This window comes from Siphateles boraxobius, unplaced genomic scaffold (genome assembly GCF_051911475.1).
Source record: "Siphateles boraxobius isolate OS27281-9 unplaced genomic scaffold, OSU_SipBor_1 66, whole genome shotgun sequence".
NCBI classification, from domain to species: domain Eukaryota; kingdom Metazoa; phylum Chordata; class Actinopteri; order Cypriniformes; family Leuciscidae; genus Siphateles; species Siphateles boraxobius.
This window is the reverse complement of record NW_027509193.1, coordinates 13,511,104-13,775,775: the sequence shown is the minus strand read 5'-3', so window position 1 is coordinate 13,775,775 and position 264,672 is coordinate 13,511,104. Positions and strand designations below refer to the sequence as shown.

Genomic DNA, 264,672 nt, shown 5'->3' with positions numbered 1-264,672 from the left:
AAATTTCACTCTTTCACAAAATAATGATTATGATAATGAATGTCATGTACATCTAGGATGACTTAAGGGTGAGTAAATCATGGGCTAATTGTCATTTTTGGATGAACTATTCCTTTAACAAAATACAAGGACTGCACTTTTGGACAGATCTGTTAGCCTGTAAAGATCTAAAGAGGCTCAAGAGTCCTGCTTCAAACAGGCCTGATGCTCAGTGAATACAGCACTTCCTCAAGTTTTATTTTAGAAAATGCAAAGTCATTTTTTGTTATGTTATATTATGTTAACCTTTGCGGACGATGACTAAGATGATGGAAGAGGAATAATGAAATAATGAAAATCATGCAAATAATGTCATTTCATTTCTTTGTAAATTTGCATTTGAATCTACATGTTTGACTTCAGTTAATATGTTTAAGTGTAGTAATTCGGAAAGTCACACATGTGATTAATAACCAAAATATGCGCTTCCCATATGTTCAATAATTTTATTTTATTCATACAAGAGGGGGGAAAAACATGCACACAATCCTCCCTGACACTACAAGCCTCACTATATTTTTGTCTCCACGTTTGTCCTGGTAGGAAGTTCACATACAGATTATAAAGAGAAAATCCAGATAAACATCAGCTCCTGTTCTTGTTTGTTCTGCTCTCTGCAAACACACAACCATCTGTTCCCCGAGACTCTGATGGAAAACACAGATGTGCAGTGGTTTATGTATACAGGCTATATGACTGTGGTGCAGTGACCAATCCATGCATCTCATACATCATTGATATTGCATACTTTTTTGTTGCAATTTACAATAGATATATCTATGATACATCTCCAAAACAGACTATTATCCATTTCAGTGATATTTTATCTGATTCAGTGATGTATATGTAGTGCTCAAAGTGGCCTTCATTTTGTTCTGCCGTCTTCTGCCTCCCTTTTGGAAAAGCACTCTCCTTAATCAGATTCCTCTCATTGATTATTTAATGTATTCCCTCTACAACCAACATGACACCACCAAGGGCAGAGAAGAGGCAGAGAGAACATGAGTGGATAAGAGAGAGAAAAGGAGACAAAAACAGGGCAGACCTGTGTAGCAACATCTAAAAAAAAATCAGCCTATACTGCATTATGCAGTTTCTCTGTCCAAACATGGCACATCTAACTTCCGAAAACAAGCTTTTACTTTTAGCATACTTCATTTCATTTATAACAATGTATTTGGATGCTTTTAAAACCTTTGAGTTTAATTATGGATTCACTTATAAACTTATTTAATATCTGGTCTAAATTACATTATATATAAATTTTATTATATTACATAACTGACCTTAAGAAACATCTGAAAGGCCATCTTTTTGGTTGTTTTGTGTCTCCCCCCGGGTGAGATTTACTCACCCTCAAGTCATCCTAGTGTATATGACATTCTTCTTCCAGATGAATACAATCAGTTATATTAAAAAATGCCCTAGCTCTTCCAAGCTTTGTAATGTGAATTGCTGTTTCTGTTTTATTATTATTATTATTATTATTATTATTATTATTATTATTATTATTATTATTATTATTTTGTTTTCATTAATTGTCAGTTTTTCAAATTGACTAATGATCACTTTTTATTGTGTGGAAAAATGTATAATACTCAAAAAAAGTTAACATAATTTTTAATTTGATCACTAAGGCTGACTGAAATGTACATTTAAAATCTTCAAAACATTTGAATTTTATAGTATTTTCTGAAATGGTGGATGTTAGGAGGTTTGTGCCCCGGAAGAATATTTTCATAAACACTCTCATGGCATTTAGATTAACAGTTATTAACTTATTAATTTGATATCAAGGCTACCCGGTTGCAGCCAATTATGTTTATATTGAAGTGCCTATATTTAATGAACACCCTGTGTCCATTAAAGTCCATAAAGTGCATCTTTCCATCATAAACGTGCTCCACACGGCCCCGGGGGGGATTTTGGTTAATAAAGGCTTTCTGAAGTGAAGCGATGAGTTTGTGTAAGACAAATATCCATATTTAAAACTTTATAAAGTAAAATAGCTTCTCACCAAACAAACATACGGATTCCACTTAAGTGTAAAGCGTAACTTATGCGAGTAATGCGACGTACTGCTGATATTTACGCTACGCTATGACGCACTACGCTCCGGCATCACAAGTTGCGCTTCAGATGCAAGTAGACTGTGTATGGCCGTTTGACCGGAAGCTAGAATTTTACTTTGTAACATGATAAATATGAATATTTTTCTTACACAAACTCATGGCTTTGCTTCAGAAAGCCTTTATTAACCCCCCGGAGTCATGTGGAGCACTTTTATGATGGATAGATGCGCTTTTATGGACATCAAAACAGAAACGGCCATTCACTGACTTTATAAAGCTTGGAAGATCCTGGACCTTTTTTTTTATATATCTCCGATTGTATTCGTCTGAAAGAAGAATGTCACATACACCTAGGATGACTTTAGGGTGAGTAAATCATGGGCTAATTGTCATTTTTGGGTGAACTATCCCTTTAAGGGGCGTTGATGCTGACAATGATTATAATTTGACTGCAGTGCAGTCGTATTCAGGCTAGATCATTGTCTGTTAATTTGACCATTTTAATGCTATAAAGCCTACTGTATCGTATTTGCTATGCAAATTTCTAAGGCCTCTAAATAATCAGCATGATCAAAACGGAGGGAAAAAATTACAACATGCCCTTTGTTGTATGATTGAGATTTTATACTTTATAAGCAAGTAAAATGCATTTTAGTATAATTCTAAAACTTACCTCAAAGAGCATTTTATTATGTTTTACAGAAAAGAATCATATAGCCTTACAGAATAACGATATTTAGAATGTATTTTTTAAGAATGGCGAAATGTAAAAGGAGTTTATTTTAGAATGGTTACATTCTGAATTGGCATTAGAATGTTGGAGAAGTGACGTACTGTGTGACTGTCGGTGCAGTGTGAATTGGCCTTTATTTTGGCTTTTGCTATGTTCCTGTCCTATGTTTGCACATTCATATAGACATATGTTCATGTCTTTATGTTCAATATGTTCAAAGCCCTAACACCGAATTTGAATAAAAATGTTCTCATGACACTGCAGATTACTTGCTGGTACAGCTTGATCTTGTTGTGTGTGCAGTATCTGTACTGAACTATCAGTCAGTAGGCCTAGCCTGTGTCTGCTTTACCACAAAGTCCCTTTCATAGCCTTTGTCCACCATCATCTTCAATGCAGCTTTTCACTACTGCTCACCACAGCAATATCGCAGCAATGATGCAGTGTGCAGTTGCTGCTCTCTCTGATAACTGTAAATAGCTTGGAAGGGACGGAGAATGAAGAAAAAGAGAGTGGAAAGATGGACACTTTATTTGTTTATTAAAAGCAACCTACACCCAATCCATTTATACAGCCACAAATCTCACAAGGACAACAGTAGAGCCTATAAGTAGCTTCATTCAGACCATCACACCTTGAAAACTACTGCCCATATGTGCCATGAACACTGCAATAGCTGTGTATTTTCATAACATTGGATCATAAATAGCATGATACAAAATCCGAGCTTTCAGTGTATTGTTTGTAAAAATTCAACTATTTATGCGATAATGTGGGTTGATTATATGACGTGAAGGCACTTAAAGTACAATGAAAGATCAAAGACTGATCTGAATATTCAAATATTGAATAGAAATACGATATATTTCAATTTACTTCAGTGAGCTGAATTACACAGTTACTTGGATAGATCATATCAGTAATCATATCAGTTTACTTTTTTTCCATTAACCTATATGTGACCTTGGACCACAAAACCAGTCTTATGGGTCTTTTTTTATTTATTAAGTTTTATACACCATCTGAAAGCTAAATAAATAAGCTTTCCATTGATGTATGGTTTGTTAGGACAATATTTGGCCGAGATACAACTATGTGAAAATCTGGAATCTTAGGGTGCAAAAAAATCTAAACATTGAGAAAAATCGCCTTAAAAGTTGTCCATTTATGTTCACGATTGTGCTGCATTCACTCACAAAAATAAAAGTTGTATATATTTACGGTAGGAAATTTACAAAATATCTTCATGGAACATGATCTTTACTTAATATCCTAATGATTTATTTTTTGGCATAAAAGAAAAATGGATAATTTTGACCCATACAATGTATTGTTGGCTATTGCCACAAATATAGCCGTGCTACTTGTGACTGTTTTTGTGGTCCAGGGTCATATATCAATAACCTTTTCCATAGAGTAAGCCCAGGTTTACCTAATACTGTATTTGTGTGTACCTTTATATGAATGACAAAAAATCAATCTTGCTTTAAGCATGATAAAGGTTATATGTACAAACAAGGTAAACAGTCAAATGATTTCACCTCAGAATAAATAAAACTGAATACTCAAAAGCAAACTTTTCAGCGACTGAAATTCTGCTTGATTTTACAGGTTTCTAAGAGCTTCTATTGACATTTACACATCTAGATCAAAGATCAAAGTATGCCATCTCTAGATGTCAGCAACTACAAGTCTTTTAAATTAGGTCTGAATTAGAGAGTGAAGCATTTCAAACATTTGCCCCCGGTTCCACAGACAAGGCTTAAACTAGACCCAGACTAAAATGCATGTTTGAGCTGATTTGCATTGACGGATCTCAAAATAGTCAGTGCCATTGTTTTGCCTCAAGATGCACACCAGTAATGTTTTTTTCTAAGGTAAGTTTATAAAAGCTACTTAAATGTCCTAATTGAACTAAAGCATAATCCTGGCTTAATTTAAGCCCTGTCTGTGAAACCGGGCCTTGGAGTTTGGATCACATTAACGTCAGTGGCCAGACCACAAAACAACTCACCATAGTTCTTAATGTAAGTGATAAATAAAACCTTCAGTTTCAAAAGTCAAAAAGTTAGTCGTCAGTTTATATTCGCAGTACTTTCTTTCTTTCCATCTGACAACATTCTCTCTAGCATCTCAAAGTTTTCACGTTCCAATTGCTTCCAAAAGTTCAATCAAGGCATTAAAGCACAAAGCCCAGACATTCAACAAGACGCATAGGGCCTGCTTATAATTGATACTGTGAACAGCAGCCGTCACATCACGTGATAAAGAACACAGGGTGTACATTAAATATAGGCACTTCAATATAAACATAATTGGCTGCAACCGGGTAGCCTTGATAACAAATTAATAAGTTAACTGTTAATCTAAATGCCATGAGAGTGTTTATGAAAATATTCTTCCGGGGCACAAACCTCCTAACATCCACCATTTCAGAAAATACTATAACATTCAAATGTTTTGAAGATTTTAAATGTACATTTCAGTCAGCCTTAGTGATCAAATTAAAAATTATGTTAACTTTTTTTGAGTATTTTACATTTTTCCACACAATAAAAAGTGATCATTAGTCAATTTGAAAAACTGTCAATTAATGAAAACAAAATAATAATAATAATAATAATAATAATAATAAAATATAAGCAACCTTTGGGATGAGGAGATACTAAGAAATAAAGCAAACCAAATGTTCAGCAAAAGGTCCAGGCGACTCCATTCATTTGCTCTTTAATCCTTCATCAAGCACATCTCAGTTCCCTTCATCCCATCATCCTTATTTATCTCCAGACCTCCACACTCCCTTTTTCCCCCTGTGTTGAGCTTTTTCCAGGGCTTAACATACTGGACTTACTGGCCGGCCTTCTCCCTTGGCCTCACCGTCTCCTGGAACACCAGTCGTGAGTGATCAGCTGCCTCTAGCAAGGCCTCCATCTCTGGGCTGTCAATACTGACCAGTTCACCTTCCTCCACCTTTGACACTATGCCTCCTTCCTGCACCACAAACTCCTCCTGGAGCTCCTCATCCTGCTCCACCTCCTCCTCCTCCTCTTCCTCTTCCTCAGGCTCGGGTGTGGGTTCAGTCGCACCCCCACGGACCTTCTTGACGTGGAAGGTGAAGGGCGGCACACGGTAGGTGGTGGATTTGGAGCGGGCGTAGACAGTGTGGTCGGGTGTCAGTGTCTTCTTCATCTTCTCTCTGGAGCTACGGATCTTATTGCGGCGCTGGGTGTTAGGGGTCATCTTTGTTCCCAGCTTATCCATCTTCTTGCTCAGGCTCTTCTTGGTCTTCTCAAGGTTCTCTCGGGTTCTCAGACGCGTCTTCTCCAGGTTCTCTTTCGTTCTCTGTCGGGTTTTTTCCAGGTTCTCCTTGGTCTTCTGCCTGGTCTTCTCCATATGCTCCTTGCTGAAGGCCTTCTTCAGCTCGTCCATCTTCTGGAGGCCGCTGCGCTTGATGCGCTCAGCGCGAGATTCCTCAATGGTCTCCTCGACCTCCACCTCCTCTTCAGAGCCGTGTTCTTCCTCGCCTCCTTCACTCAGCACCTGCTCTCCTTCCTCTTCTGCAGCCACTGGCTTCTTAGAGACTTTCACAGGTTTCACTTTGTCCTGAGAGAAGAGGTGAGAAAAGTTAAGGAATTCAGATTATATTAGATGAGGCAAATCAGAATATTCTTGAACTTCTAGATCTGAACATAAGCAGTTGATATTAAAGTGGGCATAAAAAAGCACCATTTTATATAAAGTGAATCACAGAGCTGCTCATTTTCACTTTCAGTTTAACTAAAGGGTACTGAATATAAAAAGCTGTTTGCAGATATGCATGTTTCATAATAGTGTACTCAGCAGGATTTGTTCCTGTCCAAAATGCTCAGGGGTTTTGCGACACTTTTTAACAATGGCAAAAAAAACGATTAAGTATTATATTACTGTTGTTTTGGTGTTAGACCGATTGCTTTACCAGTGTAGAATACAGTGTAGTTCTATATTACCTTGTATGCATGTATTGACACAGGATTATATTATTTATTGAAACAATTTAAACCCAAATCAATATTTTAAATCCATGAATCCGGCTGACAATACACAATCCTTATTCTGATTTAAGTTTGAGCACTGAATTTCTTGTGAGAAACTAATCATCAGCTTAATAATTGTATTTAGGCTTCAACCAGTTGGACTTCATTCTTCTCAAGACTTATAATAGCTCTATATTGTCACCCCTAAGCCTGTTCTTAACATGTTCACATTGAGTCATTCAGTCCTCATTTGTCTCTTAGACCAACATTTGGAATTCAGGACATGCTATGACTTGTCTAATGCTGGGATTGATAATCATCATGATTACATGGGTGGAGGAGCTTTGTAGTAAGGTAATGAACTGATTTTTATGCAACAAGGATGAGATGTCAATGAGATTCATTTGAACTGTGGGCCATTAATACTGAGCCTACAGACGACGAGTGCAGAACTCCCTCTATAGGGCACTGGAAATGCAGTGGTTTATGCATGTAAATTAAGACATACATTTTAAAGCAAATGTGTTACAATGTTTAGTTGGTTTCAATTTTGTTATTAGCCTATACATGTATATTTTTAACAATGTATAAAATAATATATACATAATGCACATATATTTCTATTATTTGAAACAAAACTAAACTTTTGTTAAATTTAGTTTGAAATGAGAAAATGTTTTATTTATTTTTATTTATTTTTTTAACAAATTTAGCTTGGTTGAGTGCTGTCAATTGATATAAAACTACTAATTGATCACAGTTTTTTCTTTAACCCTTAAACGCCTCTGGTCTTTAGTGACCTGGGACGTCATGCACTATGCTCCTCCTCGTTCGTTTTTTAAAGTAAGACATCAACCTTCTTAGTATTCTTAAATCAATTCATTATGAACAATACAACATGAAAAAAAAATATATATTTTTTGTAAAAATTCTATAGGGTCGCTAACGACCTGAGGTGTGTAACAGTGTTCATATTGAATTTGAATATCTAAATGAATGTAGAAACAAGAAAAAGACGGTATATTTTTAAATAGTTGTTTAGTAGCATCTTTTTATTATATGAATGAATGCCATCATCACCGATACCATCCTGTCTGTATATAACATGTATAAATGTATTTTTCTGAAAAGTGTTAATTTTTATTATTTATTCATTTAAGACAAATGCAACTCTTTGTTATTGTGTGGCTTATTTGTCTGCTGTGTTTTAAACTCATGTAGGCCATAGTACATAGTAGTACCGTAGTACATAGCACTAGATCACCTATGAAGCAAAGTACCAAAGTCCTTTAAAGGACTGAATAAATAAAAAGTACTGATTCAGTCTTTCTTGCACATTCAACGAAAGTAGGACTCTGTAAGTAACCCAAGACAATCATGGGATTTGTCACCAAAATAGAATCCCAGAATTTTCCAACAACTGCTTGCAAATAAATACAAAAATTAAATCAAACACACACACACACACACACACACACACACACACACACACACACACACACACACACACACACACACACACACACACACACACACACACACACACACACACACACACACACACACACACACACACACACACACACACACACACACACACACACACAAAAAGCCATCTACATTTGAGTGGGACAAGAAAACATATCTTCTTAACCCCAAACATCATTAAATGGGGATGTCAGTGGATAATTGAACTGGTCAACAAAACTAAACATGAAGAAGTGAAAAGATATATTTCAATAGCCTACTTGGGGCAAAAAAACAACAACATTCCACAACAAAGTGAACCGAATGTGTTCTACTAAGATGCTAAGCATATTGCCATGGTAATTATTCTCCATTCAGATTATAAATTGTCATATAATGGTATGCTAATTGAAAGAGTTTTTACATAATGGCAGTATCTAGAAGTATAACACACCCTCTGGTGGTCTAAAAAAGAATTGATGCTTTGTGTTTTGTTTAAGCCTAAACCAATATGGATCCAGGAGAGTTGCATAAAAACAGGACTCTCTGGATCTCCTGACAATTTCCAAATAAATATTCTATCATACCTGAATCTGTTCGTTTTTCAACCTCTAGGCCTGTGCCAATGGAAGTCCTCTTAAACTTGCATGTGTTTCCTTATTGTGAAGGCTGAAGATGTGTGCGCGCTTATTCTAGTCTGGACTTTCTTCTCATTTTCATTCCATCATTCCCTGAACAGTACTCATTCATACACTCCATAAACATCACTATTCCCTCCTGCATCCTAACAAGTAAATACTGATGCTGTGCATCCGTATCCACTGATGGACTCACTGGCTACTCAGAGTCTATATTGTGCTATGTTTGAGAGAGACATAAGAGACACCTAATAAACATCCAAGAGGAACTGTACGGTCTTAGGTGAGAGCTTTACTTTATGCCTTGCCTGACTTTGGTGACAACTTCATCTGAGTTTAGCTGTTTGTCTTTTTGCAATGTCAAAACAAACCATTTCTGTTTTTTTGCTATCCAAAAAGAAAATTGTCCTCATGTGAACCTCAGTTCGATAAACAGCCTAAAATTTCAGCACAAGCCAGAATGTAGAGGACCAGAGATGTTACACAATGCTCAATCCAAACAGCTAAAGCCAACAGAGAAAACTCAGTGTCAACACACAGAGAACAAGTGAGAATATATGGAAACACTGGGTAGGAAATCACATAACTGGAAAGCCTTTTTTCAACATAACAATTTGCCCGACCACAACAAATTCCAGTAAAATGCTGGTGATTAATTCAGATTTTTTTAAAGGGAATACCGAATGGATGTATAGTCTGCATGTCCATCTAATTAGAAAGGTCAAGATCCTGTACCCGAATATATTTAAATTAAATTAAATAAGTATATTATACAGCAGTGATTATTTTCATAGCACCATGTTTTTAACAGCTAAATTCCATAAAACTGAGCTTATTAAACTGTGAATGTTAAAATAATTACAGTGCAGAAAGGAACTGTTGGCAGAGATTAACTGACAATTGTCATGACTTCTCTCATAAAAGAAACTCCGAAAAAAAAAGTTCCCAACAAAAAGATTATTAACATTGATTATATGATGAACTGAGCAGTAAATTCAGGAAACCAAGGCATGATGCATCTTCTCAATTGATTTCTATTCAAACATACGTTCTACCATTCCAAGATGGCAGGGCCGTTGATGAAATGCAGCATCTCTCTCTCTTGGCTGAGCAGGCAGCTTTATGCAGCTAACCATTGTCAGAATAATTGAAATCATTACATGATTTCTTACCAAAAAGAATTATGAAAGTGCATACTGCATATTATCTTCGTTGTACCAAGGGCACAAGTCAGATGCTAAAAACCACATTAATGTGTACAATAAAGTACACTTTCAGACATATTCTTGTAAAAATAACAATTTTAAGTATTGTAAATATAAAAATGTTATTAAGTCTATAGTTAAGTCTGTGGATATACAGAGTTAAAACCTGAGCACAAAATTAACAATTACCAAGCCTCAAACAAAGTAAAATTTGGCGTTGGTGTGTAAATAAAATGTTTACCAGTTGGTCGATAACTTGACACATGGTTTAAGCGCTAACAGGATGCTAGCAGCTCTTTTTTTATTGCCTTTTTTCCCCCTTTCACTTATTTTATTTCAATTAGGTATCATTCAAAAGCTTAACACTCAAAATTCATCTTTTGGACATTGCGTTACTATGGAAAAACGTAGCGGGCTCCTCCTGTATTTTATAATCAAAATCTTTTCTAATCTTGGCAAAACGCATATCGTTGGAAAGGTCTGAGTTTCAAGGTTCCGTATTTCCCCACTGTTTTGTGATAGAAGTGATATTGTTACAGAAATGTATTAGATTGTCACAGGAGAACGCATAAAAAGAATATTTTTTGGGTGTCATCCGGTGGCTATTTTTGGTACAGCGCCTAAACAAAATCTCATAGGAACTTTAATATTTGTGACATCAACTTCAAATTTGGAACAAAACTTGGTAAGACAATTGGCTTTGATTTTAGTGCAATCATTAGGTCTGTATAGTAAAGCATTCATGAATTACAACCATTGAATAGTTTGACCATTACAACCATTGAACCAACCGTCTGAATAGTTTATTTTCACGTCTATGCTCAGAAAGTGGGGTGACAGTTACGACTAAAACAATATGTGACCAACAAAATTCCAAAGTTGTTTTTTTCATAATATTTTGTGACAGATAAAGCTAGAACTAACTGCACTATTTCCATTACAATGCAAGGAAAGTGGCTATTTAATTCCATTGTCTTGCAGTTTCATTGCTGGTAAGAAATACGTATGTCCAGTCAATTTTCTCAAATCACTCACCATTAGCAGCAAAAAAGTTCATTTTGGACCTTGTTTGCAATTATTTAGTGCAGTACAAATACAGTAACCATAAACAGCACATTAATACTGCTGCCAGTGTGTCTGGTGCTGAATAATACCCTGAAACTCCTGCTCAAAAGCTTTGTGCTAAAAAGAACGTCAACCCACGCTGTATAGACGGATCCCTATCCTAACCCCCTACAATAGGCAAACAATTACACAGATTAACAGCTATCTGTGAACCAATGCACCATGACAACCGTAACCAAGACAGCGGCAAAAACAGTTGTTGCAGTAGTTTGCATGACATATCCAGCTAAACAAAATCAGCCGGTGAGGGGTTGATAATAGCCGTGTATGTGTGTGGTGTTGAAAGGCATGTTAAGGTTGAGACACTGAGCAGCTGTTGAGTTCTGTTGGATCCAGAACAGCAGCTGTACAGCAGAACGCCCACTGAGAACGTGAAACAACCATGAGTTTAGTATGGGTTTCATCCTGACAGGTATTACAAAAATATCATCTCTCTCTCTTGCATAAGAGTCAAGATCTGTGTTTTGTCAGTCAGGACACCACATGCACTTGTTTTTCTAGGGGCCAAGACAGCATTAACAAATGAATCCAAAAGTCACAACACACTAGGTTTCTGTCTCTCACTGGCTGAAGGCTATATTAAACTACTCCGGCTGAAATGGGAGCCAGCGGCTGTTTTCATGCTTCTGTATCTGACAGCTTCATAATGTCAAAGAGGTAAAGGCTTTTCACCTAATAACCTCCTTTACCAGCCTGTTTGTACAGATTCATAATACATATATCCTTGCACACACATTCAATTTACATGATTAAATGTTGTACTTGTATTTACAATCACTGCATTTGCTGCCACCATGACACCACGATTCAGTATAATTGGAATAGAATGATTCCTAATTCAGGTTTATTATAACTGAAGCTGAGTCTTATCTTCAGATTTTAGAAGTGCATTTCTGCTGTGTCTGGCTCAAGCGCCAAAGTATCAAGTGTTGCTCCGTCTTCATCTGCAGCCCGGCTCATGCAAGCGATATGAAAGTATGTAATTCCAGGACCTGGGAGAGTACACCTGTGATACACTATCGATGTGACACATGCAGTTATCATTTCCTGTATCTCATATTTGACATATTATCTAACATGTTAAAAAAATAAAAGTGACCAGTAACCACCTCTTCTGACGGTTAATAAACACACACACACACACACACACACACACACACACACACACACACACACACACACACACACACACACACACACACACACACACACACACACACACACACACACACACACACACACACACACACACACACGGGTGGCAACTCATGCCTCATTTATCCTCAGACCATTCATCAAGCATCACATTCTGGCCTGGACTAACACGCAATACGCAATCTACCTACACACACACGCTCACACTGAACACACACTGCTGTCTGGGTAAATATGATACCCTGAATTCAGTGCAAAAATAGAGCAGAGGCCAACAGTAACGCTGGAGATCACGCAAACCCCTATAAGTCACAGCCACACCTCATCATCTCCCGCCTAGCAAACCACTAACCAACAAACACCTCTTAGCATTTAACATTTTCTTACCAGACTGCAGTAGAAATGAATGGAAGCCCAGCACATAAGATCATGCTTTTGAAAATCATAATTATTATGCCATAAAAAGCCAAAATTCTCACTTAAAAATTCACAATTACGACATAGGAAGTCATCATTTTGAATTTTTTTACGATTTACCAAAGCATGATTTTTTTGTTTTGTTTAATGTAGAGGAAATGAGCTTCACTAGAAATGACACTACTGTCACAATATCACTGTCTGTGTGCACAAGCAAGCTAATACCACTCCGTTGATGTGTGTTCCAAAAATAGTGTGTTTTGACGTGCATGTGTTCACCACAGGTGCAGAGCTGCAAATGGAAATAACATTTTAAACAATGCAATGAAAATGTCTTTACATCAGGTGCTGGTACGACCAAGGTGCGTAGCTTAAGGTACGACCAAGAGGTCAGTGGCAGTATTTTTCAACCCCCTAAAAACCTAAAAAGAATTGATGGAGTTCTACTTGTGCCTGTAATTACTATTCTGGTACGGACTTCCAACATTTCTGAGAATAATATCAATGTCAATTCTGAATAAATCAATTAAAATGACCACACACACACACACAAGTCCAGTTTTACAGGGGTAATTTATGACCCCAGGGGTCTGTGATTAGATATCTGATAAATGCCAGTCCTGTAACCTGCTGCTTGAGTGGACATTCCATCAGAGAAGACTGAAACTGAAACTTCATGTGCAATTAAATCCACACACACACACACACACACACACACACACACACACACACACACACACACACACACACACACACACACACACACACACACACACACACACACACACACACACACACACACACACACACTACTGTTCGAATGTTTGGGGTCAGGAAGATTTTTACTGATTTTTACTGTTTTTGAAAGTCTCACCAGGGCTGTATTTATTTGATCAAAATACAGTAAAAACTGTAATGTTTTGAAATATTATATCAATATAAAATGAGCCGGGCCAAAAAAAAAAAAGTCGCTGTTTGGATGTAAATAGGATTTAGATGAATCTTGACATTGTCATCCTCGAATATTGCCATATTGTGTCTTCACATGAATAATTAAGAAATGAAAAGCAACACCTTTCATTAATTAGGATTAGAAGAACTGTTGTAACATATAAAATGCTAGAAACATAATAATCACAGCAATAATGATCAAGTCATAGACTAGCATTTGTCTATTTAAATTTGGCAACTTTTTTTGGCTAGGCAGTGAATGTTTGTTCCTGTGATGGCAAAGTCTTCAGTGTCACATGATCCTTCCGTAATCATTCTGATATGATGATTGGCTGCTCAAGAAACATTACATTTTATTATCAATGTTGACATTATCAACAGCTTGTTGTTTAATATTTTTGTGGAAACTGCAATATTTCTTTCATGACAATTTGATGGATAGAAAGTTCAAAAGAACAGCATTTACTTAAAATAGAAACCTTTTGTAACATCTTTGATTAATTCAATGCATCAAAAGTAGTATTTTTTAAAAAAAATCATACTGATCCCAAACTTTTAAAAGATCTACAGTGTCCATTGTCTGTGATCACAGTGAAAATATATATATTTGTTACCCTAGAAATAAATAATATTATTGTAGTAAAACCAGTAACAAAAAATTATAAAATTAATATATTAAATAAGTGTAACTATACATAAATTAATAAGTAAAAAAAATGTAACAGTAAAACACAAGATCTCTTTGAATCATTTTCAAATCATGATCAACAGATTTTAAACTTGTGGAGTTCATGCAATTTGAGCGCATACTAAATTATATTTGATTTACAAATTCAATGTCAATTATGGATAATACCATTTTTATTTGTATTTATTTTATTTTCACTGTATAAGGGCACATTTGCCTGCTGGTAAACAAATATGCATAGGTTATCTACTTATGCATGCATGCATTTATAACATTTGCATATTTACATTAACACTATATGAAATAAAATATGAATAAAAACGAATACGTCTCGTGTTTTTCAGCTAATATGCATTTCTGATTTTGCTCATGAAAGATACACACACTCTAAAAAATGCTGGGTTGTTTTAACCCAAATTTGGGTCAAATATGGACAAACCCAGCCGTTGGGTTAAATGTTTTAATGAAAAATTTTAACCCAACTGTTAGGTTCGTCCATATTTGACCCACATTTGGGTTAAAACAACCCAGCATTTTTTAGTGTGAAGGAAGCGTTTTTTGCATGTGATCCATCAGGTAAATCTTCTTAACATCTGCCTGGAGAAATGATGGGAAATAGGTGCACAAGCCAACAGAACACTTTACAAATATACCAGTAAATGACCTCACTGACTACTGTCATCTTCCATCTTTCAGTTAAAAACATTAGAGAGCAGTTACATCACCAGTGTCCCCCCCTCGAGCCTCTAAGAGAAGCGCTGGAAGGAAACGACTCGTTAGTGAGGCTAAATGCAGTAACGCCGGTGAGTCAAGTGCTGGACACCAAACCTCATCCTGACTACATGTTACACTCACAAATAGACGCTTCTGTTTCACTGCAATGCTGTCAGATCACTGACTGAAAGCCATAACAACACATTTACTGGCGCACAATGACATCTGTGGATTTCAAAGAGTCATTGAACACAAATATATAGGCTATAACTGTCAATCACACTGCTATGAGGATAGCCTACCATTTAGGCGACCATGACTGATATCATGCTAATGTATTGTATTTAATAACTACTGTAAAATGTAATTAATATTAAATGTATTTTATTTAAAATATATTTATGGTAGGGGGAAAGTGGGGTGAGTTGTGCCAGCTTTTACTCAAAGTGACTTTAAAGTGAAGCCATGACAGTAATGCCTTCAACTTAAGGATATATTTCAGGATGTGGTGCATCCCTGAGAACAATAACTTTGGGTCTGAAATAAATTGTTTCAGAAATATAGCTTTTGGGAAAAAAGTGGTCTCGTGGCACAACTTGCCCCTGGTTCGGGGTAAGTTGTGCCTTTGGGAGAATACGTTGGGGTAAATTGTGCCAGTGATTTCTGAAGTAAAACAGAACATTTTAATGTTATGAACTGTAATGCTATATGAAAGCAAGACAATTTCAATACAAAAATACTAATTTAAGGTTTATTTGGATATTGTCAACCTATTAAACTGTTGGAATAAGTCAACTCAAATACACAATATATGATATTTGTGAATGAAGGCTTTGGCAATAGATGCCTGTTGACATACATAGAACGCTGTCTGTCAATTATGTAACATATAAGAATAAAGTGACTAGGCTAATTTCTAAACCTCCTATTGTGCCTTAGGCCACTTAAAAACTTAATAAAACTTCTCTTTAATAACATAGTGCAAATTCAAAACTGAAATCAGTGTTAGCTAAAATAAACAAATGGGAGGTAGGCCTAAGTCAAACACCGATGAGGCATGCCCATCTCCTCACTTCTCCAGATAATCCCCTGTGAGTATGTAGGTCTAGGTGGTCTGGCCTACTACTTAACATCCCACTATTCAATGCTGCAGGGGAATATAAACTTCTGCTCCCTTCTGCCTCTACCACCAAGTTTTGGTCTAAAAGAATGTCACATATAGTTTAAGTGCTAAAATGTTATGTAAGAGTACAATGTACAATTACAAATTAATAATATGTTGAAAATAATTATAAGTGGGGGTGCCACTGGCACAAATCACCCCAGACCCACAAGTTTGAAAAACTAGCATGATCCAGCAGTTAAGAGCTAACATCATGCTAACTCTATAGACTCATTGTGTAGCCTGCTAAAGCCCTAAAACATGTGTGAAATGTTTTCAAACTTGTCAATAATTGTTCAGACACTACAATCAAAAAACCTTAATCAGAAATTTTACTTTGAAAGGAAATAAACAGTTTTTAGAGCTAAAATGTGCTTACATCTCATGCCATGTGTCTCTCTTCTTTGGAGGATATGTAAAATGGATGGCTTTTCAAAATGATGTGGTCACATGACCAATTTCTTCTATGGTTTTCCAGAAACAAGGGGTGGATCAACTTCCCCCCCGGCACAAATCACCCCACTCTCCCTATATTAGCAAATGACTTATCGGATCACTGACAAAGCTCGTTGCAAATGTGCGGCGGTGGGCCTATAGTCCCTCTAAAACTCAAAGGCTCTCTGACGGTACGGTAGTGTCATTATGGTATCCTTGCAGACATTACTGAATTCTGCACTATAATTAGAATGTAAGGGAAGTTTCAAGAGGGATGGGGGTCTCAGAGGGAGTCTCTGTCCATACCGGATCCAGCACGCTCTGAACACACTTAAGCTCGCTTGCACTTTATTTACAATTTGAAAAGATTTACTTGTATAATATTTTAGTATTATGCAAATTGAGCAGTTACCTGATTTGCATAATTCCTTTGGTGAATCAGTTTCTAAGAGAATTCAAATAAATGAAGCTCGCTCTTCCTAGTCAATTCCCCTCATGAGTAAACTAAACAGAGATGTTCATGTAGAAAACTATTTAATGTTCTATTGAAGTAGTAAGTTCAGTTGTGAGTGTAAACCATATTGTATTGAAAGATATCAGACTTGGGTGTATGATTATACTCAAATCTGCAGAAATCAGCAAATCTACCTTAAATTACAGAAGGATTATAATTCTATGGACGGGTACACAGCAGTTAAGCAGAAGATATAGGCTAAATATAAATGTTAATGTCTTCATTCTATACCCTCAAACACCTGCCAACTATCTGCCACAGCCAACTATATCACACCAGAGAGAGAGAGAGAGAGAGAGAGAGAGAGAGAGAGAGAGAGAGAGAGAGAGAGAGAGAGAGAGAGAGAGAGAGAGAGAGAGAGAGAGAGAGAGAGAGAGAGAGAGAGAGAGAGAGAGAGAGAGAGAGAGAGAGAGAGAGAGAGAGAGAGAGAGAGAGAGAGAGAGATTAAGGAAAGAGTATAGGCCTTCTCTTTGTGCAGGCAGTGTACAATTACCTTTTCTATTTTTCCAGTAAGCACATGTACGTTGCTAAGACATCTGTGAAAGAGTGCAGTGCATCATCTGGAAAGCATCGCAGTCTATTATAAGCATCATATTTGTGAATAATCTATAAATATATTATAAACATCTTTATTGTTAGACTGTTAAACATTTTGATTGAAGAAGAAATTAATACATTTATTCAGCAAGAATGCATTATATTAATCAAAAGTAACATTAAAACTGTAAAAATTATGTGTCAAATAAATGCTGTAAGATATGTTTCCTGAGCATCAAATCATCATATTAGAATGATTTCTGAAGGATCATTTGACACCGAAGACTGGAGTAATGATGCTGAAAATTCAGCTTTACATAAATAAATTACATTTTAAAATACATCAAAATTTCACTTATTTAAACTGTAATATATTTCAAAGTATTACGATTTTAATGTATGATCAAATAAATGCAGCCTTAGTGAGCATAAGAGACTTCTTTTAAAAGCATTAATACATTGTACTGATGTGACCCCACATTTTAAATCGTTGTGTACATAATAAATTCTACATTTATTACAAAAAAAATCCACTCGGATGATGTCTCCGCAGTAGGTTTGGTGCAGGAAACAAGTTACCAAATTTCTGAGGGAACTAACAACTACTGTATATCCACTGCTTTGCAAGAATGTACACAGGATTCTGTCTGAAACATGCTTTATTACTACATCTCTCTGCCGTGTGGTGTGTGTGCTCTTTTGAGTTGTATTACATACATTTCTACAAACTTCAGCTAGTTTTGCATGTAGTATTTGCAGTGTACTCATGGAATGTGCTGACCCAGCATTTTTCAGAGGTTGCTGTGAGGTGAGACAGGAACCTTTGAAGGCTCACTTAGGAGTGAACTGACACTTTATGATACTGAGTGGGGAATTCAAAGCCAAGCCTTGCAAAGGAATCCATGTGTACTCCAAAAGAAACCTGGGAAAGAGGATTTCAAAAACACTCATGCACTCAAAGCAAAACCACATGAACATGCTTAAAACACTTAACTGAAGTGTTTAATTGTGTTATAAAAAGCTAACTCCAAAGTAACAATTTAAGGTCAAGATATAGATTAAGGAACTAAGTGGTCTAAGGCACTGCCATTTTTACTATGACAAACAATGTGCCCATGCTAGCAAAAACAACTGCAGTCAAACAATGAAAACATTTAAAAAATCAGTTTCTAACTAAATCAGTCATAAAAAGCCATTTCTACAGCTGTTCTAAAAAATGGGTTACCTAGACTAGAACAGTGAGGAAAAGACCACAGATAAGCTGGACTCAAGCTTTTATAACCAATCAGAATTAGTTCCAGTTCCACAATCAGAATGTACCCCTTTGGTTAGAGTTGAGAATGGTAACAAAAATGCTTTAAGTTCAAACTCTGCAAGAAGGGATCCATGCAGTTGAGCAAGTCAAATAACTCCAGGTTGCTCAAGGGCTCCTTTAAGTCACTTCGAAAAGCAAGTATGTGCTAAAAGACTAATTAGTACCCATTAGTTAAGACAAATGAAAGGAGATGGAATGCCATGTCTGCAATCATACACTCTGTCATGCACTCCTTACTCACCTGGAAGATGAGCACTTTGAAGTTCTTCCTCTTGAGGAGCTCGTGTTCATTGTTCTCTAGTTTTTTTATCTGTCCCACTTGCTTCTCCAGGTCCGTTCGCACGCTCTTCACGTTGACGTTCACCTTTCGCACCTTGTCCAGGAGCTTGTTGACTGTCCCGGCCGTTCCAACGTGACTCTTTGCCAGCTTGGCCAGCTCTGTCTGGATGCTGCTCATGTTCTTCTCCATGGTTTCCTGCTTGGCCTCGAGACCTGTCTGAGTGTGCTGGATCTGGTCCACCACACCTATGATTTTGTCTAGGAGTGCCAGGACCAACATGCCGGTAGCCTGGGCCTCAGACTTCTCAGACTCACCAGTGCCACCTCCATCAAGTCCCGGCCCCAACACCAGGTCCACCTCCTTCGCTGGGTCACCATCGTCGTCATCATCATCATCATCGTCTCGTTTTGATTTGAACACTTTGGTTGTTGTGGCAGGTTTGGTGGAAGCCGGCACCAAGGCGACCTCCTCATCATCATCGTCAGAGATTTCGGCGAAGATGGCACGCTCCAGTTTGAAGTCTGTGTCGGCCATGGGCAGGTTTCAAGTATACACTGATGAATACGCACGCAAGCTTGCTTGCAGACAGAAAGGAGAACCACGCACACACTTGCCTGGTGTGAAAGAATGCAGTCCCAGGGTAAAAATAAAGCACTAAAAAAAGACTTGAATGACAGTAGACACCCAATGATCAGAGCGGAATGACTCCAACTTGCAGGCAACAACCTTCGGCAACTCTTCAAAACTTTTCTTGACTACTTTGAACCAATCATTTAACAATTCTTACACCAGTACTACCTACTACCATTACGTACTACTCTCTAGGTTTGCTAGAATGCCTCAAACCTTTCCTCCCTTCCTCTTTCCCTCAAGTCTACTCTGGGACGTCAGCCAGTCGGTGGAAACAGACTCTCTTCTCCAAGGTGTGTGCGAGTGTACATGTGGTAAGGAAGAGTGTGTGACCACAGATGTGAATCCCGCCCGTCAGGGCTTCCCTTTCCCTCTTCAGTCCAGCCCCCTAACCCGGGTCACTTACTGTAAGGTCACACCCACACTGACCCTTTAAGGGGTGTCTCCACCCTCCCAAAAGAACCTGGCAAGGGACACACATACACATACCCACCCACTCACTTACTCACTCATTGATGCAAGGGTATGAGACAAACAGCTGAAATCGATTTATGAGTCATTAATGCGTAAACCTGATCCTGAATCAAAGATAGCTACGTGTTATTGGAATCACCATAGGAATTACAATAAATGAGGTAGATAGGATGCACTTGTAATCGTAGCACAATTGTTTTAAACTTTGTGTTCCAAGAGTGTTTATAATTAGTTCAATGGCACTGGACGTTATTGTTTTTATCGCTCTGCTCACATTTGCAAAGTTCCAGACCAGAGTATGCAAGAGGTGTGTATTAGAAGCGGAGCTGTCTGATTTTTGACTGTTCGAAGTTTGCGATTTTCCTCTCTAGCAAGTAGGCGTAATTACAGAATGCTTTAAGAAGGGAAACTACTGTTGCTCCATTTACAAATAAAGCTTGGCACTGTAGCTTTTGTTTAAGTATTTTTGTTTGCAGTGAAAAAAAGGAGAAAAACTGGTCAAAATTAGTCTGAAGTGTAAATAAGCAATTTCACAATTAAGAGTATCTGTGCTGTTGTTCCAAATATCAGCTCAGCTGGGATTAAACTGCAGCTGACACTTAAAAAAAATCATGCTATATATTATCAATAATGATATTATATCAATAATATAATAATAATATGCCATATAATAATATAATATATCAATAATAATTATATTAATTTCATTACACATTTAGATATGATTTATCAACAGATCTTTTCTCACACGCATACAAAAAAGAAAAACAAAATCTCAAGTTCATATCCAGTCCTTCTTTATTGACAAAAAAATAGACAATCACAGCTTCACTGGCTGCTTTTACTTGCTACAGTCAATTTCTTCAAAACTAAATGGACTGCCTCTGACATCTAGCAAGCAAATATGTTTTCTTCAAGAGCCATTGCATGTGTATGTTGTAAACTCAATTATAAACAACAATCAAAAAATCCAGAACCGGGCACTGCAGCTAACAGATTCATACGGTTAACATAGCTTAGATGTGTATTTGCCTTTAATTGTCCAAAGACAGCAGCAAAATACACCCCCCCCCCCCCCCCGCAACACAGTTCAAGGCCAACTAAAATAGAACTACTCTTTGCTTGTGTTTGCAAAGGAATGAAAAAATCTGCAATAAATCTGGCTATTCTGGGGGATTATTTGCAACTACTATTCTGAAATGCTTAATGAGGAAATCCTCCTCTCTGCATGACAGAAGATTGTAAAATGGCATACAATGAAGCTTGCTTTGCTGCATTTCAAATTAGGTGCCTTTGTATGAGAACTGTTTTAGAAATGTGTTTAACAAAGGATAAAAGATACATAAAAAAAACTAATAATTTAACAGACTGGGAAAAAAAATATAGAAATCAGACAAAATCTCCACCTGTACTATATTGGTAGGGAAACTTTAATGATATTGTGTCTTGATTAAAGAGTATGTACACATTTATGAGGCTTTTACGACAAAAAACAAGCTGTTCATACTCCTGTGTGTTGTATGTTAACAGCACTTGAGTTTGATTACATTATCAAGTATTTAAGAGTACTGAAATCATTGCGAATATGTTATACGGTTCTAGCTCAGATTATTTTCAGCTCAGCTTCTACTAAATACTTCTAGCTTACCTTCTTGAAATTTATTCCATTAATGTCCTGATCTAGAACACCTGAGAAATGTAGAGCCTTACAAAGTCACAGTGTTCACACAAATCATAAAATCTCAAACATAATCGGATTGGCTCCTGTTGTTTAGAGGTGTGGCAGTTGGGGAAGGGAGAGAATGTGGGTGTGGTTTAGTCTTCAAACTTGCCCTCCAGAATGCTGTCAAAAGTGAAAGGCATGAACTTGAAGCCTTGTCCAGTGTAGAATTTATTCTGAAACTCCACCCTACAGAAATAAAGTGGGAAACAAAGTCAGTGAGTTACAGTTCTGGATGAAATTAAATTAAAAAATGTGTTTATTTTCTAGCACCACATTTCAATTGAGCTGTCAGTGACCAAAAGAGAGTGGCATTTACAATTACTTATTCAGTTTGGTTTTAAAACATGGACTTAATAAAAATTTGGTTGGCAACTTTTCAGGGAGTGAATTTGGTTGTAGAATGCAGTTCTCACACATGCAAATAATTAAACTTTGTGTGTACAGAATAAGACCAAGCACTCAAAATGATCAATACCACAGTATTTATTTCTGCAGTGTGCATGTAGCTATTGATAGGGTGCAACAAAGAGTCATCTGCTCTTAAAAAGGTTTAACTGTAATTTGTAAAGTCAGGCATAGTGTGTGTGTGTGTGTGTGTGTGTGTGTGTGTGTGTGTGTGTGTGTGTGTGTGTGTGTGTGTGTGTGTGTGCTTACCAGTGCAATCTAAGAGCATGAAGGAAGGCAGACAGGCCTTCCATGATCAACAGAATAAACACTGTCAATGTAGCAAAGAAGGCAAAGATGATTGACAGGGCAAAGAATCCACCAAAATTCCTAGAAGCGAGGCCCATGTGCATCACCATTGACCACAAGACCTCAGAGAGCTCTGTAAGAAAAAAGAAACACATTTTAAGAAAAACCTTGTAAACAATTACATTATTTCTCCACATTGCATATTGAGAGGAAAAGCATGCAAGTAAATTTGTAGAAGGTTCCCATTCATTACTTGTTGGAATGGGATTTTATGAATGAATTCATAATTGGAAGGAGTTTTCTTCTTTTACAGGGGCTTACATAACCAAAGTGTTTGCCTACGACTAAGTTAATAAAGTAGAGCAGGGGAAAAACAAAACATCTTATATTCACTGCAGAAATTTCTATTTATTTCTCAGGCCCAGATATGACCATGTTTCAGTTTGTATTGAATACAATAAATGTGCATGCGTGTGTGTGTGCTTTACTTACGTGCATGGGCCAGACTCAACGCCCAAAGTCGTAGATAAGAGGCAGTGTTTGAGATGCAGCCTAGGCAGTATTCTATTGTGTGAATGGCCTGATGCACTGCTTCATCTGCAAAATTAAACTAAAGAGAGAGAAAGAGAGCAATAAGAGCTTTTCAGACAGATGAAAACGCATGAATCTAATCCCACTTTCAGCTCAATCACAGCATGATTAACAGCCCTGGATCTCACGGGCATAAGAACAGAATCACAGCGCAGGACCTTTCAGATCATCAGCATAATTTGGAGGGATTTAAGTCAGAATCACGGCTCACCAGATCGTTCCCATGTAATAATGGCGGCTGAAACTAAGGAAAATGGACGTCTAGAAAAGAATCTATCTAGTTGTGCTGGAAAAGAACCGAACACCAAAAACAGGAGACTACCAACACTGAAACCTGCAGGGATACACACAAGCCGCAGAGCAAGAGGATTATATGGGTGGTGGCGCCCACAAACGCACGCACGCGCGCGCACACACACACACACACACACACACGTGTACACAAATGTAAAGAGAGTCGAGAAGGCTGTCTGCTCTTACCACTTCTTCCTCTGACTGCTTGAAATATAATCAGAGACATGCACAGACAGACACACAGGGTTAAAATAGGGTTAATGACAGAGTTAGAATCTGATGAAGAGACAGTGGGGGAAAAACTGTTAAGTTCACAGAAAATGCAAAGATCTAATGACAGACACATTTATTTTCCGTCAGAGCAAAATACAGTGGCCCCAAAAAGTATTCAGACACTTAAGCCACACTAATACAAATGCATGAATGCCTTAAATACAATAAGTCAAACCAATTGGCATTTATTTTAAAGAAGCACCGCACACTTAAAAGTACACATTTCAGAGAAAAAAATACTTAGGTTTGAAATTATAAATTAAGAGTTGATTTCATAAATAAGACAATTGTCTGGACATTATCTGTTAGTCAAAATTGGAACATAATGTGTTGTAGTACACTCAACTAGGACATCTTTGTGAATTTGAGGGAGGAATTCATTTGTGATGAATTCATACATCCTCTAAAAATCATATTGATACAGTAAGTAATTGCAAAATAGCTGGGAAATTTAAGCTGTTTACGAGAAAAGGTCTAGCGTCATTAGGTAGCAGATACCACTAAATTCATTCATTTTTAAGTGCGGCTTCAGTAACCAAATACTTTTGCAGGGTCACTGTACACACCAAAATGAGAGATAAACAATCCTGGAGATCTGACTTCAGTCTCCAGTAACTTGACTTTATGGCTGACTGCGTTATACTGACAGGCCTGTTTGGAGCGGAAAGAGGAAGATAATTGGCACTAATGTAGTGAAATGACTGCATCTCAAACCTTAAAATAAAGCAGGTAATTGTATTAACAGTTTACTGTTTCTTCCTCCATTTTATTCTCATAGAAGAGAAGCTCAATTAGTCGGGTGCGGGTTTGTTTATTGTTTTGAGACTGGTTTCCCTGGGATACAGTGGTTGGGGGGATAGATAGTGCTTTTAAAAGTGGAAGACCCAGTTTAGACCAGCACTGGTATGCAGATCACAGATCCAGTGAGTCACAGAAAGGAATGCCCACTGCCAACTGCAGCAGTTTTTGGTACCCTGGTGTCGATTGTCACCGTGTGGGTGGTAACAAGTTGCACATAGACTATTATGAAGAACATAGACTTAATTAGGTTACAATAAAATTTCAAGCTATTCTCAGATTTAAAAGGTGTCATCACACAGAGTGTCGGACAGAAAAACCCTACCCAAAAACAATAATCCAAATAAATATGCTCTTGGGTCGGCAAACAAGAGTCATTCTCTGGCTATTGAAAGACTATTGTTAGACTTCACAAACTAATGCTACATCAAAGCATCTTGGTAAAATAAAAAGGACACAAGCATGGGTAATCTATTTAATTAGTATGACAAAAAGTATTATTTCTATGTTATTCTATAGCTTAGTTGAGAGAGAGACAGACAAACAATCGAAAAAAGAGAATCTTCCCTTACCTCAGGTTCTTCGTCTAAGTTTTGGGAAAGCTGGTCATGTTGGATGATCTCAGCTTCATCGTCTGTGGGGCCGTTACCCACACGGATTCCCCCAAAGTTTTGTGTTCCCTACAGCAAAAGTCAAACTACGTCATACTGTAGCTGAGCCATTATATAATAATCTAGCATATCGGTTATCAGGGTTCCCACGCTAGCTGACCAATGAATTTACATGATTTTCTCATTACATTTACATGAGTTATTCAGTCATTTATGATAGATTTTGTAGAGTTTGCACCCAAAAACACTTTTTAGCTGAAGAAAGACTTTAGAACAGGGCACAATAAAAAAATAATAATACTTTTAATGAGATAGGAGAAATTTGATCTAAACTGAAACAAAAATATATATTTCAAATAAATGTTCTTTTGAACTTTATATGCATCAAATAGTTCTCAAAAATACAGTTTCCACAAATATATCAAGCAGCACTATTTTCAATATTCATAATAATAAGAAGAAGAAATGTTTCCTGAGCAGTGAGCAAATCAGCATATTAGAATGATTTCTGAATGATAATGTGACACTGTAATGATGCTAAAAATTCAGCTTTGACAACACAGGAATAAACTGCATTTTAGGCCTGGAAATCACACTTATGAAACTTATAAGACATCTGTGTGGACATTACGTGAAAGAACTTGCCTACTGATGTAGCAATGGTATTTCATGTTTACAATCTAAACACTCCACATCCCACAAAAGTCTCACTCTGGGTATGGAAATTACAAGATAAAAAAACAAAATCTAAAAATAAACTGGGTATGTAAGAATCTTGAATGCGGTGTGCGAGTGTCTCAAACAGGTCCTTACCAGGTGTCTTCTCCAGAGGTATTGCCTGCGCATTACAAGGGTCTTTATTATAAGCATACATGGTACACAGGCGAGAGCTATAACAACTAGCAGACACTGAATTACCATCTACAGAACAGAGAAAGAGAGAGACAAAAGATTAGTTTTAAATGTCATGGCGTCTCACCTGCCACATATGCTGATTAAATTGGTATGTGTCGGTAATGTGTACCTGTCCCGTGTATAACGGTTTGTTAGTGGGATCGTTGTAGCTGAAGAGGCACATGTTGATAAAGGCTATTAGAAGACTGGGGGCATCTTTTGAGGTCTTGGCATCATATGCCAACCACTTGTAAAAAATGAGTAGCATCAGGTAGCCAAACAGACTGATCATGAAGACGATCTCAGGAATAAAACCCAGAAAGATGTTCAGAGGTTTTTTGAAGTACCTTCAAACATAGACAAACAGACTTAAATTAGCATAAAATATCAATACAGATCCTTTGAGAGTAATAATGGACAAGTGCATACAGGTGATTGAAAAGACTGAGAATAACTCCAAACGTCATGTGGATGACTCCCAGAATAATTGACATCTTCATCTTGAAGGAGTTCAGAAACGTCAGTTTGTTGGTGGCAATGTTCCAGATCTGTGAGAGGAGAAAGTAAAAAACCTTTAAAGGACTGAATTTACATTATCTTTGCTACAGAACCATATAGAAACTAGGTGCTTACTGGATCAATGCCAATTGGATAGGGTCCATTAAACACGTTTGGCACAGCAGGGTTCAGCTGTAATATCCGGTTTGCATTTAGTGTTGTAAACCTGTATGAGATGATGGAAAATTCCATGTTAAAAATAATCAAATTAATAGCTATGAACGAATATTCGATTTGAATGATAGAACGGATCTATTCAAACTCAAACAAGTGATGATTATGAGTTACAAAGTTTTTGTAAAGTCAAAGGGTTGGAACGAACAACTTACGTCCAGTTTTCTCCTTTCTCTCCAAACATGGGTTTGACACTCCAGCCTGAGCCAAAGACATTGAGGGATTTAGAGAAACAGTCGTTGTAGATAATCCCAGTGTACACTGAAAATAGTCCCATCAGGAGAATAATGTAACGGCCTGCAAATACCATGCTAAACATCTAGAGAGAGATAGAGAGAGAGAGAGAGAGAGATCGAGAGAGAGAGAGAGAGAGAGAGAGATAGAGAGAGAGAGAGAGAGAGAGAGACACAATTTAGGCCTAAACCGTCAATTTTCAAACTACGTTTTTTATTCATCCCAAACAAAAGAAAATAATCTTATAACAACTTTTAACTTGAATTTAAAACAATCATTTCACTAATAATAACTGTCACATTGAGCTTTGCCTGTGAATTAATCCCACAATGAGAGATGTCCGTTTTATTTTTCACGTCAAAGATTTGATTTTCATGCTAAATTAACAAAATTACTAGTTTAACACAATGATGATCAATATTTTCTATATTCAGGACCTATATATACAAAAAGGCTCATATGACATGAAAAAAATTTGATATGAATAAGGACAAACATCAATAATGAGATGGTGCTTAAATGGATGGGTGGATGGATACCTCATTGTCGTTTTTCTGGGCAATTAATCGGCTCTCTCGCAGTACCAGATAAAGTGCAGCACAGGTCATGAGTACACCGTGACCCAGATCGCCAAACATGACCGCAAACAGGAAGGGGAAGGTGATGATGGTGTATGGAGCTGAGCACATGAGCACAAAAATGGATGCAAACAATATGTTGTGACACCTACAGAAATACATATGCTGATCTGAAGCCCATTTTAATCATTGCAGAGGACATTTGGACTTGATCCGCAACTAAAGGTGAAAGTTCAGGGTTACCTGGGTTGATCTCCCGGTAGTTGCTGATGCCGTAGGCATCGACGATGTTCTGAAAGCCAGAGGTGAACTTGTTGGTTTTGTTGTAGGTGGGTGGGGTCTGCTTTGTTTGCATTCTGTTCAGGATGGAGGGAACAGTGGATCCACTTTTCTCCTGCAAGAAATAGTGGAATTGAACAAAAACAGCTATGCATAAAAATAAATTCTCCAGTTTGCCTCCCAGTAAATAGTGGTGCAGTTGTATGAATGCCCACATTTATAAATGTTTCACTTGTCTTTGCAAGTCTACATTGCATTTATGTAAGTGTTAATATATTGAAAACAGTGTCACTCGTTTGCTTAAATTTTAAATAGATTCTGTATATCCTAAACTGAACTTAAGTGTAAGTGCAATGTGTAAGACAGCTGATATTAATAGCTGCTAGTTAAATAAGGCATGAGGAAGAATGCCATGTGTAAGGAGAGGCTTTGAACTAGCACGCAAGCACAATCCCTCACATTTCAACACACTGCCTACATGGACTTAACACTATTACACTTGTTGTTTAAGTTCAGAAGGAAGCTACTTTTTTGTTACTAAACAATGGCTTGCACAGATTTAAAATTGGTCCATCTGTACGTTGCTGCCACTATATAAACTATGTATAACCTGTTTTAACCCTATAAAGACAGAGAGGCAGACACAGAAGAACAGAAGGTGAATTTGTTTGAGCAGTTAATCCTCTTAAGATGTGACTATTACGATGTTAACATTCCAATGACCTCTGACCCTTACATTATGACCTCTCATGGCAGGGATTACAGGTATTACACCCACCCTGCAATAACTGTCTTGCTGTAAGGCGTGAGAATCCGGACCTCACAGAGGCACCCACACACTTTCTGCTGTGAGTAAGCCATGAGAATCTAGAATCTGTTGCTCAAGGGATCTTCAGCGCACATACTATATCATCCAATTCATTGTAGGTCATGCGTACCATGCATGTTCTAGTGCATTTTTGTCACTCTATAATATGTCATAAAGGACAGAACATGCTGTGTATTCAAGTTTGGTTCATGTAGGTTTAGTGGAAGTTTAGATTTCTGTTCCAATGTGCTGACACAATCATTCTGACTTAATGCACTGTATACTAGTATGCATTCAAAGGACAATATAAAAAGTCTTTTAAATATATTTTATCTTTTTAGTCAAAACCTGAATTTTTTTTATTTATATTATTTCTTTTATAAAAACAATTTTATAATTTACTACTGATATAAAACACACACACAAGCATTCTCTCTTTCTTTTGAGAAAGATTTTCTTTTGAGAAATTCACTAAAAACTGAGGGAGTGGAAGGCCATTGCCAATCTCACCCATCGTTTTATCAATTTTTTCAACAGGGCAGAGCAGAAGTGATTGACAGAGTCCATTTGTGGCACTATGGGAGGAGGATCAGGTTTCAGCTGCTCTTGACCGCAGGAAAAACCAAACTTTGATCTGAGGGGTCTCATGACTCAATGTAAAAGCATCTGAGCATTCCGTCCTAACACTCAGTCCCCTGTGTGCATGTGTTTGTGCCCTGGGATAACACAAGCTAAAGTCATGTTTACAAAGTGTGAGTCATTGAATGTGATGACAAGAACAAATAGGCTACTCCTCAGAGACAACACATGTGTGGTGATAATATATGTGATCTAACATACCAATGTTAAATGGACTTAAATTCATACGTATAGAACAAACCCATACAATCTCAAAATAAATCTTGCATCTCAGATTCTGTTACTTAATAACAGGCTGGGGAACACATTCACCTGAAAACAGGGTAACTGCTAGTTTAAAATACTCACAACATGTTTTATTCAATATATAGATATACATTGAAATTAGTTTATTCTAATATATGAATACATACATTAGAGGTCAATCGATATTCGTGTTTGCTGATACGATAATATGCTTCAAGAAAATGAATAAACTGATTATTGTACTGATATAAGTAAAATCTATATACTAAATGTTTTAAATAATGTTCTAAGTGTTTTCTTCCTGTTACAGGGTGGCTCAGAAAGCTGCTGGCTACTGTAAAAAAAATGATAAAAATAAACTAATAAAAAGGACTATTGCTTCAATATGTCCTGCAACAATGTTCTATTCTAACAGGATGTCAAAAATAACCCATTAAGCTATATCATGGGGTCTTTAAAATATCCATAAACTACAGCAATAAAAAGCCTACTGTATTTTATTCCTCAAATTAGTCTAAATACGTCTTTCATTTTACTTACCGAGCTCTTAAAGTATAGTATATAATTATAGTATAGAGTTCAAACGACAATGACACAGGTCAATTGTAACAATTACAAAGCAGATTTGAGATCAGATATCAAAATAAAATGACACAATGTTTTCCTACTGTAAAGTTAATCAAATTATTTTATCAGGGCCCCCGTTTCATTGATGTGCTCATTGCAGAGAAATTCAAATGTAATGAATTATATCGAGGTAAAGTTATATTGCAATTTGACTTGGTGGATTCAGTTATACTGGGTAACAGCCTGAAGAATATACCAACCTCCTCTGGCTCAAGATTTCAGGATGTTTATAAAAAATAGGTTTGTAATTCAAACCGAACCGAAAAACTCTCATGGCGTACTGAACGCCCTCTGCTGCACAGGCCCAGCCTTGGCTTATTGTTGAGGCTGACCTCACTTTACCTCTACAAAACTACATTTTCTTCCTTGACATTTGAATAAACAGTAATTAGGGGTGTAACAGTACATGTCTACGTCACAAAAATGTTTTGTACATGTCACATACCGTGGTTACGTGTACACAACAAATGCAGCTTTGTAGCCTAACCACCATTAACCACCAATTATCGCAATAAGCTCTGCGTTTAGTAACTTTTCGATAGTGTCATCTTTTAAATTCTGTCAATTTTATCACGAAAACGCTCTTTTATGTGGCATGACAGATCACCTTATATGTTCCTCAGGTCAAGCAGCAGCGCTGCTAGTTACAAGTTAATACTAGTTAAAGAATAAACATAAATGAATATCTGAAGGTATGTTGAAAGATACAGTACAACTTACTGAAACTTAAATCTTGTGTAATCACTCAATCAGTGTTTCAACGGCATCACGTAACATTACATTTACCTCAGGCAAGTCATTCAGTGTCCACAGCTTTAGTTCACTAGAGAAATTAACTCTTTCGCTATATTAGCCTATATATTCATTATATTTTACTTAACCTGTTAATGATGTCTTGATTATTTAGGGGCAGTTTACACAACACCGTTTTCAACTAAAAACGTAAAACTTTTTAGGTTTTTTGGCCGTTCATTTTCACACGACAACGCAATGACTGAAAACGCAAACTTTTGAAAAACAGGTTTCAAAGTGCAAGTTTTTGAATATGGTCTCTGTGTAAACAATGAAAATGCGAATATCTAAAGATGATCACATCATGCACATGCGTATTACGTGTTCAGTCTATAGCGTTTTTTGTCGTTTTCGCGGAACCATGAATGGGGATCATTTTGACAATGGTGTCATCTGTACACAGAAAACTGAAAGGAAAAACTTCTCTGTTTTAAGCATATCGCTGTTGTGAAAACGTACCCTTAGAGAGTGTTGATTATTATATCTAAGAAAGAAATAGCAACTGAATTTAGGCTAATAGTTTGGGCTCTGTTGTTAACCTTTAATATTATAGTAATGTACAAGTAAGGGCTACCTATTTAGTTTACAGCAAAAACAGAGATCTTTTTTTTTATTCCTAAGAAACTTTGAAATAAAATTGAATTAATTTAAAGTCAGAGACACAATTTGTTCAGTAAACCAGTTTATAAAAAAAAAAGCAATTTTATGTTTAGTTTTCCCCCCCTTGCTGTAACCGAACCCGTACCGAACCGTGACTTCAAAACCGAACCGCCAGTTTTGTGTACGTTACACCCCTAATAAAAACATCAAACAATGTGTGTGTGTGCGTCCTCACCGTGCCCCGACGGAGCGCAAACTGAATGGAATCTAGATCTGACACAGGGCACCAGATCTCAGCGATCAGACACTTCTGAGTGACATCGATGTTGCAGAGGTTCAAAGTGTGATAAATGGCTTTCATCTTCCGGACTTTGATGAACCACACTCGGACGGTCTTGGCAGCCGCCTGTAAAACACGCTGCCTGTGATCCTCCGTCTGATTCAGCACCTAGAACACAAAGCACAGAGGAAGAGGAGGGGTCAAAACAGGAAATGTGAGATCACTGGACAGAGGTGATATGGTCACAATTAGCAGACAAACTGGCTAAACCGACCGTCTGCTAGCGGCCTCGCGTCACCAAGGTCAGATAAATCTCATCACATAGAGGCTCTTTCACCTAGATATCATCATATAGAGACTGTGTCTGTTCCCCGAATTTGGAAATCCAAAAAACATCCAAACCGATCTAAGGTTAAAAATGTAATTGATATTCAACAAATAAAAAATAGATATAATACAGATGAGCAAACGATAAAGCTTGGGTTGCTGAATATTCGATCCCTTACTTCAAAAGCACTCATAGTTAATGATATGATTTCAGATTATAACCTAGATGTGCTGTGTATGACAGAAACCTGGCTAAAACCAGACGATTACATTACTTTAAATGAGTCCACCCCGCATGATTACTGTTATAAACATGAACCTCGCCTGAAAGGCAAAGGGGGAGGTGTCGCTGTAATTTATAGTAATATTTTCAAAACCACTAAAAAATCTAGTTTAAAATATATTTCTTTTGAAGTGTTGGTGCTTAATGTAAAAATATGTAATGTAAACGATAAATCAAGTTTGAGAATTCTGCTGGCAACTGTATACAGGCCACCAGGGCACCATAAAGATTTTATCAAAGAATTTGCTGACTTTCTATCAGAATTAGTATTGACTGCAGATAAAGTCCTAATTGTTGGTGATTTTAATATACATATAGATAATGGAAAAGATGCAATGGGATTGGCATTTAAAGACATTCTTAACTCTATTGGAGTTAGACAACACGTGTCAGGACCTACTCATTGTCGTAATCATACTCTAGATCTAATATTATCACATGGAATCAATGTTGATGCTGTTGAAATTCTGCAGCAGAGCGACGACATCTCAGATCATTATCTAGTCTCATGTAAATTACACTTAGCCAAGGCTGCATGGCCAACTCCGTATTACAAGTGTGTTAGACCTATCACTTCTGCCACTAAAGATTGCTTTATCAATAATCTTCCTAATCAGTTTCATCGTCTCAGCATCCCAGATAGCTTAGAAGAACTTGATATTGCAACAGAAACTTTTAACTCTCTCCTTTCCAGCACTTTAGATACAGTTGCTCCGTTGCACTTAAAGAAGATTAAAGAAAATAGTCCAACACCGTGGTACAACGAGCACACCCGGGCCCTTAAGAGAGCAGCCAGAAAAATGGAGCGCAACTGGAAGAAAACAAAACTAGAGGTATTTCGGATTTCATGGAAGGAGAGCTCGATTGCTTACAGAGAGGCTTTAAAAGCTGCTAGATCTGCTTATTTTTCAACCCTATTAGAAGAAAATAAACATAATCCAAGGTATTTATTTGAAAAAGTGGCTACACTAACGAAAAAGAAAGCTTCAAGCCCAGAAGTTTCCAAGAAACACGGCAGTAATGACTTTATGAACTTCTTCACTTATAAGATTGATAATATTAGGGACAAAATTATAACTATGCAACCGTCTACTACAGTATCGCATCAGGGAGTGCATTATAGTCTCCCCGAGGTAAAATTTGATTCATTTGTTGCCATAGGAGAGGAAGAATTTTTCAAACTAGTTAATTCATCTAAATCGACAACATGTATGTTAGACCCTATACCGACTAAACTACTGAAAGAGATGCTTCCAGAAGTCATAGATCCTCTTCTTAACATCATTAATTCATCTTTGTCTCTAGGATACGTACCAAAAACCTTTAAGCTGGCTATGATTAAACCGCTTGTTAAAAAAACGCAACTCGATCCTACAGAATTAGTCAATTACAGGCCGATCTCAAATCTACCTTTTCTGTCAAAGATACTAGAAAAGGCAGTATCCTCACAACAGTGTTCCTTTCTTAAAAGAAATGGTATCTGCGAGGATTTCCAGTCAGGATTTAGACCGCACCATAGCACTGAGACAGCTCTCATTAAAGTCACAAATGATTTGCTCTTATCATCCGATCGTGGTTGTATCTCTCTATTAATGTTACTTGATCTTAGTGCTGCATTTGACACCATTGACCACAACATTCTCTTAAATAGACTAGAAAACTATGTTGGCATTAGTGGAATTGCACTAGCATGGTTTAAATCATATTTATCTGACCGCTATCAGTTTGTAGCAGTAAATGAAGAGATGTCTTATCGATCACAAGTTCAGTATGGCGTACCACAAGGCTCAGTACTAGGACCGTTGCTGTTCACTCTCTACATGCTACCTTTAGGAGATATCATTAGGAAACATGGAATTAGCTTTCACTGTTTTGCTGATGATACTCAGCTCTATATTTCTTCCAAACCTAACGAAACTCACCAATTCACAAAATTATCGGAATGCATAGTTGATATTAAAAATTGGATGACTAGTAATTTCCTACTACTAAATTCTGAAAAAACAGAGATTCTAATTATTGGACAAAAAACTTCCACACGTAATAACCTAGAATACAGTCTAACACTTGATGGCTGCTCTGTTAAGTCTTCGCCGTCAGTTAGGAACCTGGGTGTGCTCTTTGATACCAATCTTTCATTTGAAAGTCACGTGTCTAGTGTCTGTAAAACCGCATTTTTCCATCTTAAAAATATATCTAAATTACGTCATATGCTCTCATTGACAAATGCGGAACAACTAGTTCATGCGTTCATGACATCAAGGCTAGATTATTGTAATGCTCTACTGGGTGGTTGCCCTGCACGCTTAATAAACAAACTACAGCTAGTCCAAAACGCAGCCACTAGAGTTCTTACCAGAACCAGGAAGTACGACCATATTAGCCCGGTTCTGTCAACACTGCATTGGCTCCCTATTAAACATCGTATAAATTTTAAAATATTGCTGATTACTTACAAAGCACTAAATGGTTTAGCTCCCCAGTACTTGAGCGAGCTCTTAACGCATTATAGTCCTTCACGTCTATTGCGATCTCAAAATTCCGTCCAGTTGATAATACCTAGAATATATAAATAGACTGCTGGTGGTAGATCCTTTTCCTATTTAGCACCAAAACTTTGGAACAATCTTCCTAACATTGTCCGGGAAGCAGACACAGTCTGTCAGTTCAAAGCTAGACTAAAAACACATCTCTTTGACCTAGCATTCACATAACACTCTATAGACTTCTATAATTTAATATTAGGCTGCTTAGATTAGGTCAGCCGGAACTGGGAACACTCCCTCAAATCCTGATGTACTCGTTACATCATAAGAAGAATGGCATCTACGCTAATTTTAGTGTCTTTGTTTATCCCGAGGTTTTCCCGCAGCCTGCCGGATCCAGGCCGTTTCCAGATCTGACGAAGGACTTTCGCCTGGACCTGATGACAATGCAGTGCTGAAGTGCCAACTAGCCTCTCCCTATGGAGGATCCCTATACCACTCTACAGATAAAGCGTTGTGGAATTTTTCGGTTCGCGTACCTACCCGAAGTGATAAGATAAAATAAAAATTCTGCATCAAAATTTATAGACAAGTAGTTTGTTTAGGCATGGTTTGTAAGGAATTATAAACCTGCGCACATATATTCAAACGCACATAACTATAGAATCAATTCTTAATGCGCATGTGAACGCCATCAGCGTCTATCACAGGTTCACGTTTAAAGTCTGTTTAGAGAAAACGGTGTCGTCTTAGCGGCCCCTAATTTAATAACAAACTATCATTTAGACGGAAGTGAATCAATCAAAACTAACTTTAGCTGGAAAAAACATTTTTTGAAACACAAAAGTTCATCAAAAAGTGAAGTTTTGTTTTCTAGAAAGACTATTTAAAATAGGTATTAGGTGGATAAATGTATATTGATCAAAGCAATGTGAATGGGAAAGCCATACTGCTAGAAAAAAGGCCAACCGATTCAACATATCTACAAAACCTAATTGTTGTCAAAAATTGTCTTTAAGGAGGATCCCAGAATAATCTGCTTGTAAAACAATAAAATGTTTTATTTAAAGAGACAAGTTCTTCATTGGCCATGATGAAGTCACAAAAGTACAACAGCCTGAAGTATATGAATCAAAAAGAGTATGCATATCAACACCCAAATTGGGTTTGGGTGCAGGACAACAAAACAGCAATAAATGAACAAATACAAATTATGTCCACTCACTGAAATTGTAGTTCCAAACAATATATTTGCCAAACAATCGGGTCTTCATCAGGCACAATACCCTTGTGGAGTGAGATGTAACTCTTTATAAGCACAGGTGATAACAATGATTAGAAACACACAGAATCATGCGACAAATGATGAAATTAAAATGTGTAAATAAATGTAAAAATGTTACTTTACATTACTACTGTATTTTGATGTTGTTTGTTCCATTGGGCAATCAAAAGTTCTACACAAACTTCCTGTCTTCATGCCCACTTAAACACTTTGACCAAATACAGGAAATATGTTAGTGGTCCAGTGCAAAGAACGAAAGTGTGGGGATTCTCACGTTCTGTCTGTCAAACTGTTCTCACACTCATGAGCTTGTCAAGCTTTTTGAATGACCATAAGAGTTAATTGTTTGACAATCGAACATCAGACCTCAAGCTGTGTTTATTGTTGCATTGAACAAGAAACACACACAAGTAATTAACCAACGCCACCTCACTAGTCTCAATGGTTATAAGTGTTATTCACAGCTATTGCAAGAATAGGGGCTTAAGTTTAATTATTTGTCTATACAGAAAGTATACAAGCTGCTTCTTTTTGCTGTTGTATGAACAGACACACACTGCTGGTAAAGATGTTTATTAATCTTTACCACCCAAACCCTGGTTGTCTGAATATAGCCTATTTATCTTCTATTTAGGTAAAAAGTATTTCACAATCATTCAGGAGTGGCCAAGGAAGTGAGCCAGCATCTGGTCGTCATGTTAGACAGATAGAGTGGCAACATTAATGTCCAAATGCACATTCTCGCTCACTTGGGTGGGACATACACAGTCGCTCACAGTGAAATCAGACACACTCACCCACACTAGAATAACCCACATACTCACCCACGCTGGAAACATGCAGACTCACCCACACTGACAAATAAGACAAACTCGCCCACTCTGGCATTTATGTAATCCTCAATAGTGTGTCCAGAAGACCTTCTGTCTTTCTCAAACAGTAACAAACACAAACAAGGCATGTGTATCAAACTAAAGGAAACCAAATTCTCTCCAAAGCTGGGAGAAGAGCACAGGGACATTAACGATTCATGCCTGACTGAAAGACAAACACAAGCATAGTGACCATTCTCTCTCACCTCCGGGACAAACAGGCCCGCTAATATCTCAAAGTGAGTCAGTGACATGGAACTCGAGTGTGCGTTCTGTCCCAGCCCTGTCAGCACTCTTGTGCTTGGACGTGTTCCTTCATTTCTTTTGAAAAGTCTGAGAGCAAACAGATATGTATGTGGGTTTTCAGGGGGTGTGGGATGAGAGCAAATCAGCAAATAAGTGTGGCGAACATGAAGAACAAACTCCCTCAGTATGTGGGTATGCACAGACAGGAAGGCTCACTATGAGACAGCCGCTGCGAAAGGCACCTTACAGTTGTGACACGATGACAGCTTAAGTTTTTTGACCCAAATCAGATTTTTGTTGATCGATTTCTATGTTGTCATGTTTTATAGGTAGCCCCGCCTACTGAGAAACATCAGTGGCCTAAACCTCTGAGCGCACTACTTGTATTTCTCACAGCCTCGTTTTCATTCCTGACAAAATTAAACATGTCTATTAAAGACCAAATTATGATTGGCTGTGATTTTTTGTTTAATGCAGTATATCGCTTTCAGCGAGTGGTGAAAAATGACATGATGCTAGAAACTTGTATGTGCCACTGTGCAGACAATGAAAAAAAAAATCGAACATGAGAAGTAAGCAGCGGTGATAAACTGCCTTGCCATGTGCTGAAGGTCCAAACTGTGTGGGCATCTGTGTGGACGGGAAGGTATGGGTACTATGTAAATGTGCGAGGACACACTCACCCAAAGTTTTCCTTCCCAAATAAGGCAGAGATTTGAGGGATTCTCTCAAAGACCCAGAGCTGTAACACCATCCAGCAATCCCCCATTAAACCATTGTAGTAGCCTCTAATGACTCACTGAGGGAGATTCCCTCTGCCGCACGGATCGACAGAAAGCGTGTGTGCGTTGGATATTTCTGTCAATTAACCTATGCTTTATTGTAAATCTGTTAGTTTAAACTCAACTCAAGATAATGAATAAATAACTAGAGAAGGAAATTGAAGAAAAAGAGTTGAGACTGAAAGTCTAATTCAGATTTTATTCAGTTTTGCACAGACCTCCAGGGGGTGCCACACAGTATATTAGGGAAGGCAAGAAGAATGATCAATTCAGCAAGTAAAAATAAAACAATATATATATATATATATATATATTCACTCTGTGATCTGGTGACAGGGATCTGTGCAAACCGTTAATAATATACCAGAAAAAAACAGCTAAATAATCTCATTGAAATGGCAACAAGACTAGAAAACTACTATTGAAGTTGCTATTTATAAAAGCACAGTCAAATGCATAAATTTTATATAAATAAAATGGTCAGATTGTATTGTTCTGCTGTATTTTAGTGAAATTTGTAAAAAAAAATAAAAAAAAATAAAGACATCCTACTTGTAACAAAATCTGCCCTTCTCTAATCTAATCTGTGTTTCTGGGCACACTCTTATCTCATGTAATTCCATTAAGCCACTCAGCTGCAGTTTATGAAGCAAATGAAATCAATTGATGTACTTTCAAATTATATTTAGTCATATCATATCACTTAAACACCAACAGGCATTCATAAGTTTACTGGCTCTGGAAACATGTTTGAATCTTTAAGGTTCTTTCCCGCTGTAAACAGCTGTGTTTTGTTTTACAAACTCATTTTATAATCCCTGATAATAACATCTGATCAGACTGTGTAGTTCAGGGACAAAATGAAATAGTCATAACAAATTTATTGATGTTGCTACCATCATAAAATCATGTGTTTTAATGAGGCCCAAGGTCAGGTTAGGGTTACCACTCAAGACGAAAAAAAAAAAAAACGATACGAGGACATAGAGACGTTGGTCAGACCTCAAACAGGCGGTCTTGCCATTGTGTTGGTGCTTACATCATTACTATAGCAACCGATAAAGATACACCGGTTATTGACAATACCGTCTGAAAGAGCAGATCAGATTTCATTATTTGCAAAATGACAGTGCAAACAAGTCAGTCCTGCAGGATTTGAAAACTAAATCAGAACGTGGGCAGAGTGAACAAAGCAACAATTCTAACAGCACTAGAGCAGGTCTGGACTGAAGAACCCTGATCAGTCTTTCACCTCATGCAATAAAAAGATGAACTTTAGAAAAAAGAATCAGCCTACATTCACTTATTTTATTTTTAGAGAATGTGTGTGTGTGTGTCCTCACGTCTTACCATCTGGAGATCGTCAATTCGAGAGTTGACTCCGGCAGCCATTTCTCTCCTCTCTTGTGGGGTCTCGGGACAGGGGTATAGAGATGCCCGAAACCTAACATAAATATATTAGTAAAAGACTGCATTAGATCTTTATTGTGATTGTGCGGAGTACACAAAAATACAAGTAAATAACACAATGCAATATGTATGACCATGCGATATTTATATTTTATGAATTTGTCAAATATTTGTCACAAGTTTGCATTCATTAAGATTTTTTTGATCAAAAGGGGCAATAACAAATGATAATGTTGCAAAAGATTTATATTTCAAATGTATCTTGTTCTTTTAAACTTTCTCAAAGAATCCTGAATAAGCAAAACAACTGTTTTATAATAATAAGAAATGTTTCTTGAGCACCAAATCATAACATTAGAATGATTTCTGAAGGATCATGTGACTGAAGACTGATAATGTAATGATATATGTAATGATGCTGAAAATGTAATGATGCTGAAAATTCAGCTTTATCATCAAAGGAAAAAATTACTTTTCCAAAATATACTAAAATAGAAAACAATTATTTTAAATTGTAATATTATTTCACAATATTACCGTTTTTACTGTGTTTTTGATCAAATAAATGCAGCCTTGGTGAATAATAGAGAATTCTATCACAAACAATAATAATAATAATAAAAAAATCGTATTAACCCCAAACTTGAAAAGTATTATAAGGAACAAGTCTGCAAAATCTGAGAACAACCTCATGTTTTTACAATCTCGTGTAAATACAGTTTTCTTCTGTTTCGGTCTCTATGTTGTGTGACTACTTATTATTGGCAGTGATGCTCTCATACCCTTCACAAATCTTCTTGACTCTGTTCTTCAGCTGGTCTCCCTGGAAGAAAATGATAAACACCGACTTGTGCACATGGTCTCCCTGAAAAAAGAGGGGAAAAAAGAGAGTGTTGCCATTAAATATGTAGTATACTTAACTAATAATCCAAACTGAAAACTATATAGACAAGAGATTACATTTTTAGCTTGCTATCTAAAGTTATCTAAAAGCTATTTATTTTTCTCTCACACAGGGCAAACTTACTGTGGCGGGGTCCTCAAGTGGGTCCTCGATGTCTGCCTGCCGCAGGAAGACGTTTCCACGGCAAACTCTCCACAGCATCCTCTCGAAGGTGGGAATCCTCTCCCTGCCTATCACCCCTGCAACAAACCTGCAACCAGTGTCAAACATGAGTGAACTCCAACAGCAGATATCTGGATAATGAAACTGATATTCAAAACAACAAACATTTTGCTGTACTTCAAAAGGTTTAATATTAATCCTTATTTGGAAAATATGATTTTACTTATATGAAATTTGGGTGGGTTGCACCAATAACAATTCTTCTTAAATCTGGATTAAATCCAGTTTTATTTAATAATACTGCAACACCAATCTTCTTGTTACATACTTGTTATTTTATTTTTACAGTAACCCTAGGTTAACTTCAATTCTGTTTTTCCATTACTTTAAACCTAGATTGAAACGTCAACTAGAGATTAAATTTAAACTTGCAGCAGAGGTTGTGCTGGTGAGAGACACACACAAGAGGATATCTCTGCATATAAAGTTTATTATATATTAATAAAAAAAGTTGCATATGCCCTCAGGAAGCAAAGCACTTGTGTCTGATCTTTCGGTTTCAGATCAGATCAGAGTTATTAAGCGCAACAAGCCATGGAAAAGATCTCAATGTGTTACTCGTGCTGACTGACACGCCTGAGGTGCGCGTACAGAAAGCCACCTCTCTCAGACAGCATATCATCCTGAATTCAGATCTCTTTAGCTTCATATTGCACTACAACAGTCAGATACAGAATTATTTTAAAATATCTGTCTTGGCGAGTATTCACCTCTTTAGTGAAAAATAACTTTTGTAGCTTTAATAATAATCCATTTATTTGTAATTAAAAACCTAAAGACTACGCAATGATTGTTTTTGATTATTCAATTTCTGCATTATTTCTTACCTGAATGCTACTGTTAAAAAGATGTCAAATGAAAAAAAAAAAGTAATGCACTGTTAAATTAATTTGTTTCTTACCGGTATATTGTTTTTGTTCTACCGCTTGTTTATTGCATCTCTGTTCTTATTTTTAACTCTTTCCCCATCAGCATTTCTAAAAAATGTTGCCACCCACTGACAACATTTTTGATCATTTTCACAAAACTTTCATGGTCTCCATGCAATAAAATAATTATTTAATTTAATACATTGCATGTTTAGATATTCCTTCATTTCTTTCTGCTTTTAAAAAAAAAGTATTCTAGCTTCATGCATTCTTATATTATCAACACTTTAATAAGTTTAATAAAAAAGGCAAGATCTTGAACAGAAAGCTGAGAAAAAGCGGGTTTATTTAACAGACTACAACATGCACATAAGAAAATGCTTCTTTCTGCTTCTTCTTCATCTGTGTTTTGATCCAGAGATCCTGTACTCTTTCAGAAGATGTGTAATTGTGCCCTCTACCGTATAACAGTAGAAACATGTATTGCCGGAAAGTTCTGTCAATGGCGAGGAAGCGTTGTGTCAAAAATGACGAAAAATAATAACAAAGATAAAATAATAAAAATAACTATATTGTGTGTGACAGAGCTCTCTGTCACCGGCTGGGACAGCACTTGCACTCCCATCCCCATCTAATACTTTACACATTATGTTACACATTTTCAGCTGTATAGCCTTTTCCTCGGGTGCACACTTGGGTTTGTGATACCGGTAGTTTTGCATATTTTTGCAGTTTAGCCATTATACATCAAATATTCCTGCTATCATGTCATATTTCAAAATTCACACGCACACACCAGACAAGTTTTATTATAACATCTTTATTTACATATCTGCATATTTGTTAGTAGGTGTCTTTGTTCGTGCTGTGAAGTGTGGAAGTTAAGGAGTGCAATTTGAGGTTCAATTGGAGACTATTGAAATCATTTTTAGTAGAAGGAAATTCAGCCAAGAGCTCAGTGTAAATATAATTATATGTATATTTTTTTGTTATTGTTTATATATATATATATATATATATATATATATATATATATATATATATATATATTAGTGGTGGGCCGTTATCGGCGTTAACGTGCTGCGTTAACGTGAGACTCTTATCGGGCGATAAAAAAAATATCGCCGTTAATCTATTCACAAAGTTTGGTTGGGATCATAAAATAGATTTTTCGAATATCGTTATATTTTCGCGCAAATCGCGCAGCAGGGTATTTTCCTGTCAGGGACACAAGGTGTATACTTTTACATGTTACGTTGATCGTTCCTCTCGTTACTTTACATGTTGTTAAATGAGTTTATTCCAAGCGCGCTGTATCTTTTTTATGGGCATGAGCGATGCTCAATTTACAAATGAATCACTCTTTTGGGTCGATTCTGTTCAGAATCAGAATCAGAATCAGAATCAATTTTATTGCCAAGTAGTGTTGTGCACATACAAGGAATTAGCTTTGGTAATAAGGTGTTACCGAGGCTGCTATATCAGCGCCAACTTGAGAAAAAAATACAGCATGAAATGAGGAGAGGTGAGGAGAAAAAAAAAGGCGACCCCCAGACTATGCTCCTGTAAGGAGAACAGTCTGGGAACAGGAAAAAACACCTCAGCAACATTAGCACATAAACAGTACACTCTACAAACAAGACATTGCAACATGGTGGGGAGTGGGGGATGGAGGTAGTCCAGCCCAGGCAAGCAGCATCCGGTCCTGCAGCCATTATGGCGCTGGTCACAGACCCGCCTGTCAGACTGGGGGTACGAAGCGGCGAAGGCGTGGGATGGGGTGTGGGTTAGGTGCATATCTGTGTATGTGTAAGTTCATGTGTGTGTAGGCCTGGAGAGAGTCGCTAAGCCAGCACCATAATCTAGGAGCCTCAGTCCGCAGGATTGTCATAGCGATACACAGCAAGTTGCCATGGAGACAACCTTGATCATGTCCCAGGCAGAGTCAACAATCAGCAGGTGTCTGAGGAGTCGGGGAAGGAATGCAAGAGCGGCTCACTGCAGTGCTCTTCCGGGAGAGTTGTTGTTCCAGCAACGGCCTTGGCCAAGGCCAGTGCTGGTTTGGGGGTGCCGAAACAGATAAGATTGGGATTGTTTGGTCTTCGGGCGAGTAGCCGCATTCAATTTATACAGGCTATTCTCCTGGTCCGTTTTGGTCTCTGAAACGATCCATTTGCCTTTGCAAAGCTGTGAGCTTCTCCATGATGTTATCCATATTGTGGTTCATAGACCCAGTCTGAGTGCTGACAGCTCTGCCCACCGCTTCAATCATCACGGGCAGCCTTGCGGTGCTTTTGACAGCTGTCACCGTCTGCTTAGTTCCTCGATAAACCAGGGCAATGCCTAATCAAATCAGCAGAAGACCTGTTATCATGGTGCCGAATAGGTAGATATCTTCAACGTCCTCCACGGAAAGAGCCGCCAGACACACGACCCGCCACCTCTCCCACGCGTCCATCGTGTAGCCAGCTATGAACGTCCCGGCAGGGCAGGCAGGTTCCCCCGAACCCAAGCTTCTCGTCGAGAAGATGGTGTCAATTGCGTTGAGAGACCAGTTGATCAAATCCATAATTTCTTGGTTTTGGAGAGCAGTGTAGCGAGAGTCTCTCAAAGTTCAAAGACTTCATCAAACAAGTTGGCAGTTCTGTCTAAATCGGTTCGCGAATCAGTTCAGTTCAGTTCCTCATGCACTGAATCACTGAAGCGCGTTCAATCACACTCGACTCGAAGTCGTAACAGGAAGATTTAAGAACATCAAGGGCTACAGTTTAGTCTAGTGAAAGCAAATCTGCAAATGCATCATATTTTTGCCAGCGATGAAGATCTTTATTACTTGAACATCTTCGTAAGCTGTCTGTGATTGATTCCGAAGGACGATACATTCGATTTAATTTCATTCAGGTAATACATTTTACAACCAAACAGATTATTACGCCACGATAGCACTACTAAAAAGTATGACATTATCCGTTGGACATATACATTAATTTATAGGCTACAAAAAACAAAAAAAAAACGCTTCAGAGCGTCGGCGCACTGTCAAAGGTTAACAGGTTTAAGCTACAGTTTATTAAATGAACACCCGCCATCCCGCGGTAATGTGTGTGTATTGCGCAGGGGCATAGTCACACGAATAGTTTACATTGATTGAAACTAATTTTAAAGGAGGAGGCTATTGGCGGTAAAGGCAGGTTCACATAAAATCATTATGACATATGACATTATTTTTTGATCTAACGAGCATCTGGTTTGGCGATGCAAAAACGGGCTACGTCGTGCTTATTTTTTCTTCTTCTTCCAATTAGCCTACTATGTTAAAAAAAATGACGAAAACATGTTACTTGTTCAATTAATAAACAGTTTGTTTGATGACAAATCATTAAAGATGAAATTGGCCTCCCTTTCTGTCATTGTAATTGTGCGTTTTATTTATTTATTTTATTTTATTATTTTTTTGAACGATATTCGACATTTGCTCCTCTATTTTCGAATGGCATTTTTGGCAGAAGTTCACATCCCTACGCGAGGCGACCTATTCTCAAAGACTTACTTTTAGACATTATTTGGGTAGCACAAATATTCTGAATGTCTTCGGCAGAATTCAAATGAGCCATTTTAATCTAGATTAATCTAGATTAATTCCAAGATTCAGGTGAGATTAATCTAGATTAAAAAAAAATAATCTATGCCCACCTCTAATATATATATATATATATATATATATATATATTATTTTTTATTTTTATTTTTTTTTGGTTTTGTATTTTTTGTACTCTTTGGGACGGTTTGGACTTAAAATAAAGAACCCTTGCACTAAAGTGCTATTGTGGCTGAGCCATCATTCTTGTGCCGAGAGCCTTCTACCAACACGCCTCTTCACAGTGATTATTAATATAGTAATTATTTTAAATAAAAGAATTGGAAGAAAAGATGAAAATTGTTTTATAATTGAATAGTTACCCTCTGAATCGTAAACAAATTGAATCGTGAATTAAGTGAAGATTCACATAAAGAGTCACTGTTTAGATTTAAATAAGCAAATACTTCAGAGTCAATAACTTGATCATTATTGCTGTTATTATTATGTTTCTAGCATGTTATAATTTTGGCATCCATTCTTCCAACCTAATTAATGAAGGGATTAGCTTTTCTTTTCTTAAACAACCATGTAAAAAGACAAGTCATGGTCATTCCAGGATGACAAGATTGACTCTTGCATTGTCAATACAAGATATTGACCAAAAATGTAAGCATCTCTTCATGGGAATAACATCACAACATTTATTTCCATCAAGAGCGGCATCAATTTTTGGTCACAATATTGTCTTGACAGTGCAAGAGTCGAGCACTCTGTAAAGTCTCCTCCAGCAAAAGACTTTTAATGAATTTAAGGTCTGGACTCAGAAATGCCAATTCATGTGAGAAAATGATTATTGATCCCTCCCAACCATTGTTTAACAGTTTGAGCTTGATGAATCTTGACATTGTCATTCTGGAGTATGGCCATGATGTGTCTTCCTACATGAATAATTAAGAAATGAAAAGCTACACACTCCATCAATTAGGATTAGAAGAACTGTAGCCAAACATACTGTATAAAATGATAGAAACATAATAATCACAGCAATAATGATCAAGTCATAGACTCTTAAGTATTTTCCTATTTAAATCCGAACACAGTGACTTTTTTTGGCTAGGCAGTGTATATAAACTTAATTTTTCTAGAGTTCAAGCAGTAACTGTGAGCTGTTATCTTTAAGGGATGCCGCTTACGAGGTAAAATGATGTGGAAATACACCGAAAGCAATTCAGAAGAATGAGTTCTAGAACACAGTTCTGAATATTACACTGTAATATCTAGAACTACGTAATACGTATGAAGCATCCATGTTTCAGCTGTCCATTTAAAATAGCTCCTTAAGACAGAGAGACCAAAACCCACTGACTTACTCACCCAAGCCTGAGAGGAGCGACGCGTCCGACATCTTTCGGATCCAGTAGATTTGACGACTCTTCCAAAAGAGAAGGATCTTCCATCTAACAAAAAGAGAAAACAACAATTTATTAAGTTATTCATCTCTTTCTGTAAAAATGATCTGATTTTAAAGTTCATTCTAGTGTTGTTTTAGGAAATTGTTTTCCAATGAAGGTTGTAGTTAACTTAATATTGTTAGATGCTGAAATTACATTAATAGTTAAAGTACTTCTTTCATATTATAAATAAAGAACAAATTTCTGTGACCTTATGTCATCGTAATTCTTCAATGGAATAACCATTAAAAAGATTTATATCACAGCCAATCTTATTATTTAATAATACTCATTCAGCCGATGCACTTATTACAGGGATAACCAGAGGTGATGTGCCTATCTCAAGGACACAGGGATGGTAGCACATGAATTAGTCCATTTTAGGGTTTGAAACTGCTTTTTTTTTTTTTTTTCGATGTTTAACCCCTGAGCCACACCATCCTCACACCACCCACCACCAGTCTCTGTGAGCACCCAACAAGCTTGTGTAAGAGTAAAGTGAATGATTAAAAGACAACTTAACTGCAAACTGCATACTCAAATGATCTTTTACAACTCGTAAAATAAATATATCACAATAACATGTTAAAGTTCAGATCAGTGTTCAGGAAGCAGAGAAATGTATGGTCAAAAATTTCTGAAAGATAGAAAGGAAAAACCCTGGTAGGAGCTAATTATCGCGGGCACAAAAGGCTGTTTTTTACATTTTCAAGGAGTTTGTGAATAGGGAGTCGAACACCTTGCAGAACTGGTCTTGGGAAGGGCAGTTTGACATCATCATCAGCGGTTGAGATGTGGCCAGGAATTCAGAGAATGGCCTTTCAATCTGTCAGACATGCATCTGCCTTTGTCAGCGCGAACATTATCACAGACATATTGAAAAACATGTTTTGGTTCCTCTGTTTGTGTTATTGTACTTCTTCATTTGACTATTGAAGGGTGGCCATTTTACACGGTAAAGGGGAACACTAAGTTCCCAATTCATTTTAAATGGAAAAGAAGTGGAACGTGGTAAAACAAAAGCTGTCAAGGATAACGGCACCGCAGCAAACTTGAGCATAAAAAAAGATTCTTATAACCAACTGCTAGCAATGTCATCTTTTCATGTAATTTTCTCATCAGAGATGACTTTATTCAAAACTAATTAAATTGAATTTAGCTTTTATTTAGTCAAAAAACAACATGGAGGATAAGTTTATGACAGTCTTTTATGACTTTATTAGCCATTTCTTACATGAAACATAGGACTAAATATTACAGTAATCTTCTCATTGAACTGCAGCATATTTTTGCTCGAGCTGAAGCAGTAACAGAAATCATTGTGGTTTCACACCGCCTGTGTGCAAAACGTCTGTGCACAAGAGAGTCTGCAAGATCACAAGCAAAACTCTCTGCCTGATATATACCGTGTAAAATGCCTCTAAAACCACAGGAAACTCTAAAGGCTAAAGGTTTAGTAAGAGATGAGATATTGCAGACCTCATCAAAGAACTGCTGTGTTCGTCTGAGGATGTGCTTGAGCTCAGTCAGCTCCAGGAAGTTCTTCTTCAGAGCTTCTTGGTTGGTGTTGATCTCTTTCAGCTCATTCTCCAGCTTTTCAAAGGTGGCCTACAAAAGGACAGAAATGATTTGGTGCACTTAAAACTGTTTACAGCTGTCAAATTCACACATATTACCTCTACTGTTCCAAAACATAATTAATTAGCTAATAAGCGCAAATAGAGGCAAAATAATAAATTATGTGTGTGTGTGTGTGTGTGTATACACATTTAAAAAAAATTTTTTATTAAAGCTGCTGTAGGTAACTTTTGTAAAAAAAAAATATTTTTTACATATTTGGTAAAACTGTCATTATGTCCTGACAGTAGAATATGAGACAGATAATCTGTGAAAAAATCAAGCTCCTCTGGCTCCTCCCAGTGGTCCTACTGCTATTTGCAGAAATACAGAAACTCCCGGTCAGAAACAACCAATCAGAGCAAGGAGGAATGTCTGAGCAGTTTCAACCACGCTCGTGTATGCGCTGATCACACCCCTCTCTTGCACAGCGCGAGCGCGTACCGTCGTTCAAACTCAAGATTGCCGGTGTGCTGCAGCTGTGCTAATGGCGGAGAAACAACCTAAACTGCCAATTTCTCGAGTGGCACCTGCTCATAAAACAAAGAGGTAAAAGGAAAAAGACCGATGAAGATAAACAAGCGAAAAAGAAAGAATTAGACAGAGCCCATTGACTCGGTGTCAAAACTCTAGCCGCATAACATGTAGATAAAATGTCACGCACTGTGCTAAGCAACAATAGAAACCTGCTAATTCACTGGCTTGTCATGTTGCTGAAATAATGTACTAGCAAACCTTATCTAGCATTACAAATCGCTAGAATAATTACTTACATACTGTAACATTAGTTACCGTTATATTAACATTATCTTACAAGCTATTTATAACTTATAGAAAGAGTGCAACGTTTTAAAGTTACATGTATTGCAAAATACATAATGATTTGAGGACCAAGTTTATAGTCAAAGTATGGGCAGGCCATAGTCAATGTAAAGCATATTGTTGATGTTTCGTCCCTATTAGTGAATGTGCCATAACTGTTTATCCGCCGTCATCGGTGGTCCTGCTTACTAGCCTGCGCGTTCACGGCAGGCTCCGCTGTGGGGGAGGAGCTGTGGAGGGAAGGCTGTAGCGCAGCAGAGAGCAAGGGGGGTGGACCTGTAAGTTGTGCTTGTTCAAATTTTCAGGCTGTCAACGTTTTCTCAAAACTCCCTACTGCAGCTTTAAGTATCTTATGCTCGCCAAGGCTGCATTTATTTTATCTTAAATACAGTAAAAAAAAGTGAAACATTATTACAATGTAAAATAACTGAGTTCTATTGTAATATATTTTAGAATGTAATTTATCTCTGTGATGGCAAAGCTACATTTTCAGAGGTTATAACTCCAGACTTCAGTGTCAAGTGATTCTTTATAAATCATTGTAATAAGTTGATTTGGTGGTCAAGAAACATTTCTTATTATTTTTTCAGGATGATTTCATGAATAGCAAGTTCAAAAGATAATTTCATATAATTAATTTAAATTTAAACACTTTTCAACATAATTAACTACTTTTATCAAAACTAGTCAGTATTGAATGAAACATAAGATTGTTTGTAATCAATATTTCTCTCTTTCCATAAAGCATCTCTGATTTGTTTTTAGAACTGTTCATCAATACATTAAGTGATTTGTCTTCTCAGTGAAGGATACGTGTAATACTGCCTTAGAATTAGTCCAAAATAAGGTCTCTTAAGCCGGGTGCACACTGTGCGATTTATTATCGTCCTTTACGAACATGATCCTCACTGTAAGCCCTGTCACACTATAAGATCTCAGTTGTCATTGATGTCAGACTGTACGAAAGTCAAGACACGTTAAAAACGGACGCACGCAAGAAAACTTGTCTGGAGTTTTACATCATCAGTCAATGACACATTCAGTGACTGTGAGCTGCATTACACCCGGGATTGAAATGATGACTAGAGAAATCTCTAACGTTAATTTTGGTCATGGCTAGTCTTGAAAAAAACGAAGACAATTTGACGGTCGTCTAAAGTAACTAACGATCAAATACTTCCGATTTTAGCCTAGGATCAGAGGAATCTTTTAGGATTTGCCAAATTTGTCTCAGACTGCACAGTGTGCACCCGGCTTTAGGAGGCAGTATAATTAAGATGCCTACCTTTTGGAACAACCTTCACATAATCCCTTAATATACTGCCACTTTAGTTAGCCATTTTAAATATGGGTTCTGATTATTTCTACTTTTCATTTTCAGCCTTATTTTGAGTTGTGCATGACTCTTTTTCTTTTTACCTCCAAGTCAATCATGTCTCGTGGAAAAGGGACCTCTGGATTCTCCCCTGTGTCTACAACAGGTATGTTAGCCTTTTTGATTTCCTTCTCAACAAATCCTTGAAAAGAAAAAACAACTGATATAAAGCAGAGAAAACAGAGCCAGAAAAAAAATATGTTCTTGAACTTCTTTCCACTGAATTTAATCAGAACACAGGATGCTGTGTCAGCAATGATTTCAAGCTCACCATAACAACAATGCTGACTCAATAACTTACTTAGTTTGCGGTCCATCTCCTCACAGCGACGGACTTCATTCACAAACTTCCTCTGGAAAACATTCACATCTGGGTTCAGCTGCAATTCAAAAGAGAAGAAAAGCAATTGATCTATTAATGCACAATTACCATTCTCTCAAAGGCAGCAATTAAGGAAGCCAAATTCACTGCTAGGAGTATAGAGAAAAATAGCAAATAGCAGAAGTAATTTGTTGGGGGGGATGGGGGGGGTCTGGGGCATCGTCCCCCATGGGAAATTTTTTATGATTTTAACATGTAAATTAAGCATTCTGGTGCATTCTGACAAGAAAACGTTTTGCTTCAAGACATTTGCTTCAAGCAAAAAAAAAATAATAATACGGTATTGACAATTTGATTCCATATTGATTAAGTTGGGGCCTAATAGGTACAGTACATAAGAAAAAAAATCTCTCTCAACTAATGCTGTAAAGTAAACCATAAGGAACCCCAGTTGGTACATCATTCTAATATTAAAGTTTAAAAATAATTTATTTGTAAGCTACGTACATTTAAATCACACATAAGGCAGTTTTTATAATAATGTTATAATACATTTTTAATGACATAATTATGTTTCTACTTTTTAAATGGTGTCTGTCATAAGTAAATATAATTTATTTTGAAGCAATATTCTCATCATGTATGAGAACAAAATTATAATAAAATATGCGGATGACTCAGTGATTCTGAGTTTACTTAAGCCAGTTTTTATCAGTTAAGGTTCTTATCTAAAGTGAAACCTTTGTTTTCATTCAAAGACTTTGAAAGAGTTATACATGTTTTTATCTCCTCTAGATTGGACTATTGTAATGCCCTCTATGCTGGTGTCAGCCAGGCATCTCTCTCATGCCTGCAGTTGGTGCAGAATGCTGCAGCTAGACTATTAAAAGGGTTACGTAAACGTGATCACATTTCTCCTATACTGGCCTCCCTTCACTGGCTTCCAGTACATTTTAGGATTGAGTTAAAATTTTTAGTGTAGTCTCAGATTGCATGCTCTTGGCGGTCCCTAGAGTTAGGCTTAAAAATAGGGGAGATCAAGCCTTTTCAATTGCGGCCCCTGAACTATGGAATAATTTACCATTGTCTGTGAGGCTGGCCCCAACACTCTCCGCTTTTAAATCTAGTCTTAAAACATATTTATTTTCCTTGGCTTTTACTTCAGTCTGAGAGCTGTGTTTTGTCTTCTCGTTGTCATTTTATTTGTGTTGTCTATTTTATGATTTTGGATGTTTAGCACTTTGGTCAACTTCTGTTGTTTTAAATGTGCTCTAGAAATAAACTTGACTTTGATTTTGACTTTTGACTTTAGGAGAATGAGACCTCACATGGCCCAATTATTGAGGACTTTGTCAACTGGTGTGAGGAATCTTATTAAGTTGGCTTGGAAAAGCCAACCTACTGATATTGTATTTAAACTTATTATTATTCTTCCTCTTCTTCTTCTTCTTCCTCTTCTTCTTCTTCTTCTTCTTCTTCTTCTTCTTCTTCTGAGCCAAATTTTAGACTGTATCTCCTCCTAGACCGTTAAAGCTACGACCACCAAACTCGGGTCAGACCTTCAGACTGTTCTGACTTGAGTTGCTATATCTTTTCAGACTGATTTGAGTTTCAGTTTTCTTAAAAAATAATATTAAAAATCATAAAAATCCCATAGACTTTCATTGACCAAATGTCCAAGACTGTTTGAACTGTTTAACTGCCAGAAGCCCTTGATACTCATTTAAGCTTTAAGCTATGTATCTTCTTTCTAACTAATAACTTATATTTCTTTCTTTATTTCTCTCTCTCTCTCTCTCTCTCTCTAACTAATCTATATATCTTTCTAACCAATCATTCATTAAGTTGTTTCATTAAACTTTTTCTATCTCTCTATCTACAAACATATATCTATCTATCTATCTATCTATCTATCTATCTATCTATCTATCTATCTATCTATCTATCTATCTATCTATCTATCTATCTATCTATCTATCTATCTATCTATTTATCTTCAAACTGTTTCTATTTATCTATCTCTTTCTACCAAATTTATCTTTCTTTCTAACTAATCTTTCTTTCTTTTTAACCAATCTTTATTTTTCTTCCTTACTAATCAATCAATCTTTCTTTCTTTCTTTCTTTCAACTATTCTTTCTAACTATTCTTTCTTTCTTACTTTTTTCTTCCTTTCTTTTTTACTTTTCTTTTCTTTATTTTTTTTCAAACTAATTATTCTTTCTTTATGCAAACTTTTTAAAACTTTCTGGCTAGGCTTTTCCAAGCCAACTTAAAGTTTGTCTACGAACTTTACCATCTAGTTTACAGTTTAATATAGTAAAGACTAAGGACATGCTCATTGATTTTAGGAAGAGTACTCATCCAAGTGAACCTACCTCAATTAAAGGCCAAAAATAGAGTATGTACAATCATTCAAATACCTTGGGACTATTATTGATGAGAAACTGAATTTTGAAGAGAATTGTGAGGCTCTGTGCAAAAAGGGTCACCTGCATTTGTATTGCCTAAGGAAATTATCTGTGTTTAATCTTGACCGAACAATAATGAAGATGTTTTATCATGCGTTTATTGAATCGGTGTTATCCTTTGCCACGGTAGTATGGTTTGGTCATATATCTTAAAGGCAAAAAATCATTTAGACCAGATAGTAAAATGGTCTGGCCGTCTGATAGGTGTCAAAACCAGGAGTGGCATCCCTATATGCCAAAGAGTTACAAAGGATGGCCTTTTCAATTTTAAATGATGACTCTCACCCCCTGAACAGTGAGGTTCAGTTATTGCCATCCGCGAGGAGGTATAAAGTCCCAAGGTGTAGAACGAAAAGATACAAGAGCAGTTTCGTACCAAATGCGATTAATAGGATTAACAAATTGTAGAGGTGGTTTTTGGAAGTGTTGTACTAGGGGTTTTATGATCTTACAAAGACCATATGTAATGTTGTGAGAGCACTTTTTTACTTGAGAGCACTTTACTAAGTATGAGTATTTATTTTCTTGTCTTTATGTGATGTGGAGTGTTCTGTGTTGTGTGTCTTTGTACTGGATGCCATAGAATGTCATTGCACTGCAAAACAAATTTACCTACGGGTACAATAAAAGTAACCTAACCTAATCAGCTTTTACATACTTAAATCTGCGTATTCGCGATTTTTACACCAGGGCGTTATTTGCCTTTATAAAGGAAAAAATGTTTAAACCTTACTAAATATATGCGTTATCTTTTATGTCAAATTCTTACATTGATCAAATTCTGTTTTAATAATAAGGGCTGTTATCAATCAGATTAATTAACTTGCACTGCAAAATTACAACTGTAATAAATAATTTTATGAGATTGAGGTTCAAACAAATAATACAATAAAAATAAAATAAAAAATAAAATAAATGATACCTTTAAACAATAAACCAATAGGTGGCGGCAAGTGACCGTCTTAATAAATGAATAATTGAGTAATTAAAACGATTCGTTCAAAATAATGAATCATTCAATAACAAAACACAGCGCTTAGAGATGCTTTTCTTTTTTAACTATTTTCGTCTGTGAAATAGAACATAACCAGTCAATATTGTGTCTAAATTGTAAGTGACTACATATTACTAGGCTACTTGTTTATTAAACTACAAATTCAATGTAACATTTGCAATCGTGATATTATAGAACAGCTCCCTTAGTCGTGTTATGTTATTATAAGACTGGAGAAACTGGAAAAGCTGGAAGATAGGGCATTGCAACTCTCTGAGAGAACATCAATATTTGAATTTCTCTCTTGTGCTATCATGCTGAGATCACCTGAAATTCACCCAAAAATCTATATGGGTTAATGTGAATAATTATCATACAGTTACAGTATTACACATGATTGATATAATTTGAAATGTCTCAGTGCGACTGGTACAAAGGTTTCATTCTCAAAGAAGTAAACCAAAAGGTAATAAGGTATTTAAGAGTTTAGAGATAATTCGCATACATAGAAGGGTGTGTCTTCCAGGCAAATGGTCTCCTGTTCTCAGAAGGTGTAAAGTCAATTAAAATTCCCATTGTTAGCAAATGACTCCATGTAAATCAACTTCTGCCCCCAGTAAGTCTGAGACGGTGATTAATGTGAATTCCCACTGTGAACTCATGTTTACATTTGAAAAGAGGTTTCTGCCTTGGTCAGTCTATATAATGAAATGCAACGAGAGGCTGGCGCGATTCTGTAACCCAGATTAGCCCGTGATGCGAAGTGTAAGGAAAACACATTGCATCATGTATTTTATAATGTCAAGGTATTGCATCTTCTCTCTTTATTCCAGAGCATTTGAGGTTTGTATCTATTATCTTTGAAATGATTATGCAATTGGCGTGATACATTTACCTGACATAATAAATTGTAAACATTTGATTTTATTCTGATCGACTCTGACATTATTTTCAGTAAAGAGTTAAAAAGAATAGTCAAACACTCGCTCACATTTAATGATGCACAGATATCATTAAAACCTTTTTCATTTATGGAGTCAGATGAAATAAGTTAATACATATGAGAAAATGTATTTCATTTAATCAAATTACTTTGCGACGCGGAAAGACGTTAACGCGCAGAGACCTTCACCCGCTGATTGGAAAACCTTCTTTGGGCCGATCAAGCTGGGCTTACATTACTTAACTATATCATATATTATAAATAAAAAAACTCAACATTTTTACCTCAGTATCTTTCTTCTGTGAGTTTTTTGTGTGTGCTGTTACACTCATTTATTTTGATTTCTCCACTAAAGTCTCTTTCACAAACTCAAACACAGCGCCGCTACCAGAAATACACTATCCATTACCAATCGCTGTTTACACTGACTGTATAAGATCAGAATCATTCTCATGTTTCGATCGGTCGGGCAAGTAAAACTCTCTTTCACTTAAAACTTTTAAAAAATCCACATTTCTGGGACAAGCAGACAATGGTTAATGTCGAGCCCTGTGTTCATTCTCGATCTTTTTCGTGCTGTAAAGCGGAACAGATGATCAGGTCATGTGTGCTCGCGCTGCCGTTCGCTTAAAATGAGGCGCTACAGTAACCGAGCAGAAAAAGATTGCGACAGCTCGATAAGTTTTATTGTTTATATTTATTTATTAAGGTTTTATTGTTTATAAGTTTATTGTGCTTTTAAGTTTATTTATCTGAAATGAGTGGCACCCACTGTCAGCAATGCTGCAGGGCCAATAACAATAAGGAAGAAATTACAACGACACCATGCATGTCTGTTGAAAATTGAAAATAAACGATGTAGTGCCATTACTGGATGTTTGAATAAGGCAAAAAAAATTCTCAAAGGAGAATGTTTACCTGAAGTCACTAATGCAGATGTTTAGCATTGTCTTGTAGACACTGAGTTTGTCTAAACAAGAAAGGCGATGAAAGCATATCATAGTTTAGATGCTTATTTCCTCAGTGGAACATTCAGTAATATTTAATCGCACCCATTATTATTAATGAAGTTAACACTGCAAGCGAGTAACTTTTGCAGCTTCATTCATTAAAATTGCAACGATCTAACTTTTAGAACCGGTCAAGAAATACTCTGACTTAACAAGCCAACTAGACTCTACCTATCACACTAACACTTAGTTGGCAAAATGTAGTTCCCCCATTGAAGATAAAAGGGGCTTTCACACCAGAGAATTGTTATCATAGTTCCTAAAACTTTCAAGGAGCTGGGAATGATTTTAGTAATGGGGCGCCTTTTCGGAGGACTATATTAGTAAATTACCTACTACAGCACAATAGGAACTACAAGTGATGTAAGAGTAAGTTGATTGGCTGAAACCAAGCCATATGAAACACCCGCCATTTTTAAAAAGCTGCGTAAACACACAGTTTACATACACTTACTCCATGAGAACAGCGAAAGATAGCATTTACCTGACCTGTCACCTCTGTCTGCGGCATTGTGGTATATTCTCAGCCTCGATATGTAGCACTGCCAGTTATTGTGTAAGTTTTTGTCTATTAGCCCTTCTTTTTGCTCTTTCAATTGCATAACTTATGCGTCTACATTCCATCTCAGTTATCACGGAACGAATGCAACGAAAGGAAAATGTACTTCTTGGGGGTCCCCTCAGGGGTGCTTCACTAACATAGTACAATGCATCGTTGAAGAAATCAACTAGCTAGTCTGGACTGTTTCACGAAACCATACTGTCGCAAAGTGATTTTTCAACCACGTTGGTTAATGATGTCACGCAGGTGTTTGAGTAATAACTTCTTTTAATTAATCTGTTTTAGATCTAATTAATCCTAGATGTTTTGCTATAAATTACGGACATGGCATCTGAGGACTAATCCTCACTTTTCTCAGTTATTTTGCTTTATTTCCAGATTCAATCATAGGCTCGTTCTACTAGAGCACGTTTGCACATGTGCACTCTTAAAAAAACGGTACTTTAAATCTCTTGACAAACTAAAAGACGTAAATGAGATTTGTATGTATCAGTGGCGGGCGGTGCATTTCACACCTAGGCCTTCAGTGGTGTCGTACCTGACTTAATCCACCTCTTAATATGCTTTTAATAGCGCACAGACTCTTGTTGTGAAATTGCTGTGTTATTTTGCACCGGCAGTTATAGGGTGTGGCGAACAGGACGGCCGAGGGACGTGAGAGAACGGCGCGAGGCCGGTGGTGCGATTGCTAATGAGCAACACCTGTGAAGCACATCGGTCTCGCATCTCTCACAGAGGAGCAGAAGCATAAAGGAGGAGCGACGACGTTGATGATCGAGAGAGGAACAGTCCTGTGTTTTAGTTGTGTTTGGTTTTTGTATTTGTATTTTATTTTGGGTAGCCAGCAGTCGTCCATGAGGGGCTGCTGGCGGATCCTTTTATGTTTATTTTCGGGAGCTAGCAGTCTTCCGCGAGGGGCTGCTGGCGGTATTTTTGGTTTGTTTTGGTTTGTTTGTTTTATTTTAATAAAGAATTTTGATTGTTCGCCGGTTCCCGCCTCCTTCTTCCCTGAACATTGCTACATTGGGTTAATGCGGTGAGTTCGGAAAATGCCGGGTAGAGAAACGAGCGAGTAAGTTAGGCTGGTGCGTTCATGTTGTTTTGCGTTCCGTTTAAAATTTCAGAAACGGAGCCTCCCATGTCTATCGTTCTTCAGATGTTACAAAAGTATGAATGTTTGAAAAATAAAAGTTTCGATCATAAATTTACAAGAAAAATTAAGAAAATCATATTCAGCACAGAATAAACGGGGACAAAAATAAGCATTATACATTATAATAAGCATGATATTTAGCGTAAATATCAGCAGTACGTCGCATTACTCGCATAAGTTGCGCTTTAGACTTAAGTGGAATCCGTATGTTCGTTTGGCCGGAAGCTAGTTATTTTTTAATTTAAGGTTTAAAAATGGATGTTTTTCTTACACAAATGCATCGCTTTGCTTCAGAAGGCCTTTATTAACCCCCCGGAGCCATGTGGACCACTTTTATGGACTTCAAAACAGAAACAGCTTGGAAGAGCAAGGAAATTTTTTTTTATAACTCTGATTGTATTCGTCTGAAAGAAGAATGTAATATACACCTAGGATGACTTGAGGGTGAGTAAATCATGGGTTAATTTTCATTTTTGGGTTAGTTTAACCCCCTTTAAGGAGTTGCAGTTATCATTGAGTATTTATTAAAGTCATTTCATGCTTATTTATCTTCATCGTGTGAGTTTCTATTATAAAGCTATTGCGTTTGTGACACTACAATTGTTCTACTGCATAGCCTATTGCTTCTCTTGAAATGCTTGAAATTTCCTTAGTTCAGGCATCCTGGGAGCATACAGCCAACAAATGACATTTTACACACAATGTAATGCTGACATTTGCTGACAATGATGTCAGTGTTACTGCTATGAGTCACTATGAATGAAGCACCTTCTACTGTTGTTTGACAATGAACCAGAAATGTTCCAGGAACAAAATCAATATGAAATGGTCTATACTTACATCTCTAAACTGCACCATTCCAATCTCCCCCAGCTCACTGACACAGCAGTAGGCAGACTCAGACTGGAGGAAGAGCTGGGCCAGGGTCATCTCCTCACTGCGGAACAACTCCCCCATAATGCACTGCTCTCTACTCAATGCACTAAGGGGAGAGTGTCTGGGGGAGGAAAAGGAAAAAAATATATAATAAATAATATAAAGACAAAAATGAAAAGAAAAAGAGTAAACGTTGGGATATATTTTTTGTTTGAAAGCAGACAATACACCCTTCGCAGGAGTTTGATTGACAGGTGACCTGACCAATCATAATCCACCATTATGTCCGGCAAAGCAGTCAGGAGAGTTAATAGGTTATAACATCGGTAGACTTGAACTTGAAGGACGGTGTGTACTGACGTCTTTCTGTGTTTGAAACAACATTCCTTCTGATGTACATTCATGTTTATTCGATGCTATAAGTTCTATAAGTATAGAAGGAAAAGATGATCGGTTCACAATCAGCTTTAACTGAGGCGCTACAGCGATCTGTCACAACGCATTAAAGATCCACAAAAAAGTATTTATTGCTTAAATTTCTTTAAAAAAAAAAATGTAACGTTGAGACTTTGTTTCATATCAAAATTAACCTGCTCTGCTCTATCTGTCGGTTCATTGTCGGTGTCCTCTTTGCTCTGCGATGTATTTTTCACTGCATGAGAACATGATGTGTGGCGTGAGAGCGGCATCTCTTGTCGGACATAGCAACAGTAACTAAAGTGGGCAGGTCTCTTAGCGAACGGCCAATTGGTTAAGCCACATTTGCTGTGCAAATGCAGAATACTTTACTTTGACCAAGAGGAAGGAAGACAGGCCCTTAAAACAGTGCATTAGCATGTTTAACCTCAGTTGCCCCACTATACACAAACAACTCTGATCTCTTTACTGATATTGCAAATTGCAAATTTTGCTAATTTTGTTACACTTCCAGACCTGTGAGATGATGATGATGCCACAGCTAAATGCTCTGTCACGGTGAGCTAAACTTTATTGGATATGGCAGATGGTTTACAAAGTCAACAAAATCATGTGAATGTTCTGTTTTCAAGGCTTTAATATTGAATGGTCATCCGACAGTACTGTTCTTTAAATATAGTTTAACTAAAAAACGAATTAAAAATTAGATAAATATAATTTCATTATGCATGGCAAAACCCTACTCCAAGCACTTTAGAGGTAAAACTTCTGTCTCATTTCATAACACTGTGGCGAGCAGGACGAGGCCAAGGGCCGTGAGAGAGAGGCACAAGGCCGGTGGGGTGATTACTAATGAGCACCACCTGCGCGACGCACCGGTCTCGTATCTCTCACAGAGAGGCGGAAGCATAAAAGGAGGACAGTGAAGATCAAGAGAGGACAGGCCTGGATTTTATTTGATGCTTTGTTTTATTGTGTGTTGCATCTTTACTTTAATTTTGTAATTGTTTATTTATTTATAAAAGTTTATTAAATGTTAAAAAAAACTAAAGTAAAGATGGCAGTCCCTCGCGGTCGACTGCCACCACACATAATAAAACAAAACATCAAATAAAATCCGGGCCTGGCCTCTCTCGATCTCCATTGTCGTTGCTCCTCCTTTTATGCTTCCGCTCCTCCGTGAGAGATACGAGACCGGTGCGTTGCGTAGGTGTCGCACATCAGGCCATCCATAAAAATATTCTTGTTTGCCGTAACCCGACCGACCCTGTCAGTTTAGGACCGACCCAATATATATATATATATATATTTTTCCTTTTAGTCCAACCGACTTGCGGTTGTAAACTTGCATTAAGACCGACCGATTTTTTTTTACTCTTCAAACAACTAATACAAATTCAATAAAATAATATTAATTAGATTTTAGTAAGTATTGTGAAAATAAATTGCTTATGCCTACATACAAACGTAGGCTACGTCCTTTCTTTTAAATAAAAACCTGTGGCGTCATCGTCATCTATGACTATGTTTACACCATTGGTTTACGCATGTCACACCATGGGTTTTACGTTCGCTTCGTTTCATTCACTGTTCGCACTTTGTAATGATGGCTGCGGCTGCAGTTAATAAAATGTTTGCGGTCACCGTTCAAAGTCATATGGGTTTGGGCACCATAATACATCTAAAAAATGCATTAAAACATCTCGACACCGCTTTAACTTGGCACAAAGTTCTGGAAAAACTGTGCCCAGATCTTTTCCCCTCCCTTCTCCCCTGTCTAACGGTGATCGTGTCGACTGACCTGAAGGAAACCACTAAAATGTTGGTGGAGGAAACTCCAACTATTGAGGACGTGCTACAATTTGACCCTAAAATACAAGTGGTTTCTTTAAAATTGAAATTTCAAAGTGAGACACCACCACCGGCCTATTTTTTTTTTTTTTTTTTTATGTGTTTTAGGTGGACAGATCAATGCAGTACACAGAAAATGTAGGATGTTGGAAAATAACAATGTCTTTTCTGTTAACCAAATGCTTTTTAACATTCGCTATTACTTCAATGCAAGTGATCAAGCGCGCCGTTATTTGTTGCTTAGTGACGTGTGTGTTCAAGTGTTCAAGTAAGCCAGAAATACGCTGCATTTAATATATCATGAGGACTCAAGAGTTGCGTATTTGGCGAAAATGGAAACGTCTTTAGACATGGAAAATCGATTTTACAATCGATTCAATGAAACACTTATGTCTCAAAAATCGAACAGGATTTTTTCACAAAAGTGACAGCCCTAAAACGTAACCGGTCTCTGATTTGTAGGTTGCATTGACACCTAGCGGTGGATGCACGGTTTGAAGACCCAGTCAGTGACGTCACAATATGAAAAAAAAATTAATTCATACCTATGTAATCACCATGACTAAAATTGTCCTTTTTTTTACCTACCTACAGACCCTTTTTTTTTTTTTTTTTTGCTGTTACTGCAAACCAAAATATTTTTAAGGATTGCCTCAGAATCACGCCACCGGCCTCGCGCCGTTCTCCAACGAACCCTCAACCTCGTCCTGCTCGCCACAAACACCAAAAGCACAATTTTCCATCTAAACTATGTAAAAAATACTACACAACATCTGATATTCATCATAATGATTGCTTATAAACAATTAAAAAAAGCTTCTGCAATGAATCTTGTGCCCAGAGGACACCCAAGGAATGTTATGCTTCTGTGCCGCTACACCATTCTCGTGGCATGTGATGCTCGAAACAGCTGTGGGAATAAGCACATGCCATCTCAGAGGAATGAGGAAAACACACAGTGGCATTCAGCGATTACACAGAAAAACCTCATGAATTGAACTTTCCCTGGACCTACCGCTACAACTGCAAGGAATATGCTCTCCTAAGGCATCTTCTCAGTGCAATGCATCTGGTCCTCTCAAAGAAGTGAACTGTAAATTGTAGCCCATTCTTCAAAGCAGTCCTTCACTTTATGTGAAAGAAGTTTACGTTTAAGAACGATTGTACGATGGACTCCACTCATAGGGAGCGGATTAAGGATTAAGCTGCACCATGTGACTCTCCGTACTAAACATTACCAACACAGAGGCACTTTGTGGCATGTTAAGACACAAATACAATCGATAGAGCACAAAAAGCCATTTAATGCTTTTGTTAGGTCCATTTTACAACTTTTAAGTGCTCCAAATGGCACAAAAGCAGTCTTGGTTTCATGGGTAATTCCACACGTGCTGAATAATGCAACACTTTGGGGAATTATCAAGATGCAGATACTTTTTCAGCAGTCTCTGTGTATCCTTCTCTTTTTTCCATTCTCCTGTAGAACTACATACAGCTATCCCAGCATCATCAGGTATCAGTGCAGTGGACCAAAGCAGATTCTTTGAAAAATAGATCCTTCAATGACACCGCATGTTAATAATGTGAACACCTGTGGTTGGGTGCCTAATCAGGTTTAATCTGAGTCATTTGTACTGCTATAATCTGACTGACTAAATCAACGGCGCCAGAGCAATAGAATAGAACCGAATGGAACAGAATAGAATAAGAATAGAAGTCTATATGGCCTCATGAAACCATGAAAACTGTTGAAGGTACAGTTGTCCAACAAGTCAAGTCACCTTTATTTTTTTATAGCTCTTTATACAATAGAAATAAAGTTACTGACCAGCTTCACAGTAATAAACAGGAAAGTAACCAAATGAATGGTGCAAACTTCATTCAAACATCAAATAAAGCCGCTGTAGCAAGATAACAGTGTCATTATTCAGCACAATTCAGTTTAATGTTGAACCATATCAGCACAATACTGTACCATACAACAGGGGTTTTCAATATTTTAGATGCCTCCGACCCCCAAATATGATTATCCACGTTGAAGGGACCCCATAATAACATTTAAAAAGGCTGTTGTGTTACATTATTACGTTTTTTCTGTTAGATGTATTATTTTGAAAAAAAAATCTTTAAATAAAATGTTATGTAATTATATTATTGCCTATTCATTAGGTTTAATCTTTTTTTTTTATGTATTCATTTTCGTAACGGTTTTACTGTTTTCCCCTATACAATAGAATGTCATACAGAGATTACATTTATACACAGAGATTATATTAGCAGTATATTAGCTGCTTTGCTAAATGGTGTTACATCAACAACAACAAAATTAACACTTGTTTTTAGACTTATAACTTACTATACTAACGTTACATAGTCACACAGCTGTAATGGCCTGCATTGTAATGCAAAAACGCGTATTTTCATCGTTGAACTGTAAGAAGGAGTAAACACAGACACCGGCTTATTAACTAGCCTGAGACAGAGGACATTAGTGTAGCTGTCAACCCAAGCTTATGCGTCAACAAGTAAGTTAGTTAACGTTAACGTTAGTGGGGCAAAGTGCCACTTTATTCACTTCAGTATTATGCTATGAAAGATGGCAGGGGTCTCTTATAAAGTTACAACTTAAACATGAAAACACATAAGCAGCCATATTAAAGAGTTAAAGCGCTAATGCTAATGATCCTCGACAGGCTGTTATCTCAGAAAATTTAAACACTCGACAACGTATCCCAAAAACATGAAAGAAAACACGCTAACGTATTCTGTTCGAAATTCAACTCACCGGGCGTTTCAAAATAGCTAATAAATAAGAGTAAAGTTATTTTAGTAAGAATAATGTAACTTACTGAGTTTAAACGGTTGAAATTGGAGTGCTATAGTAGTCTCTGAATCCTCTGCGTCGTAAGCATCAGCTGACCAGAACAAGTCAGAGCGAACATGACGTCATGAACAGCCCAGTCCTGCTCACGTGACCGAGGTTACCTGGGCTGAGGAGAAGGCAGGTTCCGAGGACAGGGGAGGGTAGCTGTCTGTGACATGGTGCTTTCTTTCCGTTTTTATTTCTTTACTTAGCATATTTCTGATTATGTCGATAAATATTTCCCAGTGAAACTGTTGAATTGTAAATTATTTGTTCTTTTAGTGCTACAGTGATGACTTTCTCAAAGGTTAAACATGTTGTATAGTTTCATATGTGTTTTTCTCTTACTGTTCCTCACTCCCTTTTTGTGTGGTTTGCTTTTTGTATAATGGTGGTTACCTTGGTAAAGACCACTTCCTGTGTCTGTCTCAATATCATTGACCATTTGTGCCTTTGATCCTCCAGGACTACTTTCCTAAATAAAGCAGCTCTGTAGAAAATAGTGATGTCATCGTCCAGCTCAGTTCAGTTCAGTTCAGTTCTCATTCAATAGTGTCAGCACAGTCAAATCAATAATATTGCTAGTATGTGTCCTCAACTAAGCAAGCCAGAGGAGACTGTGGCAAGGAACCCATAAAGAAGAAAAAAATCTTCGGGGCGAAACTAGGCTCACTAGGGGGGCAGTTCTCCTCTGGCCAAACAAATCAACATGGTGTGGTATTCAAGAGTGACCAGTATTCATTTTCAGTATTCAGTGGATTGATCTTCCTTGAGAGCTCTAATGCCAATAGATCACGGCTGTAGAATCTGTCACTGCCTCTTTAATGACACACAGAGGAGGATGGTTGAACTAGCACAAATGTGAAAATTTAGAGTCACAAGGTTGACGGGACTATTGCAAAGTGCTGTGAGCAAACAAACCACAAATCAGAGTGTTCAAATCATTCAAACCCATAATATGGTCAGGACGTATATATGGGTTATGGAGGTCATCAAGGAATGCTTTAGATTTAAAACAAGTTTAACTCATCTGATTTCAAATGTGGACAAAAGTGGACCAATTTACATGAATTCACTATAAAAAATTATATTCAATTAAAGAAAATAGCACTTGTTCTTCCTGGACATATTATTAAAGGATTAACTCAAAACAAGAAATAAATAAATACAATTCTGTCATCATTTATAATGATTCTGTCAATCCAAATGATATGCAACATTCTTTCTTGCTTACAGCGCAAAAAAAAGAATTAAAAAAATACAGGCTAATATCCATCCATTTTTTATAATTAATTATTTGTAATTAATTATTATTTATATAATTACTATGTTTATCTGGATCACAAAACCAATATGATTCATGAACTCCTTAATTCATAATGATCCGTCTTCATCTCACTGATCTGATGCAACAGTTTCTGGGTTATATCACCCGTAAATGTCAGTCTGTTTCTCATCCAAATGATATGGCTTCAGAAGATAAATATCCAGTTCACTAGTAGCATGGACTATTTTAGGGTACTGTAATGCTGCTGTTGTATGATTTCTAATCCCTCGTTAATTGTAACTGCTTGAAAAAGAGCATCCAGGACATTCATATTTTCTTTTTCTTTTCTTTTTTTTAAATCATAAATGATGAGAGGGCATCTTACAAGTGCACATATAGGGTTACAGATAATTTCTTAGAAGTCATGATCCTCCTCAACATGTAACTTGAGGCCTCAAGCGTGTTTGTTAGTGCAGGGCAGGCTATGACTAGTGATATCTGTTGGTTGCAAAAACATAAAAAAGCGTTCACCATATGGAATACTGTCCTCACTGGCTTCTACTACTCTTTATATGAAGAAAGTGTTTGTAGATCTGAAGCATTGTGTGGGTATTCTTATTGTTTAGCATATTGGTATGTTTGAATGTGGTATTGTTTTAATGGTATATAATGGGCTTATTATGTAAACACGTAAGCCTATTTCTGTTCTGTACATTCCCAACTATACGTAGCCTATATTGGGACTTCTAGATCTTAGAGTTTTATTAACTGTTTTTGAGTGAAAGTGTGTTAGAGAGTTGAGACAGTAGCGCAAAAGCTACACCAGTGTGAAGAGTTATAAAGGATGATTATTTATTACGATGACACTCCTTTGTTAAATGCTTTCAAAATTCATTAGGTGACATAATATAACTGCAACCTTTTTTATTTCGAGTGCAGAGAGTGCGCATGGCCGCATGCCCATGTGCTTTTAGCGCTGCCTAGAGGCTACTGATGGCATATGCACTACACCCTCAAACCACCAGGAGGCACTAATGAACAACACATTAGCACAGGCCAAGAAACTACCACGTCACCCTACCTGATGTGCTGTGAAAATGAAAACACACCTAGATGTTTTAAAGACTAGTTGGTCATCAAAAAATAGTTGCACCATTAGTTTTGCTAACAGCACTTTTACAAAGGAGGACACTTGAGTTCTGGTTTGATGGAATCTCACTGGCCTATAACTAGATACAAATTTAACTGTGATGCCTGAACAAAAGCATTTTATTCTTAGACAGAGCCAGGTCTTATCAGATATTTCCCAAGATACAGAATATAATGTGAAATTTTGAAGTCCATTTAAAAAGAAATAACCTATATGAAGTGCAAAGAAAACACCTAGACTGCAGGGAAATGAACCGTGCAAAAAACGCTTCAGGCTGCATGAACAGGCTTCCTGTCTGTGAGGTTTTCACAAGTTATATTTCACTTAACTGACACTGAGATTATTTTGTCTTTGAATTATAGTGATATGTAATTTCCCTAACTGCCAGAAGCTCTACTCTCTTGCCAACTTTTTAGCCTGTTTTATGTTTTCTTATAAATGTATTATTATTCTGAAGGTTTTTATGGCTTTTTCACAGTTATAAATTCCTTTTCATGAACAAAATGTGAGCATGCCTTTGACTTATCTTATAAATGACCAATAATATAGGCAGAGGAGGTTAATAGGTTAATACAGCTCAAGAAACCTCAGAAAAACTTATGCTAGTGTGCTGTGGTGTTAATTTGTACAGTACGAAGGCCCCGGGAAGCATAATAACACACGGAAGTAGACCAAACAAGGTTGAAAATACCATCCTAATGTTTTTAGGACTAAAAACTAAAATTGTGTTGCTTTTTTAGTTGCATGCTTTAGGGAAGAAGGTGTCAATCTGCTGTCCCATAAGAGACTGCATGCACTCCTTATTGCAAAAGCCTCTGGTTTCATATCATTACCTCAGGCCCTTTGATCTCATTTGATGGTTCCCATGTGACAGAAGCATGAGGTACAGCCGGTTTGTGTACGAGTTGCACATTTTGTTGCTTTAGATTTACCGTTCCCACAACCTCAGTTTCACCCTTCAATAGAAAGATTCCAAAAGTTTTTTTAACCATTTTTTGATGCTATAACCATTTTTAGTTCCACAAAGACAGTTGAAGGTAGCCATTGACTTCCATCAATACTATGGTTTGGAATAACATGAAGGTGAGTAAATGATGACAGATTTTTATTTTTGGGTGATCTACCCCTTTAAGAAAGATTTCAAATCCTTTAAAGGTTTTAGAGGAACCATAGATGGATGATGCCAATAAATAATTAACCTTTATTTTTACGAGTGTATCAGTCTCATATATTCTAGTTAATCTCGTACTCTTAAAAATAAAGTTCCTTTATGGCAACCCCCCCTTTTTGAACCACTATAAACCCCCCTTTGGAGCCTTTTAAATTAAATATATATATATATCTCTATTGCCTTGATTATAAAATGGTATATGGGCTGTTTAATGGCATGTTCCATAGTGACATCATGCCCTGCTATTAAAAAGTCTTAACATTCATTACATTACACTCATCAACTGGATTGCACATGCTGTTCTTCAACATCCTTATGATTGACAGGCCAAGAGCAAGAGCCAGAGCGAGAGCGCGCATTTGAGATGTTTAAAATGTGCTTCCTTCTCACATTCCTTGCTCGAAGGCACACAATTCCATTGATCTGTTTTTCAAACTTTGTCGTGATTTAGTGCCCACTGGAGACAAGTTTAGTCTAAGAGCTGTATCTTACTTCACCTTAGGTCGCTCATATTTCAACCGAATCACCACTAGAGTATGTCCTAATTTAATCAAAGGATCGATCAACCGAAGAAGACAAGATAATAGTTATTTATGGACACACACACCTCCAGCACACATACACACACACACACAAGAATTTTCTGGTTATTGTTGTGTTTTCTGGGCTGGAACAGAGTACAGATGATCTCCCTTTCGAAAAAGCAGTATAGGCTATTGGATTCTTCATGGGCTCACTTCAAGAGCTTTAAATAAAAAAACTCCATTAATGTGAAATTCTCCAGCAGACGGATGGAACGAGACGAAAGCCTGCGAGAATGGGGAAAAGATTGCGTTCCCTCATTCACGTCTATTGCGACCTATATGCATCTCTATATGCATCTCTATATGACCTATATGCATCTCTATATGCATCTCTCTATGACCTATATGCGTCTCTATATGCAAATATTGATGTTATTTGCTGCTTCTTAAAGCTTAATTTAAGGCTGGAACACATTACGCAACTTTTAAAATCTGTACTGAGTTTAAATCACTAGGCATCATCATACACTTGTCGACTTCGTAAAAGAGGGAAATTATACATCACACATTACCAGACGTTTAAGTCGTTTTTACTAATAAATTATAGGCCTATACCAATTTACTTCATAATACTTTGGAGTGTAGAAAATGTTATTGTGGTCTTGTCAAACTACACTGCAAAAAATATTTTCTTAATAAATATTTAGGCCTAAATAATCGAAGACTTTTTTTTTTAAATGTTGTATAAAAAATGTATAGGCCTATTTATAGGCTAGTGCAGCGGTTTTCAATAGGTGAGACGCGCCTCCCCTGGGGGGCGCCAAAGAGCCACAGGGGAGGCGCGACACGCGAAGAAATAACTCTGTATCAAGGGGGTAATCCATAAGCCGGAAGTTGAAGCCTCGCGGGAGCCGCTAGCAGAACTTCACCTGCTGTTAGCATTCCATTGACCCCCATTCATTTTGGCGTCACTTTGAATAACTTTACATCTGAGGCGTCCAAAGACTTCATTTGTCCAAATATTTCTAAATAAACACGACAATGTATAAAAGGCTCCATTACTTTGTATCTTACGCTATGGCCCCGTAGAAGGCGTTTTTGTTAAAAACTGTTTTTTTTTGTTAAAAACAACGTTTTTGGGGAATTGGAAATAATTCGGTATGTGGCAAATGAATACATATGAAGTGATTAACGTTGGCAATTTTCACGCACAGCTATTAGAAGATTTACGTCTGTCAGAGTCGGTTTGAATCTGCGCGTCAGGAACGGAAGTGCTAAAAAATCGCTAAAAATGGGCTTCAACTGTCTCAACTGAGTTCCAATGAGATGGCTCTGTCCACTTCTGTCTATGCTCTGTATGCAGCTCTATTAATATCGCAGGGCTTAAAGTATTCCGGCAACACATGTGATACATGTTTGTATATGATCACGCTCTTATTCACGCAAATGCTTTTAAACTATTCATTCCGACAAGACGAAAAGAAAACGCGCTGTCAGTGAATGTCCTCCTGACACACACACACACACACACACACACACACAGAAAGACGCGCGCCAGTATCGAGTTCTCTTTCGCGCTTGAACCAACAATAACCCACACATTTAAGCCAAAATGTCCGTTTTGTCGAGTATCCTCACAAGAACAGTCTTAAATGAGTTAAATAAAATCTTAAATAGAAGTAAAGAGAACTAAGTGAGAGAATGAGATGCGGCAGATCTTAAAGTTACAGCGGCACTCATTCTCTCTGTCAGTAAAGTTAACCAAAGAACAAAGGGAACCGAGAAAATTACTCACTGCTTTTGACTAAAGAACGCTTGTAGCTAAATAAGGATTAATCTATATTTCAATTATAATTTATGCAGTGCGAACTGTTTTATAACTTTATTCAATTTCTGTATATTTCATACCTATGACGGGAAAGGTACAGGTAAATATGATATTTATCATGGGTTTAGGCGAGGATTGTTTGAAGTTAAATTAAATTAAAAGTTGTTCTATTTTTTGAAGCCTAATAAATGTTTAACATTTTTGGGGAAATCATTTTCCAGAGACATCATAGCTATATTAATATCAGTGATACTGGCATCATAAAAAAGATGCCATACAAAAATACAGACTCGGGACTTTAGCCCCCGATATCGGTAATTGTGTGTAAAGCGTCTATTAGCTTTAAAATGCATCGTTTCCTTGCCCCAAGTCAACAAAAGTCAGCATTAAGGATGAGACAGGACCCATCAAAAAACGTAGGAAATATGATCCTGAGTAGTCGGGGTCCGAGGCTGCACCTCTGCCGCAGTGTGTGATCTGCTAGGAGGTGCTAGCAAATGATAGCATGAGACCATGCAAACTAAAATTTCTTCAAATACAATATTAAAAAATATTTACATTTTATCAGCTTTTACTGAAACTCACCATTGCCTGCCTGGAACACACAAAAGATGGCATTCACTGCAGTGGCGTGTGTGGGTTAGGGCAGGGGGGCTGGATTTTGGGGAAGGGGGGGCTCGGCTGTCCTAACCCACTGTAAAGGGAGGCTCACATTCACCCAATTTGAAAACCCCTGGGCTAGTGTATCCATTCTGCTTGACATAGATTGACAGTTAAATCATGGACATCCAGTATTTTATGGCCAAAAGCCAGCTTCTATAGTTCATCGCTCCTGTATGTAAAAAAATAAAATAAAATAAAAACTGAGAGGAAAGGTTTAGAAAATGAGTGGGTTTGGCCTGATTATATTTGAGTGGATGTGGTCATGATTCATGCTGGACAGCTGTACAAACGCTACTCAACGTAATTCTGGAGTAAGAGGTGGTCTGAGGTAATCAATTGGGATACACCTTTTCTTATCAGCCTTTTGAGTGGCCCTGCCTCAGTGATAACATTGTTTCTCACACACATCATTATGACCTGACATCCCCTTTCCATTGTTCTCATAATAGGAACATGTCCGTTTATTTTTAATGGTGAAAGATTTAGTAGATTACAGCGAGAAGTATTCAACGAAATGTGAAAAACTGGCAGAAACTCTCAAATCCACCAATTCTTTAAAAACACAAACACAACCACACACACACATCAATAAACCATAAAATGAATTGCATGACCTCAAAGGAAGCTTGAAGTCCAGGCAAAATGAATTATCGCTGGCAGTCCTGCAGAAATTGAATCATTCAGATCCATTTTGATGTACTGATAAAGCAGCTGCTAAAGAGTGATCATACCTTTAATTCTTCATTCTGCATGTAGACACACAGCATGATCCCATAGAAAATATATCAGATATAACACACACATAGATTCTCTCAGGCATGATCCTGAAATTATGATCTAGATTCCTGTGTCCTATGTGTATCAGCTCGCCCTTACAGAGGAAGAAAAACAAATATTACTTTTAGATAAAGAAAATTGCAAGGAAACTGGCAGAATAACTAGTTCAAGTGTGTTTTGATCTTTTCTAAGACATTTTTCTAGAATGTAGAATAAATAGCTGAGAATGACCAAAATAGCTGCGTTTGTGGGAAAACGTGGTTGTACCACTGGGGACAAAACACAATTAACACAACATAAACTTGGAAATAGAAAGTTTTGGGTTTTAAAAACAGAGAAAGATTATGATGTAAACTGAATAAGAAATATTTCACGAAAGTCATGTTTAAGTAAAATAATGTGTGACTTTGAGCATGTGAATTCCTTACAGAAGGTCAGATGTTCTTTCTTCCGTAAGAAATGAACAAGATGTTCTCATGCTGAATAACATGATCAACAGTTTTGCAAGTACTGCTGTTATTCAAGAAAAAAAAAACTTATAATAAACATGACAATCTATATATATTTTCAATTAAACTTCACACAAAACATTTTGCTGATAATAGAAGATGAAGAGGTTAAAAACTTTGAAGATTGATGGTGTTAAAAGCTTTACTTTTTCAAAAAAGCTTGACATATGAGACATTAAATACATTTTTACAGCACTTACAAAATATGAAAAGCAATAAAAAACTTCTTCCCACTCCTAAGAGTATTAAATAGTTTAATTTGAAACAGATTTGGAGAGGAACATGTTTATGTGGGCAACCATACAACAAATTACTAAACCATTAACCAAAACAGATATGGCAGAAACAGGTCAACAAATGTTTTTCTTACATGCACTGTTAGACTTTTCAAGGTTTTTTTTACAGTAACTTACTGGCCACACTGTTGCCAGTAAGTTACTTTAATTAAGATTTACAGTACCATAACTGTATTTGTTTTACAGTAACTACATGGTACTGTAATTGTGTAATAGTGCATTACTGTAAAAATCAAGCTAATCAGTACACTATTGTTTATTTGTACTAAATATAAATTAGATTTCATAATTTTGATATAGAATTTTTTTATCCTACATAAGTACTACTGACATTCAAATCAATTAGACAAAATTATTACAAAATAAATTTTTTTATTCTTCATTTAAAACATGTGCTGTCCATCACTGCACACATTGTTAAAAAAAAGTACATAAAATCCTAAACAAAACGTTAGCATTTGACAAAATGATTGTAGAGGCATTGGTTGTTTAGCTTATACAATTATTATAATGAAATAGCACCCATTACATTCATAAAACTGCAGAATATAAATACATTAAGCAGTCAAAAAGGAAATGTCCAACACAGGGCAAAACACAATACATGACACATAACCCCACCTTTAAAATAATTATTTCCAAAGATTTGTTGGATTCATGTACACTGGTGGCCAAAAGAAGTATTTAAGTAATCCTAATGTTTTTGAAAGAAGTCTCTTTGATGCTCAAGAAAGATTTCTTATTATTATCAATGTCTGACTGTCTACTCCTCCATCTTTTCCACAGCATAGGAGTAAAAGTCATCATCAAAATATTCTTTAAAATGCCAACAATGTTTTTGTTCACCTTTGTGAATAAATGAACTTCTCCAAAGATTGGTTCCTGTTTAGAACTTGACTGACATCATCAGAATGTTCCCTGGTCGGTATGCGTGTCCACAAACACAAATGTACTCAGTCCTTCAGAGGAGATCCCGGTTCCAACACTTTATAAAACAGAGAGAGAGAGAGAGAGAGAGAGAGAGAGAGAGAGAGAGAGAGAGAGAGAGAGAGAGGAGAAAATTCCATACTTTTTATTATTATTTACTAAAACTTAAGAATATATATTTGTAAACAGCTTTTTGTCAATTGCATTTTTAAACATTTCAGATTAACTAAATTAAATTATGCCAGATACTAAACTAAATTATGCCAGAATAAATATTAATACTAACATATCCTAAATTCTGTCCAAAAATGCTGAGATCCATAGAGAGAAAGACTGAAATCGATGTTTTAGCCCATTTCATCTGCAGTGAAGGAGTTTCTGTTTAAAGGAGTAGTTCACTTTTTAAAAAAACATTTGCTCATAATTTACTCACCCTCATGTTATCCAAGATGTCCATGTCTTTCTTTCTTCAGTCGAAAAGAAATTAAGGTTTTTGATGAAAACATTCTAGGATTTTAGGAAAATTCTAGGGAAAACGATCGTACGACTGATCTTAATATTATGGTCTGTTTCCCAAAAGCATCGTAACTTAAGTAGCACTTGAAAATCTTCGTAGAACTACGAGTGCTCTGGAGTAATCGTACATGCCCAAGTGCATCGTAAGAAGACAGATTTATGAGGTAACCGGCACAACCGGCAGATTACACTTTTATCTAGATTTAACAGATTACACTGCAACGTAAGTATAATATACAGGTTTTGATTGTACTTTATTGTACACTTTGTTGTACTCGTGTTTTGTTTAAATGAATAAATGAAATAATTAAAAAGGGAAGAAAAAAATAGAAATATACATCTAAATTAAACGAATGAACAAAAAACAAAAAATCATAAAATAAGTAATCTGGGAAATATGCTTTAAAGACCGGGCAAAATAGGGATGAATTAAAAAAAAACTGTCAATGACTTGCTGACGTGCACGAAAACCAGCCATGTATTGGGCATTTCTTGCGGACCTCCTTCCCTGATCTTTGAACACGGTTGCAGTTAGTTTGCAATGTGACAATGTCCTTCCAGATGTTTTGTTTTTCCTTATTTGTATGGTGTCCTTTAAATCTGTTAAAAATAAAATCTTTGTTTCCCTCTATCTCCTCTAAAAGGACATTAATTTTATCTTTTTGAAAGGTCTCTTCTCTTGTTTTTTTGTTTTTGTTCAGCCATTTTGTCAGCCTGTATAGGTTTTTTATATCCATATAGACTTGTCTTGATTTCGAATCCACAACAAATGATGATTATTAGGTTAAACGTTCAGAATACGATTCCATATAAGGTTATATTTCAGCACTTCGCGAATGGACAGCGACGCTTAAGTAGCACGTAGAACGCCTTCTCGCGCGTTCATGTTAAGTGCAGTTTTGGGAAACGCACGTGGAATTGCAGCGAGGGTTCGTAACCTTGCACGTAGAGAGCGCTCTTAAGAGCTAATACATCGTTATCGGGAAACCCGGCCCTGTTCGAACTTGTTCATCAAAATGAACAAATCTTTTTTCGAGTCATTTCGTTCATTCAACGAACGAAATGACTCGAAAAAAGATTTGTTCATTTTGATGAACGAGTTCGAACAGGAGAGTCACGAACGTGCATCACAGAACAGAGCAAGGCGAGCATTTGTGCTTATAAAACTTAATCTTTTTTATTTATTTTTAAATAAATATATATGTATACTGTATACAGCTGTATACTTTCTTGATATTATGCTAATTAAATCCTAAAAAAAAAATCAACCATTTAAAACAAACCATATAACATTTAAGTAAGGAATAATTGACTCCGGGCCGCTGAAATTATTAGAAAAATAATGCATACCCGAGGAGGTAATGTGGCCATGACGTTACACCTCGGTTGTGCATTATTTTTCACTAATTCAATGACCCGGAGTCAATTATTCCACATATGCTACGGTTAACACATTACAAAACATTCTTCAAATGATTCCAAGACATTTGTCAGGTTTTTTCCTTAAAATGCTCATGTGTGAACAATTTTTTAATGCATTTAATCCCAAGCCTCCGTTGCTAATTCCAAAACGGCATTTTAGAGCTTGTAACGGAGGCTTGAGCCACTGATAGCAGACTAATGCTGTTATTAATGCCGTTATTAGAGAAAGAGAGAGAGAGAGAGAGAGAGAGAGAGAGAGAGAGAGAGAGAGAGAGAGAGAGAGAGAGAGAGAGAGAGAGAGAGAGAGAGAGAGAGAGATTTAGTGTATGTGAATTACCTGAGTTTGTGTCTCTTGACAGTGTTCGGCAGCAGCGTCTCTAGCAAAAATGCAAGTTTATCTGCTCCAAGAACAGGACTGTTATCTCAAGCATTCAACAGCCCCAGAATGTAAAATGTACACGTACAGTATAACAATATAACACATAACATTTTGCTTTTTTTGTGGTGGAGTAAATGACAAAATTGTCAATCCAACTTAATATTTGAACTGATCCCAACAAATCATCAGAAAAAAAATATTATTGCTGAGCCCTGCATGAAGTTGTTTTCTGCGCGCGATGGAGTAAATGCTCCACAAACAGAGCATGAAATAAGTTGAAAGTTTGGATGGTGAGAATATTCAGTATTATGAAAGGACATGCAGCATAGGCCTACAGCAAGCATCTTCTTTTTTTATTTTTTTATATAGTGATCTGAAAGGGAGGATATGTCAAACAGGGTGAACTTTATAAAACATTATATTCCATCAATATATATGATATATTACCCTGTGAAAAGTAATTTGAAACATTCATTGCCTCATGCTTGACAAAGGTAACTCTCACACACACATACATCATGAACACTTAAAGCAGAGAAGGCTCCCACCTTTCATCTTTCAGTGCTCATTAATGTGATCATCACCATCTCGCTCTTGTTCCTTTTCCACTGTGAGTCTCACCTTAATCAGCTCTAATCGGGACAGAGGCGTAAAGGAATGTCCTGGTTATGCAAGAGCTCGCCTCTGCCTCCAGGGAAAGTCACAGAGGTTAAAAATGAGACTGTGAGAAAGGAGGCTTGTCAAATTGTCACAAAAAGTCAAGGGAGACAAAGAGAAAGCAGGAGAATGCATAAGCAAATTCATTATTCATCAATTGATTATCTGTCATTATTTACTCACCCTCCACTCGAAAAAATGCTGGGTTGTTTCAACTCAACTTTGGGTCAAATATGGACCAACTCAGCCGTTTGGTTAAATTTTTTAAATTACATTTTTAACCCAACATTTGGATTTGACCATATTTGACCCAAAATTGGTTTAAAAAACCCAGCATTTTTTAGAGTGCATCCGCTCTCAGGGCCTCTAACACCAAGAATGTTAACTATAACTACAACTGCAACATTTTAATAGTCGTTCTAATACTATAAGAATAGGGAAGTCCACACCACACAGCTGTGACAATGACGACATAGTGGAACAATTGTGTTTGAATCATTTTCAGAATGACTTTTTCTAGCTGAACGACAAAAACATTGACAACCAATCAGAATCCACACAACTTTAAAGAACTCGAGCATTTCAAGCAGCAGACGACAGTAAACAGTGCTTATAATAAACATAGCACTATTGTTCGTTGTTGTGGACACTAAAATATAGTTATCTTTATTGTTATAGTCAATTTTCAAGTTAACACATTACAAGTAACGTGAGTTATGTAATTAGATTACTTTTAAAGTAACAATTAAAGAAACACGTTACTTTTTAAGTAACTATGTGCGCACTGTGTAGCCATGATGCTTATTGTAGTTCTTGATTAAAAGTGAGTTTGCATTTACTCATCTCACTTGCACAAAAACAGATTTAGTATTCCAGAAAATGAATAAAAACAGTAAAATACAAATTCAGAATATTACGCAAACCTCCAATAATTAAATAGGTTAAATAAGACAAATAAATGTATTAACCAATGTCTTTGTTGCTGACCTTCGATGATCCAATTCAACCATAGTAATAAGTAGGGGTGTAACAATATATAGTGTCACAATATATCGCAATACAAAAATGGAACAATATGTATCTTGGATAGTGACAATATGTATTGTGTATATTTCACCCAAAATAAAAATTGTTGAGTGAGAAAGAAATTAAAGTTTCAGAGTTTTAGTGTCAGTACGACATTAGACTGCTATATAATGTTGATTATAATGTATAATAATGCAATGGGGGAATATTTGTGAGTCCTGATAATGCCAAATGTCTTATGTTACCAGTAAAAAGTGGCATAGATTATGTTAAATATATCAGTGAAAGAGTGCAAGCATATTCATCTCAAATAATTCAGTTTTCAGCTTTAGAATCATGAATATTTTTATTCTGGGTCACCATTGTCCTGTGCATTGGGTTACCAGCATCAAGTTCAAGCCTATTCATTTACACCTACAATGCGATATCAAATTTAATATTTGAATGAGTACATTAAACAGTACATTTTTGTAAACCTTTTATCATGTCTTGGAGCATCGCAATAATATCGTATTGTGAGTTCAGTATCGTGATATGTATTGAAACGTGACATAAGGGCATCGTTACACCCCTACTAATAAGCAAAATAACTTCAGATAAACATCACATTTGTGTTTAATTTTTTGCTTTTGTTGCTGAAGTAAGAGGGTGCTTCTCATTTCTTGCAATGAAAGAAAATGAAGACGGAGGAATCGAAGGAAAGCTTAGACTGTTTGAATATTGGAATATTCTTGATCAGTCGAGCATCACTTCAAAGCGTCAACAGATGCACTCAAGGGATCTGCCCTCATAATGTTAAAGTTTGGTTACCATAATCAATATTAAAAAAGCAAGATACCCGGTAAAATATGTTAGTTGTATGGTTTATTTAAACTGCAAGGTAAGACATAAATTAAAATTATTGTGAAGGGGGAGGAGAATTTGTACATGCTTCAGGTTTTTCGACAAGAAAGACTTCTGCATATGACAGCCTACACCTGTGCATCCAACAGTTTAAGGCAGATTATCAGAGAATAATGAGATTTCAGTTTGTTTTTCATACAAACTTATCATATGACTTCGAACGTTGTTAATGCATGGAAAAGTGTGATACAAATTATTCCGTGTTCTATACTTATAGTGAGAAAATTATGAGAGAATATGTATTTTTGGCTGAATTATTCCTGACAGGTTAATATTATTATTATTAATCTAATCAAATTAAATATAAAGCTAAAGCACTCATCTAGCTTGTTTTGTTTATAAAAAAATATTTATACCTGCCAAACCGAAAGACTATTTTGTCTATGTTTCAGAACTTGTAAAAAAGGTTATGCTTCATCAGCTTCATAATGCCCTTCTGGCATCCACAGGTTATGTAACACCAAAGGTGAGTGACTCAGACCACTGATCTGATGGATATTATAAGATTCCTCTTTGTTCCCATATGTTTTGAATTCCTGATCCCTTTCCGGAGTTTTCCTTGTTACTGCGGCCCTCTGCTGTGGGGAATTGGAGGATGAGATTAGAGATGACATTTCAGAATGAGTTTCAGTTGCACCATAATCATGTCACAGTATGATGGAGGGCAAGGAAACTGAGGAAAGTTTCAGAGATTAAACAAACTCAGAGCGGCCAATCATTGCAGTGCGGCTCGTTTCATCAGTATCAAAGATAAACGGTTCCTTTAAGGACAGAGAAAACACACTCATAGAAGAAATGGTTCTTAAAGTGGAACCTTTAAGTTTTAAGCAGTACTTCATAGAACCTTTAAGGGGTTCCCATTATGGGATCCTTTTATGGATTTAGTTTTTTAATTAATTTGAATTAGCTATCCATTTTAATTCAAATTGGTGAATTAAACAGCTCGTAAACCATTTATCAGTATAGGACAAAAAAAAACCTTTAAACCTGACATTTGTCATAAATGGTTCTTTAAAATTGAGTCAAGATTGAACCCCATTGAACCTTTTATTCTAAGTGTTTTTTTTTAAAACTAAACGTTTTTATAATGAAAAAGCAGTACAATTTCAGCATGTCATTTCAACAATTTTGTGTATATATATCTGTATAATGCATACTGTCATTATATTATGTACATCAATATAATATTGGCCACCATTATATTGGGAGTGAGCAGAAGTAATGCAGCATGGTTAGAAGGTGAAGACAGAAACAGAAGGAATGTGAAAAAAAAGGATAGGAAAGAGAATCAGTTCATGTGAAAAACAGCAATGCGTTCCTCTAATTCCCCAGGGAAACAGGAACTCCAGAGATCAGGGTGGGAGTGTGTATATGCGTGTGCAGGAAGAATGCTAACACGCAGAGGAAGAACACATTAAAACAAGAATTATTGGCAGATGTCAATGTTGTCTAACCTGTGTGTGTGTGTGTGTGTGTGTTTGAGGAATGCAGGAACATGCTCTCTTCTTAAACACAGACTGGCATTTCCTGTTTGAATATCCAGAGTAAAAGGCACATAAAGAAAAGTTAGCTTTCAAAAACAACTTTCTTGAGAGTTCGGTAGAATGTCAAAGTAAACAGCACTATATTTGATGTACTTCCAAAGCACCCGTTGTATTCAACCTGAGACTGAGAGATGCGCATAAGAGTGAGTTCATTCAATATGACAAGCAGAATGAGTATGTCAACGCAAATTTACTCAAATTAAAAGAAAAAAAGTTATATTTTCCAGTTTTTAATATTATAAATGTTCCCTTTCCAAAAATGGTTTAAAGCAAGCCAGATGCTTCAGGGTAAATCAAGTTCATGTCTCAACTAATAGTGATAGTAAGCTTGGTATCCAAATGCAGAAACTACTGCCTCATTCTGAGGGAACACTGGCAAAGAGAATCCAACCTTTCAAAGAAAATGATGGATTTTTCTCACAAAGTCATTTCAAGTGGTTATCTCAGCCTCACAAGGTTAGGAAAACTACATGGAGAAATATTTCATATTTCACTGCAACCTTGCTGGTTGGAAGGTGGAAATTTAGTGCCTAAGTCCAATAAGGGAACATTTTGTACACTTTCTTTTGTTGATCTATCAAGAATGTATCATGTGTATTTCTAAAACAAATACAAAAGAAATCTTGAAAACTTTCATTACATTACAAAAGTAAATCTATTAAACTTTGATATTGCTGGGTTTTGAATATACACATCTATATATCTATCTAAAAAGTACTGAAAGCACTTGGACACATTAGCACAAGGACACATTAAATAGATTATAAATGTCTAGACTTTTACACTGTTCTTTTTCAAATAAATGCTGAATTCAAATGTCAGCATTTAGCATTAAATTTCTTGCAGCAAATCAGCATATTAGACTATTTTCTGAAGAATCACGTGAAAAACTGGAGTAATGATGCTGAAAATTCAGCTTTACCATCACAGGAACAAATTACATTTAAAAATTGTAATATTTCACAATATTACTGTTTTTTACTGAATTTGATCGAATATATGCAGCCTGGAGGAGCATAAGAGATTTTTTACAAAAACAAAATCCAACCCCAAACTTTTGAACTGTGTATATGAAAACACATTAAAAGTTAAGCAAACAAGATTCTTTTTAAGTTTAATACAAAATGATCATTTATTTTCTTCAATATCTTGCCAGGCATGCCAATAATACATACAAATAGTCCGACTGGACACAAGTGCAAACGTTAAGCGCAACTGGTTAAAAAACTACTAAATTAATATTACAATATTTTCTCATATTAATCATAAAATACCGCAACTGTAGAAAAATACTTTTTTTTAACATTCTTTTTTAAAATAAAAAATATACAATTATCAAAGCCTTTATGTTGTGCTCTGTTCTTTTCAAAACGCAAACATCTCCCACAACGGTCTGAAACTCAAATCCCAGAAAACCTTCTGAGTGGCCCTCAGTTATAAGCCCCACTCCATCACTGACGACTTGGAAAATTTACCTCACGATACACATGATGCCCTACCAGACACAACATACAGAATATATTAACAAGGCAAAAATGCCCCTCAAAAACAAAACCACGGTACAAGATACAATGGTACATTTGTGCAATTATAGCAAACTTATGAATAACAGAAAAAGTGGTACAGAAATGGTGTGAGAAACCAAACAAACAGTGGTTGAAGATGTGTGAGAACATGCCATCTTGAACTACTTAAATGTGCTTGTTGAGAAATGGAGTATACATTTTTTTCCCCCACCAAAAGTGCTAGAACAAAAGTAATCTCTGTGAATCAGTTCTTTAAAATGCAGATGCCACTTCTAAAGAAGCAGAATGATGTCAAATCTACTGTTCTGAAGAAAGCAGCAGCGTCAGTTTTCATTTCATAAAACGTTGATCCAATGAACAGCGGCGATAAATAAAACATCAGTCGATTCATCAGAGCTTTCCATTTCCTTCCTACACGGCAGCAGGCGCTTCCTGGGGAGACTCCGACTTGAGTTTTGGACCAAGTACAGACAGCAGAAAAGGTTCAGTCCACTCTGAACGTATAAACAGTTTGTTGCTGTGCACTGATGAGTTAAGAACCTTGACCAAGAGCTTAATTATGCTTTATTAAGGACTTATAAAATCTCATTCAGATCTGTTGTAGACACACGCGCACACCTCTGTGGTCATAAGGGAGGTTGACTCGCATTCACGTATCCTACACAAGACAACACAAAGACTTCACACGCACATACAAAGGTGCTGCAAACACTTGAGTAAACCGCTGTTGTCCAGTCCAAACTAGGCCGCACCGGTTTCAGTTCAGATAAGTCTTTCAGTCATTAACACAGAGGCCCTCCGATTGGGCAATCGTGTCTGTCACTTAACATATGAGCTCTTGTTTTATCTCTGGACGGGGTGGAAACGGTTCTGTGAAAATGAAAGTGTCCCGACCCGTCTTCAGCTCTCCCTGGCCTGGGCAGGTTGGATATGAAGGGATGACAAGTTCTGGGGACGGGACGGGACTCTCAGGCTCTGATTCAGATTGGCTGGCTTCTTGCTCGTCAACAGTGTGGTGATGAGGGTCGACCCTTAACCAGGGATGATTTAAACACTGTTCCACAGTTGCTCGTTTTCTAGAGAAAAAAAAAAAGGAAAAAAAGGAAAGACTGTTAAACACACTCAGTGATTTTCAGATTTTATGTGTGTGTCAGATTGTACAACATGCATCTCAGGACTGGTGATAGACAGTGTTGACATGTCGATCAAGTCACATTCTCATTCTGGCACACAAAACTGAAATGACACTGCTAATATCGGGAGTAATATTTTGCCAGGAAAAGAAAAACAAGTATAAGAATAAATAAATAAAATAGAACAAGCATATGAATGAATAAAATAGATTAAGCATAAAATGTAATAAAAATAAACTTGTTTATTTATGAATAAATAAGTATAGGAAAAAAATAAAACCAAATAATATACAGGTCTATTTATTTTATTTTCCAGAAATAAACTAAGTGAATAAAATAAATAAATAAAATAAAATAGACATGCACTTTGCAATTCCATCAGCAAAAACTGCAGATTTAGCCCTGTGGTGAAAACATAAAAGAATGTGCTTATTTATACAACGATTAAAGCACATTAAAGTTCTCATTTGGTTTATCCATCAGTTCTGCAAATATGAAGGACTATCGTTTAGGTTCCCAGGATTTTCCTTTCCCAATTACTCACACACCAAGGAATTTTTCCACATAGCTTCAAGCTCTCTATTTTCCTCTCCTGCTTTCTCAGTGCCGATGATCTACAAGCATTACATTTTATGGGGTGCAGATTATGGTCCTGGATCAGAGACTGTGCTACTATCAGTTCCCATAGAGCCATGATAGCGGCAGGTCTGGACTGCCATTAGTTACACCAATGCCAATGCCAATGCCAATGCCATTATACCCCCCCCCCCCCCCCAAAAAAGCTTCCACCGTTCATCAGTTGCAGCAAAAGCGCCAGGGGATGTGGGAAACCAGTAAGACTGCAAGGATCATTTCACTGTATATTCTAAACCAAGAGGCCATTACGCTTTAATGAGAGATTGAAGCGTGAGATTACATGTCTGGGGCAGAGCCAACTAAAGCCACTACAGCAATCAGATTATGAAAGTTTAGCTGATATTCGCCAGTGTCGATGCGGAATGACAGTGTCCCGCTCTAGTCTTTAGGCAACTTCCCCTACCTTGGGTTTTTGAGGAGCAGTGACTTGATGAAATTCACGGCGAGGTCAGAGATGCCCTGAAAGACGTCCTGCGAGTAGTCCACGTTGACCTGGGAGATGTTCAGGAAGGTCTCCTGCTTTTCTTCTCCCAAAAAAGGTGACTCGCCTGTCAGCATCACGTAGGTCAGTACCCCAATGCTCCTGTAGGGGTAAAGCAGCAACACAGATCAGTATGGAGAAAAAAACACACCATCAAATTTGACTTCACCCATTTCATCACCTGAGAGTAATTGTAAACCTAAAAATGAAATCTAAATTAACCAGCCCAAGCTGGTTTTAGTAGTACTCCTAACCTGGTTCGGCTGGTTTTAGATAGATGTTTGCTATTTCTCAGCTGGTCAGGCTGGGAGACCAGCTTAAAACAGCTAAGACCAGCAAACCACCTTGGGCTGGTTCAAGCATGTTTGCTTAAATCCCGTCCCTTTTTTATAATCGACTGTGAACTTGCATTTACATCTGCCTCGATCCAATCAACAACCAACAGATAGAACCAAGTCCCGCCCTTTATTTCTTTCAATAATCAGTCTCACACAGATGCATGTCAATATGGAAGATGGGTCACTACTTTGTTTACCTCATGATTAAACTAAGGCGAGAATCATTTTTATTTATGATTACATTTATATGTTTGCTCATACTTGAGGTTTAGAGGTTTGTTCTAAATACTTACTGACCAAAAGTAATATTGCTTGCCTAATTATGAGAGACAGGAAACTGTATGTTTGTTTAAACACAGCGGACTGATGCAGAAAATGGAGACTGTGTGAGACGACCACCTTTTCCATCCAGTAAATGAGTATAAACGTTCTAGATTATCAGTGGATTGTAAACAGATTGTACATGTTGACTTTACCATGCTGATAACACTGACACTTATCGGACTACTGAATTACAGAAATGCTTCATGGAACGTCTATCTGATTTTACAGATTCATTTATCTAGATGTCGTCAAAATGTTAAATTGCCTCTATATAACATTCATAAATGTGTGTCAAATACCATGGACAGATACTCTCTCTCTCACACACACATCTGGACTCTGGACACTCAATAAGCTCAACTTACCACATGTCAGTAGCTGTGCTGATGGGCTCATAGTCCAGGATCTCAGGAGCTGAAGGAAAGAGAGAAACAAACGTCTCATAACCCTTCACATCACAGCTACACACACCAAAAACAAAACAAAAAAAGCCAGGATCCTCTACAGATTTTCTATAACTGATGTTTCGATCACGTGGAGTTTTACTACTCCTACACAAGCTTTCATTCTACCCCTCTTCTTCACTATACTGAGCTGACAAGTCTTCACCTTTACTCTGTATCTGCTTTTGCAGCAGTTATGCCGTGCATGGGAGGGTTTGAGGTTTGCAAATGAGGGATGTCCGACTCACCCACATACTCGGGAGTGCCTAGGATCTCCCGTACCTCCGTCACGCTGTCCACCCGTCGAGACAAGCCAAAATCGACAATGCGGATGTCACCCAGAGGCTGAGCACTTGTCAACAGGATGTTCTGAGGCTGGAGAAGACATTACGAGTGTGAGAGAAAGGAAACACTGAACAACACTCCAGACAGGAATGAGAAACACTATAAGAAAACACACTAATCTTTTATTTAATTACTTGTAAATGGATCCAAGTTGCATGTGAACAGTACCCTTCTTTAACACCATTTATCAAACAGTTTCAACCTCAAGTACACACCCAATAAGTTCACTGACATCAAACAAACTTTTATACTGCACAAAACTAGCAGGTGTCATGCCAGATTAGAGCCATTTAAAACTTTTAGACACCAGGATGGGCAAATTTGATGAAATTAGTAACATTAAAATTAGTTGAACCAGTGGGTGCCATCAGTAAAAAGAGTGTGTTTAAACAAGTCTAGTTAATTATCTTAAATAAGAACTCTCTCATAAGTAATTTAGTCACATTACTTCTGCAAATGTTATCTAACATTTTCACCAACCACTCATGTTACACAATAAATGTTGGTAACATTTATTAACACGAACATGCACGTAGTACAATGCCTAAGACTCACCTTAAGGTCCAAATGAACTACGTTGTTTTGATGGAGACAGGCCACGCCCATCAGAATCTGCCTGGCCAATCGGATGACATCTTTCTCCGTGAAGGCCTCATCATTATCGGCAACACACTGGTTAAAAATTTCACCTCCTGCAGCACTGAAAGACAAAGATTGCGAGTGTTAAAATTTAGATCTCAAATTTTACGCTCACATTACATGCCCTAATTGATTCCAATTCTAAAAGTAAAGTATCATTTTATGGAAAAAATAAATCCTATCTATAATTAGAGACACCCTAAAAGAGAAACACATCGTCATGCAACCATCCTAAAAACGGTCTCAAACATGAGGGCGAGATGTGTCATTGTCCCATCTGATATCAGCATTTATGACAGATCAAGCATCTAACTGAGCTAAAAAAACAAAACAAAAAACACACCCAGAAATCAATAGTACACGTTATGTGGTTCAAACCACTCTATGTGGGTAGTGTACCTGTGCCAGGTGTTTGCGCTCATTTCGATACATGATTAGCCATCTTCTTAGAGAGGCCCATTTATAAAGTTAAAGGAGACTTCTAGGTAACAGCAAAGGGGGTGGAACTTCATCCTTGTGTAACCGTGGCGAGGGTTACCATGACCATGAGGATTTGCAGGCGGAAACTCCTTTGGGCAATGAAAGACTGGGAAAATCAGGACCATGTGTAGTGAATTTCAAGCCACACAAAAAAAGCTCTCGCCCATAGACACTCATGTAGATGCTTTTCATCTACAGTGTAGAGTCTGTATGTATTCATTTGTATGGTGTCTATTACATAACAGTTGAATCCAGCTGTATAAATAAGGGGTATCGCTTATCAGATGAGCCACTAGAGGCTTATAAAATGAGCATATTGGGAACCTTTCAGCCCCCTTTAAATCAAACATCACAAAAACTTACGCTCTTCACTCTAATAGAATAAACCCTCCACTCTAAATTCCCCCGAAATCAACATCTTCTAAAGTAACATCAGTAAAACAACCCAAAGAGGTCTGTTAATGCTCACATGTGCAGTGATCAAATCCTCACTGCCTTTCATGGACGGAAAAAAAACATGTTTTGGTTTCGTAGTGCGTGTGACACCGAGCCACTTTATAGATGCTTAAAATGTTCTGTGGACTGATGCAGATACAAGACTGAACGCCTGACAGAAGAATTGCAAGTTTACTCAGACATAAGCCATGAGAATGTGCTTATGTGCTTGCTCAAAGGCAAAGATTCATTGCTCAATTAAACTTATTTTTCTAGAACAGAAAGGAGGACAAAAATATGCTCATCTGCAACCTAAGACCACCAAGAGCCCCGTTCCCCTCTCATGAGAGGATGAGAACTAGAACTCTAGCTTGAAGCGTCTTGCAAAATATGCGAAGAATGCGCTCCAACGAAAATGTATCTAAATACAACTAAGAAACACATTTGTAGAAAACTGTGATTTACTTCTATGATTTATGATGGCTTGGATGCATACCTAATGTGGACTGCAGCTAAGCTTAGAAAACTGCTTTCGCACCAACCAACTGGAAACAAATTCGACAAACGGTCCAAAACAAAAGCTCTAGTGAAAAAGCCTCTTTAGTTGTGTAACGTGGATATAAACAATTATTACTACCAATACCAGATACACCATAAATTAAGGGGTTTTAAGGATGATATCCCTTAATTTATGGATAATCTGGTATTGGTACTAACAATTATTTTGTTTGGGAAGATCAGAAAATCACCACAGCAAATGAAGCATGTGCTCAATATCAATAAAAAAAAAAATCATTTTCCATGTTGCTCAAACTGTATCTCAAAAAGTAAAAGCTGTCAAATCTCCATGAATGCCAGATGTCTTGTCTCTCTGGCTTTATTGTGGGGGATTAACAGTGGGCTGAAGCAGCGGTAGTGGGTGAATCTGTCAAAAGGACTTAAGTCACCGCTGAACGGTCCATTTCAGACTTCTGAGGGCTTTTTATCAAGCAGAAGAGGAAAACAAAGCAGCAGGTGATGAAGAAGAACACTTGCAACAAAGAGACTTACATAAGAGCTTTCCTAGAAAGATGTCAAACACTGGACTAAGGGAGGGCCCCATTTCGTTTTGTTTGAAGAATGAAAAACATTACCACAGATAGAGTAACTCAACTAATGTTTGACATTTTCCAAGGACCATCACTTCAGAGTGAAATTGCTATAGTGTTGTAGGTGGATGATGCTAGCGTGTTTTTATGGCCAAAAACAAGACCTAAAGTCTCTATTCTGGTCACTAGATCCTTTAATGTAAATGTAGACCGCTTAAAAGTACAAACAATAGTCCAAACAAGAAGAACCTATAAACACTGCACCATATCCTCATCCTGGCTGCTTGGCTTCTAGTTAGGCCAACTACTTGATGAGTGGCGTGAGAAAAAGCAGTAGCTAGTGCGTTCATGTAAGAGTCTGGCATTTAACCGCAAAACTTGTGTGGGGTGTCTGCATGTTTGGTAAATGTAATTATTACCTTTTTTATTGTCAGTCTTACAATAGCATGGGTTTTAACTTTAAATGGCAGAGAATGGCGAGAATTCGTTTTGTTTCTGACAACAGAGGATGTGGTGTTGCATTGCACATGTAAGTGAGTACGTCGCAGCTCTGCTTTTAGAAGAAAAGCCACAGGAAATGGAAATTGAAGTGTCTCTCTCTGTCTGTCTGACTCTCTTCGGTTTAACTGGTGTCTACTGCTAAACCTTCATCAAGTTTAAGGATTTAACTAACAACAGAAAACCAGAGCAAAAACAATTACCCTACCAAACCAGACACTGTTCTAACACGAAACCACTGAGACGCATGCAGGCAAAACAAGAGAAAAGACAGGCAATATTACAATATTTTATAATAAAAATAATTTATATTAGTAACATAAATGGGATTTTTATATATAAATACTATAATAGGGCCTATATATAATGTGTAAACAGATAACCTAGACCATGACTTCATGCAGACCTTAACTGAGCTTGCACAACAATTAAAACACGCGCTACCTTCCTTATAAGGTAAACTTACTCCACAGGTTGTCTACACACACACACACAATGTGCTTGCATGTGATGGATTGAAATACAGCTGTCTCTACAGAGGAAGTTGCTTAGCAATGTGGAGCAAGTGGGCTGATTTTTTTTTGTTTGTGGCAAGTTACCTTTGAGAGAGAGCAGATGTAATCTACCAATTCTCAAAACCTCCGTCATTCAACCCGTCAGCATCCTGCCTCGCTATACAGATCAATGCACACATTACGCAAAAAAAACAGGCCGTTGATTTTATGCAGAATTTGCAATAAGAGAGTAGGGGGAAAACCATGAAATGCCTTTAAAAAATGAAGGGGAAAAAAAAGGGAGATTCAAATGATAGAAAAGCATTTCAAACTTAACGACCTGTCATTTCCTCCTCATTAGTGAACTTTATCAGCTACTGTTACTGGAAAAGCTAAAATAGCGTGATTACGCTTCAGCTGACAATATACAGTAAGCCCAAGTATTAAATGAATAACTAAAAATTTCTCATTCAGTGTTCCACAATGAAAGCCATATGGGTTTGGAGATATGTAAGGGTGAGTAACCAAAAATAAAAACAGCTATGATTTTGAGTAATCTTGTAGAGTAATGAGGTGAATTTAGGTTATCAATGCTTTATATTAAAAGCTGTGAAACTCACATAGCTTGTCATCTATTGGTCAGGCCTGCTGAACTTAAGCAGACAATGACAAGGTAAAGGAAACAGCTTTTTGGCAGATTTTGGCAGCTGCAGAGTGGTCAGAAAAACTGCCCTCTCCTTGGTCTGAGAAGCGTTTGGATTTGACATTTCACGAGGGGGCAAACACAAGAACACCACATTCTCACTTGGGAAATTATACATTTGTTCATTTTTTTTTTTTTTTGTCATTGTAAATCGAACTTTCAGCTTACTCTGTTAAAAGAACTAGCTCAATGTGGTCTGTGGTAACAAAGGTACAGACAAACATAAGCTCCAAATATAAACAGAGTTATGAAAAAAATCCTGTTTTAAATTTGCTCGCTGGGCCATTACTTTATGCCTGTAATTCTAATCTTCAAAAGCCCTGGTGACTTGGAATAACAAACTTACAGTGCACAACGTCCAAGCCATCATAAAACACTCCGCATTACGCTTAGCTTTCAGGGTCAGGGAATGTCAGTCACCACATAACGGCAATTATGTGTCTTACCACTCTAATACAAGGATGATCTCTGTGGTGGTCTCATAGACCTCGTGCAGTGCCACCACATAGGGACTCGTCTCCGCCGACTCCAGCACTGCGATCTCGTTCAGAATGTCGCTGCGGCAGTCCTGACCCTTACGTCTTTTCCTCAGGAACTTTGCAGCATGCTCCTTGCCAGTAGTCTTCTCAACACACTTCTTCACTACTGCAAACTTGCCCCTGCGTGCACACAAACATACACACAAGAGTGATTAAATAAACAGCTTGGGGAATGAGAAGAGGAAATCAAAATATAAACACTTTGAATAATGACATTCACGTCTATTAAACAGCGCTCCAGAGTCCAGAACAATCCATTCTGATTAGACATTTAATGCATTCTGTGGAATACTTATGGGGGGGGGGGGGGGGGGGGGGTTGTTAAAAAAACAATTGCACATCTGTATGTTTGATATACATTGCATTTAATTTATAAAGTTTTATTTTTAATTTAATTAAAACTATTTTAAATTGATTTAAGAAAAAAGCAATTAAATGTTTAGTTTAATACATTTAAAAATATTAAATATAAATGTATAATAAATTATAATTTTCAAGTTTATTAAATATCAGGGGGCACTAAACTTATAAAACTGGTTCATAAAGTTGTAATAAAGATGTGGTTGCAGTCTTGCAAACTGATATGTCATTTTTTTTAAACGGTTTATCTTTGACGCACAGAATGAGCAAGTCAATCCACTTTTACAAGGAAGTGTTCAAAAATGAATATTGTCTTTATTTTCGAATGCATGACGTTAATGTGCAAGTCATACGAACTATGATCCCTCCCTCCCTCGTTTTCAGCGAGAGCCTGACACCTAAATGATAAGACTGACAGTTGGAACTGTCCAAGGCCTCATACACACACACACACAGGCTCATTCACACTGATTTCCTGCTGCCTCTCTCATCTGACCTCCCAACGCCTCATCTATCAGTCAAAAGACACACAGGGCGCTGCACACACAGAAAGAACAGGCCTGTCAGCGTAGGCATTCTCTTGTTTGACTGCGAGGAGGACAAATGGCTCTTAACCACACCTCCTCCTCAGGCCATATCATAAAGAGACACCAGTTTGTGTGTGTGGTAGGGACCCTAACAGACAGACCACCCACTCTTCCAACACTCCTCTATTGAGAGTCAATGGTGTCCACTCCTGCCACCGTCTAGTTCAGCCAATGACTCAAACACGACACTTACAAACAAAATACAGCCCCCCGGTGACCTCTCCTCTGTCCACTGCTTGTCTCTCCCCATCTACGTCTCCATTAACGCTCTACTTAAAGGTTTGACACGAACACGCAAAAACGCAGGTGGACAAAACATTCAGGATGGAGCTTCCAGGTGTCATGTCAAAGACCTAATGAAATGCCCAAGCGAAGCAGTCCTTCCTGTGTTGACTGCTGAATTTGCTGCTGAACCAAGTCAGGAAAGGGCTTATGAAGGAGTTAACTCTTTAAAAAAAAAAAAAAAGCATGCATAAACTAAGATAAATCAACTAAAATAAAAAATAATAAATGTTCATTAACAAAAATAAACAAACAAAAATAAAAACAAATAAGCAGGGGAGGGAACACATTGTAGAGAGCATGAATGATTTGTAAATTGCAATATATTGGCCAATTTTCCTACAAGAAAAAGACTATTTGAATATCTCCATCTACTAAATATACATTCTATTTTTGTGGCCACAGAAAATTAACTTTAATTTCATGGGGTGTTTTTAAAAAGCTTTTGTTGTTTGGTCTTGCTGTTAACAATTCCCATGATTGCAGAACACTTAAAATCCTCTAAAAAAAATTCAAGGGTACGAGCCAAAATCCATCCATTGCCAGCGTTGTAGTGGTTTTCCCTGCTAAACGCGAGTGTGGTTGGCATGGTCGAGGTGAAGCGAGCACGTTCCAGTATCTGAGCTCAGAACAGTCACTATACAGAGTTCAAATGGAGCACAAGAACCACATGTGATGGTGACAACTCCCAGAACAATCCTGTTGTTCATTAGCTCAGCACGTGAGGAAATTGTGGTGAACAATTTTTTTTATAACTGTCCAGACATTAAATTATTAAGTGTACAATAGAGAGGTAACAAGGTCAAAGGGCATCACTTAGCTGCCATAATTCTGCCAAGCTCACATTTCTTCTGCCCTCTTTCTCAGAGGGCTGTAAAGGATACACCCCATATTAGACCCCGAAGCCGCCGCCAGGCGCCGCCATTTGCGCCATTTAGAATTTCAGCCGCCGCCAGCCAATAATTTCGTAAGCCAAATTGAGCCGCCATCTGATAAAGTTTGGCTGAGCTGGCTAGAATTATTTGCATCAAATAATAATTCTATCACATATAGACATACACACACGACACGAATATATAAACAATACACGAGATCTATTTTCCCACTGGATTCATAACAGCACAGTCTTGTGCTCGTTGCTACGATACACAGACTCACAGTGAATTGACGACCAATTAAAATTGCTCGTTTTCCGTACAGAAGAAGCGATCCATTTTTTTCTCGCACTGAGGTGAAATGGCGGAAAGAAGCAAGCAAGGTAATTTTGATCTCACTTCTCACATACTTTGCTAATTCCTACTTACTTTTTTTTTTAACTTAGGCCTAGCCAGACTTTTGTTAAATCTTCAGGGCACGGTTGCACAAACACCTGAATCAAAGATATGATGTTATGAACCAAATATTCTGGAACGGAGAGATTTATAGCACTGAACGTGATATTACTGCAGTAACAAACCACCGTTTCCACATTGCTAATTCACGACGCATGCTTCAGTGTACATTGAAGTGAAATGTGCAAAACTTTGTCCAAAATAATACTGATAACAGTGTGTGTTTATATTAAGGCGAGACACGGCAGGCAAAAACATCGTTTTTTTTTTACTGGTCAATTTTGAGATTTTTGGATATTTGTCTTCCATGTCTTCTTACAGACTTGTGGTGAAAAAAAGTCCGAAATACACATTTAGGTCTTTATTTTACTACATTTCGTCTGTTTGCGTCTGTAGATTTCTCATAAATTCAACAAAAGTTTGCGTTCTTAATCAACATAACGTACTTCTCCGCGATCAGACTACAAAATAAATATGTACATACGTTGTGAAAGTAAAATCTGGTGTTTTCTTTATTACATTGTATTGCATTTTGTAGAAATATAGTGTAAGCCATGCATTGCTTGGAAATATTGAGATCTAGTAAATCAGTATAACATAGACATCTGTAGACATGAAGTGGCAGCTTCAGCCATTTGCAGCTATGAAAAGTTTGGCGGCTGCAGCAGCCATTTAGGTTTTGGCTGAGCCGGCTAGCCAGCCAATAACTTCATCAGCCAGCCATTATTCTCAAAACAAATGGCTTCGGGCTCTACCCCATATATATATATATATATATATATATATATATATATATATATATATATATAATAAAAAGTTGTGTGGTTTTACACCCTCCCTCACAATAAAATTCAACTTTGTTCAGCACTCCACAAAGCACCAAAGATGAATACGAAATCAATAAAGTCCCATAATACTTTGAAGCATCCATTTTCTCTACTTATAAATATGGTAAGGCTCAATCTTAAACAATGACTCTCAAAGGTTAAGAAATCTACATTTCTGTGGAGGTTAAACTTCCTGTGTAAAAAAAAAAAAAAAAAAACACCCCATCTTCTCTTTCACGGTCTACAGTATATGTCTCCAGCTCTCGGTTTCATTGTTATGCCCAGATGGTAGAAACATGTCTACTTTGAGAGTCAAAGAATGGATAAACATTTAAAGACCAAAATCATGCACGTGTGCATGAAGACACAAACACAAGACCATTTAGACACTAGGATATATACAATCTCAATCCATTATTAAAGGGAAATCATACAACCCCATTATTAAGTGAAAGACTGCAACACATGCACAGCTGGCCTTTCTGCTACTGGTATGGCAGAAGGCTCAGTCAGCATCCCAGAATTCTGCAGTAGAACATTCCTCACTCAGACCACCTCGGATAGAGGATCACTGAATTCTTAGCTGAACTCATGAACTTTATTGGTTTCCTGAGGATAAAAAGTGCAGATTAACAAAACAGCCACACAGCGAGAGGGGGAAAAAAGTTTCAAGTTTCATGAAAAAATAAAAAATGGCTGAGAAAACATGAATGAAATGGAAAGCTTCTGAAAAAGGGGTGCTAGGACTGATGAGGAGTTTATGAAGGTATGTGTGGATGAAGTTCCTCAAATAGATTATATTTTGGTGCATGATCTGAGATTGGATTTTGAAGGTTGGGGTTAAAGTCATTTTTGGATACTCTGGAGGAGCTCCAAAGAAGATATGCTTAAAAATACCCTCTAATCTCACCGAATTGGGACACAAGTCATAAGAACTTTAATGAACTGGGACATCCACTACACTGTATGATGGGTACCTGGCAGATATTCAAGTAGAACGGACAAGTTTATTTGGTGGATTTCAGCATTCCGCATTTTGTCCTCTCACACTGTCCATTTCCAAACCAGTGACGACTTTGGGTACACAAAGCATTAATGAGAACAAGCACTACTGTAATAAATCAGAAGGATTCAAAAATATTGAAGAAGAAAATGACTGGAAATGGAAACTGACCTAAACACGACTTAACACTAAACTGATCCTCCAAATAAACAAACGAGTTGTCTGGGAACAAACTTTGGATTTTATCTAGCTGAATAACACAGAAATTGCTGTTGGAGTTTTGTATCAAATTAATTGAGTGCTGACAACAGGGCCAGATGGTTTGGCCATTCAGTAAGACGAGTACATTCAGCAACACAGAAGGAACATTTTACAGTCTACGTTGTACTCCATTGACTCCAGTGGGATGAGTGGAAGCGTGTGCACATACTAAAAGAAAATCTAGGCAAGCATGTACGTTATGGTCACCAGGAGCGGTAAAGAATATATTTAAAACCTGGCCTATCACTAAAAAAATATTTTCGTTTAAACTCAGAGGAAATCTACGGTGGCCGAGAGAGCTCAACGCGCTGCAACTGAAGAAAACAAAAACAAATAGAAAAACACCCGCAAATTAAGAAAACATCTTTTCAGAAAACTCCAACAATTAAATACTCCAAATACTCAACAACCAAATACAGAAACGTGCTGCAAATAGCACAGACCACAACGGAAATGTTCCCAGGTGACCCCAATAAGTGACGAACCTGGGTTTATCAGGCTTATTACTCGTGAGCATCCCTGTACCCTACTCCCTTCGAGGGGCAGAGCCCTTGAAGTGGGGACTTTGGAGTGAGCAGGGCACTTGTGTTCCATTATGTAGTCATTTGGAACGCACTTGGGAGCAAGGGAGCAACGAAAGACAACATAATTTCCTCATTTTGACCAGGGATGTTCCCATGACAACGCAGCACGTTTTCCATCAGCTGAATAGGACTGATACGACAGAAATTTCTTGTGTTAACATAAGTGTTGCAAATAAATATACATTTTATACAAAAAAAGTTAAAATATGCATTAAATATTTGTGCGAGTGTCTGAACTTTAAAACTTGACGTCTCAACTTTAGACCCTGCATTACCTACCATTTCCTAATAACTGACATATAGATTAACATCTTAGCCTCATGTTCCTTTTCTCTATCTTTTTTTTTTAAGTTTTCAGCTCACTCTTTTCTAATTTGTATTCTGATGAGATTATACAAAATGAATTAATGCGTTCATTGTATACAAAGTTGTATGTCATAAACATGTCATCTCTATATGATTTGCAACAAAAAAAAAAAAAGTAAAAAAAATACAATAAAGCAAAAAGTAGACTGAGCAATAAGCCTGTCCTACCCAGGTTCGTCACTTATTGGGGTCCCCAGGAAACATTTCCGTTGTGGTCTGTGCTATTTGCAGTGCGTTACTGTATTTGGTTATATTGTGTGTATTTGGAGCACACATGTGTTGTGAAACTGATGAAGATGTCTATGAATGAGTGAATGAATGGGTGAATGTGGGGCAATATGTAAAACGCTTTGGTGGCCATGGGTCTGTTGAAAGTGCTATATAAATGCATAAATTTGCATTTGTTTTCTTCAGTTGCAGTGCGTTGAGCTCACAGGCTACCGTATAAATCACAAGACAAGCTGACCCACTGAGCTCAGTGTAAATATCTTTGCTGCAAAGCAACTGTCACACGTTTACATAAAAACAATCTATGTCAATATATGATAAAGAAAAAGAAGGGAAGGGATGAAATCAGATTAGGTTATGCTGAAGGAACGCAAGATATTTGTGTGACCGCCTCCTTCTACCTACCTAATCTCAACATCAATATCCACCAACATCTGCATTCCTCCAATCCTCATTCAATTCACCACTATGGCAAGCAGCTTGCCTTGTGACTCATGCATGTATTTTTTTGTCCACTTTAATTACAGGAAAAATTTGGGATTTACTCATGCCTTAGAATCCTCACATCTCTTGTGGTGTGGAGCAAAACATAAAACGTTTCAGAGAGAACCAAATGCCAACTAGCCTAAAACCAGTCCAAATCGAGACATTTTACAACCCAATCCACAAATGACCCATCAAATTGGGTTAAATTATGCGGAATGGCAGTGAGAATTAAAATCCAGCAACTTGGAAAAAGTTCACCTAAAGGCAGCAGATACAGACCATGCAATTGTCAACAAGCACAGCATGTGTTTAACTCTAAATGAACACATCTGTCCAAGAGAAAACAAATCCGAGTGTTCAAACGATACCATCTTGTCTATAATTAGTCAGTGGAGCAGTAAAGAACAATGTCACGGCAAGCAGCGCTATATCCATCACACATGGGCCCTGTGCGGCTCTGAATTAACATGTTTCAAATTCTTTGTTTACTTGAGAAAACACACTGAAAGGATCCTAGTCTTATTCTCAGGCATGAGGGGCACCCCTGGAAAATGCCAATAAGAATGTTATGTGGTTCAGAGTTCACTTTTGATTGATTTATCACGATGAATAGAATATTTTGAACCTATTCACCAAGCAATTCAGTATGATTTGATCAGTGTCCCTTTTCTACGCATTATATTGGTAGGTGGCGACAAGCCAATTTTTGTGTAATGATCGAGTCATTGAATCTTTTACTCAACCTATTCGTTTACGACTAAATTTGTCTACAGATTGACTAAAACAAACATTAGCTTTTCCCACACAAGTAACCACACAGAGATGCAAATTAAAAATATATTGTAAATAACACCTTCAGGTTAATACACCTCTTCATTAAGAAATTATTTAAAACACTGACTTAGCCTATGATTTGCGTTATTTTTGCAGAGTGGAAAAATTCACTAAAGCAATTATGCGCTTCACAAAACTTGGAGAACAAAAACATGCATGTATGCAAGTGAAAGACAACGATTCGTTTTTGAAGGAAATACCACTAATTCACCGGATTGTTCCACCTGCTTATCTACGCTGTATGTAGCCTAAACGAGACGAAATAGAAGGTCCCGTATAATAAACGCAAAGGTGTAGAAGTGCGTGATAAACATTTTCGTTTTTTCATAAATGGATGTCGTTCGTTTACAGTATTGACAAGCTACAATAAGGGCTAAAAAACCATCCAGTTGATCCTCAGATTACACGTGCGGAGCCAAACAAACATATTTTGGCTTCCAGCTGGCGGTGCGTCACTCCCCCAATTAATTCTCACACCGGTTACCAAGTTTGTGAAACTGCCTGCAGGGATATGACTACATGCCTTCTACACATTTCGATCTTTTAAACACGATAGCTCGTTTATACAGTAGAAAATCCACAATGTTTTTTTACCTGCCAAGCTCTCTGCCGACCAGGTCATAGTTGTTCTTGAAGGGGTCAGTCCTTATCCGCGTGCGAATCTTTGTGACCATACCGTTCCTGTTCATCATTGTGCTGTTGTCCGTTACAGTCCTGCTGCGGGATAATACCTTGCGTTCTCTGGAGTAGAAATATAAAAGTTTAGTCCATCGGGTCACTATCATGGAGCGCTATTCAAGCCAATTGCTGTGGGAAAAATGAGGATGCTTAGAGAATTAACTGTTGCAGAGACACAATTTCACAAGAAATATTTCCTTGCCACTACAGGTTTATCACAGCGCTCGATGTGGTGCAAATGTTCTAAAGCTACTGTACAGTTTCCAAAAAACTCACAGAACTTGCTAAGAACCGCGACAGATCGCCCGTGTGTCAGCGTCCAAGCAGCGGTAACTCAGTTTGAGAACGCAGACAAACATTCCCAAGGACAAGGCTCATCACAAACCCCGCCCTTAAAGAGCCGGCCAATGGGAGCGTAGAATTTGTGAAATGGGCGAGTTCATGGCATGGACTAATTTGTATCTTGGCAATTCAATCTATAGGCTGCCGTTCAGAAAGTGAAGTCAAGTATGTAGCCCTGTGAAATGAAATGAAATAATAATAATAATTCAAAGCACAAATCTGGAAAATACCTACACAATAAATGTGGATCTACTGATACACCCATAAAAATATAGCGCAAATATACATGAAAATATGTAAAATACATTAATATACATGTAAGCTTATTTAGAATATTTTAGTTATTTATTTTTCCAGATAAATATATTTTGTCATTCTTTGTATATTGTAAAATACAAAACATTATCCATTTATAAATTGACATTTGAAGGTTGGTTTCAACTAAATTTTGGAAAACATATTTCGACATTTTTTAAATTATATGTACAGCATATGCTTCAAATATATGTTGGCCCCAGATTTATTTATCTATTAATTTGTGAGAAAACACTAAAACATATTTTTCTCCCCTCCTCTCTCATTGCACACTCAAAAAAATCGTTCTTTTTAAATTTGTTCACTCATCTCGAAGTCTGTTGATTCCCCTGTTGTCACATGGCAACCAAACACACAGTGCCCTACCTTGACTTACCTCATACTTTGACTGACACACACACACACACACACACACACACACACACACACACACACACACACACACACACACACACACACACACACACACACACACACACACACACACACACACACACACACACAGTTTTTTGGTATCTGCCAAAACCAATTACCTAATGAGTGTCAGGATTCCTGTCATACCAGCTGGCTTCAGACCACACCCTCTCTCACTCCCTGCCACCACTAATCTCTGTTTTTAGTTTCACACTTTCTCCCCCTCTGTTTCTAGGTGACTAGCTTGTTACGCTGTAGTCTAAAACCCAATTCAATCATTTAAAAAACAGATTTAAGTGATGTTGCCACATTCACTCTGTATTCTGTATGTGTGTGTGTGTGTGTGTGGGGGGGGGTGCGTGCGTGTGTGTGTGTGGATGGATGGATGGATAGATTTCATTTCTGTTTTCAGTGTGTTCATGTGCTGCAGTCCAGATTGTGTTTCTTCAAACCACAAATGTGTGACCAGTTTAAGACCAAAGAGCCATGTGGCCATGTGACAGCCTAAATAGAAGAGAGCAAGAGAGAATGGAATGGGAAGAAGATTGATTTTAATGAGAAAAGGGCATTCCTGCATTTGTTTGTTTGCCTCTCTGGGAATAGCTTATGTAAGGCTGTTTTGCTTGACCTGTTACTTCAAGTTTTAGTTCAAGTCTTCTTTTTTTTAAATGTTTAAACATTCTTAAAACAAGTAAACTTACTTGAGAAGCAAAATTGTGTAAGATAATAAGGTAGGTTTTCAGGGAGTATACAAATTGAATTAAGCAATTGTTTTTCTTACCCAGTTCAGAAATTGTTTGGCGTGAGCGTCTATGAGTAAAGATGGGGGCCCTGTGCCAGCAGAGCACACACCTCTGACTGCTCTGCGGGGACATCTGACTGCTTAAATTATACTCTGGGAAATGCCTGTTGGAATCTCTGCTGCTTTGTTTTGCTCTACAGGACCAATGTACCTTGACTGAGCATTCACTCTCTTTCTCTTTCTCTCCACTGGCTGCTTTGGCAAAACAGGGAGCTTCTGGCTGCATTTTTGGCCTTGCTATCCATTCATTTGTGTGTGCACATTAGTTAGAAAGGTCACAAGGGGACACAAAATTGTGACGTCTGAGCTGAGCAAACACCTTTTGTCATGCATGCGTGTGTCTGTTTGTGGGGATTCCAGATTGTGTGTTGCTATATGACAAGCAGGTCTGACATAGTGCATTGAAGAAGACGGGCACTAGACGTTCACTACAGGCCTATCATTTTTCAGTTAATCCATTGGCATGAAAACAAAGGAACCAAAAACAAAATAAATCAGAATGAGAGAGAGAATTGAGGTTTAATCATCATTGCTCTGTCATTAGGTTAAGCATGTTAGAAAGCATTAAAGATTCTTGGGGAAAAGTCATTTTGATTTAATGATGATCATTTTCTCCAGATTTGAGAATGATCCATCTCATGCTCAGAAGCAAGAACATTTGACCCTCCATACAAAGAGTTCACATGATCAATGTCAAAAATTTATTTTTGTTGCATAGTCTAACTTTAATTTTAAGTACAGTATTTAATTTAAACCTGAAAATAAAGTTTGAATTTAAGTTTGAATTTATACATTATATTAATTATATATATATATATATATATATATATATATATATATATATAATTAATATAATGTATAAATTCAAACTTAAATTCAAACTTTATTTTCAGGTTTAAATTAAATTGTGAATCTAATCATTGATTCTCAAAACATTTGGACCTTGGTATATAATATAAAGGACACTTCAGGTGCACATTCAGAAGCAATTTACACTCTGTTGTTCATACATACAGTCTAATTCTGGAGAATTCCATTTTCTATGGTGAGTTTTGTTTATTATTTCTTTTTTCTTCTTCTTTTTTTACAGCTACACCCTCTAGGCTACTTTTGCAGTGTCCAGTGTCCCAGCACTAAAAGACCACAAAAGCCTTCTGTTTAAAGCAACACCAAGTAACTTTTCCTCTGCGGTCGCCCTACAGGTTGGAAGCGGAATTGTCCATTACCGCTGTCGTAAATAATTTTTTTTATTTAAAAGCACATGCTCTCTGTTTATGCGGCACCAGCTTTGGAATCAACAATGGCCACAGACAAGGTAGAGTATAATGCATGATTTTCTGAAAGTATGATGTATTGCGACATCACAAACAAAGTATGCTTCACCTATCGGCAATTGTAAAGCTTGCCGTAAAGCAAGTCAAATTAGTAGTTTTCTTATGTCTCTTTAGAACTACAGAAATGGCAATCTTACATAGCGTGGATATATCAGATAAAGGACCGCAAAGCTGTGGCATAAGTGCATTTCACCATTTCACGACTTGATAAACCACTGAAACGATTTTGGAAACATTATTTTAAGGTAAAAAATCGTACTTAGTGTTGCTTTAAAGTCAACCTACAACCCCGTTATACATACACACACAAGCTTTCACCGGAGCTGTTTCACAAGGTTGAAACTAAACCTTTTGCCCCTAGTTATTGAATAAACGTGCAAACACAACATCAATGCCAGTTATTAAAAATGCAATGCTGCTAGTATAAGTAGTTCTCTGAACAGAAACTTATTTAATGGTCTATATAATCTTGATGAAATGCCAAACCTGTGTTTTATTCAACATTGCAATTTTGAGTATTCTGTAGAGTTTGAATGGGACTTAAAATCTATTAAACACTAATGTAAGGAACATTTCTGTTTTAATATAAAGCTTCAGTAACAACTCGTTACAAATCATGGGACTTTTTTTAATCGAGTTTGTAGGTGTAAGGCAAATGACATCATTTCAGAATCATAAAATCCTAGTTATCTCTCATAATGATAAAAGTTAGTGACAATAGAGCGCTCAACTTCCTGTTTCATACTGAGAGCAATCAACCAGAAGCTCACCGCTGTGTGGGAGGAAACATACAGAGAAAAAAAAAATTACAGAGAAGTCAAACGCAAGCCATCGTGTAAAGAAAAAAAAGATGAAACAGTTTGACAGGTAGCAGCATGAGACAGATTTGTCCACATCCTGCTGTTGTGTGCAACAGTCACAGAGATGAGCGCACGTACATGCACGCTTATATACATGCAGCTGAGGAAGAACTATTTGTTCAAAACACTCTACATACACGGAAGGTATTAATGTCACACTAGGTCAAACAAAAAAATCTTGTGTATTTATTGTTGTACAATCAAGTTAGGAATGGGATTAGAACAGACACAAAAGATTCATACAATAGAGGAGGAACAATGTTTTGAAACACATGCGTACATGCTTTAAAAAAAGATTCCACTGGATGTCATTCAACATCAGTTCTTCCATATAAAGCCAAAATATGTACAGTATTTTAATGAAGATGGTAATCATGTTTTGTAATGTTTTACTATACATGGTGTTGACTTTGGAAGCCCATTTACCCCACTAAAAAAATAAAATAAAATGCTATTTGTGCCTTTATTTCTCACAATTTTGACCATTTCTCGCAATTGTGACTTTATTTCTTAAAACAGAGACTTTATTTGGTCAAAGTTGTGACTTTATTTCTCAGTGTTGTGACTATTTTTCATAATTGAAACTTTAAATCATATTTATCTTTATATTGTATTGTACACTCTTATATCATATTCATCTTTCTTTTAGTCATAGAAAGGGATAGTTAAAAAAGGAAAAGGAAAATTAGCCCATGGTTTACTCACCCTCAAGTCATCCTAGGATTATATGAAAATCTTCTTTCAGATGAACACATTTGGATTTATATATATATAAAAAATGCCCTGGCTCTTTCAAGCTTTATAATGGCAGTGAATGGCTTTATATTTTTTGAAGTCCATAAAAATGCATCCATCCATCATAAAAGTAATCCACATGGCTCTTGGGGGTTAATAAAGTCGTTCTGAAGTTAAGCGATGTTTTTGTGTAAGAAAAATATCCATATTTAAAACTTTATCGACTAAAAATAACTAGCTTCCGGCAGATGGTCGTACGCAAGTCAACTTACGCCAAAAGAGTAACACTTGACGATGTATAATGTAGATGTAAGAGTATCGTAAAATTAGACGCCTCTCGCGGTTCAAACAAACAGGGCTGGGCAACAAACTCAAGCTCCTCCAACATTTCTCTCCAAAAATGGTAATTTCAGACTTCTAATTCGTGACTGGTGTTTTGCTCCATCCTCTGCAAATCGTCATTACCTTGTGCGTCAGGTCAGGGGTTAGTCTTTCGCCGGAAATCGATGTGTATGTCCGTCTGCCGGAAGCTAGTTATTTTAGTCGACAAAGTTTTAAATATGGATATTTTTCTTACACGAACGCATCGCTTCACTTCAGAAGGCCTTTATTAACCCCCCCAGAGCCATGTGGAGCCCTTTTATGATGGATGGATGCACTTTGATGACTTTCACTGCCATTATCAAACTTGGAAGAGCCAGAACATTTTTTAATATAACTGATTGTATTCGTCTGAAAGAAGAATGTCATATACACCTATGACTTGAGGGTGAGTAAATCATGGGCTAATTTTCCTTTTTGGGTGAACTATCCCTTTAAGTATTTTATATTTTTTTCAATTGTAATAATATTCCTTAATATTACTGTTTTATAAAGAAAAGCAGCCATGGTGAGCATAAGATAATTCTTTCAAAAGCATTAAAAATTCTCACCAACTTCAATCCTTTGAACAGAAGCTATTCAGCAATGATTTAGCTAAAAACCTGTTGTTCCCACAATATTAAAAGTGACGTTAGACTTTTAAAGCTCAGGCGGAAAAGAATTAAAGGGGCTCACATGATTTCTGGGGTTAAAGAGGCTGCCAGTGAGGGTTTTGTGGTTTGGACCCAGCAGTACTTTCAGTGTTTGGAGTTTAGATTTCTGAATTATTTAAGCTGTAAAAAATGTGATTAAATTAAATACAATTTGGCATGGGCACATTATGGAAAATCTGAAAAACTGTTTACATAAAAAAAATTAAATATAGGCAGCCACAGGCATACACCAACATTTTCAGAATGACTTCATGGGATCAACCTTCGTTTAGCTGAATAACTTAACTGAATAATCTATACATTCAGTATAGTACACACAAAATAGGATCTGGATCTGTGTCCCACCTCACACAGAAGTATTTGTATTTGAGTGTGTGTTAGTGAGTGTGTGCTGTGTGCATAACACAACTCCCCACACAGCGGACGGATTTCCGCATCTCTGTCAGGAATTTCCTAGATTTCCTGTGCAGACTCTGACAGGGAGCTAAACAGTGCTCCCATGCTCTGCGCCTTCTCCTAAGGGTCTCATCTGAAACCAAGAGAGGGAAAACCTCCAAGTATAATGTTCCTTCATCTTAAAACCTCATTTGTAAAGGCATCCAACCAGACGGCAGGGTTCAAAAGTAACGGCTCCACATAAACTGATCCACATACGAAACAAATCATCAGGGGTTTCCCCAATGAGAAATACACTTCAAGAATATAACTGTTGTTTGCATTTAAATTGAGTCGTAAAACACTCTGAATGTGACTTTGAGTGTGTGTTTTTGCCTCACATACATCTGGGCTTTTTGGTAGCTTTTTAAAGACTAAGATAATAATTTTCTTTTCTTTTTTCCCCTCCTTCTATATTTCTCTCCATCTCTCCCAGTTTTCATGCTGCTCACAAACACACAATCAAATTATAAAAAAGACTAAAGTCGTGGTTCGCAACTGGTTTTACTTCAGGATGCACATTTTACATTGTGATGAACAACTGTGACATCAAGGCCTGGTTTCACTGACAGGGTTTAGATTAGGCCAGAATTAGGCCGTAGTTCAAAAGGTCATTTAAGTAGCTTTTACAAACATTACTTCGTCTTGAGACAAAACGATGGCACTGACATATTTTAAGATCTGTCAGTGCAAGTTGCTTTCAGATAAAACAGCTCAAACATGCACTTTAATCTGGGGCTAGGCCTAAACCTTGTCTGTGAAACCGGGGGTAAGCGATGAACCAACACAGTAGAAACATTATTTTGACTTATCTTGCTTAAAAAGCAAATATAATGTCCTTAAAAATAAATGAAATACAATTTAATATTATATTACACGGTTAAATGTATAAGCCAAAGTATGCTAAATTATTTTGCATTTTTAATAACAGCCATTGAAGTCAACAACAAAAGATATAGGCAAACATTTTCGCCTACCGTTTAAATGTCAGAACCTTAATTTTAAGCTTAATTATAGACTTATCCCCACCAAAACAAAGATAAGAGAGGCCCATAGGCTTTAAGTGTGATTTAAACACTACATGTTTCTCCCTAATGCAAACTATTGTCTTTTCATCTCAATACTAATTTTTAATGCTGATGTTAGTGGTGTGTGTGCTTCATTCTATAATGATGTAATGATTTCCAGTCATTCACGGCACCCCGGTATGCTCAAACAGTGGCTGCAGCATTTTTTTTTTTGTGTGTGTGTGGAAAAAAACAAGATATGAATTTTGCTGAGAGCTAACTTTCAAACCACACAATCCACTTATTCATATTGGCAGTTTTACTATGAATGACTATGAGAAAAAAGGAGAGATGTTGGCTCTTGCCTTAGAGAGTTGATAGATCAAATAAAGATGTCAAATGTGACATTTTGCAGCCCTGAAGACAGTGAATAAGAGCTAGACACAAGTTGTAAAGATATATGGCCCAATGTACTGGATTAACATAGGAACATTTTCCATATTGATTTGAGTCCATTCGAGTGACTCTGCATGGCTGGGTGATTTTGCATGACAGGAAAACCACACAATAAGAAATGTCTCACAGCATGACAGAGACACTGTGTAGAGACATATGTCTGGGGTCCTCAGAGGACACAACTGGCAGACCACATCACAGTCAAAACTCACATTCACCAATATTTGAACACTTTTATAGATGGAAGATCACAGTATACTTTAAAGAGGCACTTAGTAATGTTTTGCTAATAAAAAAATTCATATGAAACAATCTGTTTGATACAAGTTATACTTTAGTGTTTTATTTAATTCTTACAAATTAAATTTGTATTAATTTAATGCCAATATGTTGGATCTAATCTACAAATCTTAATTTTCCTATATGTCAGTATTAAACAAAAATTATAGATGAAAAGAAACAAAACAAAAGTTAAACAAACAGCAGTGCCAGTGACAGTGCACATTAATTAACATCACTGTAAATAAATAAAGAGTAAAATAAACTTCATGCATCTGTACTGACAGGGTATTTTCATGCCTTCAAACTAAGAGTTCATCTTTTTAAACAATCAAGCATCCTTCAATTAAGCAAATTCAGGTCAGTGATTTGGTATGAATTCAGGCCACTGATATTTTGGGTCAGAGACTATTTTTGGGGATTCATTTGAAGCACAGAAATGTTACCCTTTTCTGAAAAACATCCTTTCTCCTGAGGTGTTAAGACGCTCACATGAGAGGTGTGTCTGTCTAACACACACAATCACGTCTGTATGTACTGTAATCTCATTGCTCAGGCCATTGCTTTTCCCTGAAACATGAGTTGTAATCTCACAATTGCTGGAGAGGCTGTTTAGAGTAATAACTCACCCGTTTTAAGGCATGACGTGAACAAATACTTATTTTATTCATAAACGGCCACATTTATAGAAAGTCCAAAGGTGTTGTCCATTCCTTGGGCCTGGCATGCAAGGAATTGCAAGCAAAGAGGGAAATCCCCTTGCGGGGACATTCCCAATTGAGGCAATTAGTCACTCTGCATCTATAACTTACATAAGTCACGGCGTGCTCCTTACTGTTGTGGCAAGGGAACTCATCTAAACATGGCACAGAGAAAGCAGATGTCACTATGCAATTACTGTCAATAAGGGAGAAGAGGTCATGTCCTCTAAACTCTTTAGTCAGGAATTAGTCCAGTGCTCAGGGGCCATCCGACACAGCACGTCCTACTTCAGCAAAAATATGCTATAAACTGCTATCAACGAAAATATGTGATCTGATGCTCAGGAGGCACGTACATCCGTTCAGAAAAAAAGTCCAATGTCATAATTTTCCCCCTTAATTAGTTCCTTATGTGGTGTTCTCTTTGCTCTTCCATTCTTATTTTGGGAAAATGTATTTCACCACTGGGTTCTTGGAAGGTATTTTCCAACTGAAAGGGATTGAAAAAGAAACTAAAATATGTCAAAAACAGCTCAAACAGGTAAAACAATATATCCATAAATCTGGAACTTATCTCACAGACCTGATAAGTGATAACTTAACAGAACATTATCGCTCACCAGCCCTTCTCCATATACATTTGAATCATGGTGCATTGAAAAAACAAGGTGATGATTTTAATGCTGTTTTATTGGTTCTCTTACATCTTGTGATCTCAGTCCTCCTTAACGCAAGCACATGCCGTCATACTGTATTTATCTTAGTATCCAACCATTTGTGCTACGGACATGAATGAAATATGTTCATGAAGCTTATTGAGGGTTAGGCCACCATAGCAACGCCCTAACAACCACCCAAAGATATGGTGATGAGGTTTGTAGGGAAGCACCACTCACATTTACTTCAGAAAAGATATAGTTTGTACAGGATTATGTTGTTTTTTTCAGACATAGGATGCAATGCCACAGAAGTTAAACCTTAATATTCCACAAAGGCAAGATTTTGTCTTTGTGTGAAAGTTTTCCTATCCTCTGTGTTTGTCACCAGGGGGCTAGAAATACTAGTCAATGCCCTCAATGTTGACGCATAAGGAAAAACCGCAAGCTCAGCTTTGGAGGCAACATTAATATTTAAGGAAACCAAATACTCAATCACAAAGCTGCTATCATCCATACTTTATTAATGCCAGTAGAAACAAAGACAGAAAAGCAAAGTAAAACCTGAAACAGGGTAGCGACTGTGTTGAGTCTCTTTCCAACGATCTGCTCCTCGGAAGGAATGAATCGTTTAAAGAAAAGAGAGGAATGGAAAATCACTCACCTTGCAGAACACATTTGCATTTACGACATGATGGATCTAGAGAATTTATAATAACAGTCATTCTCACAGTCTCCCATCTCATCTGAAATTAGACTCAAGTAGTTTCAATCTCCTGCACCCTATTTATACAAAAACTACAATTTTTAGCTGATTTCATGACGCAAGGGGAACATGAATGTCTCAATCTAGACATTTGAGTATGTACTGTAGCACTGGGATTTCTCATAATTATCCTTGTAACACACAATGGAAAACAAAAAGATTGAAGTCTTTGCAACTGGGACAAGGCAGCCTGAGGTTATGCTATTGTCTATTAGTAATTTAACCTTTTCTCTGGGGTTTCTCTGACATGCACAACATCACACTGCCACATTAAAACACGATGGTCTACAAGGTATATATTTCTGTAAGCACATTAAAGAGGAATTTGATTCAGATTTGATTCAGAAGATTGTTAAATGTAGATTTAACTAAGAGGTCAAGGTTTGGCTGGTTAGCATGACCCAGTCCTAGGCTAAAATGTACATTGTAAGAGAATAAAAAAATCCTTTCACTTCATTGCACTGAAAGTATGAAACCTTTGTGGTACAGTATGTTGCAGAATGTAGTCAAGTGACATAACACAACAATGAATGTATTTTTAAAATAGCTGAACATTTAGACAACAAGAGCAGTATAAGAATGTAGTAGTTGGAATGAAGTTTTACAACTGTTCCTTTGTAAAGCAGGTCTGCTATGGAAACAAAAGACGTTGAGAAAGTAGGAGCCATACATGCCATACCTGTTGTTGCATAAAATCTTGAGAAACATACCATAAACACACAGGTTTCCCAGAACTGGTATGAGAAAAAATAGGCCACGTTTGTTTAAGCAATTTTTAAGATGGCACAAGTCATTACATTTAGTAGCCTATTTTCAATTTTGTCACCCAGTCAAAAATAATTGCTTTCTTGTAAAAGTAAATATGAGAATGAATTCGGAACAAAATTAGATGTGAGAGAAAGAAAGGTAACACGGTTCAGTGAGCTAACAGTTTCAGTATAGATTTAAAGTAGTTGAGAGCTACAAAAAAAAAAGTTGAAAGTGAGACCATTTTCAAGACCATCTGGTCTAGATTCGGTGAGTTTAACCGGTGTGTATTTCAAATCCCAGATCTACTGTATGTGTGGAAGCCTATTAATTGAGCTTTATTTCAAATTGTTATAATGATAATATGATTTGTAATGTAAAAGGATATTAATATGAATAATGCAAACAAACAAAAAAACATTTTCATTAGTGGTTTCAGAATTTTGGACTTCATGTTGGTTTTTCATTTGGGTGAAGTAGTAATAAAGCAAATCCAAGATAAACCCATGGAAATGGTGAAATAACTTTCTGTCAAAAAAAGAAAGAAAGAAAAGTTGACATACTCATATCTCCACTGAAAGATATCAGAGAGAAATCACATGACTGAGATACCAAGAATGGCATGCAACCTTTTGCCAAACCTGAAGGGGTCACATGTATCATCATCAAGGTGTCTGGGACTGACTAAGCTTTTATTCTTAGCATAAAGTAGTCTTGTCTCTCTTTCTTTTGCTCTGGATTTAGCTTCTTCCCTTTAGTTAAATAAGTTCTAGTACTCTCTGAGCTCCCAGTTGGGGATTTATATAGAGACCCTTTAAAAAAGTAAAAAGTAGGCTATACGTTAAGTTCCTTTTATTAAGTATAAATCCTCTAAATTTATATAAGCTCAAGTATATTTCCAAGAATACTTTATGTAGTAAGTATACTAATATCAATGCAATAGTAGTACTTAGTTTACTATTTCAATACTACTTGGGACTAAATTGGCCCACTTTTTAGTACTTGTGCTGCCTTAACATGTTTAAGTTTAGTCAACTTGAAATGTGAAATTATACTAAGTGACAACTTGGATATTTGAGTCACCTAAACTTAAAATTGTACAAATTTAACAAACACTTTATTTTTTTGTAAGTTAAAACAACAATTTAAATAAAAATTACAGTGTAAACAGTGGAAGTTTATTGTCCTACAGACACAGACACACAAACATGCATCAGTAAATACAGCAGTTTGCACTAGGAGAGAGGCAGGAAGTGGATGTTCCTTGTGCTGCCGAGGCAAGGAAGGAAAATGAGGAGTTCTTTTTGGCTGCTTGTAGTGGAGGACAGTTCCCACAGCACACTTCTCAAGCTCTTTCCACACACACATGCATGGAGTGGATGTGCCGAATTCCGAAACGTCTCAGGGGTACGAGGTCATGACTTTAATGGTAATGGATGACGTGGACACTCCTTCCCACAGACCAAACTCACTGAAAGGACACACAAACACTCACAAATATACACAAAGTATGAAGTATGTCAATGTGATGGTGACCGCCGGGTCAAGTGGTTAACCAATGAGAAAACCTTTGACCTTGTACAGTGGGTCGTAAATTCCTGGTCAGATTGTGTAAACACAAGTAAGGAACAAATAACAAAACTTGAGTTGATTGTTTAGGGCTAGCCTGACCAAACCACAAAAGAGAGCATTGTCTAGGATTTCTGTGGAACAATTTTTTTTTGTTTTTTTTTACTCTAATCACTGATGTGAAATGAAGGAGGGAAAGTGATGTGATGTCATTCTATTCTCAAAGTATTGGTGTTTTCCATTATGTTGGATGGTAAAACTGTCAGAAGGACTGAAAACCTACTAGGCATTGAGCAGATACATTTGATAACATTTCTAATTGCATTGCTCAAGGGACAAAACAAGGCATAATTCACAGTTCGTGGTCCTTACCAAGGATTGAACCTGCGACCTTTGTATTATCAGGCTAAATCCTTAAGCAAGCATCTTCTACAAACATTCTGTATATTTTTATACATTTGCTTTAATACACAGAGGGGACTCCAAAAGTCTGAGACGGACAGTTTTTTGATTAAATACAACAACAACAAAAACATTATGAAACTAACAAAAAAACAGGAAGAATAATGTAAGATTCATAAATTCATCATTTACAAAAGAGCTGCTGTCATTAAAGTAAAAGGGAGAAAGAACAAATAAGGTAGTCTGAAATTTGTTTTATTTTTTCCAACTTAACTTTTCACTTAGAGGGTTAGTTCATAAACTGAACTGAAATTAATTGAGCAGTTTAGTCCATTTTTTAAAATTCACATGAACATTCATCAACGCACACATTAGATATTGTAAACGGAAGCTAGAACCAATGAGGTTTGAATGTGATGTTAGATGTTTCTATGATGTTTCTATATTTGATTAAAAGCCTTATTTGTGTTTCGAAGATGAACGAAAGTCTTGCGGGTTTGGAACGACATGTGGGTGAATTAATGACATAATTTTCATTTGTGGGTGATCTAAGCCTTTAAACTGCATCCTGAAAATAATTTGTAATAGGGAAACAAAATATAAAATAGAAACTGTATGTTAGTTGATACTTTGATTTTGATATGAGAAAAGTGTACTTAATATAGCAAAACAAGAATATATTGTAAAACAAAACAAGATATATTGTAAATGAAAGCAAGTTGTCTTCTGTTGTACACAGAAAATACACGTGTAAAAATGTTACCTTTAGAGGTACAACAACTTGTCACTGGTGCAATACCCTTAAAAGGACATCTTTGTAACTTTTTTTTTACCACAAAAGGGTTCATTAAGGTATGTATTTGTAAGGTACTAATATGCACCTTTTAGGAGTAAAAAAGGTACAAATATGTAATTTTAAGGGTACTACCCCAGTGACAAGCTGTTGTACTCCTAAAGGTAACATTTTGACACATTTTTTCTCTGTTGTATTTTCAGATTTTATGCCGATATTTACTTGTCTCGCACACACAAAAACATTACCTGATTAGGACAAAGTTCTTCTATCTCCTGTGGTCTCACCCTGATGACTTTACCAGAGAAACCCACACTTGCCCTGTGCTGACAAATGCTGGAAAAATGCAACACTGGAGGATTTCCTAGCACGCACACACACACACACACACACACACACACACACACACACACACACACACACACACACACACACACACACACACACACACACACACACACACACACACACACACACACACACACACACACACACACACACACACACACACACACCTCCTCTGCTTTGTCAGCAAGTGTACACTCCTGTTAGTTGAGGCCCCTGCTTCAGTGTATTGCTGATGAATTTTTCATCCCCTTGCTCTTTTTTACTTTCAGTTCATCCTATCATCCATAAACTCAGGAAATCAGCAGTATATCACATCAACACACACTGTCACATGCAGCACACAACCGGTATTGCTCTCTGTGTGTGTGTTAATCGGATCTCTTACAGTTCCAGGTGTAAAAACAAGTGTGAGATGTTATCCAACAAGTGGCAAACAACCAAGAGATATCTGCATAACCTGATCACTGCGGCATCCCTCATTGTCTGCAGGTACACATAGGCTACTCAGATAGAAAAACCCTAAACCCTAAAGGGCCTAAACCTGACAATTGCAAACTGGAAGCAAAAACTTATGTTTTGTTTCACTCTATGGTTTATGAAGCAAAAGTTTTCTGTTGGAAATCATCTGACGAGGCAGTTATTATAAGTTGCAAGAGCATTATCAAAATAAACTGTTGTCTTTTGTGCCACTCTATCTGATAATTTCTTAGAATTTCTGTTTTAATCAGATAAGATGGACGCCAGTATGTGAACTATACCATCATGCTTTTCTGGACGAGTGGTTGTCAAATGAGCACAAACTTGATAAAATTTGAATTTTAGTCTGCTTGAAAAGATTCTGTGAAAAAACAAAATACATACAGTGCATGCCCTTATTTTCCCCATGCAGCCCCACATAAATGCACTATAGACAATATCACTGCTTCACATCACTGTGGTGATTTCACCATTGTTTTGTGCTGTAACCTGCAGCTGATTAATGTCTGAAAACTTTTCTTATCTGTCCCGAGCACAGCGGGACACCTGCCAATCTGATCTCAGACATACTGAGAGAACACTGCAAAATGGCAGGAAATTCCACTTTGAACAACTCCCAGCAGCCGCACAGAAGATGCTTTTAAAACCAGGCCTGTTACACAAGGGTACAGAGACTTCAACAAAAGGTCTATATTTCTCTCGGGGACAAGAAAAGGAGAGCAAGTTGTGATTTAAATAGAAAATGCCAGCAGCAGAATTTGTCTGACCAGTACTGAATTACACTTTATTCTTAAACGTGTGGTTCAGGTAAACCCTACATTATAGGGACAAAATGTCCCCACATGGCAAAAAGAAAAAAATGCTTTATAGTGGCATGGCATACTTTTTTATATACCTGTGCAACTCTTTGTAACTGTGTGACTCTTTTTGAATTGCCATGTTTTGTTCTCATCACAGAGACATGAACTCAAAAGTAAAGTGATTACTCCACTTAGTGGACATTATGGGCAATGACCTGAGAAATTATAAGAGCCTAGGCCAGCTACAGAGGCGGCCCTGGTAAGGGCCAGCCTGCAAGCATAGATCTATCTGAGGGCTCGGAGGAGCCACAGCCTTACTAAAGAATATAGTCTGTATTATTCCATACAAAGGGCTGCAGAATCGCTCAGCCTAATGAAAACCCAAACAGAGCTCAAGGGGCGACATACTCAGGAAGAAGTCAAACGGACCTGTGGGCCGGACATAAGATCTATCTGAAGCTCTAGCGTCAGTCAACACTCTAAGTAAAACAATTTAAAGAGAGAGACCAACCACTCTACCCTGAGGTGGCTAGCAGCCCGAAGGCTAACACAGTTACCGTTCTGGCCACCTAACGGGGAACTTCAGGGCCCTGATAATCCAATAAAGTTCTCTTACCTTATTACCTTGACATGACCCCATGACTCTATACAGGGAACGAGGTCTGTAGAGAGGCCCAGGGCAACAATACGTCAACGACGTTATGGGGAACGCCTCAGGCGTGACAGGTGTCTGAAATCACTATCAAATCACGTCAATCATATTGACCGGCGACAGCCCGTGAATCATTAGCGTGAATGATTAACGTGCGACCTGGAAGTATAAAAGGGCGCCTTGCAAACATGACAAATCAGCTCATCGTCTTCAGGGACTGTCTGTTTGAAAACGCTATTCAATGAAACGGTAAGAAAATTAAATGTACAGCACACGAGTGTGCTTTTCTTGCCTGGGAGAAGAGCGCGCACGGGAGATTCTCGAGGGAATCCTCTGTGTGAACTGTGAGCGTTTTTCTCTTAAAACGCTCGCTCTCGTCTGGCCCTCTTCTCGAGTGAAGGGGGTTCAACGTCTGGTTCTCATGGTCCCGCTCGTGCCGAGGCAGAGCGGCGACTTGCATCATGGGCTTCCAGATAGAGCTCGTCGATCATCTTGAGAGTGCTGTAAACCTCTCAGATGATTCGACTGCTGACGAGGGCGAACTGCAGGTCGATGACGAGGATTTTTCGCCGACGGTTTCCTGCAGTTGCTGCTCTTCAGGACGAGCAGGAGATGGCTGAGGAGGTTTATAATCAGGTAGATCCTGAACCCTCTCAGCCACCCTGCCCCGTGTATGCAGGTTTGGTGGATGTTGTGGGGCTGTAGCTGCCATGGCAACGCGCTAGAGGAGAGACCGCTCGCGGTAGGCTCGGCGATCGGTTTCTCCCCGGCCATACACCACCAGCTCAGGGAGCCTTCCATTCCTTCCTGATCTTCACACGGAGATCGAGAGGGCATGGAAGAGCCCATGCTCTGCCCGTATTCACTGACATCAGCAGGTTAATTTCGCTGATGTTGATGGGATCGCAGAGCATGGGTATGTGTCGATGCCGCCCATTTGACAAGTCGTTTGCAAACTATCTCGTGTCTGGGCAGGCGTCGACACTGAGAGCTCCAACTCTGCCATCCAAACCGCTAAAGACAACAGCGCGTTTGAATGGCAGAGCATACACGGCAGCAGTTCAGGCTGGTGCTTCCCTGCACACCATGGCGGTGCTGCAGGCATACCGGGCCGACCTGCTGCAGGATCTCGACCAGGGGGCAGGGTTGTCCCCTGAGGCAGTTACTGAGCCGCGCCGAACCACGGCTCTTGCGCTCCGGGCCACCAAACAAACTGCTGCCACGATCAGTCGGTCGATGGCGGCGATGGTGGCCACGGAGAGACAGCTTTGGTTAAACCTGGCCGACGTTGAGGAGAAAGAGAAGGCCTTTCTCCTTGATTCGTCGGTTTCGCCCTCTGAACTCTTTGGCCCCGCCGTGGAGGCGGGGCTTGGGAAGTTCAGGGAGGCGAAGGCGCGCTCAGCTGCTTTTAGGAAAAAACCTACATACCGCTGAGATCCGGTTCCACGCCCAGGCAGGCGGGAGGGCCTGGCCCTTCACGATCTGAGGACCGTAGACAGGGCCAGAGAGCCAGTGTCGCCTCTCGTGCGCCCCCTCTGTGGAGGAACAGGGCGCAGGAAAGGCGTGACTCCCGCTAGAAGAGGGATCTGAGGGAGGTTATCCAGCACAAGCGCATACAGCGTCGCTGATGGATTATCTCCCCGGAGGGCTTCATTAAAAAGAGAATCCAGCCCTCTCCTCTCTTCTGACTCCCCAGACGTTCATTACATCAGGCCTGGCGCTGGGCCTATGATAAGAACGATGTTCCAATGGCCCGCCTAGGCTTGGTTAGTAGAAACGCCTCTTTCAGGCATGTAAAGTGGTGGACCCCAGGTTCATAAAGAACTATCTGGCGAGTCTTCACTCCGCACGCCGCAGGTGAGCTGTCTGGTCTTTTCAAGAGTAAATTTTTGTGAATTAAAATTCCGAAATGTATCTCTCTACAGACCTCGTTCCCTGTATAGAGTCATGGGGTCATGTCAAGGTAATAAGGTAAGAGAACTTTATTGGATTATCAGGGCCCTGAAGTTCCCCGTTAGGTGGCCAGAACGGTAACTGTGTTAGCCTTCGGGCTGCTAGCCACCTCAGGGTAGAGTGGTTGGTCTCTCTCTTTAAATTGTTTTACTTAGAGTGTTGACTGACGCTAGAGCTTCAGATAGATCTTATGTCCGGCCCACAGGTCCGTTTGACTTCTTCCTGAGTATGTCGCCCCTTGAGCTCTGTTTGGGTTTTCATTAGGCTGAGCGATTCTGCAGCCCTTTGTATGGAATAATACAGACTATATTCTTTAGTAAGGCTGTGGCTCCTCCGAGCCCTCAGATAGATCTATGCTTGCAGGCTGGCCCTTACCAGGGCCGCCTCTGTAGCTGGCCTAGGCTGTGCCAGGGATAATAGAGGCGCTCTCCTAAAAATTTTAGCATTTCTTCCTCTGACCCTTCACTGTGTGAATGTTGGTTTCTAGCATCCCTGTATATACAGCCTCCTCCCGTGGGAGTCGTTAGGCCAAGGCCCGCCCCCTTCTCTGCATTCTGGGGTGACTAGAGTAATGCAGCGTGGTGCTGAGGATGGTTTGTAAGGACATGGTAGGCCTCAAACAGGCCTCCGTGGTATATATGTCTTTATTGAGCAGGGTTAGGCCGTCTTTCGCTTCACGAAGAAGACTGGGTTTCCTGCCCGACCCTGCCATGCAGAACTGGCCTACGGATTTAGGCCGCCAGTTTAGGCTTCACTCACCTCGCTGAGCTACTGCTCGAGCGCTAGGTTGTAGGTGGTTGGCTTTCATTCAAGCCCCACTCCCCTAGGTTGGGCACAGATACATTTCTGTCACCCCTAGAGCCGCTGGCAGGCCCGCACCCTGGTAACCTCAGGGTGAGGGGTGAGTATTCCCCTGTGATACAGGGTAGGTCTGAGCACTTCACTCCCAGTTCTGTTTTATCCCACCTCGCACCACTATGGCTCGGGTCGAGTATGAAGTAAGCTTCACTTCTTCTTTGGTCGAAGTACGCTCCCCTGAAGCCAGAGCATTGCCCTGAGCTGACGCCCATGCATAGATGGTAGGCCCCTGGCTAACTGGGGCCTCCGTTGAGGCAGAGTGGCGTATGTTGTACTCCCCTTGTTTTAAGGGTGCTAGCTTTCTTGCGGAGTACACTGCCATGGGCAATGTGATTAGGCACCAGGATGCTGTAGGCGCTGTGTAAACAGTTTTTCTGCCAACGAAGGCTGCGCCATTAGGTAGTAGGCCTCAGCAGGCCTCCTTGATTGGACAGCCCCCCAGAGGGCACTGTAGGCCAGCTCACTTTACGTGGTTGGCCTTGGTGGTTCGGGCAGTTGACTCACTGATGGGTAGTAGGCCTTAAACAGGCCTCCTCGGAGGTGAGTCCCAACATTGTGGGACATACCTTATAGCGCTACTGGAAGCCCATTAGTGTATTATGCTGTGTAGTATGGTTCCCAACAGTGTACTTTATGGCAGAATATGACTTGCTATTAGCTAGTAGGCCCGACCAGGCCTCCCTGATAGGCGAGTCCCCAGCTGGCTGGCCTTAGCAGGCCACCTTATACTTTCACCCGGACTCAGGGCTCAAAGCTACCAGTGGTTATCAGGTAGTAGGCCACTCAGGCCTCCCTGAAGGTGAATTCCCACTTAAGATGGTTATCAGGTAGTAGGCCTCACCCGGCCGCCCTGAAGGCGAATTCCCACTTACGTTGGCTATCAGGTAGTAGGCCTCTCTGGGCCTCCCTGAATGTGAGCTCCCAAATATTGTGGCTGTCAGGTAGTAGGCCGCTCTGGGCCTCCCTGGATGTGGGCTCCCAAATATTTTGGCTGTCAGGTAGTAGGCCTCACCAGGCCTCCCTGAAGGTGAGTTCCCACATGCTGTGATTATCAGGTAGTAGGCTCCTCCAGGCCTCCTTGAATGAGAACGGTCAGGTAGTAGGCCTCACCAGGCCTCCCTGAAGGTGAGTTCCCACAGATAGTGGTGACCAGGTAGTAGGCCTCACCAGGCCTCCCTGAAGGTGAGCTCCCCACATACTGTGGTGGTAAGGTAGCAGGCCTCACCGGGCCTCCCTGAAGGAGGAGTTCCCACGTACTGTGGTTATCAGGTAGTAGGCCTCTCTTGGCCTCTCTGAAGGTGAGCATCTCACATACTGGGGTTATCAGGTAGTAGGCTCCTCCAGGCCTCCTTGATTGAGAACGGTCAGGTAGTAGGCCTCACCAGGCCTCCCTGAAGGTGAGTTCCCACAGTTTGTGGTTACCAGGTAGTAGGCCTCTCCAGGCCTCCCTGAAGGTGAGCTCCCCACATACTGTGGTCGTAGGGTAGCAGGCCTCACCGGGCCTCCCTGAAGGTGAGTTCCCACGTACTGTGGTTATCAGGTAGTAGGCCTCACGTGCCTCCCTAAAGGATCAGGTAGTAGGCCTCTCCGGGCCTCCCTGTAACGCTCCCTAGTGGTGCTGGGTTTATGAAGCTAGTGGTCTCTTGCTATCAGTTTCAGCTAGCCTTAATAGGCAGCTGCTGAAGGCGAGCTTGCGCCCTGGCTCGCTAAAGTGTTCATTCTCTGCTAAAGGTTCCCTCCCGGAACCTTTTCTGCCTACAGCCTGGTTTGCCTACCAGGCAGACCTTGTGCTCCCCTCACGAGGGTCTCTATGAGCATGCGGCTTCCTGAGTCTGGTCAGACGGTCGTAGGCCTCTCGTGAGGCCTCCCAGTTAGATCAGCCCTTAGGCCTTCACAGGCCTCCTCAGTGTTTTGAAACACAGACACTGGGTTGATCCGTGGATCGAGTAGAGAAACTCCCCTCGCTAGCAAGGGTCGGAAAGCACTATGCTGAGTCATACTCTCCGGGATATCCCGTCTCTGAGATCCGGGCCGAGTGGTTCTCTGCCAGCTTCGCAGTCCCTCGGGTTGGATGCCTTAAGGCATTTGTCCAGAGGCTCTGTCTTCAGACAGACAGGATTTGGCCAGACTAAGTGTCTATGTACTGGCGCCAGGTCAGGCCGTCCTGGTGGCATTTCGGGGTGAGTACGTTCCCCTGAATAGTGACTGGCTGGGGTTCCCTTCGGTTCCCTAGCCACATTCCCTAGAAGGGACCCCTTCTAATTGGAAGCTGAGGTTCCAGGCCCGGAGCCGGCCCTGGTAGACCTTTCATTTAACCATGTTTATGAAGGTTTTTCTGTGAGGCTGTAGCTTGGGCTATGACCGTAGGGAATGCTGTCACTGACAGCCCAGTGTGACCTGAGGGTGAGTGGTTCTAGCGTTTCATTTGAAGTTGCTGGTTCTGACAGTTGTCACTGCCACTTGGCATGCACTCCCCTTAGCATGGCGGCGTTGGTATATCGTTCCCCATAACGTCGTTGACGTATTGTTGAGTTCCCTTCGAAAGGGAACGTCTCAGGTTACGACTGTAACCTATGTTCCCTGAGAACAGGGAACGAGACAATACGTCTCCCTGCCATGCCTCGGGGCTTGCCTACCGTACAGTCCCTTCAGACGATAAGGTGATTTGTCATGTTTGCAAGGCGCCCTTTTATACTTCCAGGTCGCACGTTAATCATTCACGCTAATGATTCACGGGCTGTCGCCGGTCAATATGATTGACGTGATTTGATAGTGATTTCAGACACCTGTCACGCCTGAGGCGTTCCCCATAACGTCGTTGACGTATTGTCTCGTTCCCTGTTCTCAGGGAACATAGGTTACAGTCGTAACCTGAGACGTTTTATGAGGATATTTGTAATTTTGTTTATATTTTTATATCCAAAGTTGCTCACAGTACACATACAGTCAATATAGTGGGGTCAAGTTCCTAATGGGCATACTTTTTTTTTTTTACTTTTTACATTTGCACTTCACCTGTAACCATCAATTATTAATGTGGAATAGTATTAGTATCTAAACACTCGGTCTTATAGTAAACAACAGCACCAAATAAAGAGAAGATGCACCTTTTTTTGTCCTTGAGCATTATGACCCTGAAATATGGGTATATTATGAGTGAACAGTGCATATTGCTAGACATATATGTTCCAAAGACAGACACACAAATGTAAAAACCTCACCAAACATTTGTTGTGGTTAAAAATGCTTTATTTCATAATGCAATATAACAAAATCACAAAAGCCACATTTTGTGTGGTTGGGTGTATTACAAAACCCTCAGTGACAATATGCTTTTAAATAGCGTATTATGATTTTTAATAATTGTGCTTATAGTTCCCATATAGTGGCACATATTTGATTATTTAAGCTAGAGCGCTATTGGTATGCTATGTACATTTTCTGGCCTTGGTTGCCCTCGTTGAGATTTTTGTTAACAAAGTTGACACCAGCTTTCTGATACACCCCAAAGGCGTCAGAGTTGACCAGTAGAAGCATGGCTTTGATCTGCGATTCACATCCTTCGTTTAGGTGCCATGCGTAGACATCGTTTCCAGTGGTTCCATCATTGAGATTAACACTGACCTTTTTGAAGCCTTCATTATGAATCCTTACATTCTCCTGGAAGTCAGTGGATACGTTAAGAGCAGTGAGAGCTTTGCTCTTATCGGTTGTGCGCCGATACCAGAGGTAGACATGGTTTCCACCAGCACCACGATTGGTGTTTTCATCCACACGAGTGAAGCCCAGATCAAACTTTTGCTTGTCAGAAGAGAAGTCAGAAGTTGCTGCGATCTCACTGATGAAGCTCGGCTTCTCTCTCTTCACCCACAGGTAGATGAGGTTTTTCTCCGCACCACGGTTCAGTTCACAGCCCAGTCTCTCCCAGCCGTCTTGCAGAAGAGCAGTCTCTTCTTTCGGATCTTTGCTCACCTCGAGGTTCATGATAGGAATATCAAATTCACTGTTGCCGTAGAAATACCACATATAGAGCTTTCCACCACATACTGGATTCAGATTCTTGTCGATCTTCTCATACCCAGCGCTATCAAGACCTTTGCTCATTTCATCTAAGAATGAAAACTGTATCCTGGTCACAGGTCTCATGCCACACTCTTTCTTGTACCAAAGAAGGATCCGGTTTTTGTCAGAACCTCCATTGAGGTCAACATTGATGAGCTGATAATCTTGAGCTCCAAGTATTTCCTCCTCGTCCTTAGAGGTGGAAACACCGAGCTTTGTAATTAGATTTTCATTTGCCATTTTAGTTTCTTCAGAATTTATCTGCACTGAGGAAGTAGGTTAACTTTCTGCAAAAAAAGAAAGGGAACATTAATTATTCATTGCTTTATTCAGCAATAAGAAAACTATATAAATTCTGTATTTATGATTGAATTAATAAAGTCTGACATGCATAATATTTCTCATACATATACATAAAACAAAATGCTTTATTTATATGTTACAAGAAATTCAGAAGTTTTAATGCAATAACAATATTTACTCATATATTTTTACTTTACAATTTAAATATATTAATATATTTGCTTCAAAGTAGCCCAAGGCAAGAAAATACTAAATGTTACATTTTTGTTGTAATAAAAATGTTCGGATCAAGTCAAGTCACACTTATTTACAGTATATAGCGGCTCGGCTTCAGATTAATAAACAGCAAAGTAACAGTGTCAATGTTGCAAAAATGATAAATTATGAAATTACTTCAATTTGCTATGCAGAAGACAACAGTGTCATTATTCAGTTCAGATTAGTTCAATTCAGTTCCGTAACAATGTCAATGTTATGTCAATGTCAAAAAAACGTCGATTCAATTCAGATCAATACATTACCACCCTACCAGTAAAGGACCTGGATCTTGTGTGTTGTAGAAGTCAGATGACGGATCTCTTATTTATATATCCTATAAGCTTCTCCTACACCCCCTTGTTATATCGTCATTAACAAACTTATTTCTCAACCCAGCCGGCGCATGACTGACCATCAACATTGAAATGTGGTTGAATTGATGTCAGTTTTTGTTTCAATAGTTCAATAATCTAATGCTAAATAGTTGTAAAAAGCTAACAAAATACATTTTCACAACTCATGTTGAAAAGTAAGAAACAAGGACGCAATATCAATGCTAATTCAATGTGCAAAATCAAAACAAAATTCAACAGTGATTCAAACTTGGTCATAAATTTGCATGTGATACTAACTTTTTCCAATAAAAGAATGGGTTGGGGGAAAAATCACCAAAAATTCACTGTGACTTAAAAGACCACAGTATTTCCAATGCCGAAGTGATTTGAAAGTAAAAAATCTTCACTATAACTGGTTTTGATGTGCATTTAGTACATTTATTATGCATTTTTGTCTGTTCTGCCCATTAACAAGAATTCTGCATTAAATGAAGGTGTATTTTTATGAATTCTGGGAAATGATTATAACTAATGTTTTAGGCCTAATTAACACATTCAAAAGTAATAGATTATACATAGCGGTAAAGCTTTTTTTGAATTCTGTTAAAAATCTAATTTTGATGGAAAGTCCTGAACAATAAAGTAAATTGTCATCTGATCAACCACACACCACTGTTTATGCTAAGCAAAGCAAAAAAACATGATCAGGAGTTGTTCAGTTTATTGACTCAATTTCACTTCCTAAAAGACAATTTAATAAAAATGAATAGCAGTTCAATCATATACAGTATGTATAAATGCAAATGCATAATACTGGCTCCAAATTTATAAAACAATTCTGTGAATCACTTAAGCATCTGATCAGTAAAGCAGAGACATATAAAACAGAGAGTGACAGTCACCCCAGCCAATCATTTATTTCGTCCCGAATGGAATAATGAGCTGTGTTTATTACAGTCCTGAGAGGACTACAGACACTCGATTTTTATAATTTATTTTCCATAGTACTTACATTTTAACTATGCATTGATATATAAAGACAGTTTAAACAAATTTGGAAAAAAGTATTTTTGGGGATTTCTACCTACCCTGCCTTTAAGCATCTGATCAGTAAAGCAGAGACATATAAAACAATTTAAAAAAGTCAGAGGGACATGGAATTTCCCTGAATTTCATTAAGAGTAAATAATCAAAGGATTATTAGTCTCACAAAAAATATCTAATCTACTGTATGTAAAGACCCTAGCCCCCCTTCTCTCTCTCTCTCTCTCTCTCTCTCTCTCTCTCTCTCTCTCTCTCTCTCTCTCTCATCTGTAACACACCTTTGCACCTGATCCGACTGTCATATTGTAATGATATATTTTTTTGCCATGTTGTTTGTACATGACATGTTCAATAATTGTTTTTTATTTTTTTTACTTCTGTCGACGTCTAAGCGTAAGTGTTGTTGTAATGTGGTAAGAGACTACATGGAATTTTTGGTTTCCCCATTTGCTCAAAAAGCAAAAGAAAAACTCTGCAACAGTGTTTTCACAACTTTCAAAAGAAAAAAAAATAGAGAGAGACTGATAGCGGCAGTCAAAAGAGACAAATGTATTTTACCATCGCTCCCAAAACCACTGTATTCTTCGGTTGTCCATCGAGATCCGATGATGACGTCCACGCCTTTAACGGTGAGATCTTTGATGACTAAACAGTCCTATCCTGGACCCACAAGTTCTATTGCAGGTGGGGCATATGTATGTGATGGTGGTAGTGGTCACATTGGCAGCTATGGCTGCCTTTCTCCTGGCTCGCTTCTGCTATTTTCTAGTTGTCCTCTCCATCTCTAGTGTATAAACCCCCTCTCCACATAGCTGTCGCCAGATGGTGCGGTCAGCAGCAACATCCTCCAGATCCTCAGGTCTGATCTTACACTTTCTCAAGGCGTTCTTCATCTGATCTTTATAGCGCTTCTTCGGACCCACAGCTGAGCGTCGACCATGATGTAACTGGCCATATAGTACTCTGCGGGGCAGACGACATGGGGGCATCCTTATCACATGCCCCAACCACTGCAGTTGGCGCGGGGTAATAATGGTCTCAATACTTCTGCAGTTCGTCTTTTTAAGTATTTCAGTGTGAGGTACCTGATTACGCCAGGTAATTCCCAGAATGCACTGAAGGCAGCTTATGTGGAATTGCTCTAAGGACTTGATGTGACGGCAGTAAGTTACCCATGCTTCACAGCTATAGAGGAGGGTGGTGACACAGACCGCTTGGTATACGGCGACCTTTGTGGAGGGATGAAGGTTCTTAGTATGAAAGACTCTGCATTGAAGTCTCCCAAAGGCAGCTGATGCCTGTTTAATTCGGCTCTGGATTTCATTGTCGATGCTGCTATCCTCAGAGAGAAAACTCCCCAGATATTTGAAAGATGGCACTACTGACAACTGTTCATCTCCAACAGTGAAGGCAGGAGATGTGGGTGGGACATTGGCACTCCATTGGCAGACCACTTCTGTCTTGGTGGTGTTGACAGTCAGCCCCATCCTGCTGTACGCCCTCACCGCCACAGCAAGGACAGTTTGAAGATCCTCCGGAGTATGGGCAACAAAAGCACAATCGTCTGCATACTGTAGCTCCAGGACCTGCTCTCTGCTGATTTTTGTTGTTGCATGTAGCCTCCTAATGTTAAAAAGGTTGCCATCTAATCTGAAGTCCACTGCCACACCACTGCTGTTTTCAATCTCATTGTGGAGAAGCTTGGTGACACACAGGAGGAAGATGTTAAAGAGCACTGGCGCTAACACACACCCCTGCCTCACCCCTGTGCTAACAGGGAACGGCTCAGACTCTTGTCCGCCTACGGTCACCCGAGCAGTCATCCCATCATGGAATTGGCGAAGGATGTTAACAAACTTATCTGGACATCCAAACCTGAGGAGGACATCCCATAAGAGCTCTCTTTGCACAGTGTCGAATGCTTTCGAGAGATCGACAAATGCCATAAACATGTCCTGATGTTGCTCCCGGCACTTTTCCTGAAGCTGCCGGGCTGTGAAGATCATGTCGATCGTGCTCCTGTTCTTTCTAAACCCACACTGTGATCCTGGCAGCATTGACTCAGTGATGTTATTAATAAGCCTCTGATGCAGCACTTTGGCCATGACCTTACCACCAACTGAAAGGAGTGATATGCCCCTGCTATTGCCGCACACGGCCTTGTCACCCTTGTTCTTGTAGATGACTACAATGTTTGCATCTCTCCATTGCTGTGGGATGTTCTCATCAGTCCAGGCCTTGGTGATGTACTGGTAGAGGGTGCGCATACATATGTACCCTCCCTCCTTCAGTAGTTCAGCAGGGATGTTATCAGCACCAGGGGACTTGTTGTTCTTAAGGGAACGGACAGATGATAGAACCTCCTGGAAGGTTGGTGGTAGACTGAGATCGTGGATGGGAGGAAGTTCAGGCAGTTCGTCCAGGATGGTGGGGTCTGCATCAGAGTCCTGATTAAGCAGGGTGTCAAAATGGTCAGCCCACCTCAGTAGGATACTATTCTGATCCTTCAGAAGTGTTTGCCCATCAGCTGTTTTCAGGGAAGTGACACAGCGATTTGTTGGACCGTAGATGGATTTGATAGCATTATAAAAGTTATGCATGTCATATTTATCTGCAAAGGATTGGATTTCATGTGCCTTTTCAGTCCACCACTCATTCTGTATGGCCCGTATATCCTTTTGCACTTTCCCCCGAGCTGCCTGCCAATCCTGTCTAGCCTTAATGGATGAAGGGTTATCTAATGTTTCCCGGTGTGCTTTCCGCATATCCTTAAGCAGGTTGTGGATGATGTCTGAGTTATCGTCAAACCAGTCTTGGTGGTTCTTGCTCTTATAGCCGATGGATTTAGCTGCTGCCTCATAGAGCACAGAGCAAATATAGTTCCACTGTTGTTCCATTGTGTTTTCTGAGCTCAGACAAGTTTCAGACTCCATAAGGTTCTCAGCTAGGAGACGTCGAAACTCACTTCTTGCTTCTATGTTTCCAAAGCTGCTACAATTTAGCCTCTTATTTTTGGACTTTTGCCGTCGCAAAGGGGTACGCACTTCCATATTGAGCTTGGCCACAATCATAGGATGGTCAGTCCAGCACTCTGCACCTCTCATGGCACGAGTGATGAAAACATCCTTGATGTCATTTCTCCTCACCATGATGAAGTTAATCATGTGCCAATGTTTAGAGCGAGGGTGCATCCACGAGGTCTTATATTTTGCCTTCTGCTGGAAGATGGTGTTAGTTATGGTAAGGTTATGCTCAGAGCAAAGAGTAAGTAACCTCATACCATTTGCATTCTCCCTGCCAATGCCATGTCTACCTAGTACTCCATTCCATATCCTGTAGTTCTGTCCCACCCTAGCGTTAAAATCCCCAAGCAAGAGGATCTTATCAATCTTAGGGATCTGGCGAAGAGTTTCATCCAGTGCTTGATAAAAGCATTCCTTGGCTTCATTTTCAGATGGCAAAGTTGGTGCATAGGCACTGAGAAGTGTGGCATAACGCTTTTTTGCCAGGGGGATACGGAGGGTCATTAGCCTTTCACTAATGCCAATAGGTGTTTCTGTGAGACTTGGTAGAAGCGTGTTTTTGATGGCCAGTCCTACTCCATAAAGATGTTTTCCACCTGGGGGGAAACCTTTCCAGAAGAAGGTATAGCCCGTTCCTTCCTCTGTTAGAGATCCTTCATCCAGAAGCCTAGTCTCACTCAGGGCAGCAATGTCGATGTTGTAGCGGCTCAGCTCAGCAGTGATCAGGGCTGTTCTCCTGTGTGGTCTGTCAGAGATGCCATGCGAGTCCAGGAGAGTCCTTACATTCCATGTTGCCAATTTTATATTGTATTGTTTCTTATTTTTCTTATTTCGACCGCAGTAGTGGAATAACCCGATAGACGTGGTAATCTATCCAGGTAAATGGTTGAATGGGCAATTTTTAGGCCACCTTTTCTAGGCCCTTTCCCAATGAGGTAGAGCAGTGTGGTCCCTAAATAGGGCTGCTCCGTCGCACAGGAGTCTGCCGAAATACCTGCCATTTAATCCCAGTTGATAGCGACCAAATAACCTGTGCCGCTGCCGTTGAGGGCTCTGACTAAGAGCTCCCAGTCTATTCAAACCTGCCCCCGTCGTCAGATTCCCCATCGCCGTCAGACTTTTAACCATATGTAAGGTCCAGGTATTGTCACCGTGGTCAGAGGTGGAGACCTGCGCAAGGAAGGTTTTAAAGTGCCAAAGGAGGTGCGCCATCCCCAGTAGCACTATCTTCACCATGATGAGGTAAGTCCCGATGGCAAGGGTAGTCCCAGGACAACCGGTCCCCCATCTTGGCTGCAGGAGGCTGCCGGGTCCTTCGTCTGTTAAGGCCCACCTATTGCGCACCTCCAGTGCATTGCTTTCCTGTCAGGGTATGCTCCCTTAGCCTTATCTCAACAGACTACCCACAAGGCAGTGGGGCTATTTTCCCATAGCTGGGACAGTGGTTGACGGGCGCCAGGGCATTGTCCACACAGTGGTGGGCCTGCACACCACGTCTATGGGGGCCCACTGCTGCTCCGAGATCCCCTGTAGTTTAGCCTGGGACCGTATGATACCCAGTTTCCGTGTGTGGCCCCTAGGAGGCACTACAGGAGTCTTGGTGGTGGAGAGGCTCTGTACTGGCAGAAGGAGGCTTACACACTCGGCTCCTCTTTTCACCCTCTATCAAGAAGGCTAGCCAGAGGCAACAGCTGTAAGCAGAGAGTAACAAGCACAGCATAGCATGTACTAACTACCAACACCACTCTACTACTGCACTAGGCGCTTCACACACACCCTGTGTATTAACACACACACACACACCACTGTATTAGAAACAACACCCTCACAGCAGTGTTAACTAGTTTTTTTGTAATTTGATGCAAAGGTAATATAATACAAAGTATAGTGTTATAAATGTACATACAATTTTTTTTAATAAAAAAAAACTTTGCAGGACTTATGATGTTCATGACCGTTAAAACACATCATTACAGTCTGTGAAAAAGGCCTATGGCGGGGAAGAGTTAAAAGGCATCCACTCACTTTGCATCACCAGGTATTTAAGTAGGAAAACACCATGAATCGTGAACACAGACTGTCCTGTATGTCTGAGCAACCATGTCATTCCACTTTTAAAAACAGGTTTATAAAAGTTAATACAACAGATGAAGCCATATGAGCAGAAATTTATAAAGCTGGACATAGCTCTTATAATAATTGATAATACAGTTGTGTGTGTGATCTCATTACTCCACTAAGAAGTCCGTATAGAAAAATAAAAACATTATTTTTTGTTTGTATGGTGTTGTAATTGTGCCACATTATGTGTGCAAGGGATTATTTTGAATGCATAAAAAGGCCTATTTTGCCTATGCAAAAATTTAGTCTTTACTTTTATATCTATTATTTTCTATTTTGATTAATTTGTTGTAAGCAACCTATTTTATTCTATTGTAGTCGCAAATGTCTTATCAGTGCCTGATTCTTTTATTGGGCATGTACTAGTGTAAGGGTTAGGGTAGTAGGAGGAGAGCGCTTGGCTTCTGGGATGCGACTACCACCAATCAGAGCATACATGGATGACATGACAACCATTACTACAACAGTAGCCTGCACTAATCGGTTATTGGGTAAGTTAACCGATAACATTGAATGGGCACGAATGCAATTTAAGCACTCCAAATCAAGGAGCATCTCGATAATTAAAGGCAAGGTAGTAGATAAAACATTCTTCACTAATGGTGAGGCAATACCAACAGTTTCTGAGAAGCCAGTGAAGAGTCTTGGGAGATGGTACGATGGGGATCTAAAGGACACAGTTCGAGTGGTTGAAGTTAGACCACAAGCAGTGGAAGGGTTGAAGAGCATAAACAGCTGTGCTCTACCAGGCAAACTAAAACTCTGGTGCTTTCAGTTTGGTCTACTGCCGAGGTTACTGTGGCCACTGACTGTGTACGAGGTTTCTTTGACAACAGTGGATAAGCTGGAAGCGTTAATAAGTTCATATATCAGGAAATGGTTGGGAGTTCCACGTTGCCTCAGCAGAGTGGGATTTTATAGTAAAGGAGTATTGCAGCTGCCAGTCTCTGCTTTAACCGAGGAGTTTAAGTGCGCCAAGGTCAGACTGGAAATGACCTTAGTAGAGTCACGCGACAAATGTGTACGGGAGGCAGCCCCTGTGTTAAAAACTGGTAGAAAGTGGTCAGCAAAGAAAGCTGTGGAAGAGGCAAAGGCTGCCCTTCAAATTGGTGATATCGTGGGACAGGTACAGCATGGAAGAGGGAGTTTTGGGCTCAGTTTAACTCCTCCTTAATGGCACAAGGCAGGCCAAGCTCAAAGGAGGAAGCTGACAGTCAACGAGGTGCGAAAGCAGGAGGAGAGGATGAGGTGTATAAAGGCCATTTCCCAAGCCAAGCAGGGAGAGTGGATGAGATGGGAGAGTGTCGAACAACGCAAGATGGGCTGGCAAGACCTTTGGTCAGTGGAAGTGAGTAGGATCAGTTTCCTTATCAGGTCAACATATGATGTTCTCCCATCACCACAGAACCTAAACCTCTGGGTAGGAGAGGATCCCTCTTGTCCTTTGTGTTCATCACCTGCCACATTAAGGCACATTTTGACAGGATGTAAGGTGGCTCTTAGCCAAGGTCGGTTTACTTGGCGCCATGACCAAGTACTCCGATGTTTGGCTTTAGCATTGGAAGACAAGCGTAACATGACCAATAAGTTGCCACCTGTTCTAGCAAAACATTACACGCAGAAGACAACATTCCTCCGCCCAGGCGAGCAACCACCAAGGAAAGGTGTTAAAACCAATTCTCGCCCAGGACAACTGGAAGCTGCTAGGGACTGGAAAATGCTGGCTGATCTTGATCAACGGCTTATTTTTCCACCTGAGATTGCCACCACTAACCTCCGACCAGATATTGTGTTGTGGTCTGGATCAGCACGCATTGTTCAACTGATAGAGTTAACATTGCCATGGGAGGATGCTGTAGATGAGGCATATGAGAGGAAAAAACTGCGGTATGCTCAGCTGGCCACTGAAGCAGAACAGCGAGGATGGAGAGTCCAGGTTTATCCAGTGGATGTGGGTTGTCGAGGATTTGTGGCACACTCTACAACCCGGTTCCTTAGAGACGTCGGATTCAGTGGCCAAGAGTTGCGTCGCACAGTAAAGAACTTATCTGAAGCAGCAGAGAGGAGCAGCAACTGGCTGTGGTTGAGACGGAAAGATTCTGGCTGGCTGTGTACAGGCCGCCCCTCGGATTCGAATCGTGTTCTCGGCCACTCGGATTCGAAAAATTATTGAAAAACTCGAAGAGTCTGTTGGTTTATTTGTATAGTTTGCATAGTAATTACAGTTATTACGTTCCTATTTTGTATGAGTGAGGATTGGTGTTTGGACAGATATTGTGTTTTGCGGTAGTGTGCCATACGGAACCGTTGCCACTGACCTGCTTTAACGTCGGCAGTGGGGCTCGACAGCCTTAGTCAGCATAGGTTACTGTAAAGCTACGTCTTAGTTGGTGCTTATCTTGGCGAAAGCCGAGTACAAATCAGCATGAAGTTTTAACATCTACTCTTGTGTAATGGAAATCATTTTCCTATTTATTGTGCATTTTTGTCTGTTCTGCCCATTAACAAGAATTTTGCATAAAATGAAGGTGTATTTTTATGAATTCTGGGAAATGATTATAACTAATGTTTTATGCCTAATTAACATATTAACACATTCAAAAGTAATAGATTATACATAGCGGTAATGCTTTTTTTGAATTCTGTTAAAAATCAAATTTTGATGGAAAGTCCTGAACAATAAAGTAAATTGTCATCTGATCAACCACACACCACTGTTTATGCTAAGCAAAGCAAAAAAACATGATCAGGAGTTGTTCAGTTTATTGACTCAATTTCACTTCCTAAAAGACAATTTAATAAAAATTAATAGAAGTTCAATCATATACAGTACGTATAAATGCAAATGCATAATACTGGCTCCAAATTTATAAAACAATTGTGTGAATCACTTAAGCATCGGATCAGTAAAGCAGAGAAATATAAAACAATTTTACAAAGTCAGAGGGACATGGAATTTCCCTGAATTTCATCAAGAGTAAATAATCAAAGGGTTATTAGTCTCACAAAAATATCTAATCTACTGTATGTTAAGACCCTAGCCCCCCTTTTCTATCTCTCTCTCTCTCTCTCTCTCTCTCTCTCTCTCTCTCTCTCTCTCTCTCTCTCTCTCTCTCTCTCTCTCTCTCTCTCTCTCTCTCATATCTGTAACACACCTTTGCACCTGATCCTACTGTCATATTGTAATGATATTTTTTTTTTTTGCCATGTTGTTTGTACATGACATGTTCAATAATTTTTTTTTTTTTTTACTTCTGTCGACGTCTAAGCGTAAGTGTTGTTGTAATGTGGTAAGAGACTACATGGAATTTTTGGTGTTCCCATTTGCTCAAAAAGCAAAAGAAAAACTCCGCAACAGTGTTTTCACAACTTTCAAAAGAAAAAAAAATAGAGAGAGACTGATAGCGGCAGTCAAAAGAGACAAATATGTATTTTACCATCACTCCCACAAGCACTGTATTAGAAACACCCTCACAGCGGTGTTAACTAGTTTTTTTGTAATTTGATGCAAAGGTAATATAATACAAAGTATAGTGTTTTAAATGTACATACAATTTTTTTTAATAAAAAAAACTTTGCAGGACTTATGATGTTCATGACCGTTAAAACACATCATTACAGTCTGTGAAAAAGGCCTATCTCGGGGAAGAGTTAAAAGGCATCCACTCACTTTGCATCACCAGGTATTTAAGTAGGAAAACACCATGAATCGTGAACACAGACTGTCCTGTATGTCTGAGCCACCATGTCATTCCACTTTAAAAAACAAGTTTATAAAAGTTTATACAACAAACTGGGTCTTTCGGACAGTTCGTTTCAATGAACCGGTTCAAAAAACAATTCCAACCAATTAATTTACATAATCCCACAATGATGTCACATATATGCAATTTAATTATGAAAGCACACGATAATGATGTGAAACGCGGATGTTTTACATGTCTAAAGCATTTATAGTGAAAAAACTATATTCAGTGTAGTGGAACTCGAGAACTGTTGTAACCATTAACCGTTGGAGTACTGTTGGAGTAACTCCTGCCTAGCCTACTACTGTAGCTGTGTCCCAATTCAGAGGCTGCATCCTCCGAAGGCCGCAAGGTCGGACCGAGCGTTGTTGAATGGGACGGACTAGCCCACGGAAGACTGTTCTTTTCGCAACTCTGACAGCTGCCGTTGATGAGCGGCAGTGACGTTTGTACGGAAGTTTTTTGAAAGTTGTATTAAATGGTATAAAAAACAAATAAGGGTTCAACTGTCTAAATATGTTTTCTGTATATAATAAAGAGTATAAACTATATATAATTGCAATAAATGTCACTATTGCTTTGTCTGATACAGATAATTTGATATGTGCTTTTAATTTACTGAAAATGATGATAGATGAATATAAGAACGACAGTGCGGCAAACAATGGTTATTCATTCATAATTAGGTTACACGAAACACTGTAAGTTATCCTGTCAACTATGACTGCATTAACTACAAGTTTTTTGCCGCAAAAGCTTAATGTGCATTACTGTAGTTGGCAAATGTTTCAACTATGTAACGAGATAAACACCTTTCTGTAGCGTCTTTGTTTCAAATAATGTAATAAAATACAATACCTTACAAATACACAATAACAAACAACTATAATCCTTGGTGTATAGGTTCGCTTTCTTCTGAATTGGGTTCAAACTCACTGGTTGCCATTTTTTTGCATCAGAAGTTTTCAAAACAATTCCACATGTGTAATGGCTGGGATGTTGAAATACCCAATCATAGCAGTGGGCGTTGCGGCACACCTATCAAAACTGAGTGTCTCAAAAGAGAAGGTCAAAAATAGGATAGAAAAAATTTCTAAATTATGATGCTTATTGTGTAAAAATCTTGCAAACATTATAAGTGGACCTCAAAGAACATTATAAAACTTTTTTTGTTTTAAATGCCGTTGATGACCCCTTTAATGCATATATTTACAGCATTTGATTCTTATATGAATGGAAATTCATAACACTGGGCACCTGATCACTTGCTGTCAATAATTGACAATAAAATTGTGAATCACTAAAGCAGCTGATTAGTAAAGCAGAGACATATGAGACCATTCAGAAAGACTCAGTAGAACATGGAATTTCTTGAATTAAACATCTTTAGAGAACAGCTACTGGGTGTAAAAATCATGAACACCTTTTTTCAAACATTACTATGAGTATCAGATGCCACTGATGGGGAGCAGGTGCTGATCCATCATGACTAGCAGGCCCGAACAACAATGATAAAAGATGACAGTGCTGGACATCTGAAGACTGAAGGGTTCAAGCTCTTCCGTCTTTATAAGATAGTTTAATTTTGAGTTCAAATGTGGTGTAGTTGTTAGGTGTAATCTAAATCCAACTCTCACTACTTGTTAAAAGTAGACATCTTATATGAGTAATACAAATCATAGAAGCCTATTGTCTGCATAATTTTGCAACCTAAGCCCAGATCAGTATTTCTATTTCAATAGATACAATATGATATACAGGTACTGCACATAATCTCATTGTTATTGGAGTCTCACAAAAACCCACAATGGGCTCAAATGTAATATACTGTATGTACAACATGTGTGTCCCATTTTGAAAGACACATTCTTTAACCTCAGGAACCATATTTTAATAATAAAATAAAAAGCTTTTGATCCGGGCAGTAAAATATTTTCAATTGGTCTTGTGTCCCAAAGAAATGGTTACCAAGTCTCAATATATCAAGTTCTCAGTTGTTTTTAATGCATATTTCTATCAATAATGATAATCACTTTTTAATTTTCAATTTTTTATTACACTGGATTATTAACATCTTTCAAATATGATGACATTTAAAAGAGTGATTTACACTCTTTTGTTCAAAAGTTTGGGGTCACTAAGATTTTTTTTATTAATTCTCTTATGCTCACCAATCCTGCATTTATTTGATAAAAAACACAGTAAAAACAGCAATATTGTGAAATATTATAACACTTTAAATTAAAGGTACAATATGTAGCTTTTTTGGCCACAGGAGAGCGCAGTTTCCAACAATAATGCGTATGCTTATGACACAGTGATGAGCTGTATGATGGGACTTGCTGTCAAGCTGATGGGTCTAATAATGTTTATGGATGAGTAAAAAAACACTCATGTTTTTTAACATTACAGTGGTATGAAGCAGGTCGCGATTGCTAAAGAGACAGATATCACACTCGAATTCCGCAGATATAAAGGAATAAGGACATTTAATTCTACAGAACTACACGCAAGTGCTGGATTACTCACACAGGTCAGGTTATTAGACGAATTAAACTTGTGAGGTAACGCAGCACTGTTTCACTTGGTCTAACGTTACACTATCACACTAAACGGCATTTAAATGTGTGTTGAAAGTTATAATGTTATTCTACGTGTTTTCTATACGAAACTAGCAGCTAGATCAAGATTAGAATAACATACTGACCATATTCTAACATGTCATCATGTTGAGCTAACGTTAACATTTGTTTTAAACATTTGCTCACCTGTCTAATAAAGCTGTCAAGTCGTGACACGTGAAGCTCTGTCGAGTCCAAATTAGTCACGGGCGTGGAGCTCTCATCATCTCAAAAACGCCACGCTGATATTGATCCTCATTTTAGTTCTACTTGTTTGCTTGCCATGGTCTATGTTTGAACGAAACAAGAACTGTGTGCCACTAAACGTTACACATTACGCAGTTGTCCATGTCTGTCGCCATGGTTACGTCACGGCTATGGCAGTTCGAGCGGAAACCAAGGATAGCACGGATATTGCGTCATTGACAGGCGACATTTTTTTCCGGGACGGCCACTTATTTAAAATTGGAATTTCTCTGAAATAAAAAATCTTTGGAGACTTTTGGGATATTGTAAGTACACAACTGCAGGAAATATATCACACTGTGCAAGTGATTTTTGGATATTTTATTACAAAATTCTTACATATTGGACCTTTAACTGCTTTCCATTTTACTTCATTAAAAAAACAAACATTATTCCTGTGATCTCAATGCTGTATTTTCAGCATCATCACTCCAGTCTTCAGTGTCACATGGTCCTTCAGAAATCAGTCTAATATGCTGATTTTTTTTTCTTTTTTATTATCATCAATGTTGAAAGCAGTTGTTCTGCTTTTTTGGGGAAACCGTGAGACTTCTTTCTGAATACATTTCTTTGATGAATATTAAGTTCAAAAGTACACCATTTATTTGAAATAGAAATCTTTTGTAACATCATATAAGTCTTTACTGTCACTTTCTCTCTTTGGTTTTTTATTTGATCTTTTATACAGAAACATCAATAAAAAAATTAAATTAAATAAAAAACAGTGTGATAACTATGTAATTTTAACCCTGTTATTCATAATTGTGTTACAGCCTGGTGTTAAGTGTCAGTGACTCCTCAGATCTGCCCTGCCTTACATAGTAAATTAAATATGATATAACCATTGCAAACCAGCCAAACATTGTTATCAGCATAGCCACATCAGTGGTCCTCTGGATTGCTGTGCAGAAGTCAAGATCAGTCGCCACCAGAATGAAGGGCATACCTTGAGCCTCCAGCGCTTTGGGTTCAGAAGTGTTGCACACCACCTCAGTGAGGGAGGAGGGATCCAAAAGCAGCTGTGGCATAGCCAGCTGCAGACGACAGTCACACAGCCAGGGGTTATGAGAGAGGTTAGTCTGGGCTCTGAGGTCGCCGAACGCCTTGGGGTCCAGGGTCTGCAGCTGGTTAGAAGAAAGATCCAGGCTGCTCAAAGAGTCTGCAAGGTCTTGAAAGGCTCCAGGCTCCAAGTAGGCCAACCGGTTGTGGGAAAGATCTAATTTGAACAGTATTGGGAGCCCTATAAAGGCATCAGATGGTATGGTAAGCAGCAGGTTGTTGTCTAGGTATAGATGCTTTGTAGTGTTCGGAAGGTCACGTGGCACTGCAATCAAGTGCATGTCACTACAACGGACCACCAGCCCGCCGTCGACACTCTCCGAGCAGAGACAGCTCTCTGGGCATCCGTTTTCTGCTTGGAGGCACAGACACACATCCAAGACGTGGAGCAGGAGGGTGAAAGTGAGAGAAAGGCAACTGGCCACAGCATGACAGCCCATAGGCATACTGACAGTCCCGAACATCAGGAGGAGGAAGAGCACACCAGCTCCAAACAAACAGGAAACAGGAAGAAAATAACAAGTCGTTACAACTGACACCCTGCTATCATTATGCTGGCTGATTGTGGAGTTATTTTGAGGATAAATGGGCACTTGTTAGGTTAATTACCATCAAGAAACTGCTACTATTTGTTAGGGCGTAAACTTAGCTGTGTTCTTCAGATGTAGAGGAACGAGTTGGATATAATAACAGAAAACGGTTGATACAGAGATATAAATGCCTATCCTATTTTTTTAGGGGGGTTCAGTTTATAAAAAAATGTTTTACCCACAGCTCATGAATGTTCAATAATATCGCTCCTCAAGTCCGTTAATGTATAACAATCCAGAAATTCAATAAAAATGGCTTGGATAAGCTTGTGAACTAATGGGGAAAATATGTAAAATAGGCTATTTACCTGAGAGAGTGGAGGATAATTCGTAACTCGCGTTACAAATGTTGTTCTTAGCACATAAACACGGCGTGTTTCCCGATTTGGGCTTATTTCTTCAAACTTTCCATTCATAATTTGGCTATCGGACTAATTTTGACTGATATCCTCTTTCCCTCGGAATGTGAACGTCTCTTCATCACCACAACAACGCATGTGATGATTCCATCGGCATGATTCACAAATGAAGCGGATACGAGTTCATTTCTGTCTTGAAGATCAACTTGATTTTAGAGAAGCCTCTCAGTTCCCATCTCTCTCCTCAGTTCTGGTGTGTATGTGTGTGTGCAGCGCCGCCGCATCACGTGCTGTGCTTAGGGCACCGAGTGCTGAGGGGGCAGCAAAAATTGCGTAATGAAAAATCAATAATCATATCATAGTCATAATAATTATAATGCCCATATTATTTCAGTATAGAAATATTATTAGGCACTTTTTAGGGATGTATATAACAAAACAGGCGGGAGTATTTAATTGCTCTAGAAATACGATGGGTGGGGGGGTGGTTGGAGGTAGGCTATAAAGGAATTATGCTTAGGGCACCAAAATGGCTAGCAGCGGCACTGTGTGTGTGTGTGTGTGTGTGTGGTTTTGGAATAGCCTACCGAAATTCCCCTTCAAGAGGTCTCTCGTATTGCGTAAGTTAGCTTAGGCTATGCAATGGGAAAACTCCTTTTCTCGATAATATTGAAGCAATTTTTTTAAAAACGCAGTGCAGCTGACTGCACAGCACAGCAGACACACAACTGAGTGCCTTAGCTCGCTCAATCGCTGTGCTGCGGCAACTGCACGAGGGTCAATGGCGTGGCGTGTCAATTCCGGTGTCCAAAGCATATTAATTACATTAAAAATGTATACATTTTTAAATGCACTTCATTAAACTCAACTTCCCCCTCTTTAATTACTCATGTGAGAATTCAATATAAATAATTAATCTTGAAGGAACTATTGAGCTCAAAAGTCCCAAAATGTCATTCCGGGTAACTGTCCCGGCTTAAAATCTGAATACAAAAATACGACAAAAATGTAAAAAAATATAAATAAAAGTATTTATAATCTACTTGGGCATAATTGTATCGATGTTTTCAACGATACCTACAAATATAGTGATAATCCTAAGTTTATTTACATTTTTATGACATAAAGACTTTTGTCTCCAAATTGTGATTTCTCTAATGTCATTCCTGGATAACAGACATAAATTACCATTTTGGACCATAATGCATTTTGGTATGTCAAGTGACATGATATTGTATCAAAAAGAAGACCCTGAATGAGCACCAGAACATGTGCAAATGTGAGTAAGCTTCTTTTAAAATGTTAATATTTTGACCTTTTCGGTCACTGGTGCACTTTGGTGTCCTTTTGGATAACACTAATAAAACATTTATAATGTTTTTATATTAAAAAAACTATCTATTTGATCTAAAAGATTACCTTATAGCGATAATAGCTAAGTTGTAGTTTTCCATGGTGGTTAAGTTAGTGCCTGATTATAAAGAAAAAATATTTGTTTTTTCATTCCTGGATAACAACATGTTATTCTTGAATAACAAAAAACCTCTGTTAGCCAGGACATGTCATCCGTTATCCAGAATGACGTAAACGTAACAATCTAGTTTTTAATTAACATTTGTAAACTTTTAGGCATAGTTATTTTAGTTATATTATTAACATTAACATTATTTACATAATTGTATGTTTTTTTGCCATATTTTTGCTGTCATTCATCTTGATTTCATATGATTTAATGAGTCACATTTAATTATCTTCGAATTGAATTTTGTAATGTTAATAATAATGTAATCATGAATGATGTAGTCATATTTATTAATTATACCCCATTTTGGTAACACTTTATAATAACTGCATGCTATTAATCATTAGTTAAGCATTAGTAAACAGTTAATTCATAATTTATAAAACATTAATAGACATTAATAAGAAGTTTACATATACAGCTATAAATGCTTTATTCTTGATTTATAAGCATATCTATAATGTGTTTAATAATTGTATTTTCATACTTTGTTAATGATCAATTTATACATTCTAAATGAAGTATAGCATTATTTACAAACCAGTTATTTGGGAGTTGATAAGTGATTCATAAGATCACTTAGAAAGTGTGAGTAAATGTAGTAAATTCAGGTAGTTATAAAGACATCTTATAAAAAACATTATTTAGACATATAGTAATAGTTACTTAGTGTGTTAGTAAATGCTTTATTAACATGTATTTCTACTGTAATTCAGGGTTAATTCAAGTAGTTATAAAGCATTTAGTAGTGGTCGGTTAACTATTTTGTGAGCTCATCTAAAGAGAGGACTAGTTATGCCTTGTAAAGCGTTTTTAAGGAGATTTAAAGGCTCAGTTCTATGTCATATTTCTATGTTCTGAATCACTGTGTTGTGTTTGTTTCCTTTTTCTGTTTAGAAGATAACTGAGTCTTTAAATCTCCTTTATATGCTTTACGAGGCATAACTAGTCCTCACTTTAGATGAGCTCACAAAATAGTTAACTGACCACTACTAAATGCTTTATAACAACTTGAATTAACCCTAAATTACAGTAGAAATACATGTAAATAAAGCATTTACTAACACACTAAGTAACTATTACTATATGTCTAAATAATCATATGTATGAATGTACATTTTAATAGTTTATTAATCATTTACATACACTTTCTAAGTGATCTTATGAACCACTGACAGTTCCTACATAACTGGTTTGTAAATAATGCAAAACTTCATTTAGAAATGATAAATTGATAAATCATAAAGTAGGAAAATACAATTATTAAACATTATAGATATGCTTTTAAATCAAGAATAAAGCATTTATAGTTGTATTTATAAAATATGTTAATGTTTTATCACAAAATGTATGAAATGCTGTTGCATTTAAGTGTTGGCTGAATTAATCAATTTACATAAAAAAAAATTTGATTGACACGTTTTTAACGATTTAAAAAAAGTTTTAGTATTTCTTACTTTGTTTCAAGTTTAAGTGTTGGAAAGAAAAATGATACCGAGGCTGGTTTTCATTTTAATCCTGAAAAATATTGCAGAATGTCCTTCCGTCTAACAGTATGTCATTCCGGCTAACAATGACACAGGAAATTAATTTAACCCGTATTTGTGTGTTAGATTACACAATTCATTTTTTTTGTTGAGTTAAGGATAAAACAAGTCTTATTTACTTTATTGGAAAACTTTTTAAACATTTCCCAGCTTTTTTTTTATTTGGTTCTGAATTTTGAGTTATCAGCAGCCAAACATGAGCCCATGTCTATATGAAATCCCAAATTGATTATATTAATTATTATTAAAATGTAGTTTTCCGAGCACTAATTGTTTGTTGAGCTCCAATTATGGATATCAGTACATTTGTATATGCCAACAATGGTAGCAATGTAATTAATTTAAAAATTCATTACGTTACGCAGGAATGACATTTTCATGGGGAAAAATATCTGATTCACCAAAAAAAATGGTTAATTACATTCTTGAAATGTGTACATGTAATTGCATTACATACACAACACTCTAATAAGTATATAAAGTCCTAAAATGGGAATCTTTTGCCAGTTTTATTTTTTTTTCACATTTTAAATCCTTATCCGTCATTCACCCACGAACCTATGGCGAGTCCGCTAGGATGCGCGAACCAATCAGAGCCCGCCAGAATGGGCGTGGCTTATACAATATAAGCCACCCATTTCGCCATAGAATTCAGATTTAATCTCCTTCAGCAAATTTCACTTCGCTGACCTCCAGATGAGAAGCCTTGCTGGCGTTGAAAAGCCTTCAGCGGAACAAGCACCTGCTAATCAGTTCTGAGGTCGCGGGCTTCCTGGTTTTCAACTGGACGCCACCTTCAGCCCGCTGTTCTGCCCTCCGGCGTGCTATATCCTTTACAAGCAAATAGTGTGTTTGTCGTTGCGACTCACTTTTCTAAAAAGAGCAATTTCTAGGCGTTGCTACAAATGTCTCGGGTCTCCTGCACATCGTGCAGAGGCCCTCTCTTCGGCGGAGATCGTCACATCCTCTGCGCTTCCTGTCTTTTGCCTTGACCACACGGAAGTTGCACTCGCTAAGGGCGGCTGCCCGGAGTGTGATGAAATGGTGCTCTCCACCCTGCGGTCTCGTCTGGCTACCTTCGCCCACGACGACCCCACGCCTCCCGCTCCACCTTTTCCTCTGATCGAGCCGTGCAAGAAAAAGCACCGCGCACAGAGGATGCCATAGTGGATGAACACGAGCGAGCACACACCGGCCAAGTCACCGCATGCCTCGCTCTCTCCCAGAGAAACACCCTCGCCGGTCCTATTTACTCAGGAAGACCAGCGCCCCTCTCAGCAAGCGGCCGGTCTTGGCTCTTTTGGTGGATCAGATGAGGAAGATGAGAAGAATGACAGCATTTCTTTCGCTGCATCCGAATGCGAGGAATGGGCGGGCTCTGTGACTGACCCTGCGCCCTCAACACAAGCCAGCACGAATGACGTGAGAACCAGCTTTAACGCAGAGCTTCTCTGCGTGCTAACTAAGGCCGTTGAAGACCCCGGGCTCGAGTGGTCTTCGCCCGAGGAGCCCACGCGCAGCAGGCTGGACGAATGGTTCCTGCATGGGCGCCAACAGGCCCCTCAGCAGAGACCCGCCCCCTTCTTTCCAGAAGTGCATGGCGAGCTAACGAAGTCATGGAAAGCGCCGCATTCAGCTCTTCTAAAGCCTTCCTTCTTCTCAACGCTCTCGACCGTTAACGGCGCTGAGGAAAAAGGGTACGAAGCAATTCATCCCCTAGAAGAGGAGGTGGCCACACACCTCTGCCCGGCCACCGCTATCAGATGGAAAGCTAAGGCTACCCACCCATCGAAGCCTTGCCGCACCACTTCAGCTCTCGCTGGCCAAGCTTCACACCATGGCTGTCCTCCAGGTTTTTCAGGCCAAACTTCTCCGCTCGATGCACGAGTCTGGACCTGAACCGGAAGCTTTCAGAGATCTGCACAGCGCCACAGACCTGTAGGTGCATGGCGAACTTGACGGTTCTTGAACGTCATCTTTGGTTGAACTTAACAGAGATGAAGGATGCAGATAGGGCAGCTTTTCTCAACTCCCCTATCTCCACCACCGGTCTGTTCGGCCCAGCAGTCAAAGGTTTCGTGGAACGTTACACACAGGCTCAGAAAGCATTTCAGGCTATGCGTCGCTTCCTCCCTAAACGATCCAGCTCTTCTTCGGGCCGCCACAAGAGGGCGCCGCCTCAGCTAGTGAAGCCAGCGCCGCCGGTCTCCCAGCCCCGCCCAGCGGCTGAAGTCCGTCACAACTCTCGCTCAACAAAGTGACAGTAGTTCCCAGAGCGACGGGGACCCCGACCCAAGATTGTGTTGGACCAGGTGCTTGCGCTCCTCTCAAGGGATTTCAGAGGATGTTAGGCCTCATGACCTCAGCATCATCAGAACTCCAGTTGGGTCTACTGTATATGCGTCCCCTCCAGCACTGGTTAAAACCCTGTGTACCAGCTCACACGTGGCGATCTGGCCACTTACACATCAAAGACACGGCTGTCTCAGAGCCCTGGCTCCATGGAAAGCAGCCGACTGGTATCAGTCCAGCGTGAGAATATTGCTTCAGTATTCTTGAGAAAAGGAGTTTTTCCATAGCGTAAGCTAACTTACGCAATACTCGTTCCCTACTCTCAGGGAACGCTTTCCTCACACATAACTCAAGATAATCGACAGATAGCGCTATAAGTGAATGGGGAACATTCTGTCGATGATGTTTGACCTTACTTGACGCAGCACAAAATACATTAGTGTCAAATCATTTCAGTTCACTTCACAAGTTATTTATTAATACTATTATGAAATAAATTTTAGCCTAATAAGATACTAAATGTTCAGTCTAGATATGTTTATACAGGCTAAAACTGCTTATATTTAGCAATTTTATAATTTCTATTATATAAACTATTAACAATTAGCCTTATGATAGCTGAATTAAAAATAAAATCTAGTGTTTCTCGCTATTGCTTTCATTTTATTTTAAAAATGGTCTCAGGTCCCATTGTATGCCACAAAAGTACGTTATAAAACACAAAAGTATTCCATGAGATTTTAATCTATATGCCTACTGATATTTTCATTACATCAATTTTTTTTTTACATGTTTTCTTTTGCCAACAACTAGACCATAAAAGTTTCATGAATCAGTCAATAAATACATATCTGTAACACACTGTGACATCACCTCCTTTATTTTCTGTTTAAATATGACAAACTCATAATCTGCTCTAGAAATAGCATAATTTCAATGTAGAGCATCCAAGCATAAATATTTGTGTTGTTAGACAAAATAAAATTTGATTTAATACATCTAAATTTAATCAAATCAGTTCATATCAGTGGAGAGTCTGTTGTGAGGAGTTAACATCTGCTGCAGTGAAACTACAAGTAAGTCTCAGCTGTTATGTATATTGTGTAATATTTCAGATATTTAGCGATATAAATTATGTCCACACAAAATAGTTGTGGATTTACTGCGAAACTGACACAGGTTTATTCAAATAGGTCCCATTTTATACCGTAATCAATTATACCCTTTTCAGTGATGATGATATACAAAGTGTTTGTGTGGCATCACTGAACCAATATCCTGAGTTCACAGCAGTTTTATGATCTCTTCCACTTGTGGATATCATCAGCATCCTCCTCCAGCACTGCCTTCACGTCACCTAGCGCAATCATCAACTGTGCCAGGTAGTATGTTGTCATAATAATGTGCCTTTCGTATTCTATATCAAAGACATTGAACTTTGTCAGTGCAATTGTGAGGTCAGAAGCCATGAAGACCAGGCTCCCCAGCAGGACAAGCGGCCGCCGTGTACGAACAGCCAGTGTAGCCATGATGACAATGAGCAGCACATAACCCCCAATGGCTGGGACAAGGACGTCAGCTTCTGGATCAAGCCATAGGAAAGGCACCAGGTACACATAAAGTCCACCGCCTATCAACCACAGGGGCAGGTAGAGGATATAGAATGAGAAAGATGAAGATTTTGCATAATATCGTGATGACATGAAGGAGAAAGAGTAAAGCAAGTGGGCCAGAGCAAAACAGCTCATTCCTGAAAAAGAAAACAGAAAGAGATTGGACTGTGAAGCAGGGTTGTTGCAATTAACTAAAACAATAAAAAAACATTTCTGTTACTTAAAGTAAAATAGATGTCAATCAAAATAAAAATTAAATATTTACTTATTTTTTTAACTAGTTGCCAAGTAAAGATTTCTAATTTCTAATAAAAATGAATAAAAGATAAAGACTTATAATAAAAATAAAAAGAGACAAAATCACACAACAAAATTACAAAAACTTGAACTAAAATTAGATTAACCACAAATTCAAACTATTAATAAAAACTGATGTTAATATAACACTGCTGTGGGGAATTGTTATTAATTCTATATTAAAATGGAAATAAATTTAAAGTAATTAAAAACATTTGTAATAAAAAAAATATAATTCTGAATGGTAATTCTCATTTTATTCTCATTATTGTGATACAGTAGGCCTACTTACAAATACGATGTATATAGTTAAAATAAAGACTGAACAAATTAGTATCATGATGTATTAATACTTTACAATTTAAAAAAGAAAATATTTTATTACTATTTTGCATTGTGGTGATGACAGTTTTCATGGAGTAATTGTGACTAACTGCCATGAAAATGATATCCCTAATATTCCAATGTATATGTGTGTGTGTGTGTGTGTGTGTGTGTGTGTGTGTATATATAGCCTATATATATATATATGGCCTGGGCATGTACTTGGTAAATTCTGGGTCATTAACCCTGATAGTCTTAAGTTAAGATATATAACTGTTAAGCCATAAAGAAAGAAATTTTACCATGAATGAAAAGTTCTGGCCAAATAAGGCAACAGTCTCCGCCCGCTGAGAGCAGCAACCCTCCGGCCACACCCAATAGACTACGCCCCCCATTATAGCTGAACACCAGAAGGACCAACGAGAGGATGGGAGCAGCCTTTATTCCAGCAGCCAGAACAGAGGGGGCGGAGTCTGGGATCCACAAATAGAAGTATATTGTGCAGGATGCAAAAAAAGGGAGGAGGTAGAGGAACAGTACACCGCACTGGAAAAGAATGAAAACAGTACAGGCATCAGTTATATAAACACACAGTCTGCACATTCTGCTCTAAAAAGAACTCTAACAGTCTCACATTTTTCATATTAAACATCAAATGCAAATATCTTTGTTATGAGGAAATGAAAACATGATATGAGTGTGAATCCATAATAGGCTACTAGAAAAATAATTGTGACTAAATGTGGATCTAAATATTTAAACTGGATGTTTGTGAATCCCACAAAAGGAGAACGCAGGTGTCTTTGTGTACAGGTGTGTGCGCAGGGCCGTCCATAGTGGGGTGAAAGGTGGTAACAATTATAGAGACAATTATATACAAAATCTAGCAGTTATACTTTATAGGCTCCTGTTGTATGAATAATTCTATTCTTTATATTAGTTGTATGCCTGAGATTTATATGAAAACTACAAAAACATGCAATTTGGTTAAATATTTTTTCCAAATATCTGCTTCTCTTCACTCCCTAAAAAAATAGTTTTGTCCGATTTAAAGTATTTATTAAATATTCAGTCAGTGACAAACATCAGATGGACCCAATACAATTGTAAATCCCACCCCAGCTCGTGAACAGAATCAATCAGAGTTGAAGCGGCAGCTGCCTGAAGTTGATGAACTTGGTGGAAGAGCAGGAGCAGACTGACTTACTGAAAAATGTCGGGGAAAAGAAAACATAAATCAGGGTAAAACGCCATGAAAAGAAGGAGAGGGAGGTCAGGAGAGTTGTTGTATCCCGGTCGACGGTCAAGACGTTCTTAAAGACAGGTTGTATTGTTATTTCGCTGGGAATAAGAAAAATACCGCCCACAGCACAGCCTGCCGGGGACTGTCACTTTTCATTATCGGTGGGCACCACAATCGACCGAATGATCACGTGGTCAAAATCCCTGTATTTTTACACTATTGAAAAAAGAGTTCAAAAATTGACACGAGTCACGACGCTTTGCATTATGCCTGCCGGCTGATGATGTATGTAACATCAAGAAAACACGAATAGGCAACACACTGCACTTGGATTAATAAATGTATTAACTTTATTAAATAATATTACCAGTTCCATATTATCTTTATTAAAAAATAAGACAATAAATTATTTTATTTTTTAAATTTGAGTGCATTCTTGTCAATTTCTAAATGTTTACTTTTTGATTTATGAATTATAACAGACTGATGGGTGGAAAAAACATAATTTTGCTGTTACTATTTTAAAAATTGTTTTTTATTATTATTTAACAATTTCTTGCTTTTTGTTAGTTTTTATTAGTTGTAATTTTTATATAAACATTTAACTTTTAAAATAAAGGTTTTACAACTACATCACCATCTTCTGTTATGGGCCTCCATGCTCATATATTGTACAGTATATGCTATGATATTAGTGGAGGGTGGTGGGGGCCCACATCAATATTTTTTCAGAGGCCCCAAATCCTCTAGCTATGGTCCTTTGTGTGTGTGTGTGTGTGTGTGTGTATGTGTTTGCTGTGATTACCGTGTTTCTGCGTTGTCTGCGGTCAAAGGCACTTGTCTCCAGGATGTCCATCATCTGTTCTGGCCTAAACAGTAATACACACACCGTTCTCAGATGTGGGCCACGTATTCCACAACTGGGAGATCTGTAATGTCTCTGTGGACTATGTATACCAGTGTTTTTCATTGGCTGGGGCAGGTCTGGACTTTGGACCATTATGAGGGATGTGTTATCTGTCAGATTGTTCTGTCATAAACAAAGTTCACCCCTCACTCTCTCTCCTTCTTTCTGTGCCTGTCTCTAACCGCTGCTCTCAGCATCATGGCCTATTACCCTGCAGTGACATCATCAGTATGAGCAAAGGTTTGATGATTGAGACACAAGTTCAGGAAGATCATTTTTTATTATTTTTTATTATTATAAGATCATTATTATTATTAATTATAGAACATTATCTTTCAAACTTTGATTTCTGTCTTTTCAGCTTTTTTTATTAATTTTATCAGCTTTTCTGTTGTTTGTAGATGTCAGAGTAAGGAGAAACACAAGAGACTTTTTATTTACATTTTTATATATTTAGGTTAGTATAAACAATTATCAAAAGTATTGTAATTATTATAATAATAATTGTAATTCTAATTATTTTTCATTATTTTTGATTATATATAGATTATATATTTGATATATATATATATATATTCTAGATACATTAAATGTTTTATATTTTTGGGAGTCTAACATAACATTTTTGTCTTACTCTTGTTAATAAGTTGTTTTAAGAGCAGATATTCTAGATTGATAGCATGGCAACTTAATGAAGTTTCTTCGGTCTGGGTTCATGATCCCCGTTTCTACCTCATCCTCATAAATAGTATTAGCCTACAGTGCTCCTTTAAAATATCCACACAAAAGATTCACACATAAAGTTTAATCATTAACATGAACTTTAACCAGGTCCAGCTCTATCCAACAATCTCTCAAGTTCAAACAGCGAAACAAGATCGACGAACATCGAGAAGAAAGAGAGAGTGAAAATAGAGAAAGGGTAAGGATTAAGCAGGTAAGTGAAGGTTGAGAGGAGCGATTGAGATCAGTGTGTTAGAGATAAAGGAGAATATTTATAGTTTGACGGTGACATTGGAGAAAATGAAAAGGGGGAGGGGCCAAAGTTTTAATCAAGAGTATGTGTGGGGAATATAGGCTACATGCAATATAAGCAAATCTTCTTGGCCTACATGCTGTTTCCATGTTTCAAAAGTTACAAAATAGACTACACTGTTGTTATATAGTTTTGGGTAATAATTAGCTCCATTGAACTACGTTTAGCAAACAAACCCTGGAGATTAGACATTCTATAGAAATGCTATTATGGTTCTTCTGAATCTCTTTTCTGTTTGTAGATATGTCTGATATATCCTTAAAGGTTGGAATTGTGGGATATGGACATTTAGGTGAGTTCTCCAGTAAAAAAAACCTTCTGTTTCAACTTTCCCTACAGTGTATTACACATTGATATATTTAATTTGCACTTAAATATTGCATATTACCTTATACAAAATAAGCATTTTTATAGTCCTGTTATATTTTTAAATATAACATCTTAAGGCCATTTTCTCATTTAATCTGCATATAACCATGTATTGTGTCATCGAAAAGTATCTGGGACTTTTGATTCATTAGTGAATCTGTCCATACCACAAACCACTAAAATATCATAAAAATGTATTGGTCAAGAAGTGTGGAAGAGCTGTGATTACTCATGTTCAGTATCAATTGATGTTCTGTCAAACCACAATGCTTGTATTTCATCTTTCTCTCTACATTCAGGACAGTTTCTTGTTGAGAAGATCCAAAGGGAAGGAGCTAAAGTGGGGCTGCAATTAGCATTTGTTTGGAACCGAAATCCAGACAAACTTAAAGATTCATTGCCGAAAGAGCTCATTCTACATGACCTCTCAGATTTTACATGCAGGTAAACAATGCTAATATGTTTGTATGCACATGCATGTTTCAAATTAATGGCAAAAAGTGTCCCAATCAACCTGAAATCACCCTATTTGTTTAAATGTAAACAGGAGAGCAAAAAAGCACTTATAATTGTTTTTGTGTGTGTTTCAGAGTAACTGATGTAATAGTGGAGGTGTGTCATCCACAGATAGTTAAAGAGTTTGGGGTCAGATTTCTGTCACACGCTCATTTCCTGGTAACTTTACTGTTTACCTCTATATTATCACCTGCAATTGCTTTCCATATTATTTACATTTATTTCATAATGATTACAAGCTGTGTTGGCTATGTAATTGTTATAGAACTATCCCTGATTAAGTTTTTCCCTCCTCAGGTGGGCAGCCCTTCGGCCCTCTCCGACATCCAGCTTGAGCACGAGCTCCGCACTGCTGCAAAACAACATGGGAAAACACTTTATGTGCCCAGTGGTGCATTATGGGCTGGCCAAGATATTCAAAAAATGAACGACAGCGGAACATTGCAGGTGAGACCATTTATTATAATTATTTACTGTACAAATTTTAATATGATTGCTCATGAAAAATATTTATATTTAACAGGTGGTCAGCAAAGTTAATAGCTGAAGTTCAACTTAATATATTTTTTAATGTGAGAGTAATTTTTCAAATGTCAAATGTCTCTCTCGTAGGCTCTTTCCATCCGAATGTCTAAACATCCCTCTTGCTTTCGACTGACTGGTGGCCTGCTTTCTGATTGGACGGAGGGAGAGGGGAGGCGGGTCTTGTACCACGGCTCAGTAGCAGAGCTTTGCCCCATAGCCCCCAACAATGTGAACACGATGGCAGCTGCGGCCATAGCCGCATCAAAGTTGGGTTTCCATGGGGTTACTGGAGAAATTGTTTCAGACACTGCGTGAGTTGCCAACTGGTTCCCAAAATATTTCATTCCTCATAAAACACAATAAAACTGCCTCCATACCAAGACTTTTCAGCATGTTGCTAAGTAGTTGTTCACTGGCAAAAGTATAAAAACACTATGTTTCAGGTTTGGGTTTTGTTCAAATCCCTAATCTTGACTATGAGCTTCTCTTCTTGCCCTTCTCTCCAGATTAGCAGACTACCATATTGTGGAGGTTGAGGTAATAGGTCCAGATGGGTTCTCAGTGAAAACGGTAAGACAGAACCCCGCTAAACTGGGAGCTGTAACAGGAAATGCCACATACAATTCCTTCTGGAGCAGCTTACTGGGTATGTTTGCTTAAGAAAGACAGATGGAGTGTATATAGCCAAAAAACACAGTATGTGCTGAACATCCTAAGCCAAATCTGGTTTTACACAGATAATATAGCCATAAAAAATAATACCATCATAAACTTTTGGATTCTTTCTTTCTGTCCAGCTAAAGTTTGAAAATGAATGAAAATTCCAAAATGATACATTCATATATGCGGTTACATAATATCTCTAGTCTCATATCTTATTATCGGTCTTATTATACATTACATTAAATCTGAATTTTGTCTTTTTTTTCCAGTCTGCAAGGGTCACGGAGGGAGGGTATATCTGTGTTGACAACAGTGGATTACTGCAGAAAGTGTACAACTTCTTAACCGAAGAATAAAAGTTGGACATGAATAATAATAAAAAACTGTCGTCATGTCAATAATGTTGTAGACTTTAATCTCAGTTGTACAGCTGTGACAGACATGACTAATTTAAACAGTGCTTGTGTTTATTTGTATTACAGTATCAATGATCCTCCAGTGCATTCGTTTGTCAGGTCAGCTTTTGCTACATTACTTGCTTGTGATTCTTTAATAATAATAATAATTGCTGGATACTCACTATGTTTTTGAGAGTACATAATACTGCAAAGGGAAATCTGGCTGTTAGTAAAGAATTGCAAGAATGTTTTCGGATAACGGTACAGTCATTATTTAGTCAAACTCAAGTCTTTTGAAACATGTATGAATTTCTTGCTTTCATGAAACACAAATGGAGAAGTTTAGCTCTGTGAAATTAGCACAATGAAAGTGAATAGTAATAATGACTGTCAAAGCATGATTTTCAGTAAATAAATTCGGGTTTGTTCTTAATACAAAGATCTTGTATGAATTTAGAAGACAGTGAGCCATATGGATTATTTTTATTCTATTTTTATGTTTATATATTGAACCTTGACTCGTTCATTTTCTATATAAAAGAGCAGCGTGAATATTCTTCTTTTGTGGTCCACAGAAGAAAGTCATACAGGTTTGGAACAGTGTATCCAATAATGCTTTTTTTAACCTTTCCTGTAAAGAATTGCTAAGACCTTTATAAGGAATGAGAGCCTTAACTTTTCACAGTGGCCATTTGAATGTCCGCTTAAAGGGATAGTTCACCCAAAAATGTAAATTAGCCCATGATTTACTCACCCTCGAGTCATCATATAGGTGTATATGACGTTCTTCTTTCAGACGAATACAATCAGTTATATTAAAAAATGTCCTGGTTCTTCCAAGCTTTATAATGGCAGTGAATGGCCGTTTATGATTTGAACTCCGATTGTGTTCGTCTGGAAGAAGAATGTAATATACACCTAGGATGACTCGAGGGTGAGTAAATCACGGGGTAAATTTCGTTGTTTGGGTGCAATACCCCTTTAAGACCAGCATCACAGACACACAGCTAGAGGTCAGTTTGGTATGAATCCATAGGAATTGTCATCTGAATAACTCTAGCTACTACTAAATCCTTTGCTCTCAGTTGTTTTTGTAATAGGCCTTGTATGAAAGACACCAGTGAAATCTTCTTACTTAATACTTAAATATCTTATTTATTTCTCTTCAGAAAACCAACATGCAAACACACTGTTTGCAGGCATTATGTTCACTTTTAGGGGAGTGTTGCTGTGTTTAAAGTGTGTGTGTGTGTGTGTGTGTGTGTGTGTGTGTGTGTGTGTAAATAAGTGCCTCACAGTATAAGCTACAGTTTGTGTATGTATGCATGCATTTAGGGCTGTGTTTTAGTTTTTCTCAGGAAGACCGACTGTATGATTCTTGTTTCGGTTCGGTACATTAAGCGGTTGGCGGATGTTGACCCGGTCTTTCTCTGCTTCCAGGTCTTCGTCATACGGTTCCTCCTCGTCCTCACCCTCACTGTGATGAGGAGACGAGTGAAGCGAGTGGGCGGGAGAAGGGGGCACAGAGGCAGGTCGCGGGTAACGGAAGCCTGTGGACTGGATTACGTGAATAAAAGAATAAATGTCAACAAATATTTACATCTTAGCTCATAGACATTAACCAGATCTATCTAGAGCAGTCATTTGTTTTCAACCTTTTTGACTCCAAGGCCCCCCATTGTCCACAACAGCATTCTAAAAGCCCCATGACTTGTCTAGTTGTTTGTAACTAGCTTGAAAAGCATTGTAAAAATATTGCTTTACACTCAATTTCTACCAAAGTCCCCCTTGGATGTCTGCTGAGGTTGGGAGTTCAGGTTGAGAACCACTGGTCTAGATAATTCAATTTAAGACTTATAAACTTAAGTCATCATTTTAACTTACTGAAGTGGGTTCTTGAGGCTCATAGATGTATGTGTCCGGGAAAGCTTTCGCTAAAGCCATATGACGGGCAGAAATGTAATACTAAGAAATAAAAACATGTTATATTAGTTCAAGAACAATAAAATGTAGCTTTATTGTTTTGATGCATATACAGTTATTTGGACATCTTGTGGCTGACAGTCCTGGGCGGTATGAACTTGGAAAAAGCAATTCATTGAGTGTGTGTGTGTGTGTGTGTGTGTGTGTGTGGTCTTACCCTGCCCAGATATCTCCAGTCTAGCAGGTCACTGAGGCGCTCAGTTCGGTTCCTTTGAATGATCCTCTGCCTGCGGCTCTGCTGACAGAACTGAAACAGGAAAGACGTCAGCTGATTACAGGACTCATCCACTCCACGGTACCGCCGATCCAGAATATAGATACCTGAGAGAGAGGGAATAAGGAACATATAAAACTGATTCAAACAAAAATGAGACTTGAATTTTTTTTTTAAATCTTGTAGCTGCGGTTTATCTTTTCCACAATAAATATACAGCTCTCACCGTAAGCTGATGGGTCAGCAATGTGCTCCTCCATGAAACAGCCAAACCCAGACAGGTTAGTGGAGATCGATGGGATGCCCATCACTGTACACTCAGCTGGGAGAGAGATGTGTTCATTGTGTTGAGTGGCAGTTATTAATACGCATTTAATTAGTTCATACACTACCGTTAAAATGTTTGGGGTCAGGAAGATTTTGTCATGTTTCTGAAATAAATCTCTTTTCCTTACCAATGCTGCATTTATTTGATCAAAAATACAGTAAAAACAATAATACAGTGAAATAATATTTTATTTAAAATGTTGATTTTTAAAATAATACAGGATATTTGTAAAGTAACGCAGGATTATTTGATGAATAGAAAGATAAAAAGAGCAACATTTATTTGAAATTAAAGTATTTTGTAAAATTCTAAAAATGTCTTCAGTATCACTTTAGATCATTTTAAAGTATTCATTTCTTTCAAAAAAATAAAATGTTGACCCCAAACCTCTGAACAGTAGTGTACATATAGGAGTGTGTGTAGTTATACCTGGTGTGTATCCCCAGGGCTCATAGTAAGATGGAAATACTCCAAGGTGGCAGCCTCTCACAAACTCCTCGTAGTCCATCGGCAGGAGAGGAGAAGTTGAGGAGAGAAACTCTGGATGGAAAATCACCTAGCAGAAGAATAGGAGTCTTTAATGGTATATTCAGTATTTTTCCCACGGAAAAACAAATCAATTAGTGAGCCCTTAATTATATACAGCGTGTCTGTGTACCTTGACTCGGTCCTGAGAGGTGTTGAAGAGGCCAATGCGGCGGATGCAGCTGAGGATGGGGTCACTGCTGTCCTCCAGCATGTTGTGAGTGCAGACGGGGGGCAGACACTGTCGTTGGGTGGCGAAGATGGCACGCTTCATTATGGTAAAGTCCTCTTTATCTAACATCTTAGACACATCAGGCAACTGCCCTCTGAGAACAAAAAAAAAGAGCCCAATGTCACTCCAAATAGAGATTCACACACTTTTTTGATGCAGTTGAAGAGGCAACTCACACTAAAAGTGATTCGTAGAGTTTCTTCCCAAAGCGCTCCTTCACAGTCTGTGCAGTGTCCCTGACAATACAACAAAGATGCAATATCACAACAAAATCCATTCACTGTTCCAACACACCCCGAGTCTTAAGGGAAATTAAGGGTGCTTTCACACTAGCACTTCTGGTGCGCACCCGTGTTCGATTGACGTCAGAGTTTAGTTTGTTTGGATGATGTGAACACCGTTTTCCGAACTCGGGTGCGCACTCGATAACTGTACCTGAATCCACATTAAAAAGGTTGGTCGGTGGAACACAAATCGTACTAAATTGCGGAAGTGAACCGCTACTGATGACGTATGACCTGATAAAACTGTGTGGGTTTCACTCACCTTCCTGACAAGCTGATGCACTTCAAGCAGAGAAAATTTACATTTCATTTCTGTTCGCCTTCTGCAGTAATGGACTCCCGCCTTCTTTAGAACATTTGCGGCAAGTGTTATGCTCTGATGCTTTGAAAATGTAACCAAAGGTACAAAAAACAAAATATAAAAGTGAGGTGAGCAATGCTGTGCATCTCCTCTGTCGTCGTTACCAAGCAATAGGGGTAAAGAGCTGCTGCTTTGATGTCACAAACGTATCGCGGATCAGACACAAAAAATTTAATTATAAGCAGGGGAAGGGGGAGAGGATCAGGCAATCGAACCAAGTGTGAAAGCACCCTAAGACGTCCAGAGAGATAAAAAACTATACGCGTTTTTGAGCAAAATGATGAGTAAATAATTATATGTATGTACAATAATTAATAAATAAATATAATTTTAACTATTCCTTTCAATTAGGTGACATTACGACTACAGTTAATTTTAAGAATAACTAAATACAATTCTTTCTACATCATCATACGCCCTTCACTGCAGAATGGCAGCTGTGTTGGGACGCTCTAGACTAGTATTGCTATTGTTAACTAAAACTATTTTATAAAAATTTAAAAGTAAGCTGAAAGAAAATTAAAAATAAATATTAGATGAAAGATTTAAACTAAGGAAAATTTAAAATGTTGCATTAGCAACTTACTGAAGTAAAAGTTTAAGTTAAAGTATTAAAACTGCTAAAACTAAAATATAAATAAACCATAGATAAATAGAAATAAAAACAAAAGCAAATTCAAAATACAGTATAAATAATGTTACATTAGCACTAATTTCAAGACGATCTTGGGAGTTTATATGAAGTAGGTTGAGCTACACAGTGTCGTTCACAACAGTAGTCCTCACAGTGCAGCAGTCATGGTTACCAGAGCTGTTTCCGTACGGCTTGGCCCTTCAGGGTCTCCACGTTGAAGTTGTTGGTACGAGCAGGCATGATGAAGAATGCTATTACGGTCACCTCGCTGTGATTCACCTAGAACCACAAGAATAATGTTTAAAATCAAGGTCACATTTAAAACTTTTCTAACAAAGATTCTTCATCTTTATAACATTTCATGTGTTTGTACTGTGACATATCAAATGCACATAGTGTACACTAATGATACGCAGATCGCGCTTATATCCGCGGGTCGGGCGGGCCAAGTGATACAAAATAACATTCCAATTAATCGTGGGTGAATGAACTAAATCATTATATTGTGTTGATTTTATATTGTGTTGATATTGTGAAGACACGGAATGCAATGAACGCGCTCCACTCTTTTACTTTTGTTTTCAACAACAACGTGCATTTCTTCAAGGAAAACCAATCAAGGAAAAAATATGCCTAGAGTACCTTCTAGTGGTCATTATATATAACGCAAAGGAAAAAACCTACATGGTTGTTTTACTGTATTTTATTTTATGTTTCAATTATTCTGATATAATTTGATTATTTCTGTATTTTATCTTTTATTCTAAACTGTTTTAATTATTCTGATTTCTTTTGATTATTTTAATTTCTTCTATGTAAAGCACTTTGAATTACCATCGTGTATGAAATGTGCTATATAAATAAACTTGCCTTGCCTTACATGAGATATTGCTTAATAACTTAAGTTTTAACTAACATACACAAGCTTAAAGGAGTGGTATAATGCCACTTTTTCAATATGTAAAATAAGTCTCTGTTGTCCCCAGAGTGTGCATTTGAAGTTTTAGCTCAAAATACCCCACAGATAATTTTTTTACAGCATGTTAAAATGGTCCCTTTTTTAGGGTCAGTAAAAACACATAATTTCGTGTGTGTCCCTTTAAATGCAAATGAGCTGCTGCTCCCGGCACAGAGGGCGGAGCTTGAAGATCTTGTGTGTGTTAACAGCTCAATTACCTCACTCAGGCAAGCACTAAAATGTCAGAAACTGCTCTGCCCTTTATGTTTAAACTGGAGTCGGACAATGATGGAGAGACTCAAGGAGCAGTGACAACATGTGGAATGTAACAGGACGTTTCTGAATGGCTTGTTGATGAATTTATGTAGCTGATGTGGAGTTGACTATCTTCAATTAGCATATTCTGTCATGATATTCTATAAAATCGATTGTATGGGAACTGTGGTAAGATGCCTACAGAGTGTCATGCTATTGCATTTGTGTTACGTACTGTATTGCATGTGAAAAGACGGATGCGACAGTTTGAGCTGACTCACAAATGTGCTCTACTACAACTCTTCCTCTTCTCAACATGTACTGCGGGGGCGGGGTTTATGTAAATTTTAGGGTAAGTCATATTACTAACCGGAGGAATTTTGTGTAGTCCCTACCAGCCGTTTGTTGTAGTCTTTAAAAAACGATTTCTTTAAAAGCAAATATCTTTATTTTGCTTTGAACTTTGAGCGTTGTAACTTTGCAGACATTTGCAGCTCAAACAGCAACATTATACAATAACTAAAGTTAGAAAAGTGAAATCATAATCAACCACCCCTATAACAGAAATTATTCTAATAAGAGTCTATGGAAATATTAACATGTTTAAAGCTTAATTTTTAGTCAGGCACTAATTTGCAGACTCTTAAGCTTATACTCACTTGAGGTGTCTACTTGTTTAAGCAGCAGATCAAAGAGAATTTTTAAAAAGGATCATTAAAAACAAACAAAAAAGGAAGGAAAAATACAATATACAGCGCCTATATCCAGCCTTTGTTTGGGCTTAACGCATTTAATTTCTTGTGTGTTCGGAAAGTTGCAGTGACGGAAACAGTGACATTCCAATTTAAGTTTGAAGGGAGTAAAGCCTCTGTTTTAGGCTATTAAGGAAATGTAATTTTGACAAAGAACAGCTTTTACTTTAAATTAATGTTCATTTAAAAGCAGCCTACTTCAGTGTAATATGTTACCATAACATCACCCTTAACACTGAGAATTAGAATAGGCTAATTGTAATGTGACGATCGAGTGCAGGTCAGGTAATGATATCTGAATCAGAGAAAATCATAGGTTTAGGTGGGTGGCGGGTGAATTATTTATTTTTAACAGCAGATTCAGGTGACGTTAGAGCTGATCCACGCATCTCTAGTGTACACCCTAAAACACAAATACTTGCCCTCAGAAGGTAATTTAGTCTGGCCAATGCTTCAAGAAAGATATCAGCTCCTTTATTTGAAAATTCATAGCGTCCAGCAATAAAAAGAAACACCGTCTTGTCAAGGTTAAAATCTAAATGCCTGCAGGGAACACAAAACAACAAGAAAACATATGACAGAGTGTTATCGTATATGGACATGTGAATATGACTGTGCGTATTATGAATCCTGACCCATAGAAATGGCCTCTGACAAACTCCTGGATGCGCGCTTTACTCTGAGCGTGGAGGTTCTGGAACTCATGCATGGCTGAGAACTTCTTCACATTCAGACCGTTAGGAGTCACAATATCTGACAGAGAAAAGTGAAAGTTGATATCTTAAGCAAATGGTTAAAAAAAGGTTAAAAAAAAACAACTAAAAAACGCTTTTTGAAAAACAAATGGAAAACCGTCCAGCTTCCTGGACAAAATTCAATTTCTGAACTAAATCAAGAAGCCTCCTGAGTGAAAATGAGGCCAGAATCTCTTCTAATGCCAGATCAATCTGCCCATGATGACATTTTAAATGGTATCATCAGACAGTGCCATTACACCATTAGAAATGTAGTGTAACAGTCTTTTTAAGAAACTAAAGTCACCTGGTTTCCGTTTTAGTAAGTGCTCGGCCTCAATGGCGGTGATCTGAGAAACGGTGGTGAAAACGTGTGTACAGCGGGCTGCTGCACGCTCCAGACAGTACCGGTGATAGATCTGCCTGTCACCTGCCTCTTTATCCACATTAAACTACACATGGAGAAATAACGAGAGACACTTCAGAACACTTTCTTAAAAGGTAAAGTATTTTTTTATGTTAAAATACTTTCTCTTAACCCAGTTTTTGGTTTATTGACTAGTATTAGTATGCTATTCATGGGTTTATCTCTCCAAAAAGTGTCAACACTGAGCCTCCCAGGCCCCATCAAAACACAGAGTCAAAAAATGCACCCAGTGCAGATACATTGGATGGGTATATTAAAAATTATATTAAAGACGGTCGTGTTTGCTCTAGATAAAGTGTTAATCTACTCAATTGCTTACTCACGACACAGCTAAAAGTATTCCTAATGGGTTTAATCTTTTATTGAAAGTACGCCAATTTTAACTTTACCTTTTGAGACATGCCTACAAGCACCCGTAACAGCTGTTTGGGTTTGGGGAGGCATGACGCACAAAGGGACGTTTGCGAGGTTGTTTGAGAATATGCTTAATTTTTGTAATTGCCCAAGGTGCCACTAGTCTCACAGAAACTATGCATTTCACCTTTATTAAATTACGGATAACAGCTGAATTACAGTTGCTGTTTTTAATTCCAGAAAATATTTATTGTTGTCAAACTATTCAAACTAGAGCACCACAAACTCAGACCTGTCAAACTATTTGCTTGAAACAGGGAATGTTTTCTAAAGAAAACCAAATCTATCTGGAGTTAGATGATTAATACACAGCAATGGGGAAGCATCACTTATTCACAAATACACAATCTCTTGCACAAACGAACCTCTGCGAGGTGGTTGTAGAAGTCGACGCTTCCGGCACACAGGTATCGGCCGAGCAGAGTGGCGTGTGTGGTGAAGATTGTTGCTATGGGTAACTGACGCTGCCTGCATAAGACAAGCCCCAAACCTGCCAGCCACTCGTGAAAATGTGCCACGATGTGGGGAGGGTCGTCACACTGAGCTGCATACTGAAACGCACATAACCATAATCATTATAAATGAGAATTAAACATCTTTGTTTATGTCCATGTTCCAAATAAAAAGATAAGATGATGTATCTTTTAAAAATATATATTTAATTCACTGGGTTACAAAAAACAATAGGTTATTAAATATCTAAATCATTTTTTGTTGAATTTCCTGAAAAAACAACAACATGTACTTTACACTGACAAAATGAATATTCATATAGATCTTATAAAAAAAGCAATGACACACCAGTGTAGTTAGTTAACTAAAACTATTAAAATACAATATAAATATAAGATTAAATACTGAAATTAAAAAACTTAAATGAAAGTAAAAAAATTCCTAAAACTGAATTAAAAACAAGTGAAAGCTAAACAGAAACTTAATAAATGACAAAAGCAAAATTACTAAAACTTAAACTGAATATATAAAATAAAAGTTACCAGTAATTAAAAATATTAATAAATATACAAAAACAACACTGCACACCTCTCCCAGCAGCCATGCAGTGAGGAAGCCAAAGAGAACAGCATCGTTAGCCTCTCTGTCGAACCAGGGCACACCAATACCACATTTCTCCCACAATTCACTCTTCCAGCGGTCCAGAGACCAGGCCGTGAAGCCCACGTCTAGCAGAATCACATATGGAGAGCCTTCAATCAGCCATCGACCAAAATATACCTAGAGAAAGAGGCATAGGAAGGAATTAAGTCTAAAACGTTGTTACTTTGCTAAAGATTTGAAACGATTCATTAAAAGATACATGGAAAAAGTATTTTGATAACCAAGATTACCACACTTGCTGATATTGTCTTCAAACAGTTTTGCCAAATTTATTCAAAATCACATTTTTTAGTTAATACTTTCTATGAGAAACCTGGATGACGGCAAAGTGACCTGGCAATAATGCTGGCACCAATTCACAAAGTGTCTCTCAGGGGGAAAATTTCTCAAAGAACCGAAATAGACCTCAGTCTGGCTGTAGGACACAGATATAGCCTTTTAACCTTTAACTAACACACACACACACACACACACACACACGCACACACACACGCACACACACGCACACACACGCACACACACACGCACACGCACACACACGCATGAAGGTTTAGGGTTTCACTGAGGATAAGAGCAGATTAAAACGGGCTGCGTGATGTGTGCGCATATTAGTGTGGATAAACAGGAGGTGAACAAACCCAGAGCTAGAAATAGAAATTGTCTTTCTTTTTTCATATGTATTAAGTCAACTAGCCAGCAAGGATGTGTGTGCATTTGTATACCTTGCACCCACTGCTGTTCATTTTATCAATGGTTCTTCTGAGTGCTGCATTACAGGGTTCGATCAGCTCCACTTGCGTCCTGACATTGGACTCCATATACGGGCCAACTAGAAAGTAGTTCTCACCCCATTCCTCACAGGTCAGACGCGCCTTAGTCTGGATCACCGTGTAAATGCCACCAACTGCCACAAAACGAGAGAGGTTATTTTACCTCCAACAGATGTTTAGGTCCAGCAAAGAGAATGCCACCCAACCCTTTAAACTTGACGTTGTCGACGGCTATCGCAATGTCTCCTTGACATTTATCTAATCTAGCTGTCAATAATATATAATATTCACAGAGTGCAGCAAATACCAACACTAGAGTCACATGATGGTATGTGGATGGATACAGTGTCTGTGAACGCTTGGCATGTGTCATGTCATGTGGCATATAGGGTTTTGTGGTGTGACAACAACAACAGTATCTGGTTTCTCCTTTTCAAAACTGAAGATTATTGTAGACTACCTAATAACGCTCTTCAAAACAATTGGTTATTGGTTAATTCATTGTATTGTATTGCATCAAACAGGGGCGTCGTGCAAGCCAAAATTCTGGGGGGGCACAATCTGAGACGTTGCAATTGTTTTCTGACGGGTGATATGGATTATGTTAGGAGGGGTCAGGGGGTTTCTCCCCCTGAAAATTTTTAAATTCTGGCTGCTAAACATAATTTCAATGCAGTTTGGGAGGGACAGAAATACCTTTACGGAGCTAGCAGCAACCCTCCTCTATCTGAGGACTAAGTTAAAGTATCTATTTTGTAAGTTTATGTAAAAGACAGGTTGATGAAAGAACTGTAAGCTCAAATTCAAAAGCTTTTGAAGTCTACTTCATTAAAGCATGTTTACACACACACTTACTGTACACTTACTACACATGATTTTAAAAACAGTACCATTGCAGTTTTTATGTTATGATTTTAAATTGGTATGTGACCTAAGAACGATCTTACATTAAAGGTACATAAAGGTGCTGAGGTCTGAGTTTGTGGTGCTCTGAAATTAAGTTATTTTAATATGTGATGAAGGACTTTGAAAGAAGTTTGACAACTAGTTTACGGTTAGACTAGGCTAGCTATCGATAGCGTTACACTGACACAACTTAAGTTAATGCTCTGAATTCGCAGCTAATATCAAATCCATAACTTTTTGATCAAGTTCAAATTTCCAGGTCAACCTCAAATAATCCCACTACCTTTTAATATCATCCGATAACTGATTCAATGCCGATTTGTTGCTTTGCCCACTTACCACTTCAAGACCATCTGTAAAACATTGCCAGCTCAACGTGCGAGACGAGTGAGTTGTTTGAACATACACAGCAAAGATTCTAGAGCGCTAAGCGCGTAGCGCTACAAAATTTGATATACACAGACACACCATATTAGGAAAAAGGGGCGGATTTATTACACATCCAGAAGAATACATTTGAGTCGTTAGGCTCTGGTAATTATGGAGCATAATAGGAATAAAGTTGTGACAAAAAAATTATCAGGGAGGAAAAATCTGAGGGGGCACGTGCCCCCTCACTTTGAATGGGCATGACGCCACTGGCATCAAAATCCTCTTTTTGCTTACCAAATATATTGACACTTTCTATGGAAAATGCAATAGGCTATGTAAAGTACAGTATGGTTTGTTTACCAGTTTAGCTCTGGTTATTGGAGGTTAAAAACTTTTATTCAGTTTATCTTTTATTGAATGAAAGGTTACACTCAAATATTACAACCCTAAAACTCTTTTATTTTTGTTAATCCATTCATGACATGTCAGTGTAAAAACAATACAAATATCTAAACTAAATTTACTACAGTTCAGAAGTTTGGGGTATTTAAAAAAATCAATTAATTTATAATTTTATTCAGAAGGATGCATTAAATTGTTCAAAAGTGACAGTAAAGACATCATATCATAATGTTACAAAAGATTATTTTCAAAGAAACCTGAAAAATTAATCAGTTTCCACAAAAAGCAACACAACAGTTTTCAACATTGGTAATAATAATCAGAAGAGTTGCCTGCAGCATTGGTGAGACTTCTTTTCGAAAACATTTTAATCTTACTGACCACAAACTTAAATGGTAGTGTAGATTTTTGAGGATATGATTTGAAATGTCTATGATGATACATTAGCAACAAAACATCATATTCGAGAAAAGAAACACACAGACCTTTATTAGAGACCTCCCATGCGATCTCGAACAGGACTGCATCCTCCCGATCAAACTCTTCGTCCCAGTCCTCCAGGCCAGACAGGGAGGTAACCGACAAACTGCGCGCCAGTGGCATGCTGGGTAATGGAAAACAATGATAATATCAATCAATTCATCCATGTTTTTAGTCTCATCTACATTGAACTCCTGACATTTAAACTAACGTGTCACTTATATCCATCATACAATGACACATGTAGCTTTATGTGACACACAAGAACGGACTACATCAGTATATGACCTTCAAGCATGCACCACACACACACACACACACACACTTCCTCACTTTCCCAAAATTACAACAATTTATATCCACAGCATTTCATTATAATGACTCATCATCCAGCATGGCTCATTGGCTCTTCCTCTCTCAGATTTGCACATTGAAACACATTTGAAAAAGCCCTTTATGAGCAAGAACTATGAGCAAGTGCATGTTCAGATCAGGTGAGAGGTCTACAAATATATTGTGACATTATGCCTTCATCTCAAGTCTAGGCATGATCTTTCATACAACACTATGTAATACCGGGACAGTCAATAACTTACACATCCTCCAATTACAACATACATTGAGCCAGGGGCGTAGAATTTAGTAGGAACGCTAGGGACATGTCCCTACCAATATCCAGTGACACTGATTTGTCCCTAGCAATAATTTCGGTCAAAAATTTATTTTAATTTATATATAACCACTGTTGCCTGGTTGGGTCTTGTGGGTTTTATGTATTTCTTATTTTATTTAACCAGGACACATCTCATTTCGATTAAAATCTCTTACAAGAGAGTTCTGAGAAAAATGCGCAAATCCTGGAACATAAACGGTTAATATATCTAGGTTCCGCCTGCTTAACACATCGCTATACTGGTTGGCTTTGTGTTTTCTTTCTAACTTGTGAGAGGCTGTAGCTACATTTGGTTGTGCAAAGCTCCTTCGAAGGAAACCTAGATGCGGTAAACTAGGGAGTAATCTACAGTTCTGTGCACAAAAATACAGGACAAATCGCGTCAAATAATGATTCGGGGACAGATCAGTTTTTACAACATAATGTATGACAATCGCGGGATAAGTGGCAAACATAATCGTTAGTGTGCGCGCGCAAAGAGCACTGAAACTTAGTAAAACATCACTTAATGATTAATAAGCCATTTTCCAAAAAAGAAAATACCCACAAGGACAAGATTTTTGTATATTGTATGGAAGCCCGTTTCCGCCATAGTTGAGAAAAAAAAAAGAGTATCCAAGTCATAATATTGAGAAAGTTTCTCATAATTATGAGAAACATTCTCGTAATAATGACTTAAGTATCTCATAATAATGAGAAATTTTCTCATAATAATGACTTAGCATCTCGTAATAATGACTTAGCATCTCGTAATAATGAGAAACGTTCTCGTAATAATGACTTATTTTCTCGCACTTCTACGCCTGCGCAAAGCAGTGGAACAGAAGGGAGTGCCACGCTAGCGATATCCGCTGGTCAAAGCCGTGTAAATGCATCACAGCAAACATGGCACGATCTACAAACCAGTTGTTTTCATTAAAGTCAGTGTGAACTAAGAAGTGCAATCTGTAGTATTATAAAATAACATCAATTAAAAATCATGAGTATCTTCCATACTTTTCCTTGCCCACGAAAAGGTGTGAAAGTGGAAAGCAGAAGCAGGACGGTTACCATGGTAACGAAGGATTAAAGTTGGATTATCAGATTAAAGTTGGATTATTACATTTATTCGTTAAGTTTAAGTGTAACATCTTCATAAAATATATGGGTATATGTGTTAATATGTTTTTAGAACACGCTTTAACACTGAACCCTTCTGTGTTGCTGCTTGTTCATACACAGAAATACAAATGAATATTACAAATGTATAAAAGACTATCTGGTATGGAAGCCCGTCTTATATACTGATAATTTATCATTAATATTATTCACTGCAGAGGGTGCAATGTTTCCTTTGATGCAGTTACACGCTTTGACCAGCAGATATCGCTAGCGTGGCACTCCCTTCTGCTCCACTGCTTGTGTAGAAGTGCGAGAAAATACGTCATTATTACAAGAAAGTTTCACATATTACGAGATGTTAAGTCATTATTACGAGAAAGTTTCTCATTATTACGAGATGCTAAGTCATTATTACAAGAATGTTTCTCATTATTATGAGATGTTAAGTCATTATTACGAGAAAGTTTCTCATAATTATGAGATGTTAAGTCATTATTACGAGAAAGTTTCTCATAATTATGAGATGTTAAGTCATTATTACGAGAAAGTTTCTCATAATTATGAGATGTTAAGTCATTATTATGAGAAAATTTCTCATTATTATGAGATACTTAAGTCCTTATAATGAGAAACTTTCACAATATAATGAGATACTAAGTCATAATTATGAGAAACTTTCTCAATATAATGAGATACTAAGTCATAATTATGAGAAACTTTCTCAATATAATGAGATACTAAGTCATAATTATGAGAAACTTTCTCAATATAATGAGATACTAAGTCATAATTATGAGAAACTTTCTCAATATAATGAGATACTAAGTCATAATTATGAGAAACCTTCTCATTATTATGACTTGGATAATCTTTTTTTTTACTCAACTATGGCGGAAACGTGCTTCCATAACATTGCCATTTTTGTAGGGACAAAGAAAAAAATGTCCCCGCAAAGATGGGATTTTTTCCCCCTTTTTTTTGAAAACAGCTTATAAATCATACTAAGTGACGTTTTTAGAAAATGCAGAAAGGTATCTGTGATAGGGTTAGTGTAGGGGGATAGAATACACAGTTTGTACAGTATAAAAATCATTATGACTATGGAAAGTCCACATTAAACATTTAAACACAAAATTGCTTGGTCTGTTGAAATGAGAGGTCTGTTTGATCAAGTTAAAACCCTTGTCATCCGAGTCTCATCAGCTGAGGCTGAAGTAAGTTGAATTGCTCTAAGGAGACTGAAAACATGGCTCAGAACAATGGCACAAGTTGCGGTGTGTCATGTCCAACAGGACAAACTGCACAGTAATGATGTGAAACATATGCCAGTTAATTTCTGTTACTGGGATAGTTTTCTTAAAAAATTTAAATTCTGTCATCATTAAGTTGTTTCAAACCAGTTTCTTTCTTCTGCTGACCACAAAGCAAGTTATTTTGAAGAATGTTGGTAACTAGACAGACAGTTGATGGGCCCCATTGACTTCCATATAGTATTTTTTTTCTTACTGTGGAAGTCAATGGGGTCCATCAACTGTTTGGTTACCAACATTCTTCAAAATATCTTCCTTTGTGTTCAGTAGAAGGAAATTCATAAGGGTTGGAAACAACTAGTGGGAAAGTTTTAATTTTTGGGTTAACTATCCCTTTAATGGCAGATGCAGACATGTGTTTGGCTTCTTCAAAAAGCAAGGAACAAGACCGTAATTGCACTATTGCATTGCACTATGAACGGAGTAAAGTTCTCTGTCTCAGTTAAACTCCCTTCTTGTCTTTAATAGTTACCAAAACATTACAGAATTCATTAACGTATTGTTAAGGTCAATATAGACTAAAAACCTTAATATTATCCTATTAATTTCCTGATTCCTCAGGTTCTGGGAATGTCCCCACAAATCTCAAAACCAAACCTACGCCCTTGCATTGAGCAACATGAGGCCTGTTTTACGAAATGGCAAGAAAGTAATTGAGAGAAGAGGCTTATATAGTCCCTATAAACCCAGCCAGGATTCATAATTAAATAACGGTACTTAATTGTCCTCCATACGTCATAAACACACCTTCACGCGATGGGTACTTGGATTATGAAACCCCAGTGCAGTATATTGAAGTGTTGGTGAAGTGTCATTTATGACTGGTGGGCATTTTACCACCGAGTCTCTCTCGGACGCATACAGTTAATTGCGTGCGTGCGTGCGCTCGCGCCCTGGCATGGTACGTGCGCTTTCCCACACAGGAACAGTCAAACGCAGAACGTCATTGTCACCATAACAAACAAACAAACAAACAAACAAAAAACATATGATATGTTTTGTGGGCATAAATGTGATAGTGCATGGAATAAACTGGTGGACACGATCAAAAAAGTCGCAAGTTGCAGCATTTCGTCTTGCACGCAGTTTGAGGAAGGACAGACTGGCCAGGCGAGAGCATGCTGCAAAAGTGGGTTACTAGACACGGGTAAACGAAGAGCACTGCGCGTGACAGTAATCACGGGCTTTGCAGATAGAAGATAATTTCCCTCTCCGGGGTTTAAAACACACAGACATTTAATTTCAAACTGACAACACACAAAAACTGTTATGCACTCACCCTGCGGTAGCGTCTTTTCCTCGCTCACTGGCGCAAGCTTCGCATCTGCTGAATTCAATCACCAGGAGGATATTTGACAGTGGGCGGAATCTCCTGCGCAAATTCACCTTGTCTGTTGGGCAATTTGGCTGTCCGTCAGAGTGACAGCTCGCATGCGACCAGGCACGTCATAAAAATGTGGGCATGTCTTATCTGACGCCGTCTCCGCCTCCTTGATCTCTGGCAAATGAAGAGCAGAGTCTACGGACGCAACACTCACTTCCACAGAGAACTAGGCGTTTACCTGAAATGATCATTTTGATTGGCTAAACAATTTCCTTAGACAACTCTTGTAAAGTTAAGCTGCTGGCTTTTTATGCTTTTGTGCACATTTTGAGCTGCACATCCTCGGAAACGAACTACTGCCTTGATCAATATAATCAAAGACCTATGTACATAAATGACAACAAATATATAATAAAATAGTATTGAAAAAGGTGTAATACACACACACACACACACACACACACACACACACACACACATATATATATATATATATATATATATATATATATATATATATATATATATATATATATATATATATATATATATATACCGGTGGGCCGTCAGGGCCAGCAAGGCCTTCTCTGCTGGCCTAAACACTATCAGAATCACTGACTTGCACTTTAATATATTTTTTCCATGAATGAGTATTAAATTATCCCAATAGTCCATTCTCTTAATCTCACTGTTTTTCTCTTGATTGCGCTGCTTCCAGTATTGTATATTTATTTTACCGCTTTTATCCAATTATATTTCAGCCATCATGTGTTGCCAGGGTAAAATAAATCTGCCTTGAGGTCTTCAGAATCGACAGTGCGTCATTACTTGTTTTGTGTGTAATGCTTTGGCAATATTGTATGTACACAATCATACCAATAAAGTGCTTAAAAGCTGAAATTGAAAGGGCATTGCAGTTCTTTACAGCAAGGATTTTGCAGATAATGCAACACAAACGTTAGATCACAAATACACACGGACACTGGCAGTCCTGTTTTTGGGGAAGAGGACTTGATTTGAATTATAATTGTTATTTTATGTTTTTGTAGTTATTTTTTTTATTAACATGACTGATACCTCATTTTATTTTTTCTTGTAACTGCTACTAATTCGTATGTTGATGTACTTTGTCCATATCTATCTATCTATCTATCTATCTATCTATCTATCTATCTATCTATCTATCTATCTATCTATCTATCTATCTATCTATCTATCTATCTATCTATCTATCTATCTATCTGTTTTTAATCACTTTTCTTAATCACGACCCTCTCAACATGGCAGATATCGTCGTCCATGAAGGCGAATCACTTCCTTCTTTTTGACCAATTGCAGTCCTCCGTGGACCCTACGCAATTTTACCGGGAAAACGGATGTTGCTCATGTCCTGTTGAAACTGACATTCAACTCTGTGAAGTGGCGGGAGATTTTTCTAGTGCAGATATGGAGTAATAGAGCTCGAGCTGGAATAAAAGGTGAAAGATTATGTATTTGTTCCGTGGCTAGAGTTCATCTCAATATCTGATGCAGCTCATTTTGCGATGTTGCATGAATTAGCTGACTCTTTATTGTTTGTATATTGCTAACATGCTCTGCTACGTTTCTTGTTTGTCCAGTTCGGCTTGTATATTATTTAAAACGCAATATAATACGCAATGTGAAAATAAACTGCATGAGCCTGAATCATGTTTATACGATCTTATTGTTGCTGTATAATTATGTTTCTTTTGATTGCTGAATTACTTAACAGTTACGATTAATTATAGGTAAAATAATAAGCGTGTGATAAAGTTATACAGTAGGCCTATAACGTTATGCTTCTAAATGTTTTATAAGTAACGTTAACATGTCTGTCTAACTCTCGAACTGCATGAACAAACAAATAGTATGCAGCTTGTTGAAATACCCATTCACTAGTTTGTAAGTCTGTTTCATTAGCCCCGCCCCTTTTATGTAAATGTTGTAGTCAGGCACTCCATTTTAATGTTATTGTTCTACGTTTTGATGTTATTCTTTAGCTTTGAGACGTTGAGCTAAGACTTTTAATTATGTAGCGTGTAATCTTTATTATATTCCTTTATATTCTATAAATAATTTGTGATAGCCTACATATTCTTTATTCCCCACACATCCAGTTGACAAGATAGAAGTGATAGTTTGGAAGTGTTTTGTTGTTGCTTTTTTTTGGTTTCAACCAGTTGGAAATTTTTAAAGGGTCATCTCAGGACGTTCGTAAGTGTTTTTGAGTGTTTAATTTGCTCATCAAGATTTTAAATTGTTTTTTCAAGGCTGCTTCAGAATGGACTTTAAAAGGCGCAATGGAGGCCCTGGAATGGGCGGGGCTTCACAGGCCAAGAAGGGGAAAATAAGCACAGAATGGGAGGATAGTCCCTCCCAGTTTGAAGAGGAACTTGCTCTATTTGATGAAATGGAAATTGAGGTGGAGTCAGGGGAGGGCCAAGCTGGCCATGATGTCATTCCAGTGGGTATGTATGTTTTGGCTGTTTTTTTAATTAACTAAATGAAATTAATTATTACTATACACAAAAATATCTAAAAAATATTCAAAACAACATAATAACCAATGTATACAATTACAGTACAAGCAAAAGAAAAGAAGCTTATTCCATATTCCTTATCTTAGAACAGAAAATGCATGATATATATATATATATGTATGAGGTCTAATGATACCGTCATGTCACGATTTGATGCATATCATGATACTGAATTCACGATGCAATATTATTGCGATACTCCAAGACATATGGTAAAAGCCAGGTTAACAAAAAAATATACTGTTGATTAAAGCTGCAGTCCGTAGTTTTTTTTCTTTGTCACCGTCTCTGTTCGAAATCTGCAATTGCAGTTATTCTGGGAATTATCAACTTTACGTGGGTTGTGCCTTGGCACGGCACAGCGCGGATTAATCAAATGTTTTGAGGAGAATGTTGTCGATCACCACGCCAGTGTGGATACTGTCAATCAGAATCACAGATTCTACTTTTTGGAAGTATGACCAACATAAGAATTTTCACTGGAAAATGTCATCTGAACAAGTAACATCTTTGTTCTGATCAACGAAGGGGAAACAAATCATTGCAGTAAATCACGCTGATTAAATATAACGATCGCTTATATCCCGTGAAACGGTGCAAATTATACTTTGTTCTCAAAATGTTAATGTTAACAACATCAGCATTGCGCGACTACATTTAATGTGTATTAGGGCTACCTGTAGTTCAGTAGCCTATTCCTTAACTATGAATTAAGTGAACAAGTGCGCTACTGTTTCATAATTGAACCATTAAAATGTCTTACCTGGCCAGCAGAAAAAAAGCCATCTCTGCGTCCGTTTTGAACCCCTTCAAAAAAGGGAGTTCACGGCACTTTTCAAAAGCCCTTCCGATATTTATCCTTGTTTTCGCATGGGCCCGGTTGCAGTCTCTTTTTTCTGTAGCCACTCCAAAGTCTTTTGCATTTTACAACGGGTGAATCTCTAGTTGTCACTGGTGATTGTCGTTTGAACCTTTCTGGATCCGCCATCAAATTGAAAAGTTTAATTACATCAAGTGCTGTGAGAAAAGGCTATAAATCTCCACTTCCAACATCCTCAAACGCAATATAGCCTACTAGCCGAGACACCTTCTTTATGTGTACAGATGTGACGTAATGACGCAAAGACATGCTCGAATTTCCCACGGAAATCCACCAGTACCACTGGAATTAAAAACATCATTACAAGCTTACCATTTTGAATCGAGCTACGGGAAGCAGATAGTTTTGAACACTGGCTGGTTATGTACTTGCTCAATTTATTTTTAATTTTTAATTTTTAATTTCAATTTAATTTTTAACCCAAAAAAGTTACGGACTGCAGCTTTAAAATGCTAAATTTCATATTACATTGGGAGTGGAAATGAATAGGCTTGGACTTGGTGCTGGTTCTGAAGCTGAAAATACAGAATTATTTTTGACGAATATGCTTGCACTAGATATATTTAAAATAATCTAGGCCACTTTTTACTGATAACATAAGACATTTGGCATTATCAGGACCCACAAATATTTCCCTATTAAATTATTATACATTATATTCAACATTATACATAGTAACTTAATGTACAGTATTACTGACACTAAAACTCAGTAAACTTTTCATTTTGGGTGAACTATACACAATTCAGATTGTAACTATCCACGATACATAATGTTGCACTATTGTATTGCGATATATTGTGACACCCCTATAAATATAATCATAAATTTGACATATTTGACAAAACAAAAAAAAATATTTTAATAATTTTCGCACAAGGTTCCCACATCTTGTTAAAAGCTTCTACTCATAGTATTGCACCTTGGATCATATGGTTAGATTGTATGGTTAATTTCCTTTTTATTTCCAATTTTGGAGAATAATTCTTATTTTTTTATTTTATTTTGTTTTTTATATGCAAGGACAAACATTACTTTAACTTTGTGACCATTGACCTCGACATGGTCTACCCTCTTTTGCTCAGGTGCGTTATTCTCTGCTGATCTTAATCCACGTTGGAAACGACCTCATGCACCGCCTCTTCAACCAAACTCAGACACACTCATTTTTCAGCAGATAGACCTGGATTACTACCTGGGTGAGACACGCATGCTCTCTCACAGATGCACACATAAAAATTCATGATTTCATCCAGACCTCTCCCTCAATGTGCTGTCGTCTGGTGTTTAGGACCTGCGGTAGCAGGTATGCCTGGGCAGGTACAGGGCAAAGTGCCCATAGTACGCATGTTTGGTGTGACGGACAGTGGAAATAGCGTGTGCTGCCACATTCATGGATTCGCCCCGTATTTCTATGTACCTGCCCCCAACGGTAAGCCGCCAATTACAGGATGCTGCTCAGTGTCATTGCGATGTAGTAAGCACATCGTTCATGATTTCTCACTGTCTTGTGTCTCTCTCAGGTTTTACAAATGCACACTTGGCTGAGTTTCAGAGAGAGCTGAATTCTGCTGTACTGAAGGACATGCGCTCCAATAAAGACAACATAGCGGTCACTGTGCTGGCATTGGACATCGCCACAAAAGAAAGTAAGTCATTTTAGTAAAAATGTGTGTGTATATACACTACAATTCAAATGTTTTTTAAAGATTTTTAAAAATGTTTTTCAGAGAAGTATTTTCTGCTCACCAATGCTGCATTTATTTTATCAAAAATACATTAAGACTAATATTGTTAAATATTATGACAATTTAAAGTAACTTTTCTATTTTTTATATATTTTCAAAGTGTAATTTATTCCTCTGATGGTAAAGCTGAATTTTCAGCATCATTACTCCAGTCTTCAGTGTCACATGATCCTTCAGAAATCATTATAAATATCTTATATTATTATTATTATTATTATATGTTGTAACAGTAATATTTTTGTGCAAACCATGGTACATTTTGTCATTCTTTACCATCACTTTTTATCAATTTAACGTGTCCTTGCTGAAAGTATTGTTTTTTTTGTTGAAGTCCCAAACATTTAAAGGTAGTGTAAATGGAAAATCGAACTGTTTGTACGACTTGTTTGTAGCTGACTGACTTTTCCATATTTGCACTAAGGTATGTATCATTACCATGGAAACCGACCTCATGACTTTCTGCGCATTACCATGGCGATGCCACGTCTGGTTGCCCCAGCGAAGCGTATCCTGGAGCAGGGCTTTAAATTTGCCAATTTCGCCACCCAGAGCTACCAGGCTTTTGAAGCCAACATTGACTTTGAGATCAGGTATGTGTTTGTGTGTACTTGAAAGTTTCTGAAACTGGTGATTAGAGCTGCACAATTAATCGTCAAAAGATTGGAATCTCGATTCAAACACCCATGCGATCTTACTCCTTAATGATAACTATTCGGCCTTTGACAAGTACAATCAAAGCAAACCAATCACAGCAAAATATTGAAATCTGTGTTGGCGCAGCCGTTGATCCAGAGAGAACAGGGGCACGTTCAAGCTCCAACCGGTGTGCAACGTTTTGCCACAGTTTCCGGGTTGAACAACATGTTTCCTGGAAACGGTGTGCAACGGGGTTTGAGATACGTTTTCTTTTGTTTGGTGGGTGTGCCCAATCAGCAGCAACATGTTATAAACCACGTGGTATTAAAGAGACGGCTCGCACAATGGGTCCAAGTAAAGTCATTTACAAATGTGCCCACTGCAGCTCGGTATATGCAACAATTTAAGCTATTAGAAGACATGTTTGTCGTTTCATCCTGAAATGCAAGGCAAATGTTGGATCAGTATTAAACAGTATTTATACCGATTTCATCAGGATCCGAAAATTCTTCAAAAAGAACACAAAAAATGGCCTTCTCAGCTGCCATAGTTGCAACTCTTGCGTCATCAAAACAGGGTGTTCAACGCACCACCGTTTCTGTTTAAAAAACGTTTTGCAACTTTTCGTCAGGGCTCAGTTGTATTGTAGGCTATAGGTTTTAAACAGCTTCACAAAGCCACGTTCACACAGCAGCAGAATATGGTTATCAGTCCTGTATTCGAGTCCTTAATACGGTTACGTTCACACACAGTTCAGTTATTAGCTGGAGCAGAGCCGATCAGCCCTATGCGTATGCTACACTACGCAAGTTGTGTAGGGCCCCGCAAATTACTCAAGGACTCATGTCAAAGTGCGTCAAATAAAGTTTACAACATTGATGAGAAAATTAAGCGGAACTATCCTTCTGGTCACGAAAAGAGAGAAAAAAAACAATGAGAGTGAATTGCGGGAACAGCTATCAGGTAGACTTGTGTTCTCTCCTCTCCAAGTTTGATGTCAGCAAAGAACAGTAAAGTCAAGTTGATGTGCATATCTCTCTAGTCTGTCTGTATAACCCAGCTGGGCAGTGCATCTTTTGGGCTGTCTGTGTCTTGTTTGCTAATGCCGGCCACTTCCAGGGCTGTGTTCTGTGACTTTGTGAATGAAAAAAATGATTCTCAATTTATCCAGAATTGTGCATCTCTACTGGTGATGTGTGGTAGATATTGTTTGCTTGACCTGATAAAGCACTAAGGTCTGCTGTATGTGCATGTGACGGCAGGTTCATGGTGGACAGTGATGTTGTCGGTTGCTGCTGGATTGAGCTTCCAAAAGGAAAGTACAGAATGAGGGAAGAGAGAAGTGAAGGACAGACCGATTCAAAATATCCTGGAAAGGTAAAAAGAAAAAGAAAAACAACTACAGTCACTTAAGGTATTAGAGTGATCCATTGAATTGTCTTGAATTGATTTCTCTCTCAGGTTTCCCTGTGTCAGTATGAGGTGGATGTGGCATGGAATGATCTGATCAGTCATCCAGCTGAAGGAGAATGGCAGAGGATCGCTCCACTCAGAGTCCTGAGCTTTGATATTGAGTGTGCTGGCAGAAAAGGTGTTTGTTTAGGCATTATACCTTCTGTTTAAGCTTAGCTTATTCTTATTTTGCTGCATTGGATTGTTTGACTTCCCATAAAACCATTTGGAAGAAAGTTGTGAAATTTGCCACACTGATATCAATATTTCATTTAGAAATTTTGGGATCAATCAAACTCTTTAGCGCCCCCACAAGTTAAACTGTTCATTGTTTTAGTTAATACATAATTTTTTTATATATATTATATAATCAAATGATTATAAAAAAACTAAAAATTATTGAACGGATTGTATTGGGTTTTTTCAAATTTGTCCTGCATCTTTTTAGAGATTTTTGTTATACCAAACCACTTGTCTATGTAATGCATTGCCAAACTAACATTAACAAAAAGCTTATTGTGTCATTGCCACCATGTGCAATTACTGTGCTTGTTCTTGGCCTTGTAATTGCCTGCAAATAAAAGTATTATATCTTGCTGCGTAACTAACTGAACTGTTTGTGTGTGTTACAGGTGTGTTTCCAGAGCCGGAGATTGACCCTGTGATTCAGATCGCCTCTATGGTGCAGCGTCAGGGAGAGAAGGAGCCGTTTATCCGGACAGTCTTCACCTTACAGAGCTGTGCCAGTATAGTGGGCTCACAAATTCTCTGCTTTACTCAGGAGAGGCAGCTACTGCAGGTACGTACTCACAGATTCTCCAACTATACTTAAATGTAAATGTTTACATGTGTATTTTCTCTAAAGATGTAAATGTACATGATGCCACTTCAGGTCCGCCCCCTAAAAGTCTACAAAATTTTAATCAGTCGGTATGTGCGGTAATATTTCGGGCAGATAATCCAAAGTGTGGGAATATTTTGAGAGAGACCACAAAAAGGTGATATGCTACCTTAAACACGACAAAACGTACACAGTAGCTAACATTAGCCACTTTACATTATACTTTACATGGCCGCTCACTCTGTTAATGTTATTGTTAATCTATAATTGTGCTCTAATTTTAGGCGCATATCTAAGTTTGGTAGCTAAATTAGTACTGCTCTTCCTGCACTACATGTTCAACTTAACTTCCATGAAGACCAGCTTCATTGTGAGCAAAACGAAGCTCACTTTATTTTCCCCTACATCACTGACAAACTCGTATTTGACCTTTTCCTTAAAATGCAAAGAAATTGCAACTGTGAATCGGGGATAGCCAGGGTGACCAGACGTCCTGAAAAATTTGGGACAGTCCCGAAATCTAAGCTGTTGTCCCGAATACGGCCCTAATAGCTTGTTTGCATATGACTTCATGTCACTTTATTGCCATGGCGCGAAATGCAGATGGAGGGCAGGAAGTGACTTGCTATATTTAGGAAGCACTATAAAAAACTCAAAACGCCTATGTTTTGCGTCGTTTATGGTTGCTCAAATCGATCAAACAGCAGAAACCACGAGGAGTTTTTATCGTACCAAAATATGTTCTTAATGGGAAAAAATGTAAGAAATTGACAGAAAAGTGCCGGAAAAAATGGCTTGCAAACATATGTCTGCGGTCGGGAGGAGCCGAATCGGAAAATGCCCGTGTGTGCAGTGATCACTTTGTCAAAGGCGAGTTAATACAACTTATGTGGCTATTAGGGGTGTCCATGGTTAACCGATTAACCGTTAAAAACCGTAACCGAGTGAAACATTTTGCTCGGTTAAGTGGCGTCAATGGCGTGCATTGAATTTAGTTGTAATACATTTTTGCACCGCCAGAGCGCTCCCAGACATTTGAATTGTCCACAAGAAGTTCACTTTTCATAATTTTAAGGCCGTAAATAGGCTTTCATTTCTCAAATAGTGTAATGTCTTAATTTTAGTTTGAATATGTCTTAAATTAAGGAAAGACGAGGTGTATTCACCTTGATGAGGGGGATGTGATCAAAGCCTGGAGTGGAGCGAAAGCACGTTCCTCTCTCCACTCTAGTATTCTTTAATCACTTCGCTAACAGTCCACTCCTGGTTTTCAATTCCCGCTCACATGTAAAAAACTAACATGTAAAAAGACCGCTTACAAGTAAACATTTTTTTAATAGTTGGTTGGGATGAGTAGCCTAACTGAGTAGCCTATTTAATTGGAATATCAAATAGGTTGTGCGATTATTTAAAAAAAATCTCCATCTCCATGTTTTCGGTGCTGACGCGTTCATGTAATGTAGCCTGGGTTGCGCTGCCAATAACCTAAAAGCTGTCAAAAAGAACAGGAAAAAGTAATGATTATGAATGTCAAATATAGCAAGGAGACATTTTAATTGTTTGCAAGTTGACAATGCTGATTCGTGATCTTCGCAGTGAACGCGCCAGAGAGAAATGCACTTTTCATACGGATTACATAAGCAGAGAGCAGTCTGTTTTCTTTCGTTTTGAATTGTTGTGTTTAAAAGTAGACATTTCAATATAGATTTATTTCTCAGGTCTGTGAGACAACTAGGCTACCTTATAGCCTACGCTGAGTTTCGGAATTCATTTATGAGATGAGCTCCAGTTCACGCGCCGGCGGCTCCGTATTATCTAATGTCTGCTATATTTACTTATTTCCAGGTAATTGGTTGATGAAACATTGATTAAAATTAAGATACAATTAATACAAAACGAAATTCACTTTAAAGAAAGGCTTTGTGCATTCTGTTTGAGGTCTCTGTGAAAGTTTTAGTGCCGCTTCCAGAACTGCCACGTCCAATTGTTTGTTCCATATAAATGCGAACACGAAAAATAAAATAAAATGAATATTTTATGTTCTGGGGAGAACTGACCCTTCTTCATTCGGCAGTAGTACTTTTGGTTTGTGCAGTGTAATTCACAGAATTAGGTAGCCTAAAACAATATTTTGCCACCTAAAAGTTAAAGATGTTTTGTGCAGTTATTAAAGGTGTTAAAAATGAACTACCCCTTTCTCGTGTGTCTGTATCTCGGGGTTGCGGCGCGTACACTATGGTTAACCGAGTATTAACCGCTAAGGGCCTCGGTTAACGGTTAATGAAAAACTTGAAAACGTGCAGCCCTAGTGGCTATGTTTGTGTAACGTAACAGTTTACGAACTTTGTAAAGTCAAAGTATGTCTGTAAGACAAGGTAGTTGCTGATATCTACCGCCTCGATGGCAGGCAAATCTTTCGAACTCAGTTGAAAAACTTCATAACGTAAGGATCAGGTCCACCATATGTTTAGATTTTTTTTTTGTTTTTTTGTTTATATCTGTCTCTTGTAATAGCGTCTAAAGTAGTACAGTACGAACTTTCCTCTATCTCGTCCATTCTGCTCTTCACTTCCGGCCCTCCATCTGAATTTCACGCATCTTCACAATCACGTGACTGCAAACCACCTATTGTCCCGAAAATTAGACTAAAGTCAAGTCACCTTCATTTATATCGCGCTTTTAATAATATGGACTGTTTCAAACCAGCTTTACAGTGATAATAGGAAATTAAAGTAACAGACATTGTTTTGGCTTTACAGCAGCTCTAGAATAAAATTGTTGTCCAGCTAAAGTTAGTTTTGATTGATTCAATTCCGTCGCAGCGATCATTAGTTATTAACTTAGGGACCGCTAACACGACATCTTTTATTATAGGCTATGTAGTCTAATATCATAGTAGGCCTACCACACTCCCCGGTCCCAAATTTCAGCCAATCTCATCTGGTCACCCTCAGTATAGCCTAATTGTCCACATTGTTGTAGCGTTTCAGTTATGTGTTTTTATGTAATGCCTATTTACTTTGTTTGTGTTCGAACCTCTGAGTTTTCATTCAATGTTAAAGCTGTTTGTGCGTCGGCCTGATCTATCTATCTATCTATCTGTCTGTCTGTCTGTCTGTCTGTCTGTCTGTCTCCACATATACTCACAAATATGTAAATAAATGTATATGTGTGATTATATCAGAGCTGGGGTGAGTTTATGAGGACAGTGGATCCTGACATCATCACTGGCTACAATATCCAGAACTTTGACTTTCCGTACCTCCTCAACAGAGCTGCCACCTTAAAGGTAAAGTGTTTTTGAATGTTTTAACACAAAAATAAATAAATTTTTTTGTCTTTTTGGTGGAAAGTGAACAAACCCAGTGATGGCACATGTCAGAAAGGCTTTTTATTATAATTCAGGCAGGGGATGATGATTTGAGTCACTTGTCTTTCTGTCTCCGTAGGTGAATATGTTCCCATATCTGGGTCGTGTGTGGGGCATCAAATCAGTTCTGAAAGACTCCAACTTCCAGAGCAAACAGATGGGTCGCAGAGAGAACAAAACTGTGAATATGGAAGGACGTGTGCAGTTTGACTTATTACAGGTATGCACACTTAAACTTAGACTCTCACGTTGTTCTGTCAGATGGATTCATGACCGCTCATGCTGTGACCCACCAAGTTTTTTCCTCTGTTGTAGGTGTTGCTGAGAGATTATAAACTGCGCTCTTACACACTAAACGCCGTCAGTTTCCATTTTCTGCAGGAGCAGAAGGAGGATGTGCAGCATTCTATCATCACAGATCTACAGGTGCAGCCAATCAGATCTCTCTTCTACTCTTCTAGCCAATCAGATCCCTCAACTTTATCTAAGACATCTGGAGTCCAGTAAACCCTCAGAAAACTTGTCTTTCCTCTCTCCTTATTTTTGATTAGAATGGGAATGAGCAGACCCGCAGGCGTTTGGCTGTATACTGTCTGAAGGATGCGTATCTGCCCCTGCGCTTGCTGCAGAAGTTGATGTGTGTCATTAATTACATGGAAATGGCCAGAGTAACTGGGGTGCCCCTGACTTACCTGCTCTCTCGCGGACAACAGATTAAAGTGGTTTCACAGCTCCTGAGACAGGTCTGCACTTGTCTATCTGTAACATATGTTAATGTAACAAACCTAGCCAACATTTAATGTGTATGGCTTTATGATTTGTTTTATTGTGTAGGCTATGAAGCAGGATCTGGTGATGCCAGTGGTGAGGCCAGAAGGAGGGGATGACTATACTGGAGCCACTGTCATAGAACCAGAGAAAGGGTTTGTACCCACTTTTGTGACCAAATTCTCATTCTCAAATCATAAGTAGTATAAGTAAATTGGATATTTTGAATTCTATAAAAAGAAAAAGCAATCATCAAAAATTACTTAAACGCTTCTGTTCACAAGTTTGGGGTCATCAAGAGTTTTGTTGAGAGATTAACTTTCATTCAGCAAGGATGTATTAAATAGATCCAACGTTACAGACAAAAAAAATTATTTATACTGTTACAGAAGAATGCTATTTGAAATAAATTCTTTTAAACTTTCTAATCATCAAAGAATCCGGAACATTTTTATTATGTTTCCACAAACATTGAGCAGCATAACTGTTTTCAACATTTATAATGGTAAGAAATGTTTCTGGAGCATCAAATCATCATATCAGAATGATTTCTGAAGGATCATGTGACACTGAAGACTGGAGTAATGATGCTGAAAATTCAGCTTTAACATCACAGGAATAAATTACATATAAATTATTAAAAGAGTTATATTAAATTGTACACAATACTTAGCCTTAGTGAACATAAGAGACTTCTTTCAAAAACATTTTAAAAAATCTTACTGACCCCAGACTTTTTAACAGTAGTGTAAATAAATAAATACAAGTACTTAATAAAGAGATGTATTTATTACAAAAACTTTCTAGTGAATGACAACAGATTCTTGCAGTTTTTTCTTCTTCTGATAGTTAAAAACAAAATTGACATTAACTTGGATGTTGGTACTATGCAATTTTTTAATTTGAAGCAACATTTAGGTTTTATAGATGATTCACAAATGCAAAAGCTGTATGTGTTTACAGGTATTACAGTGTTCCTATAGCAACTCTGGATTTCTCCTCACTGTATCCCTCCATCATGATGGCTCACAATTTATGTTACACTACTCTCCTGCAGAAGGGCCAGGTGGACAAACTGGGGTGAGAGGAGTGTGTTTGTGTGTATCATGTGATGTTCAGTTTTTCTTTGATTTGCATGAATTTTAATTGTGGTGTTCTCCATTTTGTGACTAATTGAAGCTGTACTACTTTTTTGTGTGCATACGTTTTTAGTCTGTCTCCAGAGGATTTCATCAAGACCCCCACTGGTGATCTGTTTGTGAAGAGCTCTGTGAGGAAGGGCCTGCTCCCTGAGATCCTGGAAAACCTGCTGGGCGCCAGGAAAAGGTGATCATTTTCAACAAAAAAAAAATGAAGATTAAATAAACGTCTTATATTCAATACCAAATAGTTCCATGTAATTAAAAATGTGTGCCAGTCGATTAAAAAAATTAACTAATTAATTTGCACATTTTTCTGTAATTAAGTGTGATTAATCTGACCTAATATTAAAGTTTTTATATATATATTTTGCATATATATATAATATATATATTTTAGATATTTGTTTAATGGCATCTTTTTATGAAAGAAGTTTACCGCAGTCCGCCGGATACCAATACTGCTTCTGAGGTCTCTATGAAATAACATTTTTTACTCAATTTTAGCTGTAATAGCCTTGTAAAGCCTTGTAAAGGCTTCTATACATTTTAAAATTTAAAAACTATATAACATTTCATTTAAGTGAAGTTAAAACAACCTTCACATAAACCCTTTGTAATAAATGTCACATTTACCAATCGCCTTCAATATATCAGGGCTCAATTTTTCCTATTGGCCCAGTAAGACCAGTTCAGAATTTTACTTCCCCTGTCAAAATGCACAAAAAGTGTATTGTTTTCCTTCTTTCTGACCCATATAACCCTGTAAACAGTGCTTTAAGATTTTCAGGTAGGTCTAACAGGTATAGGATATATAAAGAAATTAAATAAAGTTATCAAACACTTCAGTCTTCACTGCATAAATTGTAAATTAAATATAGATTAATCCTTATTAAAGCTACAAAAGTTATTCAGTCAAGATTAGTGAGTGAGTGATTTTCTTTTTTCTTTAGTTTTTTGATTAACATTAATGACACACTACAGCAGGGTTTTTAGGCTGCTATCACTTTAAGATCTGCTATCACATGACGCAGATCTGACGTGCATCCCATTTTATCACTACACTTTACGTTCATTTAAGACTGTGCTTGCGAGGATACTCTACAAAACATGAATTTTTGCATAATTGTATATTTTTGTCAATTCAAGCGCTGTCTGAATCGGCTTTCTGTGCGCATGAGTCGTGTGTGTCAAGCAGACAGAAGATTCACAGATGCGCACCATTATTGCACCTAGTTCTTCTTTGGTGTCTTATTCGCAACGCACTGGAATGGTTCAAAAGCATTTCCAGAAATGAGAGCGTTATCATATATTGTAATGCTAGCCAAAGGATGATGGGGGAAAAGACATATGCTGCATTAATGGCTTTAAATATTTTTAATGCATTAAACTGAAAAAATGACAGCCCTATTAAAAGGTATTGTTGTACCCATTATTTGTTGTGCCTCTAGGGCGAAGGCAGAGCTGAAGAAAGAGACGGACCCCTTTAAAAAGCAGGTGCTGGACGGAAGGCAGTTGGCTTTGAAGATCAGTGCGAACTCTGTATACGGGTTCACTGGGGCTCAGGTGGGGAAACTGCCCTGTTTGGAAATCTCACAGGTCAGTTTCAGCACTCACACATGGGTAAATACTGTCAGCTTTTGACAGAGATGCTTTAAGTTCCTCTCTTTCATCTGTAGAGCGTCACAGGCTTTGGTAGACAGATGATTGAACAGACCAAACAGCTTGTGGAATCAAGATACACAATCTCTAATGGTTACCAGGCAGATGCAAAGGTATTTAATGGCATAAATGTTTGTTTTTTTGCCTTAGTTTCAATGCACTGAAAATATGTAGTGATGCAAATCAAATCTGTTTCAGGTTGTCTATGGAGATACAGACTCTGTGATGGTGAAACTAGGTGTGGCCACAGTGCAGGAAGCAATGAATCTGGGAAGGGAGGCAGCTGATTGGGTCTCCTCCCACTTCGTTCCACCAATCAAATTAGAGTTTGAAAAGGTACAGATTTCGTAACAGATGCCATCTAATGTTATTATGGTAACACTTTATAATAAGGTTCCATTAGTTAACTACATCTGTAAAAGGTGGGGTAAGCGATATTTCAAAAAGCTGTTGGACATTGTTGATATTTGAAATCAACCCAAACAAACACACCCCTCTCTTCGTTGCTCCGCCTCCAAAACTCACACTCCAATCCTAACCGCCCTGCTTCGAGTCGGTCTCGAACCCTGATCCCCCGGGATGCCAGGCGAGTGCACTAACAATAAAGCTAAACACAGCATTCTCTAGCAGTCGTCAGCGCGACTCTAGTTTCAGACTCAGACGTCACGCCCACGGACCTTTGGCTGAACTTCTGGTGCATATGGCACACTTTTCTGGAAACAATTCAGGAGTTTCAAAGTCGCGACCTGATTGGTTGAATTCTACAGGATGTCCGCGAGACGTGTGTCTTGTTCTTTAACGGTCCGTCTGGAAACCAATGCCGTGACGCCAAACCCCCTCGTGGAAGAAGAACTCCTGTGACAAATGAGCACTTACCAGGATCAACTAACATACAGTACACAATAGTAATTACAAACAAGAGTTGGTTGTTAGTTGCCAACAGCACAGCAGCTCCAGACAAACAATGACACTCAAACCCAGTGTTACCCACGTGTGGAGTCGAATCAAAGCAACCTCCGCGTCTGTCTTCACGCATTTCCACTTGGCTCTCTCCAGCACTGGACTGCATTTCTAATATTAACAGGGGTCCTAAAGCTCTTGCCAAGACATGACCCTTTATTTTAAGACATTTACCCTTTCTTCAAATCTCCCTCTTGCCCGTTCTCTCTGCTCCACCGTCATACGCCCCCTAATGCTGATTGGCTATACGTTTGTTGTTGTTTGTTCGTGTGTCGGTCCGACTAACTTCCAAACAGTGTTTTTCAAATAACGCTTACCCCACCTTTAACATAAGCTAACTATGAGAAATGCAGTTATTAATAGCAGTTATACTCAGTTCATGTTAATTTCAGCATTTACTAAAAGACTATTAAAATCTAAAGTTGTATCTGTCAATATTATTCAATGGAACTGAGCTAACATGAACTAACAATGAACAGTTGTATTTTTATCAACTATTAAATACTGCAACAAATGCATTGCTCGTTGTTAATTAATGCTAGTTAATGCATTAACTAATGGGACCTTATTGTAAAGTTAATTATTCTTAATAACTTCTCTGTCTCATTCACATTTTTCAGGTTTATTACCCATATCTGTTGATCAATAAAAAGAGGTATGCCGGGCTGTATTTCTCTTCCGATGCTGAACATCATGATAAGATGGATTGCAAAGGAATAGAGACTGTCAGACGAGACAACTGCCCTCTAGTGGCCAACCTTATCAATACATGCCTCCAAAACATCCTCATTGACAGGTACAAACATTGCCACACTCAGAAAACCACCATGCGCTCGTATACGCAACAGTGACGCACATACTAGCATGTGTAATAGTGAAGACAATGACTCTACAAGCCTTACTTAAAGCCTTTTTTGTTAATGTTCTGAGGGCGACACCATTCATATACCAACATGCACATTAATTCACAGGAATAACAATGTGTGTTGTGTTTCAGAGACCCTGATGGAGCAGTAGCCCATGCTAAAGAGGTGATCTCTGACCTTCTGTGTAACCGCATTGACATCAGTCAGCTGGTCATAACTAAAGAGCTGACACGCACCGCACAGGAGTATGCCGGCAAACAGGCCCACGTCGAACTAGCTGAGAGGTGTGTGTTCTTATTATCTTGACTGTTAATTCATACCTGCAATTCATACAAAATTCGCCCTTCTGACATTGAAATAGACTATTCTCATGATACGTGCAAATCCGAAGAGTTTGTATTTGGTGTGGGGGAGGGTTATATGAATGTATATCTGAACGAGACTGTCTTCAGAAAAATTGATGGCTTTTTTTTCATCATGCCTCTGTATGGTGCTTTATAAAGTGTTTATAAGCGAAGCACAGTTTTGTATAGCCACTGTATTTCTACATTTCCATAAGCGCCACCTACATTCAGAGAGTGAATTTGCCTTTTCATTCAGCCTGTTTTTGTTCAGACCAATTAAACATAATATACCGGGGCGCCTTCAGATAACCAGACTTTGCTGGTATGGAATTATTGCGCATTTAACCACTTTCCACCAACATGGGTGTTAGGATGCGGAAGCGTGATGCCGGTAGCGCTCCAAACCTCGGAGATCGAGTTCCGTACGTCATCACCAAAGCAACAAAGGGAGTGGCGGCATATATGAAATCAGAGGTCAGTGTTGTGTATTGTCTGTTTTGAAGTGGCTGAATTTCTGTACTGTAGTTATAACTGCTGAGTTCTGTATCTCAGGACCCCATCTATGTGCTGGAGAACAACATCCCTATAGACACGCAGTACTACCTGGAGCAGCAGCTTTCCAAGCCTTTACTGCGCATCTTTGAGCCCATACTGGGAGAGAGCAAAGCTGAGAGTGTGTTACTGAGTGAGTATCATCTATTCAGCCAACAAACCCAGGATGTTTAGTTTTTAGTGCAGTCAGTCATTTCTATTGTTTTGTGGTATATAGCCTTTTTTTATCTCATCACATTCAAATAAAACTGCAAACTTGGTAAAATAGAATTTCTTTCACCGTGCCTCAAGGCTGATGATGAACCGATTTTTGCTGTGTTTCAGAGGGAGATCACACACGCTGTAAGACGGTCTTGACATCCAGGGTCGGTGGTCTCATGGCTTTCGCTCAGAAAAGAAGCACTTGCATTGGCTGCAGAGCTGTGCTGAAAACTGATGGTATGTATCAAGTCTGTGTGTTGGGCTAAATTGGAGCTTCAGTAGTACCACAAATCACAAAACTCTACATCTGATGGTTTTCCTCTTCAGCGGCCGTATGCGACTTCTGCAAAAAGAGAGAGTCTGAGCTTTATCAGAAAGAGGTGTGTTTTGGTTTTTTAAATATACAAATGAAATCCTGGCAAAATTATCTTCGTACGTGGGGCAAAATATGTTCTTACTGTTGCTGAAGATTGTCCACGCGTGTCTTTTAGATTGCTCATCTGTCAACACTAGAGGAGAAATTCTCTCGCCTGTGGACTCAGTGTCAACGCTGTCAAGGTTCACTCCATGAAGACGTGCTTTGTACCAGGTGTTTACACATGCACGTTAGGCCCAATACATTGAATATTCACTATATATTTCGAATTAGTTTTTTGGTGATAGTTGATAAACCTGTGGTTCTAAATAATAAATTCTCTCTTTTTCAGTCGAGACTGCCCCATCTTTTACATGAGAAAGAAAGTGCAGAAAGATTTAGATGATCAGGAGAAGCTTGTTTCCCGTTTTGGCTGGTGATGGACAGGGATTTTTTTCTTTTTGCCGTCAGCTTTCTCAACATTCATTCATCCTCTTACCTCAGTGAAGGAGTCCGTCACACTCCAGATTGTAAAGAATCTTCATTTGTTTTTTAGTGGTTGAATAAATAAAGTGCATTTTTGTAAAATTTTGTTTTCTTTTGTCTGATTCAACATTATACTTACAAGATGTAATTTGACCTTTTTTTAAAGCAAATTCAGATTTTAAATGTCAGTTATATAAAAAAAACTAATTAAAATCATATCACTTCAAGTCATGGACATTTCTATTGTCAATATTATTCTTTATAATGCTTTGCTCTAAAACATTTAATCAGAGAGAATAGTGAACCTTTACCATAAAGCTACTTTTGTAAAGAAAAAAAGACTACAAACAGAGCAGAGAACAAAACATTTAAATATCATCCTTAGCCAATATTTAATATAGCATTCATGCATGTTTCGGTTTCAGTCATAAGTCCAAGATATATTAAGGGTAACATACAAGTATTTGAAATATCTCATAGATCATACCAGAACAAGAACCTTTCCTAGGCAACCTAGATATTATGGATAAATTAAATTAGGAATTAAAAGACAAAAAAATAAAGGGCCATTTCTTGCTTACAGTTCCTCGTTGTTTTACCGAGAGCACTTACTACTGTACGTAGCCATTTACAGCAGATACCTGATCTTAATGGCATTATGAGAATATTCAGAAAAGCAGTCGCAACTGCCCTGGTATGACCACAATAATATTAACACAGCATGCCTGTTGTAATACCTTATAAAGCAAATATAATAACTGAGAAATTATAGTTTCAACTTCAATTGGATGTTTGAATATTAAGGAAATCACACTGTCATTTAGCCAAAAGTCTCTTTATTCACAAAACATATAACTACAGATGTCAATGTGGCAAAGGGAATGCATCAATCACAAGTTTTGGTCACATGTTTAATCTGAACCAAAACTATTACGGTTTCCTGTCAAACTAAAGAAATGTGAGAAACGGGGGAAAATTTCTCACCTTCCTCAACCAAGCCTCTTCACTGGTGGGAACATCTCTGGCATTTTACACACTTCATAATACATGAAATGGTAATGTCCAATATAATGCCGGAATGTGTAACTAAAAACAATCAATTTTTACAAAAATACATAACTTTACCATGAAATACTGCTGGTAAAAACAAAATAAAAATAAAGAAGAGAGCTTGATTTATTTTAATTTCATAATTATAGAAAGGCTACATTAAGTGAAGGACAGCTAAGTTTTAGTCCAAGCCATGACAACAACAGAAACCTGGGGGAAGGTAATGAATGTATGAAATGTACATTTTTGTACAAACTCCCTAAGATGACAAAGCAAAAACTATGGAAATCCCCTTTTGATGATGAAATTACAGCATTTTTAGCAAGTACTGAAAATCTTTGCTGGATAAATCCCACAATGCGTGAGGTGGAAACACTTTTTAAGGTGTGCAATACATTATGCTAGTGGTTTTGAATGTGGCGACCACTTGCTCTAATGTGCTTTCCCACAGAAACTTTAGGGGACTTCTTAGCTTCCTCATTCCCGACCATCGCTAACAGAAGCACGCGGCTTACACAGTTGGAGATGAGACATAAGGCTTACTTAAAAACAGTTACCCATTACCGACTTAAAGTATATCCCTTCACCACCTTATTCATTTATTATAAGGGTCAAAGTTCCTTGCTGTCGTGGTTTTAAAGTACGACTGTAAAACTATGACATCTGTTTAGCACAGAAGAGGAAGCAGCAGCGCAAGGTTGTCTAGTCCACTTAAGACTAAATTATCCTGCCGAATATGATAATGCGAGGTCAATATTGTCTTTTCCAAAACAATTCCACAGTTGCATGGTTCTCATTGAGGTCTCATGCGCACATACATACATACATACAGCAGCCATTCAGGTTCCTATTCCTCAAAGGCTGGTTGGTGTAAGACACAGGGAGCGGTAAGAAAAGGAAATAGAATGTGTGTGTATGTGTGATGCTACAGTAGTGTATGCGTGCGTGTATGCGAGTATGTGTGACCTTGAGTGCATTGCTATCACAGGGGGGTGCAGTGCGAGGCTGTACGCTTGTATCGCTATAAAAGAGTGCAACGTCTCTGTGTGTGCTTTTTGCTCTTCTTATTACTGCGGTTGGTCTCCTTGTATCTTCGGATCTCCCGCACAAGAGAGTAAAACGCCTCCTCAACTCCCTGTAGAAAACAAGATAGATTTTGAATTAATGGTGCTTTATAGCAACAGTTGATTCATTTCGGTCAATCTGAGGAGAAATTACAAAAGAGTTGGTTTTATGTCAAAAAGTTTGTTGCACGTTATGAATAGTGATGTGCACGAGTACTCGGGTACTCAAGTACTTGGACGTGACAGCGAGGATAGATAATGAAAACATGATCGCCATGACTTTAAAAAATATATTTCTTTTTTTCTGGTTGGTTATTGCGGCATTATGAGCGGTACCTGGGCTCTAATTGGTGAAACTATGGATTTGAAAGCACGGAGTAATGCCTGGAATCACTTTGATCAGAAAATTGAGTTAAGTGCAAGATGTGTAGCGCCAATCTGCCATATACGTAAAATTATAATGTGAACATTAAAAAATGTTGTAAATTCCTTGTGCTTTAGTTGCCTGTGTTTCAGCGCGTTGTTACGGGAAGAGCGCATCCCCTTTGGGAGTAGTTCTAGCTAGCATGAAGCTTTCTTTTTTCAAGTTCACTTGCATTTGCGTCCTTTTGTGCAGATACAAGCTGTAATGCAACGTTTATATTGTGCATCTAGGATATCTGTGTAATCTTACATTGGATGTGTCATTTAGAACAGGCTTCAGTTTACTGGTGTCCATTTAGCTTCACCTCATATGCAGCTATTCCTTTTATGTTGATGTTTCTTGTTCGAAAACACTGATGCATTAATGATAATCTAGCAGTGTTATTTTTCTAGTCATATTTTCATGTTTTGATTGACATATTCTTATGTCAACATTAATTTTTGCAACAGTGTTTTAACCAAATTATTTCATCACCACCATGATGGAAACGCCCCGCCCTGCCGCCAAGTACTTGTTTTTTTTTTTTTTAAACCTATCAGTATTCAAAATGAACAATTAACAAAAATGTCCATCCCTAGTTATGAAATTACAAACATGACACTTTTACTCTGATTTAAATAAAAAAATAAAGGAACACTAGTCCTGTCATCACCATCATTGTGTGACTTCAGGTTTGCTGACCTATTTCTGGTGGGTTGGGTTATGGTGAGCCTTTTAGAACCTCTGAATTTAACAAACTTCTGTGAATTATTCTGCTTGATTAGTGTGCCATATTTCTCCACCACTAATGTCTAATGCAGCAGCATTCATTCATTCTTAAGGGCCATTCACACAGAATGCATTTTTACTTTCAACCGTGCTGCTTTTCCATTATTTTTCGAATTAAAATTCACTACACGGATGTGTTTGTATTTGGGCTGGGATAAACGATTATTTTTTTAAACAATTAATCTAGCGATTATTTTTCGGTGCATCTATAAATATAACGATTCAGTTTTTCCGGCCTGATTCGATTTCGATTCGATTTTCGATTATGTCCCCATTAACTGACTAAATAGTAATTTATACATCTTGTTTTACATATCTGAATGAAAAAAAAAAACATGAATTTCTTAAAATGCTAAAATAAAAGACTATACAAGTGCAAAGTAATGTATTAGTAGTCAGAGGTAGCATTCAATAAAACCCTGAAGCCTTGAAAACACATAGGCCTAGCTTACTGAAAAAAAGTGCAATCTGTCACGACACATTAAAGAGACACAAAATAGTAGACCTATTTATGGTTTAATTTTCTTTGACTGACTAAATTTGAAAGTTGAGACTTTGTTACCTTAATGTTACCTTCTTGGTCCTGTCTGTCAGCACGTTGTCAGTGTCCTCTATGTATTTTTCACGACATTAATAGCTATAAGCGCATACTTGCAGCAGTCTCCCACACGCTTAGAGCTCGTGTGAATTGTACGTATAAAATGAAGAACAACCTCGATCCATCAGGAAACGCCACATAGGTCGCTGCATTTCACTGCACTTCATGACATTTTTTCCTTTTGCTTGCCGTTCGCGGAGATGTGTTAAAAGATAGCGGAGTGCATCCATACATTCATGATAATCATCCTGGCGCCGGGTCTGTAAATTACTCTTTAAAATAAAATACTTTATTTTACTTATTTAAGACTGCTCTTATGAGGACACTCGACAAAACAGACAGTTTAGCATAATATGTGTGTTATGGTTCGTTCAAGCCCGAAAGAGAACTCGATACTGACGCACATTTTTCTGTGGGTTGTGTGTGTGTGTACACGTGTGTGTGTGTGTGTGTGTGTGTGTACACGTGTGTGTGTACTTTAGAGGAACGAGTGCGTGCCGCCTTGCACTTCTGATAGTCTGAGGAGACACTCGTGTTGCTACTACTCTCCGGCGCCTCGATCTTTGTTTTGGGTCTGATGAATCGAACCGCATATTTTGCGTCGACTTATTTTTTGCGTCGACGTAATCGATGACGTTGACGCGTTGTCCCAGCCCTAGTTTTTATGTTTTGCTCACATCTCACGTCTTTTGCAGTGTATCGCGCATAAAGCGTTTTTTGAATATGTGGTAAAACATGGTAGTTCAACTTTTATTTAAAAACGTGTCTCTAGGTTTTTGCGTTCGGTGTGAATCCCTCATAATATAAAACACAAGGCATGTGAAACAAAGGGCCCTGAAATGAAAAACACACACACACTAGAAACAAAAGACAAGCACAGAACCATCAAAAATGTCTGTCTTACACATGATTGCATATAAAACACTGGAAAAGCAGCACAGTGGAATGCATTTAAAAGCCCCTTGAACTTTAAAATCGGCTTCACCCACCTGTCGCGTCTTTGCAGACGTTTCAACAAACGGGACTCCGTAACTTCTGGCAAGCTCTTGAGCTTGACGTGACTCTACAGTACGTGAAGCCAGGTCACTTTTGTTCCCCACCAGCACCATAGGGACATTGTCACTGTCTTTGACACGGTTTATTTGCTCCCTGCATAGACAACACAAAACAAGGTTTTTTGTTTTTTTTTCCACACAGCCTGGTTTTGGAAATTCTACTAGGCCCTTCTCTAATGCCACACTGGTTTCCTTACTCAACTTCAAGGGTCAAAAAAGGAAGTCAGTACATTAATGCAGTGTAGTGACTTCCTGCTGAATCGACATCTCTGACCTGTAATTTTTTGCTCAAAAATCAGTCTAGCAACTTTTCTATTTGATCATATTTTAAGTTTTCAGGAAGCAAGAAACTTTATTGGCAGTTAGATGACACAGACCCAACCAATTCCTCTTAAGCATGCTGTCTAAGTCCACAAATCTCAAATATAATATGTGAGTATTAAGTCTGGAAGACTATTTGATGGTAACCGATATATTTGATGTTAATTGGTTTGTCCATATGTGTTTGACTATGTACCTGTACAGGTGTACGTCCTCAAAGGACTTGGCGTTGTTGATGGCAAAAACACAGAGAAAGCCCTCTCCTGTCCTCATATACTGGTCTCTCATGGCACTGTACTCCTCCTGACCTGCAGTGTCCAGGATGTCCAGCAAACACGTCTCCCCGTCGATCACAACTTGCTTTCTGTATGAATCCTGCATGGAATAGATGTAAAAAAGAAAAAAAATGAGGGCCCATTGAAATCTGTTTTATTTTATTCCAAATTCCATTTGAATTTTTCTACACTCTGATTCAGTGGTCAAATTAAACGTTAGTAATAGAAAAATTCATGAAACGTATACAATAACACATTTTTAAAGGTTTATTAAAAAAATATATTTTAAGACCCTATGAAATAGGTTTTAATTTTTCTCAAATTCCATTTTATTTTCCTCAAATTCAATGTTATCTGTTTTAATTTTTTCTGGATTCCATTGTAATGGTTTAAATAAATTTTAATAATCAAAAAAGGATGTCTAATCAATTTAATTTATAAAACTAACAAATTTATATTATTGTTATGTTTTTACAATAATAGGACCATATGAAATGCTTTATTTTATTTTAGAAATTCTGTGTTGTGCATCGTTTTATTATATAATTTATTATTAAAAACATCTGGTAATCAAATGAAGGCATAAAATATTAACAATTTATTTAATCTTTTCAAATGTAATCAACTGAAAGTTAAGCGATTCCTTTTAATTTTTGGCAAATAAACAAATATATTTTGGCTTACTGTTAACAGAAAAAATTAGAACAAATATTGTGTGATTATTCCTTAAAGGTTTCATAATTGTATTATTATTACTATATTATTACCCTAAAAGGTAAACTCTACTGTACAATAGTACTATGTTTCAATTTCTTTTTGCCAAAAAAAAAAAGAGATAATCTTAAAGGTGGTGAACTCTTACCTCAATAGTGGGGTCATACTCATCTACAAAGTGATTTTGAATGAGCTGAATGGTCAGTGCACTTTTACCAACGCCACCAGCACCGACAACTACCAGCTTGTATTCTGTCATTCTGGATGGAAGAGAGAAGGTGAATGGAAAGGGGGTTAGAAACAGGTGGTACAAAAATATTCTGACTGGATTTATTCAGCAACAACTTGGGAAAAGCATAGTCTTTAGTGATACAAGATAACTAACGTTAACGTTACTCTGACTGGTATCTGCCACTATTCACTTTCATTGTATGGAAAACAACTGCAGTGAAAGTGAATGGGGACTAAGGCTGTCATTCTGCCTTTTGTGTTCAACGGAAGAAAGAAAAGTCATACTGGTTTGGATCAACATGAAAGTGGGTAAATGACACAATTTTCATTTTTAGGTGAACTGTCCCTTTAATAACCGGAAAAGAACATACACATTAAGTTACATAAGATGGTTAACTGAGATTTCAAAGTCGGTGCATTATGTCAACAAATCATGTTCAAATACATTTGAGACTTATGTTGAAGATAACGTTTACTCGGTTCTTATCTAATTTACTTAGCCGGCAAGTAGCAGACTGAAACAACCGCAGTTTTTACCTTTATCTCAAGTGCTATCAACAGGTAAGAAGTTATTTATCGGCTTATTTGTGTGTTTTACCTCGCCTGTGGTTGTTAGATCCGTTCGGCTCGCCCAAACGAAGCGCTTCGAGATGAATTAGTATTGAATGAAGTCCAAGGATTAGCCCCTGAGCCTCATTACGATCGACCAGACAAACTAAACTCTCCCGAGAGTCGAAGACAGGACGGAATTATTCGGGCTGATGGAACTTCAACCGTGAAAAAGAAAACTATGAAGCTTCGTATTTGAACTATGTTTCTTCACTCTAATCAAATTTTACGATTACCCAAATGAATCCGCCCGTAGAGTCATTAGCTCCTCTCGGCTAAGACTCTCCCAGATTCATTGAGGGCGAGGAGCGAGGTGGGATCAGCGAAGGAGATGACCAATGAGATTTACCCGGCCCGTCGCGTTTTTAAATCATATTGGCCGAGAAATTAACGGAAGTAAGGATTGACCAATGTCAGTGCAATGCCTCTTTCCAATTTCTCTATCATGTCCCGCCCCGTAAGTATGGGCCAATCAGGTTCGTTTCACATATTAAAAGGCCAGAGATGCACGTCAAACCATCAAAGGCCTCAGTAGCCTACTCTATCTGAATCCGTTAATACAGTTCTAATCTTATCGCTGAACGTTTCACTTAGCTCTTAAAAGAACATACTATATATAGTTAGTGTTATTTTTGATTGTCGATGCATTTATAAATAATGCATTTCACAAATAATAATTATTGTATTATCATTTAGTTGTTATTTAGTTGTTACCAAGGGTGGTAAATACCTTATTCATCGGCTTATTTGTAGTCAATTTGTAAAATCTAAAATAAAAAATCATTGTGTACAGTAATAAAACAAATCATTGTATACTGTGTTTTTATATCATCGAGCTTTTTTTAATGTGTGTATATGTGTGTATGTCTGTAACAATACTTTGGCGATGTAAAGCCTTTTTCCAACAAAGCTACTTGAATCTGAATCTGGTCAAATATAAAGCTCTCTTATCTAGAGTTGACTCATTTTAACCACTAGATGTCACTGTCAAAACGACACAAAACCCTCTTGTGCTTCCTATCTGAATGACAGATGGATAGAGGGATTATCTTGGTGATTTTAGGCAAAGATTAGAGGACAGCAGATGCCCTCTGTGGATGTAGAGGAGCATGAGGGGAGAAAGGAGAGATGAATAAAGGTATAAGCAGAAAACCTGATGAGCGTGCATGTGGGCAAGTAATCATAGTGGTGCTGATGAAAAAAAAAGGAATTTTTATATTTTACAAAGCAGATTTATACAGTCTGCTGTCTAGAGCAGTGTCTTGTATCTTTTTGGATCAGTTGTGAGCAGTGTTGGGAGTAACACGTTACAAAAGTAATGCATTACAGTAACATATTACTTTTTGCTGTAACGCAGTAGTGTAAGGCATTACTAATCAATTTTCAGTAATATTTTACTCGGTACATGTTCAGTAAGGCTTGCGTTACAACAGACTTTTAGTTTTAATTGTAAAACAACAAAAAAAACAAAAAAACAGCAAGACCGCGAGACATTAACGAATGAAAAATGCAAGTAGGCTAAATTACCTGTTCGTGGTCAGTCAATAGCCACGTGTGGTGTCCAAGTCTGTAAATAAAGACTAAACGGCAGCGTCTGATATATTTGTATAGCGATTTATTTTTTACAGGAGTGCAGTGAGGTATGATTTCGGCCTCTGTGCTCACGCCGGCCAGTGGAAAAGCGGCTAATGGTGAATGGCATGAAGAAGACTGTACATTCGCGAGATGGACGTATGCGCATTAGGCTATTCGTTCTGTGTTTTCTTTCTAAACAGTTAGGCTATGTTTATGTGGTATTTTTCATGTTTTCATCACGCAATCATGTTTTTGATGCCGTGGTGACGCGTTCATGTAAGGGCGGCGGCGCTGCCGATAAAACACCTAAAAGCTGTCACAAAGAACCGGCAAAAGCAATGATTATGAATATGTCAAATATAGCAAGGAGACATTTTAATTGTTTATTAATAAAGTCAAGATGAAGTTGACGATGCTGACTCGCGATCTTCGCAGTAGTGAATGCACCCGAGAGAAATGCACATTTCATTTCATAAGCAGAGAGCAGTCTGTTTTCTTTCGTTTTGAATTGTTCTGTTTACAAGTAGACATTTCAATATATATATATATTTTTCAGGTCCGTGAATAAGCTAGCTACCTTATACGCTGAGTTTCGGTTCATTTATGAGACGCGCTCCAGTTCACGCCCTGGCGCCTCCGTGTCGTGATTATCTATAATTGTCTGCTATATTTAGCCTACTTCTTATTTTTTAAATCCAGGCAATTGGTTGATGAAACATTGATTAAAATTATTATACAATTAATACAAAACGAAATTCACTTTAAAGAAAGGCTTTGTGTCTTCTGTGTAAGGCCTCTGTGAAAGTTTTAAAGCAGTCTTTTAACGTCCGTAACGGAGAACTGTCACGTCTGTAACATTGTTTTTTCCTCATAAATGCGAACACGAAAAATAAAAAATAAATGAATATTTTATGTTCTGTGGAGAGGCAACCCTTCTTCATCCGATTTTCGCAGTGTAATTCACAGAATTACAACAAAAAAAATCGTTGCCTCCTAAAAGTTAAAGATTGTTTTTGTCACGCATGACTGTCTATTTCCCTAATATTAAATATAAAACGCATGTGTAGACTGATATTTTTCTAATGTCTGGACTCCTTTCAAGGAGGAGCCTATGGATAAACATACGTTTCAATATTTTGGTATTAATGTATTTTCTGAGAATTTATATTTCAAGTTTTGACTGCAAATGTCATGTCCATAACGCTGGAATTCCCAAATTTTAAATAATTTATCCTCAGCTAGTTTTGTGGTGTAGGTCTACGTATTTTATAATGTTAAGTTAACTTCAAATAATACTAATAGTAATTTAAAGATGTGGTAGCATTGGATCTGGACGGTATGGATAACGCTGGGAGTTGGAAGGGGTGTGTCGCGATTCTGCAGGTTTGTGGATCTGAGTGCCCCGATTTCGGTTTCATATCGCATATCGTTACAGCCCTAGTCATTTTAGAATGTTAAGTTCTACTTCTGTATAGTTATTTTGGTGAAAGTAACTCAAAAGTAATACAGGAGTAATGTAACGCATTACAATTCTGAGACAGTAATATTGTAAGGTAATGAATTACTTTTAAATAACAGTAACAAGTAATATATAATGTATTACAGTTTGGAAGTAACTTGCACAACACTGGTTGTGAGTGCAATGAAAAAATAATACAGTTTATACATTTATTTTGTTTTATTGTACACAGGGAATTTTCACATATACAATTTGTACACATTTTTTTACAATTATATAGTTTTCTAATTTTTTTCTATTCATTTTTAAAAATCTTTTTGTATTTTGATGACAAGTCAAGTAACATTTAGGCAAACAAAATAAGAAAGAAACAAATTAAATCTTTAGGAAAGAAGCGCAAAAACAAAATACAAACACATGAATAGAATAACATCCGATTATGTGTCAGATTCAGAGTCACTAATTTACCATCATCCTCTCACCATTCCTAATGCTGCTCTCCGATTGGTTCCCTAAGCTCATACTGCACTCTGATTCAATAGCCTCTAAATGGATATACATGATGAGGAAAAATCTGCACATGCTGAGATTACATCTCCATTCATTTCTCACAGATCTAGAATCTCGGAATTTCGGCACTTTCACCTTGAAATACACCTGACATTTTGTGTATTTCTGGGTTTACGTGTGTCTATATATTTAGACTCTTGGCTCTGAAACAGCAGAACATGACAACAGCAATGCCAACAAAATGGATTCCCATGTGTACGTACATCTTGGATAAAAGCATCTGCCAAATGCATAAATGTTCATGTAATGTAAAAATTACTCTAAATTATCCTGGCAGTAATACAAGTAAACCTTCAACGTGCAAAAAAAACAGACTCACCCACATATTTATTGAAAGTGTGTGTGCGTGTAAGCTTGTGAAAATGTGTGTATGTGAGTAATATAGTACGCAAGAAGACAAAATCACTTGTGCACTGACCCAATGATGAGGATCTGGGTTGTTTAAACTCGCACACACATTCAGTCATGGTTTACAAGAACAGCTAACCCCAAAATTGTATATAGAAACAACATATAAAACATATGACATGTGAAAGAGTAATTAATGCCAGAATTCACATTTTTGGGGGACTGTCCCTTTAAGAATATTGTGTATTTGTGCAAAAACCAAAGATCAAATAAATGTCTACACATCCATAGATTTGCTTCAACCCTTTTACCATATTTAAAGCACTGGATAAAACAAAAGGAAGTGAGCACAGTCAGGAAACACACATACACACTCACCATGAGCACACACACAGAAGCTGATTTACTCTTACAGGACAACCATGAACATGTCTAATATCGCTGAGTCATTTTAAGTGCATTACAGTGATTTTGGCAGGAAGCCTAAAATACTGAACATATTGTTAACAGAGCACCACTGTATTGTCAATCTGACTCACAAAAAACTTACATCTACATACACACTTTAGTGTATATGTTTATAGAACAATCATCACATTGTCTTATTATCAGTTTGGAAACGCATTTTTTCTTTTACTCATTTACTCACTCTCTCACTCACTCAAACACACACTTACTTTCACTCTCACTCACTCTCTCACACACACTCTCACACACTCTCTCACACTCTCTCACTCTCACTCACTCTCACTCATTTCTCACACACACTCTCTCTCTCTCTCTCTCACACACACACACACACACACACACACACACACACACACACACACACACACACACACACACACACACACATACACATACACACACTCACTCACTCACACACACACACACATACACACACTCACTCACTCACTCACTCACACACACTCACTAGCTCACACATTCGCTTTATTTATTCTGTATTGATATTTATTCCATCAACTCTTACATGTTTCTTCCCACTATGTGAGTTCTCTCTCTCCCTCTCCACCATATAAATAACTATTTGTCCCAACCGGTTGAACATATTCTTCTGCTTTATCCCAATCCGATACCCATCCTGCCCCAGCGCCAGCTCCGTCCCCATTTGGACCACCAGCATGCGGATTGTTTATCGCTCCGTACTGCCCGCCAGTCCTGTACAGCTCTTCCGTTTCATTGGCCAGCTCGTCCTCTCCCAGAATGCCACACTTCTCCTCACTAGTATTCTCAGCATCCGCCCATGGCTGCTTCTCACCTGATGCAAAGATCCCTGGAAACATGTTCAAATGATGTATGCGTCATTTTATGAAAGATATGACAAAAGTCATTTAGAATATCCATTATTTGTGAACTGAAAAAGAGATATAGACTTGTTTGATTTATGTTACTTTAATTGAACCCAACATACCATAAAATATCACACCCCCATAATGCACCAGTGATGCAATGAGGAAGACATATTGCCACTCGTCACGTGTCTACAGGCAAATAAACAATGAATAAAAAGTAAATAAATTCAACAAATCATTTTTTGGCATGTGAAGCTTGTGTGATATTATTTGTATGTACCTTATGTTTGGTCATTGCTCCAACTATGAGAGGACACACCATTCCTGACAAAGTTCCCACTCCATTGGAGATTCCCATCAGGATACTGGCGTAACGCGGAGCAATGTCAAGATGATTCACATTAAACCCTGAGAGGGAAAGAATATGAGCGGAAGTCTGGAAAAAAGTTTTTTTCGTTCATCTATCTTAACAAGTATTTAAAAGTGTGAATTTATATCTTACAATTGAAACTTCATTTATCATGATTGTGACTATGTATATTTCAATGTAAATTTCTTTAATGTAACTTTAATTTTTGTAAATGTGACTTTATATCTCATAATGTGACTTTTATTTTTGGTAACTTCTTACAATTGCCTGCATACTTTTTTAAGTCAGGCAGAAAAAGGCTACCACAGAAGATCCCCGACAACTAGGGTTAATATTTGCCCTCAATGGATGTGGCACAAAAATAGAAAAGAAAAAATAAATGAATACCTTTATTCAACGAGGATGTATTAAATTGATCAAAATGGAAAGTAAAGACATCTATAATGTTACAAAATAATTCTATTTCAAATAAATCCTGTTCTTTTGAACTTTCTATTACTGTAATAAAAGAATCCTGGAAAAATATATATTAAGAATCCCACAAAAATATTAAGCAGCACAAATATTTTCAACATTGATACAAATAATAAGTTTCTTTATGTTTCTTGAGCAGCAAATCAGCCTATTTCGATTTCTCTGAAGGATCACTGAAGACTGGAGTAATGATGCTGAAAATTCAGCTCTGTCATCACACGAATAAAATGCACTACAATAGAAGACAGTTATTTTAAATTTTAATATTATTTCACAATATGATTGTTTTTAATGTACATTTAATCAAATAAATGCAGCCTTGGTGAGCATAAGAGACTTCTTTCAAAAAACATTTAAAAATCGTACTGAGCCCAAACTTCTGAATGGTATTGCTAAATGAATTATTTTGTTTGGTTTGTCTTTGTTCTTTTCTATTACTAACCTGAAATTGCAAATCCACTGAAGCCAACAGCCAGTACAAGGAAAGAAATGGCTATTGCTTTGGTATGTGAGAAACCAACAACCAAGAGTAGAGTGGCTTCCATGCCAAACCCTAAAACACACACAGACACACACACATAACAGTATTGTCAACTGAATAAGGAAGCGTCTCTCTGTCATTTAAAGAGAACATACACGGCCTACTGAGGCTCATACCTGTGTATACCTGAGCTCTGTGCCATCCATTTCTTGGATGCTGTGGTGCATCTGTCTCTGTGTGGGCTTTGTTTGTATGTTGTGTGTGCAGATGATTATGAGAGTGTGAGTGTGTCATGCATTGATGCCTCAGTGATTATTGGCCCAGCTGCCATTGCTGGACTAGACAGAGCAAAATAGGCAACTCACACACATAAACACTTTGTGTAGTAAACCTACTTTGTATATATTTTTGTCCTTTTATAAAGGGGAAGTTTACCAAAAAATAGAAATTCTGTCATATTATAGCTATTTATTCAGGGTCATGCCATGTTGTTGGCCCTATACTACTGCAAAAAAAAACTAGGTTTGGGACAACATGAAGTTGAGTAAACAATTTAAATGTTTGAGTGAAATTTAATGTGTTTTTGTTGTTGTTGTTATTATTGTCTTTATCATTTTGTCTATATCTTACCTCCACAGTTCATGAGTTTACGGACATTTGTTGTGGTCATTAAATTATGTGTTCTTAGGTAGTCGGCCAGCTGTCCTCCGATTGGCACAATGATGGTCATCACTAAATGAGGAAGTGCAGACACCATCCCCACCTGATCCACAGAAGGAACAAAAAGAGTAGCTTTGAACAAAACATTTGAATCCAGATGCATCATGCATTGTATCTGTGTGTACTTAAATCCCCCCTGTTCCTGAGCAGTGGTTTTATTAATTGTTACTATCAAAATTAAATAAAATTGTTCAACTGTCAACTGTCAAAAAATCAAATGTCAACTTAGAGTATTAGTAGACTGTTAGATTAGGGTTAGTCGAATAAGTTGATATTTACTTGCAAAGTTGTTGAGGGACCATCAAAGTAAAGTGTTACTTATTAAAGTTACTTAGAGTTTGCAGAATATCTGTTGATGGGACCATCAAAATAGTGTTACAGATCAAACATTGAAATCCATTAATATAACCTGCATGAGTCCAACAATACCCCTAAATTATCACATACTAATCAAATTATCAATATGACAATTCAACCATTCTACAGTTTTGGCTTCTAAATCTCTCAACAGCACAAACGCATGGTTGGCAAAAAACATTTTAACCTTAATTTAGTGTAGTCTAGGTTGTTTTCTTACATATTTATTGATTATAATTGTTGTTATTATTATTTCCTGTTTTCTGCAAGCCTTCAGAACAGATCTGATTTATTTTGTGGTTGCAACCTGTCAGTTGATTCATTAATTTGAGAGTGTGTGCGTTTCACCTTGCTGATTTCAAAGCCGAACACCTCCTCGAAGTAAGCAGGCTGGCTGATGAGGAGCAGGTAGAAGGTCCAGCTTCTGCAGAAGTTGGCCACGATGATGGCATACACTGGCATGGAGGTAAAGAAGTGCCGCCAGGGAGTCTTAAATTTCTGCAGGGTAGTGAAAAACCAGAGGTCGAACATATTCATACACAGCGAATTTAGAGTGTCTGTGTATGAAGGGGGGGGGGGGGGGGGGGTGGACGAGTGATTAAGAGAGAAAAATAATGCCGTGTTTGTACCTGCAGGGGGTTGACCAGGCCGGCGCTTTCCCCGATGGCATCCTCAATGTACTTCCTCTCCTCTGGTGAGATGGTTGGGTGAGCAGCTGGACTCTCATAGGACACTAAAATCCAGAAGAGATACCAGAATATCCCAACACTTCCTGTGAGATGAAGAGAAACATGCAATAAGAATCATTATATAGTCCAATGAAAATGATTTATTATATATACACACTACTGTTCAAAGGTTCAGGGTCGGTATGTTTTTGAAAAAAGTTTCTGAAAGTCATTATGTTCACCAAGGCTGTATTTGTTTGATTGATTTTACAGTAAAAACAGTAATATTGTGATATATGTAGCGTCTGGACGAATCAGACACACAATTATTCATTATATTTAAAGAATAATCTAACAAGCCCCCTTACCAAACCACAAAATAAGGTGCCAAGGTGTCTGCGAAAACCAATCAAAAGGATAGAACAGGCCCCTGGTTACCATGGCAGCAAAGGCACGCCAGCGAGATAAGACTGGTTTACGACCAAAAGAAATGTGGAAAGTTAACTCTCACTCCATTTCCCTATTAAAACTCCATAATGCCCATAGAAGGACTCTTCCCCATTCAGTCATAGAAAACCTTCTATGAATAAACATGCATATCTCCAGGACATTGTGTGTATGATTACAGTCCTGTAGTGTCTTTTGTATTGTATTCTGTTTTATGAGTGCTTTATGATAGAACCACTAGTTAATTTAACCTCACTTACACCATTTTTGGTGTCTATGAATTTGTATTTTAAGTTCTAAATGATCATTTATATGTTGATACCTATGCAACATATTAGTTTTACCAGAATCTTTAATAGTTTCTGCAGCAACACCAATCCAGTTACATATGCAAAATACCATGCTTGAAGACAAAGGGTCGTAAACTTTCCCTCCGAAAGTTTAAGTCATTGGCTCACTGACCCCCTGGAGGAGAGACCACCACAGAAGTTAAAGGCCACTGTCCCGGCTCAAGCCATGTGTAACCTCCCCGGCCTGGAGACAGGACTCTCCCAACAGTAACAGTCAGACTAACATCCCTGAAGTTTCGACATCCTTCCCTTTACCCGGGAAGAATTGCAACTTCTTCATCATTGAACCATTAAAAGCTATCAAGACTTTCTCCTGAGACTGCATGCGGAAGCTTGTTCAACAGCTAAGGCAGTGGAAGTATTGTACATTTAACTAACTAAACCGAGCTTTAGTATAAGCTGTAGACCACTTGTAACCAAAGTGCTTGAACTAAGAAAACTGATGGTTATTTAAGGATGGTTAAACTGACATTTCTTCCCGTTTCCCTTTGGTTTCATTCAGTCATTTTCACTTTTCCATTTCCCATGAATGCATGATTTGTGTGTATGGGTTTGTTTAGACTAGTTATGTGTTTGTGAGTGATTTAGTTAAATAAAACTTTTGTGTACATTCATTGAGTTTTGATTCGCTGCTTGCAGACAAAGTCCCTTAAACGATGCCATCACCGCTACACGTTAAGAAAGACTTCCTTTACACTTGGTTTATTAAATAAACAAAAATTGTATATTAAATAGTATTATATATAATTAAAATGACATGTGTATGCTACTTACCGTACACATAAAACACTGAGGACCACCCGGTGTACTGGACCAAGACTCCAGCCAAAGGCATTGCAACAACAGCACCAGCATATGAACCTAGAACATACAGACATCAACATACAGTTCTTATGCGTCTTCTTATTAGCAGTATTCATTAACATTATCATCAATCTCAGCTTTTTACAGTTCTCAATTCAAAGCTCAAATAATCAAAAACTAAATTCTACTTTTAATATCAGAAGATATATTTCATGGATTCAAATGATTGACATCTCACCACAGAACGCTGTTGTTGCCAATCGACTTCTTTCAAGGGGCGGAGCCCATTTGGCCCAGATCCCGTGACATGCAGGGTATGACACGCCCTTTCAGTAGAGAAATAAGGTGAATTAATGGCTGCATCCGAAAACTTGAAACAGGCTTTAGGCAGCTGACTTGTTGCCTCGCTGCCTTATAGGCAATGACTCTGCAGGCAGCATTTGCGAATGAAGGCACCTCACGAAACTGATTTCAGACAGACTTCTGAGGCAGCGTAACAGTTTAATGATCTACAGCAAAATAGAGAGTACATTGGTGAGAAACAAATATTTAATTACTAGAATAGTAATTTCTCGCTAGAGGTGACATCAGAAGTTGAAAACATACATTTACAAACAAACTGACCACCAACCGCAACTTTCAGATGCCATCTTTCTTTTTCTAGCTCAACTGACACCGAATGGAATGCACAGGATTGTGGGATAACCAAGGCAGCGAAGGATACAACTATGCTGCCTTCAAAAATCATTCAGATGAAGCTATCTCAGGAGGAGACAAGAAGTGATGCTAACATTGGATTCGAAGGTGCCTTGATGCTAGCCTGGCTCCGCCCTCCTACGCACTTCCGCTCAATTTCATTTTCCTTCAGTACTAGGTCTGGGATTGCACTATAGACTTTGGTTTTCTCCGATCAATTTTTTACCGGGCCAATCAGCGAACAGAGGGAGTGGCTGAGAACGATGACGTTGATGTCGACTTGTGCGTTATTTTGAGTTGTAGTTCAAAATGAGAAAGATGCGAGCAAAGCCATTCGGTCCGTTGTGGCAACGCTGCCGAATATCAAGAAGTTAAAGCCGGAGCAAGAACAATCTTTGCTTAGTTTTGTGTTTATGGCCATCCTCCCACGGGGTTCGGGAAAAGACATATGTCACGACCAAACGTCAGCGATAGGTTATGGCAGATAGAGTGACTCTGGGCAGATCCAATAGTTTTACACTTCAATAGAATACCCGCCTACAAGGAAGTTAACGCTTGTCAATGGAGCGGTGCCAGACTCTCTGTACAAATGAAATGTACGAGAGTCTGGTAGAACCAGGCTACCTTGATGCCTTCCTACCTTAAAAATGCGTCCTCCGATGGCAGCATTTTTTTGTTTTCGGATGCAGCCAATGCATGTAACCATAATGGTAACATATCCTTCCTTAGCATTATGCAATGCTTTTAGATAAATAATAGACTAATAATACAGACTACATCAGATTCACACAAATCCACGCATGCACACAGATGGCATACCTCCACAAGGCCCTGGCAGATCCTGACCATGATAACACACCCGTAGTGAACTCTAGCTGCTGATGGGATCAGCATATTCAGTGTCGACGTGGCCACAATGGCGAAGCCAAACACCCTGAGACCAAAAACACATGCAACTAAATAAAATATCATGCTAAAATCTCAGTGGACTAGTCATTTGTCATTCCACTGAATATTTCTCAGAGTGGTTTTTTTTTTTAAAGTCAATCTCTGTATATACCATAAATTAAAATCTTTACTACAAAATAGCTTTTAATAATTTCCACCAGGGTCAAAACCAAATTCATTTTCGAATTTCAATTAACACAAACTGGTCTTTTGCCATAATACATGGGATAAGTTGCCACAACAGCCAATGTAACAGACAACTCACAATTGTGTAACTGGAATTTTGACTTCCCTCAAAGCCAATTGTGATAATCTGACTCCTCCCACCTAAATAGCACAATTTTCATTCATAAAACTCCAGAATGCTTGAGAAAAATATGTCAATTTGCTGAACATATTACCGGTTAGCAGCAAACTTTTGACAGATGAATCCTCCGGGGATTTGCGTGACAATGTAACCCCAGAAGAACGAGCCGTGAATCATCCCAACTGTCTCTGGGTCCCATGTGAACTGAGCAGCCTGGGAGGAAAAAGAGAAAGTCAAACTCCTCCCATCCAACGTTCACTCGACAGCATTCTGTGTAAAAAGCTGAGAATATTGCTGTCAAAGTGCACTGCTTGTATATTAGAAAATGATTACACATCATTCTTTAAGGCATCACATAACCTGAACCATCTCTTTTTCTGTCACATTTACAAAAACAAAAGTATGTAGGGAATATGAGAAAGGAGAGAAATAAGTAATAAAGTCGAAAAAACAATCACTAAAAGTAAAAGATAAAGTAGCCTAATGTAATAAAATAAAAATATTTTATATTAATGATAATAATAGTAAAAAATACTTGATCATAATATAATTCATAATTATTATTTCACAGAGAAGGCCTAAACCTAGTCCCAGATTAAAATACAATTTTGAGACGTTTTAACTGAAAGCAACTTGCACTGGCATCTTAAAATATGTCAGTGTCATTGTTTTGTCTCAAGATACACACCAATAAAGTTTTTTTTTTCTTAAGGCACGTTTATAAAAGCTACTTAAATGCCCTAATTGAACTAAGGCCTAATCCTGGCTTAATCTAAGCCTTGTGTGTGAAACCGGGCATTCATTTTCTACAAATCTTATTTCTCTGTGCAGTTTCTGAAACAAATCCCTGCGATGGGGGTAAATTGCTTGAATTGCTTTGCTGGGTGAATCTCTGCACTTTCTGATGAAATACTACAGGGAATTAAGCACTGAATCACGATGCAAAACTAACTGGCTACTTTTACAGTCTATGGCTAATGATGGTAAACTGGGATTTGAGGGGCCCCAATTTATTTGTATTTATTTATGAATTAATGTATTTAGATATTGACATTATACTTTCTATTCTAAAAGCTAGAAAACTTTCATCACATTATCAAACCGGCTGTAGGCTATTTGTTGTTTTTTCTTATAATTTCTTATAAATCTGTGTGGTATTTATCCATGCTAAATGGATCTTATTTGTATGCTAAGTAAAACAACAACATAAAATGCTTCAAATATGAACAATGATAAACCCCAAAATGCCCAAGATTTCGTCATTCGGATTTCAAATAATGTCTAACTCCTGTCCACTCTTCATATTAATTTTCTTATACTCGAGTGGATGCTCTTTATTTGTTAAGTTGAATTCCAGCACTGATACGGACCACTATGACAGGTTTCTTTCCGGAGTAAATCGTGTGGTCGTTGACCATGCTGACGATGGCTACACCCAGGTTACAGCGGATACCGAATGAGATGCAGAAGCCCAGGCCTGACAGGATGGCGATGATGTAACGGCGAGGCAACCCAAAACACGTGCAGTCCACGACAGGAAGCTCCTTTTCCTCCACCAGCTCTGGGCGACCTTCTGCTGACAGCTCGATCGTCTCGCCATTCTGCTGACGTTTCTCAAGGAGTCTGGATGTGGATACAGAAAGTATAAGGCCAACATAAGTTGAGTAAAAGTAACAGTGTGCTGTATACCCCTGGTTTCACAGACAAGGCTTTAAAGGTTAACTAAACCCTAAACCAACTGTTTTTAGTAAATGATTTGTAAGAATGGGGCTTTATTAATACTGTTCATTGATTCGAGTAACTTTTTTGACATTTGGGTATAAAGTGTTTTAATTCTACAATATATGGTGTAAAAACGTCTGAGTGCTGCCCTCTTCAGGTTGAACGGTGGCTACTGCAGTTGAATTTTCCTATTGGATGTTTGGTGGTGGTTCGTGACGTAAGGGGTGGTTGGTGAAGTAGGCAGGTTCCATACAAAGAGATGCGTCTCAGGTGCACGCCCCCCTCCGCTGAGCTCTGCCCACTTTTACAGCATTTTTCGAATATTGCCAGTGGGGGAGTCAGGCTCTGACTAGGGGTTTAGTTACCCTTTAAAGGGATAGTTCACCCAGAAATGAAAATTCTTTCATAATATAATCATGCTCATGTTGTTCCAAACCCGTAAGACCTTCGTTCATCTTCAGAACACAAATTAAGATGCTTTTGATTAAATCCGAGAGCTTTCTGACCCCACATTTCTGACTGCAAAGTTATTACCACTTTCAAGGCCCAGAAAGGTAGTAAAGACATTGTTTAAACAGTCCATGTGAGTATAGTGTTTCAACTTGAAGCAATGAGAGAGTTTTTTGTGCACAAAAAAACAAAACAAAAAATGACTTTATTCAACAATTTCTTATCTTCCCTGTCAGTCTCTGATGCTTAGTGTTGGGAAGGTTACTACCCAACTTTACTACCTTTCTTGGCCTTGAAAGTGGTAAAAACGTTGCAGTCTATGGAGGGTCAGAAAGCTCTTTGGATTTCATCAAAAATTTCTTAATTACGACATGAGGGTGAGTAACTGATGACAGAGTTAACATTTTTGTGTGAACTATCCCTTTAAAGGGGTCATTGATTATGATTTAACTTTTTTAACTGTTTAGTTAGTATGTAATGTTGCCATTTGAGCATAAAACAACATCTGTAAAGTTATGACGCTCAAAGTTCAATGCAAAGAGAGATATTTTCTTTTACAGACATTGTTTTTTAAGGACTACAACAAACGACTGGTAGGGACAACAACGAGCTTCGTCACAGGTTGGTGATGTCACAAACCCTAAAATTTACATAAACCCGCCCAGGAACACACAACAAAGGGGGTGAGGCCATGTTGGGCTGCTTTAGAGCAGAGGAAGAGTTGTTGTCTTTGTTTTTTACACCCCGGAAAAAGTTTGTCCTAACGCTAACGAAACTTAGATTAAAATAAATGTTTAACACTTCAACGTTTGTCTGTGCACTGCACATTTTACTGATAACAGCTTCCAGAAGATAGTACAATGCAGGCTATAACACTATGCACAAAAGCTTCTCCTGAAAGACGGAGTCATTCACATTTTATCGGGACAATCTGTTGTTTATGGATCCCAACTTGTATTTCTGTTCTTTTTAGAACAATAAATTCTGTTCTTCATACCCCCAATATATAATGCAGGAAGAATCTACTGTGACCTGTGAAAAATACCTCCACTTTTTTGTGGAAAAGATTATCGCTATTAGAGCTAGCATTTCACCTTCAGCCTTTGATCCTTCCATTTTCATAGAGTGTGCTCCAGTCTTCGCTGACTTTGAGCCTGTTTCCATCATGGCCCTTAATGATATTGTTACACATTTAAAACCGTCAATCTGTTCCACTGATATTATCCCACCACGTATTTTCAAAGAGGTATGGAACACTATTGGACCAAATATTCAAGCAATCATAAACAGTAGTCTTACTTCTGGCTATGTGCCACTTTGTTTTAAAGAGGCTGTGGTGCAGCCCCTTATTAAAAAACAAAATCTGGACACTTTAGTTCTCTCAAATTATCATCCGATATCTAAACTTCCTTTTTTGTCCAAGATTTTAGAGAAGGCAGTTCTAGTGCAGTTACAAGCCTATTTAGATCTGCATGGTATTCTTGAGGTGTTCCAGTCTGGTTTTAAAGCTTTTCATAGCACAGAGACTGCACTTATAAAAGTTTTTAACGATCTTTTGATTTCAACAGATTCTGGAGATTCTACAATTCTGATGGTTACAGCAGCATTTGATACGGTTGACCACAGTATTCGTATCTCGCGTCTCAAGCACAGCGTGGGGATTAAAGGCACTGCATTAAAATGGTTTAGATCATATCTCTCAGAGAGAGTGTTTAAAGTTGTGTATGGGAGCACTACTTCACCAGTTGCACCAGTGACATAAAGAGTACCGCAGGGCTCTATTTTGGGGCCAATTCTCTTCTCCCTTTACTTGCTTCCTTTAGGATCTATCTTGCACAAGCATAATATTAGTTTCCATCTGTACGCAGATGATTTACAAATCTACCTGCCTATAAAGAGTAAGGTTGAGGATTCGACAAAAAGGCTGTTAGATTGCTTTTATGACATTAAAGCATGGATGGCTTTAAATATTTTACATTTTAATGAAAGTAAAACTGAAATTATGATTTTTAGACCTAGCAGTTCTACTAGCACCTCCAAATTGGACCTGGGACCCCTGATGCCTTACGTCAAGTCTATGGTAACGAACCTTGGTGTAAAGATGGATAGTGATCTTAACCTAGAGAAACAGATAAACTCTGTTGTAAAAGCGAGTTTTTTTTTCAACTTAGGCTACTCACCAAATTGAAGCCATTTTTATCTTTCAAAGATTTGGAGAGGGTTATACATGCTTTTATCACCACCCGCCTGGATTATTGTAATGCGTTATATATAGGAGTTAACCAGGCCTCTCTCTCTAGATTGCAAATAGTTCAGAATGCTGCCGCTCGACTCCTTACAGGAACCCGTAAACGGGAGCACATTATGCCTGTTCTTGCCTCTCTTCATTGGCTAACAGTTTGTTTTAGAATACAGTTTAAGATTTTATTGTTTGCTTTTAAATCTCTTCATGGGCAAGCCCGAGCTTACATAGATGACCAACTGATGATGCATGCTCCTCTGAGGTCATTAAGATCTGCTGACAAACTACTCTTAGCTGTTCCTAGAACAAGACTTAAAAATAGGGGAGATCGAGCATTTTCAGTCGTGGCCCCTAGGCTGTGGAATGATTTTCCTATGTTTGTCAGGGTAGCTCCCAGCCTTGACACTTTTAAATCACAACTTAAAACTCACTTTTATTCATTGGCTTTTAAACCAGCCTGAGAGTTAATTTCTGTTTTTTGTTTTGTTTTGTCTTGTCACTTGTTTAACTGTGTCTTGAGCTTTTCTCATGTGTTTATAATTTGTCTGAAATTATGTCAGTGTTCAGCACTTTGGCGCACATCAGTTGTTTTAAATGTGCTTTACAAATAAAATTGTATTGTATTGTATTGTATTATTTGTAGTTGTGTTTTCTATTAACCGTTCCAATTATACGCTTTATATGATAGCTATGATGAAAACAAAGGGGAAAGCTTTGCCTCTGCTAGCCTGCTAACTAACATTACAGTATTGATGAAGTGTTTACTTTAGCTTTTGTAAGCTCTTGCTTTTGTAAGCCTGTTCACTGCCCATTAGGAAAATTATCCAAGATTTTGTGATTGATTACTCTTAGTATTACCATAGTTTTCCAACATATATTATTAAATAGTTGACAACATTGTATCTATAAGAAAATTACACAAAAAAATACCACTCTGAAACGTCCTGTGAAATCCGTGCTTGCAAAGTTTGTGCTTGAAATCCGTTCAACACTATCCTCTTGTTCATTAAAGGGATAGTTCACCCAAAAATGAAAATTCTGTCAGTATTTACTCACCCTCATGTTGTTACAACCCCGTAAGACCTTTGTTCACCTTCGGAACACGAATTAAGATATTTTTGATGAAATCTGAGAGCTGGATCACTCCTCCATAGGCTTCTTCAGGGATTGAAACTTGCCAGCCCCGAAAACTTATGAAAGACATTGTTAAAATAGTCCAAGTGACTACTGTGGCTCAATCTTTGAGCGACAAGAATACTTTTTGTGCGCAAAAACAAACAAAAATAATGACTTTATTTCAACTTTTCATTTCCTTCTCTGACTGTGGGCCTCTAGTCAGTTAACTTAGTATGATTCCGTAGAGCTACGTCACACGTAGGGTCACTATTGGCCAACACTGGTCATGTGGGTGATGCGTGTGACGTACAACAACAGAAGCTTATGCAATATCACTAGTGAACTGACTCGAGGCCCAGAGAGAAGGAACTGAATAATTGAAATAAAGTCGTTATTTTAGTTTTTTTTGCGCACAAAAAGTATTCTCGTTGTTTGATAAACTTAAGTTTAGCCACTTTAGTCACTTGGACTATTTTAACGATGTCTTTAATGACTTTTTGGGGCTGGCAAGTTTCTATCCCTGAAGAAGCCTATGGAGGAGTGATCCAGCTCTCAGATTTCATCAAAAAAGATCTTAATTTGTGTTCTGAAGATGAACGAAGGTCTTACGGGGTTGGAACAACATGAGGGTGAGTAAATACTGACAGAATTTTCATTTTTGGGTGAACTTACCCTTTAACATTGACAGGGTCTGAATCGGGCTCAAATTAGTTTGAAATTGACGCCATTGTTCATATTTACATCTGAGTAGATCTCATGGCGTTTTCAAGAGATGGTCCTCACTGCAGAACACGAAATCCAGGGGGAGGAGTTGTATCCAGATCCAACTCCTCCCACCTTACATATACCTAAACCTACCCATGTCCACCCCCTGATCCCTACACCCACCCCTAATCCTACCCATCTCCATCCCTTAGATCTGGATCCAACTCCGCCCCCTGGATCTCGTGTACTGCAATGAGGTGCTACTGGTTTCAATCATAACACACTGGCCCAGCTAACCAATCAAAGCACATTTCGTATTTTGGAGAGAGGTTTTCATCGAAAACTATGTGTTTAAACCTAAACATCCTGGGGAGAAAGTATGTAAATATGTGAAAAATAATCTGTTTTTTGAACAATCAAGCATGAAAACATATTCTAGTACAGCCCAAAAACAAAATCAAGACTTTGTAAAAGGGCATAATAGTATCCCTTTCAGCTAGTCTCAGACTTAAATGCATATTTGATCTGTTGTAACTGAAAGAAACTTGCACTAACATATACCTTAAAATGCCATTACCATTGTTTTGTCTCAAGATTCACACCAGTAATGTGTTTTTTTAAGGCATGTTTATAAAAGCTACTTAATCTAAGCCCTGTGAAACCGGCTCTTAGAGGGCCAAAACAAGGTCAAAAATGCTTTTATCCAAAGCAACTTTCAGGCCACATATTACGAGGAGTCTTGGATTAATCTGAGGTTAAGTGTCTTACTCAAGGACAGAATGATAATAGTTTATGTCTCCTTAAAGGGTGAAACCAGGTCCTGTGCTCTACCCACTACAGCTCAATCCAAGATACCGATAGGGAAAATGACATCTACTGCAGCTGTTTAAAGGGGTCATCGGATGCCCATTTTCAACAAGTTGGTATGATTCTTTAGAGTCTTCATTTAAAGTGTGTAACATGCTTTGGTTAAAATTCCTCAATGGTTGTGTAAAACAACACCCCTTTTACCTCCTCAAAAACAGCTCTGTTCACAGCGACCCATTTCGGTGCATGTCTCTTTAAATGATAATGAGTAACTGCTCACCCCACCCCTCTCTTCCATGGGGCGTGTCGACACAAGACAAGTAAAGCCTTGGCCAATAGCATCCAGCTGCAGCCCCGCAGACTCACCTCCGGCTAGACACCACTGGCTGAACACCAGTGGATAGACAGCCTACGTCATTTCCATTTTCTCCGTCATTTCCGTTTCGCCGCTAATTTCCGTTTTCACCGCTGGATCGACATATATTTATTTTATATTTTCACCTCTGGGTTGACATATATTTATTTTATACTTTCACCTATGGATAGACAGCATATTTATTTTCTGTTTTCACCAGTGGATAGACAACATTCTTTGCAGGCTTATTTGCACACGTCTTTTCCGTATTGTCATTTTACTTTTATGACTTGAAATATAATATAAAAGCTGTGTGCAAATTGACATATGATCTTTATCATATCTCTTTACATAAAACAATTCTCAATAATATACTTAATATTACAACAACAATAATTCATGCAAACTGCATTCACAAGAACCACCTTGAAAATATATATTGTTCAGATCATATCACAATATTTAGTGACTTAAATTCAGCCTAGATCAATGGACTATAACGTTTTGTCAATACAACAGACTTGTACATGTGTTAATTGACCACAGTTTTTTGCCTTGCCCATTTGGATATTCAGTTCTTGTTTGTTTTTTTGTAGATGTAACCACACGTAGATTCACATGATCAGACAATTTACCAAACAATCCAGATCAAATTAACACTTCATGGTTTTGCAATATTTATTGGAAATTACACAATCTAATAAGTACAATTAGTCAAATCGGACCATCAGAATGAAGATGCCACAGTCAGGCCCGTAAGGTTGTGGGGGAAGTCCCTATTTCAAGAGAAAATAAAACATGAACAGTTCCAAATAAACTATTGCACACTGTGCACACCACACTTCATTATTATTTTTTCTTACCGCTGACATCTGCATGGCGCGTCAAATTTAAAAAGTGAATGACGATGCGGAAATGACGTCAATTTGAAAAGTGAATGACGATGCGGAAATGACGTCTGCTGTCCATCCACTGGTGTCCAGCCACTGGTGTCTAGCAAGAAGTGAGTCTGCGGGGCTGCAGCTCGATGCCTCTCGCCTTGGCAGACAGAATACAAATGGCTGTCCCGAATACGGGACAGTCCGTCAGTGGTCATGGGAGGAGCATAAGCAATCTGACATCATATTGCTCAGAAAATCCAAACGGCTTGATTATTGAGAGTGTTTAGGCTTTTTGAGGATAAAAAAAATTAATGATTTTTTTCATTGTATGGTGGTTGTGTCCAGGCACTGCAAAGACACATTTACTGTATATGCAAACACCATATAAAGTGAATTTTGCATCCGATGACCCCTTTAAGTGTTTAGACACCATATTATTGACTTTTGAATATTAAAATATTTTATAAGCCAGATATGTTTTATTACACTCAAAGTCACCATAAAATCAAAATCGATGATTCTTGATTTTTTATGGAATATTGCAGTTTGCATCTATTCAAAATTTTTATTTTTATTTTTTAATTCATGTGCCCTCATAATCTTTAATCAAAATCACTTCAGCGACATCTCTTCTCTTCTCTGATTAAGTGTTTACTGCCATGAGGGCGGGACAACCTGTTACTTGCAACAATAGCAAACAACAACCATCCAATCATTTCCCAAATCCCCTGCATTTTTCTTCTTTGAGAAGTTGTTTCACCCGGAAAATAGGGAATAGGGAAGAAAAGACTATCGTAACTTCCGTTTCATGCCATCTTTAAAAGGAAAGAAGCTAAGATATGAAGTCACATACACTAGGGAACCCTCATAGGTCATAAAACTACATCACATAACACACCTAAAACAGGTGGGATCAGAGGGAAGACACATAGGGAGAGAGGACATGGAACAAGAATGAAATGTCTCACTGGACAGCAGTACATGGGAGTCCAGCAGAGACCATCTGCGTATGCAACCTGTCTGCAACGTCTACAGCCAGTAAAAACACGCATACAAGCAAACACTTTTACAGACATATGCTCTGAAACTTACAATAAATATATGAATTTAATGTGCAGATTAAATGAATCCAAGATTATCTGATGCTCACCATTAAAACTATCCTACACTTAGTGTGGCTGTATTTAATGTGCAAATATGTAATTCTCACAAATCATGCCAATAAATAGTGTATATATACAGGTCCTTCTCAAAAAATTAGCATATTATGATAAAGTTCATTATTTTCCATAATGTAATGATAAAAATTAAACTTTCATATATTTTAGATTCATTGCTCACCAACTGAAATATTTCAGGTCTTTTATTGTTTCAATACTGATTATTTTGGCATACAGCTCATGAAAACCCAAAATTCCTATCTCAAAAAATTAGCATATCATGAAAAGGGTCTCTAAACGAGCTATTAACCTTATCATCTGAATCAACTAATTAACTCTAAACACCTGCAAAAGATTCCTGAGGCTTTTAAAAACTCCCAGCCTGTTTCATTACTCAAAACCGCAATCATGGGTAAGACTGCCGACCTGACTGCTGTCCAGAAGGCCATCATTGACACCCTCAAGCAAAAGGGTAAGACACAGAAAGAAATTTCTGAACAAATAGGCTGTATCAAGAGGCACCTCAGTGGGAAGTCTGTGGGAAGGAAAAAGTGTGGCAAAAAACGCTGCACAACGAGAAGAGGTGACCGGACCCTGAGGAAGATTGTGGAGAAGGACCGATTCCAGACCTTGGGGGACCTGCGGAAGCAGTGGACTGAGTCTTTAGTAGAAACATCCAGAGCCACCGTGCACAGACGTGTGCAGGAAATGGGCTACAGGTGCCGCATTCCCCAGGTCAAGCCACTTTTGAACCAGAAACAGCGGCAGAAGCGCCTGACCTGGGCTACAGAGAAGCAGCACTGGACTGTTGCTCAGTGGTCCAAAGTACTTTTTTCGGATTAAAGCAAATTTTGCATGTCATTCGGAAATCAAGGTGCCAGAGTCTGGAGGAAGACTGGGGAGAAGGAAATGCCAAATGCCTGAAGTCCAGTGTCAAGTACCCACAGTCAGCTGCTGGTGTTGGTCCACTGTGTTTATCAAGGGCAGGGTCAATGCAGCTAGCTATCAGGAGATTTTGGAGCACTTCATGCTTCCATCTGCTGAAAAGCTTTATGGAGATGTAGATTTCATTTTTCAGCACGACCTGGCACCTGCTCACAGTGCCAAAACCACTGGTAAATGGTTTACTGACCATGGTATTACTGTGCCCAATTGGCCTGCCAACTCTCCTGACCTGAACCCCATAGAGAATCTGTGGGATATTGTGAAGAGAAAGTTGAGAGACGCAAGACCCAACACTCTGGATGAGCTTAAGGCCGCTATCGAAGCATCCTGGGCCTCCATAACACCTCAGCAGTGCCACAGGCTGATTGCCTCCATGACACGCCGCATTGAAGCAGTCATTTCTGCAAAAGGATTCCCGACCAAGTATTGAGTGCATAACTGAACATAATTATTTGAAGGGTGACTTTTTTTGTATTAAAAAAAACACTTATTTTATTGGTCGGATGAAATATGCTAATTTTTTGAGATAGGAATTTTGGGTTTACATGAGCTGTATGCCAAAATCATCAGTATTAAAACAATAAAAGATCTTAAATATTTCAGTTGGTGTGCAATGAATCTAAAATATATGAAAGTTTAATTTTAATCATTAAATTATGGAAAATAATTAACTTTATCACAATATGCTAATTTTTTGAGAAGGACCTGTATATAAATGTATAAACATTTTTATACATATGTATAAAAAATACTATTTACTATTACTATTTACTATAAAATGTATCAGAGTTTCCAACATAATAAGTAGATGTTTCCTGAGTCACAAATCAGTTATTTCTAAAGGTTCATGTGACGAACACTGGAGTAATGAAGCTGAAGATTCAGCTTTGACATCACAGGAAATAATTACATCGTTCTGCTTTAGCAGTAGACTACATTGTACTATTGTTTTTTTTTAAATTGGTTTTTTATAAATGCAGCCTTAGAAAGCAAAAGATACTTTTTTCAAAAAAATGTTATTTGTTTTATTTTCTGACCCACCCCACAATTTTGAATGACAGTACTGGTATATACACTCACCGGCCACTTTATTAGGTACACGTACACCTTTGCTGCGTTCAGGGCTGCGTTCCAGTCCAAAATTGTCATGCCCTCCACTCACTAACTTCCCTCCGTCTTTTTCACTCGGATGTACGTCATTGCTTACTTTGCATGAGTGCCCACTACTGGCGGAAACTGGGCTGGGCTGAATTGGAACGTCCTAAGTTGATTTATTATTTAATTTTTTTTTCCCTTTAAGAATTTGTTTAATGCAGCATCCAAATGTATATAAATGTATATGGGTTGTTTTAAAAAATCATAATTAATATATCATAGAGTTGTTTGTGGTGGTGGTGATTAGACGAGATCTGCGGTATCGTCACAATCGTGTTGCATTGTGGTATATGGCGCTGCCTGAAGTGTACATATGAAGTAGACTCGCTCCCTCGGTCAAAATCGAGGGAACGAGGGTCTGTCCATATAAACTTCCCTCGTCCACTTCACGAAGTGGAACGCCATTCAAAATGGCGGCAGGGATTCCCCCGAGGGGAAGTGCTAAGGGAAGTTCGCAAGTGCGTGTCTAAAAGTGGACTGGAACGCAGCTCTTGTGTCACTGTGACACCTGTATTGGACTTTGTTTTGCCTTCTGTGTTTGTGCATCATGTGTTTTCTTGTTAATCAGTTTCACCTGTTACCTGTCATACTCCTCATTAGTCATCATCACTCACAATGTGCACCTGTTGTCACTTAGTCTACTCGTTTGTCTGTGTATATAATCTCCCTAGTTTCAGTTCTACCTGGTTAGTTCTAAGTCTATACGGCTTGCTATGTTTGGTACGTGTCTTGTACATAAATGATAAATAGAGTTTGATCATTCTTCATCTTCCTGAATGTGCCTCACGCAGCCAAAGCGTGACACCTTGCTAGTACTGGGCTGGACCTTTCTTGAGCATCCCACGAAGAATGAAGGCAGTTCTGAAACTTTTGCCTTCGAACTGCCTTCATTTTTCATGGCACAGATTCAACAAGGTGCTAGAAACATTCCTCGGATATTTTGGTCCATATTGACATGATTGTCGCATCAGACAGTTGCTGCAGGTTTGTCGGCTGCACATCCATGATGCGAATCTCCATGATGTGAATCTCCATTCCACCACATCCCCAAAGGTGATCTATTGGATTGAGATCTGGTGACTGTGGAGGCCATTTGAGTATAAAAGGCGTTTGAATGATGCTCAATTGGTATTAGGGGCCCAAAGTGTGCCAAGAAATATCCCTCACACATTACAGCAGCACCCGCCTGAACCGTTGATACAAGGCAGGATGGATCCATGCTGTCATGTTGTTTACGCCAAGTTCTGACACTACCATCTGAATGTCGCAGCAGAAACCAATACTCGTCAGACCAGGCAATGTTTTTCCAATCCTCTATTGTCTAATTTTGCTGAGCCAAATTTTAGCCTCAGTTTCCTATTCTTAGGTCCCGTTTACACGAAGGGAAAACGCAGATATTTCCCTGCGGTTTGGCCTTACATTTACACGAAAACCCCGTTTTTATCACAGAAAACGATTATTTCTAAAAACTAAAAAGTGGAGATTTCTGAAAATGCCGGTTATGTGTTGCCGTGTCAACTGGGAGAAACGGGGTTTTAGGTTCTCTCTTGTCGATTCTGAGGATTCTGATTGGCTTGCATGGCTTTATCCTTCTCCCTACACTGCTGCCCATAGGTTAGGCGTATTTATGCGGGTTGTGTGCACAGTGTTATTATTGAAAACGGAGTGGGGAGGGGGAGGGAAATATTCGTTTCTCTAAATACCCGGCTATGTGTAAACATAGGTTTAGCTGACACAGGAGTGTGTCTTCTGCTGCTGTAGTCCTTCTGCTTCAAAGTTCGCTGTGTTGTGCGTTCACAGACGCTCTTCTGCAGATCTCGGTTGTAATGATTACTGTTGCCTTTCTATCAGCTGGAACCAGTCTGGCTATTCTCCTCTGACCTCTGCCATCAACAAGGCATTTTCACTCACAGATCTACCAATCACTGGATATTTTCTCTTTTTCAGACCTTTCTCTGTGAACCCTGATGGTTGCATGTGACAATTCCAGCAGATCAGCTGTTTCTGAAACACTCAGGCCAGCCCATCTGGCACCAACAACCATGCAACGCTCAAAGTTTGAACTTCAGCAGATTGTCTTGACCAATGGTACCTACATGCATTAAATAGCTGCCATGTGATTAGTTGATTAGATATTTGTGTTAGCAAGCAGTTGAACAGATGTACCTATAAAGTATAGTTTTATATATATATATATATATATATATATATTTAAAAATATATATTTAAAAACCCACAACAGTTGTATAAAATAGAATAGCACAGAGACCTATTTCTGAGCTCCACAAATCTCATATACACGTATCACAATATTAATCTCTCTCCCTCTGTACGTCTTTCTCTCTATTTCTCTCATTCTGTCACTGTTCCTACAAAAGCAGATCCCTCATAATCCCTTCAACCTCAAACAACATACAATCAGAAAGTGAAGTGAAATGAGTGGGAGATGACTGCATATGTCTGTTTACATGTTAGGGAGTCGATTAATATGTCGGCCATATAATGTGTTTTAATGTGAAACTAAAAAGGGTGTCTGATGGAAAATAGCAATGTGTTTCAATTATAACTAAAACCTCTCACACCCGTGACTCATGGACGTCCCTCCCCTTCAATTCCCCCCTTTCATCTCTTAGCCACTGATAATCTGTAGCCCCACCCTCAGATTAGGATTACAGAAATTATAGACTTCCGGAGATAAATATGAGCAAGAAAAAAAGAGTGACTGAGTGGAACGAGAAAGAGAGTTGGAAAAAGAGAAAGGGAAGGGAGGAATGTGTTTGTCCAGAATTTAATGCACACACATTCACTCAGGAAGATCTGTAATTAAGGTTAAAGCTAGTTAAAAACAGATTGCTGCCAACAGCGGCACATATGCTACCGACTAATGAGAATGACTGTTGGCTGTAATTAATATTTATTTTATGGTGTATTTTAGCTCTTTCTCTTTATCTGCATCTTACCATGTGACCACTGCACACATAAAACCGGGATTACAGATCATGCACTTCTGCATCTCGTTCCACGGTTCATGACACACCAGCTGACCTGTGTGTGTGTGTGTGTGTGTGTGTGTGTGTGTGTGTGTGTGTGTGTGTGTGTGTGTGTGTGTGTGTGTGTGTGTGTGTGTGTGTGTGTGTGTGTGTGTGTGTGTGTGTGTGTGCCATCTAAGAGACAGGTGTACTGCAGAAGGGGGTGTACAAGGACTTTGCTAAACACTTTATATGGGTAAAACACAAACACGCACATAGAATCCTGTCCAATAGAATTTACTTCTATGTCAGCATATTATAAATATCTTGGTGCCAACTACCAAGTTTTATCATAACCTCTAAAACATAACAGCACTATCTCAGCAAATGTTTAATAGTTTTTCTTATTGATCTCATATGAATATTATACACTTAACCTCTCCACATAAATGACTATATCAAGGTCAGCATGCTCTGATTCTCTGAGTATACACACATCACGTTCACTTTCAGCACTGCCGCTAACCCGTTTTTCTATTTGATTTTCCTTTTTGACCGTTAATAAAGTATATTCTGTATCCAGAGGTTTTATAATTAATTAAAACTAAAATCAAAACCATAAAAATAGCATTTATGTTACTTGAAATAAATGTTAACCGAAATCAAATTAAATATGAAAAGCCGTAAACTTATTTTATTTCAGCTAGTTGCCAATTAAGTCAGCATTTCTCATTCAACTTAAATTACTAAAATAATTAAAACTAACAAGATTACTCTAACTAAAATTAAAGTGAAAATATAAAATAAAAAGATAAAATATAATTAAAAATATTTTTTAAAAAGCTGAATACAACAACTCCTCACCTGTGGCCTCCTTAAAATGACCTTCAGAATCTTGGCGAAAGTTGTAGATAATTTTCGCCTAAAGATTTCTGAATATTGGCTGCATATGCATAATTCCTGCTATATAGTAGATGAAAAACAGTAGGCTATATGAAAAGAGTATGTACTCAAATAAAACAGTAGGCGAAAAGTCCACGGATGACCTACTACTTTCGACGAGATTCTGAAGTGCGCATCTGACGGACACTTTACTATCCCATGAGGCCACAGGAGAGAAGTTTTGAGTTTTGACAACATTCAAGATTTATAATGAATTTAGAACATCTAGATTACATTCATACTACACGCATACATAGAGCATACTTTTTTAACGGCCATAAAGTGCTTAATCAAAAGAAGTACCAACTCTGAGAGTAGAAATTTCAGACTAGACACTGAGTACTGATTTAAACATTTCTTTGTTAAATATTTTAAATTATACATGTAATCATCTTAATGGGTTTCCTAATTACAATTATTTGAATAAATATTTGAATGTTTTTTTTATATTTAAAAAATATAAAAATGATTTTAAAATAATAGAAATCAAATTAAAGTTGTTGTTTTTTTACTTAAAACAGACTTTCATATTTAACTTTTTTGCAGCATGTATACACCTGTAAACATATACATAATTTTCAACAATGTCGCAGGACAGCAATATCATTATTTACGATGAATGTGATGAATCACAAACAAACAAAAATCATGCACTTCTGAATCTCGTACCATGATGCAAGTTTACATTCCATGAGTTCATCACAGCTGCAAATTTGTATTTAAGTTCAGAGGTGAGATGTGTGGATTTCTGCTGACACTAAACGTACACAAACACGTCAAACATACATTGACACACATGCACTTTCCCCATTTAATCTTGCTGTAAGAGGATAAAGGCACAACAGTTAAAAGAAATTACATAATCCTACAGTTCTCTCTAGCACCCTCCCTCTCTCTCTTTCTCTCTCTTTGACCATCACTACAACTATGTTCTGTTCATCCTTTTAACATCTTGGCTCACTATTTTACTGACGTTTCATGTATGGAGAGGTGCTCTGAATCTAGTTGCCTCTCTGATTGTTGGTTAATTTTATGAAAAATTCTGATGACATTGTATAAAACGTAAAAGATTAAAACTGATCCACAAATCCCCCCCCCCCCCCCCCCCTTCCATTTGTTTCTGTTCTACCATCAGCGTTGTTCTATGATTTTTATGCCAAACTCCTCTGACCCTCCCCTGCGTCTATTGAACAGATTGAGTCTCAGTGGGACTGTGTCACCTGGGGAGATACTTCCCCCCTCCTGACACACACACACACGCACACACACACAAACTTATGCAGCCTGACCTTCACATGCTTTCAGATAAGCATCCTAGTGAACATGCAAAATACAAACGACAAACAAGAATACAAATATATGAGTGAAAAAACGGTACAGGAGAAATTACCTTACCACCATTCGCTGAACACGTCATATTAGGTTAATTTTTACCTAAATGTTTCTCTTGGAATGTGAATGAGCCAGAAATCTGAAGGAAAATATTAACAATGTCCAACAGCGAATATATATATATATATATATATATATATATATATATATATATATATACACCGGCAAGTAAACAGTGAGAAGTGTGTTTTAATCGAATTTACTTTATAAAAAATAAAAATTTCACAGGGCTGAAATAGCATATTCTTCAGTGAGGAATAGCAGAATGAGAAGAGTTGAGCAGGAGAGATGGAGTTGGGATGACAGAGGGAAAACTGCAGGTGTGAGGTGTATTGCTTGCTGGCCTGCGAGGCTGAAACAGTAGGAGAAGTAGATTGCTGAGCTTTAAATGATTTATCAGCAGCTGTGCTCTCTCTAAAATATTATCAGGGACACAGAGTCTCACAACTAAAGTCGAGAGTCAGAAATCCAAATCAGCAGTTTACTTTTAACACAAACTTTTGCACAAATACCATACCTTTAGTTTCACACTACACTTTAAAGGCATGGATTAAAAAAAGCATGTTGTATTCGAAAAGTTCTATTAAATTCACCTCCAGGGGGAAACTACCTCGTACGCACAGCATCGCGAAGCTGCCCTTCATTTAATAATCCCGCAATCTCGCGCACTGAGGACGGACAGAGCTGACTGGTGAGCGCGAGAGACGAGGAAGTGATGGGAGGGGGGCGTTCAGGGATTTGTTGGGCCGACAGCTGTTGTGTGGGTGTGTGTGTGTGTGTGTGCGTGTGTGTGTGTTTCTGATGGGCTATTTCGGAGCTGGATTTTAATGTTTAGTTGCTACCTAAAATCTCATGTAAGAATAGGCCTATGCGTTTTAACACTAAACTAAACATGAAACTTTAACACTAAAACTTATTTCATCAGTGAATGGCTGTGTTTACAACGCAAAGAATGTAGACTACAAAATATGCTATTTATTTTATAGTATATAAAACCTTTAAAATATGTATCCAATGCAATTTTTCAGTAGGCTATTAGTAAACGCTGATGTTAGTGGTTATAAAACATTTTTCCAAGAAGACAAACTTGTTTGAAAGGGATGTACTTTGACCTTTGGGAGAGTCCATCCTGTCTGAATTGGGCCTAAGACAGATATCGAATTAACAAGATTTAACAAGGTATTAAAAATGCTCCACCGCCAGCAAAATGTGTTTTACACCAAATCTGCCATGACAAAATACTTCCTGGTCTTAATTAGGTTTAAAATAATACATTTATTTACTATTTTTTTATACAGTGTATTCAATTTAAAATTAAATGTTTACAATTTAGTTGAATAATTGAATAACCGATGACAGACAAAGCAGAATCCATGAAAAAATATTTATATGAAAGGTAAAAATTTTCTATGACTTATGTAGCCTATATATGAATATTTACATTTTGAATAATTTACCATATTTTAATACAAGATATGTCATAATATTTTAGAAAACGCTATGAATGTAAATTAAATGATTTCACTCAACACACATGTAGGTTTTAATGAAAGATGTTTGAAATAGCCCACATCTGAAAAGTCATCTTACCATAGGCTATACTATTCTTTTTTTTTTTTTTGTATGGAACTTTTGTATCGAATAGAATTCGTAGCCAGGCTAGTAAGCAGCCTAGTAGCCTACTCATGGAGTATGAAGACCAAATTTGGTCAAATACTTCCTGTTCTCTGAGCGCGGTCCGCTTTATTAACTAGGGCGTGGAATCAGAACTTGTGTGTGTCCCGGGACGCGCGAGCAGAGCAGTGATGCGCGCGACTACCTGACGCTCAGGTGGAATAATGAATGAACTCGCTCACGCGCACAGACACTAAAGTGAGAGAGAAAGCGAACAACGCCACGCGTCGGAAGTCTGTGGCACCGGGTTAGCCGCGAACTAATCTGATCCATCTGGACAATCTTCTCAATCGTACTGAGTGGATGCATTACGTGCAAACCGATTACATAAGAACACATTTGACTCAGATTCAGTCACGACAAGGGTTTGCACCTGACATCTTGAAGAAGGATACACACGCACAGAGAATGGAAACACAATCACTTCTTGGCCATAATTAACTTTCCACTAGCAAATTTTCCTCACTAAACGTAATGTCAGATGCAATTATAGACATAAACTCACTTTAATTCCAATGTTTTTCAACACCTCAGCTTCTACAAAAATCACCTCTGGGCAAAAGCTATTTTTTCTTTATTAACCAAGAGAGAAATGTAAAACAAGTAACGGAAAAGTTCTTAAAAGTACATACTTTGTGGATAAGAAGATGGTAGGCTACCTCACCTGTGTATTTTCCCCAAAGTTTTTCCTGCCTGAGCCTTAAAACGGTCCGGACGGATCTCCATCCTCGCGACTTCCGAGTCCGACCGGTGTGCTCCTGTCCCGTGTGCCTGCCTGACTCTCTCTCTCTCTCTCTCTCTCTCTCTCTCTCTCTCTCTCTCTCTCTCTCTAACATCCCCCTCCCCGCTCTTTCTTTTCTCTCTGTCCGTGGTCCTGATGAACAGCCTTATATATAATCATTCAAATGAAATTACTTTGATGGTTTTTGTAATAAAAGGTATTGTGAATAGACCATTAAACAATTAATTTTACACAACTACACATTACATAAAATAAGTAGGCCTAAAATAAATCAACCCATTAGCCTATTATATAGAAACGATGAATCATAAAGCACATATTTATTTCGAGTATGGTCTATTGACATATTTGTACATAAATCACTAAAATATTTTCATAGCTTAGGCTATAGTACAGCCTACCTTGATCATGTAACTAGGCTACTAGCAGCATATCACAATTTGTCACCTGTAAATGAAAGTCGTGTTAGCGTGCAGAGTTTCTCAGCATGGAAGCTTATGAGCAGTCTATCGCCACCTTGCGTTTACTACGAGACGTTTACAAATTTGAGTAGTGCAAATTTTTTACCAGATAGCTTCATATAGCCTACCAGCCAAATGAACCAGTTTTAATCAAGTCGAATTCTTATTTTCATAATAACAACATAATAAAACACTGAATCAGCCTTTATATGTGGTCTGTATTACAACCAACAACCGTAATGTTTAGGATAAGATTAAGGATTATATCAGGTAAAAATAGCTCCCTAAGGTAACAATTCCACATATTAAATATTTCACATTGGCTACTGAGTCCAAGTGCTTTTCCCCTTAACATTGTTTATGGTTGTTCTTATAAACATTGATCTGAGACCAGTTATTGGTATATTGTTCCTTTGGATCAACATTTACTGTGAAAACGTATTTGAATTGAACTTAAAACTTATCTTCAATTTTATACTCTATTATTTATGCTGTCAAACTGAATCAATATGATAAACAATGGAAATAATAATAATAATAATAATGTCCTTTCACATCTATGACCAAAGAACTTTTTATTTGGCATAGATTAGATATACAGTGATTCTTCAGCATGGCACAAAATCTCTCTCTCTCTCACACTCACACTCACACTCACACTCACACACACACAGTATCCAAACTATATATATACTGTCATATCACAACAGAAGTGAACAAACAAAGAGAATACTCACAAAGGAAGTGAACATGCTGCAAACATCCCCTGCTGTATACAAATCCAAGCGTCAATAGAATAACAGTTTAAAAAAAAAACCTAGTCTAATGACTAAAACCTCTCTTGTGGATCTGTCTAAAATATAGACAAAAATCTTTCTGGTCAGCCTGAAACAGACCATATGTATTCTAAGCTTTCTCTATTTGTGTTCACTGATTTAACCTGAGGCAAACATATAACAGTAATTTATTTATATCTGTTCTACATTGATCTTCTAATATCACACAGTACAACTCAATGTTATTGCATATGAATACAAACCCCTGTGCTGTCATATGGTCTTCATAGTATTGTAGTCATGGCTAAAATTGCATGTATTGAGTGTTATGTTTTAAATTGCAGCATGTGTGGCAGTAATTTAGCAAATGTCTTACTCCTTAGCTTAAAGACACAATGACACAATCTTTTTTTAATATTTCTGTGGTGTTGGATTAGTTCACCTGCTGGTTAACCCCCCCCCCCCCCCCCCCCCCCCCCCCTTAAGTTTACCTTAACTCTATTGACAATATACAATACAATTTTCTTTTGATATTACAACCAATTATTAATAAGGTTAATGGCTAACAGTTTCATACTCAAAGAACATTTTTCATCCTCTATGTACCATTTCTTTGGAGAAAAAAAAATTAGTATTCTAGTAAGAGGGATAATACTGATATTTTTTAAAACGTTTAACAGTCTTTCACCATCTATTTTCAGTAACACTTTATTTTACAGTGTCCTTGTTACATATGTTACATGTAATAACAGTAATTTATGCCTAATTACATGCAATTAACCCTCAACCAAATCCTAATCCTACCCTGACCCTATAGTAAGTACATGTAGTTAATTAATATTACACTGTACTTAAATATTTAATTACACTGTAACAATGACACCTTAAAATAAAGTAACCACACTTTACAATAAGGTTTCATTTGTTAACATTATGTAACTACATTAGTTAACATGAACTAACAATGAACAATACATCTACAGCATTTACTAATCTTAGTTAACGTTAATCTCAGCATTTACTAATACATTTTTACGATTAAATGTTGTATCTATTAACATAAGTTAATGCACTGTGAGGTAGCATAAATATAACAGTTCACTGCATCTTGGATTGACGCTATGGGGACGACATCAGCGTAACCTGTGTCTGAAGCACGTCCATGACGTCATTAGTGTCGTGAGTATAAGAGGGTACCTGTAATACATGGCTTTCAGCTTAAGTCGTGGGGATCCGAGCTGGCTGAGGTATATGGCTCTTTCGCATTCTTCAGTCACTGGCTCAAGCAATCTGTTAGATCAAGATGTGCTAATTATAACATCATCGGATCGAGCAGATAGCATGTTGCTGGCACCATCCAGCCAGAAAGATACAGATGTGGTTGAGGAGGGTGAGGATAGTTTTTTGTATTGAGCCCTCTTAGGCTGCCAGTCCAGCATAAGTGTTGCATTCTCCCCCCAGAAGCTGTGGTGATACCCAAGGTCGTAGTTGGGAAAATATTCTCCCATGGCGAATACTCCCTAGGGGAAATGGCAAGTAAAAAGAGACTGTCATAGCTGAGCCATTTTTGGGTCTGAAATGGTCTGCGCGGGAGGGAGGAAGGTTGTAAAGGCCGTGACTTCCCTTGTTATAAAAGCACAGAAGTGTGGATATCTTCTATTATTGGGAGATAGAGGGTTAGGTAGGGGTACCACTAGACAGTCTATGAGAGTCTTTGGTGAGCACACCCTTGATTGACGCAATAACTCTGGCTAAATTATCCATTGAGTCAATTTATGCTATGCCAATTCCCTCAATGGCAGAGTGGGTATTTGTTCCCCATAGCATCATCCAAGACACAGTGTTGAAGTTCCATTTCAAAAGGGGATGTCTCAGGTTACAACTGTAACCATGGTTCCCTGAGAAAGGGAACGAGACACTGCACCTCATTGCCATGCCTTGGGCATGCCTACATCTCTTCTTCAGACAAAAAAGTTGATGACTTGTATTACAGCACCCTCTTATATTTACGGGCTCTCCACTAATGATGTAATGGACTGTGGTCGGCCAATGAAATTCTGGTGTGTGTTCACCAGTTATGCTGATGGTGTCCCCATACCATCAATCCAAGATGCAGTGCCTCGTTCCCCTTCTCAGAGAACCATGGTGACAGTCGTTACCTAAAACGTTTTATTAACTAACATTAACAAAGTTTATATTGCTCATTGTAAATGTTACCTGAGGCATTAACTAACAAATTGGATCTTGTTGTAAAGTGCTACCCTATTTTACTTAAGAAAATGTAGTAAAAACAAATGTTTTATTCTAGATGACGAGCATGTCATGTGCTTTGGAGAAGCTGTAATCTAATAATTAAGTATAATTAATTAATATAATTAAGTGTGGATATTCATTATATTCAGGCACTTTTGGTACAGGCCACTTCACTTAGGCTAAGTACATGTAGGGATTCAAGAACAAAGCAATTCAATGATTGGTGTACTTGTATCACAAAGTATCCCTCTTAAATAGTGCCGCAGTTGACAAATATTTTTCATTGAATGTTAATTAGCATAATGAGAATAAATGAAGTCGGTCTCCCTCCATTCCATTAAAATACTCCAACACTGATGAATAATTAGTCTTGTTGATTTCTACTCAAACACCCGTTATCTAAATTTTTTCCCTTACACCTCAGTGTCTTCTTCTTCCTCTCCATCTTCCAGTTGCGAGAGTAGCCTGTACTGTTCAGCACCCAGTGGAAGGAAGGTGGACCGGGGCCGATTCCTGTCTTCGTCCACTGGGGAGTGATGGTTATTTGGCTCTGACTCATCAGAATTGTATTTGGAGTATCGCTCTCTTGGAGGCTCAACTTCACCCTCCTCCACTGGTAGGCTTCTCCCCCCTCTAAGGAAGGAGAGCAGGTAGCCAATGGGCACCGGGAGAGATGCTATAATGATCAGCATGGACAGCATGATCAGAGCCCATCCAGGATACTCGAGGCTAGCTTCAGAACCCTGACAGAGAGAAATACTTTATTTTTTTTCCGCAAAGACACATTGCATTGATAAAAAGTGGCAGTAAAGACATTTATAATGCTACAAAAAAAATTATTCTTCAAATAAGGATATATGTTTCCTGAGCAGCAAATCAGCATGTTAGAATGATTTCAGAAGGATCATGTTACAATGAAGACTGGAGAAATGGCTGCTGAAAATTCATTTTAGAATATATTCTAATAAAAACATTTTAATATTATTTCACAATATTGCTGTTTCTACTGTATAATTGATTAAATAAATGCAGCCTTGATGAGCATGTGTGTCTCTTGTCAGTATTTGTTTGTATTTTCAGTAGTCACATGTCTTCCTTTGTTCTGCTTTCCTGCCACTCATTTGTTTCCATGGTAACCCTCATTAGTTCATCTGTCTCACCTGTTACCTCGTTAGTCTTGTCAGCTGTGTCTCGTTTCCCTGACCTGTTTCCCTATGTATTTAAGCCTTTGTGTTGAACCTTCTGCCTGTCCGTACCTGTTTATATTATATTGTTAGTAAACATTTGCATTGGAACTTTGGACTCCTCATCTCCTTCTGCCTGCACCATACTGTGACAATGTGAGACTTTCAAAAGCATGAAAAAAACACCAAGACATTTTTAAAAATATGTAGTCATACAGGTTTTTAACGACAAGAGGGTGAGTAAATGACAGAATATTTTTGTTGCATATTTGTCTACTATCCCTTTAAATTATTTAGTCTTTTTTTTAAATATAATACCGTGGTGTGGTTCCAGGCTGTGTAAGTGGGCCGTTTGAAGACCATGCGGAGAAGACTAGCAGCCAGCAGTCCCACCATGGCAAACAGGCATACATACTTCCATAAATAGCAATAAACCACCGGAGGGCGCCAGTGTAGCATCACCTCCACATCATCCAAGAAACTGCAGAACAGCAAAAACAATGAAGATAAAAAAAACTACATATAGCTGATCCCACAACTTAATCAGTATATAAATAGATTTCACACTTCATCTTACCGATCAGCACCGTAAACCCATGCCACGCTGAAAGTTTCAAAGATGACGACAACGATCAATGGCAACGTTGCAGAATAATCATCAAACATGGTCACAAAATAGTTGCCACTTCTTTGAGTGAAGAGCAGGCCAAAGAGGAAGCCCAGCATACAGCAACACACTGCATGTGATACAATGATACAGTCAAGTCACGTGACAGCTAGGGCACAAAATCCTTTAGTATTAGCACGTCTATTTGAGTGTACCCGTCAACATTGTCTTGTGGCGCCCCAGCACTCTGAAGTTGTCCATGAGTGGGGTAAGAATCCCCTGCATGGTGCCAAACATGGTGGAGAGGCCCAAATTCAGCAGCATGAGAAAGAACAAAGTTGACCAAAATGGACTTGCAGGAAACAACGACATCGCTTCTGTAAATGCTATAAATGCCAAACCTGTACCCTCCACTCCCTAAGAGAAAAAGAAACAGCATAGATGGGGATGGATGGACTCTCACAACCAGAAATAATTTCACTATGACAGTGAGATACATTTAACTAATGTAATACAATATGCACTGAGGTCCACATATATATGTTAACCCTACCTTGCTCATTTCTCTTTCCAGGTCACAGTCAGTGATATTTGACCCTGGCAGGCTTCCATAGTGGCTGTACCATTCTCTGTAGTCATGAAGAGACACTGATTTGGGATCAGAAATGTTGAACCATGGCCACCAATGCTGTGATGAACCTGTTGTTGCTATTTCTGCCATCCTGGCCACATTACTGCAAAGTGACATTAATTGAAATACAAATATAAAGAAATGATAAAAATGTTAGTTTGATACAGAATAATTTATAGTAACATTTAGCTTGATTTATTATATGCAGTTTAGTTTGAGGGGACAAAAATTAAGATTAATAGAAGGATGTATTATTGAAAAGCTTACATGATATATAACAGTCCCTGCTGTGTAAATTACAAACACACATCGTTCAAAAGTTTCTGGTCTATCAGATTATTGTTGTTGAATAAATAAATACTTTAATATTGCAAGGATGTATGAATTTTATCAAAAGTGGCAGTAAACACATTTATAAGGTTACAAAAGTTTTTCACTTTTCAAATACAGTATATGTTGTTCTTTAGAACTTTGTCAAAGAATCCTGAATAAAATGCATCACAGTCTCCACAAAAACATTAAGCAGCACAATTGTTTTCAACATTAATAATAATAATAATAAATGTTTCTTGAGCACTAATCATCAAATTAGAATGATTTCTGAAGGATCATGTGACACTGAAGACTGGAGTAATGATGCTGACAATTAAGATTTGACATCACAGGAATAAATTACATTTCAAATCATAAAAAAATAAATAGAAAATTATGTTAAATTATAATATTTCAAATTTTTACTGTATTTTTGATCAAATAAATGCAGCCTTGGTGAGCATAAGAGAAAATTAAATACAATCGTATTTCAAGAAAAAACTAAAGAAAACGAACACAGATTCTTACTTACGATGCAACACATTCCAGAGCAATGTTCTTGGCTCTGAAACCAAGGACCACAAAGACAACCAGAGTGGCCAATACTGAGGTCATGAAGTTGATGGCAGAGACCATGATGGCGTCCCGGTGGCAGTTGTTATGCACAGGGTTGTAGGATGAATAAGCGATCACAGAGCCGTAACCCAGACCCAGTGCAAAAAACACCTGTGTGGCAGCCTGACGCCACACCTGCACTTCCCCCCAAATCTCCAGCTAATTCAAACAGAGAAATACTGTATGATTACAAAATTTTAACATAACATGCCTTTAAATAGTACTTTATGGGAGTTGTGTGAGCTCTTGTTGTCACCTTAGGATAAAACATATATTTGATGCCCTCTAAAGCCCCGTCCAACATGAGCCCTCTGATGAGAAAACAGATCAGCACAACATAAGGGAACACGGAGGAGAAATACATCACCTGGAGAAAAGGAATAGACAGATCATAAATTGGAAGAACTTTTTTTTAATTTATTGATTTCACTAATACCCCTTTTCCACCAAAAAAGAACGGGTTCGGAACTGGTGCTGGTTCAAAGTTGGTTCGGAGTTGGTTCAACTTGCGAACCTCCTCAGAACCGGTTTGTTTTTCAACTTCTAGAGCGCCCAGCGAACGACGTCGTTACGTCACTGTGTACGTCGCTTTACGTCTCAGCTAGAAACGCTTGCAAGTACTGTACAACATTACTTTGGGATTATCTCTAACTCGTGAACCAAGAAGGCTTTAAAAACAATTGAAATATGTAAGTCTTTTAATCTTTTCCTTTGATATGTAATCTTTTCTGATTAGTTATGTACACCTGTCTTGTCTTTTTTTTTCTCTCCGTTTATTTGTTCTATTTTGTGACTGTTTTCTTCTTTGCTTACATAATGTTTTCAATAAAAAAAATAAAAAAAAGCTAGAAACACTTGCGCCAACTTCAAGCATAACAATTACAATGGCGGACTACATCGTGTTTCTGCAAATGTTTCTCCTGGCTTTGCGGTCAGAAAAGATGTTTAGGACACATCTAAACCCGCCCCCAGCCCCCGACGTAAGCATGACGTGGTAAAAGAACGGTTGTCTGGTTCTAGTCCAGCAAAGAGTTGGTGCCGCTTTGGAACCAGTTTTCCTGGCCGAGAACCGGTTCGTTGGCTGTCGAAACACAAAGAACTGGTTCGCGCGCAGGCACCGGCTCCGAACCGGCTCTCAAAACGCTTTGGTGGAAAAGGGGTATAAGAAGAACATCTCTACCATGATTGAAAAATAAATGTGTTTGTATTTTGTACCTTGGCAGAAGACTTGATGCCCTTGATCATTGCGAGACACACTATAGCCCAGGCCGCAAGGAGGCAACCGGTCATGATAGGGTTAAACTCTCCTGACTCATCTATGGAGTCTGAGATATCCAGAGCCTTTCTGAACCAGAAATAGGAGGTAGGAGAGCTTGAGGCACATTCCTTCACTAAGACAGGAAGATGAGATCAAAACAACTGTACTGTAAATCTCGAAGATACAAAATATACAAAGTATGTGATAATTAGGGATGTGCGTGAGTAACTGAAAAGTGGACTGCTCATTCTGAACAAATTATTTGACACTAGTAAAAAACTAGTTGAAAAGAAGGATAATTTTCCTTTCTGCATGTGTCTGACTTTAGCAACAACTAAATTATCTTTTCCATTGAATCCCTCACCTAACGTTTGACTGCAACGTGTTTTAATGTTGTTTTCATTAATGCATTTTGTTCCTTTAATAAATTCTTTTTTTTTAAACTTACACTACCGTTAAAAAGTTTGGGATCGGTACGATTTTTTTAATGTTTTTAAAAGAACCTACATTATTTTGATCAAAGTAAAAACAGTAATACTGTGAAATATTATTACAATTTAAAATAATTGTTTTTTATTTGAATATATTTTTAAGTAATATAGTCCTGTGATGTTAAAGCTGAATTTTCAGTATCATTACTCTAATCTTCAGTGTCACATGATCCTTCAGAAATCATTCTGATATGACGATTTGTTGCTCAAGAAACATTTCTTATTATTATAAATGTTGATGATAGTTGTGCTGCTTTATATTTTTGTGGAAACCATAATTTTTTTCAGGATTCTTTGTGAATAAAAGTATTAATTTCTTTAACAAATTGATTCCAAGTGATTTTGTGTATGTAAACAACATACCTGTCTGGTTTGAGATCATATCTACAGGACACTGTTCCCATGGCAATGGATACTGGAATGAATTCCCCATATAGAACAGAGACCAGGCAATGATCACATTATAGTACAGGGCCACAAAGAAACAAACCTGAGAGAGAAAAAGAGTATAATGACATCTTATGGTTGTATAGGTGTATGATTGAAAAACAAAAAGAAAGTCTAAAAATACACACTGTCAAGATCTGTGATTGTTCCATTACAGTGTAAAGCAAAAAACAAACATATTGTGTAAAATGCCAACATTATAGAACTTCTGCCATCTGATCTTACTGATAATGTTATCATACAAGCACACATATACAAATGCTCACCGGAAAATTCTCCTATACTCATACAGAGAGGAACATCCTGGTTGCGTATGCAACCCACCGTTCCCTGAAGGAGGGAACGGAGGACGTCGTCTACGTAGACTGAATGGGATCACGCCAGGGAGCCAGTCATCTTTGAGTACTATTGAACGAGCCAATGAAATGGGCGTGCGTGATTCGCATCACACACTCCGCTCCCGCGGTGCGGGTATAAATACGGAAGTGGATGCACGCACTAGTTGCTTTTTCGCTGAGGAGCCGAGCGTAACCCGGGTCAGCGGTGGTCCAGCAGCAGTGGCAAGGGGACTGCGTCCTCTGTTCCCTCCTTCAGGGAAAGGTGGGTTGCATACGTAACCAGGGCGTTCCCTTTCAGTCGATAACGCCAGGCATAGTCTACGTCGACTGAATGGGATCCACCATTGGAAGCGCCACTAGAGCTGCCACTTTCCGGTGCCTAGACAAAGCCTCCTGATGCCGCCGCACAAGGCGGGGAAGGACAGGGCTTAGGCCAGAGAAGTCACTGCTGTTCCCACAGGACCACTGGGAAAGCGTTCCCTGTACATGAAAGGAAGGGACGCTGCAGAAGCCAAACCTACCCGAAGGGAGGAACGTGGAGAATACACCTATGAATTGGGCGAAAGACCGGGCAGTACAACATATGGAATGTCACTGGGGTGGCTCCAGCCTAAGAAAGGGGGAGACTCAGCCAACAGTGACAGCAGAGAGACTCTGCCGAGGGAAGACATGGGCTCGCCGTAGGGAGCCGTACCGTGGAAGAACACACATATGAGATCACCATAGGGATCGCAACATGTGGACCCAGTCTAACACAGGTTCCACACTGCTTACGAGTGGTATGCCTAACACCGGACGTTCCGCCACGTCTGTCGTCAGAGGGGTGAGGAGGACTCAACAGGGTTCAGTTAAGGGGAACTCAACTGGAGTAGAAATGGCGCAAGTATCCAGCCACTTTGAACCGGGCTCACAGTGAAACTGGCTTCATGAGAAGGGAGTCCACGGGAAGCAGCGGTTCAAGTAAAGGTGTCGCCCAGCCCCCAACTCTAGAATATCTGTCAGTGAAGCACTCTGTCAACACCTAGACGGGAGCACACACTTATTTAAGAGGAGCTCACCACCTAAGTGGACATGTGCATCTTCATCAAGATGAAGGCAGCCACCATTGAGTGGGCCAACCTCGCTTGGAAACAGCCTTCCCTCTCTGCTGATTTCCTTAACAGATAAGAGCTGGTCTGAGGTTCTAAGGCTTGCGTTCTGTACACGTATAACCGCAATGAAGCGGACGGACAGAGAAAGCCAGGGCTGGGTCTGCCTCCTCCGGGGAAGCGCTTGCAGGCTCACCACCTGGTGCCTTTACGGGAGAGGTAGGAACCTTGGGCACAATCCAGGCCGGGGGTCTCAGCTCGTGAGAGTTAGCCGGCCCGAATTCCAGGCACAACTCGTTGACCGAAAGTGTGCAAGTCCCTACCCTCTAGTAGAGACCATGCGAGCAGGAGAATTGTTTTAAACAGAATTTTGAACTCACTGCCTGCAGTGGCTCAGGGGCAGATTGGTCTCTGGATTGGTCTCTGCAGTAAAGTTGCACCAAAGATAAGGCCCAAGAGGGGCGCAAAGATATTCCCTTGCTCCCTCAGGAACCTGACGATCAGGTTGCTTCCCAAGCTATTGCATTATGATGCAACATCATTTTGAGGGTGGAGGAAAACAGCCTACTCCAACCCATCTCGCAGGAAAGAGAGCACTGAAATGACCGAACGCTCCCAGGATCTCCTCACGGAGAGTAGACTCACTCAACGAATAGGTTCCTCTTCTAATGCGCAAGTACACTACCTCTTTCCAGGGGGTGCTCAGAGAAGTGATAGTAACTACCACATATTCCTGTGATAGCCACGGTAACCTCCACGTCCAGTGTAGGACCAACCCGGAATCCGCAGAAACACATTTCTGCGGGCCCCCGGGGGCAGCTGAGAGCCAGTGTCTGTCGAAGCATTGTCCGCTGAGACAGAAGATATGCAAGTGGCAGGGGGACGAATCTGGAGAGGCAACAGAGTAACTGTGTGGCCCCGGAGTAGTCCCGACCCAGCTGGACTGCCAGGGGATGGAGTCTCCACTCTCCCTGGCCATAACTGTCGTGAGGCTCGTCGGTGGCACGATGGAGTAGGCCGGGAAAATAGTGGAATGAAACGTCCTCAGAAGCTTCTGACTCCAAGGAGGAGGTGACGGGTGAGTTGCAACATGCGAGGGAAGCTTACGCAACGGTCGCAATTTCTGCCTTTTCAGACCAGTACCAGCTCGCTGAGCAGCGTAGGCTCAAAGCGAGGAGAACTGCCACAACTCGAGGCACAAATGCCCATGCAGTCAGATGTCACCCAGGCCTTTGTTAAGGCACGCCCTTTGTACATGGCCCCTCAGTCGGTGAGGGTTTGGCAGCAGGCCGGGGTGAACTGTTGTCACACAGGGTATGCTGCTCTGCCACGGTCACTTCGGGACTCGATGATGAAGCTAGCGCTGAAGCGGTCTTCATATGGAAGAAGCCAAGCGGCTGCATCTGTTGGACGCAGTTCTTCGCTGTATCGCCGACCAGCCCAACCTGGGAAATTGGGGAGTCCAGGAACCGAACCTTGTCCGCATCCGCCATTCAACCAGGCTGAGCTAATGATGGCGCTCCTGGACCACGAAGGTGGACATCGCCAGTAGGGCATGGACGGTTACCGCATTACCGCAATACCGCGGTCACGTGACTCCAACCGCAGGTCTGAACTCGTCACCACCGAAAAAAAAAACATTGGCCTACTGCACATGTGTGCACATTGTGTCTAATTATATGGATTCATTGATTCTAATGAGATGGATTATATATAATGACATTGTGTCTTACATGGATTCAAGGGTTTCTAAACAAAACTAATCATCAATAGATGGAGCAAATCCGACCTTTCGCGAGTTGGGGACTGCAATGTTCCATGACACATAATAACATTCCATTCGTATTAGAGATGCGCGGATGGGCTATTTTATCGGCTACCGCATCACAAAACTCATCATCCGTCCGCCATCATCTGTACCAACGTTTATGACCAATTTTCAAAACCGCACCATCCGCTGATTGTTTTAAGGTCTATGGGCGATGCAAGGCGCTGCTGCCGCGAGGCTAAGCTCTTGGCTGTTCTAGAAAGGAGACTGATCCAATGCAGCAAAGATATTTAAAGGCTAAAGTCCTTAGTAGCCTATGTTGTATCCCCAGAATTCCGATCGGCGCACAGGCAAAAATAAATAAATAAATAGGCAAAATAAAACGTACATCGGCAAACCTGACCTTACCTGACTGTAGCCTAAAATTTTATCATTTTGTTTTGAATTTTGTTTAAAAGTAGACATTTCAAGCTTTCTATTTATTTTTAAATGTCTTTGAGGCAAGTAGCCTATAGACTGAGTTTCGGTTCATTTATGAGAAGAGCTTCAGTTCACGCGCAAGAGATCGCACCCGCGCCTCCACGTCCTGATTATTTGTCTGCTATATTTGCTTCTTATTTATTAATCCCAGGCAATTGGTTAATGAAACAGTGATCTAAATTAAGATACAACTTATAAAAAACGAAATTCAATTTAAAGAAAGGCCTTCTACAAAACAAAACTTAATAAAGTGGTCAAAATCATATTTAAAGTATTTAAAGCGGTTTACCACTATACCGCGGGAATTTCTTGCTTTTCAACCGCGGTTAGAAAAAATCCATACCGCCCCAGCCATAATCGCCAGACCGATCGTGCACGCCATGGCACTCGTGCCCCGGAGGGTGAGGTCGGAGCAGTGCGGTGATAAGCGCACGTTCTGGGCTACCCTCGTGCATGTCCATGGGTGCTCTGGCCTGACAGACCTGTAGCAGTGCCATATCACGCAAGAGGAGGCGGCTTGCCCATAGGCTTTGTAAACTCTGCCTGTCGGAACGGACGAGAACTCACAGGCCTTAGGGGGGGATGAGGATCCCTCCAAAAGGCAGTGGCCGCCAGACACAGGTGCACCTGTGTCGTGACAGACCGCTCCACTGGAGGGACAGCCTTGCAACCCTTCACCGCTCCTCCATCAAGGGTAGTGAGGGGGAAAAGCTATTCAGTCAGTTTCTGGCAGAGAAAGGTGCCATCCACAACCTGATAAGCTCTCCATGCACTTCGGGAAAGAAAAGCACTGGGGCGGCGAGCTGAGAACCAGCGCGGCCCGCCCCGAGATACCAATCCTCCAACCGAGACTGAATGGGACACGGTGGAGTTTCCACTGGAGCCCGGCAGCCTCGGCTGCCCGTTTCAGCATAGCTGACATTTCTGGATCTGGCTCGGGCAATGTTACACTCCCAGAGGGAGATAACACAGCCGAGTCGTCATCTCCAGAGGCCAGCTCACCCTCCAATGCTGCTATCGACATCTTATCCTCTGGGGGAACCCCAATTAAAACGGCTGATTACAGTTTACAGAGGGACCAGCACGCTCAACAGGAACGGCTGCGGTGTGATAGAGGAGTGAGGAGCCCACAGGGAATGGTTACCAGGCGAGACATCCATCACTATCCTCCGATCACCCATCCCACACGGCACCCGGGGGTGGGGCATGGTAATGGGGACTCACGCTTTGCGGACGAAGGAGAGGCTCGATCTCAAACCCGCGACAGTCACATTCCCGCAAAGAGAACATGAGCGGTTCACAAAAGCTGCCTCAGCGTGCTGAACATATAAATATATATAAGTAGTCTATATAAGGTACTTTGTGTCAAAATCTGATTTATTGTTTTATGACATACGTTTATGACAGGATGTGGACATGCAGGGGTTTTATGAGCAACAGGTGGTAAGTGAACTTTGGCCCCCTACGCGTGGTTCCGGAGTTTATGGCTGTGTGTGTTTATGATGGGCAATTTGGTTGGTGTGACTGAAAAGAATGTAGGAATGTTTTTTCAGGTGGATGTTTGGAATGGGGATGTCTTTTATTATAGCAGGATAATGCAGACAGAATGAAGAAATTATGAACATGAAGAAGTCTGCCACGGATATGATTTTCATATGGATCAGCATCATCCATAATGTCTGTGGGAGAGAATAAGAAAAGAGTTTAAAGAAATAGCATTGATGACAAATAAAAAATAACATAGCATTTTATTAAACATTTAAAAGTAAGTTTTAAACTTTAAACATGTGTTGACCATAATGAGGTGGTCTTTATGAGTCTATCTGACTAAAGCAGATTTAGCCCTTTAATTTGGACCTTTTAGGAAATAGCAGCGCATTTTCAGAGACGAGATGTGTCTCTGTGGTCCATGAGGCATCATAAGTAAAGTTTGTCTTGAGTGAATATTTAATTGTACTCGTCTTAAGGTCTTCAGAAGTGATAACTTCAGGGACAATGGGGCTCCTGAGAATATTTAATTTCCCTTAAAACCAAAGATTAAGCTAAAAGACACAACTTCCCAGGGTTCCCTACCAAAATCAAATACTTTTGCTTTTATAAAATTTGCATTTCTTATGTCTACAAAGGTTCAAAGTAAAAAAAAAAAAAGTATTTTATTCAAAGTATGAATAAAAAGTTTTTTAACATTTATATGATTTTGAACATTTATACATTTGTGTGTTGCAAAAGCAGAAGTCTAAGATTCAAATTTATTTATGCTTTAATTTCTTTAAAACAGTCTAATGACCATTATTTCTGTGATTACTTGATTAGTAATATTGCTAGAGGTTTCCTCACGCGAGCAAAAAACGTCCCGGATTACGTATGTAACCCTAGTTCCCCGAAGGGACGGGCGCTGCGTGAAATCGCAGTGGGAACGCCCTCAGCGTGACGCGTCTGAAGCATGAATGAAATCAGTCAATGGAGAGAATGAGCGTACGGCGAGTGACGTCATCGACCAGGAAGCTATAAATATCCCCTGAGTACACAACACGCCAGCTTAAAAGTTACTGAAGCAGCGACCCAAGGGGATGCCGAGAGTATGGCAGGACACGCAGCGTCCGTCCCTTCGGGGAACTAGGGTTACATACGTAACCCGGGACGTTCCCCTTCAGGGACTACCGCTGCGTGAAATCGCAGTGGGAACGCAATACCCACATCCCCATACGACCAAATCCCCGTCGTGCGTCATTAGGAGACACAAACCGACGAGAGAACCTGAGCCCCGGGAGTGGAGCTAAGATCGAGGGAATAAAATCTAACGAAAGTGTGCGGTGAGGACCAGCCTGCCGCATCACAAACGTCCTGAAGAGAAGCTCCTGAAAGAAGAGCTGTAGAAGCAGCCATACTCCGGGTGGAATGAGCCCTTACAGCCAAAGGTGAAGGCTGATGGGCCGAACCATAAGCAAGTGGGATGGCCTCGACCACCCACTTGCTCATCCTTTTTCTAGATGCAGGACACCCTTTTTTAGGTGACCCAAACAGACGAACAGTTGTTCCGATCTCCTCCACAGGGCAGCTCTGTGGACGTAAGCATAAAACCCAAACTGGGCACAGCAAATTAATTTTCTCCTGGTCTGACGTCAGAAAAGGCGGAGGACAGAAAAACCTGCAGAACTATAGGTCTAACTGAAACAGTTGGAAACTTATGAACATAACCTGGTCTCGGAAAGAGAAAGGCCTTAACCAACCAGGAGCAAATTCCAGGCACGAGGGAGCCACCGAAAGTGCTTGAATATCTCCAATTCTTTTTAGAGATGAGATAGCGAGAAGAAGGATAGTCTTTAGAGTAAGAAACTTTTCCGAAACTTCCTCGATGGGCTCGAAAGGAGCAAGGGAGAGACCTTCTAAGATGACGGCCAGATCCCAAGCTGGTACCCTTGTGCGAACTGCAGGCCTCAGCCTCAAGGTGACACGAAGGAAGCGAGACATAAGCGGGTGTTTCCCGAGGGAACCTCCACTTGAAGGGGTGTGGTAAGCAGCTAAGGTCGCCACATACACCTTCAGTGTGGAGTGGGATAACCCTGTGGAGAGACGGTCCTGCAGGAAATCCAGGACTGTACCAACCGGGCAGTTAACTGGGTCCTGCTGGCGCTCTCCACACCAAGAGGTGAAAAGTTTCCACCTCGCGGCATATAACTTCCTCGTGGAGGGAGCTCTGGATCGGAGGGTGGTCTCAACGACCTCAGCCGAGAGACCAGAATCTATGAGCTGGGCCCCCTCAGAGGCCAAGCCCACAGCCTCCATAGCTCTAGACGGGGGTGAAGGATCGACCCACTCGCCTGAGAGAGCAGATCTCTCCTGATCGGTATCTCTAGGGGAGAGCCGTTGAGGAGAGACACTAGGTCCGCAAACCATACCCGGGCCGACCAGAACGGGGCTATTAGCAGGAGACTGAGCCCGTCCCGGCGAACCCTCTCCAGAACTCCTGGGAGCAGAGCGATCGGGGGAAAAGCGTACAAGCGTGACCTCGGCCACGGATGTACCATCGCATCCAACCCCAGCGGGGCTGGATGGCTGAGAGAGAACCACAGCGGGCAGTGTGATGTTTCTCGAGAAGCAAATAGGTCTACCTCGGCAAGACCGAAATGTTTCCATAGGAGTTCCACCACCTCGGGGTGAAGACTCCATTCCCCGGGCCTCGGCCCCTGTCTTAACAGGATGTCTGCCCCCTGATTTAAATACCCCGGGAGATAAAAGCTCTCAGAGAAAGAATTTTCCCCTGGGACCATAGAAGGATCTGACGTGCCAGTTTGTAAAGCGGGCGAGAACGCAAACCCCCCTGATGGTTGATATAAGAAACCACCGATGTGTTGTCTGTCTGGACAAGAACATGGTGGCCCCTTAGGTCTGGGAGGAAGTGTTTCAGAGCCCGAAACACCGCCAACATCTCTAGGCAGTTTAAGTGCCACAGACGATGATGGTCCTCCCACAGACCCTGAGCCCACCCGTGAGAGAGGCATCTGTCATTAGCATAACGCAACGACAAGGAGCTCCTAACACAGGGCCTTGGGACAGAAACCAAGGATCTTTCCACATGATCAGGGCGTGATGACACCGTCGCAAACTCACGATCATGCGAAGCGGATTTCCCCTCGGGGAGAATCCCTTGGTCCTGAGCCACCACTGTAACAGTCTCATGTGCAGGAGGCCAAGAGGTATCACGTTGGACGCAGCTGCCATGAGACCTAGCAGTCTCTGGAACTGTTTTACAGTGGATGACTGGCCTAGCTTGACCTGATCTACTGCAGCGAGAATCAAAGCAATACGAGCAGGTGACAATCGTGCCTGCATCGTCGTTGAATCCCACACTACACCTAGAAAATTGGTTCTCTGTAATGGAGAAAGAACACTCTTTTTGGCGTTGAGCCTCAGCCCCAGTCACTTGATATGAGCAAGAACGACATCTCGGTGCCGAACCGCCTGTTGTTCCGATTGAGCTAGAATCAAGGAATCGTCTATATAGTACAGAAAGCGGATACCCTGTAACCTCAGCGGGGCTATAGCAGCATCCGTACACTTCGTGAATGTTCGGGGTGACAGTGCTAGGCCGAACGGAAGAACCCGATATTGGTACGCTTCGCCCCCGAAAGCGAACCTCAGGAACTTCCTGTGTTGAGGGAGGATAGATACATGGAAGTAAACGTCCTTTAGATCTATCATGACAAACCAGTCCTCGGATCTGATTTGAACATCCCCAGTGACAGACACAGCGCCCTGTAACGTACTGGCAGGGAACAGCTGGTCTGGGCACTCCACAACCCTCCTCGGAGGGGGCGAGTGTCCCTCGGGAAATCGCTCGCCGAGTCTCTCTACGCCCTGTGAAGGCAGGGTTAGTAGAGCAGACCACTGAGGGCATCGGAAAAGACAGGGCACCGTGTTCTTGTGCAGTGAACTCAGGTCTTTCACGATAGGGACCACCCTCAGAACCCTGACGTTCAGCACGTCAGGATTTTTTTTTTTCGATGAAGTAGTAACCTAACTCCTTGCTGGGTGGGGGACCCATTCCGCCAGGAACTCTACTAAGGGAACCAGCCTCTCGTGGCTGGCCTCCGGATGAACATCCCGAGTGACAGACACAGCGCCCTGTAACATACTGGCAGGAAACAGCTGGTCTGAGCACTCCACAACCCTCCTTGGAGGGGGCGAGCGTCCCTCGGGAAATCGCTCGCCGAGTCTCTCTACGCCCTGTATAGGCAGGGTTAGTAGAACAGACCCCTGAGGGCATCGAAAAAGACAGGGCACCGTGTTTTTGTGCGGTGAACTCAAGTTTTTCCCGATGGGGACCACCCTCAGAGTCCTGACGTTCAGCCCGTCAGGACTTTTTCGACGCGGCCTTTCTGGCGACAATGACTGTCCTCAGATCAGTCCTGCCCCGAGAAGGCCGCGCCGGAGAGCACCCCGCCTCATCCCTCCAGTTTCTCTGCATGGGGGCACGAGACGTGACACTCCGCTTCTGCTGTGCTCTTTTTGAAGACGAACTCGACGAAAGACTTTGCTCTGGTTGAACATTCTGCGTGACAGACACAGTGCCCTGTAACGGCGCACCGGCAGGGAACGACTGGTCTGAACACACTAGAACCCTCCTTAGAGGCGGCGAGCGTCCCTCGGGAAAGCACTCGCCAGACCCTTCTACGCCCTGTTTCGGCAGGGTTAGTAGGACGGGCCCCTGAGGGCGCCGGGAGAGACAGGGCACCCTTAAGGGAGGTGAACGCAAGTCTCTCTCGGCGGGGACCCCCCTCAGATTTCCTTTGAGCAGGTCGGCCTGAAAAGCCTGCATAAAAGTCATCGTATGCAAACATGCAGCCGCCTGCCGAGCCACAGAGTAAGCCTTCCCCACCAGCACAGAGGTATCTATTTATTTATTTATTTATTTATTTTTTGGTGGAAGAGCCGGTGCTTTAAGTGAAGACGATGAAGCAGGAGAGAGATAGCTCGCAAGCGTCTCCTCCGCCTACAGTATCGTCACATAACCAGCAGATTTAGCACCAACAATGTTACCATAAGCATTGGACTGATTTGTGTAAATTCTGCTTGAAACCGGTCTAACCCAGGTCTTTGAAACCTCAGCATGAAGATCTGGGAAGAACGGTAAGCACCGGCTAGAAGGTTGAGGTCGTGAAGACAGAAATCTATCATCTAGATTGCTTTTAATTCTAGAAACCTGTCTATCAGCTGGCCACTCGATGCTGTTATTTTTTTTTTTTTTAGCTTTTCAACAGCCCGAGATAATACATCCATCAAACCTTCTTCATTTGCAGTATAATGTGATAAACTAGTTTTCTCTGATAATAAACTTTCGACATCCAGCTCCTCAGAACTGGAAAATCTCAATTCAACATCATCATGTGCCTCCACCCGGGCAGAAGTAACCGCCGCAGCGCGTGCTTCCAGAGCCGGGTCAGAGGCACAGGATCTCGTCGGAGATAGCTGAGATAGGGCGGAGCCCGTCTCAACGTCGCCAGCGAGATCCATCTGCGAGCCCCAAGACAAGCGCCGCCGCTCTGCCTCAACAGAAGCGGGACCCGAGCCTCGGGGAGCTCGCAGCAAATCACTCTCCTCGAAGAGCGATCGCCGCGAGCGCAGAGTTCTCAAGGGAAAACGCTCGCAATGCTGACAATCGACTCCCTCGAGAGCCGACTGGGCATTGCTGCACTCCCAAACAAGCCATACTTAGCTCGTGTGAATCCCCACCCGTGATGTACCGAGTACAGGGGGGAACACACTTCTTATACTGCTCGCTCATATTGTTTTTTTTATATAAAATATATATAGTGAAAACTCCTGACAAAACAGACAAACACAATCGACAGATTCAGACACACACAGAGCTGCTGAAGTAACTAAAAGCTGGCGTGTTGTGTACTCAGGGGATATTTATAGCTTCCTGGTCGATGACGTCACTCGCCGTACGCTCATTCTCTCCATTGACTGATTTCATTCATGCTTCAGACGCGTCACGCTGAGGGCGTTCCCACTGCGATTTCACGCAGCGGTAGTCCCTGAAGGGGAACTCTTTAGATGTGTTTGTGACAAACACATCATCTTCACTTAGAAGACTTTTTTTAAATGTATGACCGATCCTTTTTTTCTTCAGACAAAACTACATTTCATTAATCACCTGAGGCGTTTAACAACCACAGGAAATACATGTTGATTAGTAAGTTTCAGACATCCAAGCATAGGTTTACTAAGAGAAAATATTATGGAAGTCATTTTCAAACTGTAATTATACCATATTTCATTTATTAATATTATGGTTTCATGTTAATTTATAGTTTTTATTAGTTTGTTATTAACTAATACCTTTTACACTTAAACATCCAGCACACAATTAAAGAGATGTATGAGCTAAGGATATTCTCTCTGTCCCCAAATAAACAGACAATGGAGTGTTCACAACATGCAATTTACAGTTAGATATTATCCTACTATAAACTATGTGTGTAAATAGTTTTGCTCAAATCTTTGGGTGTATTTTTATACACCAACATATTTTTAGTTAATAGTTTATTTTTGTACAGTGTTCGAGCGTGGTCAAACATGTTCATTTAGGAATTTATGAAAAACATGAACAAATATAGCATAACGAGAATTAAATGACAGTCCTTCTATATGAGAGTGATTAAGACTAAGCAAATCCTATTTCTTTTAAATCATCATCTTTCCGGCATGTCTTGGTGCTTTTTCTTTATAAAATGCACTTTTTCTTATTTCTACAAAAGTTCAATCACAATTCATTTCCTGGATAAAAATATGATCTATATGTCAGATACAATGTTTTTAAGAAATAGCTGCCGCAATTCTCCCAACAGTTCAACACACAAGGATGGACGGCTCAATTGGTGAAAACACAGCATATGTAAGGTAGTTTTCCAAATACTCCCTGAAAGCAAATACTGTATGTTTGTAAGCAAATACTGTATGTTTGTATTTTCAAAGGATAAATCTAGCTTTAAAGTTAGAATAAAAAGTTAAAACCAAACATATCTTCATATCCCTTGTGTTCTGGACTAAATTAAGAATGTTATCCTGATTCAACTAAATGGCATTGAATTAATCTTATGTAATAAACTTAAGTTTACTGAAATTAACAATGTTAATTAAATGTGCCATTACCCAGTTACGTAGAACCTGTTGACATAAAAAGTTAAGTAAATCCACCATATATTTTTGATTTTCCAACAAAATTTTGATTAAACATTACAAGGTCAAAACATATGTCCTGGGTGAATTGTTCGCAATAGATGCATAACATGCATTTAGAAAGGACAGATAAGACAGAAAAATCCATTTCGGACTCCTCACAGTGTTTATTCGTCAACGTAAGGTGGTTTTGGTCATAAATGGCTCTTTTCTTATACACACATTGCATGATTAACCTTTACAAAGACAGGTAACATTAGCCCTCAAATGTGTTTGCATTACAATAATGTGTTACAGGTACTCCGACAAAACTGACAGAATCTATTTACATGTTGTAAATGTTTACTATAACTTATGGGAGGATCTGGGGGTGTTTTGTTTATGTCAACTTAAACTATTTGTATTATTGATCTTTTTTGCATAAAGAACTTCTTCAGCTCTTGGATGTTAAACACCAAGGGGTGAGATCATTTGAATTGTAGCTTTGTCAAAAGAAAAATTATCTTTATTTTAGATGGTGTGTTTGAGATTTGTATTTACACTGTATTTTAGTGTGTCAGACCTATTTGTAGCATTATTCTCTTGCTTCATTGTGTATTAGCTCCTACAAATATCAGTCTGATAAATATGAAATAAGAAAAGTGTATTTATAAAACAAAATGTATTGTTAGAACATTGTGTCTGGCCTTGTGTCAGAACACAAGGGATATGAAGATATGTTTGGTTTTAACTTTTTATTCTAACTTTAAAGCTAGATTTATCATTTGAAAATACAAACATACAGTATTTGCTTACAAACATACAGTATTTGCTTTCAGGGAGTATTTGGAAAACTACCTTACATATGCTGTGTTTTCACCAATTGAGCCGACCATCCTTGTGTGTTGAACTGTTTGGAGAATTGCGGCAGCTATTTCTTAAAAACATTGTATCTGACATATAGATCATATTTTTATCCAGGAAATGAATTGTGATTGAACTTTTGTAGAAATAAGAAAAAGTGCATTTTATAAAGAAAAAGCACCAAGACATGCCGGAAAGATGATGATTTAAAAGAAATAGGATTTGCTTAGTCTTAATCACTCTCATATAGAAGGACTGTCATTTAATTCTCGTTATGCTATATTTGTTCATGTTTTTCATAAATTCCTAAATGAACATGTTTGACCACGCTCGAACACTGTACAAAAATAAACTATTAACTAAAAATATGTTGGTGTATAAAAATACACCCAAAGATTTGAGCACAACTATTTACACACATAGTTTATAGTAGGATAATATCTAACTGTAAATTGCATGTTGTGAACACTCCATTGTCTGTTTATTTGGGGACAGAGAGAATATCCTTAGCTCATACATCTCTTTAATTGTGTGCTGGATGTTTAAGTGTTAGTTAAAAATAAAAAGGTATTAGTTAATAACAAACTAATAAAAACTATAAATTAACATGAAACCATAATATTAATAAATGAAATATGGTATAATTACAGTTTGAAAATGACTTCCATAATATTTTCTCTTAGTAAACCTATGCTTGGATGTCTGAAACTTACTAATCAACATGTATTTCCTGTGGTTGTTAAACGCCTCAGGTGATTAATGAAATGTAGTTTTGTCTGAAGAAAAAAAGGATCGGTCATACATTTAAAAAAAGTCTTCTAAGTGAAGATGGTGTGTTTGTCACAAACACATCTAAAGAGTTTTTGCTCGCGTGAGGAAACCTCTAGCAATATTACTAATCAAGTAATCACAGAAATAATGGTCATTAGACTGTTTTAAAGAAATTAAAGCATAAATAAATTTGAATCTTAGACTTCTGCTTTTGCAACACACAAATGTATAAATGTTCAAAATCATATAAATGTTAAAAAACTTTTTATTCATACTGTGAATAAATTACTTTTTTTTTTTACTTTGAACCTTTGTAGACATAAGAAATGCAAATTTTATAAAAGCAAAAGTATTTGATTTTGGTAGGGAACCCTGGGAAGTTGTGTTTTTTAGCTTAATCATTGGTTTTAAGGGAAATTAAATATTCTCAGGAGCCCCATTGTCCCTGAAGTTATCACTTCTGAAGACCTTAAGACGAGTACAATTAAATATTCACTCAAGACAAACTTTACTTATGATGCCTCATGGACCACAGAGACACATCTCGTCTCTGAAAATGCGCTGCTATTTCCTAAAAGGTCCAAATTAAGGGGCTAAATCTGCTTTAGTCAGATAGACTCATAAAGACCACCTCATTAATATGGTCAACACATGTTTAAAGTTTAAAACTTACTTTTAAATGTTTAATAAAATGCTTTGTTATTTTTTATTTGTCATCAATGCTATTTCTTTAATCTGGGGTTCTTCGGACCAAATGGTCCCGAAGAATTTAAATAAAAAAATGTGTAAAATCATAGCTTCATCGGAATGGTCCGAAATTTGGTGACTTTGTTGGTACTTGGTATATGAACACCCCAAAAATTTGGGGACAGGATTTGAATAGTCTAAGTGGTTGTAAAAAAATGGTCACACTCAGGGCCTTCGGGTCCAAATGGTCCCGCCATAGGAAATGAATGGGAAATTGGCAAAAATGTGACAATACAGAGTTTTTTTGTGCGTATAATCTACAAATCAGCCACGATCCAGAAAAAAAGCACACAACAGTGAAGGGGTGAATCTATAAAACATCAAGAGTGCAAAACAGACACATCCACACACACACACACACACACACACACACAAACACACTTTTATACATAAACAAACGAATAAATTCAGATTACATATGTGTTTTGCATTTTTAAAATGCTCAGTTTGTCCACCAGATGGCATCCATCTAATTTCAAAAATTGCTTTTATGAGGTCTAGGCTTGACTCTAAAATGAAATACAGCTTTAAAAAAAATAAAAAAATATATTTTTTTATTTTTTTATTTTCTATTATATTCAATGGGGGGGAAATGGGGGGAAAATGGGTCATATTTATTGCATAAATATTAATTATAAATCTTAAATTATCTCAAAACACCAAAAAAGAAAAGAAAAAATATTATAAAAAACAAGTAAAAAAAAAATATATGATTTTCTTTTAATAAATATGAATCAAACCCTTCCGGACCATTTGGTCCCGAAGACCCTGAGTGTGACCCTGAAATGAAGGACCCCAGAGGGTTAAACTCTTTTCTTATTCTCTCCCACAGACATTATGGATGATGCTGATCCATATGAAAATCATATCCGTGGCAGACTTCTTCATGTTCATATTTTCATCATTCTGTCTGCATTATCCTGCTATAATAAAAGACATCCCCATTCCAAACATCCACCTGAAAAAACATTCCTACATTCTTTTCAGTTACACCAACCAAATTGCCCGTCATAAACACACACAGCCATAAACTCCGGAACCACGCGTAGGGGGCCAAAGTTCACTTACCACCTGTTGTTCATAAAACCCCTGCATGTCCACATCCTGTCATAAACTTATGTCATAAAACAATAAATCAGGGCCATAAATCACTTTTTGACACAAAGTCCCTTATATAGACTACTTATATACACATATTTATATACACATAAATATATAGCTCAAACACGTGATGCAACAATTGTTACCATCAGAGAAGAAAAGGGAACGACCGCATCCAGAAACGCACAGGTGGAATGACATCTTAAACAAGAAGCAAACATAGTGCGTGCATCCACTTCCGTATTTATACCCACGCCGCGGGAGTGGAGTGTGATGCGAATCAAGCACGCCAATTTCATTGGCTCGTTCAATAGTACTCGAAGATGAGTACTCCCTGGCGTGATCCAATTCAGTCGACATTTTAAATATAAACTCACCAATAATATCTCTGAAAAAATTTCAACACACTATTTTTGTCCATCTTTGTTATAATGTCTAGTATGCACCAGAAGAAAACAAACGGGCAATAAAAATAACAATGTGAACCAGGTTTACACCTCATAATGCTACTTCATTATGTTAAATTATGTAAAATGAATTATGCTGAATAATGATTAATTGTAAAACAAATATACTAAACTGTCATCAATTATTCTTTTTTACTAAATTCAGTCAAATTACCTTGACATACTGACATATACTTTCTTCACTAACCCACCCCAAAACATTAATATTTTTTATAACCTGTAATAACTTATTTTCTTCAAAGAATCCTGAAAAAAGTTTTAAAAAAGAACAGGATTTATTAAAATTAAAATCTTTTGAAACAATATACACTACTGTTCAAAATATTGGGGTCAGTAATTTTATTTATTTTTTGAAAGAAATTAATACTTTCATTCAGCAAGAATGTATTAAATTGATAAAAAGTGATAGTAAAGATTTATATTGTTAGAAAAGACTTCTATTTTTAATAAATGCTGCTGTACTTTTTAAGTTTTTATTCATCAATGAATCCTAAAGAAAGTATCACAGGTTCCATCAAAAATATTAAAGGTGGGGTATGTGATTTGGAAAACGACCAGCAGATTTTAAAAATACACGATTCAAATGATCCTACCTTCTTTCCGCAACGCTGGCCCTGACTCCACCCATTCGAAGAACATGGTACACGCAATCATGCACGAGTGAAAACTCAGATGTGCGAGAGATTGTAATGACGATTTACTACTAATCATGGAACCGGCTTTACTGACGAGATGCGCATGCGTCACGAGCTTTGAGTATGCGCACGAAGGGGGTCACCCGCGCTGGGGGGAGGGGTGTGTGGTACGAACGTTTGATTGACAAACTTACTGTCCAATGATTCCAGGTGGTCTTGGAAATTATTGGCTGGAGTTTTTCGAGTCCTGCCCGTTCCACAGATGATTAAATTGCTTAATTTTCATTTCAGTGCTTTTAACTCAGTGGCTGTAAGTGGGTTAGGAATAGGATTTCAAGTTATTTTGAAAAAATGGACAAAAAAGAGGATCACATACCCCACCTCTAAGCAGCACAACTGTTTTCAACATTGATAATAAATCAGCGACTGATTTCTGAAGGATCATGTGACACTGAAGACTGGAGTAATGATGCTGAAAAGTAAGCTTTGCATCACAGAAATAAATTATATTTGAAAGCATATTAAAATAGAAAACCATTAGTTTAAATTATAACAATATTTCACAATATTACTTTTTTTTTATCAAATAAATGCAGGCTTGATGAGCATAAGAAACTTCTTTCAAAAACATAAAAATGTATATATATATATATATGTATATATATATATATATATATATATATATATATATATATATATATATATATATATATATATATATATACATATGTATATGAACATAACCCCCATGTTATAATGCAATAGAATAAAACTTGTAATTCTCATACAGAGAGAGTGTATATGTGTGTTTTACCATGCAGCTGGAGTAGCCGATGCCTGCGAGGCGAGGTGAGATGTGTTTCCAGACCCCGATGCTGCCCTGACGGATGCTCTGGCCAGCGGCCAGCTCCATGAAGAACAGAGGAACCCCGATAATGAGCAACATCATCACATACAATAACATAAAGGCACCTGAAGAAAGAGAGTGTGTGATTACATTACAAATCATTCAGTTTCACAAACACACACACATACAATGTTTAGTTTAGTTTAATTTTTTATAAAGCACATTTCTACTGCCTTAAGGGACAATGTGTAGTTTTTTAGGTATTTTATTATCTAAAATCAATATTTTTATTCATAAATATGTCCTCAATGGTGTACAAATACCTCTGCCAATTAACTGACTTATCCTCGTAAACGAAGAATTTATTATCTTTATATACATGTGACGGGTAGGTCCACGGAGGCTTCCATGTCGTTCCGCCATCTTGAAAAACTATGATAGCAGAGAGGGTCAAAAAGTACTAGGCCAACGCGTTTCCACAACGCGTTTTCGTAAAGAAAGATTTCAAAACAGATGCTGAAGTTGCCTGCTTTTTACTCGACAGGCAAGTCAATGTTACAGTCTTAAAGGGGACATATCATGCTAAATCCACTTTTTTAGCCCGTAAATGCATTTTGATGTATATTTGGAGTGTTTATAAGTACAGAAAAGTTGAAATTAGTCTCTTCAGGTACTTCGTTGATATCTTTATATTCTGTTTTGGTCATATTTTTCAACCTGTTCCGATTTTTCTGTAATCTATGACGTTTTTTGAACTATTACGTCACAGTATTTGCAGCGGAACTGCCAAATAAGGACATCGACTCCAGGCCCAACACTTCGAGCAATCCGCCATTTTTATTTCTCGCTGCGATTTTGTAGTCCAAGCTCAAGGATGCTGAAGTTACGAGAGGGTAGGTACAAATGTTCGGTTGTTGGATGTAGTCTTTCTTTTTATTTTGTTTTTAAATACACGTCTTCAGTATTAATGTTGTTGAGTTTCATCATGACAATGGTCATTTAGCTGCTGTATTTTCTAATGCTTTTCTAAACGTACCATATTATCAATATATATATTTTAGTGGTAAGATTAGGCCGTAGTCATTTGTCTTGTTAGTGTGCTTGTTTTAACAAGAGAAATAATCGACTTTCACTTTATTTAGAGGGCTAAACCAACAAGTCACAAAACAACATTCGCTGACAAAGGCTGTCAAACAGAACCCCAGATGTGCTCAGTTGGGACACAGCTTTCTATGAAAACTCTCCTACCTCATGTCAAAAGTACAGGTTAGCAAAATGGGGTAACTGCTATGCTGTACATTTTTTACAAAAACTAATAAAATTGTAGTATTGGGTATGGATGGAGAAGTTACTGTAAATACAGTAACATACCATTGCGATACATCCATCTGAAGACGTTGTTCTGCAGGTTCGTCGTCTTCATTTTCAACTCGCTCCGGGTCCGGCTCTGGCTCGAACAAGTAAGGCTTGATTGACAAGTCTTCAGTTGTTGACATTTTGTTAACGTGTGAATAAAAAGTTTCTGTGCCGCTAGATAATTGTATATCTCTAATCAAACTACAAAAATGGCCGGACGGGGTAGAGTTGAACTGAGTGCCACCTCTGCGAGCTGGAGAGGGGGCGGGGTATGAAGTGTCTCATTTGCATTTAAAGAGACCGCACCAAAAGGAGTTGCTCTCAGATGCAAATCAGAAAAGGGGTAGAAAAGGGGCCTGTGGAGCTATAACAATGAGGAATTCAGACCCAAGCATTGCAGTTCCGCTTTATATAGACCACAAATGTATGATTTATATGTAAAAAGGAACGATTTAAAAGCATGATATGTCCCCTTTAATTACATGCTTTTTTCATTGCTTGGTTGTGTACTTTATTACACAATAAAACTCGACGAAATGCTATTAGAAGACATCCTGTCATAGCTTTATGGTACATAAACGCTACCGTAGACGCAACACGCATTTGAGAAAGCGAGGCGCTGGAGAGCACAATTCGTTTGAATGCAAAATACAATTTCAGCGCTAGATGGGAGAAATACCTACACAATGTCCCTTTAAGGGCAGCTTAAAGTGCTGTACAAAGCAATCAAGGAAACCAAACAAAGAGAATACAAACACAACAACATACAATTAATATTTAGTTCTCTCCTGTGTCAGAGTCAAATGTCAAGATATAAAAGTGCTTCTTCAAAGCCATTTTAAAAGCATTCAAAATGGGGAGAGAGCGGATGGCAAGCGGTACGTTATTCCATAACCTAGGACCGGCCTTTTCGATTGAGTCGGCACCCCAGGACCAGGAGCAATAATTTATCTGCCGATCCCAGATTCTTTACTTACTGTGTAGACTAACAAGATCTGACAGATAAGAAGGAGAAAGTAGTCCCAACTTTTTTGGGGTGTGTTGCAGCCATCAAAATCAAAATTTGTTCATATTTACAAAGTACAATTATGTTGGTCAGTGAAAACATTGGAAAACTTTTCTTTGTACTTTTGTCAGTTAAAAAAAAGTTTAAACAGAATTAACAAATCACAGATTCTTGCTTTTAATGCATTTTACAAAATGTCCCAACTTTTTCTGATTTGGGGTTGTATTACATTAAAAATGACAGATATGATCAGACAGACAGCTTTCTTTAAAGGGGTGGTTGATTATGATTTCACTTTTTTAACTTTAGTTTGTAATGTTGCTGTTTTAGCATAAACAACATATGCAAAGTTACAATGCTCAAAGTTCAAAGCAAAGGCAATAGCATGTCACTCTGTAGGCATCTTACAACAGTTCCCACACGAGCGATTTTATAGATTATCATGACAGAATATGCTAATCAATGACTTGAAGATAGTTAACTCCACATCAGCTACATAAATTCATCAACTATTCAGAAACGTCCTGTTGCATTCTACATGTTGTCACTTCCTCTTGAGTCTCTCCATCATTGTCTGACTCCGGTTTAAACATAAAAGGCATTTTAGTGTGTATCTGTGTGAGGTAATCGGAGCTGCTAACAGCTCTTGAAGCTCTGCCCTCTGTGCCTGGAGCAGCAGCTCATTCTCTTTTAAAGGGACACACACAAAACTGTTTTTTAAAACTGTAAATGAATAATAAAAGTACCCACCTCCTCCATTTTGGTGGCAGAGGTAGGGAAACCTCCAGACATTTCCCAGGCCAACGCTAAAGCCCACCTGGGCGAGCACATACTGCAGTTTACTGTCCCACGCTGGCCTGTTGTCCTCCTGCCCAACAGCACCTGCAGACCCGACTTCATCATCTGCCGACACCAAAGCCATGTCTGATCGGCTCTCGGCCAACACACTCCCATTCTCATTGGTCAATGGTGGCTTCTCCATCTAGAAAGGGCACAGTATTTGTCCAGTTTTCGGTTTAATTTTAGCTGAAGTTTTAGTAATTTTGCAATGTGATTTTGTCATTTCTATTGGTTTTTTAAATATTTTTTATTTAAATATTTTTATTCTAGTATTAGTCATTTTAATACTTAAACTTATTTTATTTCAGTTCCTTTTCAAGGCAACATTTCTCATAAAAAAAAAGTTTAAATCTGATATTTATATTTTATTTCAGATTTAACAAAAAATTTGAAAAGTTTTAGTTATCAATAATAACACTGCTTCCAGTATAGCACCTGGTTTTAACCATCATGGGTAAATGGTGAATCAATTAATTTTTAGAACTTTTCTTTACAGGTTCTCAGCAATTATTATGTCAACATAAGATCAAAAACAGTGACATACAATAGAAAAGTACCTGTGTTCAACATGTTTCGGAGTTAACATAACGTGCAGTGTGTGAAGACACTTTCTTGGACAAGTACACCCATTTCGCAGAAAACCACGGGGATCCACGCTAACCCTTTATCTAGCTCTTCGCTTCCCTGTATTTACTTCTCTCGTTTCCCTCAAACTCTCTCCCTCTTCCCTGGAGAGAAGTGAATAGTTTCATTGTGTTCTTTATGTAAGATGGAGCTAGTAAAGTCAATAAGTCAAGTCCACCTTGCCATCTCCCTCCTTCCTTCCAGCTATCACTTTTCTTCTCACTTCAAGGAAAACAGAAGATCGTGGTCTAGAACGTACAACACAGAGAGCAGAAAACCAGAGTGAAGAGAATGTATAAATGATTAATAAATTAGTTGTCTTACATTATTACCATGTATCAAGTCCACGTACTTGTTTTATTTAACATCAAGATGTTACAGTAGGTAAAGATAAAAATCTAAATCTGTTTTACTTTCACTCGTTATTTGTCACTGAAGTGTGTACAGTAAATCTATTTATCTTAGAAATAATCCAGACATTCACCATTCGAGATAAAAAGCTCAGGTGAACACAGTCAAAAGGCAAACATGGAAGTGTGTATTTCAAAATCGGTCTTAATTTAGCAAATAATAAATGTTTGCAAATTTGCATACAGTTCAAGACAAATATTTAACAGCAAACAGAAGGCAACCACAACTACAGTACCAGAGTCCCATTGGTTCAAAAATAATTTTGACCAAAAATGTCATTTACATTTTATCAACATACAGAGGAGCTCCTTGTGATTGTGAAACACACAACCAGGCCTGTACAAGAATCTGTAGGAAATTAACAGATATATAATTCAACGCTTTACACAAAAAGTATAAATGGGTCTTGTATACATGAAAACATATAGCTGCCTTTATTTCATGAAAGGGGATAATGTTATTTGCAAGTATTAGAAGGCATTAAAAAGGTTGAAAACCCCTGAATTGTGGCATTAAATAAAGTCATGCGTCTGCGTTTCACAGCTTAAGAGGCCATGTGGGTAAATGCAGACTTGAAAAATTCAGGTCCAGCAGTATTTGCCCACCGTCTGAGGAAGGGCCCAGCTCAGGGCTCTATGTGCTCTCCACTGTAAGAGTGGAAAAGTACAGACGTCAGGAACACTCTCTAGCAAAAAGAGAGTGAGAGAGCATGTGAGAGAAGGAGAAAGAGGTCTGTTACTGCGTCAGAGCTGGAGCGGCTAGTCATTCTTAGTTGACTGACAGGCGAACGTGAGGTGGAAAGTTTTCAAGGTATCCGATGCATCTTTGACGATCTTGTGACAGGTGAAAAATAAACATATTTTCTTATCTCTCTCATCTCTGTGCCCTCTCATAACGGAAATATACTGTCAAATTACACAAAGACAAAAGGCCAACTGAAAGTAGTGGGAAAGTGAACAGATTTTCTTTGCCTCTGTTATTCTACAAATGCCTTTTCTAGGAGTGCCAATGACCTTCCCACTCAACCCGTTATTTGATTGGCTGTGCTATTTCTCTATACCAGTCTCATTTGATTTCCCTTATGCCACACTAAGCATGAGAACACATGACTATACATGCAGACAGAATCTAGTGACAAAGCCACTGATTATTTCATTGAAATATCGCTCTTGCTCTCCTTGTGGGTAGCAGGCCCGTAGTGGTCATCGAGAGAATCGGGAGTAGGCTATTCCCTGTGGGCTGCTCATAAATTGGGCAAGTAGTACTACCACCTCAACATAAAGACAGTTTCACACAGGATGCGGAAAGCGCAAGTCATAGATTATTTTCAATGAGAGGCAAACAGTGGCAAATCGCAGGCGATTCTAGTAGCCGAAGAACGTGCAAGCAGTGCTCGTAGACCTACAACTGAAATCCCGTACCTTGCGCGTGCACAGCTCTTCGCTGCAGTTATAAAACTGATTATTAGGCCTATAGCATTACGCACATCGTAAGACGAGCCACATGACTTCTTCGTCCGCTTTTTACGGAATTTACTTTGTAGGCCTATTTAAAGCAGCGCATCAGTTTATGCTATGCATTAATGTATCTCATGTCAGACTCACTTGGCAAAGAGTGTGCATGCTCTCTGTGGGCCCTGTTTTAACGATCTGAAACGCAAAACGCAAACGCAAAAACGCAAGTAAAACGCAAAACGCAAGTAACTTTGTGGGCGGATCTCGGGCGCGGTTGCTATTATACTGGCGGGATAAATGACTCTTGCGCTCAACGCAAATCTAAAATGGGTTGGTCTGAAGTACATTACTCATAGGTGTGGTTTGGGCATAACGTGAAATAAAACAATCAGAGCGTCATCTCACATTCCCTTTAAAAGCAGGTACGCTTGTTCCAAGGCGGATTGCTATTATGATGGTGGTTTGCCAGGCACACGCCAGGAGCGGTTCACAGCTGAGGAGACCGACGTTCTCGTCAGGGCCGTAAAAGACAGAAAAGTGACATTGTATGGGGATGGGAGACACCCACCCGAATTAGCTTCGGTTAAACAGGAGTAATAATTTGGGTAAATGTGTAAGCTAATTGTATGCCTACTTTTTTCACATCTTAATGGACATCACAATAATTTCCCTTGTGTGGTAATATTTTTCCTTGTAATTATGTATGGTTTGCAAAAATGGGAACTGCTGCGTCTGTGTAAATGAGAGTAAATGAGAGAAGCAATGTATATGCGCGTTGTGCACACGCTACATTATGGCCAAGCACGCGGTCTTAAAATAGCATCTGAATGACGCAAATTGTTTTCTGAAACTGCAAAATACGTACTACCGGCACATCCGGGAACCTAAATGTCGATTTCGTCACCGCCCCTTTTTAAGTGAAAATAAAGTAGACTTCCCATAGACTTCAATACAAAATAGCATCACAAAACAACTTCAGTAGACAGCCGGCAGTCGTGAATAACTTAAGAAATCACTAAAATTAAACATGTCAAGTAATTATATGTCCACCCTGCTGCCATAGAGCATGAAAGATACATCAACAAACTTAATTTGGTCAATTTAAAAACATGTCCCTTCTTTCTCCCAACATGGCACCATACCGAGCTTGCCACCATAATGGTGAGTTCAAGCCCTCCTGGGAAGTTCGTACTTATGAGGTGGGAAGTCGTGTTTACGACGGCAGTGTGCGTTCAAGTCACTTTCGTCGGAGCAAGATGGCGGTGAACTTTCTCTTAATTAATTACACAAAAATACTGCAAGGATAAAAGAAATATGTGCATCAGGTGTGCTTTGCTTTTTTATGTTTTTAAATAATTTATGAAGCTTTATCGTTACATTGTTATATTATAATGCCATCATATTCTGTGCAGGCAATAAGCTTAATGCGCTATAAATAGAAAAGCCTGACAATATCGATGCTAAATACCTATCGGTATTGTGGTATTCTGCCATGTTTCTCACTGATACTCCCTTAACTTGTAAAGATGGGGGCTTAAAGAAAATCCTGAGCTTCCCACTTGTATTTATGACATTGTGGTGGCGTTCATGTGCGTTCAACTTGTATCTTTACGAGATGACTTGAATGCAGCATAAGTCTAGATCTTTACAAGCTAGGGGCATACCTGTCAACACTCCCGTTTTCACACCCATCTCCCGCCCCAGCGCAGTTGATTTCTGCGCAGGTAGTAGACGCGGGAAGTTGAATGCGTCACTGGTATAAATTGGAGGAGAAGTCTCAAAGGTAAAGAGTTGTGAGAGAATAGGCTTGTTTGAGATGCGCCTTGCCTCGCCTGAAATACAGTCGAGAGTAGTCGGCTGCAGTCAGGGGAGAGGTCAAAAAAGCGCCGGCAAGCCGGACATTTCTCTCTCCTCGTAGTGGTTCTAAGCACCTGCGTGATCAAAGATGGATCGCGGGGTTCATGCTCGTGCGGTGTTGCTAACTGGATGTAATTTAAGTTCTGTTCCTTTTATATGAAAATAAATATAATGAACAAGACACCCAAAGTACTTGTTATTTAAATCCATTCCAAATATGTTTATCAATCTTTTTTTCCCTTAATACAGATGGGTTTTTTTTGTGAGTGTTTTTATAAAAATTACATTGCATTACACAAATACCCCTTTTCCACCAACAAGAACCAGGTGCTGGTTCAGAGCTAGAGATAGTGCCGGTTCGGAGTTGGTTCAACTGACGAGCTTTCAAAGAACCGGTTTGCCTTTCCACAGGCTAGAGAGCCATCACAGAGCCAGATCTTACATCACTGTATACAGGTACATCTCATGTTGCCCAGCAACGCTAGCGCGGCACACACAAACACACCAGGCTTCTTCGAGATGGTTTGGCACTGTGAATTTCGAACTGCGAGAGCGATCCAAAAGCAGAAGGAGTCGTATGCTCTCCAAACACTCCCGCAGCTCAGATCAGTCCATGCCACTCCGTTGCATCTCGAACAAGCCTTCCATCAACAATGGCGGTCGTTGCGTTACTATTTATGCTCATGGCTGCAGCACGTTTGTGCATCTCGCCGTAACTTGCATTAACGGAGATTACAATCGAGCTGCTATTAGCACGATTAGCTGCTATTTAAAAAATGTCGGTCACAAGTTTCTGTTTGTCTTTTTGGTCACGGTAACCCCGCCCCCAGCCGCTGACGTAGGCGATTCTCACTTCTAGACCAGCAATGATTTGGTGCTACTTAAGAACCACTTTTACTGGTTCGGAGCTGGTGCTTTGGTGGTCGAAAAACAAAGAACCGATTTGAAACTAGGCTCTGGCTCCGAACCAGCACCACCTCTGCCTTGGTTGAAAAGGGGTAATAGAGACGCACTGTCAGAGAGTTTGGGAATATTCACACATAACGTACATAAAACAAGATATCAGAGTTTTAAAATAAAACATTTTAAAAGAACAATACATCACGGTTGTTTAAACCAATGAGCTGTGTCGTCAGCAAGTCGTTTCCCATCGTGCTTTTGATCAGCACAGTCAGTGGAGAGCAACTGCGCCCGACTGCAGAATCTGACACATCCGCCTTGCAGTCGCGAGAGTTTTTTGACATACGTCAGCATGACATCCGAGCAAGGCGGACCGCACTCGGACACATTTCTAACCGGCATGCATCTCGCGCTGATCACCGGTGATCGGTGCTGCGCAGATTTTTCTCATCTCAAAGAAGCCTAATGAGACCAAGGGGGTAATCCATCAGCCGGAAACTGTAGCTTTGCGGGAGCCGCCATTGTAGCAGATCTTCACCTGCTGTTAGCATTCCATTGACTCCCATTCATTTTGTCGTCACTTTGACAGCGAATAACATCTGAGGTGTCCAAAGACTTAATTTGTCCATTATTTATTTCTAAAGTAACACGACAATGTATAAAAGGCTCAATTTCTTTGTATCTTACGTTATGGCCCCGTAGAAGCCGTTTTTGTAAAAATAGGCTAAAAATTGCGTCATAACAACGCGACTTTCTGTTGCACAATAGAGAAATTACCGTGTAGACAGGAGGAGAAGCTCGCAGGCAATCTTTTACTGTCTATGAGGCAATCGGGGGGACATAGAGGCATAAAGTCAAGGGAGAAGCCCATAGATAGAGAGTCCATAAAAGCAACAGGACAAAATATTTCAACAACGTTTTTGAGGAATTAGGTGATTCAGATTTTTCATGGCACAGCTAGCTACTAGAAGATTTACAACTGTCAGACTGTCGTCAAGCTCAGTTTGAGCCTGCGCAGTATGCTCAGCCATCAGGAAGTGAGTGCTATAATCGGGCTTCAGTTTTCTCCGTTGAAATCAAGGGGGTCGCTGTGTCCATTTCTTTTACTGTCTATGAATGAGACGCGTGTGAGATCAATGTCTCTGTCAGCAGCGGCTGGTCTTAAAGTGACAGCAGCCAATAAAGTTTTCTGTCAGTAAAGTTAATCAAAGAACAAAGGGAACAGAGAAAATCACTCACTGCTCTTGACTAAATAACTTTTGTAACTTTAATAAGGATTCATCTACATATAATTTAAATGTATGCAATCTAAACTGTTTGATAACTTTATTAAATTTCTGTATTATTCCTATCTGTTAGAAAAATATACTGTCTTTATGTTGTTTCTATATTTATTTTGAGACTAACTGTGAAATTATTACATTATAAAATATATTTAAAAAGTTTTTTTAATGGCGATTTGTGATTAATCACAGAAAAAAATGTGTGATTAATCTAGTTCATTTTTGCAATCGATAAAAAATAATAAAAAAGAAACATGAATAATTCATGTTTATTTCTGTATGTCTTATTCATTTTTATTTTTATTGAATATTATTTATTTATGTTAATATCTGCGCAATTAATGTGTATTTAGCCTGCCTCTGCAATCCAGTACCCCCATTTTCCCTGTCAAAATAACGAGAAAAAAAATTGAATTATCCATCGGTTTTTAAAAGTAAATGAGTGAAAATTTTTGTGAGGCAATAAATCCTCCCTTCTAAATAAAAAAAAAGCCATCAAGGCAATATCAATGTTTTTATACAGCTGTGTAACATAACATTTTATAGATGAGAATAGTCTAAGCCATATTGTTTACTTGTGTTTAATATCTCTAACTCACCCTGAAACACTTTACAGATTCCCAAACAACACAAGTCCAATGTTATGATAAAACAAAATGTTGAAATATTATGCATTATGACTGTTGTTCATATATATATGTGTGTGTGTATATATATATATGTTTTGACACTTGATTACGTTTAATACGTTTTGACACTTGATTGTTTGACAATAACAAGCTTTAATTGTAAACTAATACCCAGGGTATATTTTTGGCTGAAATTTATGCAACATCACCGCTTGGTTTAAATTTGGCAATGACAGTATTTTAGGAACATGCCATGCCAATCAACCACGAATCTATTTCACACCCCACATATATTTACATTCATTGATTCAACTGTAAATAAACAGTAAAACCTGATTAAACTAAAGGAGATTGGTCAGATAAACATATGGAGAATTATATGTATCAAGGACAAAATGCACTGACCAAGTTAAAACCTTTATGCCAAGGCAAGTAGCCTAGACTATAGGCTAAACTGCAACAGGACACAATTTGTTTATTGTTGTTGTTGTTTTCGGATAGAAACAAACAATAACCTCTAAAGCACATGCATAATGTAAAAGTAACTCCTGAAACAGTTGAAAAGTTTTCGGTTGCACCTCAAGAGAGAAGAAAACTTGCAGCCAGCAACAAATTCTTCCGAGTCTTACCTTGGCAGCCCGTTTCAGGGGGAAGTTGCCCTGTTGTAGTTTTTTGTTCAAACCGCTAATCTTAAACTGGCAGGCTCTGCGTTATCGGTTCTGCTAGTAATCCGGTCATTCAGACCGACTGCAATATTTATCCCACTCTTCGGGTGGTTAGGAGATCGCCACGTTGGAGGGCTCCGAGTCCACAACTTTGGTAAAAAGGCTAATATAACGCCAGACCCTGCAGTTAAGCGCGCTGTCATTGGAGACCAATTCTCAAGCTATTTAACCTACGCATGAACGAGGCCCCTCCCCCTTCTTGGCAGCTCTTTGTCACATTACAGAACACGCGGAGCTCTCCTTTTGGGGTCTCTGCACTCGTCCCTTTAATATCTGGCTTATAAAATAATTATTGATAAAGTCTCCTAAACTATTGTTATATCACGCAGTGGGCTTATCTGGGCAGCAAAACGAGAGTTATGCATGGTAGGCGAATGCATGACTGCTGCTAGGCTCCACCTCGCGCCCCACCTCCTGTTTATATTTTGCGAAAGCGCACTGCTCTTCACGTGGGTTGAGAGTAGCAGGGCTCGCAAAATCGCTAGCCCGACGTCCCGGGGCTATTGTGTTTTCAAGTCGGGCCAGTGGCGGCCTTATGCATTCGGGGGCCCGTTTCAATAACTAATATTGGGCCCTACTCATATAAAACATAAACATAATAGAACAGAAAAAGCAAGGATTCCTGTTGGTTTGCTTCAATGGTAGCCTATTTTATTTTATTACATGCACTTTCAGCTTCAAGAACAGGCAGCTCATCATAGAAGTTATCCAAACTTATTTGATTAAAAATATATAAAATTATACAGCGTTTTACGTTGGAATAAGCCTCGCCCTTTCACGGACAACTAATTTGATTAGCGCAGTATATTTTCAGCTGTCTGGGCTGACATAAAATAAACAGCTCAAACATCCCCTTAACTTAAATTATTAACAAAAGCAAAGAAGAAAACGTGTCTGGCTCAGACACGAACATAAATAACGTTACAATGATGGGCTCCGCGTCCGTGGACAGCTGAGCTCACCGGGCATAGATTTCACCTGAGCCCTTTTTAGTAATCCACCCTTCTGTGTTTGAGTGCTGAGAATGCCCTGATAAGATCATCTTTGTCCAGCAATTTTGTCATCTCGCCTGGACCAAAGAAAGAGGTCACTTTTGGTAGAATGAATAAAGCTTTTCTTTTGTTGTCCATGTCCAATATCTTTTTGGTTTTTCAGCACCACTGGCATATGTAGGCTAAGTTTCATTTTCCTCTTAAAATTCTTTTCCTGCTCGAAATAACATTTAAACTTAACAGCAAAAAAGGCCAATTTATAAACAAATAAACTACTGGTATTATGCTTCAGATCACTTAAAGGGTAACTAAACCCTAAACCAACTTTTTTAGTTAATGATCTGTAAGAATGGAGCTTCATAAATGCTGTTCATTGATTCGAGTAACTTTTTTGACATTTGTGTATAAAGTGTTTTAATTTTCAAATATATGGTGTGAAAACGTCTGAGTGCTGCCCTCTTCAGGTTAAACGGAAAGCTCCTGCAGTTGGGGTACTCTCTGACGTAGAATACTCTCTGACGTCACTCTGTCACCCCCTTGGTGCGAGCTCACCACGCCCTTGGCAGCCCCTGGTATAAAAGCATCTGGTTCCTCAAAACTACTGTAGCGAGTCAGGAGTTGGAATTACGAGTATTCAAAACGGATATATATATATTAGCATATAGTTAGCATAGCATTTATATAGTTATTTAGATTATTTTGTGTAGCCTAGGTAGTTAATCTCGCATATCGCTCCAGTGTGCAACCTGAATTTTACGTGGGATTGCATCTCCAATGCAATGGAGGTGGAAATGGGCTTCTCCACACAGCTCGCGCTGCCAAACGCTGCTCTTCTTGCATAACCTCCACCACCGCAGCGGCGTCATGATGTGAGTGAGCATATATTTTTAATCACAATTTATGTTCCTTCTTATTAGGCTAAAGTTAATTAATCCTCTGGTGTCGACAAACGCACCGGCGCGATTTGCTGATTATTTTTTTCACATAGCAGCAAAATATAATGAACGTAATAGTAATAATAATCCTAGAAAAAATTACCTCAAAATGACTGAATATAAGAATAATCGGATGCCGATCGCGATCCGGGAGTCAAGACCGCAGTTTGAGCTGGTGTCCACAGACAATTCACCCTCCTCCAGTTCAGGTGAAGGTGGGGGAGAAAAGTTCTCGACTTCAAATGACCGCTCTGTTGCAAAGCTACTTGCGAGACTCCATTTTAGCTAGTTTGACAGCAGCTGTCACTGCGGGTCTCAGGTGCACGCCCCCCCGCTCAGCTCCGCCCTCGGTTCGTCGCCTCTATCTCCGCTGGGCTCTGCCCACTTTTCCAGCATTTTTCAAATATTGCCAGTGGGTGGAGTCAGGTTTTGACCAGGGGTTTAGTTACCCTTTAATTCTACAATATATGGTGTAAAAACGTCTGAGTGCTGCCCTCTTCAGGTTGAAAGGTGGCTACTGCAGTTGAATTTTCCTATTGGATGTTTGGGGTGCTTTGTGATGTAAGGGGTTGTTGGTGACGTAGGCAAGTTCCATACAGAGAGATGCGTCTCAGGTGCACGCCCCCCTCCGCTGGGCTCTGCCCGCTTTTCCAGCATTTTTCAAATATTGCCAGTGGGTGGAGTTAGGCTCCAACAAGGGGTTTAGTTACCCTTTAAGCCGTTCTCGGGGGAGGTAAACATCGCCATGGTAACCGCGAGTTCGACCAATCAGAGACCTGAGATCAGAGACCTCAGTGTTATATTTAGGATTGTGGGTAGTGTAGTATTTCCATAGACATTAAAAGAGTATTTCTCCAGAAGATAACAAATAGAACACATTATTCATAAAACAATGTTGATTTCATACTGACTTGTGGTTTTTATAGGAGCAGAAACTTTCGTTTCACAATCTCGTAGCTTGTGGTCAGTCTACCTCGGATGCTTTAGACATTATGGCTGAAAATCAATATCCTATGGAGAACATGAAAGGGATTTTTGCTGGTGTTTTGGGGCCCCCTTGGAGGGCAGGGCCCGTTTCAATTGAGATGGGTGAAACATAGGTAAGGCCGCCTATGAGACTATGTCGTTAAGTGTAGGCTACTTCTTGTCACTCCGTGCAGCAATGAGTAGCTGTTTCTTTAAAACGTGTAACACGATCCAAACAGTGATACCACACATAAATAACCTATAATCTACAAACATTTCTAAATTTAATTATAACACTATTTTTATTATTGGTAAGAAAATCTATTTATGATTTATTTAAATAACAAATAAGCAGCAAACAAAGTACACTTCTTTTCTGTTAACATACTTCTATTACATGTACGAAAAGAAGTAGGAAGAAGTAAAACTTATATACTCCTACCCCCTTAATTCTTTCAGTCATTCAATTTCCAATTTTTATATTATTATTATTATTATTATTATGTTGTTCTATACACATATGTGCATACATTATATATGTATATATATATATATATATATATATATATATATATATATATATATATATATATATATATATATATACACACACACATATATACATATACATACACATACATACCCATTCACACATACACATCATAGTGACTACTGACAAGTATTTATTTGTCTAACCTCAATTATGTACTTATTAAAGCAGCAAAAAATACAACAAAAAAATAACAAAAAAAACAAACAAAGAAAAATA

The 264,672-nt window shown here is 38.4% G+C and overlaps 12 protein-coding genes and 1 long non-coding RNA gene across 24 annotated transcripts; 3 read left to right on the top strand and 10 right to left on the bottom strand.

The window, feature by feature from the left end:
• Positions 1-3,367: 3,367 nt before the first annotated feature.
• On the bottom strand, positions 3,368-20,401 carry cavin1a (caveolae associated protein 1a). Its single transcript, XM_077212415.1, has 2 exons — positions 19,422-20,401; positions 3,368-6,447 (listed from the first exon to the last, which is right to left on the bottom strand). Exons 1-2 carry the CDS (start codon positions 19,992-19,994, stop codon positions 5,692-5,694), a joined length of 1,329 nt encoding a protein of 442 aa, XP_077068530.1. The 5' UTR covers positions 19,995-20,401; the 3' UTR covers positions 3,368-5,691.
• LOC143721719 (uncharacterized) lies at positions 15,210-29,711 on the top strand. The gene is made up of 3 exons (XR_013196773.1): positions 15,210-15,306; positions 29,021-29,112; positions 29,610-29,711. It is a non-coding gene; the product is annotated as an uncharacterized LOC143721719 (long non-coding RNA).
• Positions 21,345-64,345, bottom strand: atp6v0a1a (ATPase H+ transporting V0 subunit a1a). 4 transcript variants are annotated; one of them, XM_077212382.1, is made up of 23 exons: positions 64,236-64,334; positions 59,083-59,239; positions 51,089-51,167; positions 50,832-50,929; positions 48,453-48,581; positions 47,713-47,799; positions 46,897-46,979; positions 40,975-41,101; positions 40,730-40,812; positions 39,888-39,981; positions 32,212-32,424; positions 28,229-28,379; positions 27,947-28,086; positions 27,329-27,492; positions 27,075-27,165; positions 26,871-26,989; positions 26,572-26,788; positions 26,361-26,468; positions 25,509-25,616; positions 24,052-24,069; positions 23,473-23,590; positions 22,942-23,113; positions 21,345-22,473 (listed from the first exon to the last, which is right to left on the bottom strand). In XM_077212382.1, the coding sequence occupies exons 2-23, from the start codon at positions 59,197-59,199 to the stop codon at positions 22,380-22,382; spliced, it is 2,610 nt and encodes an 869-aa protein (XP_077068497.1). In that variant the 5' UTR covers positions 59,200-59,239; positions 64,236-64,334; the 3' UTR covers positions 21,345-22,379. The 4 variants fall into 4 exon arrangements, with proteins under 4 accessions (XP_077068497.1, XP_077068498.1, XP_077068499.1 ...); XM_077212383.1 differs by lacking the exon at positions 24,052-24,069 and having other exon boundaries at positions 64,236-64,344; XM_077212384.1 differs by lacking the exon at positions 47,713-47,799.
• A 16,568-nt stretch (positions 64,346-80,913) lies between these two features.
• stk17al (serine/threonine kinase 17a like) lies at positions 80,914-98,254 on the bottom strand. Of its 2 annotated transcripts, XM_077212425.1 has the most exons (8): positions 98,014-98,254; positions 97,654-97,800; positions 89,818-90,030; positions 85,590-85,734; positions 84,938-85,064; positions 84,612-84,660; positions 83,507-83,686; positions 80,914-82,410 (listed from the first exon to the last, which is right to left on the bottom strand). In XM_077212425.1, the coding sequence occupies exons 2-8, from the start codon at positions 97,749-97,751 to the stop codon at positions 82,158-82,160; spliced, it is 1,065 nt and encodes a 354-aa protein (XP_077068540.1). In that variant the 5' UTR covers positions 97,752-97,800; positions 98,014-98,254; the 3' UTR covers positions 80,914-82,157. The 2 variants fall into 2 exon arrangements, with proteins under 2 accessions (XP_077068540.1, XP_077068539.1); XM_077212424.1 differs by lacking the exon at positions 98,014-98,254 and having other exon boundaries at positions 97,654-97,992.
• Positions 98,255-119,699: 21,445 nt separating this feature from the next.
• On the bottom strand, positions 119,700-240,112 carry LOC143721715 (uncharacterized). Of its 2 annotated transcripts, none has more exons than XM_077212428.1 (2): positions 240,098-240,112; positions 119,700-120,821 (listed from the first exon to the last, which is right to left on the bottom strand). In XM_077212428.1, exon 2 carries the CDS (start codon positions 120,772-120,774, stop codon positions 119,890-119,892), a length of 885 nt encoding a protein of 294 aa, XP_077068543.1. In that variant the 5' UTR covers positions 120,775-120,821; positions 240,098-240,112; the 3' UTR covers positions 119,700-119,889. The 2 variants fall into 2 exon arrangements, with proteins under 2 accessions (XP_077068543.1, XP_077068542.1); XM_077212427.1 differs by lacking the exon at positions 240,098-240,112 and adding an exon at positions 121,367-121,484.
• lrrc3cb (leucine rich repeat containing 3Cb) lies at positions 134,999-135,736 on the bottom strand. The gene has a single exon (XM_077213784.1). It carries the CDS (start codon positions 135,734-135,736, stop codon positions 134,999-135,001), a length of 738 nt encoding a protein of 245 aa, XP_077069899.1.
• On the bottom strand, positions 142,770-146,049 carry tmem86b (transmembrane protein 86B). The gene is made up of 3 exons (XM_077212430.1): positions 145,883-146,049; positions 144,137-144,380; positions 142,770-143,350 (listed from the first exon to the last, which is right to left on the bottom strand). The coding sequence occupies exons 1-3, from the start codon at positions 146,045-146,047 to the stop codon at positions 142,896-142,898; spliced, it is 864 nt and encodes a 287-aa protein (XP_077068545.1). The 5' UTR covers positions 146,048-146,049; the 3' UTR covers positions 142,770-142,895.
• aspdh (aspartate dehydrogenase domain containing) lies at positions 146,811-149,529 on the top strand. 4 transcript variants are annotated; one of them, XR_013196772.1, is made up of 8 exons: positions 146,811-146,921; positions 147,262-147,312; positions 147,689-147,833; positions 147,980-148,064; positions 148,203-148,352; positions 148,518-148,741; positions 148,942-149,076; positions 149,363-149,462. XR_013196772.1 is itself a non-coding variant. In XM_077212432.1 (8 exons), the coding sequence occupies exons 2-8, from the start codon at positions 147,264-147,266 to the stop codon at positions 149,398-149,400; spliced, it is 831 nt and encodes a 276-aa protein (XP_077068547.1). In that variant the 5' UTR covers positions 146,811-146,906; positions 147,262-147,263; the 3' UTR covers positions 149,401-149,529. The 4 variants fall into 4 exon arrangements, 3 of the variants coding, with proteins under 3 accessions (XP_077068547.1, XP_077068546.1, XP_077068548.1); XM_077212432.1 differs by having other exon boundaries at positions 146,811-146,906; positions 148,937-149,076; positions 149,363-149,529; XM_077212431.1 differs by having other exon boundaries at positions 148,937-149,076; positions 149,363-149,529.
• Positions 150,623-166,116, bottom strand: gys1 (glycogen synthase 1 (muscle)). The gene is made up of 16 exons (XM_077212392.1): positions 166,002-166,116; positions 161,644-161,762; positions 159,431-159,612; positions 158,634-158,825; positions 157,958-158,143; positions 157,059-157,203; positions 156,653-156,770; positions 156,440-156,560; positions 154,225-154,331; positions 152,950-153,009; positions 152,675-152,867; positions 152,446-152,572; positions 151,915-152,010; positions 151,632-151,795; positions 151,376-151,456; positions 150,623-151,048 (listed from the first exon to the last, which is right to left on the bottom strand). Exons 2-16 carry the CDS (start codon positions 161,759-161,761, stop codon positions 150,836-150,838), a joined length of 2,103 nt encoding a protein of 700 aa, XP_077068507.1. The 5' UTR covers position 161,762; positions 166,002-166,116; the 3' UTR covers positions 150,623-150,835.
• On the top strand, positions 167,399-184,969 carry pold1 (polymerase (DNA directed), delta 1, catalytic subunit). Its single transcript, XM_077212330.1, has 27 exons — positions 167,399-167,524; positions 168,338-168,535; positions 170,573-170,686; positions 170,779-170,919; positions 171,011-171,136; positions 171,657-171,825; positions 173,134-173,248; positions 173,333-173,462; positions 173,956-174,122; positions 177,349-177,453; positions 177,614-177,754; positions 177,850-177,960; positions 178,086-178,277; positions 178,369-178,457; positions 179,266-179,382; positions 179,515-179,628; positions 180,893-181,040; positions 181,121-181,216; positions 181,302-181,439; positions 182,684-182,859; positions 183,061-183,213; positions 183,645-183,747; positions 183,826-183,958; positions 184,150-184,263; positions 184,354-184,406; positions 184,518-184,615; positions 184,734-184,969. The coding sequence occupies exons 2-27, from the start codon at positions 168,349-168,351 to the stop codon at positions 184,819-184,821; spliced, it is 3,318 nt and encodes a 1,105-aa protein (XP_077068445.1). The 5' UTR covers positions 167,399-167,524; positions 168,338-168,348; the 3' UTR covers positions 184,822-184,969.
• LOC143721684 (GTPase KRas) lies at positions 185,687-192,289 on the bottom strand. The gene is made up of 5 exons (XM_077212329.1): positions 191,966-192,289; positions 191,285-191,396; positions 190,344-190,522; positions 189,761-189,920; positions 185,687-187,052 (listed from the first exon to the last, which is right to left on the bottom strand). Exons 2-5 carry the CDS (start codon positions 191,393-191,395, stop codon positions 186,939-186,941), a joined length of 564 nt encoding a protein of 187 aa, XP_077068444.1. The 5' UTR covers position 191,396; positions 191,966-192,289; the 3' UTR covers positions 185,687-186,938.
• Positions 195,211-223,609, bottom strand: slc17a7a (solute carrier family 17 member 7a). The gene is made up of 13 exons (XM_077212403.1): positions 223,043-223,609; positions 205,234-205,486; positions 203,958-204,076; positions 203,428-203,542; positions 202,151-202,238; positions 201,883-201,969; positions 200,273-200,415; positions 199,992-200,141; positions 199,197-199,329; positions 198,528-198,638; positions 197,522-197,649; positions 197,361-197,430; positions 195,211-197,222 (listed from the first exon to the last, which is right to left on the bottom strand). Exons 1-13 carry the CDS (start codon positions 223,102-223,104, stop codon positions 196,933-196,935), a joined length of 1,749 nt encoding a protein of 582 aa, XP_077068518.1. The 5' UTR covers positions 223,105-223,609; the 3' UTR covers positions 195,211-196,932.
• Positions 225,052-261,390, bottom strand: slc6a16a (solute carrier family 6 member 16a). Of its 4 annotated transcripts, none has more exons than XM_077212395.1 (13): positions 260,915-261,390; positions 253,930-253,999; positions 253,038-253,269; positions 249,893-250,050; positions 232,072-232,198; positions 231,175-231,350; positions 230,216-230,326; positions 229,877-230,118; positions 228,955-229,135; positions 228,617-228,818; positions 228,372-228,531; positions 228,113-228,275; positions 225,052-227,353 (listed from the first exon to the last, which is right to left on the bottom strand). In XM_077212395.1, exons 3-13 carry the CDS (start codon positions 253,267-253,269, stop codon positions 227,024-227,026), a joined length of 2,082 nt encoding a protein of 693 aa, XP_077068510.1. In that variant the 5' UTR covers positions 253,930-253,999; positions 260,915-261,390; the 3' UTR covers positions 225,052-227,023. The 4 variants fall into 4 exon arrangements, with proteins under 4 accessions (XP_077068510.1, XP_077068511.1, XP_077068508.1 ...); XM_077212396.1 differs by having other exon boundaries at positions 226,508-227,353; positions 253,685-253,999; positions 260,915-261,340; XM_077212393.1 differs by lacking the exon at positions 253,930-253,999 and having other exon boundaries at positions 226,878-227,353; positions 260,915-261,053.
• Between the last annotated feature and the right edge of the window lie 3,282 nt (positions 261,391-264,672).

Excerpts from the sequence above, each read along its gene's own strand:
- cavin1a (XM_077212415.1), bottom strand. The coding sequence starts at position 19,994 with ATGGCCGACACAGACTTCAAACTGGAGCGTGCCATCTTCGCCGAAATC. Across the intron at positions 6,448-19,421 it reads TCAAAGTGCTCATCTTCCAG|GACAAAGTGAAACCTGTGAA; the intron begins GTGAGTAAGGAG and ends CTCTTCTCTCAG.
- atp6v0a1a (XM_077212382.1), bottom strand. The coding sequence starts at position 59,199 with ATGGGGGAGTTGTTCCGCAGTGAGGAGATGACCCTGGCCCAGCTCTTC. Across the intron at positions 41,102-46,896 it reads GTCGCTCCTCTCAGGCTTGG|GTTTGTTGCAGGGGTGATAG; the intron begins GTGAGTAAGTCA and ends CACTGGTTGCAG. Across the intron at positions 28,380-32,211 it reads TTGCGCTCCGTCGGGGCACG|GAGAAAAGTGGATCCACTGT; the intron begins GTGAGGACGCAC and ends TATTTCTTGCAG.
- stk17al (XM_077212424.1), bottom strand. The coding sequence starts at position 97,844 with ATGATAGTGACCCGATGGACTAAACTTTTATATTTCTACTCCAGAGAA. Across the intron at positions 84,661-84,937 it reads AGGCACTCCCGAGTATGTGG|CTCCTGAGATCCTGGACTAT; the intron begins GTGAGTCGGACA and ends TCTTTCCTTCAG. Across the intron at positions 82,411-83,506 it reads CTGCTCCTCAAAAACCCAAG|AAAACGAGCAACTGTGGAAC; the intron begins GTAGGGGAAGTT and ends TTTTTTCTCTAG.
- LOC143721715 (XM_077212428.1), bottom strand. The coding sequence starts at position 120,774 with ATGGCAAATGAAAATCTAATTACAAAGCTCGGTGTTTCCACCTCTAAG.
- lrrc3cb (XM_077213784.1), bottom strand. The coding sequence starts at position 135,736 with ATGCCTATGGGCTGTCATGCTGTGGCCAGTTGCCTTTCTCTCACTTTC.
- tmem86b (XM_077212430.1), bottom strand. The coding sequence starts at position 146,047 with ATGAAAAACACTGGTATACATAGTCCACAGAGACATTACAGATCTCCC. Across the intron at positions 144,381-145,882 it reads GCAGACAACGCAGAAACACG|TGCGGTGTACTGTTCCTCTA; the intron begins GTAATCACAGCA and ends ATTCTTTTCCAG. Across the intron at positions 143,351-144,136 it reads GCCAGAACTTTTCATTCATG|GAATGAGCTGTTTTGCTCTG; the intron begins GTAAAATTTCTT and ends TTTCTTTTTCAG.
- aspdh (XM_077212432.1), top strand. The coding sequence starts at position 147,264 with ATGTCTGATATATCCTTAAAGGTTGGAATTGTGGGATATGGACATTTA. Across the intron at positions 147,313-147,688 it reads TGTGGGATATGGACATTTAG|GACAGTTTCTTGTTGAGAAG; the intron begins GTGAGTTCTCCA and ends CTCTACATTCAG. Across the intron at positions 147,834-147,979 it reads CTCTCAGATTTTACATGCAG|AGTAACTGATGTAATAGTGG; the intron begins GTAAACAATGCT and ends TGTGTGTTTCAG.
- gys1 (XM_077212392.1), bottom strand. The coding sequence starts at position 161,761 with ATGCCACTGGCGCGCAGTTTGTCGGTTACCTCCCTGTCTGGCCTGGAG. Across the intron at positions 159,613-161,643 it reads ATGGGAGGTCTCTAATAAAG|TTGGTGGCATTTACACGGTG; the intron begins GTCTGTGTGTTT and ends GTTTTGTGGCAG. Across the intron at positions 156,561-156,652 it reads GTCAGAGGCCATTTCTATGG|GCATTTAGATTTTAACCTTG; the intron begins GTCAGGATTCAT and ends TGTTCCCTGCAG.
- pold1 (XM_077212330.1), top strand. The coding sequence starts at position 168,349 with ATGGACTTTAAAAGGCGCAATGGAGGCCCTGGAATGGGCGGGGCTTCA. Across the intron at positions 171,137-171,656 it reads GGACATCGCCACAAAAGAAA|GTATGTATCATTACCATGGA; the intron begins GTAAGTCATTTT and ends ATTTGCACTAAG. Across the intron at positions 181,440-182,683 it reads TCAAATTAGAGTTTGAAAAG|GTTTATTACCCATATCTGTT; the intron begins GTACAGATTTCG and ends CACATTTTTCAG.
- LOC143721684 (XM_077212329.1), bottom strand. The coding sequence starts at position 191,395 with ATGACAGAATACAAGCTGGTAGTTGTCGGTGCTGGTGGCGTTGGTAAA. Across the intron at positions 190,523-191,284 it reads AGTATGACCCCACTATTGAG|GATTCATACAGAAAGCAAGT; the intron begins GTAAGAGTTCAC and ends TATTCCATGCAG. Across the intron at positions 189,921-190,343 it reads GAGGACGTACACCTGTACAG|GGAGCAAATAAACCGTGTCA; the intron begins GTACATAGTCAA and ends TTGTCTATGCAG.
- slc17a7a (XM_077212403.1), bottom strand. The coding sequence starts at position 223,104 with ATGGAGATCCGTCCGGACCGTTTTAAGGCTCAGGCAGGAAAAACTTTG. Across the intron at positions 202,239-203,427 it reads TCTGCCAGGGCCTTGTGGAG|GGCGTGTCATACCCTGCATG; the intron begins GTATGCCATCTG and ends CTCTACTGAAAG. Across the intron at positions 200,142-200,272 it reads GCCTGGTCAACCCCCTGCAG|AAATTTAAGACTCCCTGGCG; the intron begins GTACAAACACGG and ends ACTACCCTGCAG.
- slc6a16a (XM_077212395.1), bottom strand. The coding sequence starts at position 253,269 with ATGGAGAAGCCACCATTGACCAATGAGAATGGGAGTGTGTTGGCCGAG. Across the intron at positions 250,051-253,037 it reads CTGCCACCAAAATGGAGGAG|GTGCCTTTATGTTATTGTAT; the intron begins GTGGGTACTTTT and ends CTCTTTCTTCAG. Across the intron at positions 228,532-228,616 it reads CCACAAGACAATGTTGACGG|TGTGTTGCTGTATGCTGGGC; the intron begins GTACACTCAAAT and ends TATCACATGCAG.